At 47.2% G+C, this 262,181-nt stretch overlaps 32 protein-coding genes and 1 long non-coding RNA gene across 59 annotated transcripts; 15 read left to right on the forward strand and 18 right to left on the reverse strand.

The window, feature by feature from the left end:
* Positions 1–3,543: 3,543 nt before the first annotated feature.
* LOC120951109 (uncharacterized) lies at positions 3,544–5,214 on the reverse strand. The gene is made up of 2 exons (XM_040369640.2): positions 4,174–5,214; positions 3,544–4,112 (listed from the first exon to the last, which is right to left on the reverse strand). Exons 1-2 carry the CDS (start codon positions 4,880–4,882, stop codon positions 3,745–3,747), a joined length of 1,077 nt encoding a protein of 358 aa, XP_040225574.2. The 5' UTR covers positions 4,883–5,214; the 3' UTR covers positions 3,544–3,744.
* Positions 5,215–5,225: 11 nt separating this feature from the next.
* Positions 5,226–7,031, reverse strand: LOC120951108 (protein odr-4 homolog). Its single transcript, XM_040369639.2, has 3 exons — positions 6,971–7,031; positions 5,890–6,898; positions 5,226–5,822 (listed from the first exon to the last, which is right to left on the reverse strand). The coding sequence occupies exons 2-3, from the start codon at positions 6,637–6,639 to the stop codon at positions 5,253–5,255; spliced, it is 1,320 nt and encodes a 439-aa protein (XP_040225573.2). The 5' UTR covers positions 6,640–6,898; positions 6,971–7,031; the 3' UTR covers positions 5,226–5,252.
* A 183-nt stretch (positions 7,032–7,214) lies between these two features.
* On the reverse strand, positions 7,215–43,200 carry LOC120950285 (uncharacterized). Of its 2 annotated transcripts, none has more exons than XM_049605591.1 (6): positions 42,459–43,200; positions 31,216–31,614; positions 9,839–10,326; positions 8,769–9,761; positions 8,216–8,690; positions 7,215–8,131 (listed from the first exon to the last, which is right to left on the reverse strand). In XM_049605591.1, the coding sequence occupies exons 2-6, from the start codon at positions 31,294–31,296 to the stop codon at positions 7,475–7,477; spliced, it is 2,694 nt and encodes an 897-aa protein (XP_049461548.1). In that variant the 5' UTR covers positions 31,297–31,614; positions 42,459–43,200; the 3' UTR covers positions 7,215–7,474. The 2 variants fall into 2 exon arrangements, with proteins under 2 accessions (XP_049461548.1, XP_040224131.2); XM_040368197.2 differs by having other exon boundaries at positions 31,216–31,619.
* A 619-nt stretch (positions 43,201–43,819) lies between these two features.
* LOC120949778 (uncharacterized) lies at positions 43,820–52,927 on the reverse strand. 4 transcript variants are annotated; one of them, XM_040367279.2, is made up of 5 exons: positions 52,821–52,927; positions 47,548–47,887; positions 46,804–46,933; positions 46,395–46,727; positions 43,820–44,668 (listed from the first exon to the last, which is right to left on the reverse strand). In XM_040367279.2, exons 2-5 carry the CDS (start codon positions 47,844–47,846, stop codon positions 43,964–43,966), a joined length of 1,467 nt encoding a protein of 488 aa, XP_040223213.2. In that variant the 5' UTR covers positions 47,847–47,887; positions 52,821–52,927; the 3' UTR covers positions 43,820–43,963. The 4 variants fall into 4 exon arrangements, with proteins under 4 accessions (XP_040223213.2, XP_040223216.2, XP_040223214.2 ...); XM_040367282.2 differs by lacking the exon at positions 52,821–52,927 and adding an exon at positions 52,586–52,734; XM_040367280.2 differs by lacking the exon at positions 52,821–52,927 and adding an exon at positions 50,504–50,785.
* A 993-nt stretch (positions 52,928–53,920) lies between these two features.
* On the forward strand, positions 53,921–56,943 carry LOC120950151 (protocadherin-like wing polarity protein stan). Of its 2 annotated transcripts, none has more exons than XM_040367960.2 (4): positions 53,921–54,112; positions 54,172–56,083; positions 56,165–56,475; positions 56,558–56,943. In XM_040367960.2, the coding sequence occupies exons 1-4, from the start codon at positions 54,052–54,054 to the stop codon at positions 56,731–56,733; spliced, it is 2,460 nt and encodes an 819-aa protein (XP_040223894.2). In that variant the 5' UTR covers positions 53,921–54,051; the 3' UTR covers positions 56,734–56,943. The 2 variants fall into 2 exon arrangements, with proteins under 2 accessions (XP_040223894.2, XP_049461549.1); XM_049605592.1 differs by having other exon boundaries at positions 54,181–56,083.
* A 97-nt stretch (positions 56,944–57,040) lies between these two features.
* On the forward strand, positions 57,041–59,010 carry LOC120950152 (tRNA (guanine(37)-N1)-methyltransferase). 3 transcript variants are annotated; one of them, XM_040367963.2, is made up of 3 exons: positions 57,041–58,481; positions 58,630–58,751; positions 58,815–59,010. In XM_040367963.2, the coding sequence occupies exons 1-3, from the start codon at positions 57,104–57,106 to the stop codon at positions 58,983–58,985; spliced, it is 1,671 nt and encodes a 556-aa protein (XP_040223897.2). In that variant the 5' UTR covers positions 57,041–57,103; the 3' UTR covers positions 58,986–59,010. The 3 variants fall into 3 exon arrangements, with proteins under 3 accessions (XP_040223897.2, XP_040223895.2, XP_040223896.2); XM_040367961.2 differs by lacking the exon at positions 58,815–59,010 and having other exon boundaries at positions 57,041–58,518; positions 58,592–58,728; XM_040367962.2 differs by lacking the exon at positions 58,815–59,010 and having other exon boundaries at positions 58,592–58,728.
* An 87-nt stretch (positions 59,011–59,097) lies between these two features.
* Positions 59,098–60,172, forward strand: LOC120953548 (density-regulated protein homolog). The gene is made up of 2 exons (XM_040373603.2): positions 59,098–59,205; positions 59,273–60,172. The coding sequence occupies exon 2, from the start codon at positions 59,305–59,307 to the stop codon at positions 59,917–59,919; it is 615 nt and encodes a 204-aa protein (XP_040229537.2). The 5' UTR covers positions 59,098–59,205; positions 59,273–59,304; the 3' UTR covers positions 59,920–60,172.
* A 1,190-nt stretch (positions 60,173–61,362) lies between these two features.
* Positions 61,363–66,759, forward strand: LOC120953546 (opsin, ultraviolet-sensitive-like). 2 transcript variants are annotated; one of them, XM_040373599.2, is made up of 6 exons: positions 61,363–61,476; positions 61,620–61,958; positions 62,043–62,209; positions 62,285–62,327; positions 62,404–62,540; positions 65,990–66,759. In XM_040373599.2, exons 2-6 carry the CDS (start codon positions 61,714–61,716, stop codon positions 66,535–66,537), a joined length of 1,140 nt encoding a protein of 379 aa, XP_040229533.1. In that variant the 5' UTR covers positions 61,363–61,476; positions 61,620–61,713; the 3' UTR covers positions 66,538–66,759. The 2 variants fall into 2 exon arrangements, with proteins under 2 accessions (XP_040229533.1, XP_040229534.1); XM_040373600.2 differs by having other exon boundaries at positions 61,367–61,476; positions 61,581–61,958.
* LOC120953547 (E3 ubiquitin-protein ligase sina) lies at positions 63,134–65,934 on the reverse strand. The gene has a single exon (XM_040373602.2). The coding sequence runs from the start codon at positions 65,479–65,481 to the stop codon at positions 64,516–64,518; it is 966 nt and encodes a 321-aa protein (XP_040229536.2). The 5' UTR covers positions 65,482–65,934; the 3' UTR covers positions 63,134–64,515.
* Positions 66,760–67,355: 596 nt separating the features above from the next.
* On the forward strand, positions 67,356–73,633 carry LOC120953545 (uncharacterized). The gene is made up of 5 exons (XM_040373598.2): positions 67,356–67,516; positions 67,603–70,324; positions 70,401–70,597; positions 70,668–70,805; positions 71,121–73,633. The coding sequence occupies exons 1-5, from the start codon at positions 67,514–67,516 to the stop codon at positions 73,521–73,523; spliced, it is 5,463 nt and encodes a 1,820-aa protein (XP_040229532.2). The 5' UTR covers positions 67,356–67,513; the 3' UTR covers positions 73,524–73,633.
* A 1,499-nt stretch (positions 73,634–75,132) lies between these two features.
* LOC120951627 (zinc finger protein 3 homolog) lies at positions 75,133–77,351 on the reverse strand. Its single transcript, XM_040370427.2, has 6 exons — positions 77,104–77,351; positions 76,441–77,045; positions 75,870–76,377; positions 75,630–75,799; positions 75,422–75,563; positions 75,133–75,351 (listed from the first exon to the last, which is right to left on the reverse strand). Exons 1-6 carry the CDS (start codon positions 77,254–77,256, stop codon positions 75,199–75,201), a joined length of 1,731 nt encoding a protein of 576 aa, XP_040226361.2. The 5' UTR covers positions 77,257–77,351; the 3' UTR covers positions 75,133–75,198.
* A 132-nt stretch (positions 77,352–77,483) lies between these two features.
* Positions 77,484–79,655, reverse strand: LOC120949704 (eukaryotic translation initiation factor 3 subunit L). The gene is made up of 2 exons (XM_040367169.2): positions 79,501–79,655; positions 77,484–79,371 (listed from the first exon to the last, which is right to left on the reverse strand). Exons 1-2 carry the CDS (start codon positions 79,528–79,530, stop codon positions 77,782–77,784), a joined length of 1,620 nt encoding a protein of 539 aa, XP_040223103.1. The 5' UTR covers positions 79,531–79,655; the 3' UTR covers positions 77,484–77,781.
* Positions 79,656–79,805: 150 nt separating this feature from the next.
* On the forward strand, positions 79,806–87,114 carry LOC120949256 (acyl-coenzyme A diphosphatase FITM2). Of its 3 annotated transcripts, none has more exons than XM_040366441.2 (3): positions 79,809–80,083; positions 80,458–81,741; positions 86,011–87,114. In XM_040366441.2, the coding sequence occupies exons 2-3, from the start codon at positions 80,506–80,508 to the stop codon at positions 86,068–86,070; spliced, it is 1,296 nt and encodes a 431-aa protein (XP_040222375.1). In that variant the 5' UTR covers positions 79,809–80,083; positions 80,458–80,505; the 3' UTR covers positions 86,071–87,114. The 3 variants fall into 3 exon arrangements, with proteins under 3 accessions (XP_040222374.2, XP_040222375.1, XP_040222376.1); XM_040366442.2 differs by lacking the exon at positions 86,011–87,114 and adding an exon at positions 82,281–83,165 and having other exon boundaries at positions 79,812–80,083; XM_040366440.2 differs by lacking the exon at positions 86,011–87,114 and having other exon boundaries at positions 79,806–80,083; positions 80,458–83,165.
* LOC120949257 (ganglioside-induced differentiation-associated protein 1) lies at positions 83,171–85,967 on the reverse strand. The gene is made up of 3 exons (XM_040366443.2): positions 85,004–85,967; positions 84,129–84,321; positions 83,171–84,067 (listed from the first exon to the last, which is right to left on the reverse strand). Exons 1-3 carry the CDS (start codon positions 85,091–85,093, stop codon positions 83,403–83,405), a joined length of 948 nt encoding a protein of 315 aa, XP_040222377.2. The 5' UTR covers positions 85,094–85,967; the 3' UTR covers positions 83,171–83,402.
* On the reverse strand, positions 86,310–108,716 carry LOC120953744 (nucleosome-remodeling factor subunit NURF301). Of its 8 annotated transcripts, XM_049605590.1 has the most exons (17): positions 107,604–107,963; positions 106,344–106,955; positions 101,109–105,662; positions 100,630–101,019; positions 99,917–100,192; positions 99,584–99,825; positions 98,520–99,482; positions 98,015–98,441; positions 97,723–97,901; positions 90,755–91,205; positions 90,042–90,664; positions 89,166–89,578; positions 88,867–89,079; positions 88,621–88,788; positions 88,317–88,512; positions 88,140–88,224; positions 86,310–88,065 (listed from the first exon to the last, which is right to left on the reverse strand). In XM_049605590.1, exons 2-17 carry the CDS (start codon positions 106,675–106,677, stop codon positions 87,764–87,766), a joined length of 9,816 nt encoding a protein of 3,271 aa, XP_049461547.1. In that variant the 5' UTR covers positions 106,678–106,955; positions 107,604–107,963; the 3' UTR covers positions 86,310–87,763. The 8 variants fall into 8 exon arrangements, with proteins under 8 accessions (XP_049461547.1, XP_040229897.2, XP_049461542.1 ...); XM_040373963.2 differs by lacking the exon at positions 107,604–107,963 and adding an exon at positions 108,612–108,716 and having other exon boundaries at positions 98,015–99,482; XM_049605585.1 differs by lacking the exon at positions 107,604–107,963 and adding an exon at positions 108,526–108,642 and having other exon boundaries at positions 98,015–99,482.
* A 734-nt stretch (positions 108,717–109,450) lies between these two features.
* On the reverse strand, positions 109,451–110,837 carry LOC120951318 (uncharacterized). Its single transcript, XM_040369975.2, has 2 exons — positions 110,155–110,837; positions 109,451–110,077 (listed from the first exon to the last, which is right to left on the reverse strand). The coding sequence occupies exons 1-2, from the start codon at positions 110,653–110,655 to the stop codon at positions 109,625–109,627; spliced, it is 954 nt and encodes a 317-aa protein (XP_040225909.2). The 5' UTR covers positions 110,656–110,837; the 3' UTR covers positions 109,451–109,624.
* Positions 110,838–110,965: 128 nt separating this feature from the next.
* LOC120951319 (uncharacterized) lies at positions 110,966–112,835 on the forward strand. Its single transcript, XM_040369976.2, has 3 exons — positions 110,966–111,270; positions 111,367–111,489; positions 111,571–112,835. The coding sequence occupies exons 1-3, from the start codon at positions 111,137–111,139 to the stop codon at positions 111,704–111,706; spliced, it is 393 nt and encodes a 130-aa protein (XP_040225910.2). The 5' UTR covers positions 110,966–111,136; the 3' UTR covers positions 111,707–112,835.
* Positions 112,836–113,357: 522 nt separating this feature from the next.
* Positions 113,358–118,823, reverse strand: LOC120951317 (monocyte to macrophage differentiation factor). Of its 3 annotated transcripts, none has more exons than XM_040369973.2 (4): positions 118,721–118,823; positions 115,002–115,517; positions 114,323–114,682; positions 113,358–114,250 (listed from the first exon to the last, which is right to left on the reverse strand). In XM_040369973.2, exons 2-4 carry the CDS (start codon positions 115,440–115,442, stop codon positions 113,942–113,944), a joined length of 1,110 nt encoding a protein of 369 aa, XP_040225907.2. In that variant the 5' UTR covers positions 115,443–115,517; positions 118,721–118,823; the 3' UTR covers positions 113,358–113,941. The 3 variants fall into 3 exon arrangements, with proteins under 3 accessions (XP_040225907.2, XP_040225908.2, XP_049461550.1); XM_040369974.2 differs by having other exon boundaries at positions 118,705–118,818; XM_049605593.1 differs by lacking the exon at positions 118,721–118,823 and adding an exon at positions 118,638–118,718.
* Positions 118,824–119,950: 1,127 nt separating this feature from the next.
* LOC120951459 (ATP-dependent RNA helicase DHX33) lies at positions 119,951–122,501 on the forward strand. The gene is made up of 3 exons (XM_040370205.2): positions 119,951–120,229; positions 120,299–120,986; positions 121,056–122,501. Exons 1-3 carry the CDS (start codon positions 119,982–119,984, stop codon positions 122,265–122,267), a joined length of 2,148 nt encoding a protein of 715 aa, XP_040226139.2. The 5' UTR covers positions 119,951–119,981; the 3' UTR covers positions 122,268–122,501.
* Positions 122,502–122,670: 169 nt separating this feature from the next.
* LOC120961664 (uncharacterized) lies at positions 122,671–128,465 on the forward strand. 5 transcript variants are annotated; one of them, XM_040385595.2, is made up of 8 exons: positions 122,671–123,211; positions 123,537–123,841; positions 123,934–124,144; positions 124,837–125,002; positions 125,088–125,252; positions 125,335–125,441; positions 125,567–126,130; positions 126,216–128,465. In XM_040385595.2, exons 2-8 carry the CDS (start codon positions 123,839–123,841, stop codon positions 126,887–126,889), a joined length of 1,890 nt encoding a protein of 629 aa, XP_040241529.2. In that variant the 5' UTR covers positions 122,671–123,211; positions 123,537–123,838; the 3' UTR covers positions 126,890–128,465. The 5 variants fall into 5 exon arrangements, with proteins under 5 accessions (XP_040241529.2, XP_040241533.2, XP_040241531.2 ...); XM_040385599.2 differs by having other exon boundaries at positions 122,671–122,845; XM_040385597.2 differs by having other exon boundaries at positions 122,671–122,814; positions 123,513–123,841.
* Positions 128,466–128,615: 150 nt separating this feature from the next.
* LOC120961666 (uncharacterized) lies at positions 128,616–130,585 on the forward strand. Its single transcript, XM_040385603.2, has 2 exons — positions 128,616–128,869; positions 128,943–130,585. Exons 1-2 carry the CDS (start codon positions 128,719–128,721, stop codon positions 129,194–129,196), a joined length of 405 nt encoding a protein of 134 aa, XP_040241537.2. The 5' UTR covers positions 128,616–128,718; the 3' UTR covers positions 129,197–130,585.
* Positions 130,586–131,052: 467 nt separating this feature from the next.
* Positions 131,053–139,413, reverse strand: LOC120961665 (F-actin-capping protein subunit alpha). Of its 3 annotated transcripts, none has more exons than XM_040385600.2 (3): positions 139,275–139,413; positions 138,161–138,533; positions 131,053–132,704 (listed from the first exon to the last, which is right to left on the reverse strand). In XM_040385600.2, the coding sequence occupies exons 2-3, from the start codon at positions 138,405–138,407 to the stop codon at positions 132,082–132,084; spliced, it is 870 nt and encodes a 289-aa protein (XP_040241534.1). In that variant the 5' UTR covers positions 138,408–138,533; positions 139,275–139,413; the 3' UTR covers positions 131,053–132,081. The 3 variants fall into 3 exon arrangements, with proteins under 3 accessions (XP_040241534.1, XP_040241535.1, XP_040241536.1); XM_040385601.2 differs by lacking the exon at positions 139,275–139,413 and adding an exon at positions 139,151–139,268; XM_040385602.2 differs by lacking the exon at positions 139,275–139,413 and adding an exon at positions 138,649–139,114.
* A 6,925-nt stretch (positions 139,414–146,338) lies between these two features.
* On the forward strand, positions 146,339–181,031 carry LOC120947945 (beta-1,3-galactosyltransferase 9). 2 transcript variants are annotated; one of them, XM_049607755.1, is made up of 4 exons: positions 146,339–146,474; positions 146,543–146,621; positions 148,687–149,607; positions 177,057–181,031. In XM_049607755.1, exon 4 carries the CDS (start codon positions 177,105–177,107, stop codon positions 178,515–178,517), a length of 1,413 nt encoding a protein of 470 aa, XP_049463712.1. In that variant the 5' UTR covers positions 146,339–146,474; positions 146,543–146,621; positions 148,687–149,607; positions 177,057–177,104; the 3' UTR covers positions 178,518–181,031. The 2 variants fall into 2 exon arrangements, with proteins under 2 accessions (XP_049463712.1, XP_040219732.2); XM_040363798.2 differs by lacking the exon at positions 146,543–146,621.
* On the reverse strand, positions 180,948–182,553 carry LOC125906883 (uncharacterized). Its single transcript, XM_049607756.1, has 4 exons — positions 181,693–182,553; positions 181,502–181,573; positions 181,346–181,441; positions 180,948–181,272 (listed from the first exon to the last, which is right to left on the reverse strand). The coding sequence occupies exons 1-4, from the start codon at positions 182,551–182,553 to the stop codon at positions 181,204–181,206; spliced, it is 1,098 nt and encodes a 365-aa protein (XP_049463713.1). The 3' UTR covers positions 180,948–181,203.
* On the forward strand, positions 181,416–181,745 carry LOC125906884 (uncharacterized). The gene is made up of 3 exons (XR_007452232.1): positions 181,416–181,469; positions 181,553–181,583; positions 181,657–181,745. It is a non-coding gene; the product is annotated as an uncharacterized LOC125906884 (long non-coding RNA).
* Positions 182,554–187,860: 5,307 nt separating the features above from the next.
* Positions 187,861–191,600, forward strand: LOC120947946 (hatching enzyme 1.2-like). Its single transcript, XM_040363800.2, has 3 exons — positions 187,861–190,572; positions 190,715–191,151; positions 191,307–191,600. The coding sequence occupies exons 1-3, from the start codon at positions 190,236–190,238 to the stop codon at positions 191,391–191,393; spliced, it is 861 nt and encodes a 286-aa protein (XP_040219734.2). The 5' UTR covers positions 187,861–190,235; the 3' UTR covers positions 191,394–191,600.
* Positions 191,601–193,852: 2,252 nt separating this feature from the next.
* On the reverse strand, positions 193,853–194,720 carry LOC120950703 (cuticle protein-like). Its single transcript, XM_040368956.2, has one exon. It carries the CDS (start codon positions 194,586–194,588, stop codon positions 194,004–194,006), a length of 585 nt encoding a protein of 194 aa, XP_040224890.1. The 5' UTR covers positions 194,589–194,720; the 3' UTR covers positions 193,853–194,003.
* A 2,267-nt stretch (positions 194,721–196,987) lies between these two features.
* On the forward strand, positions 196,988–198,019 carry LOC120950702 (cuticle protein 38-like). The gene is made up of 2 exons (XM_040368955.2): positions 196,988–197,118; positions 197,272–198,019. Exons 1-2 carry the CDS (start codon positions 197,107–197,109, stop codon positions 197,848–197,850), a joined length of 591 nt encoding a protein of 196 aa, XP_040224889.2. The 5' UTR covers positions 196,988–197,106; the 3' UTR covers positions 197,851–198,019.
* A 497-nt stretch (positions 198,020–198,516) lies between these two features.
* Positions 198,517–200,723, reverse strand: LOC120950701 (SH3-containing GRB2-like protein 3-interacting protein 1). The gene is made up of 3 exons (XM_040368954.2): positions 200,329–200,723; positions 199,745–199,983; positions 198,517–199,642 (listed from the first exon to the last, which is right to left on the reverse strand). The coding sequence occupies exons 2-3, from the start codon at positions 199,763–199,765 to the stop codon at positions 198,587–198,589; spliced, it is 1,077 nt and encodes a 358-aa protein (XP_040224888.2). The 5' UTR covers positions 199,766–199,983; positions 200,329–200,723; the 3' UTR covers positions 198,517–198,586.
* A 924-nt stretch (positions 200,724–201,647) lies between these two features.
* Positions 201,648–202,533, reverse strand: LOC120950704 (cuticle protein-like). Its single transcript, XM_040368958.2, has 2 exons — positions 202,402–202,533; positions 201,648–202,315 (listed from the first exon to the last, which is right to left on the reverse strand). Exons 1-2 carry the CDS (start codon positions 202,411–202,413, stop codon positions 201,941–201,943), a joined length of 387 nt encoding a protein of 128 aa, XP_040224892.1. The 5' UTR covers positions 202,414–202,533; the 3' UTR covers positions 201,648–201,940.
* Positions 202,534–216,432: 13,899 nt separating this feature from the next.
* Positions 216,433–217,557, reverse strand: LOC120952589 (cuticle protein 10.6-like). Its single transcript, XM_040371989.2, has 3 exons — positions 217,424–217,557; positions 217,073–217,315; positions 216,433–216,944 (listed from the first exon to the last, which is right to left on the reverse strand). Exons 1-3 carry the CDS (start codon positions 217,433–217,435, stop codon positions 216,783–216,785), a joined length of 417 nt encoding a protein of 138 aa, XP_040227923.1. The 5' UTR covers positions 217,436–217,557; the 3' UTR covers positions 216,433–216,782.
* A 12,311-nt stretch (positions 217,558–229,868) lies between these two features.
* LOC120950649 (cuticle protein 16.5-like) lies at positions 229,869–230,934 on the reverse strand. Its single transcript, XM_040368866.2, has 2 exons — positions 230,451–230,934; positions 229,869–230,377 (listed from the first exon to the last, which is right to left on the reverse strand). The coding sequence occupies exons 1-2, from the start codon at positions 230,466–230,468 to the stop codon at positions 230,054–230,056; spliced, it is 342 nt and encodes a 113-aa protein (XP_040224800.2). The 5' UTR covers positions 230,469–230,934; the 3' UTR covers positions 229,869–230,053.
* Positions 230,935–253,099: 22,165 nt separating this feature from the next.
* On the forward strand, positions 253,100–256,875 carry LOC120952636 (uncharacterized). The gene is made up of 4 exons (XM_040372062.2): positions 253,100–253,373; positions 255,865–255,972; positions 256,079–256,153; positions 256,253–256,875. The coding sequence occupies exons 1-4, from the start codon at positions 253,356–253,358 to the stop codon at positions 256,454–256,456; spliced, it is 405 nt and encodes a 134-aa protein (XP_040227996.2). The 5' UTR covers positions 253,100–253,355; the 3' UTR covers positions 256,457–256,875.
* Positions 256,876–262,181: the final 5,306 nt, after the last annotated feature.

A 262,181-nucleotide genomic window follows, 5' to 3' on the forward strand; every position in this document is an offset into this window, starting at 1 on the left:
GCTGCCATTCTCGACCCAGAAGAGATCCTAATTCTTGATGAGATTCTTTTAATATGCTTCGTTTTTTTCTGGTTCACTCAACGATTGGATTTTAATGGGCTAATGACACGAGGGGGAGGGATTTACGATTCTTTGCGACCGACCTGCCTTTGAGCGCAGATCGTGTCTGCAGTGTGATGGTGCGATTTATGATCGCCTTTGAAATATGACGACTTTACCGCCATGACGACGGCTGGATCGTTGGCTCTGTTGCCCTTAGAAGCCATAAACTCCATCCCTCCCAGGCAAGCAAGCACACGTGGTCGTCGTGAGGTCATTGTTTCGAAGGTGTCATAATGTGTAGGCTCTCCTGCGGGGGGGTCCGCGGGATCGTAAAACAAACACGTTACAGGTACGTTCCTGCTCGTTTCGCTTATCGGCAGCCGTTGCCCCTTTTTTAGAGAGCATAAAAGCATTCTCCTTCCGTTTTATGGGTTTGTTGCTTGCCGCGCTAGAATCAACCCACGTGACTGTATCCCGAATTTAATAGGAAACAATCACCAAGAAAAGACACAGAAAAGAGGGAGGTTCAGTCTCATTTTTTGCACTTTATGGGGCGTTTTGGGCGTTAGTTTGCCTATCTTCCGGTCACGATCGCGAAAAACCTTTCACCATGGTTGGCCAAACCACATTTCATAAGGCCCCGTTCAGCAGTGTGGTGTACACAGGTTCGTTAATCATTGTGCCTCCCACTGGAGCAGCAGAACATTCCACCCGGGACCCAAGAGCTGAGCCGAGACCAACACGAAACTATAATCAAAGGATCAGGAGTGCAAATTTCACCCGACGTTTGACAAATGAAGGTCCAAGATCCGGGCCAGGAGGTTTCATTTTACGTAAAAAAACTGGAGTTCAATTTAATGGAGTACTGAATGGGGGTGGGAGACCTGAAAAAAACGCCACGATTATTCAACCTGAGCCTTATATTGCTTGTCCCTTGGGAAAGGATTGACACGCATACATTACCACACCGCTTTGTTAAACCAAAAACGTGTGTGTGTCGTCTAATGATGTGTTACGTCTGTTGCGAAAACGTCATTTAAAGCCTTCGAACACGGCAAACACAACGGTGCAAATATGCGGAATTAAGTAGAAAAGATAAATTTGATTACATATTTCCCACAACCTCAACCTTCGCCCGGCAGGGTCATCTCGTCAGTGTGCCATCGCGCTAACGAGAAGAAATGCGAACCGGACCGGAAATGAAGACACAAAACAACAATGCTGCCCTCCCATCATCCCCCCCAAAGCCACCCCCAAAGCAAAACGGCAACCCCAGAATTGGCGAAAAGTGTGGAAAATTAGAGCCAAAAAAAAGGTAGCCCCAAAGCCACCACCGTGTGCCATATAATCCAATCATCTCCGTTCCATCGTTCGTCTTCTGCTCCAGCAAAACCCTCTGTGTGGTTTTTTTGTATAATTATTGTGGCCACTTTTAATAACCGGCGATGTCCAGCGGAAGAAGCACGTAGAGATCGGTTAATAAACTAGCTCCCCATCACAAAGAATATTAAACGCTATGCTTCCCTCCTCACGCCGCAAGCGTCTACTAATCCAATGCCATCCAAAAGGCACAACACCGTTGCTCTAGCCACTATTACCCACTGACCCAGTGAGGGGTGTACTGAGGGGAGAACTCGTAGATTTTATCCACACGACACACGGGGGCCGCCAAAACATCCAACCGTTGTCCACCCACAAGACGACTGGCCGACGTGGAGTGACGTTCGGGACGGCGGGGGCCATTTAGTGATCGCACATTGTGGTCAGGGGGAGAGGAAGGAGGGAGAGAGGGGGAGGTTCATTTGCATCGGACCGGCGCGATTAAGTGCCGTGATTTCAATTAACAACTGGCCAATAGAACACGCTCGCCTCTGTGCCTCTGTGTACTTCCTCTCCAAAGACGATGGTTTGGCCCAAGTTGAAGGGTAGCAAAGGGTAGTAATTAATAAACGCACCGGAATCACCAACTACAGTCAAGAAGCCGTCAGTTGGATTCAGTCCAATTTGCATGGAAGGATGCAACAGGTGAAGAACAATGCAAACCTTCCGCAGTGCTTGGCGTCAAGCGAGGAACCCCTTCACGAGCAAATGTGCATTGTTGTTTGTTCTATTGTTTTTCGGTAAATAACGATGCAAAAATTAAATTATTCACAGCTACAATTTTCACTTTGTTGAAATCACTTTATGGTTCTCGTATGAGTTTGGAGGTGGCAGCTTTGTCAGGAGGTAACGCAAGCGGATTTCCGTTTCCCAGTTCGCCGGCTGAGCCCGCAGCAGAGTTCAGTTTGTTGGTCACTAATTAACTCATCAACTGATGGAAAAAGACCAGAAAATAACACGGTTTTTGCATGCTTAATGCAAGCCGTCTCTCTGTGTCTACTCCCATTTTTTTTGCCTCAAGTACAGTGATTAACTCCACTGTGAAGCTGTGAAACCTCGACAAAGCGGCAAATTAAGCCATCAAGCCAAACAAATTCACGCCTGAGTGTGAAACGCAATTTCGTTTATCTGCGTTTTGGGTGAGATGTTGATCTGGTTAAGAATAGGGTCGACATTTTTACCATACCTGATCGATGCTTGGTGCTTGCAGGTCCAACAAATGGTGCAATCGACAAGCAACATTACGCGACACAGCATGGTCTCTTGCACCATACCATTGGGATACATGTTAGTTGTGTGCTGTGTCGCTTAATTTTATGTAACGTGCCTTCTCCTCAGCAACCTTGAAATTTTGCGCTAATATGCTGATCACTTCTCTCCGTCGTGGGAGATGAGATTGCGCGGATGGTCCGAAAGTGCGCTATCTTCGCATGCTTCGCATGGTAAACAAAACGCTTGTACCGGGAAAGCGCTCCACTCGATCGTCGTCTTCCGTCGGTCCTGTCTGACGACACATATTCGAAAGTTTTTCGCACAACCTGTTGAAGGTCGCTTCTTCTTCTCCTACTTGAAGAGGAACACCGCTGACATTGACCACGTTGCGGCACGTTGTGTCTAATGCGCCCTCCCGGTTAATGTCCTCTCTGTCGCGCGGACCGTGTGGTATCGCGGGAAGGGAAAATGTAAACAAATGTTGGCCGAACATAGCCGTCTGCGCTTCCTTGGCGCTACGTGGCTTGAATCACATCGCGTATTAGCGTACCGATATAACGTGCCATGTCGGTGGTGATATGCCCGGCGCTAGAAGACCTCGCTCGATGCGTCTCGATCGTTCGAATACGCGCGCGGGCGCCCGCCGCACACTGTAATCTAAATCCAATTGAACTTCTTCGCCGGCAATCTTAGTAGGCCGGTAATGTCTTCTCTAACGATTTCATCCGCCATTTGCGAAACACTAAAATTGCACCCTGATGTGTGGAGGTTTTCCGCGTTCATCATAATCAGCCTTGTTAGCGTGACCATTACGGGGACACACAAGGGCACACACCAAGGAGGAACGACATATGATACTGCACGAGCGTGGGGAGCGCATGGAGCTACTATGCGACATCGTTATGATTACTAATCAGATATGCATCTAAGGTCAAGTTCAATGAATTGATTATATTTATAAGTTGAAAGGCGACCACAAGCAGTTGGTGGGGCAGTGACCTGTAAGCAGGTAATTAATTTACATTTACAGAAATATTTAGTATTCTAGTAACAAATTTAAATAATCGAACGAATCCTTATTCAACTGACGTTTCAGTTAAAATGAATTGCTCAATCGCTATCTATCGGCTGAAGCAGACACTTCATGCTGTCCGTAAGATACTGGGACATATTGTGCGACATTTGCATCGTCTCTTCACCCGTAGCAAGAGTGGCTAGATCTTTATCAGCTTTCTCCTCATGCTTAATATCCAACCCCAGTGTTTCGGAACCGTCCGGAATGTCCTGTATCTCATGGTACTCGATCACCGTGCCGTCATTATCCGCCCAGAAATCGATGCTCTCGTACAGTTCCCGCATATCGGCAAATTGGTTGGCGTGCTCCTGGCACTCAGCATCTGCTAACACGTAACATTTGCTATCCTCCGACGTTGGTTCATTTTCTTCTTTCTCTATAATCGCCTCATCAGTTGCATTTTCTTGTTTAGAAAAAAAAGAATTAAATTTATGCAACTCATTTAAAAGCAACAAATCACTTACCTTGTTTCGTGGTGGGATCGTAATAGATAGGCAGCCTGCTGCCAAAGAACTTCTGCAACTCTTCCCTAGTCACCGGGCCATAGTTACCAGCAATATCGTCACCGTAGTGCGGTGCCGGCATCGTTACCTGGTCCACATACTCTGGCGGTATATCGACGGTCACATTTTCCTGCTGGCAAATGCTATTGCGCAGGTGCATCTCGATCTTCATCTTCTCGAATATGATTTCTAGCCAACTGTTGTGGAACTCTTCCAGTTCTTCGCCCACTGGCCACTCAAAATCTTTCGGCAGCGTGCAGCAAACCTTCTGCTCAAAATCATTCTCGCGCTCCTCGTGCCAGCAAAGCCACTGGTTGAAGAAGTCACAGTTGCTGCCCAGGAACTGATGATGGCAAAAGACCCGGCAGTCTGTCCCTAGTTTGGCCCGCTCCGTCTCTTCCAGCGACTCGGTGGCGCACTGCTGGAAGCCATTAATTTTCAACATCAGCAAAAAGTCCTCAACACGATTGAGCAGGAAAATGGTGGTATCGCCCGTCCGCCATTGTTCCACCATTGCGGGCACGTTGACGATGAGCCGGGTTTGATCGTGATTCCAGCACAGATAATCCACCAGCTCGGTGTTTACCGCGATCCAGAGCTTTAGCACGAAGTGCAGCTTCAGTAAATCCGATTCCGGGATGGAATCGTTATCAATTGTGATATATTCCATTTGCGTTTTTGATACTTTTTGCACGCCAAATTACGATTCGATGAGGTGCTGCTGAGGACGAAAAACTCACTAACCCGATACATGGCATGATTTGACAAATTTGGCCTTTTCCCCTTCGTTGCCATGGTAACGCAAAGTCAAAGGCCGCCAATTTTAGTGTCCGTCGCGGGATACTGCGATGACGTTTCTCCGAGAAGGCTCTTTATTTCCCCCTCTCCCACCGATTAGATTAGACTATTTGACATCCTCCATTGACGTGTCAATTATACATGTAATTTTACCTAATTTTATATTAAATCCCGTGGATTTCTTCTTTCATTGAACAATTTAGAAACGAGGTGGCTCAATGAAAAAGATAAATGCTTTAATTTTACTTCATAAAATAGTACACCAGCAAAGCGATCAGCAAAACGATAACCGCTACCAGCCCTCCGACGACCGGCAGATTAAGCTTACCTTCAAAATCATCTTCCGTGCTGGTTTTACGCCACACCTCCTCCTCCCCGGCCGGGCGTTGTTCGTCCTCTTTCACGGCAGGCACTAGCTCGACAGTACACTTGAGATCCCTCGCGGTAACACCTACATCCAGTATTTCCTTTATCCGCACCAGCGGCGTTTCGACGCTTTCCTCCGGGAATAGATAGTCGCTGAACTCTACCGGAAAACCGCCCGGGCCCTGGCGCACCGGGAAGTACACGCGGCGGGGCAGCTCGTTCAGCGTAATCTTGTCCTGCGGCGTGTCCTCCGTCTGCACCAGCGAATCACAGTGGATTTGAATGCGCGACATCAGCGACCGTACGATGTCGGTGACGATGAAACGTTCCGCTTCGGCGAACGTGCATCGCGAGTGGATGTAAATCTGTGAGCTGACGATGCCGTCGAATTTCAGCGTGCCCTCGAACTGTTCTATTTTTGCCTCGCTCGCGGTAAGTTCGGCAGACTGCAATGAAAAAGGGGAAACACATTGTTCAACCTGAACGATTGCTGTACCACGCGCCACAACTTACCGTCGGCAGATAGACGTTTGCCAGAAATTTATCTTGATTTTTCATCGTCAGCACACCCTCGACGGTGTCGGCGCCCAGCTTCGGCGCTCCATCGAACAGAATTTTCGCATCCATCAGCTGCCCTTTCAGCTTTTTGGCACATTCCGTCAAGTTTGCCTCCGTGTCGTACTGTTCCTGGTCGGCCTGTTGCTTCAACGGGTACACCTCGTCCGTCTCGAAGTACACGTTCAGCTTGTGCCAGGTCGTTAGGCGCTCGACAAACTTCCAGTCGCACGGCAGGACGGTCGGATTTTCCGCCGCCAGGGAAACGGTTTTGCATACGTGCGCTTTGCTGCCGGACGAATAGTGCAGCACCAGCTTCTCACCCTTCTCTAGCTCCTCGCACGTGCCCATCAGCAGCGGGTTCGCATCGAACGTTGCCTTCATGCTCATCAGGATGAACTTGATCGAGGACAGAAGGGTCGGCTCCTGGAACACATTCTTCGGGTGGATCACAAAGATGCCCATCACGTACATGCCGCCCGGCAGCATTCGGGTTGCATCCAAAGCGTGCTGCGCAGCCACCGTTGCGTTTAGCTTTTGCGAATCGTCCGCTGTTTCTTCGTCCGTGATGCGGCTCGCGTGGACAATGTAATCCTTTCCGCCGGCCGACGGTTGCCCGACCAACAGTCCCATGCAGACTCCGGCCTTACGGCTGAGCTGGCGCAGATAATCCTCCACGAACGATTCGCACAACACCGAACGACCCATGCTAGAGCCTGTATATCACTTTGCGCACAGTAATTTTGTCCAAACGAGTAAGATGCGATGATCTATAGATGTTTCGAAGGCTGTTTTAAACCTAACATCTGCTGCAAGTTTTACTCTTTTTCACGAATTGCAGATTGTTTTCCCCGGCAAATGACGTGTCGTGTTTCGGTGACGTGTCGGGGATGGCAACTTTCTACTGCATAAATGCGGGCTGTAGTCACGTTGGCATATTCATGTGTATGCTTCGAGCTTAGGAAACCTTTAAAGAAAGCGAAACGTATTTTAAGAACAACGCTAAAAGCTTGGCATAAAGATTTTGCAAAATTCTTACCGACTTTCGCTTCATTTGTAAACAAACTTCTGCGAACAATTTGACATTTCTCTGACAGCGATTCTGTGCAGTTCCCAGTTTGGCCACTGCAATGCCGTGTGGCGCTAGCATCGGCAGCGAGGTGGAGAGATTTTTCAATCGTGCGATTCAAATTTGCAATGAAATGCCGTTATTTCAGTTCAACAGCTCAGTTATTTTCTTGTTCATTTCCCACTAACAAGATGGCAAGAAGACAAAACACCAATCACGTTGTAAACCTGTAATTATCACTTTATTTCTTTTTTCCATTTAAACAGTAAATAAACTATACACAGTAATCTGGCTTATTCGCAAATAAATAATTATCAAAGATCATTGTTCGTCGTGTGTATGCGGTCATTCGACAATCCGATGCCGTCGTCCCTTTCCTACTTCTTTTGATGCCACCTCGGTGCTAATAAATTAATTCGTCAGAGAATCATTTTGCTTCGATTTTCTTTCGTTTCGCATTCCGAGCCACAGATCTCACGTTCGACAGTTGCCATCGCAGTTAATTACGGACCAGATCCAATCGACGTAGTTCGGCACCTTGGTGTAGATACCGAACTTGTTCTGCTTCCCACACCCATCCCCGAAGCTCGTAATACCATAGATCGTCCACGGGCTGTTCAGCTTGGTCGCATCGCGGCACAGCAACGGCCCCCCGGAATCGCCCGCGCACGTATCGATCCGGCCCCGCTTGTGCCCGGCACAGAACATATTCTTCGTGATCGTATAGTCGTGATACACCGCCCGGCACCGCTCGTTCGGTACGATCGGTACCTCCGCCTCGTGCAGTATGTCCGTCCCGGCGTCATCGTTATGGCGCTTCTTGCCCCACCCAATGATGGTGCAGGTGTGCCCGGTCGGCAGGGCCTGATATCGCTCCGGCAGACAGGAGTAACCGATAAAGTTGGACCGTTCCACTTCCCGCGGCAGCTTCAGCAGTGCCACATCGTTGTCGACCGTTTTCTTATCGTACCGTGGATGCTTAATGCTCAGCTCGACGCGGAACTCAATCTCCGTGCCGTCCGATTGCTGCAGATTGTGCTCACCGAGCCGCACGAACAGCCGTTTGCGCACGCAATGCGCAGCCGTTAGAATCCAGCGCGAAGAGACCAACGTTCCGCCGCAGAAAGCCTCCTGAAAAAACGGGGGGAGTGAAAAGAAAAGATCCATCAGTGAAAAGGATACCAATCACCTATGCTCCCTGCCCTCCTTCCCTACCTTAAACCGATTAAGTATGGCCACCTGCCAGGGCCACTGTCCCCGGCGGCTCGTTTTTCCACCGATTATACGCAGCATGTTGTAGAGATAGTTCTTCTTTGGCTTGTCACGCACCATCGGCAAACCGCAGGTCAGCGGCTGGGGCAGGTACTCGGGCTGCAGCAGACCCCGCCGGTTGGAGAATATCTGGGCCGACAGGGTGGATGGCACCGAGACCGTATCGCTTCGGCTCAACCCATTCGGATGTGGCCTTCGCGGTCGGCTGGGCCGAGGCGTTGTCGTCGTGGTTGTGGTCGTCGTTGTGGTGGTGGTGGTCGTGGTCGAAGGTGGTGCCGCCGGTGGGGGCAGTATGATGTTGCGGCTGTTCTGGTACAGCTGATTGCCGATCCACTCCTCGCAGAAGCTGCCCTCGGTGTAGCAGTAGGCAATCTCTCGTATGACATCGTTCCCACAGAAGGACGGGATGCGGCAGCGTCTGCAAAAAAACAAGAGGAGAAAGATTGCATTCATATCTCTGTCACCACCAGCATCATCAATAGTCTCTCGGACTTACTTTAATCTTCGCGTTGTACACTTGGCCGTACACTTGGTCCACTTGCTCCACTTTGTGTAGGGGTTCTCCACCTTCCGTGGCATCTCGAAGACGGCTTTCTCGCGTGCTCGCCGCTGTGTCAATGCCGGGCCGGACTTTAGCATCCTTCCGGCCTGCTCCTCATCCTGCTCACTGGACGAACTGCTCGTATCGGTTGAATCGTCGTCCACTTCACGCTTAGCCGTACGAGCCTCCTCCACGCCCGTAGTCGCGGTGGAGAAGGACTCCAGCAGCTGTTGTTGATAGCGCTGCGTACTGTTGGAATCGTGCGCCAACTTCTCCGTCGTGTGTGGAAAGGTATCTCCTTCGTGCCTGTGCATCATCATCGGCTGCAATCCAGCGTGTTTGCTGCTGTTCGACAGTGGGACAATCGGACGCCAATCTTCCTGGTCGTCCGTTTCGGGGTACTCCTCCCCTTTGCGGTTCGAGAATCCCGTTCCATCCCGATAAAGATGGTCGTAGTAATCCTCAAAGTAATCGCTCAACTTGGACGGTTGCCTTCGCGGCAGATGATACTGCTGCTGCTGCTGCTGACGGTGGCGAGGATATTTCACAAACTTATGGGAAGCCGTCTCGTACCCATTGTCGTAGTGTGGGGCCAGCGCCAGGCTGGGCGATAGAATGCGCTTATCGTCGAAATCGTCCAGATTGATCAGCAACGGTTTGCCCTTAATCATCTGCGACAGTAGCTCCTCCTTGCGGTGGAACGACGGGTACTTGGACGGACTTTTCAGTATGACGTAGTCGGTATCGCTGTCGGAATCATCCAGCTCGTCGTCCTCCTGGATGATGATCTTCTTCTTCTTCTTCTTACCATGCTGCTGGAGCTGCTTCTGCACGTGCCCGTCAAAGTTGACGATCGTAAACTGGTTCAGCGGCAGAGCCGAATGATGCTCCTCTTTGGTGTCCTCGATGTGGACGGTCGGAATCGGTGGAATGTGCAGCGGGACGCAACTGATGAAGTAAACAAACGAATAAACAAACATGAGCATAAGGAACGTGTATCTGGAAACAAGGGCCACACTGCTTACATGTTCTTGGGACATATCCGCTCCTCCGTCTGGATGTGATTGCCACACTTGCGCTTGGCGATGCAGTACCGCTCCCGCTTCTGGTGGCAGTAGTAGTCGCACGGTCCCCATTTCGTGAACGGCGTGAAGAGGTGCGGATTCAGCCGACGCTTCCGGTGCGGCCAGCCGGCCGATCCGGGCTTGATTCGTCGCGGCGCCGCCGGATACCGCCGGCGGTGTTTAACGATCTTCTTCACCTTCCGGTAGCTGCGATCGATTCCGTCCAGCTCGATCGACGTTCCGGCCGCTCCGAATCCGGTCTCGCCGGTCGCCGGTACGGCCGACTGTTCGGGGATAAACAGTTGCGAGCGTGGTTGCGACTGCAGCTTCCGGGGTGTGAAATGTTTGCCATCGATCGTACCACGATCGGACGGCGTGGCTAAAGGTCGTATCAGCAAGCTGCCGCTACCGAACACCGGCGTAGTCTGTTGCTGAGGAATACTGTAAGACTGTGAGAGCGAAGCAGAAAGGGGAATGGAAATTTGTTAGAGTAATTTTTTATACAGCTTTAACAATGTAAAGGTTGATTGAAGTGCTGCAGTGCAAAAGGAAGGAACAAGAAAGAAGCCCCGAAACTCTTTGTTAATTGTGTAGAAAATCCTTCCAACAAAACGACAATTACCGACCACTCGACCCTTTTTTCCGTGCCGTAATTTCCAAGAAATGTTTCCCCCAAAACAACCCCCTCCTCACTCCAAAAAAAGTCCACCCGATTCCCAACGACGATTGGCTGTCGGCGATAGTCGACCCTCAGACAGACTCACGGATTATATTCACTGCGGCACGTCCTCCGTCGTCGTCGTCGTCGTCGTCGTTGACAAAACTCCAGGTCCAGAGCAGCAACAGCGCGCACGCGCGTGATCAGAAGAGTCCACCTTACTACTACACACCTTCAACTTGTCGCACCGCAAATGCAATGCGCGTTTGTCCGTCTTTTACCGTCCACTTCTTCTGTGAATGGGTGGAGGCTTTCGGCCCTTTCGTCTTCTTCCCATTCCCATTCAATAAGCCAAAGCACGAGACTAAGTAAGATTCATGAATGGAGATAGTACCCTGCACACACGCCTACTTCTTCCCCGCTTCAGAGAGCTGCCGGGCCCTCATTACCGAACATCATCCAGCCCAGGTTTGAATGGGTGCCGGCATGCGCGTATTCGGTCGCAAGCAAAAAGGAAACAAACGAACAGAGAGACACGAACTGTGCGTTTCGTTTGCCGGTGTTACAAAATCGTACTGTAATCTCTGGTGTGTCTGCAAAATCGTTCCCCACCACCACCACCCACCGAAAGAGAACCCACCGGCACACATGCAGAGGGGAAGCATAAATTTTCAATGTTTATCGAACATTAAACGTTTCGTTCGCGGCATTCGCCAGGGTTGCGGTTGCTTTATCATGCCGTCCATTTTACTGCACACCGTTTTTTACTGCTCGTGGGTGCATCGTCGTTCACCACGGCATCGTTCGTTGCTGGTTGGTGTCTCAGGTGAGTGTCATCTTGCATAAAAACGTGTTCCCTTTAAAGCTGCAGCTCTGTGAATTGTTGTTACCTGGGGCAGCAAAAGGTGGCTTATCTCACCCCGCAGAGTGTGTGCCTGCGTGTGTGTGTGTATTTACATGCTACCGTACTCCCAGAATAGAAGAAAAACCTCTCTCTCTCTTAAGACACTACAAACATGAAAACCACTCTTAAGCGGGAAGACACTCATTAGGATTAAGTTCAAGAATCGCTGAAGCAATCTGGTCTACTTCCAGTTCCAGCTGCGAGCTCCACATTAAACGGCGGTGTAAACGAGGTGATGAAGACAGTTCCCGTACCTATAAAACTACAATTAAGTCACATTCGGAGCAACGATAAGAGTCGGAGACACCGGTTCAATACGATCAAATTGCTCAATACCCGCTGATCATCGGTATTCCGAGTTCCAAGAGTTGCTTGCGCGGAGTTGAAGTCACCAAGCCGCGGCTAAGCGTCCACCAAGTCCACGTTGGCGGACTGAGTGTGGGTCGATCGTTGTGACGATTGTAGTAATGGTTGTGGTATGTGCGTGTGTGTATCCGTATGTATATACCGTACATAAGCAGGTGTGTTTGGGAAGCTGCACAGCGTCTGGGTTCGTGGGTGGGTGTGGTCCTTCTATTTGGACCACGGAAAAGATGGAAAGTAACGCAAACAACACACCGACCAAACCACCGTACGTCATCGACAGCAAACACAGGGGGCTCTGGTCCATAAAGTCGTCTTAGCTTTGGTTCGTGAAGCTCGGCAATTGATTTACTTTCCGGGTGGAAATACGCGATCGTTAAAACGCAATAAGCTTCTAGGATTAGAGGTTTGTTAACTGATGCTTATTGCGGTGGACAGTTAACGGCTTAATCGTGGATCAATTGAATCATGTGCCATAAGCAACCAATTTCACAAGAAAGCAGATCACGTGCTATATTTCTAAACCTGATAAATCGACACGTTAACAACCCCTCTTCATCTCCATACAGTGAGTAACACAATTTATGCTCCCCCAATACAGCTGTCCATCCGAAAACAATCATCCATTCATCATCTGCTCCATTCAAAAACCTTCAAACCCACATGCTCGTGGTGTAGAAGAACTTCATTGATAGTGGAGAATCGACCCCAAAACGGCGTGATACTGTACAAGGGGGGAAAAAAGGAGAACACTGTTCAAGCAACGCTCTGAACACAGCGCAAGTGGGTTGCAGGATTTGCATAAACGCCCTGGCGTTGTGTGCCAACGCGACCGGACTCGTCGAACCGTCAGGACGCCAAACGTGCCAAAATAGGGAACGGAACTATAATTTATGAGCGGCTCAATTTCTAGGTTACGTTAAATGGGGTGGTTTTGCATTTCGTGTGCTGCATGCTATCGTGCCCGCATCGAAGAGAAACTTGCTGTAAGATGCAGAAGGAAGCAGTTTTGGAGGGGGGTCCCGGAGATGAGCATCAGAGAAGATTGGGTTTGAAAATGAACGCATCTAGTTCTCCACATTTATACTCCTAGTGGTACTTGCATCTATCTTGTAGTAGTCGTTCACCAATGGAAACTACTCAATAAGTGTCCCAATCATCTCTGCGCAATAAATTTAATCCTCTAAGTATCGATAAATTACCAGCAACCTTCCTGAGTGGAAACGTTAATGAAGCTCTCTCACAAACCATTCCCTTTTTGTTGAATCGTTTCGCTTGCGATAAGACATTAGTTAGGCGAGCCATCCAAAATCAATCACCAACCCACCAAAGCCTAAACCATTGGCACAGTCTCTGCCAGAGCCAGACCCTCACCCATCGATCGACCCGCTAATCCGACGAAGCACTCCGCTAACGTACGATGCGTAAAGCTCGCGCATTGGACCACAGGTATTAGATCGTAAATTAGTCCTTTTCATCGTTACCCGCCGGTCCGACCAGTTCCAGGCGTTTGCGTTTAAACGAGCGTAATGGTGCGGCAGCTCTCAGCAGGTGTCACACGCCTCGCCGGCAACAAGCTTCACGAGATCGCGATCACTCTACGTTGCAGTTTGTTGCAAATAAAAACTACTCACAACATTGCATCGGCGGGCACCCATTTACAATCGTTGCGAGTGTACGGCGCGGGTGTGTTACAAACGTGAAGGATCATATTTTTTCCAATTAAAATGTAACCAAATGCAACTGTTCTACGCCCCAAAGGTCATCCGCTAGCGGGGCTGCTACGATTGGGCTAGGGAGGCGATCTTTCTCGAGAAGTAACGATTTGCCCGAGCTTGTTATGACTCGGTGGCCCGGTAATGTCATTGCCAGGCGATAATTATCATAATTATCACAATAAATGATTCCGCGAATTCCAACGCGGCGTGATCTTTCGCTTTTACCCAGCAGGTGGGGAAGCAGGAACACTGTGGCGTGAACTATGTCATTTTGTGTCATTTCCCACTATCATTATCGGATGTGTTGTGTAGTGTGCGACACGGCATCATTTATCTTACACAGTAACTATTGAAATGTCATCCTGATTAAGGCCCGGCGAGTTGCATAACGGCGACTTGGAAGTCGGCGATTTGCACCTAGATTCCTGCTAGCTGTGCCAAGGGATACTATTATAAGCAATTTTGAATGTAAATTAGTGCTTGTTTGTCGGATGACATGTGGAAACTTCTGAAGAAGTCATTTATGTAGTCTTCCATTCCGGCTTTACTAAACTAAAGTGCTGATAATTGTTACGACCATGGGTAAAGAGGTAACGAAATGGTCATTTTATCATTCACATTCAAAGATTAAGCACGATCTCGACACCGCAGCATACCAAAGCCCCGTGTCTGATCTCCGTTTATGTAAATGAATCCATATCTTAAACTCTGAAGTCTGTTGTGAAGATTAATTTCTGCGATTCTGCGTTAAGTCTTCGTCCACAAAGAACAACGCGGCAATATGAATATCGTCCCAAACTTCTTCACAAAAAACATTAGTCCACTTTAAGCTGAAACCCTCCCCCCCCCCCCCCTTTCCAAATTTATGACCCATGTCTGGAGTCCGGTATTAGCTGATAAGAAAACTAGTCATCTCGCTGTATCAAACTCACCGACCATTTTCGCACACTCCATAAATTAGTACGGCTTCCAGCCACACTACCGACCGGCCGGCCTAATTCGTGGGGTTCACCCGGGTTTCGGATTTCACACCCTTCCATTAATGGCCAATTCTGAGTGTACGAGTGTGTGTTTGATGATTCAAGATCGTTGAAACGTTTCGGAGTGGCTTCTTGTGCAAAGAAATCAGACCAAAAGGTAACAACTACTTCTCGAAACGAATTCACCAGATCTCGACCGGTAAGCGACGAACGCGGAGCATCCCACGCAAGGCCCCACCAGCACTGGGAGGGATGGCAACCTTTTAGGTAAGCATCGACCTGGACATCCATCGGTTTACATCACCCATTGTCCCCCCAGTCCAGGGTGGTTGGATTGGCAAACCTCTCCCCAGGGTGGACTCCCTGCGGTGCTGTTTGATTAATTTCGACGGTTCCAATTTCTTCGTATCCCCCTCCCCAGCGGGGATATAGTAAACATTTTTCCACCGGAACCCGGAGTCTACACGCTGATACGTGTGTGTGTGTGTGGCCAACCGGTATTCAATTAACTGCAAGCTTCTGCACTCGGCCAATGCAAATTATTTCCCTGCCAGCGGCAAGCGCAACCACCACCACCGTGATCATGTCTCATTTGCGATCACCGCTGCAGTACAAATAATAATGCAGCGGCAGTTTGTAAAATGTGCCGAAATTAACACCGTAAATTATACCTATCCCGCGGCGTGCGCACTTTGTGTTTGTGTATGCTCGGGATGCTGCTGCGTAAACGAAATGCGACGGCTGCCCAACACAGCCAAAACCCACTCAGATATCGCAGCTGACAACTTAACAAACACATTGACACTCGATATTCATCTTCGAGCGAGAGAGAGAGAGACGAAGAAAAAGAGCAGGAAGAAGACACGATCTCTCGAAGAAGCACAATTCATTCATAAAAACTTCCCACCCTCCCGGACCAACTCGGGATGCCCTTCCGCCCTTGCAGCCATAGGGGGTTTGCCAATCCTTTCCAACCCCCCTGTCGGATGTAGTGTGGCTTTATTTATTCATCTCTGTCGTTCCGCTGAGCGCGCAGTTTGTGTTTGTTTTTTTACTTTTGTTGGGTGGGGGGGGGGGGGGGGGTTGGAAGGCGATTTTTTGGGGGTGTGCGTATGTTTGCTTGGGGGTGAGTTTCGTGAAGGAGAAAAAAAATAAAACCACAAAACCATACGGTTACGCATGAGACACCGAAAGAGACTCTGTTCGCCCACAATCGGGCTGGCGGGAGTGTCGGGAACTTCGTCAACATGACCCCCCCTCCCCTACCAAGAGCGGTGATTATAAATCTTCGTTTGACAATCATTAGACTGTTTACGTTTCCGAACGCGATTTGGCGCTAGGCGTGTGTGTGTGTTCAGGGCGATCCTCTCCCTATGTGCAAGCCAACGCGCATGGTCTCGCAAGCCATATGGCCCGAGCACCATTGGGAATTTGAACGAGGTGCTGGCGGTGTTGGAGTTCCCCCGAAACGCGTTCGCTCCAAGGATCGGTTCGATCCGGGGGCGAATGTTGACGCGTGAATCCATTACGCCTGTTGGCGGAATAGTTTAACCGGTCGTACACGTATTGTTGAACAAATGCTTGATGTGACGCGATCTACATAGGGTGCGGGTTTGGGTACCGCAAGCTCTCCAGTAGAGTGTGCTCTCCGCAAAGCCTAGCCAGCTCGGGCGTTGGAGGATAGAAGGCATTTGCCCGAGCACTTCCGAAATGGAATGGGCGGTAGAAAGGGGGGGTCGTGTACGCATTATTCATCACCAGCATGGAGGGAAACAAGTTGCTAGCAACACGCCGCCAACATGAAGCCTGAAGTGTGTTCATTTTGCACTCACTTTGGGACGGTTGACGTGTCAAAGTACATCCTCAAGAAATTACAAAAACAGATACTCAAAACCACACCAAGTTCGCATTAAACTGTTGCAAATTGTGGTCCGTGTCCCAAGCAACTATTGCTTGTAAAAAGCCCTCTTATAAACCACCAATAGTGTACAAAGAGCGCACGAGACATCACGGTGCCCTTTTGCGCGAGACTTCCATACCCGAGCGGGAACGTGAGCGTGACAGCGCCTTGAATGATTTATACGACCCGCACGAATAAATCAGGGGCTCCAGCTGGTCTCCGGGGGGTTTGGGGGGCATAGTGCACAATCGTTGGAACAACCAGCAACCGGATTTGTGCGCCGGTATACCGGTTCGGTCGTGTATTACAGTGATACAGTGAGATTTGCGCCTGGGAGAGCTGGATGCAACCAAACTTCTCTGTTTCACCGACACAAGCGGGAGTCATCAGTAGTTACTGGCCCTTACAAGTTTAGGCCCTGGAAAAGCAGGTTTCTTTACGTTCATTCATCGTGGTGCGAAAGAGCTACTGCCGGTGAAGTTGCGCCCTTCGGAAGCGCCGCTTTGTCTAAGACAGTGTCTAATGGCTGAGTGTGTTGTGTGGCTGTATGCACAAAAAAAAGGGGAAAATGAATTGCTCTTCCAATTTATAAGATAAAGGGATTAATTTGAACATGAAAAGTGAGGTCCGATTAAACACCGTCTTTTGGAAAGTATTGTTCTATGGACAGCATCATCCAGTTTGAAGTTGCTCCCGTTGCTCTATCACTTTCATCGCTACACCAGTCAGGTACAGGTACGGTGTTTTCTGGTCCGGTATTGGAGTTTTGTGTTTTGTTTTTGCCATCTTCTGCCACTTTCTCCCGGTCATTTCATTTTTGTCTATTACCAACCAATGTCTCCTAGACGTCTGTCTGCCTTCCCCTCCCTAAAGGGGAGTTTGCATTGTCCCCGTTTCGCGATTCGCGATCACTTACTGAATTTCTCAAACAAAAGCGACAACGACTCGTTGGCTTCGTTCGACCGCCATTCGGGCGGGCCTAGCAAAGGGCAAGAGGAGGATCATTACTTTCCATTTCGTTACCGCGTCACCATTAACACACACAAACGGTGCTACACGGGATGAAAAATGGCTTGTGTTTTTTTGGGGAAGGAAGCGAAAAGAGAAACACTCCCTGAGTTACAAAACGATTTTAAAAGTTGTTAGAGATCGCGCGCATAACTCCCGCCTGAAAGTGAGTGGAGGACATTTTTCAAACCCAAACTCGCGCCAGAGCGCTCGGTCAAGTTGGTCCCAATAATTCCCCCCAAAAAACGCAATCGATGATACGTTAAAGGGCAGCAAATTTGTTATGACACGCTTCGAAATGTCACCGAAGGTCAGTTCACGCCGACAAATAAACAACGCGTGTGCGCCCTTTTGCATCCTATCGCCCTGCTAATGTGTGTAGTAGATCAAGATCACGAATTAGCGCGCATTAGGGAGGCGCGCTACAAACGGCTTGAACGATCACGCAAAACCCTAGGTCACGGACCACGCACACGGTCCGCCAAAAGTAAGGTGCAAAATTGGACCCCCTTGGCGTGAAAGTGAAAAACGTTTTCGATGAAAGACGTGTGTGGCGGGAGAAAAAGGGATGAGGAGAATAAAATTTATGTGTTCTTTTAGAATGAAAACCTGCGGCGCCAGTGCGTGTGTGGTGAAGGGGAACCAATTTTCTAACCGGTCCAAACAAGCTGAATTATTAGAAAGAGGGAACCGGTGGAAAACGGTTGGGACACACTCAACGCTAAGATTGGTGTTTTCGTCCCAATCTGCTCGGACGTTGTTAAAAACCGTCGCCGCGCCGGCAGGAAGGTGCACACCATCTCTAGACGCTGGTCGTGTGCTCGCTTATAATTAGCCTTGAACATGACTGCAACATGACAGGGGCGGCGATAAGAAAGCCGGCGGGAGATTCATTAGCCGGACCAGGGCCAAATTCTTCCACTGGGGTGGGGGGGGCGCGGGTGGAATTTACATTTTGAACGCTTGCAATGTTGTTGCTGTCACGTTTCGGAAGAGCGGACAGAGGGGGGAGGGGGCCAGAAAGGAAAAGAACAGAAAAGTATTGTAATTCTTTTGTCCACCCCATATTCATACACAAAGTATGATAGTCAATTAATCAATCTATAAGTAAACGTTTTTAGTGTATACTATATCGGATGACACTCAAGGAGCGAAAAGCTATAAATACACGGTTTGTTCAGGACGGGAGTAAATAGGCTGCAAACAAATCGCTTGTAATGTATGTAAATTTATGCTTCACGGCATGAGAATTCAAACGCAGACAACTTCATAATGCGCGCTAATCCTCACCAGCGCGCCGGGCGCATTCTAAAGACCCGTTGAATTATGTGCTAAAACATCATGTTCTCTAGCGCGTTATCTTTATAACCCGAACCCGCGTCTTTTTTGTTCAAATGCTTCTCACCTCATCTTTGTCCCCGACCTCTTCTTTTCCGTTGAACGGCGCCTGTACCGAGTACCCAACTTGCTCTGAACATCCAGCCTCGCGTTCGTTGGCGAAGTTTAACGTTTAGCCATTGGCAAAAATATGACTGAGCAAAATTGCAGAAAATCACAACGACAGGACGCTAGACGTTCCCTTGCTCTAGCACTCGAAAAGGGGCCCGGTGAAATCCACCCCAAGCCGTCAGACCGCATTAGAGTCGCGTTTAGATCAAAGCCGCACAAAGCGGATATTGGGCGCATGTAAAGACAGTTTTTGCCTGCCAGGTCCGTGCGCGCGCGCACACACTAGACACATCAGTTTTAATGGGAAAATGGTGTTAATTTTGATGTGCTCCGGTTTTACGATCCTGGTGCCACTGGCGACTGAGTGTGCTATTTTTTGTGCGTGTGTGTGTCTATTTGTTTCAGCCAGCTAAACACACAGTTAGACGCCGGGGCCACTTTATGATCCGCCTTACTGGGCCGCACACACGAGCTTGAAGGGGGAATAAATTCTGCACGCTCCAGAAGTCACTCCATAAAATGAAAGATAAATTATCTCTTCCCCTCTAAACAACGGGGGCTTTCGTTCGCCTTTAGGTTTCAAATATTGCATTGTTAATAACTAAAGTCTAAACGCCTAAAGCCTTTGCTAACCTTAACTGTTGATTATTATACAGAGATTTGGGTTCCTGATTTTATAGACAGTTTTGGGTTAATAATAAGCAGCTCCTCAGCTGCAACAGCTCATCCCAACATTCTTATCAACCACAACGATCAATTACTTGCTAACGGCAATACATGCACACCTGTTCGGGGGCCTCGAACTTCGGATCATCATCATCGCCAATCTAATCAATGCGCAGCGTGTCGTCTACCATTCTTCACGCAAGGGCACTAGTTTTTTTGGGAAACATTTATGCATTTGCTCGTTGGTCTTTTCCCAGTCTTGCGCTCTCACGATCGTCAACGATTCATCGATCATGCCTCGCTGCTAGATTACACTTGCCTTCCGCGTAGCACCATTCCTCGTGCTCGATCACGTGCTCCATGTGTCCAGTGTATGTGTATGTGTGTGTGTGCGTGTTGGGTATGCTCACCGCATAGAACATAAATCAGCACGAATCCAATCAGTGCCGCGCGACGAACCAAACCAAACAGTAACAAAAATGAGACATGGAATTCAATCAATCCTCCCGCGAGCTCATCGACCGGGAAAGCCGAATGATTTATGTAAATTGTCTGCGCGCGCATGTGTGTCTGTATGTGTGTGTGTGCATGTATTGATTGTCTCCGGGTGCTGACAGGCTGCCGGTATGTGCCTTTAGATTGTATCAGCTGACCTTACCGGGTACGACCGTGGCAGAGAGGTTTGCTTAATCTAACTGCCCCGAAACGAACATTCAAGCGCCACACTGGTACCACGATCGCGCTTCCAACACAACAGCGCCTCATTGTTGGCAAATTTTGAAAGCGACACGCGAATTTATGTTGTCACTGATAAATTAATTTGACAGCTGCATTTATTTCAAACAAAACGCCGCGTATCTTACGCGCTCTTCTTCTGCAGCAGCGCACCGCTCGTTACACGTCCACGCAACGGGCGGATGAGCGGATGTGAACGCACGGAACACCGGGAACGGGCGAGCCGCACGTGTAGGTGTTACATAAATTTATGAACTTAAATATTTAAACTTCCCTCCTCCCTGGTCTTTGCTTTTCGCCATTCTTTGTTCACTTGTCATTTGCGCACAGTGCAGCTTCTTGCGATCCCATCTTGCCATCCGTTTTCGCCCCGTAGAATGTTTTAGTTTTGCAACATTTCCTGCTCCCCCTCGTGCGCTTGTTGATCTTCTGCCTAGCTGCTTCTTAATCGCACTTTTTATCTCTACACACAAACACAAAATCGATGATCATCTTAAAGCGCGGACCTTTCGAGAGGCTGTGCGCTGCCATTAGTTTGTTTGCTCAGCTCGATCGTCGCCGTCGTCGTCGTCCTCGTTGGCTTCATCCCGCGTGTGTTGAAGTTTACCATTTCACGTTTGCACAAACGGGCCTGATCCAGATCTGCTGTCCGAGATCAAGATCATGCAGCTCTCGCACAAGATATCTATACATCGAAGATATCACCCGGTGTGGATGTTTCAACACATGCCCCCCCCCTCCGTCCGCAGACACAGACACATCTGTGCGTGAACTCTAATATTTGATCGCCTATCGCCACGGCAAGATCTCGCAGACGGAGTGCAAATGTTCCGCGTAGAACATCGAAATTTGTTTTGCATTGGAAAGAAATTTGATACCTTTCCCGCTGGTTGTGTTGACTGTTTTTTGTTGCTTTGGGGGTTGGAGATTGGAGTGCAAGGTAACACAAAAAAATTAAAATCACAAGAAGCAGCAAGACAACATTTCCGGTTATAGTCCGGACCGCGTCGTGACTGACCGCGCCTGAAGCACAGGCAAATGTTAGTGCATATTAAGCGAACGGGTTTTGTGTGCTGCTGCGGCCAACGACTGTGGCTCGGGAACGGTGAGAGTTTTATGGTACCCCGTACCGGGATCCAATTTGTGCAACGTTCGGAAGATCGAGAGCAGCACCCGATTAGCATGCGAGTTTTTATAGCAAATTTATGCTTATGACCGTAATCAAATGATAATTTTTCGGAACCTAATTTTCGATCCTATTGGTCAATGTGTCAGACAAAGTTATCGGTGAGTAGTTTATTGTTTCATCAGCGGGCGAACTACAGTTCTGGAGAAGAAGTTTAAGAACTCCAGAGACCCGTAAGATCTATCCATACTATTGAAACATCGAAGAACCCATCCCGTAATTACATCTGTATCCACTTCGCATCAGAAAACGTTCAACCTCAAACCAAAAACCGTTTGGCTGCAATGTGTGGAAATGTTTGCCACATGTTTGCCCTCAAACGTTTTGTAACGATAATCCAACAAATCTAACAACTTCTTATGCCACTTCACCGCCACTAATCGGACCCGAACAACCTTACCAGAATAGAATAAATAATTGGTATCCAGCCCCTCCGAAACTGCTACCAAACTGCAGCGACGCAAGCCACCCGAACCCATTATCCACCATCTGTCCGCGAGGGGGAGGACTCCAAGAATTTTCTCCCTCACCCGCCCCCTGGGTAGGCGGCAAACCGGGATTCAGCCCTACCGAAGGGAACAGATTTATTGATATCTTAATGCTGCCGGTCCAAACAATTCCCAACCCAACGTCGTGTATCCACGTTCTCCTCCCACTGACAGCATAATTCATAGGAGGGCAGAGTCGTAACAGGCCGGCCCCTCGCCTTCAGGGGGTAGATTAATTGATGCGTTCGATGCGTACGAAAGGGTGGCCGGGGAGAATACAGGAGATGAGCCCCCTTTGCTTCGAGGCAGAAAACCTGAAAACTGAAATCAAATGATACTCTAATAGGTTTTTATTCGTTCCTATCGACAACTTTTCGTTCGGGGGATGCCCTTGTAGGAGATGTAGGGACAGGAATCCACACCGCATTCTATGCCTATGATTTAGAGGTCATCGATGATGATAGAATGTTTATCCGTCCGACGATCGGTACTCAAACGAAAGCTGGGGGACTTGAGTAGAGGACACGGAAGAGAGCTTTGCTGCAGATGCACATGTCTTCCAGACAAGATCTTGCCACGATCATGTGTTGACGACCGACAGACGGTGGATGGTTCTGTACGAACGCAATGGAAATGGACACCAATGGAAAAGACAAACCCATTCAGCGACAAGAACCCATCGGCCCCACGTTCTTACGTTTTAGTAGCATCGTCTTGCTATCAACAACTGTGCGTCTGCTGCGTTTAATGCTGCCGCGTGTCTTTGGAGAACTTCCACCAGCGACCTCGTCACTCTCTGCTAGCAAATATGATATATGATCGTGTTTTGAAGAACTCGAGCTCAGCTCGCATTTGATCGATCGATACCGTACGCCCGTTTTATGCCGGTGTTCACTCTGTCAGCCGCTCGCTGTGTGGTCCAACAGTACGCCTTCTTCCACGTACTACTTCAAGATATTCTCCATCGTCAGCGGCTAGCGGCTGGCCTCACCGTACGTTCGTGGAGCGAAGGGCCAGTCCCAACCAGTACAGTGAGGTGATATTTATAGACAAGCATTGTAGTCCGAACACCACCGTCTATCAAGGCCAGCGTTCGCGTGTGTGTGTGTGTTTAGGGCCAGGGAAATGTAAACCATTCCCCCTAGCACCACCATCAAGATCGCGTGCTCGTGCTGGAAGAGTACGGAATCCATCAGCAGCGACAATCTGATGGTTCGGGGGTGGTCCGTAATCGATTTCACAGCCACTTTCTTCGAAAGTTCCGCACGCCGCCGCCGCCACCACCGCAGGTTTTCCTTCACTTGTTTTGCCTTCACCCCCGATCAGACCACAATGATGCCTGGCCAGAGGGCGCCAAGGTTCGTAAGCAATTCAACAAGCGTGTCGCAGAAAGTGTCAAAGAAAACCCGCATTAGCTGCGCTCGGTTTCAGGCGCACGCGGGGAATTGTGCACCAAAGTGGAGTGGATCGAAAGTGCAACCACCGTACCAAATGCTGTTTCTTTTTTTTTGCCTTTTTTGCCAACCCAATGCTCGCCCCAATAGAGATCAATCATGCGTGGTAGGCTTTCGTTACGCACGTAGCATTTCCTTCCCCATGGGCCCAGTAGTCCCAGGAAGTGATCATCGGACTGATCGGAGTGAACACAATGTTTCTCGGCTGGCGGTGAATTTGAGCCGCCCGCTGTTTGCTAAACCGATGACACGATGCCGCCGAGCCGTGCCTTAATGCGTAAAACATACGCCGCAGAGCAGAAAGCAAACCATAAATTGTGTCTTTCCAGCGGGCACTGGACAAGAATGGCCATAATCCGCATTCATTAAACGACATTCGCGGACCATGCGCTTCCGGCCATTAAAATGTGAAATGTCGCTTACGAGTACGAGCTTGAGGTTATTGGCGTCTGCAAACTTAATGAGAATGTTGGTGGTTTTATAAATTGAATTTACATGGAGTACCAGGAGTACTTGAGTACATTTCTTCAGACTTTTTTGTTGCGTATTCATCCAATGGGTGGTCCAATGGTGCTTTATCGGGTAACTTCAATCGTCCCTCACTGTTTACGCATTCTTCGCATTGTTTACCTCCACGGCAGCTTTTGTACCCTTTTCCCTTATCGATTGCGTTGGATCACACACAACAAATTCCGGCACGTCGTCAGACCCACCGTGTGCGCGGGCGCGTGAAAATCGAATTAGTATGCGACCACTTTTCCTCGCGCGAGAGACCTACACACCGTCACGTGAAAAATCACCCCCATCGCCACCGAGCACAACGAGCAGTATGCAAAATTACGTGAGGAATAGTGCTGCAGGAGAGTCAAAATCTGATCCACACAGCCGCCAGCCGCCGGTCCTGAGCGGATCGTGACTGGCAGCAGACACCGCGCAACAAGCCAAACCGACCAACCAACCGACCGATCGGCTGGAATGTGGGTTTTTCGCCTCCGTACTGCACGATGTGCCAGACTTTTGCATTTGTGCTCGGGGAGGGGGGGGGGGGGGGGGGTAGCAGATAGTGGTAGACTATAATGAACTTTCCGGAATAGAGGCGTTTGCCAAACGGAGCGACGTTCGTGCGGATCCCACCGATTTGCGATTATTGTACATAGAAACCGATCGCACGGCAATGGAGGCAAGGGTTGGCAAAGTGTTCCGGTAAGGGTTGGGTGCGGAAGGGGTGTCCCCATGGGTGTGCAATACCTGTAACCGCTGCTAATATATTGCACCTTTTTTTAGGGTGTAGCGCTGGTGTGCGCGTGTGTTTCTCTCGCGCATGTTTTCCGCTTAGAGACTTGGGGGCAGGGAAGAAACAAGGGCTTATTGTTATTGTGACTGACAGGCAGGAGAGAGAGAGTGGTGTTGGGAAGGAGGGGGAAGGAACATGATGTGACGCACGTCTCGCAAAATTCAAATCACTCTCGTTTAAGGGTAGGAAGCGGTGTGCGAATGCAAAAGTTGGAGCTTGCATAGATGCTAGACAAGCGCCCGGACTAGATGCGCCATCTCGCGTTATGCGCGTCAAGCTATAGGGTTGGACGGGGGGGGGGGGGGGCAACGTGTGTTGTGACTTGTGGATGGTTTGTTAATCAAATCGACCTGAAAATCGTTCCCAACACGGTATCTCTCCCGACAGGCGGCGGGCAGTTTCTTGAAGGGAGGGCTTCTCACGTCAATCTAGATGACATGATCGCGATCTTTTACTATTGCTGCGCCGTGTTTATGAGATGGCTCTTTGGGCCATTGGTGTGCTTTGACGCATAACATGCACACCTTTCATCGCTTAAACGGTAATAAAAAGAACACTTCAGCGTCTCCTGCCTGCTTGGACAACGGTGCTGCAGTTGCTGCAGCAGTTTTGTGGCAGCGAGCGTAACGAAAGAACACAGCATTTAATTTAATTTCCCTGCCGTTATTTCCGGCCCAAAACAATATCATCCTATTTCGTGAATGCGCATAGGAAGTAGGTTACGAAACGGGTTTCGTCCATCTTTTTTTTACGACCCCACCCCCCAGCAGGGGGTAGTAGTTCACAAACGGCATCGATCGCGCAAAAGCAATCGGAGCGCACAGCGCAACCCAACCAAAGTGTTGTTTGTTCACCTCTTTAAACCATAATTTAACGTGCAATTGGCCATTTTTCCCCCTGTATTTTTGTTCGTGCTGTAAAAGTATTCTGCCCAGTGCGCATTTGGATTGATATTTTCCCGCAGGAGGGGCAAAAAAAAACGAGCGCACAATGGAAAGACAAATTGGCAGCAGTACCACACTGGCGCACGAAAAAGGGCATGGAGGTGGTGGAACGAATTCGGAATGAAAACGTCATAAAATAACAGTTTCCACTTTGGCGAGGTGTATTTATTTTTATTTATTATCCCATATCATTACCCGGCTTGTTGCCGACCTGCAGAGCATCGGGTGGAGGAGAACACCACGAGGCTGGAAATTCATTGACGATAAATTAGGGTTTATCATCTCTCGCCGGTGCGTTTGGTGAATGGGGCAAACGGGAATACGAACGGGGGGGGGGGGACAACATGGACCAACATTACGATAAATCATTTTCAAGCATTCCTTCCGAGTTTTCGGAATCCGAGAAAAGTGGAAAGAACCACCTATCGCAAAAACCGATATGTCAGCAAGTATTTACCATCGTTCAGAGAATAAAAAATACACACCGAACGATACAGATAAAGCAATTGAAACGAGACAAACCACTCAACGGCCACCGGAGCCTTGGTAAAGAACGGAACGAAGCAAATGGTTATGCTTCTCCTCACGAGCATGTCGTCCGAACCTACCGCAACACTGCCACGAGAGAAACGATGTACCTTTATGGACCTTCGATTTGCGGGTCCGTTAAGATTTATTGATAAACCTGACGGTCGGTGAATGCGAGGACAGTTTCCCATCTGCGGGTGGTTTTAAAGCGGGGGCTTTCGTTTTAATATTCCACGCTGTAAATAAGGGGGTTTGTGTCAATAATTCGCACGATCGTATAATTAAATGCAGCACACATACCATGCGGCCATTTCAATTTCTGGACAAATTTATTCGTTGAGCATTCGTTTTAAAAATTCATAAACTTTTTCTTCCCCCCTTTTTTGCCCAAATCCATGAGGTCGGAATGGGTGAAGCAATCGTTAAATAAACAATCTACGCGAAAGGTTAAGTACCGCCCAAATGGGGAAATAAATCACTTTAAACGAATACATTACATAATGTAGGTATTACCATTTTTTGTATAATTACTTGTTCTCCCCTTGCTTTCCCAACACAATCGCATAGAGCGTCAGAGTAATTAAAATACATTGTTGCTTTGTTTATCACACAAAAAACACTCTGTTGCAGGAACACCGGCAGTAGTAGTAGTACACCAGCAGCAGCAGCAGCACGTGCATCGTCGTGTCGTGGTAAGAAAATAATTAAAGATAGTTTACGGAAGGCCATCCCCGCCGTTCCATCGTAAAAAAAGAGACTGTAAACAGTCAGCTGGGGTCGGGCCCCAAAACCAGTACCGACCGAGCTGAAGTCTTCTGTCAATCAGGGGCCTTCCTTCACGGGGGTTTTCCTCCTACAAGTCTGATAAACATCCGAAATGCATCACACCGCATGTTGTTGTTGTTGGTTAAGCACCCGAATAAACTTCATTATGCAGTGCCGTATTTGTTGGCGCAACTAAATAAATCTCCTCGAGCGATCACCGCCAACGAGGGCAACTTTGTGGGGCTTTAATTTAAACCCCCCGTTACTGTTGGTGCTCCTGTGTGTGGCGTTGGACCGTTCTAACCTCTAGTAACGGAATCGTTCTGATTGGTGTCTGATTTTCTGGTTCCATAATTCACCACGGGTACGTGTCGTGTGCAGACTTGGCTCTGGCGAGGTGGCAGATAAATCACGCCACAAGGGGGAAGCTGTGCTGGAGCTGGAAAGAAAAACACGTCTCTCTAATTGGTGTCCCACGATGTGTCGAATTTCACTCGACGTTTTGGGGCGGGCTTCTCCGCTCCCGCCCTGTGATTGGTAATGACGGTAAGGTAAGAGACCGGAATGATGGAAAACACCTGTACCTCGTGTTCGTATGCGGATTGGTAATTTGGTATGTTAAATCGAACATTAATTTAAACGATCGTTACCACCGCGTATGCTTCGTACGAAAATGCTTCAGCAAACGCTCACCATTTCCCTCATTAGCTTAGCCTTCTGAGGGGGTATAATAAAGGAAAGCGCATTTTAAGCGCAGCAATACTACAAAAAGTTTCTGCTTCTCTCTATCTCTCTCTCCTCTAATTGATTACTGGAATACGCAACTTGTAGGCGCAGTGACTAGCAGCGTGCGGAATTCATCTTCCGTCCTGTCCTGTTTTGTGTGGCTTTTATTTATGATGATTGGCTAAAATTGTTTTGACGTGTTTCGTCTAGCCACAATTATTTCCGTCCGCGGTTAACGCGGCGTTAATCACGCTCAATTTAGATTGTGCAGAGGCGCTCCTCTATTTCCCGTGAGATCCTCACAGTCACCGTGAGGCTTTTAGATGTGATAATCTACAGAATGCTTCATCTAGTGTACAAAATTGTTGAATTATCATTCTGTTGGTGACTCCTTCCAGAGTGGGAAAATTGTGTTGAATATGAATTTTCTACAACTACAACTCTTTTGGTCTAATGAAAATGGCAAACGATTTTGCTCCGTGAGAAGAATAAACGTTCCCAACAATCTTCTGTTCTTTATTAATGTACCGGAACTGAGACGATTCGCAAACAGACCACAAACGATTCCGAAAGAACCGCATCCACCATCGAACATTGCTGCATAAACAGGTTTCAAAGTGTTATTGTCTGTCCTTAAATGTAATTGGAACTTATGCAAAGATCGTATAAAATTACTACCATGAAGAAAAGGTTACCTTTTCCCATTGCAGATCGACTTGTGCAGAAGGTGAGTGAAAAATATGTTCACACCAAATTGGTCCTCTCACCCAGAATGGCTCAGCCTCGGTAGACGAACTCAATCATTCTTGTCCCCCGGGTGGGGTCACTCTTTCCACCCATTCCCTTTTTGCCGATGGATAGCCGGCGGATTGTTTCGCCAAACATGGCAGTAAAGCCCCACAGCCCATCAATCCGTCATATCCGTTCATGGACGATCAGACACTTTATCTGCGCCCAATGTAAGCGCAGGATTTTAGCCACCAACACCAAGCACAACACCCGCAAGAGAGTGTGTGGAGCAGCAGTTGATTGTTCGTGCTGTTGCAACATCTTCATAAAAACCAAACCTCAGCTGCACCTCACTATAAGCAAACCAGCCAGGGAACAACGTGATCATCGTCGTGCCATAAGACGATGATAATCGGATTGGATCGTAAAAGCAAAACCTCGAAGGATGACCCGCCGGGGTAGGAGTAGACGCGTTACGGTTAAGGTCAATCAGTTGCCATAAAGTATGGAAATATCAAGTATCTCTTCTTTCGCTCCGAAAGTTCGCAGGTTAACAAATACTTCTCGAGTGACAAGGGATGAGTTATTCTTAAAAACTGAGAAACAGCCATAAACTACCTTGCTTCAGAACCTATGTTGAACTGCCACGTGTCTCCAAATCCCAAACTCCTAATGATCTCCAATCTCAACTCCCGTTTATTACCAATCTTGTAAAGCGGTAGATTATCACCAGAGCACAACAGGCTTACATGGGGGATTAGTTCGGGGGATTTTCATAAACACACACACTCGCACCAGTTTACCGCTTAACACGAATGTTTAACGCACCGCCGCGTAGAACATGCATAACCTCACACAAATTCCAGCTGGATCTTGTTGTGACGGCTGGCTGACAGATGGACACATTTGCCTCCCTTCGGAAGACGAATGACGTACACCAAACGCCACCGGTTCCACCAAACGCATGTGTGTGTGTCTGTGTAGTGCAGTGTGTGGGAAATTGGGCAAGAATAACAACAATAAAATAAAACCAACCGGAAGACACAACACTAGACACTCCGTAAACAAATGGCAAATGGTTCGTGGGGAGTGGGAAAAAACAGTGACACACTGTCTCGCCAGTCCAGTGCCTCCGTCTCGGACGGTGAAAATGTTCGTTTTACACACGACGTAACACTCGCATGTGGACAACATCCGTGGAGAGTTGGGGACACTTTTGGAAATCGTCGGTTGCCAATGTGGGCCCCGATGATGGGACAGGTTAAATGTGGCGTATCATGTTTTCCCGGAGAGAAGTAGACACGCAGCTCGGGCTAGGAAGCTTTACTGCTGCTTCCTTCCACGCCCGGGAGCGTGACTTATGGCCGCACTTCCTCCTGCCGGGGAGTGTGCAAGGTTCATTACATTTCCCTCTTGTTGAAAACGGTAATTAAGGCGCTCGAGCGAAAGTTTGGTTGAGTAATGTGTGGTTGATTTCGGTTGATTTTTTTTTTTGGGGTGTGGAAATGATCATCCTCATCCAGCAACGTTCGCCCTTTAATGACTCATGCGGAAGGTTTGTTCCATGAATGTGAGATACCGAGCGCAGTTCTCATAACCTTTACACAAAGCAGTATTGCGATCGTCAGAATTGCATTCAAGTTCAATGAACTTTCACCCTCGCGATCTATCGAGCACTGGCGTATCGAACGAAATGCAGCTTTCCCACTCCCCGTTCAATGGATGACTTTATTCAAATCAAACGATCCATTACGATCGGCTGCCAGGCCATACTACCCATCTGCATCCATCGGAGGTCCGCTATGCTTCAGTAATGCTGCGAAAAGAACCTTCCTTTCCACAGCACCACACCAGCAAAGTGTAATTAAAAGGTTCATCTGTGAAGCATCTGCTCGCATTTGCTCGTGCCTGGTCTCCGTTCCCGATGACCCACAGCTGCAGTGCAAGAATTCGCAATTTGCAACTGCATCACGAACTGTGCAAATCAGTTCCCGGCCTGCCTCAGCCGGGGCAGGACAGCGGACACGGGGAGAAGCGAACGTGTGACAATTAATTTCTTCTTGTCACGAAACATTTAAAAAGAAATGAAACGCCAACGAGTGCGAGATAATCTTGCGAAAACAATCGTGTTCAACACGAAACGATCCCGGAATGGGAAGTTGCGGACGACGGCCGGTTGCGCTCGTTGAAGCGTGAGAATGTGCAGACACAGAGAGGATGGTAGTGGTGGTGGATCTGGAATTGGATGCTGCCTCGCGAGCTCGTGGGCACAAATGGACATGATTAGGGGTGCATAAATTAATCGACTCATTTGATGCCATATTGCTGATGAGTGCGCTCACGCTCTCAAGCGTAAAAGTGGTACTCTGCTGGTGTGTCCCACAGTATTCAAAGGCTTCTTTCATTCATTGCAACCGTGAGCCGGGGGGGGGCACGATAAATGTAAAATGTGTGTTTAAAGATCACAGCACCAGGCAGTTTGGAGCTTAACACCGGAGTAAACGCAGCGTACTACGTATTTGCATTAGAACAACATTTGCGTACGCTTAAGATGTATGCACTCGGCCGTACCGAGTGGAAAAGATTGGATAGAGAAAGGATTAAAGTACATTTATCTCTTAGCCATAGCTCCCGTGGTGTTGAAAGCCCACAGACCGAGAGCGCAATCGTAAACTCCACCACCGGGGTACCGTTGCGTGATGGGCATTCTTATCTTGGCACCTTGGTTGCATTTCCTCACCAGCGCGGCACCAGCACTACAGCAGTGTAAACAAGCGATCCGAAATGAGTACACAGCTAAGTAACAACAACAACCCCGAAAACATGTGTACACAACAACTTACCTCTAATGCTGGAACCCATAGGATGATCACAAGAACTGGCAGACAGACGGCAGCTACGGTGGTGTGGCGCACATAACTCATCTTACCGCCAGCTGCTTCTTCTTACGTACCAAACACACGTGTACCCGCACACACACGCACACACACCTTCAATCGGGACAGCTTCCGATGTTACGGTTGCATAAATCTTCACCACCAACACCGCTCTCGCCGTTCCTCACTGTGGCGCACTGTTGACGGGCAGGACACCACACAACTGCCGGGCGCAGTTACACATTGGAGACACGCCTGTCAACTGGGTCAACTGTGATCCAAACTGGTAGGCATCTACACGGAACGGCCAGTGGACACTGAGTGCAAATGGAACGTACACACGTGGGCCCAGGAAGATGTTCCCGTCTGCTCTGTGGAAGGAGTAGGAGAGTGAAGATAATTTCATTAATCGATATTGTCCATATGGGAAGTGAGGAATGATAAAACAGTCAGAATCAGAATTCCCAAAACAACAGTTAAGTTAATTCGATGAATTCAATCCCCTTTTAATCCAAGGGCGCCAGTCATCCTTATCAGTCGCGTGCTGCTTAGTCGATACATTGTAATGCTAGCAAACCTTTAACTGTAAATCGTTACCGGGTATGAATTACTCATGCGTAGTGCATCATGTTATGGACATGTGTGTGTACAGTTACTCTTCCCGATAAGCTCGATAATGTTAAGCATACCAGATAGCATATCAAAGCATGCGGAAATGTAACATTTTACGCTGGCTCTCGGAGCATATCTGTAGCGATATCCGCATTGCAAGAGCGTATAGGTAACGTACTGTGCTTCCTCGCCATTGAGCTTGTTGATAATTTCTCACTCTCCTTATACAGAGCCAGGGTGAGCTGGAATGGAAATGGACAGTCCGAAGGTCAACGCACCGTCCGCGACCATTTCACCAGCACTAACCACCAGGAAAGGATGCAGTCCCTCTCTGTGTGAGTGGCTCAGAAATAAAGAGCCACTAAACGTACATGATGCAACATAATTAACCGCCCGCTGTGCGACATGCTGTGCAAAATGATTCTTTTTTTATGTTTGCACCCACAGAACATTGCGCCGACTTTTCTCTTTATTTATTTACACCCGTTACCCGTTGGTTAGTGCTGTTTTCCGCGGCACCTAAAAATATGCAAACACGATCACGTACTTTGAAGATCGTGGCTCATTCGCGAGCGCGCATGAATGAAATGTGGTACGAAAGCGTGGTGCGGAAATCGCATCGAGAAAACCCACCCGCACAAAGAAAGGGGCTGGAGTTTCATTGAGTTTCGCCTGTGAGGGTGCTATTTTTAGCCAAACGACTCTTGCGGTCGTAGGGAAAAAACCGCGACACCAGGCACCCGAACACACTCACACGCGCTTTGCACCAATTATAAATCCTTTGTCACTGGAAGAACCTTTCCGCGGAGGGTAAATGAAATTAAAATGATAAATCGTTAAGTGAAACGAAAGACGACACAAACCTACCGCCCTAAACTGTATTTAGCACATTATGGGAATGGATCTCTCGCTTTGTTCGCGGGTTGTATGCTGACTGGGTGCGACGGAGCGTCTTCTGTCCAGATGGCGCCCCGAATTCGTTGTCACTGTGTGCAGCTTAAAACATGGTTATGCCCTTCATAAAGATCGTTCGACGCAATTCTCATCGTCTCGCGGCTTGGAGCGCATGATTCCGATGGGTTGCTTTTATTTATTTAAAACCATTTCCGTTTTATAATGTGTCAGAAAGAATGTACCGAACCAACTAAGATGCAATTCACATCAATTGCACTATGGCAACATTTTAACTTACTTTACTTTCATTCAATGCTCCAGAATGCCAAAATGCAAGAACCACAAGGCCCACACAAGACACGCGGCTTCCATTAAACCAGTGCGTCCCACCATCCTCTAACGGTAGTTTCGATACGCTATCGAAATGATCTGACCGCTTCCACTAATTATCGTTCCACTTCCAGCAGCCACCGGCTTTACTAATTCATTTTAATGCGATACTTTTGCTCCCCATCTTCGCCCGTAAGGGCAGATCATTACAATAAATTGTATTTATTTTACTCTCTCTCTCTCTCTCCCCTGCCCGGGTCCCGTGTGTTGGCTTGGGAATGGACCATACCAGTCGGCTATATGTGTGTCTGACAATCTACACACTCCAATGACGCACTCATTGTGACGCTGGCGAGGTAAAGTGCACCCCCGTGTGTGTTGGAGTGTGTGGAAGCAAATTGCTAAATTATGCATCTTTGCCAGTGCCAGCACAGCTGACAGATGCGATGCTCCCCTTTTAATGCACTCTCTAGCTTGGCTCTAGCTGACCGTTATATCTTAATCTGCACCACACAGACCCGTGCTCTTCGCTCGCACGGTTTGGTGTAGCTGGACAGAGATCACGTCATAACACGCATTAGGTCGGCGATCTGTTTGCAGGGGAAAATTTGTTCGATGTGCTTCGGAAGAATACTAATTTGTAGGCGTATTGGAAATTAATTAATGCCACTGTGCAGCCAGGCTGCGTTTAGGCTAAGGCCAGTGGGAAGTAGGTAGGACGCAAGGGTAGCAATTTATGTACTCGATGTGACAATCATTCACCGTTTTATTTGTTTTAACAATTTCATATTTCTTCGTTCCACTGATCGAAAATATGAGATATGCCCTAACAAGGCGCGCTGAAGGTAAAATTCGGCACCGGTATACCACCCACCACAGCAAAAGCCTAGCCTTCACCGTTGCTATCGAAGCATCTCAATCAGTAACCCTTCCGTGTGTGTGTGTGCTTTTTTGGGGCGGGAGAATCGCCCAATAGTAGTCGAAACACGCACGGATCGTTTGCTCGGCGCGTGTAGGTAGCAAGGGTGAACAGAAGGGTAGATGAACCGTGGCTGATAGTGTCCAACGTCTTCAACCCGTTCAACTACACACACACACACACACACACACACACACACACACACACACACACACACACCAGTACGCACTCGTCATTCGCAAGAAGACCACCCCACTGTCGGGCGATCACTTATGCTACCAACACCCGAACCCCCCCTTCAATTTAATGCTCATTGGTGATGATCGTGTGTGCTTCTCGATTTCCGCCATCCGTTGGACTTCAAACGGACCCCCAGGGGCGAGCACGACGCTCCCTTTCACCGTGCTGCAGCACGGGTTGCTGCAAAAAGATTCAATCTTCTCGCAAAACATGCCCGCCGGGCGGTGGGAGAACTGGCTCATATTTCACTGCCACTGCCTCAGCCATGCCGAATGATAATTTAAATTAATAAGCAAATCTTCTTCACTTCACTTCGCACGGGAGTCCCGATCCAGCAGGAGCGCGACACATTTTTGCTTACGTTTACGAGTGACGTTAAGACGGTACAAACATGTTCCTTTCCTTTTGGCTTTATACTACCCATGCGGGCACATACGGCGAGCGCGAATCAAGCGTGCGATTAATTGAAATGACAAATAAAGCGCGATAAAGTGAAATTACATACCAGCGCATAAGCTGCAGCCATGGATGGAGGCATGGATTTCTCTGGCAAACACCGTTCCCACCGCAGCTGCAAGCAGTTGCAACAAAATGCTGGCTGTAATGAGACGGCTGTACGGCGGAATACGAACCTTTAATCTTTTTTTTTTTGCCGGACGGTGGCACCGCACGCATGCCGCAAGTGAGCATTGGCCCGGGGCAGTGATGATGACAGTGTAGTTTGACAGGTTTGGAGTTTAATCAGGAGCAAACCTGTCAAATGATCATATTACAGGCCTCGCCCGCCAGCATCGCCCAAGCCGGCAAACGGTGCATCGATTACGATTTACATTGATACGATATCACCTTCCTGGCTTAAGTGATGGAGCTTATTAAACGGACAGGTAGGCAGTAGGAATGCAGTAGTGCAATTAACCAACCCAACGGCCAAAACAAAACCAAACAAAAAAAATGGTACAACAAGAACGATCGTTTCTCATTTAACCTGTGTCGCTGGTTGATTATGCGAAATACCAGCAAGAGAAAGTGTGAACGCCGATGGCTGCCTGCCAAGGTAAGGTGCCAAATATTGTTTTCACATTCACCAGCCTGCTGAAGAGCGTCAAATGATGTCATAAAGAGTTTTGTGGAGGAAAAGTGTTAGGTGGAACGGTTTTTACGATCTTGTTTATGTCACCAAATCGTGTCTGGTGATTGATCAATCGCTATGCATAGTTTTTGTACTAATCAAAGCAAAATGACACCGTCGGTATGTGTTTATAGCACGTCATGATCATGGCAGTGCCTAATTGTCAGCATCGCACGCATTACTTCAAAGCCACACTAACCGCACGCGCATAAGTAAAGCAATGTGTTCGCTGCAAATATGTTGCCTTGGCTCGATATTCTCGGCCCTTCCTGCAGAAACACACACCAAACAGGACACAAAGAAACGTCAGCGGACATTCCGAAAGCAATCAATTTTCCTCGCCGAACTTCTGATTGGAATTCTTTTCCGTGCACGACGACGTTACACCATCCGCAGGGCGCGCTCAGTTCCCGCACCTTCCCTGTCGCTGTTTCCGTCCCCACCGTGATCGATAATATTAATAATTCATATAATTACGCCAAAGAAACGCTAATGACGCAACGACGCAACGACATAAAGGCGATCGCAAGATGAAGAGTAAAAAAACACTGCCATGCGGCGCAATACTGTCATCGCATACGGTCCATGCTGCGCAAAGGAAGGACAAGCGGTCGGTTCAACCTCTTGCGGCAAAACTGGAGAGGAATGAGGTTGTATAGAACGCAAAAGTAAAACCACACACACACTCCGCCTTGGAATTTGATCTTTATAAAATGTACTGATCCCTGCAAGCAAGATACTCCCTTCCCGCTGGTATTACTTATCGGCTCTTGTGACGACGACGACGACGCAAGCGTGGAGTTCGTTTCTGCACAAGCCGGGCTAAAATCAATTATGTGTTCCATTTTTGGTAGGTACCAATTGGCCTTTTTTGCAACGACATAGCGCCAACAAACGCAGGTCGGTTCCACTCCCTAAGGCGCGTGCCGGGCAGGATTAGTGACCCTCGGACGGGTGCTGGTAAGTGATTTCTCGATACGGGGGCTTCGGGGCCAAAAACTATAAAAGATCCCGTTCACGCGGGGGGGCCATTAAATCATTAGAGCGATTAATTTACTGCCCTCGATCTCCGATCTCGACCCAGCAATCGAGGGCTTTTTTCAATCTACTTTTTTTTTGCTTTTCAAACTTATGATCCTATCGATTGTGCCCGAGAGAGCTAATCGGTCTAGGCTTGGCAGAAAGCTGGAATGAGCTGGAATGTGCATTAGCTCGCCTATCGCCTTCCCATCCATCGATGTAAATGTGCATCGGCTGCAATCGATAAGTGATTCTGTTTTATATCACTGCCCCACCCGATAGCGGACGCGGGGAGACACCGCCGATAGACAATGTATGTGTGTCGGTCCCGATCACGATCACAACGTTGATCGACGTTTCGACGATCGAATGTGTCGGTGCACGTGGCCTTAGGGATGCATTTCTTGCCGCAAACCGGAAGGCAAAATCAATAAATCTTCCCGCCTCGAAGCCTCTGATAGACGCACCCCGCCAGACGTGGCATAGGCGTGTGCATGCCTTGCTCTGCCCCTTTACTAACCTGCCTTTCAGTTTCAATTTATTGATTTATTTGCTCGCAAAGGCTGAAACTTGCCGTGGCCAGGGCAGTTGCTCAAAGTGCACGACACGAACGGGGTTGCGCTTTTACGTCATAAATTATTGCTCGTTTTCGATTTCGGTCAGGTAAGCGATGGAATTTCTGATAACTGATCTAAGAAATCTATCATCGCATCGATCAGTTTGCGGTTAAGTTTCTAATTAATTTTCCAATCACCTCTTCGGCTAGCGTGTTATCTGATTCCAATAAAAGTCCCAACACGAGATAGGAGTCTCTGAACTGTAAAGGATTTACGGAACATCTTGCACTGTGCGCACTTCCGTAGGTTTCCTTCTACTGCTGCCCAGCCTTGTAGCTGGATGCCAGCACGAGCTGGCTCCGGTCGAAAAAAGCGTGAGAAAAACACGCTGTTAAACGAACTACCTCGCCTTCTACGACGGACAACATACCAAATGTGACAAGCGTGCGATTGATTTTCAATTTGTTCATGAACGAATTGCCTTTCTTGTGTTGTTACTGCTTCTGCTGCTGCTGTAGCGGCACCCCATGAAGGATGGAATAAATCATCACCCCATGAGCGGTGTTTGAATGATTCATGTCAAAACAGAGTCCGTCTGAAACGGTTTCGAGACAGTGGGCACACTCCAAAAAAACAAACCTTTTTAAAGCTACTAACAACGTTCTGCAAAACCTTATCACCAATGTCATGATCTCAAAACGCAAAATCAATTCACTCGCTTGTTATCAAAATTACTCACGGTACGCTTTAGGCGCCAACATTTGACTTGCTGAACATAGCATCCCAATGATTTACATTGTACTAAGACTATAAAGGGACATTCATACTGAATCATGTTTCCATTCTATAAACACACAAATGCTTCAACGTTGGTATTGTTTTCCTGTAATGCATGTCAAGATCAACGAGTGTAACGATCGTGTTTGTAACAACCACAACTGTAGTTGCAGCAAACTGCACAAATATTTGAGTTTAATTATCATCGTTCCAATGCAAAAACAGACCGTCCTCATCTCAACTAAAAGCCAAGGGTTATCACCGACGACTGCGGTCACTTTTTGTTCGCTCTTGAACTAGCTGTCCAAGATGTTCTAGTATTTTTAGAACTAACGCAACCCATGGGCCGGCCCAGCAGTGGGTCATTTGCGTCGTAATTAAGTTGATTTTAATTCGCACACAGCCGCCCGGTGTTGTCCGGAGTTGCATTGCAAACCCCCTCCATTATGCAACTGCGTGTGATGAAATCTATCCAACAGTGCAGCGCGATCCTATCTTCGTCACCATCCGTGTTTGGGGGATTAGGATATTTGTTTCTCCCAGGTCTGCCAGTCGAATGCCATTAATTTGTGCGCAACAACAACGGCAACAAACGTGTCGGGCACAGCAAACGCGCACAGTCCATACTGCGACGCTACGCCGCGGCTAATTTATGCAATTGTGCACCGTTTTGCACGACCTGTCAAACGGGCCCCCGTCAAACAAGTGATCTGTCAAAGTTTAATAAGCCTACCACGAAGTCCGTTCCGCAGACTTCGACACCCACCGCGGCGTGCCAGACTCGTGTGGAACACAGCTGGTATAATTGCAATGGCAGCCTCGCAGGACCGTGGTATGGTAAGGCTAACGCGCAGGTTGCACCTTCTACCGTACCAGCAGTCGAACGATCACTTTCGTTCGGAACGCTACGACAAAGCAATTTACGATCGAAACGTCCCCAGTCGATGAAGACCACGATGTACCACGATTTTGCACGCCCCGAAACACTCGAACCACTCTGCTTCTTCACTAAAAGTACGGTACCCGTTGGGTCTTACGCTTGAGACGATGGTTCAGCACTTCCTCGGAGCGGATGTCGTCCCTTGCTTGACACAAGCGGAGTTTGGCTTATTGGAAGGTGTAGTCCACGGTTCCAGTATGGACAGGCACAACTATTGCAACATTGCATTGCGTTACAAGATGCTTCCTAATTGACTGATCAAACAGATGTAAATGGAATATGGAAACAAATTGGAAGAGATGCTTCAGTGTAGTTGCAGCGGTGCCGTTCTTAATTACTAATCCGCTTCGAGGTAGAAAGAGGTCAAGTAAAGGAAGTTGCATGCGGTGTTCTCCAATAAGCACTACCAACTTCGTGTGGTTTTGTTTGTGGATTAAATTAGGCCATCTGGTCGACATCAGCTATTGGAGGTGGAAGTTAACGATCGATCTAGGTAGTAGGCGATGCACAATAATGCCTGGACTAAGCTACTGTGCTCTAAGTCAACTTAGTTTAATGTTTGTGCACTCCATCTTTAAAATAAAACACAATGGAGAAATGGACCGATCTACGCTGTCTTCAACTACAATAACTCTTTGACAGGAAAGCATCAATGTACTACACATACAATCGATGCTCATCGTCATGTCACCGTCGTCTTCTTGTCGGCGTTGTCTGCGCATTGACCATAAAAAGCAAACGCAACCTCGTAACGCATACGAAGGTGTCACTTTTCCGGTTTTGCCACTTTTTCTCCCTCTCAGCACAGCCCTTTCTTCCCCCGAAGATCATCGGGAAACCTCAATCCAAACAAACTGGCGGAGGTTGATTCATTCATTCATCAACGATTCAGCTCCCCATTCACAGAATGCACCTAGACGTTCCTTTTTTTTGCGCTGCACATCCGTCGAGAGCTCTGGAGCAAAGTTGTTGGTCTTTCCTTTTTCGTGCCTGTGCGCATGATGTATTTCCTTCAATATTTTCCATCATCTGGCGTGTGTGTGCCTTCCCCTTGATTGGTATTTTCGTTAAACGTGTCGTTCTCCCTTTGCTGGACCGATTCCCGCTTCCCGCTCGGGGACTTATCGCATCCCAAGCAACAACTTGTTTACCCGTCCGATCAGGGAAGACCCATTCGGCAAACGGGCAGTCGATGCACTTTAAGCATTGCTTTACCTTTCAGGAAGAACCCTTGCCGGTGCCGGTCGATTATCGGCCGCACGGGAACGGTTGTGCTAAGATGGATTTACACCCGACGTACCATCATCATGCTCGTTTGTGTCCGTTAAGAGGCTGAGCAATCGAAAACCGAAGCCCTCTAGAGTGGAGCTGAGCGATGGTTAAAAGGTTTTACGTGCACTTTCCAATGCATTTCCCCCCTTGTTTTTGTTGTTTGGTGCTACGTGGATGAGAGCGGGCACGATCGAGCAATGCAAGCAAATGTTGTATATAGTGGCTGACTGCACAGTTTCACTGGAGGACACTGTTTGTATTGATATATATATATATATATTCACAACAACATTTCGTTTCAAGATGATAGGGAAATCCCTGCGCAAACACACTTTAAGAAGCCTCAAGTAGATTGTGATCGGATCGGTTTGGCGTCCGCGGCTATCAAAAATGGTTCTACTTGTGCGTTAGGCAACGAACCTTCACTGTTCGACGTAACAGTTCATTCTTTTATTCCTCTGTGTCTGTGTATCGCGGTTAGTTTGTTTGAAACTTTAGACATTGACCTCCATAGCTGCTCGGCATGTCATACGCGACTTGCGCCTCCGACGCTCCCGGGTCCGCACCTAACAACATAATTTACTGCACGAAAACCCCGGAATGGCAATCTTTATGGCTCGCATCCGATGACAGCAACAAATGCTTCGGGGTCCTACGGGGCCTTAGGCGGGGTACATGCAACAGCGAGCGAAACGGGCCGAAAATATTTATCGTCTAGCCGTCAGGGTCTAATTCTGATTGCGCTCCACAATGGCTGAGCTGAACCAACAACAACTACAACACATGCACAAACGCCCAATGATACACACCGCTAGACGAGCGCTGACGGTTCCATAGAATTTGATCGCGGTTCAATGATCGTACGCGGTTTTGCTCGCGGTAAAGTTGCTTTTTTCCCCCCTTCCCAGGGTGGATGAGTTTGTTACGCTGTCCAAAATGAAGATGAGGGACCTTCTTTTTTTAAACACATCATCACATGCCAGACACATGCCACGGTGCGACGATGCGATTTTCTTTTTAAATCTTTCCCCACCGTTGGACTGTGTCACACAAGACAAATTTGTTAAACAGATTCACTCTTTTTTCTCTCTCTCTCTGTTGTGATTCCTTGTTTGTTGTGCTATTTTGCGAATGCCGGCCTATCGAATCAACGTTTAGCATACTGGTTAGCATGTGCTTGATTTGTTTGCCCAATAAATAGGCTACGCAGGGCGCGCTCCGGCACACACACACGCCACTCGCGGTCGCGATTCCCCGGGGCGTGTGGAGAACCGCCGATCACATGGTAGTAGCGCGCGCATCAAGTGGAAAACCATCGAAAAGCACTCCAAGAAGATCTTCTTCCTTCCGTGCTTCCTCCCGACAGGGCCATAGAATATATGTGTACATGTGTTTCCAATATGTTGGCCGGTTTCTGGGCGCGAATGCTCCGAGAATAAATAGCTCTGGCACGCTTCAATGAATGCCACCGGAATGCCATTCGGTTGCATAAACCGGTGCGATACGGGGAATCGATGGGCGGATCCACGGCCCCCGGGTTGGTGCGCATCTTCTGCGTAACAGTCGCGAAATCACATCCCTCCCCATTCAAGTGTGTGCGCAGTTTCACCAATAAAATGTTGTTAATGGAGGGTTCTTTTTTATGGCAAAGGCAAAACTCTCAATTAGTACTCGGAAAATTAGCAATAGACTGGTGAATATGTTTCTTTTACTACAAGTACCAGTGTTCACAAGTGTAGCCTAATAAGTGCGCATAAAGAAAAATGTAAAACAGTGTACTACATCTTCACTCCAAAAGATTGCTGGAAGCTGCTAACATGATTCACAAAACACGATCTTCTCCAGCAAAATCCCAGAAGACGCTTCCACAGACCAGCACCGAACCACTCGCTACACAGCTCTAATTATTGCTGCCACTCTACAGCTACCAGCCTCCTCTGTCGCAAAACTGCGCAGGAATCAGGAAGCAAAAGCAACAACATAAATCGACTGAAACGGTGAAACACTGTGCAATCTGCTAAACTCCCGGTTTACACACCCCTATGCACCGTCGGGTACGAGCAGCCATAAAACCGGCTACGTTTTTCTCCCGCACCGACCGACAGACCAGACATGACGGACGCACTACGACACGCTGTACGACAGTTGACCGAAATTAATTTGGCCATCTAATTGGCGGTGCCAATTTTCGCTGTCAGCAGTGCAGTGCATCTCCTCCTGCCCGCCGGTAACCAGGGATACACCGTCATCTTTTCCCGAAGGGGACCGAACTAGCCCGAGGGCTGGTTGTTCATTACTGGGCTTGAGAAATTGCTGTCACAGGCCCGAGGAGCACACGCGGGAGTTCATCATGCGGACAATTTGTCACACACGGCCGTAGTTCTCCCCTACTCAGTATGCAGTGGGCGAGGAATTTTACACTTTGTACAACTCACGAGACGAGCACTGCCCACTTAGCTAAATCAATAGTATGTCTGCGTGTATGTTCAGTTTCCCGGCCAAGTTCTTGCCAATACTTACAATCGAATGGTGTTGCTTTCCTGGGAGAATGCTGCTATAAGGCCACGATGACCCAGAAGATGTGTGGTGATAGGCGCTACACTACTGTTTGCACACCTTGGCCACCTTCGGTACTGAGATTATCCAACCGCGTGCAGGTACACACTTATCGGGAGATAGAGCCTCACGTCTGCGCTCTATCAGTGAGCCACCGGCACACCGCCGGTATGCAATAAAACACAATTCTACAAAATTGTCACACTCGTGACGCTGCACCCCAATTTCTTTCCCAATTGCAAGCGCGACTACAAATTAGTTACCCGTGGACATTACCTAATGCACAAGTAAATTCCCCGAAACTTACACATTCACTCATATACACACAAAAACACACACACAAGCACGCCTTTTTCGTCAATTCGTTATCAAATCTACTGCCAATCTCGTTGGCCAGGTAATACTGGAGCACTTTTCACTGGAACCGTTTTCCTTCTGACGGAATATGAGGTTCGCTAGGACGTGTTTCGCAACACGGACCGATGCCCGAAACTGCACCCCAACTCACTGTGTACTACGATGAAAAGGGCACTATTACAGATGAGCTGTTCTTTTTTCGCGCGAATCGTTCACGTACGTCCGTCGCTACCGGGAACCAGAGCGCTTGTAACACAGGCACAGACTACGCACCTCAGCGTGAACGCGAACGAACGGCGGCCCTCGTGCTGCTCGTGCTGTTGATAGCGGCGGAATGAGATGAGCTCGAAAAACAAACTCGGGGGTGAGATACGCGTTCCCTCGCGCAAGCACCGAGCGAGCATAAATTGGGGAAGGGATGATGTTAGGTGAGCACCGAGATCGTGAGCACGATCTCTGTTTACAACCCTTGTGTGAGGAGGAGAGATCGGCGTTGGTAGTCGTTTTTTAATTGGAAATTTTGTTTCGCCTTGGACACTGTTGTTAACTATTTGCAGATGACTTTGAAGAACAATTTGCCCAAAGAAAAAGCTCAGGATCATTTTATTAGTTTTATTTTATATTTAAACATACTATTTTGTAAACACTGTGTTAAGCTACACCACGTGATACCGAGACACAAGGGTTAACTCGTGGAGTTTTTTACTCTCCTAGCTACTAAACCGGTAACACAGGAAAGAGGCGCACGAGAGAGAAAATTGAGAGTTTTTGTAAAGTGAGAATGCGGTGCCGATCCCATCTGATTCGATCTGCAGAGATTGCTACCCAAACATTACGCTTTAAGGGTTAAATGTATCTTTTATTTTACTTTAATTTGATTACATTATCAAATTATTATTTTTATTTTATTTCATTTTTATTTAACCCAAATTTTGGAAAATGAATCAAAGCTGAGAAGGCCCAAAATGTTCTCTTCTAAAAGACACGCAATAAATATTTATTCCAAATTCATAAGTCGTACACATAAAAGTATCATCATTCCGTGCAGTATATTTACAAACATATGGCCGCAAATCCCATTTCACCCCCCCACATTCCCCCGTTCAACCGTCCTACTCGAAGCTGTGCCAAACCGATATCGGCGATCCCTTGTACATGATCATCTTGCGCCACTGGTCCTCCATGGCCGGGTTGGATTGGCGCGCCTTCGGGCCCAAAAACACCGTCCCCAGGCGCGTCTTTTTGCCCACCTTGCTTTTCGCCGCCAGCGCAACTTTAATCGAAAGATTGTCCAGCCCCGCCTCGCCGCAGAGCGGCACCACCACCGTACAGTCGTCCACGTTCCAGCGGCTCGACAGGGCCGGCCGGAACGGGTCCGACTTCCAGCTCGCCGCCAGTATCTGATGCTCCAGCACGGTCGTCTTCAGGTAGACCTTTTCCGCGACCGACTCAAACTCCTCCTTCACCTTGATGCCGCAGCGCATCTTCGCGACCGAGATCTTCAGGCACAGCCCCTTATGGTTTTTGTCCTTGTTCTTGACGCTCCGCACGATCTTGCGCACGTCAAAGCTGAAGCGATTCTTGTGCGCGTTCGAGACGGGCACGGGCGACCCGTTCGAGTAGCCGCGCCGCATCTCGAACGGTGCCGCCGGGCTGCCGGACGAGCAGGACAGCGGCGAGGTCGGCGGGGACGAGTACGGTCCGTCGATGTTGAAGCTGCAATCCTCCCGGGACGAACTCTTCGCGTCGATGTGCACCTCAGTGTAATCGCACAGCTGCAGCGTCACCTCCACCTGGCCCCGGGGACTGCTTTGAACCTGCAGGAGTGTGGAAGGTAGAGAAAGAGGGTAGACAAAAACGAGAGGGCTTTAATGTGTACCGCTGATACGCTGGCTCCGAGCGCCGTGGTTTCGTTCGTTAAATAGGGCATGATTTTGCATTGTTTTTAAATATATTTAAATAGTTTTCGCCTTTGCCGGTGTGTACCGGCAGGGCATTAAGGTTAAGTCGCCGTGCACGGTTTAATTATCGGCTGAATGGGGCTTTCGGTTTTTGCTTATCATTAACTCTCCACACGGTTTGAAAACGTTACAGGTTGGGGGATTCATTATATTTTACACTTTTTTGTTTTTAATTTAATTAATCAGCTCCGGCAATCTGCACCCATGTGAGTCAGTGCTTGCCACCGACCGATTTGAAAGTGCGCCATTTTAAGATTTAATTACGATCAGTTTCGACCGGCGCTTCGTGGCTAACCTTTTTTTAAGTTTTTGAATAAAAACTCTCCTCGGCGGAGTCGGACTATTCAGCCTGCTTGTACTTTCTATTGGGTTGTTTCCCCCCTTTTTGGCTACCAAGCGCTACCGCGTCCAAAGTCGTTTGCGGAAGCACTTGCATATTGAGCAAACGAGGCACGTTTTTCTTCACGTTTAATCGGATTCGAACAATACACAATGAGTGAAGATGGAAGAAATTAACTCAAAGATTGAACCTAGTGGTTGGAGCGGGTGTGTAACTTAATTTAAAATTTGCTGTACAGTTGTGCTTAGAAATGCGCTTTTCGAAAAGACGCCAGTGTCTTCAACAGGTTTGTTGTTTGAGTGCAAATTACATGGAGCGTGACTGCTTCAATTAAATTAATCCTTTTAAAGAATCGAAACTAATTTGCATCGCCGAAAGCTTGTTTACGACACATTTAAGCTGTTAAATCACAACTTTCCCACATACGCTCTAAAAACACTAGAAAAAAAATCGTTACCCCACCGTAAGCGACAGATCAATTTCAGCTGTCGATCGCGCCTGCTCATTATCGTACTTCAAACCGCGTTGGCACCATTTGGGGCCATTTTCCCAGGTTTCAATTTTACCCGCCAAAACGGGAAATACTCTCACACACCCCAATTGTGCACGGAACTCACGCGGTAATTGTGATCCTTGCTTATGCAACTTTCTTTACACCTAATTATGGCGCGCGCGTACCATCAAATTAGACTGTTCCGTTTGCTAGATATCCATTTTTTGTACGCCTGCAGTAGCTTTGGAACGAGCCTGTTTGAATTCACACTTTAAATGTCAAAAAAATAACATGTGTTAAGGTGTGTACTTCGCTCAAACGCCACCACAAGAAACAGCTGTGTGAAGTAATCGTTTCTCTTCCTTCCAGGCTGCAAAAAAAACGGTACCGATTATGTTATCGATCCCGAGGCCCGCCCTCCTGCCGATCGTTTGCCAATCGAATCGAATTAACCAGATGAAGCTCGCGGGCGTTTGAGCACCTGGCGATCATGATTTGATCGTGATTTGCACTGCTCAAGCTCAACGACTTCGTGCAGAACCATCGCTTTGGACACACTTTCCATTTTCCGCTCGGGGCGAAATAGTGAAGGAGCACCGATCGCCGCCCGGCCATAAATGCATGCCTAACGCATGCATTGTACTGTTTCCGCGCAAAGAGAGCGAGAGTTGTTGCTCGGGCTTGCAGCCAAATCGTGCAATCGAGCACTACGCTGTAACACAACAGAAAAGTATTCCACGCTTACTTACGGTGATACGCGATTCTGCCGACGGTGTGACGGTGATGTCTTTGATCGGCAGCCACAGCTCCTCGGTGGCAAAGTCGAGCGGATGCTTCCGGCTGCCCGTCTTTTCACCGCCGACGAAGCACTTCGGATCGAGAAAGTACGTTACCGAGCCGATGTTGCGCTGGCTTTCGCTCGTGGTAAGCCGCTTCAGGTTTTGCTTCTGGTCAAAGTTAGCGTTCCGCTCCGTGGCCGGCTCGATATCCTTGACCAGCTTCCCGATCACCGGCTTATCCTTCAACCGCTGGCTGCCCTGCCGGATGAAGGTCATCGTTTTGCTTTTGAGCGACGACGTGTACTGTAGCGGAGGGTAGGAGAAAGGTGTATTATTAGCCAATTAGTAAATTATTACATGCTGCCGGCAGACGCGTTACCCCCGGTGGAAGCTCCAGCAGGGCGAACACGGTAAAGACGACAAAGTTCCCGTTGAAAATCTTCTCCGGAAGCGATAGCGTTGCGTTGTTGTCCTTCTGTTTATCGTTCTTTTTCACGCGAAACGAAGACCTGCCGGGTTTGGGTGACAAAAAGAGAAGGAGTTAATGGGTGAATTGTGTTGTTTCACATTTTAATAATAGCATATTAAGTGCCGCTTTTAAGAGGCAATGTAAGAGGCATGCTGATACTACCTTGAATCGTATAAAAAAACTTAAACTAATAACCTTTTCTTACGTACATTGCGCAAAACTTTCCTTTTAAATATTGATCTTTAAACTCATTTTAAGATCTATTACGTTACTGTTAAATCGAACGTTTCTTGCCATCAAAACCTTCTGATTGAATGATCAAATAATTAAAATTGCATTTGTTCACCCCTGAAAAGCTCCTGCGCGAAGCTTTCGTAAGTTTCTTTTCAACGGCAGCTTCCATCGATTGCTCACCCCTGGCACAAGACAGTGTTCGTACCGCTGTACAAACAAAACCGCTGTAAGAGCAAAATTTGTTACATAGCAAATCTACGCACTCTGAGGAGATATTCTAGGCGTTTACCATTATTTTTGTAATTATTTTCCTTTTTGTAAGCGAATTATCATTATTTTTGAATGTCTTAAATCCTATCTATTGAGCTTTGTAGGTAAAAGAAACAATACAGATACTTCTTCAAACACAATTCCACTTACTTGTGCGTGGTGACCAGCGGAAATCGAAACGTTTCATTGAACTCGGGCCACGAATTGCTCTGGATGGTGGAGTCGAACTTGATCGCGCCCGGGAACAGCTTCACCTTCACCATGAAACCTTCCACACTTTTCAGCCCGAAACTGGTCGGCAAGTGGCGGGCGCCGATCAGATGCACATGTAGCTCGGGCGCGGACGAGCCGGTCTCGTTCGTGTCGTTACCGTTTGAACAGTTTGGATGGAGCGCAAGCCTAAATCCCACCACCGGCTCCACCGGCCCATTATTGTTTAGCCGGCTCATTTTTTACCACTCATTTACATACGATGCGCGGTGTATGTGCTCTGGAAAGATACAGAACATTTTTGTTTTAAAAAGTTGTACCGAGCTCGATCGTACAAGGGGATTAACTTTAACGTGCACGTGCGAATGTCATTTACAAGCTGCCGAGAGGTTAACTGAGGCCTTATGAGCTCATATGCCCCGTCTCCTCGATCAACCATGCCCAGCACGGGGACAACAAACGCCACTGTTACGACGGGGAATGTACGTTAACGATGAGTCATATTAATGGAGATTGATTTAACACCTTGAACCCAAACAGGTAGTCGGGCGGAGGTTCGAACAATGATTATAAATTCAAATAATGATCCTCGGAGATGTGTCACTGGACGAGTGAGATCATTGCAGTGCATACTGGCTAAACCCATTAGCTAAACACTTTCGTCCAAACAAAGCATTTCGCAAATCGTTCGTGTCACATTTGGCGCGAATGCCAAAATTACTTTTTAGCATGCTGTCCTTTTACTTTCACCAGCCCACCCGGCAGCAACGTACGACGACACCATCGATCAGCAGCACCACTATCAGCACTATCAAATCTTGACCGAACAAAGTTTCTTGAACCTTCCTCGCACCCTGCGCTGTTCCAGCAGTACCACCAAAACCAAGCCACCGGCACAGGTAAAAAAAACAACGCGCTAATAAACGTCGACAAGCTGTGGCTCCATCGTCGGCCGTACGTCACGGTTTAGTTTCTAATTCGCACCGAGACACACTACACGATCACCAACCGGGGGGTATCACCTGAAGGCACGTTTCTCCGCAAGGTTACACAATTGCACGGCGTACGAATGCCGCTCTTGTTTAGCTCGTAGTTTTCGCTCTTGTTTACCTCGTATCTGGTGGGGTAACACGGCATTGCAAATCTCTCACCCTGGCTGATCGGTCTGGATATATTTGCTCTTGGTGCGATCTGAAGCACGCGCGCGCGCAACGATCAAAGAATGGAAAATAGTCGCACGGTGCTAATTTTTGCAACTGTCAAAGCTACTAATCACTACGCTACGTACGTCTTTTGGACACTCGGTGCTACGACGATCAGCTTCTCTAAATGTACTTGAGCTAAATTGGATCAAATTTCGCAAAGAGTGTTTTTGCGAGTTGCTGGGTCAATGTGGCTTCCCAGCCAGGGCTGTCCAAATGATCGTGTCGTTCAACAAAATGATTTTTTCACAAAAATAAGAGCTTGGACTATAGAAATCGTTAGTGTGTTTGATTATCAGATAGAGATACAACTAAACAAATAAACGTTTTTCTTAAACACTCCTCTCTGAACTCACTCTGACAACCCTGCGCATCAAAGCTCTGGCAAGATTCGAACCCAGAGATAAAGAGCATCGAGAACTCGAGCGGGTAAAGCAGAGCGTCAAGATGCGGTTCAATTGAGCCGAGTGCACTCAGCGAACACACAAAACAATTGAACATCACGGCACGGAAGTCGTGTGGATGCGTTTTTTTTTGCCAGTACGTGTCTCTCTCTCTCTCTCTCTCTCTCTCTCTCTCTCTGTTTCTCGCCTCATTTGTGTGTTTGCAATGGAGCGCAGCTTCTTGTTTTTTGTTTGTTTGCCGATCCTCGTGTATCGTGTGAGAACGATCGTACGATTTGTCAGCCAGCCGGAGAGCCTTGCCGAGCGTTAGATGCTTGGATGTATCTACACATTGTCTAGCACTAAGCTGGTCGATATCTTGAAATGCATCTAGCCACTAGTCACGATGCAAAGTGATCACGTTTCACCTGAACCGATCGTCAGGGCATTAGAATGGTTGTCATACCGTCTCTACCTTGCGGAAGCTACAGTGAAGGCTTTCCCATTGAAGGCATACCCATTCTTCTAACGCTTAGATGACGCAGTCTTACAGCGCTTCAACAGCACAAACACGTTTGGCGCTTCCCCGTTCGACTCAGTTGTCCAGTCCAGTCAGTCACCGTCCCAAGATGAGTTCATCCATTTTTCGAACCTCCACCCCGTGCCTGTATATGAATAATTAATTGACTCCATTTAAGAACGCAAAACAACCTTCCTCCAGCAATCGGCACACCAATGAGTCGGAACATACACCCATACACACAGACACAAACACACACTCGATGTAGATATATATTGTTCCCGTGTTTCTTGGCTGGCTCGAGACGCAAATGCATCAGACACCGACCGAATGGGTTGGGTGCCTCTCTGTGCCTTTTTTGCATGCGACTAAAGAGGTCAGCGCCGATTTTGACACTCCACACTTCTTGGCCACTTCAATTGCCGTTTATTGGTGTTTAGTACACTTTTCTATTATATCACGGTGCTACAGTGACTGTCGTCCTTGGCCATTCGTTTGCTTGCAGTACGCTCGACGCGACGAGCGTGTGGTTTTTCTTGCTCTTATCACTGCACAGTACAGTAAGTGCTCATTCACGTCATCTACACCTTGCATATGACACACACACGCCCAGGGCCGAGGTGCGATGAATTTAATATTGAAATTTGCATTCCATTTGCAGCAACGTCGACAGCTGATTTTCGCACACACAGACACAGACACACATCAAAGCCTGAGCTTCCAATTGGCGCTTATCTTTGTTCACTGCTTGCACGTTACAGTAGGAAATACCAACCAAGAAAGCAACGTACTAAGCGTATCACTGCGTATCGCATAAAGATGGCATCCAGCCGGCGGGCAAGGAATTGAAACGATTATCCAATTGAAGCACGGTGGCAGACGCAGGATTATAACAACAATTCGCTCATCCAAAGCCACTGCTCCGTGCAAGGGCAAAACACTCGCTCACACACACACAACGTGCGTGCGTTTGTTCGTTCGCGCAAAGGTGATACCGGAGTTGCGTGAACCGTGACGGTGCGCCGTCAGTGTTTACGTGCGTACTAAACGACCGACTGACACTGAGAGGCGTTTACACGGCCGTCACGTTTGCCGCGGAAATGTTTGCACTGTGTGTGTGTGAGAGAGAGAGGCAGATCCACGAGAGAAGCAATCAACCGCCGGTCTAGAGAGATTGTTGCGAGAGAGAGCATTGATTCTGTGTAAGGGATGCCTTACGAACTGTTGGAAGATTTGAAGAAGCATAGTGGATTATCGTTGTAATATTGTGCTAATTTTTTATGTTTTCAAAATGAAGAGCTTTTGCAATAGCTTTTAGGTTCAATTATCTCCAACTTTGATTCCAACGATCAAGCATTAGAAACATCACACCTACTCCAAAGCTTTACCGTTTCTGTGAACGATGATGTCATGAGGTGCAATCGTTTATTTCGCTCTCTTCACACTTATCGTCAATCTTGTTCCGTTCCGATATCGATGGGCGTTGCTAATACATCCCAAGAAACGCTCGTTATCGTTTCTTATCATCTGCTGCCCAGCGATTGCCCACAGTGATTGTCTAATGTGTTTGCTTTGTGGGAGCAGGGAGAAGAAGTCTGGAGGGGAAAAAAGTCCCACCAATCCCCACTTCGCAAAAGCACCATCATCACAGAGCATGGAGGCGAAAGACGGTTTGTATTTATAGCCGAGTAATCGAAAGGAATCGGCCGTAAAACATCCGCAAATACGCTCTTCCGTTTCTCCCCTTTTTTTCGTTATCCTGTCCATCCTGTCCATCCTGCACGGGAGAGAAAGAAGATAGCAAATGGGGATGCTAAAAATAAACCCATCACCGTCCAAAGGCAGTAGATGCAGGCTCGATGCGACCGTTATGACGTACAGTGTGGCTTGCTGACCACTTTCCTGTGACTGTGAGGGTTTGGGTTGACGGGCTTTGTTTCCATGATTAAATCCTAACCGATCCTGAAAGCCGACCCCCCTTTTAGCCGACCGGTTAAGGTCATCATAGGCGAAAGACTCTTCTCCTTCTACTGCTAATGCACAACAAAGCCAAACCACAATGACGCACTGGTGTCGAGTTCATGCTTTCGACATGACAGACTGGCTTGGTTCGCTCTTCAAAAGGCCTTCCCCTATTGAGTCACACTACTCTTAAGTACCTGGTTGGTTCCTTATCATTATGCAAACGTCACCTGGAGCCACAGTAAACACTCAGTACTGAAATTCTAATCTGTCACACTCGTCTGACGCACAAACAAACTGTAACGATGTACAGTTTCTGCCGTCACTTTCAAATTCTACCTTTGGCCCAACAGTAGTAACAGCCTCTAAAATACTTCTCCCCTCAAACGCATGCAGCATGCTGGCGTCGCCGCCGGTTGTTGATGAAATATAAATGCTCTCCATATGCGCCTTCATTTCAGTTCTCACGCCATTTTCGATGCTAGTTCCGCGTGTGTGTGGAGGAGAATTGGTGGGGAGTTTCGTGTGTTTACAGAGCACACGACAAGCCACATGATGTTCGGTCGACGTCAGCCGTGGATCCGACCCCACTGGAGCCAACGGACTGGCTATTTTTAAAACCACAACCATTCGCAGGAGCCACACCGAGCGGTGCGCTGTTGCTGATGATGTGTTCGTTGCACATTTTTCCCGTACATCTCGCAGGATGATGATGCACGTAACACATCCAGCCCAGGGTGGTGGGTATGTTGTTTTACCTCCCATGCTCGCCGAAGCAACCGTTGGGCTGTTGCTTTTTTATCACTGCTCAAGCAACACACCCGCAGCGCATCGGCGGTTTGTGGGTTTTGCGGCTGATAACACCCCAAAAAAACACTCCCCGATGGACCTACAGACACACACACACACACCTTTGGGGCGGTGGTCACTGAAATGAGCTGATGATGAAATGGTGCCCCGTGTGGTGGATGTTTACTCATCGGTTTATCGATCTTGCGATAACGGGGAACGGTATTGGCAAGATTTCACGATCTTTAGTGCACTTCTGCCAGCCACAAATGACACTCTTCGTTCTACACATTAACACTTTGAGTGAAACCAACCAACCAATACTTTAGAGACACTTAAACAATCTGCCGGATTTACCTTCTGCACACGATACAACAATACACTTTTCACACTTTCAAAACAAAACGGTTCCGCTCGCGTCGCTAGCCGGCACACGACAAAACGCGAAGCACTCAAACAGCCTGTAGCCGGCTTCACGATGGAAAACAGTGTGCCATGACAACGAGCTTTTGATGGTGGCAAAAAAAAGTTAAAAAATAAATAAATTTCAGAGTACAAACACTTTTACTCCATTATGCAGTGTGTTTTATGATTGTAATTTCTAAATTATTTAGAAATAATAAAATATTATTTAAAATTACTTAACAAATTTAATTCCGTGTTAATAGTACAGAATAGAAACCTTCTAAATCGTTAGTATCTCTTTTTTATTTTTTTATTGTAATTACATACAAAAACTCATATTTTCTCCCATTGTGCTCTGTTTGCTAGTGTGAACGATAATAATTATCACACACTCCACTGTACTATTTCGCTTGTATGTTTGTTGTACTCTATGGTTGTGTTTATGAATGATACAGGGTTACTGCTTTTTGTTATCTTATCTTTTCTGTATTTGTTTTGTATTTATAAAAAAAAAAGTTTCGTACGATCTATGTCGAACCAGTCAGAATCTTTGAGTCAGAAGTTTGGGTTGTACATCTTCAACTCTAATAAATCAATCTTCTAGCCCTGTATTCTGTTTTACAGTTTAATAATGTATTCATTTATTTTAAACAATTCTTGCCACTTCCTAATACAAATCTAATAGATTTTTTCTTACGAATGATATGTGGTACTCTTCATGAATCGTTTTATTTTTGCACAACTACAATGTATAGTTAAGAAAGGATCGCGTCATTTCCAGCTTTATTGCAGTTGTAATCAAAGATTTCAAAGCGCAAACTTCCCCGAGTATTAGGCATTCTTTTATCAAAACATGCCTTCGACAAGATAACTCAATTAGCAAATAGCACAAAGCGACACCAGGTTTATAGCCCCGGTCAAGCAAATGATGAGTCTTCTAGGAGGAGTAATACTTTCACCTTATTAGAAAAAAACATCAACCACCTCAACCACTTGATAAATCACGATAAGATAGTGCCACTCGAACGCCCTACGAATAGAGGATGCTTTTGTTCTTCGATCACAGCATTCAGAGCTGACGGGTTGTTTAGTTCAGCACCAGGAGATTTCCGGCCCAGTTTGATGTCAATGTAGGAAGGTATTGGTTTGGTTTTTAATACATATTACGCAAAGAGCACACGAGATGAAGATGCTACTCTTCTTGTCTGTGATAACCGTTTGTTTGCATCTCTACGCAACGCAAGGTAACAACAGGTGCAGGAGGAAAAATCATGACCAATAATACCAATATCTTCTGTCCCAGTGTCGGCAGAATGCTACTCCCCATCGTTCAACTTTGCGAGTTACACCCATCCCGAGCTGTTAGATCTCACAACTCCACCGGGTAGCGTGATTGCAAGCTTCCCCGTAGAGAACGTACGATCGGCCACCGTAGTGCAACAGCCCAGCTACCTCGAAGCACGCATCGTCGGAACGGATCTGCAATTTCTCACTACGGCGGCCTTCGCGCAGTACGAAGAGCGCGAGATACAAACAGTGATAATACTTCAAGTTTCCTATCAGTGCACCACCTCCACAAAAAATGGACTCTATCGACACAATCTAAAGCTGGCCAACAATCATGCGCCGAGCTTTCTGCAGGATGCTTACGAAGCCGTAGTTCCGCTACCACTACCAAAACACTTTGACGTTACGCCGTTCATTACGAACGGAGCAGGAATAATGGCGCGGGACATTGATTTGATAAACAATGCTGTTACGTTCAGTGTGACTGAGAACGATTACATGCTTATAGAGAGCCACACCGTGCTGAATGATCCGAAGCAGTTTAAAGCAATCCTGCGGCTCAAGGAGCAGGTGTTAAAGATGCCCAACAAGCTGGAACTTACCGTCACGGCCACTGATGCTGGTGTGCCTCAAAAATCCACCCAAGTTAGTGTTGTTATCGATCCGGATCTTTCCATCGTGTACGATGATCCTCCCGTGTTTAAGGAAACGTTCATTAACACTACCATCGAAAAGGATCTACTTCTTCGGGTGGAGTTAATTCCCGGTACCGAAACGTACGATGTACAGTACAGCTTGCAAGGTACGGATGCTCAATACTTCACACAAACGGTGTGGGAGAATAATACTGGGATGGATTTGAAAATGATCGATCTAGGGGACATCCCAAAAGCGAAACCAATACTCAATGTTGTCGCCGTTGCTAAACGTAGTCAGTTACAAGCGACATCCTGTGTGGTATTGGTCCATATTCCACCGGATAGCGATCCGGAAGTTCCCGCCACAACGGTAGACAAAGTGTTGAGTGTGTTGCATTTGAACGAGATGTCCGAACATCAGGACATATTTCCTCTCGCGATAGAGAGTTGCACCTACAGCATACAATCTCAAACGCCTGGTGATTATTTCTTCATAGAAGATGCAACAATACCTTCGCTATCCTCGAAAGCATTCGATCGAGAAGATAAGGATCTGTTTAGTGGTTTGGATTTTCCTCAATTTTGGATTGTGCTTAAGCTAGCTTGTCCAGTCCCATCGACGACTAAAACGGAACTGGAATCGCATACCAACTGGAATCGTTCAGGACCGATGAGAGATATTGAGTTTTCAACCGATCTAACGCACCTCAACATCATCGTGGATGATGTAAATGACAACAGCCCTGTGTTCAGCTTTCCACCCAACGATGCACAGTTCGCTTTTCCAACAGCTTACCTTGCACGGAAAATGCTTCCCGACCGATTGCTTCAAGTCGAAGCGAGTGATCTGGACGAAGGACTCAACGCTGTTATTCGATACTCGCTGGCAGCAAACGATCACTTCGATATCGATCCACGAACTGGTGTGATTTTCCCACTCAAATCAGCGCTTGACAGCGAAGAAAGTGTCTCGCTGGAAATAATCGCGACTGATCGTGACGGAGCTCAGGATGGAAATGTATCCAAAGTGAAGATTCGCGTTTTTAAAGCTACCGATGAACAATTGGTGGTGCTGACAGTGAAAAATATTGATCCAAACACATTTGAAAGCTTGTTGAATGAGATCAGCCTTAAGGAGGGCATTCAGATGGAAACGGTTCGAAATGTGTTCTCGGTTGATGGAGAGGAGTTGAAAGTAAAACGACGCTCGACAAACGAACAATACAGCACAACAGCGATCGTGTATGCTTTCAAAAAGGATCGACTGCTGCCCCGTGATGATCTTATAGGGTACGAAATGCGGGCCAATTATGAGCAAAGAATTCAAAGTGTACTTAAATGATTTTTATATATTTCACTCCTATTTCACAGAGCTTTCAAGTCGATGGACGCCAATTTTACCATGATTTTCACAAAGTTAAATGACTTGTACGCTGTACAACCGAAGATCGTCGAATCCGATACAACCGCGATCTATCCCTACATTATAGTTGCTGCCTTTTTTGGCACACTTGTGGTTGCCATGGGAGCGGCTGCACTCTACTATCGAAACAAAATACGACGAGCGAACAATTCTTCCACTTCCTCACTTTCACGATCGTCGAACATTTCCGATTCAATAATAGTGCAGCATGATCATAAGGCTCCGTCAAGCACACCACCGGTGGAAAATGGCAGTACACGTAAGTGCAGATGGAATGATCCTTTAGTTTAGTTTGGTATTTACATTGTTTGCTTGTGTTTGCTTTAACCTTTCTTTCGCAGACCCTATAACCAATGCACGCTCACTCAGTGATCTGTTGGCTATTGTGGAAGATACCGAGCAGGAGAATGAAAAGACGGAACCTAAGCCACCCACCCAGCAGGATCGTAAGAAGAGTATCAAGTTTAGCGATCATGTGGAACGAATTGAAGTGTTCGACAAATACCCCACAAGCTAGGTATTAATCTTGATTTGGTAGATCCTGAACTATTTCACTGTTATCAGATAAGCTTGTTTAGTACAAAACATTGGTATTACCATGTACATTTAAATGTAAAACATCTTTGATTTGCCGCTCTCATGCGCCACCAGACGAAAAACGGTAGTTTCAAATAAAAATAGTTAATGCTGGCAGCGCCATCTAGCGGTGGGTTACCTAACTACCTAAGAGGCACGTCCAACGTCAAACGTCAAACAGTCGAAAAGGTAAACAACAGACAGCGTGGTTTGTTTTCCGCTCCAATCGAACCCAAAAAAAGGTAACTATTTCGCGCTTGTTGCAATTAAATTAGTTAAAAGTGATTTGAACTCCGTGCTGTTGAGTGCGAATGATTATTACAACGAAGGCGCTCGCTGTATTACCGCATTCCGGGCTCCAAACGACGCATCGCTCTTTGCTTGCACGTCTCAGGCATTACTTCAAGAACATGCTCTGTCCGGATCTGCATCCTCCGGCAACTGTGCGGGGAATGAAGCAACTGGACCGTTCGGCTTTCTCCAAAACCATCAAAGTGCCTCATCTGCTTGTGCCTAAGGACAAAAATCTGAACGATATCTGTCGGGCTAGCAAGAAGTACCTGCTGAAAATGGAACGCTACAAACCGGTAATAACGGAACAGTACAAAATAACCCTCCACCCGCTGGCCGTACAGAAGTGGGAAGATTTAGCTGAGCTGAACCTGGAAAAGTTAGACATCGGTAGTGAGGCGCTGGTTTGGGAGGAAATTCAACTGAAGTATGAGAATTGGAAGTATGATGAAATTTTCAAAGCCGTTCTGCCGGCCGACAAGGAAGCACTTTCATCGTTCAGCAAAATTGGCCATATTATTCATCTGAACCTGAAGGATCACCTGCTGCCGTACAAGGAGTTGATTGGGCAGGTGATTTGTGACAAAATAGCGGACTGTCGGACGGTGGTGAACAAATCGCTCTCGATCGATAACACCTACCGGAACTTCCAGATGGAACTGCTCTGCGGAGAGCCCGACTATCGTGTGTCGGTGAAGGAGAATGGATGTCTGTTTGAGTTTGACTTTTCCAAAGTGTACTGGAACCCTCGTCTTTCTACCGAGCACGAGAAGATAGTGAAAATGCTCGCCAAAACCGACACTCTGTTCGATCTTTACGCCGGCGTTGGCCCGTTCACCGTGCCTTCAGCACGTCGCGGATGCAAGGTGCTGGCAAACGATCTCAACCCCGACTCGTACGAAGCGTTGGTGAACAATTGTGCATTGAACAAAGTGTCCAAACACGTGACATGCCACAACAAAGATGCGGTCGATTTTATTAAGCACGAGGTCAAACAAGCTTTGCTGGAAAAGTGTACAGATGAGAGTATGGAAGGAGACATTCACATTACCATGAACCTACCGGCGATGGCGGTGGAGCATTTGGTACACTTTCCAGGGTTGCTTAAAGGCGAGGATGTTGTCCTGCGCAAACAACCGCTCGTGCATGTGTACTGCTTTGCGAAAGGGGTCGAAGATAAGAAGCAGATCGCGCGCGAGCTCGTAGAACATTGGATTGGGACGGATGTGACGGATAAGCTAAAAGAAATAGCCTTCGTGCGCAATGTGGCCCCTAACAAGGACATGATGCGAGTTAGTTTCTACCTTACGGAAGATTTACTGTTGGGTCGCATTGCGGTTAAAAAACGACAGCATGAAGAGGAGGACTCGCCGCAATCGGAAGAGGCTAAGCGACCATGTAATTCGAATGACAATAATAAACCGACCGAGTGAATGTAAGTTCTTTAGAACGTTTGAATCTTATTTATTTTTTTATCTTTTTTCGTTTCATATCACCCACATCCGAAGGCAACCGCTAGAACAAATCAACAGTATGGCCAAGAAAGCGAACAAGATGAAGGACCAGCGAAAGCAGTTGGCGAAGAAAGCGAAAACTGTGTTCTCGGTATCACAGGCCAAAAAGGGCAACCTTAAAAAAACGAAGGAAGTTTCGAGCAACCTTAAAAAGGTAATGTAGGCGTCCTGGACGTGAATAGATGGAAAACTTATCATGGCTTCGTTTAACTTTCAGATCCAGGTCAACGACAAGCGCGAAAAGGTGGATAAAAAATTTGAGGATCTGCACGCTCAAATCGTGTCGAAAAAGGCTGCCAAACCAGCACCGAAACCTCTTCCGGTAAAAAACAAAAGCAAACCGGACACAAAAAAGATCGAAGCCGATCTGAACGAAATGCAGATGTAGAAATAAATCCGTTATAGAAAGCGAATCACCTAATTGCCATGTGGTAATGCATCCGAAAGAAAAATCTTATTGGAATTAATTTGAAAGTTTCGATTCGTATTAGGCAGCGGAGACTCTACTGTAATTGAAACGACAGCTTGACAGAGCGGTGACAGTTCAACGTAAACAATAAATATATTCCACCTCGTTCGGCGAGTACGCGCTTGCAGCAAAGCAAAAGGTAAGACATGCAGCCCAATTTCCCGTTCGTTTCTTACGAAAATTGTCCCCCGGACCATCGCTTTCAGGTTCCTTTCACACGCGCAACTCTAGCACAGCCATGGCGTCCGAAATTCCCGAACGGCTAATCATCGGACCGAAGGAAGGTGTAACCTATCCGCTAACGGTAGCGTACTGTGGCAACTGCTCCATGCCGCTCGAGTACTGCGAGTACTACCCGGACTACGAAAAATGCAAACAGTGGCTGGAAAAGCATCTGCCGGATGAGTTCGAGCGCATGAAGATGGGTGCGACGGGCGGCGGCGGCGGTGGCGATAAGGGTGGCACCGGCGCAGGTGCCACCTCGAACGCTGCCGGTGAACCGGCCGGGGATGGCGCGGACGACGCGAAGAAACCCCAGAAGCGCGGCGGCAAGGGCATGATGAAAACGAAAAAGGCGAAGGACGACGTGCCGAAGAAGATAACGCTGTCCCGGTCGGCACGGGGCAAGCGGAAGTCCGTCACGGTGGTGACCGGTCTGGCGACGTTCGATATCGATCTCAAGCTGGCGGCCAAGTTTTTCGGCACCAAGTTTGCGTGCGGCTCGTCCGTCACCGGGGACGACGAGATCGTGATTCAGGGCGACGTTAAGGACGAGCTGTTTGACATCATCCCGGAAAAGTGGCCCGAAATTGATGAGGATTTCATCGACGATCTGGGCGATCAGAAGCGTTAGGGTGGTGGTGTGCGCGCGGGGAGAGCGGCAAGGCTTTTAGGGAACAACTCGCCGCAACAAACAACAACAACAAACACTACTTGGCTGTTGCAGATGGTGATACTGTGGTTCGAGTCTTTCGCGCAGGAAGCTTACTGTACTGAGGGCAAATTGCTGCTGTAATTCGCTGCGTAGCAACGGAAAGGAACGGAACGGCGCGTAAAGTCATTTAAATGTAAAATAAACACAGAGCCATGTGCTTTTACAATGGAAATAGATTTTTAAATTAGCAAACACATTTCCGAAATGGCGAGGGACCGATGGAAAACGAGCGACACTCCGAAGGGAATTGAAATCCGTTACGTGCCCTAGGCGCGACAAATTGTCTAAGGTTTGGAAGAAAAGAACTGCCCTTCTTATCGGTTTTCCAGGTACAGAGTTCATGAAGGCTTTCGAATAGTAACGACCACGTGCCACGTGCTCTTCTCAATAGCAGTTAAATAGAAGTGGCCGACACGGCTTCAAAACACCACGGGTACTATTTTAGTAGTAATCCCTTACAACCATACCATCTCCCCACCGTTAGCCCGCCGACTATCGTTGGATCCGAAATCCGATACTTGCCATTTAATTGGGACTACAATTGCAACACTATCGGATATAAAATCACGCAAATTTCACTTCTATGGCTGCGGCAACGGTGTGCTTCGGCTTTGCGAACAAATTGAGAACTAAAAGAGAGCCAAAACCAATCCCCATTTGTCCCGCCGCCCATTTAACTGCAACACCTTGTAACTAGGTTGTAACGGAACTGGCAATCCCTCCCGTCCCGGTCTGTATAGAGCGCGTTTAAAAATAAGCCACCCAACGCAGACTGCATTGACCGTATCGAATGCTAGAAGCAAAGTGTTATCAAAAAAAGAGGACCAATCCCCCCACCCCTTGCACCCACAAAAGTAGGACGTTCTTATTTTTTGGGGGCCCGGTAATTAAATTAAACCAACACGCGAACGCATGTGATTCTTTGGCAACCTGTACGCCACTTAATCAAATACTTACTTCCCTTCGATTTAATCGGCCCCCAATCGGTCTATTGGCCCCCTAGAATCCGGCCGGTAATCCTCCCGGGGGGGACAAACAGAGCATGTGTGTGTGTGTGTGTGTGTGTGTGTGTGTGTGTGTGTGTGTGTGTGTGTGTGTGTGTGTGTGTGTGTATGTTCGAAGCCCTAACTGCCAGCCGGCACCGGGAACCCCGCCCGAGAACTGGTCGGTTATGCAGGGCAGGGTTTGATCCATCGTTGATTAAATTATTTGCTACCTTTTTCCCCGGGACAGGATTTGCCAGCACCGTGCTCCGTGGGGAGGAAAGGGTAGGACAGTTGCAGGCAGGTCACAATTCACAAATATACCACCAGATTCGTGCTTGGGCCTGGTCCACCGCTTGATGGGCTATAAAATCTTTGACCACGATCGTCCACCTCGTCAGTAGGCACAGCGAGCGTGTCTAGGGCGGTGTGCCAGATTTTGGGTTCCGAAAATCGGTCAATACGGTTCCACCGATTGCGAAAAAACAGAAAGGTAACGTACGATTACAGTGGATTGGTTTGTGTGTGTGTGTGTGCATGTGTTTGGTTTTAATTTAAATAGTGACCACAGTGATTGTGAACCCGATCGTCCAACAGACAGACTAATCTCAAGTGCCCTTCCTTGGTCCACCAAAGGTGAATAACCAGTACCGGTGAATTTGAAAATCTACACCCAAGCACACCGGTACCACCATCGCCAAGCAATTCCACCACCACCACCACCACCGTCATGGGTCTTGTCCAGCTTGACAACCAGACCGCCTACCGACCGGAAGCACTGATTGGCGCGGACCAATCGGGCCTGCGCTATCTCGGCTGGAACGTGCCGCCGGAAGAGCTGGTGCACATCCCCGAGCACTGGCTGCAGTTTCCCGAGCCGGAAGCTTCCCTGCACTACCTGCTCGGGCTGCTGTACATCGCCTTCACCATCTTCTCACTCGTCGGCAATGGACTTGTCATTTGGATTTTCATCGCGTAAGCGTTTCTTCTGTCTACCCAATAGACCAATGTCCTTAATGTACTCTCTCTCTCTCTCTCTCTTTCTTGGATTGTTTGTAGTGCGAAATCCTTACGGACACCCTCGAACGTGTTTGTGATTAATCTTGCCATCTGTGATTTCTTCATGATGGCCAAGACGCCGATCTTCATCTACAACTCGTTCACGAAAGGCTTCACGCTAGGGAACCTGGGTTGCCAGATTTTTGGCTTCGTCGGATCTCTTACCGGTAAGCCCAACGGTGGCCGGTTCTCGGCTTTACGGGACATTTTGAATGCAACGTGCTTTTCGATCTCTTTTCCAGGAATTGGAGCAGGTGCCACTAACGCGCTCATCGCTTACGATCGGTATGTCTTAACAGGGGGTTTCTGTTTGAGATTATCTAATATGCAAGCAAGCAATATTCTAAACGCTCTTTTACAGTTACAACACCATCACCCGCCCATTCGAGGGAAGGCTTACGCAGACGAAGGCCATCATCTTCATCTGCCTCATCTGGGCATACACCATTCCGTGGGGAGTCCTGCCGCTGCTGGAAATCTGGGGACGCTACGTACCCGGTAAGTGCTACGCTGCCATCCTTGGTCAGATTCTTTCGAACTGCTTCCCGCCGACACCCTGTTTTGATTAATTAGAAATCAAAGTATATTTTATTTGCAGCACACGTGTGTTTCATGTCGAACTGGTTTTTAGAGTTTTGAGTATAATTATATCCATCTTCCCATCTTCGGACACTTCGACATAGTATTCCTCCCCCTTCTTCCTATGAAACAAACGGGCGTAATAATAATATTAACACGAATTAGTTCCTCACCACTCGAAAAATTCAACCAAAAAAAAAACCCCTCAATCACACTACTAATGGGTGCCACACAAACACTCAATATTTCAGTTGAAAATGATCTGCTCGCCTATACAAGTTCCCTCAAACTTACTTCACACACACGCGCGCGCGCGCGCACGTGCTACGCGATCATAATATTCGATGATCGAACGAGGTGGTTTTGCGCACACCACGTGGTTGCTGTTCTGGCAGTTTGTAGTTTCATTTCATTCTTTCGGCTCGGCCCTGAGCAATCGCGCTTTTGTCTTGCTTTAAAATGTATCTCGTTTTCTCGTCTTCGCTGTGACCGGTTAGGGTTAGAGTTACAGAGGGGCGGTTTTTTGTTAAATGTACAGCAAACGTGCTACAGCAAATTGATATACGGAACGGAATTTGAACCAGCGCGCGCGCGTGCGAACGCGTGGTTTGAAGTTCCGGGAGTTGTACGAAAGCGATTTGCATTTCCGGTGACCTGATCTTTACCCACTCGTTATGTCTTCTTGTTCTTTGTTTGTTTTCGTACCATCTATCTTTAAACCCACCTTAAAGGACCTTAATGGTTGGGTGCGCTGTATCAGTTCCGCACAACAAGTTCTTCTTTCTCTCTCTCTCTCGCTATTTCGCTATTAATTCATTAGGTGTAGAAACGTGTTTAACATACTTTAAATGGTAAAGGAGTGTGAAGTAGTAGCGATGATGCGATCCCACCTCTGAAAAAGGATGGCCCGCCCTTCTTCCACGGCATTCTCTCTTATGGTGTGTTATATGTGTTACTACGATTAAATGTTTAATTTACAGAATTGTGTCTCGATCGATTTCTCGCCACACTAATATTCTTCCTAATTCCCTTAACGACTCACTCACGCAATCACGCAATCACGCACGCAACCACACCACTAACTCTATCACGCGTTCACGAAACGCTTGCACACGGGTTCACCAAACGCTCCTTTGGTCATGATGCAAGCGGCGTAACATTGATTACACCATACAAATCATTACTTTGCTCGTTCGCTCATCCTTCCCTTACACACACATACACACACACAGTGTTTGTTTTTGCTCTTATCTATCACCTTACTAACATACATACGTATTACGTTTATCGCCATAATATCGCGGAGTATCGCACGAATCGATCGTTTTGATGCGCACTGCGCTACACTAGCATGTACGGCTGCGCTCTCGGCTTTCGACCGCTCTGCGCTTAAATTATATAGCTACAGGAGGTTGCATTCATGTTAAAAGCAGCAATACAAGCTACAAGGCTTTATTCCCCACTCGTGCCCTCCTCGTTTAGTGTGTACTGAACTGGAGGTAAAAGAATCCTTTTTGCAGTTTGCAGTTTGTGTGGTTTTAAAACGCGCTCTCTTACTCTTTCTCTTTCTTTGCTGGCACGGGATCAAACAATGTTGCCTCCCGCATCACATTAGCAAAGCAAACGCTCCCTGCTCTATTAAATGACATTTATAAACTCATTTATAAACTTACACACCTCAATGCAAACGGCAGCAAATTGCACCCGCACAGAGAGAAAGAGGAATTGAAAAGTAGAAGTTACAAAGAAAAATATACATGTTAACGTAACCTTAGGTAAGAATTGTCTAGACTTGGGGGCTGTCTATCGAAGTCTGGTGGTGGTCCCCTTCCCTCAGTCGATTCGGCTAAATGAGTACGCGTGAGTGTGGGTGTGTGTGTGTGTTTGTGTGCGTTTAAACGACGGAAATAGTAACATTGATGCCGAGATTACCATTGTCGGCAAAGAGCTGCGCAATCGACGTGTCGAACACCAAACAGTCGGAGTTAAGGATCGCGCTCGCCACGCCTTCGTGGATCGAGCGCGGCATCGCTTCCCACGTAAGCCGACGCCTGTTGCCGTTCAGCTCTAATCGGTAGGCAAAGTTTTCCGCCTCCTTCCGCGATCCGATCAGCTGCACGATCGCGTAAAACTGCTGATGTCCGTCGTACTTTTCCTGCTTCTCCAGCACCAGCATGAAGTGGTGCCCGAAGCAGGACTGCATCATCACCCAGTCGACCGCACCGGGCAGGTTGATGTCGGTGGCCAGAAACACGATATCCTCGCCCTGCAGCGTGGTGATGCTCTTGTGCGACATCATCAGGTGGGGCATCACGTAGTCGAGCGAACCCTGCCACTTGCAGGACGCGCCCGGACACGGGCACAGGTACGGCCGGAACTCGCACGCCTCCTCGTGCTCCGCCTTTTCCGTGTAGACGAGCGACACGGTGCAGCCGTGGTTGGAGTGTTTGCAGGGGAACTTCACGTTCGAGGCCACCTTCTCCATCGCCAGGTTGCGGATGTTGCCGAGCGAGCCGCGACAGGTCGGGCAGCAGGTCAGCTTCGAGCGGCAGCTGGTGCAGACGAGATGGCCGCTCTGGCACTGCAGTATCGGGGGCAGCACATAGTCAAAGCACACCGGACACTCGAACAGTGAGGCCAGGTCGGCCGAGATGCCACTGTCCCCGGCACCGACCGACGAGATGGAGCTGTTCGATGACGACGAGCCCGTCACCTCGCGGCGCTTCGGGTTGTTCAGCTTGTTCGACATGGTGGTTGTGGTGGTGGTGCTGGTGGTGGTGGCGGCGGTGGTCTCTGCCGTTTGCTCCGCTGTTTCCGTGTGGGACGGATGTGTAGCCGTACCAGCCGTCACCGTCAGCATGCACTGCGGGTCACTGTGTGTGTTGCCACTGCTTACGGAACCCGAGCAAAGCACCCCCTCCGTCACGGGCAGTGCGATGATGGTGTGGTGGTGTATTTGGGTGCACAATCTATGCTGCTTCCCGTTGCGCACAGCCCCCCCACGCGGCTGGTTGGTCGGTTGGTCGAGCTTTTGATGGATGCGTTTTCTCCGTACCGTTTGCCACACGGAAACCAAGCGGAACACTTCGCGATCGGTGGGCACTCTTATTTACCTACCACGTAATTATAAACAACACTCTTCCAGAGGCACAAAGATTTGTGCACAAATTGTCAATCGATTATCGTTTGCTGTTGCCCAGCGTTTCTACACGCACGACGTATGACACCGCACAAGGTTGCTACAGCCAACGTATGAATACGTCGAAGGGGAAAGGCAACAATAATTATCTACAAACGACACTCATTGCTATTTTTTCAATACATTTGTATCGGCTTATCATCGTTCTCTTCTTTTGCTTTCATTTCAGAGGGCTTCCTTACCTCCTGCACCTTCGACTATCTGTCTGGCACGTTCGATACCCGCCTGTTCGTGGCCTCGATCTTTACCTTCAGCTACGTACTACCGATGAGTCTGATCATTTACTACTACAGCCAGATTGTGAGCCATGTCGTCAACCATGAGAAGTCGCTCCGCGAACAGGCCAAGAAGATGAACGTGGAGTCGCTGCGGTCGAACCAAAACCAGAAGGACGCCTCGGTCGAGATCCGAATTGCGAAGGCCGCCATCACCGTTTGCTTCCTGTTCGTTGCCTCGTGGACACCGTACGCCGTGCTGGCGCTGATCGGAGCGTTCGGTGACAAGAGCCTGCTAACGCCGGGCGTCACCATGTTCCCCGCCTGTGCCTGCAAGTTTGTCGCCTGCCTAGACCCGTACGTGTACGCCATCAGCCACCCGAGATACCGTATCGAGCTGCAGAAGCGTCTACCCTGGCTGGCGATTACGGAAACGCTACCGGCAGAGAACGCCTCGACCTGCACGGAGCAGCAGGACGGCAACGCTACTACGCAATCTTAAGACGGGTGCTACAGACAGGCAGACAGGCAATACGCGCATATAGCTCGGGATAGATACACTAGCAGGCACTTTCAAATGATACATACGATACTAACAATAAGCCACGTCTAATGGACCCGAGCACGGAAACTTCTGTTTGAAGTGTGAATTTCTAATTGTTTTCAAATCATTATTTGTCGAAATCATACCAAAAAAACATTCAATAAAGAAACTTAACTGCAATCTTGGTTTTCTGTTTTCTTGCATACTATATTTGGTGTTTGAATTCAGCGTCCTGACCGTTATCTATTGATTCAGATATTCTATAAAATATAAAATACAGTGAGATGACTTTTATCCGGCTGTCCGTATATCCGTGCTATTAAGAAATGACAGTTCAATACAAAAGTGACATTGCGTGCTCAGGATGATATTTGAAGAAAAAAGCCGTTTTCACAGCACATTTTAATAACCAAAAACACTGAAATCCATATCGAATTTCAAATATTTCTTTTGAACCAATTTAAAATTCATAAAACTTACAGGTTTTACCAAAACTTAACACAGATTAAAAAACACTTCAAGAATTAATGATACAAATATACTTGCACCCATTATCGTTATTATTCGAGTATCCAGGTGCGGTCGAGTCCCGATGAGCCCGGATGAACGGCGTTTCACTTTAAAATAAATTTAAGTATAAAATGTAATCTGGACAAAATTTCGTTTCTTTCCCTATTTTGAGCCACGAGCATTGTTGCCGTGTACGTGTAGCTTCACAATTAACGGGCAGCTTGCTCTATATGAACCTTGGTCGTATTTATAGGCGCTGTCATGCTGACAATTCCTCGTTCTTTCATTCTCCGCGTGCAGTAGGAAAACACAAAATGTGGTGAACACGAAGTTTCACGACAGTTTAGGTTAATATTAGCTGTTACTTTCACAATTTATTCTACACTTTCAACTAAAATCATCGTGCGCACTGTTCTGCTATAAAATGGTAAGTAAACACGCCGGCCAACACGCTGCAGCGCTATCATATATGTTTCGCCTTATGACCCACTTCATACTGTTGCATCAACACAGGATTTGGAGGAGCGAGATCTGGCCGCGCTAGAAGAACGGCTATATTCCTCCATCCATCATGCTTATGAGAATCCGCAAAGCGTGTTCGATCCAGCACCGGTCACTCCTTCCACTACTGCACGCGTGGTTTCGAGAAACGCGGTAATTAACAATGGATCCGGTACGCTGCCCGCCAATATGAAGCGGTATTGGGCCGGCTCTGCCGTTCCCAGTTACGGTGATCGTGGCGCCCCGTATCCCGGGAACAAACCGCAAACGGGCGTCGCCCCGAAACCATCCTCGCCCGCAACGACTGCCCCAGGAAACGTCAGCGAAGGAGGAATCACAGAGGTTACTAAGATGTTCATCACGCCGTATCAGTCGTTGCTGGGCAATATGGGCGATCCACCGCCCGTGGAGAGTCAATCAGTGCCGGTTGAATCTGCCCATCAAAGCACACCTTCCATAGTAGCCCCCGCGGCTAAACACATCCCACAGAAGGATCCAGGACTGCAGCTGAAGAAGAAGAAGCAAACCAAACAGCCGCTGCTGGCGGTAGAAAAGAAACTGGCCAACTTAACGAAGCTCATCAACAAAGACAGGAAACAGAATGCCGCACAAACGATGGAAGTGAAGAAGGCAAAGGCAAAGAAAATGAGACACCGCAAGCAGCAGCAGCAGCAAATCGTGGCTGAAATCATACTGAACTCATCCGACGACGAGGTGTCCAAGCCCTGGCCAGCGAGACCGGAACGTACCTCCGCTCCTGTGCCATTGTCCGACGATGAGACGGATGAGGTCATAATCATACCAACACCACCGCCACCGCAAATCTGTATCGATTGCAGCGACGAGGAGGAAGAACAGCCCCCGCCCAGCGTCCAGTTTGCATTGCCCAAGTCTCAGAAAAAGAAGAAGAAAAAGCCTACCTCGGTTTCGCCGCGTTGCCTTAGCCCCTCGAACAGCTCGATCATGTCGGACGATTTCATTGGCCAGCACGATCGGTCCCGTTTGAACGACAGCTTCACCGAAAGCATACCGAACGACGATGAGCTGGAATGTGCCGTCGAAGGTGCTCCCCGGCCCGGTGCCTCCGGCAAGGGGAAGAAGAGCACACCCGAGGCGCGGCAGGAAAGAGTCCCGTCGATCTCATCGGAAGACACGGTATGCACGAGCAGCGAGACGACCGACCAGGAAAAACGGCCACCAGAAACGGATAAAGGAAGTGCGTCCAAATCACAATCTCAACAGTGCAATGAATCCGCTACGAAAGGTAAAAAGGATAGCGCGACAAACACTAAAAAGACTCCATCGAAAGTGAAAGCATCAAAAGCGGCTCCGGCATCTCCCAGCATCGTAGCAGCAGCGGCTTCTCCAAGCGTTGCTAAGAACAATGCAAACAGCAACAAAGCAGTGGCTGCTGGGTCCAACGACACTGCCAGCAACGCTAAACCTCAGGGAAAGACCAAAGCGAGAAGCAAATCGCCCCTCACATTAGTGCTGGAGGCTGCTAGGAAACATTTCGAAATGGAACCGAAGCAGCCGCGTGATGGTTCGGCCAAGAAAACGAAATCCAAAAAAGATAGTTCAGTGCAAAAGGAACCTACGGCAACCCCGGGCACCCTAACAGACAAGGTAGTAAGCGAATGTGCTGCAAATGAACCCGCACCAAGCAAAAGCACCGCCGGCCCGAAAGGGAAGAAGAAAAAGAACCTCACCACCATCGCGCCCGTCGACGATGTCGTGTCGTCTGAAAGCGATTACGACATTGCTCGGCCGGCCAGCAAAGCCAGCACCCCTAAGGGACCACCGGGGAAGAAATCGCGCCGCTCGGCCTCCAATTTCTTCGAACAGATGGGCGACGTATCGTCCGAAAGCGATTACGACGAGAGCTTCCTGCAGGAGGAGAAGGGCAACGAGAAGCACAAACAGGCGAAGGAGTCGAAGAAGCGGCTCGGCCGCAAGCGAAAGCAGTACAACTCGGAAACGTACTCCGACGAAGACTTTGCCTGTCTGCTGACCGACATTGTGCGGGCGGTTTCCGACACCGAGGATGAGGAGGACGAGGATGATGATGATGCTGACGCTGATGGCGATGTGGCCGCTTTGCTAGCGAATGAAGGTAAAACAGGCACCAAAGCGGCAGATACGGTTGCTACTAGCAAGAAACGAAAACAAAATAGTCTCACTGAACAGCAAACGCCCTCGAAAGCCGCTCGCAATCTGAAGAAAAAGAAAAAGCTTAATGAACAACCAACGCCAGCTACCAGTGAGGAGCTTCCTGCCGATCAGGAACAGCCAGAAGTTGTTGTTGCTAAGAAGAAGAAGAAACAGAAGGAACCGAAAGCCAGTGCTAAGAAGCGGCTCGCTGGCAGTGGTTGCAGCACTCCCGAGGTTCAGGCCGTTTGTTTGGAGCAGAGCAGCACGAACACGCCCGCACAACGGTCAAAGGATTTGATGGAAGAAGATTCGAGAGCTGTGCACAGCGCGACTTCAGAGCCGGACCAAATTCAAATCATTGCCGATTCCGACGTCGATGGAGACGATGATGATGATGATGATCTACGGATAATCGACAATAGCTTCAACGGTCGATCTTCCGTTGCTTCTGGCGGCTCGTGTTCCAGCAAAGCACCACCGGTCGGTCCCGACTGTGCGTGGAACGACGAAATGAAGCAGTTCTACAACACATCGTGGGCGGATGAGGACCTCAATTTGAAATCAATTCTGAGACAGATGCCCCGTAAGTAGCGACGCTGTGTATGAGAAAATTTATGGGCAGAAAATTCTTTTGCTAACTGTTCTGTATGTTTTTTTAGGTGATAGCAGGCATTGGTACTTACTGCTCAAGGATCGTTACCCGGACCCTCCCAGGAAGGAAATCATTTGCAGCAATTGCGGTGAGCGGGGACACGTGAGATTCAAGTGTCGAAACGCGCCGAAACTGGTCACCTGCTACATGTGCGGCGAGCAAGGACACAGGGAACCACGCTGTCCGAAAACGGTCTGCCTGAACGTAAGCATCCACGTTTCAACAATCAAACGGTTGATTTAGTGCCTACACGATAATTTTCTTCTGCTCTTAGTGTGGCGCCAAGACGCGCAACTTTGTCCGTGGTTGCAAAACGTGCGCACGGGATGCTGACACTATCTGTTTCTCCTGTGGGGTGCGTGGTCATACTCAGCGTAGCTGTCCGGATCTCTGGCGGCGATACCACAGTACGGTAAGTATTTGTTTTTTTTAGGTATAAGGAGCTTTGCAAAATGACACACGGTGTCGTTGTGGGCAATATGAAGCTCTGATAGATCGATCAAACAGTTAGAGATCGAGAGGAAAGAGAGCAAAACCATGTTTGGCATGCCAAACGAGTTGCTCCACCAATACTCACCCTCTATTGCTTGACAATAGCGACGTGTGATCGGAACGCAATCCGGGATCACTGGTACAATCTGGGGGAGAAATTGAAGATAATGTTTCACTAAGAAATTTGTTTTCTGCACCGGATGGCGTGTGCGTGTATGTATTTCATGTATGCTAGATTGAGGATAATGTACCGTTGAAAGAGGATTTCGTGAAAAACCCGAAAGCACGTTGGTGCTGCGTCTGTTGCCGGCACGGCCACCAGGCCCACAAGTGTAACGATGCGCGTCGGATCTTCGGCCACCCGATACCAAATACAAGCGTGAGCTCCTACCTGCCAGCCTACCGTGGCGAGTACAATCGCTCCAGTAAGCGTCAGACGGAGGAACAGCAGCGGCGACTGGCGCTCGATCCGACCGCTCGGTACAATCTGCTCAGCAGCGACGCCAACGGGTGCGAGCTAAACTTGTCCGAGATGACGCAGAACGAGAACGGGTTCTACTACAACTTTCTGCGAACTACTGGTCTGCTGGAAAAGTACGAAAAGCGGCCGAGTGTGGATGATGTTGTGGAAGTTGTCGAGCAGCAGCAGCAGCAGGAAGAACCGCCACCAGAAGTGAAGCAGGAAAAGGATGAGGTACTACTGATAGAATCTTCTCCGCCTGCGGAGCCGGTTGTTTCGCAGCAGGAACAGGACGAAATAGAACCTAAGGAGGAAGAGATTTCCCCGCAGGTCACACCAGCGCCATGCAACCAAACTGACAGCCAACGAGCTGCTCTAACGATAGTGGAAGAAAATTCCAACTACAGTTTTTCAGAGTTTCATACCGAAGAAGAAAAGCAGCCCGAAGTGGCTTGCGAAACCAGCGGCGGTGGCATCACATCTCGCCCATCGGAGGATCGAACGTCGGCTAATATTAACAGCAGTCAAAGTGAACAAGCAGCGCTCTCTCTTGATTTTATTCCACTTTCTACTGAGGCTGAGGTGCCGGATCTATTTACACTACCACCACTGCCACCCAGACCGCCGCGACCACAGCGACCGCCGCTGCCAATCCTACCCACTGCCGAACAGGCTACACTACCTTCGCCGCCACAGACGTCGGAACCGCCAGCAAATGCCATCGTAACAGTTGCTGAACCGGATCGTTCAATAATGCCAAAGGCGGGCGAACCGGTCGAAACGGATGCCAAAGTGGTGCTCAGCAAAGACCATGCCAAGGTGCTGCTGTCGCTGAAGGGTAGCGAGTTTCTTAACGAGGCCGGCCAAAGGCACAACGTGCGGTTAAGCATAACGTTCGAATCGGTCGGCAATATGTTGCAAATTCACGGCACAACCGAGGCGCAGGACCGGTTTCATGAGGAGTTGGTGCGCTACCTGTCGGGCGGTACGCAGCAAAAAGTAATTGCAGACAACAACAACATCGAAATTAGCAACTGTCCTAAGCTTTCAAACAAAATGGCGAAATACATCAGAGGTCATTTAAAGCAGCTGGTATCTTCACAACATTTGCCAATGAGTAAACTACTGGAGAATTGGTCCAATGCAAACCAGGCAAACATTGCGAGGCATCGCCGCAAATTGAACATTCTGCTGTTCGGTGTGTATGGAATGCGGGAAGGACGAAAGTACCTCAATGTACTGCGAACCCAATTGGCATTATGTTTGCAAACGAAGCCACGGGACAGTGAGGTCCCGCAAGCTCAGCGTGACACCGTAAATGAAGCGATTCGGTACATATTTACGGGATACGATCATAAAGATTATGCAACATTGGCCGACGAGTTTGAGGAACTTAAGCATTCAAACAAGTTGAGAAGGATAACATTCTTTGATTTGGAAGTTCAACAACGACCACTAAAGGCTGACGCCGTAAATAAAAATAAAACCTGCTGTAAACGCCCTACGCAACATGCAGCCGATTACCATTACCTAAAGTTTATTGAAACTCTGAAAAAACAGCCACAGAAAAAGCAAAACAAGTCGCCAATCGTGAAAAAAGACGCGAAAAAACCTCGCACCAGGTCTAACAGTATAGCAGAGAAACGGGCCCAACTAGACTGGAATCACCACCAGGAGCAGCACGAGGAGCAACGTTTCAATCAAGAAGAACAGCAAGCCGACGATTACATTGATACCGATGCGACGATGCATCATAATGGTGAGGGCAATAGGAGGTATGCCGATGATTTCATTATGAACACGTACGCCGATCAGCAGATTGATTCGGATCGTCTCGACCAGCTGGACAGCTCAACGCGCCACGTGCAGGAATCGGATTGGATTGGAGCAAACGGGTCCAACTACCAGCAACAGCAGCAGCAGCAGCAGCAGGACTTTCCGCAACATGGCAACGAGTGGTACGATGATCGCGATCAAAACCGGTGGGCAGTGTTCGATAGCACGCCACCACAGACGGAACATCGTTTCCAATGGTTCGGACAGTCGAACGACGTGGGCCCTAGCGGTCCGTCGGGTGCTTTTCCCGCTAGTGTAGCACGTCTGACCGAATGGGACAACACACTGCGCGAGCAGGAGTTGAGCCAGCTGGAACGACTGCAGAACATGTTGCGGCGATGAGAGAGGTGGTGTGCGTGTGGTGTGCTTTCGCGAAAGAACCCCACACACCGGTTCATGAGAGTTGGTAGCAGAAATACAGGCGCTCATGAAAGTGTACGATAAATACGCAACAGATTTTTTGTTTTGTTTTTCGATTGCAACTGATGACACCGCTGAAGATGCGTTCCCACGATTTAGTCGGAAGAATTACGGTTTAGCATGTTGTTGATTTCACTCTTGTGCATGTTTTTCGCATCGTAACGCCTCGTTTATGGGCAAACAAACTCCGTCGTAGCTCTTATCTCCCTCGTGCAATGTATATTTTACTAGAATTCTGCAAAATGTGTGTGATTTATTAGAGATTGGGAAGGCAGCTTTTTACGGACGTTATAACGGTCAATTTGAATGACAGGACAGCGGGAACGATAAGCAAGAAATCAAGCATATGACATAAACGGTACACGCCGGGCACCATGCCACAAATTTTCTTGCATTCGCATTCAGCTCGCAAGTACATATCCAGCACGGAAAAGATCATATTATTAATCATTTAAATCATATTCAAGAGCTACAGCTTTGGAAGATCTAAAACTCCGTCCGTGGGCTAGTAGGTAGCAAAGGCAGAGAAGCTGTTGGAACGCTTGGTTAATCGATATCGACAGAATAGGAACCGAACGAGACTGAACCGGTACTAGTGCTTGTTAATAGAAGAAACATAAGCGATGAGTTCAGCACGGCAGGTGAATGACTCTTATGCATCGGAGGATTTCATACCATTTGAACGACGACAACAGTCCCATTCGTCGCCGGATTTCATACCATTCCAACTAGAACAGCAGCCCCATTCATCACGGGACTGCAAACCAAACCAACGGCAGCAGCAGCCCCAAACATCACAGGAACTCGTACCAGCCAAACGACAGCAGCAGCCCCAAACATCGCGCCATCCTACTCCAGCGGATGATCCTGGCAACGAGAAATACTACAGCATAACCGGGCCCCGCTTTTCCAACCGAATGGTGCTGTACATGGCCAAATTTCTGCGCGGTCTGGTAGGGGAAAAGAAGAGCATACGCTGTGTGCTGGCCGAATATGAGACGACCGACAGCAGTCAGCGCAAGGCGCGGGAAGCTTTACGCCGTCAGCTCAACACACTGCTGCTCGGCGTGTACGGGTTGCGCGAGGGCCGTACGCACCTGAACTATCTGCGCCATGAGATGGACCTGTGCATGAACGCCGATCCCTGGAAGCAGGAATTGCCACCCGAACGGCGGAACAAGATCGACGAAGCGATACGGTACCTGTTTACCGCGTACGACCACGGCGACTATCAGACGCTTTGGAAGGAATATGAGCAACGGTGTAAGGCGAATGAGCTGCAACGGCTAACCTACTACGATCTGGGCATACCACGCATGATCTTCAAACCGAAGCCGGACAAGAATGGGAAGCAAAAGAAGAAACACAAGAAGTTGAACAACGTTGATTCAAATTATACCAAAGGCAAGAAGAAGGAGCGCCGGCGAAAGGGTCGCAAAGGAAAGGGCGACTATTCTGATGATGCTGGCAACATGTGATAATCGTACTAATGCTCCTAACTATAAATATATGTTAAATATAAGCGCATTACTGAAAAAAATACCCCAAATTGCATGTCTTTCTGTAAAGTATGATGATCACGGTCGATTTCATCATTCTATTCCCCACCGATGGTAACACTCCCATTGTCCTCGGGGACAAAAACCTCAACGACCTCGTACTCCAGCGCACCACAGCTTTGCATGTGTTTTTTCTTCTGCTGTCGGGTTGGGAACTCTTGCTCACATTTTGGACAGCGTTCTGCTTGTTTCTGAAAATGGCCAATGAAAACAATAAATTGCTAATGAAGCCTACTCTTCCTATTCCGCTTCGAACCTTACCCGCTTTGCACGATACTGTCCCAGCAGCATGCCATCCGCGGGTTTGACGCGCACGTTCGTCTGCTGTCCGTGCGCCAGGAACATGTGTTTGTTGTAGAAAAAGTGATACCTAAAATCGCGCTCGCAGCATACGTAGTTTTCACTGTAATGAAGAGAAGAAAGCTTATGGGTGCAATTCGAATTCACGCTGGTTTTGCGTCCTTCTTACCGATACGTGATACATAGATGGTCGTCGAATTCCTCCCTCGTCTTGTACGCCCCCAGACACACTCCACACTGTAAATCTTTCGGATTTTGATGGTGCGCTTTGTGCTCTTGCAGCTTTTCATCCGTATCGTACGAATGGAGGCAAATATTACAGACAAAGTACGTTTGAATCTGGAAAGATAAAGTCCCGTTTTAACAATGTGTGTCCCGAAATTTCGACCCCGTCCCCTCACACACTCACATTATGCATTTTTTCCACGTGCATTCGGAGCTTATCCTTGCGCCGGTACGACGCACTGCAATGATCACACTCATACACCACCCCCCGGTGCAGTTCCTTCGTGTGCCGGTTCAGGTGCGTATGTGATTTAAAGCTAAACCCACAAACTGTGCACGTGTGCGTCCGTTGGTTCGTGTGCGTTTTCATATGCTGCGCAAGCATTTGCTTCGTGCGGAACGTTAGCGCACACTCGGCGCAGCTTACCTCGAACGCTTTCAGATGCAGCCGGCGAACGTGCAGCAGCTGTTCCGCCTTGGTATAGTACTCCAGCGGGCAGTATTCGCACTTGTACGGGCGTACTGGTTCGTGCCGTTTGCGGTGTGTTTCCAGCGCAAACTTGGTGTCGAACGCTAACCCGCACGTATCGCACATGTGATCCCGGTGGGTGGACCGTTTGTGCTGCAGCAAGTCGCGCTTTGTGGTGAACGTTTCGTTGCAACGCTTGCAGGTGTGTTGGGTGGGTTCTTTGCTGAAAGAATGTTAAAAAGTCATTAGAAGCGAACGATTGGAAACGGTTTCACATTACCATTACCTTTCATGCTTCTTTGTGTGCTGCTTAAACGCTTTCAGCAGATGTGTTGTAAATGGACAATGTTGACACTGATGCATTTCTCCTTTCTGTCGCCTACTTCGTAGGGTTCTGGTAGACTTATTTTCAGCCGATTTTGCTACGCTTATTGCCTCCAACACGTCGACAGATTCTTCAGCAATATCATCTTCATTGCGATCGTTCATTCCTTCGGGGAGCATTTCTTCATCCAACTCAAACATTTCAAACTCTTCGGGTGTTGGACTTGCACTCTCATCGTCGCTCGTTGTTTGTTGGAATGGTGTGGAGCTCTGTTCAGTTCGTTCAGCATCATGCATTGAGTCCTGCGCCACCTTGAATGCATCTATCAAATCTTGAACGACTAGCTCAAGTTTATCGGTAATGTTTAGCTCGTGCAATACACTCAACAATTCCGTCTGATGATCTCGAAAGACATTTTCCAGCGGTACTGTGTGATCGTTTCTCAAATGAACCAGGGCATGTACAAACTTCCCTACGAGTTTTAGCCGATTTCGGTAGTTTAGAAAAGCGATCAGTTCTGTGGAGCATGATTCACAAATACCGGAAGGAGTATGGTGATGCAGCTCCTGTAAAGTGAAGATTATTAAACAATTGTCGGGTGGAGATTATCCTTCCATTACTCACCGGTAAAACGGGACCCATCAGCTCGTCTATCACATCGATCATTTTCACATGGTTGTAATGCAACGATTCCACTGAGATAAGTACATTCTCCGGCTGGTGCTGCAAGCATATGCGACACACATTTGGAAAGTGTTCCAGCCGGAATGTAGCCATCCCGGATGATTCCGTACGCAGTGCAGGAAGATCAGGTGAACACGGCGGTTTCCAAGCAACTGCAGGCGAAGGAAGCGACCCTTTTGTCGACCAAAACATAAACAAATCAGCATGACAAGCGGAAAAACGTCATTCAATGTCGACGTGAAACAATCGAGTTGGAATTTCAAATTCCTATTAGCTTTCTCACATTTCTCAAATCAATGAAACGCGCACACAGTAAACGCTTTGGCCGGGAGCCTTCCACAATGGCAATACATTATTTATTGCTGAACTGCGAATGTGCACTCCGATGACTCCCTATTTCTAAAAATTATAATACGATTTCCTGCTCTCTTCGCGTGCGAATAAGTTTGCTGCAGTCCGTCCTCCTCGTCACTTCTCTCCTGCCGCGCTCAAAAACCGACTAAACGTAGATATTGAATTGTTTGCAATGTGTATCTGGGTATGCTGCTAGATATAGTATAGAAATGAAAATCGTGCTGCTGCTGCTGCTGCTACTGCTTATCTTTTCCACCCCGTCACTTAACCCTTGATGGCGTGCAGACGGCGGTTCAGGTCTTCAAACTTCATGACCTTACGAATGAAAAAGTCACCGTAGCGGTGCGACACCTTCGTGTCGGCGATGTGAATCATGTCCTTGTCGATGTAAAAGTCCAGCTCCGAACCGGACTGGAACTTGCCCTCCAGTCCGCTCGAACCCTTCGTCCACACGACGTTCTTCATCTTGTGCTTGAAGCACAGCAGCCGGGTCAGCAGGTTCTCGAGCTTCTGCTCGTCCACCTCGTCCTGCGGCTTGCGGTCCATGAACGAGGCCAGCTTCATGATCGGCAGCGTGGTGTACAGCTTCAGGTACGACCGGATGGTCGGCAGCTCCTGCTGCTGCTTCACCTCGTCCATGAACACGTTGATCTGGTGCTCGAGCGCATCCTTCACGTAGTCCTCGATCGGTGCGTCCGGCGGCGGCGGCACCGGCGACACGAACTTCGGACAGGCGAACACGAAAAAGTTGCGGAACACGTCCAGGTCGCCGCACTGCATCTTGTACATGTTGTCGTGGTAGTTCTTCTCGCGCAGCACCTGCTGGATCGACTCGTCGATGCACTGCGGGTGCAGCACCAGACAGATGGCGAGCAGATGGTACATCTGGTCCGTCTGCTTGTTGATCTGGTCGTTCTGGTACGAGCGGGCGCTGTACAGCTGCTTGGTGCGCTGGATGTACAGCAGGATCGACGAGAACGTGCGGATCGCGTCCGAGTAGCGGCGCATCATCATGTACGCAAACCCGACATAGTACGACGTGCTGATCTGGCACGACGGAATGTGCGAGTACTGGCTCTTCTTGTGGATCTCGATCGGCTCCAGCACCTTGATGGCCTGGTGGTAGTCGCCGAGCAGCGAGTGGACGCGCAGCAGCCCGACCAGGCTGAAGTAGCCCAGCATCTTGTAGAACGAGTGGCGCCCGAACTCGCCCGCCACCGCCTCCGGGTCCTTGCCGGCCGCGGCCGCCTCCAGCTGGTCCTTGATCTTCGACATCGACACGAGCGAGTGCAGCACGTTCAGGATGCAGAGGATGTTCCACACCTTGCTGTTGTTGTTCAGCAGCATGTCCATCTCCTCGTCCGTCTTGTCCGTCAGCCGGGCGCGGTACTGCGCAAAGTTCTGGAACTGGTACACGAACTCGTCGATCAGCTCCCACAGCCAGATGTCGGGCAGCTCCAGCTGCACCGGCTCCTTCGACGGCAGGATGTAGTTGAAGAAGTTGCAGTAGTTGTAGAACGAGTTCAGCCGCTGCTCGAGCGACGGACCGCCCTGGATGCGGGCGTGCAGATGACGGTAGTACAGCTCCTTGTACAGGATCAGGAACAGGTTGTCGTTGTCGACCAGGTGCGCCACCTCCTCCTCGCTCGGCCAGGCCTTCTTCTCGAAGTGCTGCTCGCTCAGCTTCGGGAAGGTGTTTTCGTACAGATTCTGGATCTCGTACACCACCCCATCCTTGATGACGGTGCAGAAGTACATCAGGAACTTCTTCACGTCCTCGTGCATGGGGAAGTAGCCTCGATCGTACATGCCATCCTCCGGCATGCCCATCTCGTAGCCGTACTCATCGTAGCCCTACAAACGGGGGTTCCAGCAAAGTTAGGTTATGTTTTAACAGGGGGTGCATTTCTCTTCCACGATCTGCTCGGCAGATGGTGGAACAGTGAGCTGATTTTAGCGTGTCACTCGTGACGATTTACTTACACCCTCCCATGGTTCTTCGTTCGAGTACATCTTGGATGCTGGTAGCGGTCGCTTTCGGGGAGAAATTCACGATTTTCTTCACAAAACACCAGCTCACACACCGAACGATTCCGATTGCTTCGTAGCAAGAGGAAAAAGCAGAAAACGCCAATACGCTGGCAGCTGTCAAAGCTGCTGTCATGCCAATCGCACAAGGTACGTAGAGAAAAGGTAGGACAAATTAAAAAAAAATCAACAAATAACAACACAAGAAATGCGATTGCACAGAAAATAGCTGAAAATAAAGAGAAAAAATATTCCAACCGGTCCAACGCATCCATCCTTCGCTTCGCAAAACCACACGCTTGGACTTTGACTCCCGCGCGTCATCCCGCTTTGCATCCACGTTTGAAGCATTCGGCCGCGGGTGCAAATGTCATATGAAATTCAGATGTTGTTAATTACCCACACCGATCAGCCGTGTTTCTGCGTGAGGTGTCGTAAAAGTGCGTGCCAGAGCATAACCGCGGCACTATCTGCTGGCGAATTTGTTTCACCCTCTCCCCGTGCGAACGCTGTTAATGCCGTGGTGTAAAACAGTGATGTAAGTGTCTTGTGCGCTCCGATCCGGCGGTCGCTCCTCTGGGGCCCCCTTTTTGATCGGGTGGGCTTTTTTATTTTTGGAATGCGAGAAGGGGTCTGTGAAGTGAAAACTCTGGACGGGCGAGCCTTTGAACTCCGTGTTTCACTCTCCCCCAACTGCGATGCCTGCGCGTGTGCGTGTGAAGTGGCTGGTGTTTATTTTTAATTTCGGACCATCTTTCTCGCCTTTCGCTTCGCACACCGCTTACTACGATCGAGAGATGTTTGCCTTTTCATTTTCCGTGTTCTGTTCGTCATCAATATTCCCCGCTTCGGTCAAGCAACCGATCAACAAAGGGCTTTATTCTGTTAACGTCCTATTTCCCCTTGTTTTAGAGCGATACCAACAAACAGCAGCCGCCAGCACAACAGTACGCAACACCGATGGCAAGCAAACGAAAACCAATCCACACGCCATCTGCCGCCGGAGCAGCGGGCGGCAACGCCGCCCGTCCACAGATGAACTTCCGCCAGGGGTTAAACGATACGACCGCACGGGCGGAAGCAAAGGGCACGAGACCGACCGCCACACCGACCTCCATCCGGGAAGTGCTCACGATGATGGTGCTGCACGTGTGCAAAAAGATCATCTTCTTCGACACCAGCCTGAAGGTGCCGCTGTACCTTGGCTCTTTGTTCATCGTGTCCCTGATTGGGGACTTTCTGCCCTACCCGAAGACATACCTCGCCCGCACGGACAATCTGTTCAACGTGTACTTCGTCAAGCTGGGCTGGGCCTGGACGCTGCTGTTTGCCTTCCCCTATCTGGCCATGACATCGATCACGATCTGCTGCGGCGACAATCAGCGGCTAATCCGGAACCATCTGCCCCGGCTCGGCATAGCGACCGTGTTTTGGTTCGTGTGGACGAAGCTGTTCAACGTGATCGAATCGAGCTACGGTCGGTGCAGTGTGCGCGGGTTCGATGCCAAAACGCCCTGCCTGAAGGCGGGCCACCTGTGGAATGGGTTTGACATTTCCGGCCATGCCTTCATACTGATCTACTCCAGCCTGGTGCTGATGGAGGAGGCGCGCCCCATCATCGGGTGGGAAAGCATCAAAGATTTGCTGCGCAACGAGGAGCACAACCGGAGCAACAACGACAACTCCCAGACGTCCAATCCGCTCAAGAACCTAAAGGACGAGGATCTGAAGGCGCTCAAGTACTTCTACAATCGCTTCACCCCCACGATTCGGCTGTTCTTCATCGGCATGACGATGCTGCAGCTGCTGTGGGACCTGATGCTGGTCGGCACGATGCTGTACCACCATCGGATGGTGGAGAAGGTGCTGAGCGGCATCATTGCCGTCGTGACGTGGTTCGTGACGTACCGGGCCTGGTACCCGCTACCGACCGTGCTGCCCGATCCGGTTGGCAAGGGGCTGTTCAACTACCAGTCCATCAGCAAGCCGGAAATTGGGCTGCGCCGAAGGGCCAGCTTACTGCAGCCCGGTTCCACTGCAGCGGCCGGAGCCAATGCGGGTGGCAGCCCCAAAGAAATACCCAAGTTCATGGGCATGCCACTGTACGCCGCAAGGCAGCAAATGTCTGGCGGAAGCGTTGGTGCAGGTGCATCGCCGCTGGAAGGTGGTTCGGCCAGCGGACAGCAGGCCGCTTTCGTAAGTAGCCATCTGTACGGTTCACGCATTGGTAGCGGTGGCATTGGCAACAGCAGCAGTAGTGGTGGTGGTGGTGGTGCTGGTGGCGGTAGTAGTGGTAGTTACTATAGCAACTCCGACTTTAATCATCCTTCGTACGCTCGCTATCGTAGTCGCTTTGAGCGATTTGAACCGTAGTTGTCTTCTCTGTTTTGCATATGTGATTGCGTGCGTGCATGCGTGCAACAACGCCACGTGCATCCTTATTAATTTCTGTGTTGTATGTGGTTCGTGTGCATAACATTGGTTGTATAGCGTCGGAAAAACGGGGGTGGTGGTAATTCTGTACATTTGGCAGGTGTGTTCAATAGTGCTTTGCAGGTTAAAGGCAATTCGGCTCTTCTTAACCCCTTCTTATGTGTGGTGATGGTAATGTTTTCCGTTGGAAATTGTCCACGCTGTACAGACACGCACGCTGCTGTGTGGAATAGAATTAAGGCGCATGAACAAAATTACAACTTTTTCTACCAATGCACCACACTTTTTCCGATTTTTTACAGATCTAATTTGATGGAGATCCACCGACGGCTCTATGTGTTGACAATACGGTGCAATTAAATCGTTACATTACTTACGCACGATGCGAACAAACACGACCCGGAGCGTGTTGATGGAGAGATTGAAAGCGTTTTCCTCTCCAACCACCACTTCTTGCCACTACACCAGACAATCGGTGACGGGGAAGAATTGACACATGAGGCTGAGGCAATGAGGGTGGCGTTTATGTGTAGCAGAGCTGCAATGATTTATTACTTTTGGCAATTGTCTAACAGCACGGTCTTGAACTAAAATTTTCTTTTCTTATAAAGCTGACCATAACGTGTAATCCTCCCTAGGTAGGCGGGAGGATGAGTTAAACGACTCCTACCGCAAAGGAAGCTGCGTAACACGCGACGGGGTGGTTACAGATAGTTTAAAGGGGTTTCCAGGGGTTCTCATTGTTGTGGGACACTTCCTTGACTCTTTCCTATTGGAAGTGATCTTTATCTAATTGGACTCTATTTTGCTCAGGCTCCTTGAAAAATCCTACCAGATTTGTGAAACAAGGGTGCTATAGAGCCCAATTCCCATTACATTAAGTTCATTTCACTTAAGAAAGAGTCAATAAGGCGTCCCACAGCTAATGAGCATACCTGGAAAACCCAGTATAGGTTTATTGTGTTCTTTCATTGAACGTGTCTTTGGTGATTTGTTTAGTTTGATACTTTGATACTCTTACTTATTATGAGGCAAGACTTACGTTAATATTTATGTTCATCCCCCCTTTATTTCTTAGTTGTATGTTAATATTATGTTTCTTTTTTGTTGTTATTGTTGGTATTACTATATCCGTTCTATTCTGTTTTGTAAATCTTCGATCGACCAAATACAAGTAGGAAACTTAATCAACTGTGTTGAACGTATCTATTATTTATTATTCGTTGTGTTGCACCACCTCGCGCGCGTAACCATTTGTGTTTGTGTTTGACCTGCATGCGCTTGTACGCTTGTATGCTGTTTGTTTATCTCTCATCAGTTGATCCTTTCATAATTTTCATTCCTAATAATCATTTATTATAGTTCCATGTGTTTCAATCCGGCTTGATATTTATGTTTTTTTCTGTAAACACCCCCCCCATCCGTTATCGTTTCAAAAGAGTAGAACTAATTAAAACGGATGAGACAGCCGCCAGCCCAGCCTTGTACACGGGCGGCGTATTGATCCACACCGTGCGCAGGATCGACACCTTCGACGGTAGCACACACTGGAACGATTCGCGTTGGCAACTCTTCGCAAAGTACCGCGCCACTTGGGGCCGCTTACCCTCGCCCCAGAAACGATCCTCCAGCCCGAGCACGTACAGGCGATGCAGCAGCGTCCCAATACTGATATCCACCATCGTGAACGTGTCCGCCGTCCCTGCCAGCCAGCAGCGGTCGACGTCGATCGTTGCGAGATACTGCTCGACGCTGGTCAGAAATTCGTCCAGTGCCGTTAGCAGCTTGCAAAAGTACTCCTCACTAGCGATGATGGCGCGCTTGCGATCGTGAAAGTCCGCCTTCTTTAGCAAAACCTCCGCAAACGCAGGATATGCCGTCGCGTACGCTCGTAACCGGTGGGCAAGCGTTTCGTCCCGCGCTAGGATCGTTTGACGCACGGGCAGCACGAACGGGAACTTTGGACTGCTCGTGTGCTGCGAATGCAGGAAGGATCCGATCGTAATCACCCCGATCGGCAGGCGTTCGATCGTTTGCCGAAAGCCAACGACCAGCTTATCCGTTTCGATGGGCATGCGTAACGATTTGTCTGCAACAAAGAAACGGTTTTAAAAAAACGTATGTGTACGTTCCGTAGCCGAATGCTTTACTTTTTGGGTAGTTTTCCTCCAGATAGTCCAGTATGCGGTTTGAGCCGGGCACGATGAGCAAACCATTTTGCAGCACCGGCAGCTCGGCACGTGGATTCAGCTCCAGAAACCATTCGGAGAAATGTTCATCGTTCGTGACGTCGATCTCATACTTGGTGAACCGAATCCCTTTCTCGTGCAGTGCCTGTAGAACCTGCGGGAGTAGGAAACGGTTATTACGACATGCACTCTTGATTACGCGATCTGTTTTTGCGCGTGAATGTAACTCAAGCTCAAGCAAACATGATTCAAACTACCTTATCATGCTTGCGTTTAGCTCAGATAACACAAGCAACAGGAGGAAATGATCGGTCAGTAGAATGGAAAAGCGAGTAAAGAACCAGATAAATCCCTCCACACCTGTGTTTCGCGCATTGTCTTCCGGTGAAGCGTGACCGGCGTAACTTCCTCCCCCCCCCCTCCCAGTGTATACGCTACTACCACCCCTTGATGGTACGGTACACGCATCATATGGAGCACATGACCCTTTAACTATCATCATCGCGGATCTCTAGTCACAAGCTCTAGCCGCCGTCTCTTATTATTATTGGTTGAGTTAAACGCCGCGATGATCTTTTGATTTTCTGTTATTGATTATTGTTAGTTTAATTGCATTATTATGCTCGTGCAGCAAAGATTTTAAATACTGCGATCGTTTCTAAAAGAGCATATCGTTCCATTTCGCTCCACGTTCGTTGCGTAATGGATATGAAAAGCGGCACACGTTTAGCGTTTGGTGATGATAAAATGAAAGATAAATAATCACATCATGTGTGAGAGATGGCGGGTGCCTTCGTTGGACTACCTTCAATAGATCGCTACTAAAAGCTGCTTACCTTGTGGCAGTAGTAGCTATACTGATTGCAGTACAGTATCAATCCATCCCCATTCGCAACGCTCGGACGTTTGAATCGTTTTTCGGACATTTCTCTGCCTCTCTACAGTGACACAGTTTTTTGTTTAAATGTTCGCTTTTCTTTGGTTTCTAACAGCGCGCCTCGAACACCGCCCCAATGTCACTTAACAAACTTTTCGCACAAACAATGTTCCTCTTGATCACTCAATGGTCCCGTCCGCCGGCTTTACATCACATGCTTTTGCATCTCGAATTGCGTCGAACAAAACCCGATGATCGCGCTTTCCTGGATCGGCTGACGACGGTTGTGATACACCCCGCAAGCGTTCGCTTAGACTGTGATAAGTAACCAACGACCCCCGGCGCGTGTGTCAGTACAGTACAGTCTCTCTGCGCTAACTACCATCTGATTACCGTGCACTTTTACCACCTACTGACCAGCTGATGTGGTGTGTGGAGGTGGGCATGGATACCACACCCGTGGATACCGCCCCATCGCACACCTTGCTAGCCCCATCCGCGTGCGATCTCGTGTGCGCGTATGGTTACTCATTTTTTGTCTGTGCTGTCTACACTTAACACCGTTACAATATGCGTTACAGGACGGATTGTTTGAAGAATTGTTTTGCTATTGTGTTAGTATTTTCATGCTGTATGATCTCCCTCGCTTAATGTTTATCGGTACACTACACACACACACACACTCCATGGTTGCTTGCGTACGATCATTGGCACACCGCTAATCGTGTTGTTTTTTCCTTAAGTATATCACACGAGATTAGCCGTGTGTCCGCAGACAGCAATGCGAAGGAAATGAAATCAGTGATAAATGTGTCCACCAGCAGTATTCAAACCTGTGGGCGGCGATCGAGATACACTTACAGGATGTAACACTACCGGACTGTTCCGCCGCATACCCTCCCCATACCAAGCATGCCACATATCTGCCCCCCATTTTCGTGCCATTCATATCACGCTTTTCCACAGGGTACGGCCACTTCGAAGCGTCGAAAAATGCTGGACAACCGGTTTCATCCCTCTGGCTGATAAGAAGTCGGTCCTTCATATTCACTTTGGATGGGCTACGACGGAGTGGGAAGGGGGTACAGTAAGAGAGATAGGTTATATTTTTGAGAACCACTGTGAATACATATTTAAATAAACTACACTATAGAGCACAAATATATAGAAAACGTCTCTAGATAATGATTTAAAGATCCGAAAAAGATGCCACTTTCTTTCCAGTTCCAGTTGTACGGTGTTGGTTTAATAACCTAATCCCTTCCTTTACATTGTGTTTCGTAAAACGATGTCCCGATTTGGACTTTTATTGAATTTTCAATACAGCGGTAGAAGGGGGATACCTTCTACCCTCTGTACACAAAAAACCGACGGAGTGTAGCGCAATTTGTAAATCTTAGCTGTAATATATATTTATCCTTTCTAAAGCAATAAAATCATTACATTATCGCATATTAATCTGATTTAGTTAGTAAGATGTAATACTATACATATGTATGTACACACATATGCCTTGCTCTACCGCAACTCTACCGAGAAAACGCGTTTTGCATGTTTTGTGCGCGTATTATTGTTGGTTTTGGGCACGGCAAATTCTGCATTCGGGATTTAAAAAAAAAGGCGTTGCTGCTACTTCATCATCCTCGATCCTACCACGGAAAAAAGGGTTTCGCACCGTAAACTAACCGTTTTCCCTGTGCTGGAATATTCTCGCTCGTTGTAACATATCTCTAATTAGGTGAGCAGTAGTAGTAGTAATAATAATAATAATGTAAATATAGCTAAGTGGCTACTACCTGTGATTGTGTGTGTGTGTGTGTGTGTGTGTGTATGACTAAATAGTTAAATCATCTATTTCAAATAGAACAATCGTGTTATTGCTACCATTGTGCTGCAAGAGTTCAAAAGCTAGAGTAAAAAAAAACATTAAAATATACTCTCTTCATAAAACTCCTGTTCCTATCATACAATATATATCTGTGCTCTCTTTCTTATTAGCTTCTCTTCGTTGATTTTGCACACTCTATTTACAATACGCTTGGCACAAATTTGCCTCTCATGTAGTTACATTCGGTGGAAAAACACTAATGAATATCGGAAAACTAAACGATAGCTTCTCTTTCACTGACTATTGCAAGAGCGAATGTGTATGTGTGTCACATTCTTTCTTTACGTATCTTCTCCGCCTACTGTGGCGTCAATCAAAGCAAAGTTCCTTCTCCAATCGATCCACGATCAAACTCTCACAGTGTTGTACATGCGCATGGGACGGGGCGGCACGGTCCAGTCAGAGATCACACACGCTGAATCTATTTGAGGCGCACCGGCCTACTACTCTATACAGTATGGGACCGGCCCATGCCCTCCGTACCGCATACTTATGCGCCTAACGTTTGCAAATAAATACACTACTACTACACCGTTTGCCAAGCCACACGCTACCGTAATTAGATTGCACAAATTTACGTGCAAAAAAGCTGACTTTCTCTCTCTCTCTTTTCTTCCCGTTGGTCCGGGATTTGTGTGTTACCCCCAAAAAAGCCGGCGTTTGCACTACACTGCTGTGTAGCGCCACAATATTCCGGGGTTAAAAGGTAAAAAGTAACTAAAATCTACCTGTTAAAATTGGCAACCTCTTTCTTCATCTCTCTCTCGCTCACTTCGCATGAATAAGCTAACCATTCTGCAGATAGTTGTACAGAATGGAGTTGCTGCTAGACTACGCAATCGCGGTCACGGCAGATGCCTCCGGTGGGCTGGCAACGGGTGAAAGTGAACTACCGCCGGCCACCGCCGCCGCCACTACGTCCGCCGCATCATCGTTTCGATCGATGAGATGCTCGCGGAAGTGTTTGATCTTCTGCACGAAGAACGATTCCAGGCTTTCCGCGCACCGGAAGAACGGCGACTCCTTCGGGTTGTAGTACCGGCAGTTGTCGAATATCTTCGTCATGTCGCCGATAAACTCGGACAGCGTTTGATACACTTTGTTATCGATTTTACCTTCAATCTTTTGCAGGTCTGTTAGGGGGAAAACGGTTTAATAGAATAGAAAAAAAAAATGCTTCAAGATCACGTAAAACACAACAACTTACCCATAGGTTCCTTTATCACACGATAGTAATCCGGTGCCTCGTTCGGATCGACCGGTTCCATAAATGGCCAGGCGCTTTTGTGTTGCTGCAAAAAAAAGGAACAAAGGAAACACAAGGATTAACACATCATCAAACCCTTCAAAAAGGGTGTGAAGCCAACGGGAAATGTTTTCTTACCTGTATCTGTTTGATAAGTTTCTTCAGATTTTCAAACTCCTTTGCACTGAGCGTCTTCATGTTGGCGAAATTGATCGCATTGTTCATGTGGCAGTTCGGGCAGCTATACTCATCGATATTGTTCGCCTCGCACTGCAGAATGCCGACGCAACGGCCGTGGAACCAATCCTGGCACTTATCACAGCAAATGTAAAACCTTTAAAAAAAAAAGATCCAACGGCGGTTAAAATAATTCGGAAATTGCACAACTTAGCTGGACGATCACAAGCTTCTTCTGGCGGGTAGGAGAAGGTACTCTACTTACTGAGATTCGTCATAAGGCTGGCGGCAGAGACAGTACAGTTCCTGCGTTTCCCGGGCATGCTTACACTCACTGCAGATGTATTCAGTGATCTTCTTCGACTCTGCCTCGCTGATGCCGACACAGTCGCCGTGGAACCAGTTGTTGCACAGATCGCACCCAACGTAGAACCTGCCAAGCGGATCGAAAGAATTGCAAAACATGTTAATACAACAATTCCCACATTCCCCTAGAAGCTCCCCAACTTACTTCGAATCATCGTACGGCGTCTGGCAGATGCAATGCGTTTGGGCTTTGTTATTCTTTTTCGCACCCCGCTTTGACTGTCCCGCACCACGGCCACCCGACGATCGAGCGTTTCCGGACTTTGCCGCTGGGGTAGCATGTTTCTGGCCCCGTTTAGCGGAGGCCGCCGCTCCGGTCGGTTCTTTCGTTGCGGCATTAGCACCACTAACGATTGTTCTGTGCAAATTGGAAGGAAACGATTAAGCCCACATTTGTTTGCGGCAAATGCTTTCACAAGCAGCAACAGCAGCAGGTACTCTTACCTTCTTCTGGATGTGGTGGTTGCAGACGCTGTGGAGGAACTCTTATCCGTCGTTTGCTTCGAGCTTCCACGACCGGGCGGCACCAGCTTTTCGCTCTCCTCGTGTTCGTCCGCATTGGTCAGGCTCGACTCGGCCATTAAGGGCGACTGAAGCTGTTGATGCTGCTGCTCCTGCTGCTGGAAGGAAGCTGCCGCAGTAGTGCCTGCTGTGGTCACCATCACTCTACCACCACCACCACCACCACCACCACCGGTTGCTGCTGCTGATGCCGCCCGGATGTTCGTGGTGCCGGAAGCCGACTGCAGCTCGACGGAGAGTTCCTTTTGTATCTGTACCTGCAATTCCTTTTCGAGATGAGATCGTTTCTTGAGAATATCTTTCTTTAACTGTTCCTTGTGACGATTCAATTGTGCCTAGCGCAAAAGAACAATCACACACAGAAATAAGGATTTTATTTTCGGTATTTTTTTTTTGTGTTGCGTATGCTAAGACTGGGACACAGGCAAATTAGTAATCGTAATAATAATAAATAAATAGTGAAATAAAGATATAAAGCTTAAAAGACAAACTGCAACTGGTTCCACGGTGTATGGGAAATGGTGTGGAATCAGAAATGAGGAAAGAAATAAACATTTGCTGCAACACACCGCAGCAACTTACAGAGTAAATAATAGCTAAAAACAAGGCGAGGGAGAAAGAAAAAAAAACAGCAGGACAACGGCGACAAAAGAAGGGGAAGAACGTGGGAGCAAAAATAGCTTCTATGTGGGAAGAATGTTCACACGATGCAAAACGTGCCAAGTCCTCTTCCTTGCTTGGAAAAAGGACACTCGTTTGCATCATCAAACCAGACGCGCTAAAACGAGAACAACATACCTGTAATTTGCTCTGCCGCTGGTGAGGGTTCTGTTGGTGCTGCTGGGGTGAAACAGCCGTGCCCGAAGAATCACAATTCGCGCCAGCAGACGACTGCTGCTTCCGCTTTTCCGCATTTCTATTGCGTCCGGTCGAGGGAGAGTCCGATTTACCTTCAGCAGAAGATGTCACGATCATCGTTGCTGTTGGTGACTGGTGCTGCGTTTGATGGCTTGAAGCTCCTGCTCGCCGTTTGTTCGGCGAACTGGCGGCGGCGCTGCCGTGAGTCTCGTTGTTGGATAGCTTTCTCTCCCGGCTGCTGCCTCCCGGGCTGAGGTGCGTACTTACACCACCGCCGGCAGCGGACGAGGTGCTCTTCGAGGGACGGGAACGCTTCGGCGTATCCAGCTGCCACTCGTCATCATCGTCCTCGGCCCGCGGCGTCGGACGTTTGCGCGTGCGGCTGCTGTTGCTGTGCGATTCGCTCCGATTGCCGGTCATGTTGCTGTAGTTGTGCTGCAGCGCAATCGTACGATCGGACCGATCTTCCGTCTTGGTGTTCTTCTCGTGGTAGCGCTGCAGGTTCAGCAGTTTTTCCTCGATCTCCGGCGGATTATTGCCCTGCTTGCGGGCATTATTGATCACTACAAAAGGTGGACAACACACAAGATTTGTCTCATTATGCTGCAAATCGATACAGATGGCACAGTAGGAAGGACACAAGAACAACTTACACTGCTGAATGTAATCCGACGTCACTACGAACGATTCCTTTCCCTCGTTGCTCTCCTCTAGGTCTCCTTCCTTTTCCTTTGCCTCGTCCGCTGCATCCTGTTGCGGCGGAGCAACGACCGATGTTGCCACAACGGTTGCTTCCGGTTCTGCTGCCGGCACCACATTCTGTTGCTGCATCTTTTGCTGCTGCTGCTGCTGCTGCTGTTTGTTCAGATTATTGCTGACCTTTTGAATCAGCTCTTTCTTCACCAGCGGGTTTATCACGGATGCATTGTTGGCCCCATTTATGATGATGTTCGACAGGATCCGGGGCTTTCCATCATCGATGGCCGAGCTAGGGTTGTTTGTTCCTTGAATCATCGGAACAGCAGCAGGTATCGTCGTTGCAGTGTTGGGGAGAGTGCCAGCTTCTTGCATGCCCAGTTCAGCACCTTCCTCCGTCGCATTATCCTATTGGAAAAGGATAGCCAGAAAGAAACAAAACAAAACGCAATCGTACGACCACACGCGGTGATGGTAACGAATTGTGACCGCATTAGTAACACCGTTCCTCAGTTCGGCAAGGTTGAACCACCCATGTTTTCGCTTATTTCATCGCAAATGATCGAATCATCTACAAACCTAATTCTTTCAACGGCGGCGGCATCAGCCAGCCAGCAGCATCCAACAGAGCGATACTTTTGATAACGAGGAGCACAACTTTTCTTTCATTTGTTCACACACACAATCATCCTACCCCGGTGTCGTCACCACCACCACCACCACAGCACACTCCACCGATCTCCGACCAAAACTTTGTTGAAGGATATTTACTATTGAAGAGGGGAGGGGGAGGGGGACATCAGCAAAATGCCGAATGCAGCAATAATGATCAATTTACGTGAATGAACCAGACAGAGCAATAGGAAGATAGAGTAGTTGGTGCATTTTACTGTAATGATACTTCACGTTATTCTCATGCTCAGTTTGCGCAGTTTCTTGCACAAGAGGGAATTCGTTTGTGGTGAAGATATGCATCCAGCTAAAAGGACAAAGTGCGGAAATTGAAAGGTGTACAAAATATGGAAAGGTAGCCACAGCTTTGCCAATTGGAAATGATTAGTTAAGTCCTTCCTTCCTTACTAAAACGCATTGCTTCTGGCGATTCTTGCCCGCTAGCTGCTTCTTTCTATCCCCTGAATGGTCCCAAATGTATTAAATCACATACACTTCACAAATCTACGACGCTACACGTGAGTTTCAAGCTAATGCTTTAACTTCATTCCACTATTATTGCATTGTGATTGATCTAACGCCTCTTAGCTTCTCCCATCTTAACACCCGTTTTTGGCTAGAAAGGTGCGTAGAAATGCCATTGGACGGAAAATAAAAATAAATTAGGTGCAGAGCTACAAATTTATGCATAAGAGAGAAAAAAACAACCAAATTAAAAATCAGTGGTACAAATGAAAAGAACTAAAAAGGTCTCTACTAAAACATAAAAAATGGAACGTTTTGGAAAAGGAAAACCATTGAACCTTCCAGAGTCGATGATGAGTACATCACATCGACATACAACCTCTCCTTTCAACACACCTACTACTACTGTCCCTATGAATAATATGTGCTTGTGATCCTGATCATTTAGATTCGTTCAATGTTTGTTCGAAGCGAGAATGCCCTATATTATTTGCGGTTGCCGTTCTCTATAACTCAATAGTGGGTGAATTCTAAACCTACAACAGAGCAGCAGTTTGTAATCTCGAAACATTCCTTTATCCTTTTTTTTTTTTAATATTTTGATTTCGCGTGACAAATTAAACTGATAGCAATTGAGAGGGTGGGTGGGGTGGTGGTGGGTCGGAGATCGATGGAAATGCAGAGGTTGTTCTTCCTCGGATCGTTAGATTCGCTTTCTGTTGCCATTATTATTATTATTGATATTATTATTATTGCCGGTCTTTGTACTGATTCTCATTTGCGATCAAAAAGCGAGCACACGGACGCGCACACATAGGAAGAAGAAGGAGCAAAACGGGGAGAGGGGGAGTAGCGGTGGGAAGAATTGGGCTGGGAAGGGCGAAAGGTGTTAAAAAAAAGAGAAATGACTCTTTAATTAAAAATTTAATGCTTTAATAAAAATGTTTAAACTCTTTTGTGAGATGTTAAATAAAAACAATAAAAAAAACAAGTAAATCTTATAATAGGAAAGAAAACAAATAATAATAAAATCAGAAAGTAACAACAAAACAAACAAAAGCAATATTAAAATATTAGCCATATCAAATGCCACCAACATAAAAACAAAATGTAAAACACCATGGGGGTTTAGAAGAAAAGTCAATTTAAAAACACACACACTGCAAAAAAACAAATCGTAGGAAATGTGGTTTAAGTTAGTAGCAAACTGTGGTGTGGATATATAGGTGTATATTATGGCCACTTAATTTTTGTTCAAATTCGTTCTTATTTCTTCGCTTTTCTGCTTTGTTACCAGGTACCAAAGGAAGTGAATAATAACTTTAGCTGCATTTTACTTTTTAGCATTACACACTGCGGGCCTTTAATAATAGCCTTGCGGTAAAAAATAAGGGGGGGGGGGGGTGGTGGAGAAATAAGATACAATCAGGAACGGTGTGCCAGTAGTAGAAAGATCTGAGAGACGAGAGAGAGAAAGCAAACCCTGCCCGCCAACAACATTGTCTATTGCCATTGTGTTTTATCTCTATTTCACCCGCTGTTATTCATTCATTCGTTTTCCCTGGTTTTTTTTTTTTGGTCTTTGGTCAACACGTGTACCAGCCAGCCGGCGAACGGCGGCGCTTTGACTCTGCTGCCGCCATGACTTCTATCAATTAAGACACCTAACCACGCGACTACTCCTCTCTTTCGTGACACAACGCACACACATACACACACGCACAACGCACCTCACACATTCCCGTCGCCCTAACGTATGTATAATATGCTTATAACCGATTCTAACCAACGCACTAAAGACAAGGATAAAGGAGAATTGCGTACATTATTCCTGCTTCGGTTGCAGCTTGTGGCTTCCTTTCTTCGCATACTTCGCGACTTCCCCTCTTTTCCGCTTAATGATAGTAGAGAGATTAAAGGTAGGGGTGTAGTTTTCTTGGTAAAACATGTTGTACTTGTTAGCTACCTTGCGTTCTTTTACGATTGTACAACCAACAAAATCGCTGGGGTAGTGGGTTTTTTGTTATTAGTATTGGCTCGGAGACCGGTGTGCGGCGTGAAAATACGGTTTTCAAAAGATTGGTACAACTAAAGTAAAAATACATATAAGATTTAGATGTTGCCAAGGTTCTACTACGAAGCACAAACTAATTTAGCAATAGATAAAATTGGTGCAACATAGAGGTAAGGAAGAGGAATAAACAATAGAAACAAATATACTAAATCCATCATGTAGATCATGAACGACACACCCACATACATACGCGCACACATACACACACGCACACACCGGGAACATAGTTGAGAGTAGATTTCGAGATTTTTTTTGTTTGTTTTCTATTAATCTTGCTCATCAGATATACTTTTATTAGCGTTCTTTGTTCTTTATTGATTACCATTGTGTTTTTGTATTTTTTTTTTTAATATTTTCTCGACAATTGATTAGTTCTCCTCTAGAATATATGTAATCAATTCGGTTTAATTATGTTTTCTCTCGACTGCTTTCTTTTTCTTCTTACAATAGGCAAAATCATAAATCATTTATGTTTTGTTAAACTGTACCGGATTTTGTTGATGTTGTTCTTTTTGTTTTGTTTATATGTCTTACTAACTTTTTACACAGCACGGATTTTCAAAACACACGTGTGTAAAAATTCTACATTCACCCTTCATTACCACCTTGCGCCGAGAAGTCAACTGGCCGTTCTGCTATAATGGATTCGCGCGCGTTTCACTACCACACACTGCTACTGAGCGTATTTTGTGTATTACAGATAACTTACAAATAATTCCTCTCTCATCATTCTTGCTCATTCGTTACAAAACACGCGCTCCGGTTATGTAGTATGAGAAATATCGTAAAGAAACCCATTAGCGCCCGCTTTACTCTTATTGTTAAGGGAAATATTTACAGTACAGTTTGCTTAAATTGATTTAGCTTACTTTGTTTATCTTTGACTCAATGTACAACTTTTGTTTTTGTTTTGTTTTTAAATTGTGTTATATTAAATGGGCGCATATCTTTAGGAGGTTCTGTTTCAGAACAGTTTCAACAAAATATGTTGAGCTTCGGGGTTACATAGGTTAATACATATTCATATATAACTGAAGAGAGTGTGTGTGAGAGAGAGAAAGAGAGCAGAGCACGAGGGGCAAGCAAAATACAGTTGCATTTGCCTTTTACACTGAGAGACGTTTGCAAGATAATACCGAATCGGTACGTACAACTAAAGTATAAACCATTCAAAACTGATTATAATAGGTCTCGAAGCCCGACACGTAATTAGTATAACGTTAAAACAAAGGCAAGACATTCCTTATGGTAGTGTAGTTGTGTTCTGTGTTAGTATCTTTATAATGTTGATGGTATATAAATAATACCCATATATACTACTTCTGGCTCTGAAGTGATAATATTTTGCAAAACAGAACAAAAAACACGTTATATGTTATAAGGAATACAGTTGCAAAATACCAAAGACTTCTGTCTGAAGGAATGTGTTTAAACTGAAGGTTGTTAAATACTTTTAATTTCTCTTCGTTGATGTGCTTCATGGTTGGAAAAGGTACATATCTATCTTGTACATACAACGCTTTAATCTCATAAATTGTTCTCTTGGTTCGATGCGGTGCTTATACGTTTCTATAGGGAGGAAACTAAAACAGAGCATTGCTTTGGTCGTTGCAATAATGCATCACAGAAAAGCCACTGCACTGGAACATCCCCCCCGTTGCATCTTCAGTTCGAAGCCACAACATAATGCATTACAGATGGAATAGAACATACGCAGTGAGGAATGCACAGTGTGTTATTAAAGGAATTGTGCAAATGATCGTAACAACAATACAACCGATAAGTGCATTACCAACCGACAAGACACTATGCAATGCTTAGCTGTGTTCGATCCAGTGAAGAGCAGCAGTGGGTTGATTTAATTGATTACCACTTGGAACTGGAGACTCAGTCCCTGTTGCGGGCTGTATTGCGAATGGGAATCGAACTCCGTTCGACGTTGACTCGGCCGTCCATACGTCGAATTTAATTCCTGCTTACTATCGCAACACTGTTTAACGCACCGTCGTCTCGCGCGTTATTTGCTCTCTGTCTAATACTCTAAGCATTATGTAATTAGGAAATTGAGTGTTTTAGGTATCTATATACCACCACACAAATGGGTGTTGTCATGTTTACACTGTTCTTCCACACTGAAGAAGTATTTAATGAAGTATTTATGTGTGTATGGGGTACCACCTACTACTAACCACGCAAACATTCAGGAATTTGTTCGAAAATAATGTCTTGCAAATAAAACAGTCATTGCAACAACCGAAATTGTGCCGATACACAATCAAACTAACAATAAAAATTAGAAGTGTGGAAGGCTTGTACCTCCCCCTTCGACGTTCATAACAGTCGTACAGACTAAATCTAAAACAAGTACTACTAAAAAGTCACGGAAAGCCAGCCCATTATAAAAAGGCAAGGTAGATTATAGTCCAAAAGTAGGTTCGATCTCTTATCGTGCTATGCTAATGTGCTTATAGCCACACACACAACATGGAAACGTACCCTACAGTAACGTTCCAGAGTAAACCTAAGCTCCTGTATGGTAATCGTTCTGTTTTCTGCCCGATTGTGATGTCCAAAAACAGCTTGAAAAATCTCGTAAAGCCGCAGTGACAGTATTATCGTTTGACAATGTGCTAAAATAGTTAGTTAGTTTTTCTATGAGAAAAAACCTACTTACGAGGGTACGAGTTGTAGTCGTTTGGTTATTCTTATTTCACGAGTCTTGCATTTTTTGTCCATTAAAATACACAAATTCCTTGCCTACATTACCTAACCCCGCACTGGTCGTCTTTGTCGAAACTACTGGTAAATCAATCAATGCACAACATCATCATCAACCACCATGTAAGCATGCATTAAAGCCAATATCTTCACTGGAAATGTTATCATCGTTGCTCGCTCGATTGTTACGCAAACGCCACAACAATATTGAATAAAAGGGCCACCCATGCTTGTTAGTGGAAATGAAAGAAGGGCGAAGAGCTTATTGATATTATATTGCAACACCACGCGGTCGTGGAATGAATGTTCCCTATGCATTGAAGAAACACAGTAATGTCCATTTCCAGAACTAAATTATTCGCCAATCCTAAAAACGTCGTCCGGTCGTCGTGTCAAAGGTCCTATTTTATTAATACAAACAAAAACCAATCTAAAAAAACAAGTAGTTTACAATCATAAAAAATGCCCTAGCACTTGCTGCACGCATGTCACCATTGGACGTTCTGCTAATAATGTTAACTTGCACATACAAATCATAGAAAACAAACACACGCCCCCTCTGTTTTAATGCCGCGCGGCTCTCGTCCTATCGTCTCATTACTTAATCAGAGCAAAAAAGGGAGTTCATCATGGGTTGGCAGGCAGGGGGAACAGTTATTAATACCAGTAAGGTTTGTCAAAATAGTATAACGTAGAACTAACAAATACACATGGAAAACCTCTAGCCTATCTAGGCATGATTGGCGCCCATTAAGATGCCATCTGCAAACACCAAACATACTTGCTTCTCCAGCCGAGCAGCAGCATCTTGATGATGTCCGTGTGATTGAACTCATTGTGTGTACCGCGCCGTCGGTCTCTTCTTTTTTGGTTTAGCAAATGTTAACCCCGAATATTAGGTAAGAACAATTCAGTGTGACGTAAAGGGTAGTAGGGCGGGCGAGAGAGCATGAAATGGGTGGGAAGTGGGGCTTTTGAAGCCTAAAAGCGACTTACTTGATGGTGTATCTGTATCGGCGTCCCTGTTCCGTCATGCTTTATCTGCACGGGCGTCAGTGGCGGAGGCTGGCTGGTAACTGTACCGGCCGTCGCCATCGTGTTCTGTGCTGGCTGGATAGCGAGATAGATTTTCGTTGGACCAATCATACCACCTTGACGACCGTTTGATTCTTGAACTGAATAGCGGAAGTGGGAGAAATAGCGAGAGAGGGAAAAGAGAAAAATATTAATACATCACTTTTAACAATAATACGCTTTTTCCATATGCTTCAGCACTCCACACACTTACCTCGAAGCAGCTGCTGCTTGACCTGCTGTTGAACCAGTGCCGTTTGCTGGGGCGTAAAATCACTGCCTTGCAATCCCTGCAAGACAATCCGCGGCCCTTGGCCTGTATGCACAACCTGTGCCGTAACACATTTGATGACCGTTCCTGGCGGCTGTCCTTGCAATAGCGATTGTTCCACAGAGTTGCTAATTTGCTGTTGTTGCTGTTGTTGTTGCTGCTGCTGCTGCTGTTGTTGCTGCTGTTGTTGCTGCTGCTGTTGTTGCTGAAGAACGACGCTATTAATGTCCGAAGTTGTTTGCATTACTTGTTGTACAGCAGGCTGAAGAATTTGATGTTGCTGAATCAATTGTTGTTGCTGCTGTTGCTGCTGTTGTTGCTGCTGCTGTTGCTGTTGCTGTAATTGCTGCTGCAACTGCTGCTGCTGGGCCTGGGCAGGATCGGTTAGATTACCAACGGGAATAATTTGTGCAGTACCATTTGGAAGTGTCTTCAGATGTGCAACTACCTGTGCTTGATTATTGCTAATCGGCCGCAACAATACCTGCTGCCCGCCCACAGTAGCTAGCTGTAGTTTACCACTAGAAAGCTGCTGGGCAAGGCTTTGCGCCTGGTTGATAACCACCGTCTGCTGCGGTTGCTGAGACGCCGCGGCAATCGTTTGCATACTGGCAGGTTGCTGGATCTGAATCTGTATTTGCTGTTGCTGCTGCTGCTGCTGCTGCTGCTGCTGCTGCTGTTGCTGCTGTTGCTGCTGCTGTTGTTGCTGCTGCTGCTGCTGTTGCTGTTGCTGTAGTTGCTGCTGCTGTAGCGTTGCTGTCGCAATAGTCGGCTGCGCAGCGGTCACGATCTGCTGCACCTTTTGAATCTGTTGCACCGTTCCGGTTGTCGTCAGCTGGCCTCCACCGGCCATCGACACAACGGCCGGCTGTGTTTGGATCTGTAATGGGGTGTTACTCACGATTTTCTGCCCACTGTTCAGGATGATTCGCTGCCCGCCGATCATGATCTGCTGCCCAGGCGAGGCCACTATTTGCTGCACCATCTTCTGGCCGCCATGGTTGATGATGATCTGTTGCGGCGTTCCGCCAGCGCTGCCCGCGTTCTGTATCAGTATCTGTTTGGTGACCGTCGGCTGGCCGGGCGTTGTTGCAAGCAGCACCTTCTGGGTTTGTAGCGTTGGCTGCGCCGTGCTCGTGTTGGCTGCGGCTGCAGCTGCAGCCGCTGCTGCTGCCGTCGGTTCAACGATCACCTTCTGGCCGCCCTGATGCTGCGTACCCTGTAGCAGTTGCTGCAGGTTCGATGTTACCACTTTTTGTACCGGCGTAGAGGTGGCCAACAGCTGCTGATGGCCGCCGCTGGTAATAACCTTCTGCAGTGTGCTCTGGTTGTTGATCACTATTTTCTGCGTTGCCGGCGATACGATCTGCTGTGCGTTCTGCACGGTTGTTGTCGCGTTTGATGTTTGTACCTTGAAGTTACAGAACGGTAAGAAAATTAAATAAATCACTCGTACTTTCAAATATTGCGACTGTTCATCACGTAATCGTACTGTTTGCTCTTAACACATACCTTTTGCAAAAGCTGACGTTGGACCACCTGTTTGACTGGCTGCTGCGGAGTTGCAGCGGCCGTGGGAGTCGATGTAGCATTACGCACCAGCACTCCCTTGTTCAGTATGTGTTGCGTCGGCGTCGATGGATTGCTGGCATCCCCGCTGGTAACAGTTGATGTGGCCGCCGAAGTGCTGGGCGTCCCTGTTGGGCCAACCTTTACGATCTTCTGTGCTATCTTGGTTATCATTTGCTTGGGTGCTGCGCAAAGTGAAACGCCGAGAAGTAAATTAACATCATTTTCTCCCAGAACTGCCAGTATGTAGCGTGCGTAAAAACAAAATGTACTCACAATTTGGATTGCTGCTTAGCACGTGCAGCTTGCCGTCCGGAGTTTGTATCAGCTGTTGGCCCGGATTCAGCCCACGGACGCTTACCTTACCATCAGGGCCACGAATGATTTGAACCTTCTGTGGACCATCCGGTTTCGGTGTCGTAGCAGTTTGCTGCTGACCACTAGAGGACGGAGCCGCCACATTCTGCTGAATGATCTTTGTAGTACCGTCCGCATTCTTTACCAAAATCTTGCGTTGAATAACTCCGGCCGGTTTGGGAGTGGTGCTACCTTCTGTAAAGAACATAACAGCAAAATCTCGTTGGTAAAGTGGCCTTAAAGGCCGGGCTACATTGACCGTACTCGCAGGTGTAATTTCGATTTTCACTAGCGCATCTGGCGGCGGCTGGTGGAAGCTATTTTTGGTCATCGAGGGAATGGTCATGCCGGATCTCAAAATTAAGTAGTTTTTCCATCGTTTTTCATTGCAAAAATGGATGCAATACGTGCAAAACATGTGTATCTACGTTTTAAAAAACTTTTCTCCTCCGTTTTAAGTAAAAAAAATGGAAAAATAACGTATTTTCTGAAGCGGCTCCAAATTGTTTGGCAAAATGCTTCGGTCAGCCGCCGCCAGATGCGCTAGTGAAAATCGAAATTACGCTTGCGAGTACGATCAATGTACCCCGGCCTTAACAATCAAACGCCAAAAAAAAAAGGGCCAAACAAACCTTGCTTCAATTCCATCGCTCGCTTTTGATTATGCGCTGCCCGCTGAAGCCGCAACTGTTGTTCCATCTTTTCGTTAATTTCGTCGCGCGATGCTTTGTTGCCGCCGGAGGCGGACGATTTGTTCGACTGGGCACCACCGCCGGGAGACGCGCTGGAGGAGGAATCCGCCGCCATTCGGTTGTTCACTGGCAGCTTGCCGGTACTGTTCCGCGTCACCGGCTGTGCGGAGGCGGCAGCAAGCTTCTCCTGCTTTTCGCCGTACAGCTTTATCTCCCACAGCTCCAGCTTGTCTTCGTCGATCCATTCTTCCGACACCTGCGGTTCGGTTTGCTGGGGCGATTCGGCACGCTTACGCTTACGCAGCCCCGAGCGGATCGATTGTACCTCCGCTAAATTTTTGTACGCACAAAACACATTAACACATGATTAGTGAATGGTCGGTTTGAACGGAAAAGAACTACAAACGGAATAAACTTACCTCGCACCGTTTTGGGCAACTCCAGCGGAATGACGACCTTTCGGCGCAGATACTGCAATCGCTCGTTGAACATTCCCACATGCCGGTGGCGTAGCAGCTCCAGGGACATGATTTCCGACTCCGTAGTCACCTGATGCTTGCCATCCGCCGTCAGCGGCTTCATGGCCATATCGTCCCACCGCAGGCAGGTCCAAAGGATGCGCAACTGCAAGCCAACCGCGGACAGCGACGTAAGGTTGACGCTGCGGTACAGCCAGCACGTTTTAAACAGTGGCCGAGAGCACGGGTAGGGCCAAACGGAGGTGTTCGTTTTGGCCAGATGATGAAAACCGGACACCGGCAGACGGCCGCCGTGTTTGGCCAGCTTGAAAAGCTCACCGCGCGGCAACACCATTATCGACGATACGCCTGCCTTCTTCGTGCGGAAGTAATTGACCACCGGGTACCGTGGCTTACCGTTTCCCAGGACGGGAATGCGAGTGTCCGCTTTCGGTTTGCCACCACCGTCGCCGGCAGCGCCCGAACCGGTCGCCGGTTTCACCGCCGGTGGAAGAGATTTCTTCAGATAAATTCGACCCTTCGTGCTGCTGACGGAGTACACGCGCACGCTTCCGTCCGGTGCTTCTTCCTTCTCTTCCGCCTCTTCCTTTTTCACGCTCCGCGAAGGCAGTGCGAATCGACGGTTCGGTCTAACCGGAATCAGCACCGCAAGCTTCTTCTCCGGCAGCAGTTCCTCTTCCTTTGGCTTCACTGGCGAAACGTTGGCGCAGCCCGTGTCTTTCGACGCGCTCGTAGCCGCTGCCATGGCCGCCTCTTCGCTGGCCTTCATCGCTAACCGCGACGAGCGGCCCCGGCCCCGTGTAACGCGACTGCCGTCGCCGTTCGATACGTCCGACGCTAGCGAGTTTGAGTTTGAGTTCTCGTTCAGCGCAATGCCACTGGCCGAAATGTCACCCTCGTCCACGTCCATCGGTTTCGCGTCCTCAACGGTCGGCGTTGTAGTTACGTCCAGCATCGCGGCCGTACTATCCATCGCATTGTCCTCGGTGCTGCACACGACCTCCTCCTTTACCACATCGGCACAATCCAGCACGGCGGCTGAGGAGGAGGCGTTCGCCAGCATATCAGGCTCTTCCTTTACCGTGACACCTTCCTCAGCGGAAGCTTCCAGCTTTGGTGCAACTTCGGCGGTCAGTTTGTCCAGCAGCTCGGCGTCGTACTCCACCAGCGTGCGTTTCGATCGCTCCAAATCGTCGTTCAGCGACTTGAACAGATTGACCGAAAAGTTGGTAAGCAAATTTTCAAAGCTTTCCTTCTTCGCTTCCGTCAGCTTCTGCTCCAGGATGGATTTCGAAGGAGCCGCCGCCGCCGCTGCTGCTGCGGCCGCTCCGCCAGCAGCGGTCGCCGACTGTATTGTGCTGTTGTGCTGAATTTCCAACAGCTGCATCTGCTTCAGCAGCGCAAACAGCTTTGCCTTTAGTGCTGCTTTCTGCCGACACAGTGACGAATAGCAAGCCATGGTTGGAGGACTGTTAGCCATGCTGCATCCAATCGAGTAGCAGCGGTTCTGGGCCGTCTTTCGATTGGCGTAGTGGTACTGCACGCGCAGCTCCTGCGTCTGGTTGACCAACGATTGCAGCTTCTCTCGGTACTGTCGATTGCGGAGATGCTGCTGATATGCGGTCACGTGCGGCTTAAGGTTAGCGCCGGCCACTTGTCCACCCCGACTGCTGATGATACGCTGCAGCTGCTTTTCGATGCACTCACTGGGTGGTAGCACACGCACCGTTATGACAGTCGTGTTGCCGCCGGACGGTGCGTCCTTCGACACGACGGCCGGTTCATCGCCCAGCCCCTCGTCCTGCCGCTCCTTCGCCAGCTTGATGCGCTGCTCTTCCGCGTCACGCAGATTCATGCGCCGCTGCAGCAGTCCCTCCAGCAGGGGACATTTGCGCCCCACCTTGGGATACAGGATGCGTCCCTGCGGTGTGGACAGTGCGCGCGACACATCAATCTCGGTGCTGTACTGCTGCGGCACAGCGAACGTTTCAATCTGATGCAGCTTTTGCAGCAGCTTTTCGTTCAGCGAATCAATGTCGGTCAGATAATCGACCGCAGCAAGCGCTGGCTGGTGCTGCTGCTCCGTCTTTACCGCGCGACACTTCTGCAGCGCTTCGTACGACCGCCAGTCCAGCTTTTGCACCTTTCGCTGCTGCGTTTCCGGATGCAGCACTGGCAGCACCACGTGGGCCGCCTCGTTCGTCGTTCGCCCGGGAACGGTCTTCTTTCGGCGCCCGTTTCCCATCCAAATCCAGTCCCACTGCCCGTGGATGCGATACTCTTCGCCCTTCTGCTTCCACACCTGGTGCTTCAGCCCGAGCGAATATTTTACGAAATTAATGGCCGTCCGGTTGCGCTCCTCCTCGTCGTCACGTTCGCGCTTTTCACGCTTTTCCAGCTTCTTCTTTTCCTCCCGCTCCGCCAGCGTGATGCGATACATCTTCGTGTGGCCCAGCTGCTCGTGCCAGACGCTAGCGAACACCACCCCGCGCAGACACGCCTGGATCATGCACATCGCCCGGGCAAACTCGTTCGGCCGGGTGCACACGCCGATCGCATTGATCCACACCTTCCGCAGCCGGTTCCAGTTGTGATGCATGAACGGTGTGGCGACCGCCTGCTCCAGCGCGAGCAGCGTCTGCCGGATGGTCGTGATGATTTGCTGCTGGGTGGCGTACAGCCCACCGCCCAGCCATTTAAACTCCGACACCGGCGTGAGGGAAAATTTGTGCGAAAGGTGCCGCTTCTTGTCGCGCTCCTCGTTGCGCTGCGGCTTGTTCAGCGCGATCGGATGGACGGCGTACTGGTTGACGTAGTTTTTGTGCCCATTCTCCATGCCGAGCTTGAAGTAGAGCGTACCGTTGGACAGCTGCGTTACCTTCTGTCTCGTCAAACGGTCAATTCCATCCTGTGCCGTCGTGGTGGAGGAAACGCTGCCGGCAGTACCACCACCAGCAGCTTCATCCTTTGGATTTTTCTTTTTCAATTCATCCAAATTGAACGTTCGTGGTGTTAGCGATCCCGTCTTCGAGCGTGTCACATGTTTGCTGCCTCCGCCGCCGTTCACCTGCTGCGTGCCGTCCTCTTCCTTCACAGCTGCCGCGGCTTCATCCGATGCCGACGGCTCTTTGCCCGGTTCGGCACCGTTCTCTCCGGTCGCGCCCTTCTCGCCCGCACCCTCCTCAGCCTCTTTGTTTTCCGACCCTTCCTCCGTGTCCGCCGCATTGGCGCCTTCCCTGTTGCTGTCCTGCTGGTGGTCCAGCAACTTGCTGACGCGCTGATTGTCAACCTCGAAGTACGACTTCTTCGAACCCTTGTGCTGGCTGGTTAGCGTTTCGGTGAGCGTCATCTGGCGCACGATATCGTCGCGATACTTTTGATCCAGCTCCTGGTACAGCTCCGCCTCGAGCTCGTCCGGATCCAACTTGGACAGCAGCAGCTCATACTGCTTCACCGTGCTGTAGTACCACACCTGGGACGAGTCCTCGTTCTCCACGAAGATGCGGCGCACCACGAACCAATACTTTCGCCCGTGCCGATCGAAGCCGAGCATTTCCTGCCGCGACAGCAGGCCCTGCTTTTCCTGCATCGAGATGCAGTCAATGACGCCGGACACTTTGTGCGATTTGCACAGATTGCACTGCCAGTCCCCTTTCGGCACGTCCACCAGCGGCGGCTCGACGCACTCCAGATGGAACACGGCCGGACAGGTTTCACAGCACAGCAGCTCCCCCACCCGATGGCAGACGCGACAGTGGTCGTCGTACCGGATGGCCTCCTGCATCACGTCGTCCCGCACCTGGGTCGTTATCAGGAACTGGTCCGTCAGAAACTGCAGCACGTACAGCCGATCCTCGGCCGGCACGTACGGATACTCGGTGGTGGAGAGAATGCGCAGCACTGCCTGGTCCAAGCTCGGGTCGCTCTCGATGTAGCTTCGCAGCACCTCCGGCCACGTGATGAAGTCGATCAGGTACAGCGCAATGTTCACGCTGTCCTTCTGATCGAGCGGCCCGAAGTGGGTCTGCTGCGAGTCCTCCTCGCGCAGTATGCCCTTCAGCAGCATGATGTGCAGCTCGGTCAGCAAGCTGCTCTGCTCCTCGCTCCAGATCGCCGCACAAAAGTCCTCGAAGCGGAACGGCGACAGCCGGACCTGGTGCCGGAAGCGTCGGATGATTTCGTAGATGGACGTGCACTTGAGCACGATGTCCGTAGGCACTAGCAGATCCTGTGACGATTCCGGCAGCTCGAGCGGGGGCACTTCGCGCTCCTGCAGCCAGATCGGGTCGGGGCTCGGATCCTTCAGATAGAGCGCTCCATTAATGCCGGCCCCGCCGGTCGAGCTGATCATCGAGAAATCGCTATCCGACTCGTGCCCGAGGCTGTCGTCCGAGTCGCTCGGCGAGCGCAGATAGTCATCGTCGAGGTCGCTCTTGTCGCTGTCGTCGCCAAAGTCGGAACCGTAATGATATTCCGAATCATGGTACGAGTAAGCTGCAGCAAAAGAGTTTAATAAATTGCATCAGTTTTCTGCTTCTTCTTCTTTCTCTTGCTTTTTTACTCTCTGTTACATTACACAATTTGGCTAAAGACCGTTTTGGCAATCCAATATTTTGGGTGATAAAACAGCAAAACGACCATCAAAAATGTTTACTCTTAGACAAATCCCACATCAAATGTTTTTTTTTTCTTTCCATTCTTCTTATTTTTTTCAAAAACAATAACACAACAATAACAACAACAATAAAAAAGACAAAAGATGACAAGTGGCGTCCAGAAAGAAAAGTAACTTAAAAGGGAATTTCATCAAAACAAAGTTTCCCCGCCATCCATTCTCATCCATCCAAGACGGTGGACTGCGCGTCCTTCCCTTACATTCTCTCTTCCCCTCTCGTTCTGCGCCTTTGCGTCCCTCTACACAACCAACAACTGTCAAAAAGAAGGTTCAGCCGTGGGAGCGAAAAAATGGAGGGAAAACGAACACACGCACGCACACAGCCGCAACGGCGTCGCGCCGCGCACAAACAGAAGGAAACCCGTTTCGCGTACGCTGCTGCTGTTGTGTTTTGGAGCGATTATGATGATGCAAGAAAAGGAAGCATATTCTGCGTGTGTTTTTGGACATACGCAACAACAAAAAAAAAACTAGCCAGAACCATTTTCTCTCGCACTTACCTTTTCTTGCCGACGAATTGTTATGTCCACCGCGTCCCCGACCGCTCGGGCGGCCGCGCGGCGTTGATTTTCGGCCTCTCGTACCCTTCGCGGCCGGCGTTCTCCGGGAGGTCGAGGGGCGGCTCTCTTCGCTTCCGTGCGGCGAGGAGGCCCGGGACGCCGACGGCGTGCTGCTGCTGCCATCCTGCCCGTCCTTGCACAAATATTTCGGCTTCTTCATTAGATGGTACTGGAACTTCTTGGGCCGCTCCATGGTGGCCGTCTTTGGGGGCCGGCCTCTCCGCTTGCCGACGGACGCGCTGCCGCCCGGCCCATTGGACTGACGTCCCGTCATTGTGTGAGTGTGTGTGTGTGGTTCTCGTGCGTGCGTTTTCGATGCAAAATGTCGCGGGCGAACTTGCTGCTGTTCTCTTGGTTTCTTTTTCCCTTAACTTTGCATCGGTAAAGTGTTCATAGCCGGGCTATAGCTGACGCCGAGCGATTATATGCTTCGATTATTTCCTCCTGACGTCTCCGGAACGAAGCGTGTGTTTCTCGATTAGAAAACGATTTTAGCGCAAAGCACATCGATTTTAGGTTCTATTCTCGTTTTACACCACTCGCATCGAAGGCCTGCAAGAAAGAAAAAAAAAACAAAACATAACAAATAAGACATAAACATTGATGTCCGCAGCCAGGGAATGTATGCAGCATAGCTGCAAGTAGCACAGAAGTCGAACATAAAGATAATGCTATTTGGTAGAGATTTTGCTCTGTGACGCGCGCTGTTACCATTATCTAGCCTATTCTATTACCTAGCGACAACATGTGCTTTTTACAGTACACAATTTGAAACCTTTTAAAATAACCGAATCCTTTCTCACTTCGAACGGAATTACCCTGCGTGTTTGGTTCTTTTCTAATCTCATTCGCGGCCCATCGAAACTTGCCCAAGCGTCCTCCTCTCACTGCAACATTGCTGAGACATGCAGCGGGTAGGAGGGTTATTTCCGCCCCATGTTCCTCACCACTTCCGTTGCCGTATCGTAAATGCATTTTCACCAAACCTGCCCAGTGCAAACTGCAGTTTACAAAGGCACAACACACCTGGGAGACACATCGAATTTTCCAAACGACCAGCAGCAGCAGCGCTTCACTTTTCGCTCTCTCACTAGTAGTCCAACACTGCCAGGGTAACCAGCGGCAGCAGCAGCAAGCACACACAGCGCACTCTTTTCTGCCACACGGGCATTATTAACTATGGCGAGCGAAAAAACCTACCTTCCCCGCGCGATAACTAATCTTCCCCGGCTACGCGGTACGCTAATTTGCCTTCCAAGCCACTAAATTGTTGTCACCTTATTATTGCACTTTATTCCCATCCTGACACATGTCAAAATAGTGGCAATTTTCTTCCTTTTTCCCAGCCAAACGGAGGCTCGATTTGCTGCTGGCTCGCTCCGCTAAAACGCTAGCTTTTCGATCCGACTTTGCTCACAGAAGACGCACTTCTGCAGAGCATGACGCGAAGGCCCCGATTCTAAGGGAAAATTCCGACCGTGTACGGCACCGATAGAAGCTCGACGCTGATTGGTCGCTGCGCTCGGTCGCCATTTTGACAACCATCGAGCGCCGAAGCCGTGGGTTAATTTTTACTCGCAAACGATCCTCACCGCATTTTACCTGCCACAAACGATTGTAAATGGCTCGTGCGTGATTTTTCTTGGTCTCTGCTCACTCCAAACTGCACAATTGTTCACGAAATTTCACATTTTCACCAATTTTCACTCCAGCCTGCCAGTCGGCCAATCACAGCGCAGCTTCTATTCCGATGTCGCCACACTAGCGCCATCTTTAGGTAACGCGCACACAACGCATCCAATGTTTCTGTCTGCATCTCGACCTGCTGCCTTCCCTTTTCCGCTAGCGTCACACAATAATAAAGATGCGTCTTTTTCCCTTTCGATTGGAACGATTTTAATGTTTTTTTTTCGATTGAATTCCGCCCCGCACAGGGACAATTGCATGTTTACTATTTTTGTGCCAGAATTAACTCCATCAGTGTAATCCGGCGTAGATCAGCAAACTTTTCTCCGCTTGCTTCCAGACAGCACAACACAACTCCTATCGTCAACGCGCTAAAATTCACCTCTTTATTCGCGTCCGAGCAACCAACACGATTGTCGCACTGTTACTTACGTACTTTATAGTTCTCTGCTTTCCATAATTTACGTTCACGGTCTTAAACTAAACGCAGAAAACACAAAACTGTGAACCATTTTACCATACCTGCTTGTACATTTTGCTGAAAGTTTGGCTGTGTATGGGGTTTGACAGCAGCTGTCATCAGTTTGATGGGCGCGTAATTTTTGCTCCGCGCAGGATGAATGCTGATGGCAGTTTTTGTTAAATTTTGTGCAGTTTTGTAATCAGATTTATTTTCTTGATAAATGGTGTTTTATAATGTGCTTTTGTTTTTGTACAATAGCACAAAAATGCTGTTCGGAAATTCTGCAAGCCGCCGATTATTTGCAATCCCAATTGACAGTCATGGCTCGATTTTGACATTTGAGAAAAGCGGCAATCGTGCAATCGCGCTTCAAAGCGGCTAAATTCTGGCAAAAAATGCTATGCATTGGAAAGCAACGCCATGGAAAATGTACGAATTTTCAAATTTATTTTTTCTCAGGAGCTTTAAGGGACAGTTGTATAGCGCGTGATGCGGAAAGGATTCCACTTTAGAGCTGCCATTAAATCGGAGTAAAATATATATTTTAAAAACAAAGCTCCTCTTGTCTATCTCCCATCATAGTGGTCATGGTTGCTGTAGGGATCGCTTTTCAACGACAGAGAGAAAATTAGTCGGAATTAATTGGGTCCTACTTCTGGCAAGAGAAAATTTTACACTTTCTGAAATTAGTAGACCAAAAAATGACAAAAACAACGCAGATCTCTTTGCAGATTTTTCAACATGCAATTGTTGAAGATAGTGAGGAACTTTTGCTGCATGGGCAATGAAACCAACATCTCGAGCAACGTGATAGCGGCAAAGGCTGACATGCTTACAAAACCACGTGTTTGTTTGAAAAGAGCCGACAATTAAATGAATGAAGATAGGCAGTTCAGATACATGAAATTATTCCCTACCTTATCGATGTAACACTCTACAAATTTTGAAGAATTTTCAATCAATCTCCATCTGTAATCATACGAATAATTTTAACCCGATAACCATCATGTACAAAACTGTATAATTCTAGCGTTAAAAAAAACTTCTTCCATCCACCAATCAACGACCAAATTTAACCGTCCGTTCCAACAGCGCACTGGGCAGGGGCCAGTTCGTTTTCCAACATGTTCGAAATGTCCGCCGCATCCACCGGGGTCGGAGGCCGTACCGTTTCGATCGGTTCGTGAGGGATTGCGGCCGGCTTCTGCTGTGCCTTCAGCTGCACCATCCGGTTGGGGCGCACCGGTGGGAAAAGTCGCAGCTCAGCCGGTGTCTCATCGTTCGTGTACAGCTGATCGCAGAAATAGATCCGCTTGATGCGCACATTTGCATGTATCTGCAGCCGAACCGTCTCGACGTAATTGGTACCGTACGCACGCCTGATAAACTCGGCCAAATTCAACTGCACATGGTTCCAATTGCAGGTCAACGATAGGGGCATGCAGGAGCTGAAATTATCCACGCGCGTTCCACTCTGATAGTTGGAAAAGCGTAGCCGACGTAGCGATTGTCTATCATCCAGGATCTAGGCAAAAGAGGGACAATGATCATATTTTGTCTGAAAACATTAGAAACAAAAAAAAAACAATGCCACCAGCTCACCTGAACCTCGAAGCAAAAGAACTTTTTCATATTTTTAACCAACATCACCAGAAATGGGAGCTTTATCGAAAGCGAGGGACATGGTGCACACGGTGCTACCATGTACGTGGTCGCAACATTCACCCCGATCAGTTCGAAGGCCAGGGAGCGGATATCTTCATCGGTTACCCGCCGCGAGTGCCCGTTTTTCGTGTGCACATCCCAGATGGCCAATGGTTTGCTTCCGGCGCTCGAGAAAACTGTCACGAATCTATGCTGAAAAGCGTTGCGGAACATCGTCAGGATGAGTTGCACAGGAGTAAAACAAAAAAAAAATACTGCCCACAACAAACTACCACACCGCTCTCTACATAACGTTGTCGACAACCACTCGGTCGTGTGTCTTGGGCAGTGTTTGCTGTGATCCTTTGGTCCAAAAATAATCAACCAGTATCGACCATCAATAGAAGCAGCATACGTGCGCTCCAAGCATGGAAGCATCAAAACCAATTTCAATCCCATATTTTTGTGAAAAAATATTACAATACAACTGTAAAATATTTGTTTGAATTTCGCCTTGTAGCCGCCATCTCCTCGGTACGCTGCCCGCAATCTGTTGTTGGTGTATAAAATCGATCAGCAATTAAAATCGAAAGCATTGTATGCTGCAACTTGATCCTGTCGGTAATGGCAGAACTAATGCAGCCCTGCGAAAACGAAAGCAATTGCCCACGTCAATCAGAAACAGTTTGAACCCCAAACCGCCTCCCCCACTACCATCACACGTTGTTCAGTTTCTACCTGTTCGCTGACCTACATTAACTAAATAAATCGATTTTGTTTCATCGCCTCCTATCCGTCGCCAGGGGTAACGCACAGGGCGTAAAATAAGCAGCAGCGCGCTGGCATTCTGCAACAGCACTTCTTTCGTACCGATGATGGTAGTGTGGAACTAGAGAACCATTTGTTTTGTACTGCAAAACATTCAAATTCATCGTTCCGAATGGATCGGACCAGCTCCCAGCAGCGCAAAAAGCGCCGTGAATCGAAGCGCAAGTCGGGCGATAAAAAGAAACCCAAACCGAACCGTTCGGAGGAAAGTTTACATCCCAGCTACACTAATCTGCAGCCTCCATAGTAAGCATTGCCGTACCCTAAGCGTACCTTAAAATGAAGCGTTTGTTGTGAGTAGTGTGAATCGATTGAGATTGAACAACCCCGTTTCGCTTTCAGCTCGGCCATTTGTCGCCAACGGTATCACGCAAACAATGTGCTGTATGAGCAACAGTTCAACTACGAGCTGAAAATGCTGGAGCTGATGCAAAATTCGGCCTACGATTCGATGCGGTTCCATCGGTATGTAGCCCCCCAAAAAGGGGGACCAAAAAGGGAGAACCTTTCATTGATATCACCCTCTTTACAATCGTTTCTTTCCAGCCATTTTGCCATCACGACGCTCTGGCCACCGTTGCACACGCGCAAGGAGATTGAGTTTGTGTTGGATACATTTTTCCGCCATCCGGAGCGACAGACACGCCGTCTGCATGAAATTATGAAAGGTCCTGTCCACTAAAGGTTGCAAGAGCCGTTGTTAGCCACGTTGTTGTTAGGACAGTGTAATAGAGAGCGTTTAATTTGGAGCTTTCATGAGTAAACTATAATCCGTAAATGCTAAAAGAAAACTAGTTTTTGTGTTCGTACTATCATTCCAAACTATTTGTTTCAACATTTATTATCAGTTTATACTCAGCGGATGTTGGCCTATTGCATTGTCTATTGAACTGTACTGTACGGTACGGTGTACACCAAGCGTGTTTTCTAGTTGAAAGTGATCTTTACAGGGGTTTCCAGGAGTTCTCATAGCTGTGGGATACTTTCCTACGAGAAATAAACTTAATGTAATGGGAATTGAACTGTATAGCACCCTTGTTGAATAAATCTAGCAGGAATTTCCAAGGAGCCTGTCCAAAACGGGTACCATGGAGTCCAATTTCCAATATATAAAGATCACTTCCAATAGGAAAGAGTCATGGAAGTGTCCCACAACTATGAAAACCCCTGGAAAACCCTGTAAAGTGAGCTTATGTTGTCAACTGGACTGGAAGAAATATGCACAATCGAGAAACTATTTTAATTCGAGAATTATTTGGCTCTTTTCGGAACATTTTCCCTATTTCCTATTTAATTGTTTGTTTGTTTTTTTTTCTAATTTAATTATCGATGGGCTACATTGGTATTGGGGTGGAATTTATCATTTTGATATTTTTGTATCAAATTTGGGTTGTTTTACTAATGATTTAGTTGTTTCCCAATTCCCTCCTTATCATTTTTTGTTTCATCCAAGTGTTTTGTTTGTAATGTTTACCCGATATGCCACTAGTGCCTGTACGTGTGTTTGTTTTCTCTGTTTTCTAAGCTGAGCAAATATGGGGGATCGTTTGTTTAATTTGTTGCAGCATTTAGCGCAACAAAACCTTTTTCTATTCCATTCTACTCTATTAAGGTGGGTTTAATGTTACTATTATCGAGTATTTTTTATGTAGCATTCAAGAGAGACATTTGTTGGATTATTCGTTAGATGGATGAAGAAGTCAGTTGATGAAGCTAACCACTACGAAATGGTACTGTGTTTTGGCTTCGAGTTGTTTTTGTTTTAGTGTTTGGTATATGTTAATGTATCCATATAGCCTTTTGCCTAACGATAATTCAGACTTCTATCTTTTCCACTGGTTTTGATACACATCACCATCTATGTATGGGTGTGCTTACTCTAACGCAGCAATGCTCGCCACCAACCATGCGTCCAGCCGCTCTCAACGTTAATATCAAATCTACCCGTCGATGTTGTGTTACAACATTGCACCTTATACAAAGAACATCATTCAGCTCTTTCTGTTCGACCATTTAATTTTTAGGTGGTTTGAGTTGCACTAAACTTGCTTGCTATATTGTGGGGAGGGGTCGCCACAACTGACAACTGTTTTGTACCACTAATAACGTAATAATTAATTTTCTATGTTCAATTCCTCAACCGGGGAGGGTCCGGGAAGTGGGACAGGAATTAAGAAACTGTAAACTAATTAAATATTATAAACTTTTCTTAGTCATGCTAAGTATCACAATAAGACAGAACAAGAAGACAACAAACAGAAACCACTAATATGCCTACAATGAAATGACTTCCGTCACCGATTCTATCATTTTAAGATGCCTTTTTCGACCTTTTTGTTGCACTTAAAGAATTGTATAAGCGAAAACAAAAACCTCTTTCACCAGCTTCATGAGTATTGCCAGCCAAAAAGGCGTACAAAATAAGCGACAGAAACAAAAAACAGAAATGCTTATACAATATGCAATACAATATGAATTGTAAGGATAGAAAAAGTAAATTGAGCAGGTTTGATTTTTACCCAAAAAAGGTGGGAGGAAATGGTTCCAACAGCTACACACCCAGTAGCTTACACACTCTTGAACACCTCCAAAACTCCTTTCTCTATTACACACGCTAGCCACACGTTCCCAGGCTACACTGGGTACCAAAATGTTGCGTTAAAAATATATCATTTCGTTTCTAGGAAACGTGTGTCCTCTTCCTTTGCCTTGGTATACACTCTGTTTAACCTTCTTTTAGCTGTAGCGGATCGCACCAGCGCGCTCCCACACAAAAAGAAAGTCTACTTACAATTACGCTGTACAAAACTTAATAAAACCTAACTAATCAAAAGGCTTTGAACACAAACAGTGTGAGATAAACGAAGGAAAAGGGGAACAAGAATAAAGCCAGCCACCCACATCGCCTTTTGCCAGTTTAACCGGCCGCTGCACCTTCCACCGCGGATGAAACGATGCTGCTCGTGTCCGGAAACAGGTAGGTCATGATGGCAAAGTAGTGCACGGATGCGGCAAACACCACAAACAGATGCCAGATCGCGTGCGCGAAAGGGAATAGCCCATCCGACTTAAAGAACACGATACCGATAATGTACAGCACGCCGCCAAACTTTAGCTCGGCCATACCGGTAAACTCGTGGCCCCACAGCACAATCACGACCGATGGGCCGAGTCCGATCACCACGTAGAAGAACGTCTCCAGGCACTTGTACCGTTCGTGGTACATCTGTACAAGAGAAAAGGCGGCAATTAATTTACAGAAAATTAATAAAAAATGTTTAAATAAATGTGAATTTACCTGTTGATAAACAATGCCGAGCACGGCCATCACCCAAACGCTCCACTTTACCACGGACACTATCTGCGGGTGGGTCGTATGTCCCAGGCTGAGCCACGGATAGTACGAGCCGGCGATGAAGATGTAGATCATCGCACGATCGCATCGATGCAGCGCATCCTTCAGCGGCCGATTGTGGTTACAGTAGCAGACGCAGTGGAAGCAGGTCGAGACAAAGAACAGCATCGAAAGGGCCGCCCCATAGATGATGGCCGCAAGCGTTTGGGCGGGCGTGTGGCTGCGCCCGTAAAGGTAGAGGGCGGCATACATCGACGGCAGTACCCAGGTACCGTGCGTGACTATGTTGGCAATGTGTTCCACCTACAGAACGGGACAGATAAACGGAGCTGTTAGTTGCTGTTGCAAACAAAGCGCTGAAGAATCGCTACGTGATGTTGTGGCAGGGGTGTAAAGGTCGTTTCATACAAACAACATGATTCACAACGCATTCCTTAGCGGTAGCAATGATCAATCACTTGCGCTTTCTTGATGGTTTTATCAAAAGGCTATAAAAAGCGTCCTATCTTGCCGCGATTCCTTTATCGTAATCTCGGTCGTAAACTGTTATCTACCATCTCGATCTTCATCCTTTTGCGATAACGATGCTTCGTGCTTATCAAACAAACAAACAAACACATACCTTTGTCGGAATGTACGCACAGCCCGGTGCGGCACGGGGGTTCTTGAGCTGGATCGTTTGCAATTGTTCCCACGGTAGCGTCGATAGGTCGTAGCGTAGCTGTAGCCAAAACTCCAGCACACCAAACAGGTCCGCCTTTCCGGTACGGCCGGTCAGTGGACTTCCACCGGTGCTGCTTGGTAAACACTCATCACCTAGCGGACCACAGCTCATCGTAGTACCGTCGTACCCGCAGAGCTTAAAGTCTCCACACGGCGTGTGCTGCGGAGAGGGCGGCTGCTGCTGTCGGGTCGGGTGATGTTGATGGACACATGCTTTCGAGGGAGAGTATTGACCCGCTCCTCCGTCCACTGGTGGAACGTTGTAGTTGGCTGATCCCTTGGCAGGATAGGTGTCGTTACAGATAGCTGCCCCGGCGCGGGAAATGAGACCATCCTGCATCTTTGATGTTATACGTGGCGCGCGCTTGTTCTGCGGCAGTTAGGTCCGGTTCCTGGGTTCGCACAGAGCGGCGAGCTGAACATAAATTAAAAAAAAGTTATAAAAATATAGCTAGCTACACACATCATACACGAGCAGCATAAATAAACAATTTTCGATGTGGTGCTTTGTAACGTGATGCCCTTCGTTCGTACGTTTTGACCGTATTCGTCCGATTCGGGATGGGCGAGATAAGCGAGACACAACACCACGACACACACACACACACGCGATAATAACCTCTCGCACCGCGTGTTCGCCAAACGCACATGGCGTGCCTGAGGACTAGCCGCAGCATGATGCTGACCCCTCCGACCGTATCAGACCGGGCGGCGATAAACAATCATGCTTTGTTTACAAATAAAAATGCACGCTTTCAATCATCAACACTGTTACTTGGTTGCTGGTTGAGTTTCGAGCTAAATTTCGAATGCATTTTCAGCGCGTTATCTTTCACTCCTGTGTTCACCACACTGTGGCATGTATGTAATCCGGTTTGGCTCTTCGCTTTGCCGCAACACTTGTACGGAAGATATTTTGCAGACATAATAAATCCATTGAAGGAAGAAAAAAAGGCAGCTGAGATCATAAATCATCCACAGCGAGAGTTTCGTTTACCGAGGCAGGCTGTGAAATGCGAGAACGATGCAAAAAAAAACAGTTCCTCTTCAGTTGAACCGTGTTGAACCCGCGCAAGAGGCGCTTTTTTTTGCGGGCGCCCACTGATTAGCTGCTCGCCATATGACGCACGGAAATTCCTAAAGCGATGCCGCCGCGAGTGTTTAAGGTAATTAAATACGTGTTTTTGTCCCGCAGGGAGAGAGGAGAATCTCCCTGTTTAATGGTTTACACAGAAATGGTGTATAGTACAAAAAAACCCGGGAAACGAAGGAGTTGTTAAAAAGAAGATATTAATGAGTATGAGCAGGTACGTCGTGGGAAGTAATATTTCTTTACTCCCAGATATTGGATTAAAATTGTGTTTTTTTGTGAAAACATTCACCTTTTCAAATATTCCTCTATTGAAAGGTCATCTATTTTCGAGGAAAAAAGGTATATCTCTCGCGCACCCACCCAGCCCGTACCTTGACATTCAAATTCAATTACGCCAATTACCGGTGTACTAAGACGAGCGCTGTGTGCTGGCTGGTGCCTCGGTATGTGTTGCGAAATCTCAGCCATGCTTGGCGCTATACGCCAACCAGCACACACCTGTTCTTGTAAGCTGCGCCTTTGCGCCATCGACCATCGGTTGCAGTAGGAACCTGTACCGCGTTTTTCCCTGCACAATGTAACGGCACGCTTGGCCACATAGTGGTGTTTATTTTTAGGCAAGTTAAACAAATCTCACCTAGTTAAGCGCATGCACCTAGTCGCGTTTCACTTTTCAATGAACGATTCCACTACGGCTGTACAGTTAGTGTGTGGTGCTGAAATCACGGCCATCAGCTGGCCGCACACCATCGTCGCTCGGGTTAAATTCCTTCACGATTAAAGGGGGGAAAAGCGATTGGGGTTGAAGAATTTAATTGTTGCCAGGCAACATTAGAAGAACATGCAACTCGAACGATTATCCCATCCGCGAGCCATCAATCACAGGGTTCAATGGCACACGTAGCCATGGTAATCATTTAATTGGACAACCACAGCATTTGTTGGGTGTGCTTTTCGACACTCTTTGCTTCAAAACGGTGTGCGAAAAGCTCGGCTGCTACCATCGTGTGAAGAAATCTAATCCATCAACTTCACGTCGGCCCCCGCGAGACGGACAAGGAGGACAAACCCCGCATACAGCGCATAAATGGATTTGTGTCCTTAACGTTGCCAGCATGGAGGAAGCAACGCATTTGGTATGGAACCGACCCGCCTGTGTGTTGTGTCGCACGTTTGCCGATAAAAATAACCTAACGGCGAGTCGGAGTCGGAATTGGATTACAGCGCGAACACGCGCGTCGCTCGTAACAAGAACCGTTTGCCGCCGGTCCTCCTTGCACAGCGGCTGCTAACAGGTGGTGGTAACTGGTTATTTCGTTTTGTTCCTGCAGTCGCTTCCAAAAGATAAGAAGGCGATCAAGTCGCTGGCCTCATTAAATAGAATGTTTCGAAATCGTTTAGAACTATTGGATTGTTGATAAGGATAAGCTATGGAATTAGATGCCGCAGGAAGTGTTGTGCTTCTAATTAGGCCTTCAGGGGCGTAGATAGCTGAATGGTTTTATCGATCCTTCGTCCTGTCAGTGAGTTATTTGTGCAGGAGGTTAGCAATGCTACTTATCTCCCTCTCTCTCTCTTTCTCTCTTTCTGTGTGCATTTCCTCTTATCCAGCACGATGCGCATGTTGCCGGGTTGCAGCTGCAGAATGTCGTGTTTCGTTTTTCCTTTTGTGAATTAGTTAAACTCGTTAAAGGCTGGAGAAGAAGCCTGCTGCCGCGCCTGCCCTCCCTACAATGTGTGGTAATTTGCCATCTTGAGTCGATTATTCAATTACCCATGGCCACATGATTGGGAGAACCGTTCCCGTGGTTGTGTGTGGATTCAATTCATTGGTTCAGGGCGGCGCTACTACATGCTCTTTCCATCCCGGTGCGACGAGAAACACGAAACCGCTGTCTGTCTGGGTTTTAACATTTCGCATGGATAAGGCATTTTGGTGGGTAGGTACACGAGTACCGCCGAGGAGGAGATAATTATCTGCTGCCTAATGCAACTTCGCCTCGGGCGCCTGACCATGGCTTGCAACATTATCCACTTGCACTTACGGCACACGCGATACAAGAACAACAACAACAAAAAAACCAACACATGGCACGGCGCATAAAGCAGGCTCAGCTACTTTTACGAAATCCGCTCTAAACAACACTTTGTAGCAGCAGCAGCACCAGTTTGGCCAAAACGTGCAGAAGAACAGGTTCACACACGGCTGCATTGGCCCTGCACATGCACTTTTTAAGCAAGCTCATGGCCACTTTCGTGAATGGGAGAATAATTATGCTCGGCGTTGAGGAAAGTAGGGCACTAACAGATGGGTTTTTTTTGCAAAGAGATACACACAAGACACCACACCACACGAAACGAAAGGAAGGAAGTGCTTCATTTCCATTGGCTTTTCCAGCGATATGGAAATCACCAATGTAAGATACACATGCATTTTCCTACCATGCACTAAATCTATCTACGATTGCACATAAACTAGAAGCTTTTAATTGAACATTTCGTTTAATACTTCTTGAAACACGTACTGCTTGCAGAAACACAGAACAGGAGCGAAGCGTGCGCCACGAGAAGAAGTCAACAACCAACGAGCGAATGAATGGAACGTGCAGAGGTGTGTGTGTGTGTGCATGCTACCTGCCCCCCCGATCCGTGAATGACAGCTGGCCGATGAGGGAAAAAAAGAAACAAAAACTATTTGACACTTTGGGTACTAGCGGTTTGATGCTTTGGTTATTGGAATTGAGAAATTGTGATTGTATGAGGTGATAATGCTATTGAAATTAGTTAACATTTTTTTTACTGTCAGCAAACTAAACTAGTTGCAATTAATCGCCAAAAATCATCACATATCAACGGTAATTTTAAACCCAACATTTCAACGCTAGCGCATAAACTCTCACCATGCTTGTCAAAACCCAGTTTTCACGAGCTCCCCAATGCTCCGAATCCGTCCGATTTTTCCTCGCTGGCGATTGTTTTTGTAAGTCGTTTCAAGCGAGGGAGGGTTCAAGATGATCGACAAAAAGCTCGCGCTTGTGTGCGATTGTGTTGGTGGACAAAATTAAATGGCCAAATAAATAAATACACTCCACTACTCCACCACCTCTCTCTCAAAGACCCCACGGGCTACTCCATTTAATGTGTGTGCCATTAGCATCTGCGCTCCTCCGTCTCACTTTCTCGTACATGTTCCGCTTATGCATCAGCTGATCCTCTGGTGGATTTTTATGAAATGTCTTCATTCGATTGTGGCCTTGAGGCGCTGAGGGAATTGAGGAATGCCGGTATTGATCAGACCATATGTCTCTGCGAGGCGATAATGTGCTCGAAAAAGTGTGCCGCAGTCTTGCGATACAGATCCCAGTATCGTCAACTCTTTCATGTATCGTTCCGCAGTCTTGCGACTGACTCCCGCCGATTCATCAAAGTGTCCCGCGGTCTTGAGTTCCATCGGAAAACCCTGTATCAATAGACAATCTGCAACGTAAAAAGGACATGGAAAAGGGTAAAAAGTAAGACAAAATTGTTCACTCCACATTCACATCAACCACCGAGCTTGTTTACATTTTCCATACGTCCATAAGGTGCGAAAGAGATGGCATGACACAAGGAGCGAGAACAAACACACCTCGGCATATGAGGTGAACGAAAGGCATATGAACAAAAATGGACGAAGCGTTCTTGGTGAAGTGGGAGACTCTTTGAAAAGAGCACTGTAGGAAAGTAAAGGAAGGGTAGAGAAAATGAGCGAGATACAGCAATATTCGAACGTTAAAAATCCTCGCCATGTTGTACGGGCCCCGAACGCTGTCAATTGTGAGGCGGCGTGTTTTGGAATCGGTGCGGGTTGTTTATTTTCCGGCGTGCCGAACTTCAACCAGTAAAATTAATAAGAAAAGCCCGGCCGTAACGATGGATTCCGGACTTTCGAGTCGCAACAGCAGTCTGGGCAATCAATACTCACGCTCCTACATGAAGCAGGAGCAGGCGAAACAGCAACGCCTGTCGTTGCCCATCTACTCGGTGCGCAAATCGTAAGTTTACCAACACCACACTCCCACGCGGTTTTGTTGCTTCATGCTACCCCATCCTCCCATCCGCAGGCTGATGGAAATGGTGCGAAAGTCGTCCACGATCATCGTGCTGGGTGAGACGGGCAGCGGAAAAACCACCCAGATGCCACAGTTCATCTACGAGGCGGGACTGAACGGGGACAAAATGATTGCCATCACGCAACCGCGCCGAGTGGCCGCTATTACCGTAGCGAAATGGGTCGCGCAGGAGATGGGCACCAATCTGGGCGATTTGGTTGGCTATACGGTGCGCTTCGAGGACATGACGTCGGAAAACACGCAGGTTAAGTACATGACCGATGGTATACTGTGCCGGGAGGCGCTGTCCGATCGGCAGCTGCGCAACTACAACGTGATCATACTGGACGAGGTGCACGAACGGACCATCGCGACGGATGTGCTGCTGGGAGTGGTAAAGAAAGCGCAACAGATACGAGCCCTCAAGCGCATGACGCCGCTGAAGGTGATCATCATGTCGGCCACGATGGACTGTGACCATTTTGCGAGCTACTTTTCCGACTGTCCGATCGTATACCTGCAAGGCCGCACGTACCAGGTGAAGGTGTACCAGATGGTGGAGAAAATGCATTACATCGAGGCGTGTCTGAAGACAGTGGTAGAGATCCACCAAACGCAACCGGCCGGCGATGTGCTGGTGTTCCTAACCGGTCAGGAAGAAATAGAAGCCACAGTTGGCAAGATGCGACGCTTGGCTAAGGTATAGGACACGCCTGTGAGCGCGTGCATGCTCTCATACATTCGCTAATGATGTTTTCTGCACTTTTAGAGCTTCTCGCCCGACCTGCCAAAGCTTGCCGTTCATCCAATGTACGCCGCGCTGCCACAGAACCAACAGTTGGACGTGTTCAACGCTGCGCCGGGTAACGTGCGGAAGGTAATATTTGCGACCAACATTGCCGAAACGTCCATTACGATCAACGGCATCCGGTATGTGGTGGATTGTGGCCGCGCGAAGGTACGCTCGTACGATCCCATCACGGGGATGGACATGCTGAAGGTGTCCTGGATATCGCAGGCGCAAGCCCACCAGCGGACAGGCCGTGCGGGGCGTTTGAGCGATGGCGTTTGCTACCGCACGTACTCCAAGGAAGTGTACGGGCATTTGGAAAAGATGACGATGCCGGAGATTCTGCGCTGCAACATGGCCGCCACCATCCTGAACCTGCTCGTGATGGGCGTCAACTACAAAGACTTTGACTTTATCGACAAACCGCCGGAGGAGGCGATCGTGGGCGGGCTGCTCGAGCTGAAGGCGCTGAATGCGATCTCCTCGGTGGAAAACCCCATCCTGACCGCGCTCGGCACCAAGATGGCCCGCTTTCCGCTCGATCCCAAGTACTCCAAGATGTTGCTTTCCGCGCCCAAGTTCGGCTGCCTGGAGGAGATGCTCACCATCATCGCGATGCTGTCGGGCGAGAACGTCTTTACCAACAGTGTGCACAAGCGCGAACAGATGCTGATCGCACACTCCAAGTTTTTCGACCGCTCGGGCGACCACATCACGCTGCTGAACGTGTTCAACGAGTTTAAGACGCGGGCCAAACCGAAGGTCTGGTGCTTCGACAACTTCCTCAACGAGCGCAACCTAACGCACGTGGCCTCGATCCGGGAGCAGCTGAGCGAAATTTGCAAAGCGCTTGACCTGCCGAGCAGCACGTGCGGGAAGGATACGACCCCCGTCGCCAAGTGTTTGCTGACCGGGCTGTTTGCGAACATTGCCACGAAGCAGCCGGACCACCTGTACCTTACCTCGACCAGCGCACTGAAGGCGCGCATACATCCGTCCAGCGCGGTGTGCGGGAAATTCCGGCCCCCGGTCGTCGTCTACACCGAGCTGGTGGCGACGCGACTCAACTATCTGCGCAACGTGACCGAAATCGATCCGGCGTGGATCGATGAGGTGGTGCCGAACGTGAGCCAGTACCAGACGAAGGGCTTCAAGGAGAACCACTTCCGGGCGTTCCAATCGCACAAATGAATACTTTCTGGAAGTATTCCGTTGCGTTAGCTAACTAATTTTCCTAGCGATTAAGTGGGGAAGCGGCGAGTTGTGCGTGTGCCCCATCATCGCACGCGCGCAATCTTTCAACGAATGTTTTGGAAACGTCCGTTGCTTAGTTGAACTAAGTGTAAAATTTGAAGAAAAAAAAAACAATCATCACGTGGCATTTCTCATTTGTAAAATACATTCTTCATGAACTATTTACCAACATTTTCAGAGCAATCGATTTTTTCTTTTTCTTTTGCTAGCGATTTAGAAAAACATCCGAAAATTGATCGTTCGAAACGCGGTAAAGTAAATCTGTAGGTAAACTGTCCTACCCCTCACATTTGGGAATTTGACAGCAGCCATCAAAGCAGAAACTGACAGCAGTCGTCAATTTGTGCTAATTGGACAAAAAAAAACTGATTCACGAACGAAACGAAGAAAGACACCACGAACGACGACCTAGCGGCGCGGAAAAGTGTCGAAAAAAGGGAATATTCTCACTCGCCAGAGCACGGGAAAAGTGCTTTCCCCGACGGTACGAAAGGAAATCGAGGATTGAGTGCATTGTGCGTGCTGTGTGCGGCGCGTTCTTATATAATACAATCGGCTCCAGCGAACCCTCTCGGGCAAGTCCAGTCGTCGTCCTCGTCGTTGTCGTCGTCGTTGTCGTCGTTTGTCTCAACAGAGTTGCACAGCCTGTTCTTGGTGTGGGGCGAGGCGGTGGTGCATTCCACCGAAATTTATCCACTCACTACCCTTTTCCCACTGCAAAAGTGTTCTTCACCACGAAAAGTGGCAACAAAACGCATCTCACACCGTGTAAAAGTGCAGACGAGACGAGAGAGAGAGACAAAAAAACCGCAGACTCACTCTTGCCCCAGCAGAGGAGGGAACGGAAGCCGCATCAAATCATTCTCCCCCCAGCAGTAGAGGTGGGGTCCGGAAGTGGTGTTCTGGTTTTAGGCCCAGACTGTCACATACACACACACACACACATACACACGTCACGTACCGCGTTAATTGAGGCGAAAAGTGTGTAAAGCCCACCGCCGTGTGTGTTCCGCACGAACAGCTTTCACAGAGGCCTCCGTGTGTGTTTGTGTATGTGTGCGTCTGTATGCATTGAGTGCGCGCCTGTGTGCGTGTGTGTGTGTTTGTGTGTGTGTGTGTAGGGGGTGCTAGATTTGGCCCGTATGTTTGTTGTGCTTACACTCTGCCCCCACCACCAACCAGCAGCCAAATCTTAATCGATTGCAGTGCGACCGTGCGGTTCCGGCTGTTCACTAACGTGCGCTTACACTGCCCATATCCGTGAGCCCCTGGTGATAAGAAGCGGAAGTGAAAGAGAGTGAAGAAGAGTGAGAGAAAGAGAGGGAGAGTGCGTGTGTGAGAGAGATAGGGAGAACAAAAGCACCGCACAAAGTCAATTGGTGATTAGGGAGGATAGACTGCGCTGGCTGAATTGATCCCGAAACTCCGAACAGCGGTCGTCCCCCTACTGTGAGTGGTGCACAAACCGGGAAATCCATCCCAAACCAAACCGAACCGAACCAATCATCATGGTAAGCCTTGCACTACCAAACTGCTCGAATCGGCCCTACTGCTGGATCAATGATGCTAAATGGTTTTCCGGGTCTTTTCCTCCGCCTTCTAGAATTTCCTCCGGTTTGGCCAGTCGGCCGACATCGACGTCGTGTTCGATGGGGCCGAAAACCGGCAGCAGGCGGAAATCAAAACAGAGGACGGCAAGAAGGACAAGTACCTGCTGTACTACGACGGCGAAACGGTGGGCGGAAAGGTGAACATTACGCTCAAAAAACCGGGCAGCAAGCTGGAACACCAGGGTATCAAAATCGAGCTTATCGGTGAGTATAGCTGCCGCCGCCGCTGCTGCTGTGCGTTATTTGTATGGATGCGCAGCGATCCACCACCAATCGCTGTATGTGTGTGTGTGTGTGTGTGTGTGTGTGTACGTGTGCCGACCCCGTCGCTGGTCATATCGCTGCACCGCGGAGGGAGGGTTCCGGTGCTGGCGTGTGTATGTGTTTGCGCCAAACGCTGGTTTGTGCCAATTTCGCGTAAAGGGCAGAACAGATTTGACTTGATTTTGTTGAATTCGATACCCTTTTTAAAGCGAATTAGACCTACATATCAATTCCGGTCAATTGGTTTCTGTCGGTGCATTTCGTCACCCACAGACATTGTTGGAATTCGGATAAAAAACAATTTGCTTATAGGGCGAGAAGCTCGCACGGCCGCAGAATTCTTATCAGAGCAGCTAGGCCAAACGGCAGACGTCATCATCATCGCTCCCTCTGTAACAGCTAGTGGCAGGCAGTTTTATCAATTTGTTGACTTTTCAGCCCACCACCAAGATATTAATACACACAAATTAAACCAGTCCACAAGGGTTTGCGCCATTCGATAAATGAATCTGCGTTGTGTGTGTGTGTGTGTGTGTGTGTTTGCGAACACAGCAGCGCGCAGCAACAACAAGCGTCTACTTCTTCTCCCGGCTAAATCGTTTCGTTATGGTGCTGTGCCGCGTTCGTTACAGGTCAAATTGAATTGTATTACGATAGGGGCAATCATCACGACTTTCTGAGCCTGGTGCGCGAGCTGGCCCGGCCGGGCGACCTCATCCAGAACACGTCATATCCGTTCGAGTTTGCGAACGTGGAGAAACCGTACGAGGTGTACGTCGGCTCGAACGTTCGATTACGGTAGGAACTGCAGTGCATTGAGCTTGCCGCTGTTGTTTGCTGTACGATTTATGCGATATTTTCTGTTACTACTGCCTACTGCCAGATACTTCCTGCGGGTGACGATTGTGCGCCGGCTGAGTGATATCGTGCGGGAGGTGGACATTGCTGTGCATACGCTGTCGAGCTATCCGGACACAAACAGTCCAATCAAGATGGAGGTGGGCATCGAGGACTGTTTGCACATCGAGTTCGAGTACAACAAGAGCAAGTGAGTCCCGAGAGGGGAAAAAGGGAATTCATACGAGAATGCTTCTTTTTAACGCCTGTCTCCTGCTCTCCCTTTGCTCCAGGTACCACTTAAAGGATGTGATTGTGGGCAAAATCTATTTTCTGCTGGTGCGCATTAAGATTAAACACATGGAAATAGCCATCATCAAGCGGGAACAGACTGGTTCGGGTGAGTTTTGTTTTCGTTTTTGTTTTTCCACGCTTTACACACATTCCAAATTCCGCTGTTTTGCTAATACACTAAACACGTTTTTCATTCCGCCCAACACCCCTTCTCCCCCCCATTTCATGCAGGACCTAACATGTACACGGAGAACGAAATTATCGCCAAGTACGAAATCATGGACGGGTCGCCGGTGAAGGGTGAAAGCATACCGATCCGGGTGTTTCTCGCCGGGTACGACCTCACCGTGACGATGCGCGAGATTAACAAGAAGTTCTCGGTCCGCTACTTCCTCAATCTGGTGCTAATTGACACCGAAGACCGGCGGTACTTCAAACAGCAGGAAATCACGCTCTGGCGCAAGGCGGAAAAGACGCGCAAATCGCTCACGCCGTCGCAGGCGGCCGCCATTGCCGCGGCCCAGGGCGGTGCGGCCGGGCTGATGCCGGGCCAGCTGGTGGCAGCGACGGGCTCGAGCAATAACCCGCACATACCTCACCATCTCGTCGGGCAGGGTACGATGAGCTCGCTCGCCTCGAAGGAGCTGCCGTCCGGCGTGGGGGGCACCGGTGCGGCCGGTGCTGGCGGACTGCTCGGGGACGGTAGTGCCGATGAGGACAGTGTCGGCGGGCTGAAGCGTTCGGACGATTCCAATCCAATTATGGGACTGTTTACGGAGGACAATTCACAGGCGGGTATGTACGGTTTTTGGCGCATGCTGACTGCTTGTATGAGGGTGTGATTGCTTATTTTGGCTTGTCTTTTTTTTGTTGTTGGTAGATTTACGACCTAAACCGGCGGTGCGACAGCGTAGCGACGATGCGCAGCAAGACAACAGCTCTCGCTCGGTAAACAGCAACTTGAAGCTGGGTGAAATGCCCCTACACGTCGAACCGGATGAAGATTCGCTGCCCGAGCAGCAGCAGCAGCAGACCCAGCCGACCCAGCAGCCCCAGTCGGCACAGCAGCATCTGCACCGGGAGGCCGGCGATGGTGCCGCCTCGATATCGCAAACGACGGACGAGGAAACGTCCTCCCTGTTCGATGCGAACGATTTGAGTTTCAATGCGGCCAGCAGCAGCAACCCGTCGGCGAACGTAGCCGCCGCCCCAGCGACGATCGTGGCTGATCCGACCTCCTCGCCGACGGTGAGCAGCTCGATAACGAAACCAATGGCGGGCGAGGAAGCGGCCGACGATGAAACCGGAGTCTCGGCAAGCAGCAGGGACACCGAACAGCAGCAGCAGCAGCAGCAGCAGGACGAAGAGACTGCGCCCATGCCAGAGGTGACGAGTACGGAGGTCAATGCAAGCAACAGCAGCAGCACCACCACCACTACGACAAGTCCGATGCCGCCTACGGCGACAGCAGCCACGGCAGTGTCGAGCTCTGCTTCATCACCGCCCCCATTGGCGGCGAAACCGGCCAAACCTCGAAAGCCAGTGCTCGAATAAGCGGCAGGAAATGCGCCATTTATAATACGCCAATTTGCTCTTGAATCCTCTGGTCTGCGCTGGTCCATACGTCCATGTTGCCCGCCGTTTTGGTGGTTATGAGGGGAAAGTAAGAAGCAATGGAGTTACATGTTAAAGGAAGGAAGAGAGCGAAAGCTAGCTGATACTACACACGAGCACCAATTGCAGGCACCAGGAGCACACGGGAGCGTTTGTGGAGGTGTGCAGGATAAAAGTGATGAATCGGACGTAAAGCGAACGCGCGATAGCATATATATATATATATATAACGAAATGTTTCTTATTTTCTGTTATATAGGAAACAAATTATCCCTTACTAAGAGTTGGGCAAGTTGAAAGCACGCACCCTTGGGTGAAAAAGAAATGTGCAACAATGCAGTTGCATACTCAGCGGTTCGATAGGAAAGAGAGAAGAAGGATTTTAAAATCAATGGCACACGATCGTTGTAGGGAACGGTGGGAAGCGCAAATCGCATGGCTGGCTGGGATGAATGAGCATACACTTTTGGTTTTGGTTGCTGTATGACAAAATCCACCCGTCCGAGGTGGTTTGAGCGAAATTTCATCGACAATTTCGATGAGGCAAGCAGCAGCAGGCTGGGAAAGACACTTCAGTGCGAAATGATCGTTGCCCACTCGGTTCGGTTCACTCACAGTTCACACACACACAACCCTATCAAATTTATCGATGGTTTACGGTTTTGAAAACATTGCAGATCAGCTGGACAGGGGTTGCTGCTTTTTATTTAGTCAATTTTTGGCTGTACACGGGCACGAAATCGAATTTGTGAAAAAACGTCGCGAAATGTAGGTGTAAAGAGCTCTAGTAGCCGTACGCAGTGTTATATCAGTTGCGTGCGGTGGAAACGGAACGTTAATAATTACTTTGTAAGCTTTGCTAAACTAGGTTTTAAGGTATCACCCATCCTATCCCATCCCTTTGTGTCTGGCAGGTTATTATATCCAAATTTGCCCCAGGCCCCTTTTGATTTAGTAAGGTATATTACATAGTGGCAAATTATTCCTGTTGTATTTTCGACACTGTTTTCTTCTCTCCCTTTTTTGCGTACTACACTACTCTAAGAAGGAACGGGGGCGAATGGGTCGTTGCGCACGCTGGCTCCGTAGCTCCTGTAACGGACTGTTGAAAAAAAAAAAACAAAACAAAAACGTTGTTACTACATTTAAGCTAGATGTGAGGATGATTGATTGCAAAACAGATCGTGTGTGCTAATGTGCGGGATGGCAAAAGGCACATGCAAAAAAATAACACATGCTCCTAACACGTATATGAATGAGACAGCAGTAGATACAGGTCTTCTGCTGCAAAGGCGGAATGAAGAAAATCGATTAAAAATTAACAAGCGGGATAATGTAAGCACTTGCACACGTGGTTATGTATGCCGTATTATGAACACAACTGAAACTGATTTAACAACAATTTAGGCAAACCTAGACAGAGGAGGGAGTGATAACAAACAGCAACAACAAAAACTATAAGAAGTATATATATATTGAAAATAAACATGCTAAGTATATGAAATCAGAAAGCAAAGTAATTTGAGTGCTACTTTCCTTTCAATTTTACCGTTTATGCAATTTTAGAACACACGATGAAGCGAACCCTGCAGAAGCTGGTTTGAAGTACTGCACCCGGTGTGCTAAACGCAACCTGAAAGGCCGTAAAAATGACATGATCGGATGTAAACAATAACATCGCCGGATCGCGTTGCACTCCGTTGCCGGTTTTTCTGCTTTGCTGCACGTAAAGAAGAAAAACGAGTGAATTGTGGGAAGCTGCCGACAATATGGTATCCTTAAAAACGCTCACCAAAACCGCTACGTACATAGCGATCGGTGGGATTACTTGTGCGATGATAATGAAGGTGAAGCTGGAGGACAAAATACGCAGCCAGCCGTACTACAAAGAATCGCTCAAACTGCTCCGAGCTCATCCGGGTATGATGGCAGTGGTTGGGAACGGTTCCCGGGTGGTTTATCATTCAAATTCCTCCCCTTCCCCATTCCGTAGGTGCGGTACAACTGCTCGGCGAGCCGATCAAGGATCTAAGCTTCGATTACGGAGAGGAAAGCAGAAAGTTCGGCGGCGGCAGAATCGATAGCTTTGCTGTACCGGTGAGGGGACCAAAAACCCGCGGCAAGTACTACTTCTGGGCGGAAATGCAGGACGAACGGTGGGTGATAAGGCGGGCAGAGCTGGAGCTGAAAAACGAACCGGACCGGCGGTTGTTGATAAGGGCGGAAGAGAGTCAAGCCAAGGAGTAGGGTTCGTTCGTTAAGGTAGTTTCGTAAGTAGAGAAAGCATTCAATCGTTGTTGTTAGTAGAGCTAATAAATAGTAGAAACCGATATCACTAAATAACGAACCATAACGAGCAACATCGTATGAAGTGGACGTGGGTTTGTGTGTCTGTGTGCGGAGGATGTTGTGGTTGTGTTGTATGCGGTTTTTGTATGAATTTTATTTAATTTATATAATATTTTTGTAATAGTAATATACAATTATTTTTATTACTTTTCCCCCCGCTCCCCTTATTCATTGCAACAATCCACATACGTACGGCGTCCGCTCTTCCTCTACCACACTGTCCCGGGGGGAGGCTGTCCTTTCCATGTCCTGTTGACCATTGTTTTTTGTTGTAACTGTGAGTGTTAGTGCGGCAGCGTTATTATAGTGCTTTTTGCATTCGTTTTTATTGGCTTTTAGTAGTATTTACCCCTCCTCTTCTTCTACTCTCCTTTGATTCTGTATCACCTCTATAATTGCACCTACTTTACTACTGCATTACTTCCTCTAGCATTTTTCGATTCGATGAAACTGTTTTCTGTTCTGTTTTCTGCTCTTCTACTTTCATTTGAATTTGTTTAGTATAAATAACACATAATTGCTGCCCTTAATCTCGTACTCTCAATGTTAACCACTTTCGTTCACGTTCACTCTCTTTTGTCTACTAAAACACGACAAGTTCATACACAAACACACATTTCCAGCAGTTTTCAGATTTTTCCTCACTTTTTGGCCACCTTTTCCACCATCACTACCACGTGCTCTGCGGGCAAACGATAGCAGCGCCAACGAAAATGGTAAATCAAATCAAAAACACTCTAAACGGTGGTATCTTTAGCTCATTTACATGTATGTATTCTTCCGTTTTAAATGCATTTAGTAAAAAAAAACAACCCCAAAGCACATCTCTCCTCTTACTCAGGCGTTCCATCAGGTTGAGAAGTGCTGCTGGTCTGTGTGGCACTATTTGTTTTGCATCGAAAACAAAACTCACTCACGAAAGCATGTATTTGTATTGTAACTCTTGAGATTAAATTATAAGCAAGGTGTATGTTTGTTTTTTATCAGCTTAGTCAAAATTGCAAGGGAAATGTGCGTGTTTTTTTTTTTCTCTGTGGCGTCCGTGCTTCTATACTTTACAGAATTTTTCCAAAGTACTCATGGTTGTGGGACACTTTCTTTACTGTTTCTAGTTAGAAATGAACTTTTTGAGAAAATGAAATGGATTTTGTAGCACCTCTCGCCTATTTCCAATCGGAAATTCCCCAAAAGGGTTCTACAGAATCCAATTCCCATCGTTAACGTTAAATTCCGGTTGGAAAGAGTCAAGAAAGTGTCTCACAGCTATAAGAACCCAAGAAAAACCCTCTTTAGCAGGAAAAGCGGTGCACACATCTTAGTCAGAGCACTTCATTCTAATGCACTTTGTTTTTTGTTTTTTTTTTTCAAATAAACTATTGACCACATTAACGGGGTTTGATTTGCAAATTGAACGGATTGAACCGATTGATCCGTCGTGCCCTACATTCCTCAACGTTTATTTGCTCTATTAAATCGCATTTGTTCCTTATCATAGCTCGCGTGCTAACACTGTCCCTCTATTCGAAGCGCTCGATCGTACCTCCCCCCCATTAACCTGCCCCATTAACAAATGGCCACCGAACATTGGGGGGGGGTGGTAGGTAGGTGTACAATATAATGACAAAACTGCGTACAAAAAGTAATCAACGATCGCGCCCACTACTACCGGAAGGACCAGTTCCTCCCCCCCTCCCAACGACTGTGCTTTCTTTGCATAAAAGAAGATGGGAAAAAGGGCCAAAGAACATTAGTAATTAATGTTTTAATGTGGGTTTTTTTTTATTCTTTTTCATTAAAGATATTTATTTCCCATGCTTCGGTTTAGCTTTGCCGTGTTTCGTTTAACCAACTCGCTTTTCCTGTAGTAACGCTACGATGTATGTGTGTCTGTCTGTCGGTTTGTGTGCTTTCGTTCTTAGTAAATTGCCTACCAGCGGGTGTTGTATCGCGCGCGAGTGCTCCACGTGTTTGTGTTATGCATCGTTTTAAATTCTCTCCCCCCCCCCCCCCCCGCTCAACGCCCCCTTTTTTCACTAAACACAGTTCTACTACTTCTCATGGATTCACAAATGTTACTTACACAGTAGTTCATAAAATCAAAAGGTAAAAAAAGAGAAAGAAAACGAACGTCTCAAGATGTTCGGCCGATCGCAAAAAAAAAAGCAGGCTCCAGGAAAAGGGACCATTAAACGCGAATCTAAAGCAGCAAACAGACAGCGAGCAGAGATCGGTATCGTCTGTGAATGGACAGGTTCGCTATATCATTAACCACCTTAACCACCACGAGAGGCGATCGTGGACGATTACGGTTACGCATCGTGTAGGGGGTCTACTATCGCTCCGCTACTTCCCCTTATCATACTTCAAACGGCGCTTTTGAATACTAGTTTTTGAAAGAACTCTGGTCCTTCGTGCGTGTTTGCGGATCTCTCTCTCTCTTTCTCCCTCTCACTCGCTGCGGAACCTTCCAATGCTGATACCTCCATTAGCATTGCGCGCACGGGGGGAGGGATCTTGCTATCATCTTGTACGTACGAAATTAACAAACAAAAAGAAGAAGAAAAAAAGCTTCACCTTGTCGCCTCATTTTTCTAGTTCGCATTCCCTTTTAACTTTCCTCGTGTTTCGCGCGCCCTTGCCCTTTAACATGCGCCTTAGTTCCTTATTTATATGTCGCGTGTTCTGCCGTATCCGACCGGCCCCGGCCAGACTGCCCCCGCCGACTGCAGCGTGTATACGTGTCCGGGAAAGGAGGGGAAGGCAGCGCGCCCGCTTTGCGCTTTTTACTGCGTCTTCAGCTCCTTACCGATACTGTACGATACGATCTTGCTCCAGTCGATTTTCGTTCGCGTTACGGGCAGCTGCCGCCGGAGCGCCTTGAACGTCGTATCGGACATCGTCTGATAGTTTTCCGATATTGCCGTCTGGTAGTCGTGCTCGCTCTCCTCGATCAGTCGTATGATCTCCTTCGCCGTGTTGGCCTCGTTCGTGATCGGCACCGTCTCGCGGCAGTCCTTCGCCGACACCAGCTGCACGTTGCCGTCCTCGTAGTAGTGCACCTGCAGCTTGAGCGAACCCTTCAGCTCGGCCGTGCCGCCCCCGGTCGCGGGGAACGTGATCGCCCACACGGAGCGCCACCGGCCGTTCCAGAAGTTTTTCGGCTGAAACTGGTGGTCCTCGATGCAGACGTTGAGCGTGATCTGCCCGTTCACCGTTCGGCCGAACACCGAGCAGGACCCGTTGCGGTAGTGGTTGGCGGAGTATGTGAGCGTCTCGATGTCCAGCATCGCGCGCCACTGCTCGGACGTGTGGTCGCCGTCGTGGTTCTGCAGATCGGACGCTTCTTTGCGCAGGTGGTCGAACTTGAAGCTTTGCTTGGTGCGCGGATCGAAGAAACGGCCACCACCTGCCAGCAGGGAACAGGGAAGGGGTGAGAGAAAGGAAAGAAGAATAGATTTAGTAGGTCCAGTGTATGCTCAATAATAGTGGTGGGAGCTCGGAATTGGACCTACCCGATCCTGATTCCGAGTTCGGAATCAGTTCCGGAGCCGATTCCGATTCCGGAGTCAATTCCGGAGCCGAATCCGGAACCGAATCCAGACCCGGTTCTGGAGTCGACTCCGGAGCAGATTTCGAATTCGGCTCCGGAATCCGTTCCGGGTTCGGAATCGGCTCTGGAATCGGTTCCGGGTTCGGAATCGGCTCCGGAGTCAGAATCGGAATCGGCCTGGGAATCGCAATTTGCTCCGGTAACGGAAACAAGATTGATTCCAGAAATGGAATTAGCTCCGGAAGGAGAATTAGTTCTTGCATTGAAATAAGAAGTTTCAGAAGCGAAATCAGTCCAGGAATCTCCATGAGAATGGATCGTTTACAAGTCATTCATTTTTTGAGGCTATCACTACTTAACATCATTGGCCCTAAACGCCTATTTCTATGGAGATGCCAAAACCGACTCCGTTTCGAAGCCTTTTCTGATTTTGGAACCAATTCTGGAATCGATTCTGGAAACTGATTCCGGACCTACTATCCGGAATCGATTTTTCGGAATCGAAATTTCGAAGCTAGCCGAAATCGATTCCGACGAAATCTTCATTTATCCCATCACTACTCAACAGTCCACTGTAATTGAAGGAAGAAGAGTGTTGTTTCCATGTCTCCTCCATAACAGAGCTACAATAAACCAATTATACAATTGTGGTAACAGTGCAATGTCCTTCAGTAATACGCAGACGGGCCAGTACATAGAAAACAAAGCATAGCGCGTGAACTAGTTCCAGCGTATCCAGCAGTCCAGCCATTGTAATAGGCTGTAAGTAGTTGCAAATTTCGCTGCCCATAACACAACCATAAGATAATCCGGTGTTGGATGATGGATGAGCCCGACGGCACTGGTACCAGACAAAACTACAATTACCATCATAAAAAGGTGTCAAAGAGCAGTGGCGTTAATGGGACACAATTCGTGGCGACCATCATTAAGAGCTTGGGGTTTGGGGTTGAAACTGTGACCTGCCCTGATGTCACGGAATGTGTCAGCGGGCACGCTAACATCGACGCGAACTGGACATACTAAATGAGACACAGTACAAGGGTGTTTTGATGAGTGTTGGAGCTGAAGACACAAGCTGACCAGGAATGAATGAGGAAAGAGGAGAACATACGCATTTCAAACTGGTCATAAATATATACAATAATAATTTAATAGTAAATTGTTACCACATGTCTCATTAAACAACACGTTTGCCGATCTAACAAGATTAAGAATTTATAGCATTTGGTTCGCAATTTGTGTTGAACGATTCTTTCCCAATTTGAATCCTATTTTCATCGTTCTGTGTTTTGTGTGCATTATTGATCGGAATGGAATAATCAAATAAAACGCTTCACCAAACGCTTCAGGTAAAGGACCATGCAAAGGGTATTTGTTTAGTTTCCCGTTTTTTTTTTCTCTCCACCCCATCATATCCACCAATCCAATCAAAGGCGTAGAAGGTAATTTGATATACTTTCGATCGACGGCACAAATAAAAGCGAGAACCCCGAGTTAACTCCACCATCGCCACTACAAACTGCCAGCTGCCGGACGTACGTACGTACTCAACACATCAAATTTTACCCACACACCACCGCCACATAACAAACGTTCAATAAAAGTGAGTTTTCCTTCCCTCCTCCCTCAGATGGGCTGCCAACAAACCAACGAGCCCGCGGGCCCACCAGTTTCTTCGTTAGATTGAATTATCTGCTACATTTTCCATCCGCTTAAGGGTTCCCTTCCACATACTCATTCTTCCACTCTTCTGCCCGTCCCGTTCCCCCCTCAGTGTGTTTGTGGTGTTTTAATTGGTAGAAAAATCACGCACGTTCGTGTGTTCCATCCAACACACAAGAGCAAAACGTGTGTGCAGCGCAATCTTACGCACCACAAACAATAATCCGTTGCGCGGTTCCGTTGCGTAACCACCACCACCATCATCGGGAGAGGAGGCTCGAACGTAGTGCGGAAATTGAAACGCGCTTGCTGAGATGCCCGCGGATCTTTTTACACATCATTCGGCGCCCCATGGTGACTGATACTGGATACTAGATTCCTCCACTTCCTTCACCCAACTTCTTCCAATCAGCTCCAACTAAAAAACCGATCATCCGCGGAGGTTGGATAAGATGAAATAAAGCAATTTTCTGAAGTGGATCACGTTTTAAGCTGCAATACACGATCGTGATTGATCATCAAAAACGGTGTTTGTTGTTGTTGTTGTTTATGTGTACCAATTAAGAGAGATCCTCCTCAAGCTATACTCATTTCCAAATATATCACACGACACGTTACCGTCGCCCAACCGCACAATCATTACCAAACAAACCCCCCACACCTCCGTGTCTTGGGTGAGTGATTCCGTGGTGGCCTTGCGTGGTACGGCGTCTCATCGTACGCAGCCTCACCGGCGCTGCGCAGAGACAAATCCGTCTTCACATTGCCTTTTTTGGTGTTGAGATTGATGTGGCTGCACACAGCAGGCACAGAGACACGTGTTTTTTTGTTTTAGTGAGCCTTTCGATGCAAGTGGCTAAAACACCAACTTCCATTGCCAATGGCCGCTTTTATGCTACACCGACAATTGTATGAATTCATTTTCCAGCGACACCGTTGAGATATGAATCGAATTGAATATGTTTTACCATTGCTACCCGCCCCGTTCATTGCTAGATAAGCGACGAAACGGTTGAACGCCCCCCCTAAGCGATGCTTTTAAAGTTAATTTTTGCACATGATAGCCCCATTGGACTTCCTCCTTCTGGTCCAGCTGTGTCCAGCACATATTTTCATATCTTTCCTCCGTCTCTCGTCACTTGCCAGTTCAAAACAAAGCGGGTAGGGATGTGGTGCATTTGCTACACCACGAGATGCACACAAACGCCCACCCCCCGGTCTATTATGTTACACCACACCCTCGCTATGATTTGTGGAGGAAAGTGAAAGCGTACTTCCTCGCTCCACGTCATCGACGCCGCACGGGTAGAGGATGACTCTCGGTGTAGAAGGTGAAAATTGGTGGCAATGCGCCAAATAAACCGTAGATAAGTTCGGACCGTGGCTGGCCACACCACCGCCCATTCAATGCAGAGGAAAGCAGTCACTTCGTCATCTGCCACACACTATCGCTCCCGGTCGTTGCATTTAGTGTTCGAAAGGAATGCAGACACGCATTCTCCGTGGCCCCTCACTTCTTCTTCTTCTTATCTCACACGCTTGCTCCAGCGGCAGCAGAGACATTCAACAACCACCTCTGATAGTGACGACGACTCCATTGCAAGCACGTTTCACAAGTTCTTTTCTACTTCAGTTTGCTGGTGTGGTACACGGTGCGTTATCAAACGGGACACACACACACACGCCGGAAAAGCAAATGGAGGAAAAAGCTTCGAATAGGCTGATAATGTGAAAAGAGAAACAAATAGAGTTGGAAATATCGAGCACTTTACTGTTTCGTGCCTGTTGTGCTGTGCAGGGAAACAAATGAAGAATGAGAGCAGTGTGTGTTTTGCGTAACGGTTTTGTTCTATCTTATTGGAAGTTAACTTTATATGATGGGAATTTGACTATATGGCATCCTTATTGGACAGGCTATTTGGAAATACCTATTAGATTTGTCAAACAACGGTGCTATAGAGTCCAATTCGCATGGCATAAAGTTCTTTTCCCCCACAACTATGAGAACTCCTGCAAACCCCTATAATCTGTGAAACCTCCTTTTCATCTCCACACCTTGCCAACTACCGGATAAGGGAATCGAAACCAAAATCTTACCACTTCCCCACAAGATCCGGACACGCTTTAATAATTGAAGATGAGCGGCATTGCTTTGGGGAAGAGAGTGTGTAGGCCACCGGAGCACAAAATGCCAAAAGGGAAGGCAGCAGCGTAGACAAAGCAGCAGCAGCAGCAGCATGAGCTCATTGCAATCCACTATCCATACTTGGGTGGATTATACCGGTGGTAGTGGGGGAGAAGTAGCGTACATATGAATCATGCTCGACGCATGGCCACACCAGCACTAGCGGCCACACAGTGAACAATGTAGTCATCGTACGATCGATCCGATCGATCAACCGCGGTGTGTGTGTGTGAGCGTGTGTGTGTGGATATTTGTTTACATTGCAATGCTTTTGCTCTGAGAAATAGTTTAAAACAAAATTGATAAGCTTGTACGTTGTTTAACGCATCGCGTATCGCATTTCGCTGGCGGATTTACCACCAAACCCAATGCACGGGAATAGCATGGGTTTCTCCAAACCAAGGAGAAGAGTAGCAGCGCGCCAGCCAACCGTTACCAAACTCAATTTTTACGCCTTTGCAAACACGTTTCGATTGCTATCGTTGAAATGTCTCCGTTTTTTTTTGTTTTCCTGACAGATTTAATATTAATGAAGGTTTCGAGGCAGAAGTGATAATCACACATCGACCCGTGGTCGGTGTCCTCTTCCCTTTTGTGATCGTTGAATGACCATTGAGCTACGTTTAGCACACAAAAGCAAGCAACCATTTTGTATCTTCTGCTTCTATTATTTAGGAGAGCAAAAGAGCAATTTTAGTGTTTTGAGTCAGTCTGTGTGGTGGTGTGGTTGTCCATAAAATTGCGATTGATACGAAATAAATCTGTACGCCGGAGAGTGCGTTTATTTTGGCATTATCTAATCGGAAAAGCTTCCTTCCCTCGGCTTCCACAATCCTTATCGGAGTGTTTGATTTGCAAAGCAAATGTGACGGGGGGCGGGGTTGTGCCGATCTGATACTATGCACTGTGATAACAAACACGGGCACTGAATTTTAACATTGGAATCTATGTTGAATGGAACCGACAAACAGAGGAGCTATTATTTTAAAAAGGGCGGCGAGGTTTGCTATCTGCTGCAATGTATTGCACCACCACCACCACCATCCATCGGCTAGCATTGACTTTGGTGCCTTTTTGTTTCTTCTCTTCCCCTTTAACGTTTGAAAAAATGCATCCACTTCTACATTGTGCAGGACACGGACGAACGGGGCCGGCGAACGGGTGATCCCAATTTCGAGATTGATTTCGCTTTTTCCCTTTTGCTATCGGGACGGAGAAAAGGACAGTGCTGTGCATCTCTGCTGTTCGATAGCGCGCTGCGCGGCGGACCGGCAGCGAGAGAGACAAAGATTTCTAAAAATATACAGCCTACTCTACGGTACGGTAGTAGAGGATGTGTTGTGAATCGCATTTTCATTCAAAAACTATTAATGGCGCCCCTGACTGGCAGATTCTGGGATACTGCAACGTGCCAATGGCTTTGTGTCCGCCGCGTGAATCGAAAGCCCCCCCCGCCACTTACCGAGATCGTTAAACTCTGTGATGAGCACGGCCAGCTCGGAGTTTTCGAGGATCACTGGAGTGAGCTGGTCCTTGTTGTACTGGGCGCAGGCGGCACTCGCGCCCTCCTTCAGCAGCCGATCGTCGTTCAGCAGCTCGCGCACATCGTTGAAGACTTCGTTAAACTCGCCGGGCGGTGCGTGCATCAGGAAGTCGGACGCGATTCGGATCTTGTCCTGGTCGCTTATCACATCGTCAACATCCGCCATTGTTTCTGTAGCCTGCTGTGTGCTGGTGGTGGCGGTAGATCCGGAGGGTGGAAGAGGTTTTTGGCCGTCTCGGGAGGGTCCGCTTTAGCTGATTTGTTTCACCGGAAAACCCACCGTTGTTGTGTGCTGCAGGTGATGCAGAAGACGGAATAATGGGTCAGATATAATTCGGTAGGTGCGTTGTAAAGGCGGACGGACGAAACGGATGCCCGATGATGCTTGTTTGAACAAACTGTCGTACTTTCGTACTGCAGTATACGAACGGCTAATGAATCTATTCACGACCAAATAATCGAAAGACAAAACTAAACGAGTGCCTAAATTCTGCGCGATGTGTAAAAAGCGACGACTGGGACACGGCCCCGGGGGTTTGACACTTGTTCACTGTCTGCACACACAACTGTCACGGGCCCGATCTAGTACTCCTGCTCTTCGATTGGTAGGGCGCGGCGGCAGAGCGGTGGCGTTGACGAAAGAGAGAGAGAGAGAGACAGGGAGAGAGACACAGATAGCGCTGGCGGTGGTGGTAGTGGTGGGAGCGATGAGTAATTTCTTCTATAAACTTTTCACACCCAGAGCTCGCCTCTTTTCGCTTCGGAGCTTATCTGGCTAGCTTCAACACACGGTCAATGAAATTGAGCCAAAATTGCACAATCTGGTTCACTGTTGGAAGCAAAATTCCCTGTGCCCAGCAAGCAACAGCACGCGCAGAGGAAGGAACACAAGGAACGTACGAAACACACCTATAGTGGCGGAGCCGCGATGCGACGAATGCACCACTTTCGACCGAAAGGAAGCAGCAGCAGCAGCAAGCGGGCAAAAGCGACTTTTAGGCACAATTTCGACCACGTTTTTCGCTTTACACACCTATTGATCTGTTGCGGGCAGACACAGCGAGGCCACTGCTCGTCGAGGTTTTCACTGCCTACGTCGGATTTTTCCGTGCCCGAATTCCTTCTTCTCCTGCGTGTAATTTTTTCTGCAGCGCTTTTGACTCCAGTTCGCTTTCTTCTAGTTTTTATTACTGCGATGACGACGAGATGAAATGAGCTGTCAAAAATGGACAAGGGGTAGGACAATTCAGCACTGTAGGCTTGACATGAAGGTCGAGTTTGCCGAATTTGTCTTATTATTTTATACTCTTATAAAGATGCTTACATATTATATGGACAAAAGTTTAGGCTAGATTTGTATGGGAGATCGTAAACTTCCCGTCAAAAGATTATAGGGTTGTATGACTGAAATTCAATTTACGCCAAAGTTTACGCCTCGTGTGACGTCCGTACCCAAGTGACATTTGCTCGAAATTTTTTTCCCATATTTGCTCGATTAGTACTCGATACTCCTGAAATTGTGGATTTGTGAGTGATCAAGTGAGTTGAAAACGCTAAGATTTGGTGTGTTCGTAAATTAAACGTTCCTCTATCGATGGACAATGCCTGCGAGGTAATTTTTCATTCATAGCTATGGTTTGTTGATGAAAAACTAAAGCTTTCCAATTGACATTTTCGAGCACGAATAATCGGGAATTCGAGCAAATTCCCTTAAACTGGAGCCTTAAACTTCCCTTAAACTGCACCAGTTTAAGGGAATTAAGAAAAAGGCCTTTAAAATCAACTGAGATGCGGCTTTTTCGTTGTTTTCTTCTAGATTCGCTCGAAAATGATGTTTCCTATCGTTATAATTGGTCAAGTAGCCATTTTATACTTAAATAATATTGATTTTTTATAATATAACGTCACACAAAATTAGCTTTTGTTTTTCATCAAAAATCTAAGCTATGTGTGTAAAATGAACTCGACGGCATCGTCAATCGATAGAAGCAAGTCTAATTTACGAACTCACCAAATTTTAGCGCTTTCAACACACTTGATCAGACACAAATCCACAATTTCAGGCGTATCGAGTACTAATCGAGCAGATATGGGAAAACAATTTCGAGCAAATGTCACTTGGGTTATTTTTGTTGGGATATACAATGTCCGTCAGTAATACCAATGACGCAACCTGACGTTGCTGTCAACTCACGCGAGGTGAGCGCACCTCGAATTGAACTCATGTATAAATGTACAGCGCTAGTCGCTTCCTGAACTCCGAAAGAGATACATCAAATATATTGAACTCCTCAACCGAAACAAAACTGGTGTTCCACAGCGTTTAAAACTAATATCACATTAGGTTATGGGCCCAGAGCACCTGACTAGTTAAGTTGAGTGATTAATATAGACAATGGATCGTGAAAGTGAAACGGCACGTGTTCCTTTGTTGAACGCGTCGAATTATCCGCAGTGGAAGTTTCGGATGCTAACGCTTTTGGAAGAGCAAGAGCTACGATGCTGCATCGAACTAGAAGCGGATGTAGATTTCGACGAAACAACGGAAGATGCCGCAAATGAAGCAGTGTCAAAGAAAGGGAAAGGCAAATCGCGCGTGAAGAAAGATCGTCGTTGCAAATCCCTGCTGATTTCGAGAATCAGTGATGACATGTTGGAGTATATCCAGGACAAGGCGACTCCAAAAGATATTTGGAATGCGTTACAACGTGTGTTTGAACGTAAAAGCATTGCAAGCCGGCTTCACTTGCAGAAAAGGCTTTTGACGTTGCGACACACTAGTGGTGGTCTACAAGATCATTTCCTTGTGTTTGATCGCTTGATTAGGGAATACAAATCCACCGGTGCAAAGTTGGAAGAAATAGATACGGTATGCTATTTGCTTCTAACGCTCGGATCAAAGTTTTCGACGGTAGTTACTGCAATAGAAACTATGCCAGAGGAAAACTTGACGATGGATTTTGTAAAGTGCAGACTTCTTGACGAAGAAATCAAGCACAGTTCAAAGGAAAGTGGTACAACGCGTGAAACAAGAATAGACGACGCTGCATTTGCAGGGACCAGTACAAAGAAACAGCAAAAGAACAATAAGAAGAAAACCATAAAGTTCAAGTGTTTCGGTTGTCATCGCGAGGGGCACAAGGTTGCCGATTGTCCAGAAAAAGACAAACAAAAAGTGCTGAAAGGAAACAATGCGCACTTGGTGAAGAGTGATGTGTGTTTCTTTGGTGGCGACGCTGTGGAATTCGTGGAAGCAAGTTGGATTGTCGACTCCGGATCATCTGAACACATGTCGAATGATCGGTCGCTTTTCAAAAGGCTTGTTCTCATGAAGCAACCTATGCACATATCAGTAGCAAAAGAAGGCGAAACTATTGTTGCAAAGGAGTGTGGCGATGTGAGGTTGTTTGCTTTTTCGGAAAACGGAGAATCAACGGGAATAACATTGAAAGACGTTCTTTATATTCCCGAAGCGCGAGTGAACTTATTGTCTGTGAGAAAAGTGGAAACTGCTGGATTGAAAGTGTTGTTTGCAAATGGAATTGTTACAATAGAAAACAATTCTGGCATCGTTGCCAAAGGTGAACGCCGCGGTAAATTGTACGAGCTAGTGCTTTATCGAGATATTGATAACAATAGTGCGGGTTTCTATTCATGTGGTCGTGTGCCTAAAGAATTAGAGTTGTGGCATCGACGCTATGGCCATTTGAGTGCTAAGAATTTGAGAAATATCATCTCCAAAGGAATGGTAGATGGTATGGAAACAAATGTGAAGAATCCGGGTAACGAGTTTGTGTGTGAAGCGTGTCACGAAGGAAAACAGACGCGGAAACCGTTTTCTAATAGTGAAATCAGGAGATCAAAACGTATTCTCGAGCTGATACACTCAGATGTGTGTGGACCAGTTCCACAGGTGGGAATTCATGGTGAACGATATTTCGTTAGTTTTGTTGACGATTTTAGTCGTTTTACGGTTGTTTATCCCATGATCACAAAGGTTGAAGTGTTGGATCGATTCATGGAATACGAAGCCTTTGTTACAGCTAAGTTCGGTCAATGTATATCGCGATTACGTTGTGATAACGGCGGGGAATACGTTGGACGTGAATTCAAGAACTTTTGCAAGGTGAAGGGAATTCAAATCGAATGGACTGTTCCATATTCTCCGGAGCAGAATGGTGTGAGTGAAAGAATGAACCGTACATTAGTAGAGAAGGTTCGTTCTATGATTAGTGACAGTGGCATTGGTAAAGAGTTTTGGGCTCCTGCGGTTCAAACAGCAGCATATTTGGTAAATCGCAGTCCGGCTAGTGCACTGGGCAATCTAACGACACCATTCGAAGTTTGGGAAAATCGTAAACCAAATGTAAGTAATTTGCGTACCTTCGGCAGTGTTGTGTTTGTGCATGTACCAAAAGAGCAAAGAAGGAAGCTCGATACAAAATCGTGGAAAGGTGTTTTTATCGGGTATGCCCCTTGTGGATATCGTGTATGGCATTTGGAGGAGAAGAAAATCGTTGTTGCGCGGGACGTCGATTTTGTAGAAAATTCGAATTTGAGTGAATTGTTAACATCCTCGCGGTCAAACGGCAACAGTGACGAATTTCTTATCCGTACGGTTTGGGACGGACCTATCAGTGATAGTGATGTTGAAGATGATGTTGTCTCCCAACAACCGATCGAAAATGCCGACGATCCTGATAAAACCCTGGCTGAAAACGTTTACGAAGAAAGTTTCAGTAGTTGTATTGGTGATGGTGAAGATAATTTCGAAGTAAAATCGCCTAAAGTTCTTAGTGAACGAAAACGGAAGACACCTGCATGGCATAAAGACTACAACATGAACTACACAGGCTTTGCATTCAATGCATCAAGCTATGTGGATCATGTACCGACTTCGCTTACGGAAGCGAAATCGTCCGCAGATTGGAAAAAGTGGAAAGCTGCAATCCTCGAGGAAATGGATTCTCTTACAAGAAATCACACGTGGACCCTTGAGAAGCTACCACATGGTCGAATACCAATCACTTGCAAGTGGGTGTTCAAAGTAAAGCGCGGGGAATCTAAAAATGAAGATCGATTCAAAGCTCGATTAGTAGCGCGTGGTTTCAGCCAGAAACATGGTTTCGATTACGCTGAAACTTATTCTCCAGTAGCGCGTTTGGATACCGTGAGAGTAGTTTTAGCCATCGCAAATGATTTAAGAATGGTGGTTCATCAAATGGACGTTAAAACTGCTTTCCTCAATGGACATTTGGAGGAAGAGATTTACATGACACCACCAGAAGGAGTTGACATTGAAAGTAATCTTGTGTGTCGGTTGAACCGATCATTGTATGGGTTGAAACAAGCTTCGAGAGCTTGGAATGCAAGGTTTCACAGATATGTCGAGAAACTAGGATTTCGTAGAAGTGTGAGTGACATGTGCCTATACATAAAGGGATCTGGGAACAGTAAAGTGATCTTAGTGCTTTATGTGGATGATCTGCTCGTTGTTGGTCATCAGCTTAATGCGGTCAAGGCAGTGAAGCAATCTCTCTCGAAAGAGTTTGAAATGTCAGACATTGGAGAGGTTAAAACATTCCTTGGCATGAAGATTGAACGCGATGTGGAAGGAAAATGTCTCCGGATAAGTCAGCGAAATTTTCTAGAGAATTTACTTCTGCGTTTCAATATGCATGAGTGCAAGGCAGTCTCAACACCGATGGAGTGTCATCTTCGGCTGAAGAAAGGTGAAGATGCTGAGCGTACAGACAAGCCATACAGACAGCTGATTGGTTGCCTTATGTACGTAATGTTGACATCAAGGCCAGATTTGTGTGCGTCCGTTAGCTATCTTAGCCAGTTCCAGAGTTGTCCTACGGAGGTACACTGGAAGCATGCAAAGAGAGTACTCCGATACATCAAGGGTACGCTTGAGTATGGGCTCGTTTTTCGTGCGAAAGATTCTGCGCCAGTCATCGAGGCGTTTGCTGATGCGGATTGGGCGAATGATCCGACGGATCGACGCTCGTTGACGGGATATCTGTTCCGAGTATGCAGTGCAGCTGTAAGCTGGTTGACAAGGAAACAGTCGACGATTGCGTTATCGTCAACCGAGGCGGAACTAGTGGCGTTGAGTGTGGCTGTTTGTCATGGAAAATGGCTTGTGCGGCTGTTGCGGGATCTGGAGAAAGAACCGGAGCTACCGGTTGTTTACCACGAAGACAATCAATCAACCATTCGAGTGGTCGAGGATGAGCGAGACAGTGGTCGTCTAAAGCATGTCGACGTAAGGCATCGATTCGTGCATGAAGAAATTCAGCGAGGGCAAGTATTGGTAAAGTATATTCCTACTGGTGATCAGATCGCTGATATAATGACGAAAGGTTTGCCTCTATCTGTTTTTCAAAAACACCGAACGAATTTGGGGTTAGTAAGTTCCGAACATTGAGCGGGGGTGTTGGGATATACAATGTCCGTCAGTAATACCAATGACGCAACCTGACGTTGCTGTCAACTCACGCGAGGTGAGCGCACCTCGAATTGAACTCATGTATAAATGTACAGCGCTAGTCGCTTCCTGAACTCCGAAAGAGATACATCAAATATATTGAACTCCTCAACCGAAACAAAACTGGTGTTCCACAGCGTTTAAAACTAATATCACATTAATTTTGTGTGACGTTATTTTATGAAAAATGGATATTTTTAAATATAAAATTGGAACATGGCCAACTAAAACGATAGGAAACATCATTTCCGAGCGGATGTATAAGAAAGTAACGAAAAAGCCGTATCACAGTTGATTTTAAAGGACTTTTTCTGAATTCCCTTAAACTGGTGCAGTTTAAGGGAAGTTTAAGGCTCCAGTTTAAGGGAATTTGCTCGAATTCCCGATTATTCGTGCTCGAAAATGTCAATTGGGTATTCATACTGGAGAGCATGAATGGATTGTACAGGCAGTCCCCGAGATACACGGTACCTCTTATACGCGGATTCGGAGAGACGCGGTTTTCTAAATTTGACAATTCTTTGAGCAAATTGTACTGATTTGACACATCCATTGTAAATTGCCGAATAATTTTCGTTTTGATAGAATGTTAAAAACTATTTCAAAAGGTTTAAAACTGTTATATTCAGTCAGAATCATATCAAATAATTCATAAAGTGACTAAAACCGCCCCCTACTTGCAAAATTACACGAAAATTTGTGATATTTTAGCTGGAAATCACGGGATTCGACTTACGCGGAAATTCGAGATACGCGGTATTTTGCGGCCGTTTTCGGTCCCCATTAACCGTGTATCTCGGGGACCGCCTGTACTTCTTTCCAGTGGAGACAAATGAAGCCGGGATGTTAAAATCTCTTATACAAAACAAGCGATAAATTATTTTTTACTGTTTTGCTTGATGTTGATTTAGGACTGTTTAGTTCGCTTGATAGGTCTGCCTATCTTTTTTCCCCGTAGCTCAATGGATTGTGCTGCATTTTTTATGCAATATTTAAATCAGTATAATGGCAGCTGATACCAAAAATAACCAGCAAACAAGGAAAATATGCTAACCCTGCATTTTGAACCGTTTTCTTTGGACGTGCCGTTCCTATCTGTCAATCTCTTATGTCGTGCAAAAAAGGGAAAGGGATAAAGGCACAGAGATGCTCGTTTCAGTAATGTGAAAACAAGAGATGGCAAGATATTTGGCTAAATAGGGATGAAAGAAATGGCACGCGAAATTGATTTGCGAAATGTTTACAGCGGTACAGTTTGACGTTTGGAGCTCTCTTTGGAAATTCAAAAATCTCTCATTTTCATTCCTGCTCTCTCGCAGCGGAGCAACGGTTTGGAGAGCAGTGGTCGCGTATTGGGGAGAAATGGTCAAAATAAAATAAATGTCTACAATAGTAAGGAATCGAAAATGATGCAACGTGATGCTTAGAGCTGATTATCGGGATTTAAAGGTATTAAAAGACAGATACAATAGTAGCTCTTCTAACAACATGTCGGCTAGGTATCATTTGAATCTTGCAAAAGCAAAGAAGCGACTAATATGCAATTATGGACAGGACGTGCCGTTTGCATAACCACTGTGCAGTGCACCCCGAGCTTGAGGGGTAGCGTTCAAATGCGGCGTCAGTCTCTCGAGAAGCTTGAGGATGCGTGTCGTTCGCTGCGGCAGCCAACGGGAGCAATAACTTTAAAAGCAAAGCGCAACCTACTGGCAACGGTTTATATGAGGCGTTTTTGTGCAAGTGTGTGCTTTTTCTCTCTAAATTCTAAAATTGTGTTAAATAAATACTCACCATCCGTTCTTCCGTAGTGCGTGCAGTGCGCTTCTAGAGTACTATCGCGGTGAAACATAATTACAAGTGGCATTTAATTGAGCAAAATTCGTTCGTGTGTGTAAAAAAAAAGCTAGGAATAAAGTTTTTACGAACAACAAAAAAGACGCTCTTGGCCAAGCAAGTCCAGGCACCGAAAGCCGCGTCCCGGAGAGGCAGCATCTTTTTGACAGATGAATGCAAAGCAAGACGTTGATCCCGGGCTCCGGGCAGCAGCAGCCACAGCCACCGGACGACACCGGCTGCAAAGAAATAGGGGAACGCACACACACACACACACATGCATGCACACATCACACTGCCCCTGCATCCTTGCCATTACGCTCAAGGGCCATCCTTTTTGCGTGAGGTTGACGAATGTGGGGTTAATTCGATGGCAATAGTGAAGGCTTCTTCGAGAACGAGACTGCAGCCTCCCTGGAGCCTGCTTCGATCCTTTGGCGAGGCTTGCTACTTGTGGTGCCTCGCTCTAGCAACCCGCGCAGCCTGGGCATTGATAGTGCGGCAAGTGTGTGAGATAGAAAGAGATGGAGAAGCACGAGAAATCAGATTCGGAACTGGGGAAAGTGCGAGGCGCGGTGCGGCTTTTACGCTGGAATGAGCCCGAACCAGTGTTTTGAAGTGTGTAGTTTTTCCTCCTAGGTCTGTGTGCGTGTATGCGTGCTCTACCCTGCCCAAGATGTTCAAGTGTAGCCACGATGTATCTATTATCAGAAGCAATACAGCAAAAAAGTGCCCAAAACCCAACAGACACGCCGCGTTAGAGCCGTGAGCCACCGACCGAGCAACGCAACCGTGAAGCGGCGATGATGCTGCTGGAAGAAAGCTGTAGCAAAGAGAGAAGGAGAGAGTCGAACCCCGAATTCGACCACGCTGATGATGACTTTCGCACCCTTCCACGAACGGGCGGGAAGGGGGTTGATTTTTCCTTGCGCGAAAGAGACGCCACCCGATAGCCGCCCGGGCTGCTGCTGCTGCTGCGATGAAGCAAAGCCGACCGATCTTGCTGCGGAATGTGATAAATTTTATCAGTCGCCGGCTTTGGGTGGATGCTGTGCGGTCCATCGGTGACATTCCGTCCCTTTTTCGAGAAGCATTTCAGCTTGCTGTCACGGGAATCCAGCTACCACAGATCCTAGTAATGAGGAGTGGCCCATCGTTCCCTAGGGAACGAGAGGAAAAATCGATTAGACTCTTCGATCTTCCGGCGCGCTGCGTGAAGTTGCGAAATTGATGTCGCTGGAGACCTTGACCAATATGTCTGCCCCGGTCCCATCCATCCGCATCCGGTGCAGGACCACTTTTTTCTCTTTCTCTGTCTCTCCCTCTCTCTCTCTTTTTAGTCCCTATTTCCCGGCAACGCATGGCAATTAGACGACAGGTGGCTGAAGGTATTAGACACTCTTTGGGGCTAATACTAGCGCCCATCCGCCGCCCGCTATTCCGTTTTCAATAGGCTAATTGTCCATTGTGTCCAATCTAGCAAATGCTTTTAGGGCTCATCAATCAACGTTGATGATGTTCCCTCGATTCCCTGTGCACGCCCCCCCCCCCCCCCCCACCCTGTCCCTGAGTGAAAGTGATACTTAAGAAATATCCTTTTTGGCGTTTCAGGCACCGAGGGTATCGATGCGATGCGTAGTGAGGTGTAGCAATTAGCATAAAAACCGGGCGGGAACAGCACCGGAGCACTGAAAGGATTTTATGAGGCAAACCGAAAACGGGTCAAGGGGACAGACACACACACACACACACACACTGTTACCCTAAGAAGAGGACGACTCCCTTTTTCCTGGACGTGCTTAGAATTTGCTCCCCGGTTGAAATAGGCTACCGAGAGTGAGCGAACGAGAAGGAGAGAGAGAGAGAGAGAGAGAGAGGGGCCAAAATTTATGCGAAGAGATTATCTAACAACAGGACAGGACCTTAAGGAGGAAACATCAGCATAATCTCCTCCCTCCTCCGTTCCATTGCTCCCCTTTCGAAGGGTTGCTAAATGGAAAACCTGGCAATGTTGGCACAGCTGTTGGCCACCGTGTGCAACTCTCTCGCGTCTAATGGCTTCCATTCCGGCGGAAACATCATCACACCCATCACCCCTACCCGTTTCTATCTTCCACAGGTTTCGCCGTCCAGGGTTGCGGAAGAGTTTAAGTGAAAGTGTTGAATTTTTAATGCAGTGTGTCTCTACAGTGTCTCTCCGCACACAATAATTGCTACGCTTCGTTCTCTTGGGCGCGCTCTACAAAAAAAAGAAGTGTTTTTTTAGTTTTTCGCAATTTTTTTTATATAAGTGTATTGTTGTTTTGTTTTGTTTTCTTGTGTTTGTGCAAATAAGAAACCACGCCAAACAACCTTTCGGTGGCCATCACTGGCTAGTATAAAAAGTGTCGCTTTTTCCGTGTCCCGTGTTCCTCGGCTCGTGTGTTTACTGTGTGAATTTACGGAAAGTGAGTGGAAAATACGCTCAGAATCCTGTCGCAATTTGCCCCTCCCCTTCGGCGCAGTTCTTTCGACTAATATCACCCACCCAGTCGCCATTCGCCATTAACAGTAAAGCCTCCGGGCGGCACAAAAACCACGTTCACCATAATCATCTCATCACCAGCATCATCATCATAGCCGCCACAGAATATTTGCCTTTCGTTTCTCGCCGACTGCTGACCGAGTGACCGATAAACGGAGCGGCGAAGAGGAGAGGCCGCACAAACCGCCGTGAAAATCAAATCCAAAAATCGACAGCAGCAGGGGGGCCAGTTTTCTATTGCGCGGTGTGGCGCGCTCTATTGGCACCGTAATCATCATTGCCCGGCGTCGTCATCATCAGCAGCAGCAGCGGCAAAGGCAGAATCGTATCGTATCGACACCTCGCACACGATAGTGGCTTGGGGCAATTACGGCGGTGGAAAACAGGTCCATTGAAGGGAAGGGTAAAAGCATCACACGCATCACGTCCACCACCACCAACACCACCACTGCCACTGCCCAGAGTGAGTTGAACGAGCGAATGGACGAGCAAACGGTGCTTTTGCTCACGTGTTAGGTAAGTTTTAAGGTTAAAAAGGGGAGAAAGGGAAGGTTTGATAGTTTAAGAGGGGTTTTTTTAAACAGAAATGATTGACGCATGTTAGCGTTGAGGTTTGAAAGGTCCCATCCACTCAGAAATGCAACACTAAGATGGAAAACAAAACTCTTGATGCTCAACTATCCACAAAAAGGTTTCTTTTTATTTTTAGGGGAAAGAAAAAAGAAACAAACGCTCTCGGTCATACGAAATGGATATGCTCTTCAGAACACATTGACCAGAAGAACCATATGCTAAGCGGTGCTTCATGTGCTGGAAGAAATTCCCAGACAGGGCTCGTTGGTGTCATCTGTCACGCGGTACGATGTAACAGCGCAAACCCCGATGCAACAGGTTACCGCGCTGTAGTTGGAAAAGTTAGTTTTCCCCTTTTATGGTCACCCGCGGGGGAGAAGGTCCACCCGCGCGCCCCTTGGGTCGGATCGGGTGTGATGGGGTTTTGTTTCTACTTTGCTCTTCTCTCTTTCCTTTTCGCTGCTTGCGCCACCGGGGGGAGGGGGAGGGGGGTTCGTTCTTTACGCTACCGTTCGTCTCCGAGTGGCAAAGAAAGCAGCTCCGGTGGCAAACAGACGTGGCGCGGGGTTTGGCACCAGCAGTAACCGGTTACACCGTTCCACGTGTCGATTAGAGAGGGGAAAAAGGAGAGCATAAAAAATGTCTCCATTCCGTTACAACCAACAGAAAGTGTGTGTGTGTGTGTGTGTGTGTGTGTCGCTCGAAACAACGGCCGTATACGCTACCTACCCTCGTGGAAGGTTCAATCGGCAGTTGTTCAATCAACCGTAAAGGGAAGGTCTTCGCACTTGTCGCAACCTCCCCGGTCGGGTGGAAGTTTTAAGCCGCTCTCCCGCCACTCGGACGGATGATGATGTATTGGTGATCTTCTTCTGTCACCGTTTCTCGTTGGTTTTTATTTCACAGCCAGTGAATGGGCGATCACCTTAACTTTCGCTTCTGCCCATCCGCTGCCACGGCTGCGGGTGAAAGTGAAAACCGAACCGAACCGAAAGCGTAATATGAGGGTCTGCCAAGCACTGCTAGCGGCAGTTGGGACACGTTGGGTCACTGAACGTTGGGAACGAATGCGTCTCGATTCTCAAGGCAACATATTTGGAAGGCTAATTTGAGGGGCAACCTAAAATAACCTATTGACCGATGTCGATTTATATCAGCAATTAGGCAATTTCTCGTTGCAATGTTATAAAAATAAGCTGTCAAGTACATAATTAAGGGCTTACTTTGAGGCTCTTTTCGGCCCACAGCCTTCCATTTCCTTTGGCAAACTTGTGTAAACATTTACAACCGTGTAGTTGTAAGCCTGAACAAGGGGAGTGTAAGAACTGCATCGCAGGTGCTATTAAAATGTGATGACGCATGCGAGGCACTTAAATTGGACCTACACAATTTAGCTATTTTTATACCACTCGCTGTCTGTCCGTCCCATCGAAGCCTTTCACTCCCCGCCCGCCTTCAGGCATTTGTGTTTCCAACCAACAAAGTTACTGGTCCCTATCTCCAGCGTTGTCGTATACAGAAAGCAAAGAGCAATTCGATTCTGGACCATAACGGGGCCGCTCGCTAAGAGGTAATGTCTCCAGAATTGTTAGCCAATGGACCCATTTTCCGATCGATAGTTTATTAAGACAGTGCGGGAAAAGGCCGGGGCAAAAACGATTTTGTTAATGGTATCACGATGAGTAATCGGGCTGTGGTTGAAAGGAATTTCTATCGAAGCGATTGAATGAAAAGTGGATGATGAGAAGAGCCGTTTGCTTTGTGTGTGGCCTCCGATTTGAACTTTGTGCGCGCCTGGAATGTCTCGCCGGTCAGGGATATAGTTTATCAATGGTATGAATTGTTCGGATAATGAGTTCAGCGCATTGTCCGATGCGAAATGTCATTGCTATGTTCACTTTACACTGAGATAAGCTGTGATGTAGGTGTCTTAGCATTCTTAGGCATTTTTGAAACATTGTCCCCATGCGTACCAAGTCTGATTAGTTAGAAGCCTTTGTAAATTAAACAAACTAACACAAAAGCAGTCAGGCACTGCCCCAACACGCACACACTGCGTACTGCATACGCCGACTGCCCTGTAGTGCTAATTAGAGCCGTTGATGATTAAAAAGCAGTTTATTGTCGGACGGAAACGTGCACAGTACGCCCTTGTTTGCGCAATGTCTCCCACTATGTTTCCCGCTCTTTCGTTTCGTTCTTCCCTGTACTGTGGCCCCGTCATGGGCGACATCATTAGCTAGAGATAGAGCTGAATGGTGCCCGGAGGTGTGTGTGTGTAAAGGCATAAAAAGTTATTTAAATACAATTTCCAAGCCTTCGGCTGACTGCCGGCACGTCGGCAGACGCGCTAAGACAACAGTCAGCTAGATGGGAAGGGAGGTGCTGTGCAAATACACCCGCCCGCCCGCGTTTGTGGGAGGAAAATCCGCACATCCGTAATCGCATCCGTTATCACACCCGTCCCGTGTGGCACATGGGATGGATGGTGCTGCTGCTGCTGCTGCTGCTGTCTGTGCTCGTAAGTACAGACCGGAGCGCGTCTACGGATGCGTTTTTATTCGCTTGCTTTCTTCGCATCCGGATCCGGATGTTATCAACCAAACGCGTTTACAGCTAATACAATCGAAACTGTCCGGCTGCTCCGATAATGGTGTCATTTTGACTTATCAATGGTTTGGACAGCACGCGAACGACGAAGATCAAACGATAAGGCAGCGTGTATCGTTAGGCGAAAGAAAACGAAGAATGATTGATTATCTATAAAGCGGCGAACCTCCCGGTGGCATCAAACGAACCCTACACACACACCGCGAGACTCGCTGTGATTGTTAAATCATTAGTATTCGGTATTGACCAAATGGTCCCATGCTTTGAGGGGGTTGCTTATCACGATTGTGGACGGAAGCTTGCAATGGTTTCATGGGGATTGCTTTGGGGTTCGATTGCTGATAAGCTTTGATAGACTAATCAGGGGAGATACGGTTCCCGATGATCCTCTCTCAATTAAGTGCCGCTTGAGCAGGACCCTGGAAGCGTGAAATGGGAGTTGGGAGTAATGTCCAGACATCTTGTTCAAGATTACAGAGAATCGAGGGTTTTGAATTATCTGGGAATTTCCTTTTTTTCTGTCAGCGGAGATGAAACGAAGCGACCAAAGATTGTCCATGTGCTACGTGAAAGCATTTCTAGCTTACCCAATATGAAATCATCATGTTGCGGTCTTACTTAAAAAAGGTCGTTACTGCTGATAACCATAATTTAATTATCGCAAACCATGTTAACTTCAACATCCTGTGCTCTTTTTATATGGCTTTTTGGGCGATTCATCATTCCTAACTGGCTAACAATCTTACTTTTTGTGGGGTTACAGCTCTCCAAAATTGTGAAATCATCCCACCAGTCTTCGTACGGTGCGTCACCACGTTCCCTCAGGAATTCTGGCTGGAATGGCTAGCCCGTGTTTTTCGTGCAAATTCCCAACAATCGTTACGTTTGCCACACTGGCGAATATGCTCGTTTGGCACCATCCATTGGCAAGGATTCATCCATAAATCCAATCCTTCTGCTATAATAGCATATCCATTGCTTGCTGGCGCCCGTGGTTTGGAATCGTTAGAATTTCGCGTGTCCATCCGCCTGTAGTGTCGTACTATGCACCTGGGCCAGGTCGTACTGTGGATGCAATTGTGGGAGTTTGGGACAGCAAAAAGGAATGAAAAAAAAACACCCACATAAACTATCTCGTTCACCTGGTCGCGTTACCCGGAATTGACCTTTTCACTATCGACCTTTGCAATCCGGTAACATTCAAACGTTGAGCTGTGGCATGGTGTCGTGGTTAGGTCTTTTTATTCTCTTGTTGTATTGCTCCCTATCGGCGAGTGGTGTGTTGTGGTGCTGCTGCTGCTGCTGCATAACAACGTTTGAATCGACAGCCACAAGCCAGTGCCGATGCGTGCCGGACGAGCATTGGATTTCCCTCCCCCCCCAGTGATTGGCGAGTGCCCGTGTGCATCATCGAGCGCATCTGGCAGTGTAACAACGGGTGGCTAGTGTATATTTATAGCCTGGCCTTTCGCCTGGACACACTGAGGGCTGCCACTTCCGTGGTTTGCTGTTTTTCTTTTTTTTTTTACCTTTCTTCTCCGATTCGTTCTGACCCGTTCGCCACACAGCGCCATCCGGGTGGTACTCCTTTGATTGGGTTCTGTTCTGCCACTTGTGGGTGATGTATATTGATAGTATCCTTCCTTTTTTCGCGTGTGTCTGTATGTGTGGCCACTGGAGGGATATGCAGGGTGAGCATAAAAACCATCCACTGTAATGACTAGATTGCATGTTTGGGATACGCTGGCGCTATCTGTGTGGATACATTGGAAAACCTACCACACCCGGGAATGACATCCGGCTGGAGGACGAAGTCGTCAGTCGGTCGTCCCTTATAGCCCCGTGACGTTATCAATCGTCAAACGATAGTGACCGATGGGGTGTGTGATGTACGGGTGTGACTTGGCGCAGTTCGTTGGAGCACATTGTTTTGCCATTGCAAGTGGAAAGTGTGGAATCAATATTGTACGTCACTTGGGGTGGTGCAGCTGATGGATGGATGGAAGCGCCTCGGGGATACACTCAAGTTTCTCAGCTGTCGCTGTACGTCAGTTATCGAGTGCCATTGGGGGGGAATTGGGTGTAGGCAACTCTCGTTACGATAAGGGTGGCATCTGAAGCGCACAAGCCATCGAGCCACCACAGGGCGGCGCACTGTTCTGACAGGTTGAGGTAGTAACATAAGCACACAACAACATGATAAGCCCTTAACGTCGTCCCGATAGTTCTGAACCATAATATGTCTGCTCGAAAGCATACCGATGTCCTGGTGCCAATAGAAGAGCCTGGTGTGCTTGGTGCATTACCAGCAGCCTATTAACCTGGTGCGCGTTTTAATACGCCGCCGCTGCTGCATGGTTCTACACGTCGAAAGTGACTTTTGCGCTTTGCGGCGGGGTGGTTGCCTTCGCGCTGTGGTCACAGTTGTCTGAACACATTGAGCAATCTAGTAGGCGGCAGGTATTGCCCTAGCTTTGTTGGTGTTCGTGTCATTGCTGTTGACCGCGGATGGCACAAAGCGTGACGATAGGCATCGCTTTCGGTGACGTTATAATTTATTCCGTCAACTGCACACCACCTCCATGGCACGGAGCGCCTTCACCACCGCCGCCATAACACATCTCCAACCCCGTGTCCGATAATGGGACGAACACGAAGCAAAAAGCACCGTCTCTTACCTTGGCTGAGTGTGTCAATGTTTCTCAGCCACACAGCACAGCCACTGGTTATAGGTGTGAGATACATGGAAAATGCTGCCAAAAAACAAAAACAAAGAACAAATCCTACAGCAGCAGATTTTTGTGGCGCTGGAACAGGTAAGCTCTCCTACCAGCAAACTTGTTCCTGTTCGGTGCTGGAACAACTTTCCGTTGGACCACAATTTGTGGATTTTATGGATATAAAAAGACTCGGACTTAAAAGCGTAACCCGTCGTGCAACCCCGCACGGATGACTTCCACATGTTCGGGGCGAACATCTTGGCCGTGAGTGTGTGTGTGTGTGTGTGTGTGTGTGTGTGTGTGTGTGTGTGTGTGTGTGTGTGTGTGTGTGTGTGTGTGTGTGTGTGTGTGTGTGTGTGTGTGTGTGTGTGTGTGTGTGTGTGTGTGTGTGTGTGTGTGTGTGTTGTGTGAGTGCGTTTTCTCAGTGGTAGCGCGAATTTCGGGACGCTCTCAACGGCCGTCATGGTTGCTGTGGTCGTCTTCTCGTTTAATGTTTCGCATTCCAATGCGTCTTCGGTTGGTGTTCTTTTTGCTGTCTTGATTAGCGTCGGTGGTGTAGCTCGCGAGTTCCTTACCGTGTGGGTTCCCTGTTTGAGCCCGCCCTCCTCCCACCCCGCACTCCCCCCTTCTTGTGCGGAATTGTGTGATTGGGTGAATGTCCGGTGGTGCCGGAGTCAAAAGTGTGTTGTTACTCGCACCCAAGTGGCCCCGGTGAATCTCGCGAAATATCTTCTGGTGATCCCCGTTTTTACATTGAGCTCCGACCATCTTGAGATGCTTTTGACCGTGAATGAAATATTGTTCCCGCGGCGTTCCCGTGTTCCGTGTGCCGTGTTGGGCCTGGACGAGGGAGTGCTTTCAAGTGTAGTACACACACGGACACGATGATGGGACAAATATAGCTTGGTTTGGTTTTAGTAGTTTGTATTCCCCTGATGGCTGCCGATGTGTTAATCGCAAAGACCCCCTCCACGGCCATGGGACCGTCAATTGCTTGCGTCCACACAAGTTCTGGCATATCTGGTGTTGGTGAGATTGCGAATCACTTCGATATTTGCAAACACGATCGTCTGGTGATAACGTGGCGGGAGGGGCATGTTATGAAAAGCAATATCATTTTGCCACTTCAAGTGTCACTATTAGTTGAGCGACCTACATTAAACGTGCTCCAAAGTTGAAGAAGATGCACCGCCGGATGGGCTCATTGGAACATATTTCTCATTTTGAGTGCTTCCTAGAACAGTGATCATTGAAGAAAAATGTGCTATGACTCATTTGTTTTTGCAGTCAACATTCGGTGGCGTTCGGTGCGAATTTTTCATTTCTGCAAAGCCCTTATCGGCTATACACCAGCCTGCCAGATGTGTGTGTGGTGCGGGCCGTGGCGAGCTGTGATGGGGAGCGTTAACCCAGTTTTTTTCATTATGCATACCAGTTTCACTTAATCAGATTGTTATCGACGGGGCGACAACTAACTTGTGTCGCGTCGCTCTCAAAACCATACTGCTGCACACGCACCAGTCGCATTAACAATAAAGCCTCGGGGTACCAACAATAGCAAGCAATTAAAAAGAATGTGCTGGTAGTAGTTTGTTTTGCTTGTTGGTTGTTGTTGCTCCAGTAGCACTGGAGAAATAAGAAACATCCCAGTAAACTAACTATAACACAACTTGGCACACCGTTCAACTGAGGCGAATTGAAGCAAATCCAAAATGTCGCAAGCGCGCCGCACATCAAGTACAACAAACATGGCAGCAGCACTACGTTTGGCGGCTAAAATGTGGTTCTTGCTAAAAACAGAACATTCACGGTGACTATTTTTACATAAGCTAAGCTTGCGGGTTCCATGGACGCTTCGTCGCGAAGACTTCATACCCAAGGTTATCTTGGGAGGTCTTCTTGGAACCGAATTTCGACCGACTAGCGATGCATCAAATGAACCGCAAGTAAAAAAAACTGAATCTTGATAAGTCTTTAGCAAAAAATGTTGATTTATGTTATGTGCATAGCTATTTGAGAAGCAAAGTAATTTATTTACTTACTTATTTGATTGAACCCAAACGTTCTTCTGAGTATAGATTCGGGACTGATAAACTACTCTAAATGACCGTGCAATCAAAGTGATGAATGTTTGTCGCTCTTTACGAAGTAATGTTGAATTTTGTTTGAATTTTAATAAGATTAGAACCTTGTTGCTTATGGAACTCAGTCAGACAATTGTAGAAGCAATGTTATTTATTTAAAGATTGATTTATTTGGTATAGATATTTTGGTGGTTGTTAGTATATTGAGTCAACCTTCTTGCTCAGTCAGAACTAGTATTTGAACTAGATATTTGAACGAACTTTTTTGCAGATTTCAAATGTGACAGGATGACTAAATTAAATACTATACAAATTTTGCTTGCACAACGTTCATCCCTATCCACTTCATCTTGTAGGAAATGTCTAGGAACGGAATTGAAAAGCAGGAATTAAGCAGCACGAATTGACATGGAAGATAAAGAAGATGCACAAATAAAGGCTGTGAATCATGAAGTCTGTATAGTTGAAGGGTTTACGTTACTCACTAAGCTCACGCCACGTTAATTCATGTGATGATGAGGTATTTCTGTTCCTCTTTGTAGGGATTATCTTGCCATTATCAAAGCTGTGGCTGACGTCATGCACTCACTGAAGGAGTAAGCTTGTGCTAATTGGGTTGGCATGATTTTATTGTAAGCGTTACCACTTTTAAGCACCTCGAAGAATAGTGTTAGAACACACAAACAAAGAATGGTAAACTTTATTGTTTTGTTTAATAGTCGAGATATACAGCTAGCTTTAGAAAGAGAGCGAGAGTAATTGGAAGTTAAAAAAGAAATAATGGCTTCTCTGCTTCATACGCGGCTAAAATATTTAGCTCAAAATGCAGTGAACAAATGCCACGAAATACCACTGTGTATGTTCATTTTAAAATAGGCTTCCTCCCTGCTCCAACCATCCACCAGACCCCGACCAGCATTTCTGATACGAATCGTTCCAATAACCACCCTAATCATCACCTAATGAAGTGCAAAATGCGGTCCGGGTACGTACACGTCCGCGGGTCGTTTTGTTTGACACTTTTTACCTTTCTCACACAAAACTGCAGCCTGCAGTTGCCGCTCCCTCCCATCGCAGGATCCAAAATGGTGCAGCGGCTTAACACGGTCTCTGGTGCATATTGCCGGCACAATTGCATGTTGAGGATTCCTCTTCCTTTTTTTAGCGCCGTTTGGTGGTGTGTTGTTGGGGCATAATCAACTCGACAGCCGTTTGCCGGTGATGCCTGCTGCATGCCACAGCCCACACTAATTATAGATTTTGTCGCATGTGCACCTTTGCCTCCCTTTGTCTCTACATCATCCGTTTTGTTATTGTTGTTGCTGCTGTTATCTGTCTAGCAGTGAGTAGGGCGGGTTTTTTGTTTTGTTTTGTAATTCGATTTACCCTCTGCTGCATAGCGGAGCAGCCACAGCAACCACCAATCGAATGCAATTGACTCTGGTGCATCACGGTGCAGCCCTTTGTTTGTGCGACGAATCCTTGAACTGAACCGATCGTCTGTTCTTTTTTTGGCGTTGTGTATGTGTGTGTGTGTGCGCCTCTAACAAACCCAAATTAAGTGCGATATTTGTTCTGTGCGATTAATTTCCTGCTTTTCGCTTGCGAAAAAAAACGAACCGAAAGTACATTGCGACAATGCACATCGACTCTGACTCTTCTTTCCCCCGCCGTACGTTGTGATTGCGTGATTGCAATAAATTCTGGGTTAAAAATCATAAATCTTCTCTCCCTCTCCTCCTCTCCCGGCGGACAATAAAAAGCCATCACACGCAACCCTGTCCCTGTCATTGGGAAAGTTGTGGAGGGAAATTTAATATAAAAAACCCTCCCTTGTGTGTGCTGTATGCCCTAGAAAACAGAGAGTGTTGTGGTGTGTGGTGCGGTGGGATGGGAATGGAGAAAAAGAACCTTGGAGCCCCCCGGGAGGACGGTGCAATGTACCGTTTTGGCACCTACTTTGGCCGCGCAATCACGCTAACCAGTGTGTGTTTGTGTGTGTTTTACCGCCTGTGTCTAGCTTTTCGCGGTCGGATGGTTCGATTTGAATTCAAGGTTAAAAATAAAACATTTCCCCTCCCTGTGCTGCTTTTTGGCCTCCATGGTCTCAGTCTCTCTCTCTCTCTCCTGCTATCTTTCTTTCTCTTGGGTGCACTAATCCTTCACCCAGTAGTCCCTTCGTTGGGTCCGGCAAGAAGAAGTGGTACGATAAAATTCACGATCACCACCGGGTGGGGGCCGAGCAACAGCAGGCGGAAACGATCGTGTTAGGGCAGAGGCGCTCGCTCCATGGGGTGTGAGAGTGAGCGAAAAAAAAGTAAAAAAGCAACAGCAGCCGCAGGAACGGTAACGAGCAGCATATTGATCGCACATGCTGATGCGCTCGTGTGGAAAACTGCGTTAATACATCCATCCCTTAGCGGCGAGCTGGGTTTTGGATGCCGACGCTAATTAATGATCGTTCGGTAGCATCTCGCCGGTGATGCGTGGCGTACTGATTCAGCTAATTCAGTTTGACCGAGCAAAAGGAGCGATAACTTCGGGTAAAGTTGTACAAAATATAACTAATTTTTTACCCCTGCAACACTGGTTGGAGCAGGAAAAATCGACCTCCAAACAGCAGTAGCTTATTTTTAAACAGTTTTGCACTCACACAAACCAAACGGATGAAAGTAGCCGTAAACAGGGCGGTGTTTTTTTCAATCTTCCTTTTGTTGTTACACCTTTGCCTTTGCGCCCCCTTCAGAGCAGCGGAATGATATTGTGCGTTTGGCGCACTCTCATTATTTCGGCTTGCGCTTCATTCTACCATCCACCGCACAAAACGTATCTGCCTCTCGCAACGCCGGTCCAAGCTGGAAACGACGGTAAACTATTTTGAGATTTTCCCGGAACATCATCATCATCATTTCGGGAAGCTCCTGCCGGCGGGCGTTGTTTAGCGCAAAAAGAAAAATCTCCACAATTAGAAAATCTGCGCGAGGAAAGGAAGGATGAAAGGAAGGGAATGGTAGCTATCCTCTATCGTGTATCGATAATGGTCCACAACAAGCGGCGATTGGAACCACCAGCCCCTTGTGCCTTGGAGCAGTTATTTGTAGCCGAATTTCTCCACCCGATTGGTGTTATGGTGGAAGGAAGAAATTACTTCGCGAATTGAGCGAAAGAGAGAGAGGGAATGAACCAAACAATTTTCCAACCGTTGAGGAAGATCTGCGGAACGTGTGTGCGCGTGTGTGTTTTATTGGCGGTTTTTTGGCTAGTCTGTGCCAACATAATCAAACACAGCATTGTTGTGTGGTGAAAGTAAACCATTCCATCAACCGGCCACCACCAGCGACCGTATGCCACTGCTTCTTGGTTGTTAGCTTTGCTTGTTGGGCGATCCTCACAGCCACAGCATCGTTTGGCACGCTTTGCCGATAACGTGGAGTAGAGAGAGAGAGAGAGCTAGAGAAAAAACCGGCGTCTGTTTGTTAGTTCGGGTTGCCTTGCGAACCGTTAATTACCCGGGCGTCGTGGAGCTGCTAAACAGTCAACAGTGTGGCCAATCGAAGGGGGGGTTGTTGTAAGCATAAGCAGCTGGGAGGATTCAATTTCCAACGCCTGTGTACCGTACCGTGCCGAGAGCACTTGTTGGAGCTGCATATTGCGCGAGGGCGGTCGATGTAAACAATCTTGAAGTTGATGAAGTTTAGGAAGGATAGCTTAAAACATCGAACGAGAGTTTGGTTGGGATTTTACCTCTTTTTAAATCGAAACATAACATTGTATTTGATTGTGTTTGTTTTCGTTTTATGTTGACCACTTGACGTACAATCGAGCTCAATTTTTTGGTACGATCCATGATTGCAACTTTGTATCCTGTTTTATGAACCCACAATACCACCCAACCTCGTCGATTCTCTCCGTTTCAATTGCCCCCTTTCATTTGATTCTATGCTCAACAATTACAATCGCTCAGGGAGGAGGGGAGTCTGCTGCAGACGCGGAGTGGATGCCGACTGAACAGCAACTTTGTGACGCATTTATGTTCGGGGTGTGAATTGAACCGACATGCTGCGTTCTCGAGTAGCATCATCATCATCAGCAGCAGCAGCACCAGACGAATGATTGATCGAATAAAAGCGATACACGAACGTATGAACTAGTGATGGGTGAAGTTGGCGAAAATCCGTTGTCGACTCCGATGCGACTCCGATAATTTTGGAACCGTCTAGGTAGGTCCTCCCAGCATTATTCGGAGTTGTTCGGAGTCGTTCGGAGTCGTCTGGAATCGCCCGGTGTCGCCCGGAGTTGGAGTCGTCCGGAGAAGCCCGGAGTCGCCTGGAGTCGTTCGGGGTTGGGGTCGTCCGGAGTGGTCCGCAGTCGTCTCGAGTCGTCCGGAGTCGTCCGAAGTCGTCTGAAGTCATTTCAAATCGTTCGGAGTCCTCTGGAATGCTCCGGAGTCGTTCAGAGTCGGCCGGAGCCGTCTGAAGTCGTCTGGAGTCATTCAAAGTCGTCCGGAGTCCTCTGGAATACTCCAGGGTTGTCTGGTGTCGTCCCGAGTTGTCCGACTCGTCCGAGTCGCCCGGAGTCGGAGTCGTCCTGAGAAGCCCGGGATCGCCCGGAGACGTTCGGAGTTGGGGTCGTCTAGATTGATCCGCAGTCGTCCCGAGTCGTCCGGAGTCGTCCGAAGTCGTCTGGAGTCATTTCAAGTCATCCGGAGTCCTCTGAAATGCTCCGGAGTCGTTCGGAGTCGTCCGGAGTCGTCCAAAGTCGTTCGGAGTCCTCTGGAATACTCCAGGGTTGTTTGGTGTCGTCCAGAGTTGTCAGACTCGTCCGAGTCGCCCGGAGTCGGAGTCGTCCTGAGAAGCCCGGGGTCGCCTGGAGACGTTCGGAGTTGGGGTCGTCTAGATTGATCCGCAGTCGTCCCGAGTCGTCCGGAGTCGTCCGGAGTCGTCCGAAGTCGTCTGGAGTCATTTCAAGTCATCCGGAGTCCTCTGAAATGCTCCGGAGTCGTTCGGAGTCGTCTGGAGTCGTTCGGAGTCGTCCGAGTCGTCCGGAGTCGTTCGAAGTTCTCGGAAATCGTCTGGAGTCGGAGTCGTCCTCAGTCGGCCATCAAAACAAAGGCCCGTATACTAAGTGACTTCGGCCGACTTCGATCGACTCTGGATCGATTCTGGATGACTTCGCCTCTGGTCTACTACGGCTTACTCCGGACGACGCTGACTCTGGAACAACTCCGGACGACTCCGACCGAGACTACTGCGACTCCGGACGGCTTCAGTTGACTCCGTCTCTGGGCGGATTTAATGGTTCCCATATTGCCGGAGTCGGAATCGGACTAACAGTAGTTGGAGTCGGATCGAAGTCGTCTGTGCGCTCCATAGAGCACATCACTAGTACGAACGCTTTCGATACATACTCACGCATCGCGTTCCATCGAGCTAAGTGCCAAACATAGCAACAAGCTGTAGAGAGAGTGTAATTAAATTGTATCGCACGAAACCGAAATCAAACGTAACGAATGTGGGGATGCTTTACCCGATTATGGGATGCTTTTTATCGTCGCTGTTGTGATATTAGATTTTGATGAGCTGCTGTAGCATTTAAGCTGGGGCGTGCCAGAATGGCCAGGACACATTGTGAGAACATTTTTCCTTCACTCGCTTTCAAAATGGGGACAGGAGAGGATACCATCGTTTCTATCTGCCACTAGCATGCATAGCTCACAAATCATATCCTTCCAAATAGGACGCAACACTCTGGCTGCCAACTGGGTGGTGCTTCACTTACGTCATTTTCTAAAATTTAGGATGTAGTTCTGCTCCCGTCCATCCGATTTCGCTCTGCACATCTTGCCGAATGTTTTGACCATACACACACACACACGACCCGACCATACGAAAGCAGCCAAATTTGGCAACATAATGTCTACGCTGCTGCTCTCTCCAACTTTTGGGGGCCGCTTGCCCATAATTGGAGCAGATTTTGTGGCGGGGTGCATTTTATCACCGGCACGAGATGAGTGCCCGGGCATCGTTTGGTACTACGTTTGATTCATGTTCACTGCCCACATACAACACAACACTTGTTGTCGTTGTCGTCGTCGTCGTCGAGGATAATCGGATTGTCGTTTGGGAGGTGGGTATGATTTTAGCACGCCCCAAACTGAGTGTGTTCTCTGTGATGGAGCAGCAAAGAACGTGCTGGCTGACGTTTCATATCGGCAAAATCCGGGCTAGGTTGAACATGGAACAGTATTCAATCGCAGAAATTCGTAAATAGTTTGAAACAAAGACGACGTACACGCTTGTGCTGTTTTGCAAGCTTGGCAGGACAAACAGCATTCCAATGCGACTGTGGAAACACACACTTATCGTCTCTTCGACAACGGGTTCAACTCGGTGTCACAACAACAGCAGCCAAGAAGGAAAGAAAAAGGGTGCTGCAATTCCAATTGCTGAATGGAAATTGCATCCAATTTCATTAGCATGCGTCCTTGGGGTTTTTAATGCCCACGTCAACGTTGATGAAGCGCGAAATGTACTCTGTCCCCAATTCCCCGGTCCGACGCTGATGATGATGATGATGAAATGGCACTCTGTAAACATACGGCCACCACCGGGTATACCCTCTCGTTCTGACTGATTAATGACGAATTCGATTCGGAGACAGACCTGGCAGGCATACATACCCCGCTACCGTGCGCGTTGTGCATAATTGTTTCGTCTTGGCGCGTAATAGACGCCGTCGCCGTCGGCCGTGTCCGGCTGCATTCGGTTCTAATTTCCGCCCCATCCATAATGTATTGGGATGGTGGCTCTCCCAATGATTGCATGATTGAGTGATTGGGTCAGGTTAAGGCTGGGAAGCAGCTGGGTGGTGGCGCGCGATTTGGGTGTCGTGATAGACAATGGACGGATGGATGGACCGTGACTAATTTAGAAGGTGGTTTGTGGATCATGCTGTACATTACCGTAAACAATTGAAATAATTACCTTGCTGTTCTCCGTTGCATTATGTACGAGAATGATAATAACTGTCGTTGGCAGGAAATAATGACTGCCGTTTTAGATAGCAAGTAGAAAAAAGGTTCTTTAATTATGCCCTTTAAAAATGCAACAAACGCGAACCCTTGTAATTAAGATTGCTAGTAGCCAATCGCAAAGAGTAAAAAATACCCCTAAAACTATGCAAATTGCATGCATTATTACGTTTGTAAGCTCTTCGGTGTTGTTTAATACGCTTGCTTGCCCCTAGGATAGTTTATTTCGTTCTGTTTCTTTACTTTTTATCAATTTTAATAACGTTTGCTTTTAAAAAAATGGTGGCTGGCTGCAGAATTTCTTTCCATAAACATCCCTTAAAAGGTTATTATTTAAGCTTTCTTGTAAATCTACGATCTTGCGAGCTGCCTTCCAATAGTTATCGTGTAGGCTTGTTTAAAGTTTATGTTTTATCAAACACACCTCAGTTTTTGCTACAAAATTATTGGAGTGAGAGCTTTTGCATCATGTTGGTCCATGGCAGCTGGGGGTTGTAGGATTGGCGTTCGCTGGATATAGCGTGTCATATCGAGATTCCGCCGAAATTCACCTAAAATGATCGTCTGTGAAGCCAGTGAACTCGACTTCTACTTCTTGATATGTTTTTCCAGGTACTATTTTACTGTTTGACCAGTTGCATCGACCTCCTCCCGGTCAAGCGAACGCAGCTTTGTAGCCACTTTTCCCACGGTCTTCATCTTCAATTTCCTTTGGGAGCCTCAAGTCGCTCAGGGACGCCGGCTATTCGACATCCAAGCTTTCTTTTAATGGTTTGATTGTTGTCTAACAGTGCTAAGATCTTGTAGATGCCGAAACAGGCTTATAAGACGTTCACAAACTGGTGCACGGTGTTCGTTTTAGAGGTTACGGGGTGTCGTTCTTTGATCGCTCATGCTTCTGGACGAAGTTGCTTCACTGTTTGGCTGCTGTCTTTAGGGATACTATTGTTGAAAGTGCATTTACCCTTTTGCTTATAGTGGGTCAAGATAAACTCATAAAAATCCACGATATTGTCCATTTCTTTAAATGCAAACGTTGTAATACGTTGCTGTAGGTGAGACATTTCTTTAATAATGATGTTTACAAATTTCTAGCCAAGCTCAAACAATTTTGTTCCTACACAGTACCAGTGTCACGTCCGATATTGAAAAAAGCAGACGAAGTGCGTGAAGCATAAAGCAAAACCCACCGTACCACACGCACTACTTTGCCTGTTTGTCCGATGGAATGCAATTTCTCTTTATTGCTTATCAACATTCACCTCAGCCCTAGGGTCGCCGCACAATCGTGCTGTGTCGTTTTGGTAATGCTGCCCATAATCCAACGCCTTGCGGTTGCGGTTGCCCCTCGTCCGACAGTGTACAATGCTAATAAGCCATAAAAATATGTTTAAACATTTCCCTCATGGGCCCGGGCCCCGGTTATACTACGGCATGGCGAGAATCGAAATTCCCTCCCCAAACTAAGCGTTATGCGACATCGGCGGTGCAGTCCATGTGAGGCCTAGAGCCGACAGCAGAATCGTTTGTCTGTTTGGTGGTGTAATCCTCTGATTAGTTAGTGAGGCAGCCGAGTGAGCCGCTCGGGCCAAATGGAATGGAGGAGAATGGGACAGACGGAACACAAAACGGAAGGTGTCTGATTTCGGTAATGGGTGATTGTTTGGTGACCGGCATACTGATGATCCGGCTGGCACAAGGAGCCGGTGACTGACGGTTCCGCTCGTGAGTCCAGCCCTACATCCGACAGTTCTTTTCTTGCTTTGCTTTCGGTTAAGGATACGGTAGATGGGAACGTTCTGATTTGCTGCTGCTGGCATATGCCATATGCCATTGTGGATGGAAGGTTTGTTTGGGGAGGTCACACACACCCCAACGAGCCGCGTGTATTTATAGACACGAGTAAAGACCCATTCGGCATATCTTTGCCCCTGGGCGCATAAAATTAGCATAAAATTTGAACCTGCCTGCGTTTTGGGGGCGGAGGAGATATGTTTTTAACTTTCCTGCATCATCGTATTGAAGAGGATCTCTGCACATATACATCTGGGCTCCTAGACCTGATGATGGCCGCATTTTATGGGGGCGCGGGGTGAATTATAATCTCGGCTAAGCGTAAAGGCACTCTCCAGCCTGTCAGCTATTTAACCCCTTAACCTCCCCCCGGGTAACCTGTTGTGTTGTTGTTGTTGTTGCGGATGATGTTGGTGGTGTTAGCGCTTGCGGAAGCCGAAACGAGAGTTGTTGTTGATAAATTCTGCACATATAATTTCCTGCCTGCACCACCGGATGGATTGTTTTTTGGGAGGTGGTGGGAGTGTCTGGGGACAAGGGGCAGATTGGTTTTGCATAAATTAAAATCCCTTACCCGCAGTCGGGGTGGGGAGGAGGGACAGCAGCAGCAGCAGCATGTTGGAATTTAATTGGAAAATGTCACCAAATGCTCTGGATGCTCTGGAGCAGCAGCAGACGGGGAGCAGCTGATGGGGTTTTGTGTTGCGTTGCGTGTTTGTTTGGCGTTTGTGGAGATGGATGGCAGTGTACGAGTGTGTTCCAATTTTCCGCAAGCACACACTCACACACACACGGGTTTTGATTATCACGGACGCAAAAAAAACCCTCACTACTCCTTCCTATGTTTACCGATTGATTTAAATGAAGTCTCCTGTCCATTAGATTTGGGGTCCTGCGAGAGTTGGGGGAGAATTTGCATAATTTTGGGGGAACTGACGGAAGCAATTAAATCACTCTCTCACTCAATATGGATGCAGCGATGAGTGCGGTGGGCAGCTTAAATTGCTGTATTGATGCATTTAATTCATCATTGTGGGCATGAAATTCCGCAATTAATTTGTGCCTGTCAAGTACACACGTTCCACCATGCAATGAAACTTTAATGCGTTCTTGTAGTTGCTCTATTTTCTTTCCTTTTTTTGCCAAGATTTCATCACTGGACCCCAAATCTCTGGCATTAAACACGATTGGCACTGGCGATTTATTTTATCGCTCTCGTGCTCCTCGAAGCACACAACCGTTTTTATTCGCTTTTTTTTTTTGGCGGGCAAAACGCGCGCAACCCAATGCATTGGGTGCTGTGTTGTGTGCGGGTTAACTGGGCCCCAGGCACAGGCGAACAAGAAAGAAACCAAAAAAAAGTCAGTCTTTTACCGGTTTGATTTCGGGGACAGAATGTCTGGGACTGGCGAAACGTTTGCCAAAATATCGCCCATTCTGGCAGCCTTACGGCGTGGAGAAGGCTCCATCGAAGCCAAGAACACCAACGTTGCGCTGCTTTCCGCCGCATGCTCGGTAAAGCAGCGCAATAAAGCACACACATACACACACACACGTACGTTAAAGGGAAAACATTCTTTTCCCCTTTTGCTCTTTGACCTTAGCATAAGGTTTGACCTCTCGCACTTCCTCTCTTTGGTGGCGCTCCATATCCATACCAAAAAAAAAAAAAGTGGTTTTAGTGGTGGTGCGCGATTAGGCGTGTTCGATTGACCTTCCTCAGGCGAACCTTCAAGCTGTTTTTTGTGTGTGTGTGTGGCATAGCACCCGTTGCTTCTCCAAACAAATTTCCACCTGTGCAACTAGCAAGTGGTGGCAGGACGAAAAATCGTTAAAATATACTCTTAGCCGTCCCTTTGGGTCAAAAATGGTTCGAAGGTCGATGAGGAGAGCGCTAGATTTAACGATTGATAAATGGAAATTTCTTGCACGCGGCAGCCACGTTTTTGCGTATTAATTTTTTTTGCTTCAGCATACTCTCTCCACATACGCGCGCGCGCGTGTGTGTGTGTCTCGGTGGTTGGCATATGTTGCGCACGTGGGCTGTATATTTTTGCGCTACCGCGATTGTACTATCGATTGGCAAACGCCTCCTGGTGCCTGGCGGCAGCAGCTAATGACCACGTGGTAAACATGGAATGGGGTTAAATACTCATCCACAACAACGACCACAATTGCCACAATCATAAAAAAGCCCCGCCCGAACAGCAAACCATGGTAATAGAAATGCCAAACTCCTCTGTGCCACGAAGTTCAATAGGACAGCGCATATTTTACATCGCATGTGGGGGAAAGCTGGGTTGAGTAAATGATAACGAGGACGCGCGTATGTGTCGATCGTAGTTGGCGGCTTGTTTGCAGAGTGCCGGTGGGGCTCACATGTGATGGCGATACGGTTGCAAAGTTTTTCCGCGGCGTGGCATGCTTCATAATTCAACCGGAAGGTGGAAAGTTCATCGTTTGGCGTCGTAAAAGTACGCTGCAAAACGTAGGTAGAGAAGGTTGGCGCAAGGCGCACGTTTGGGTACGTAATGTAGATAAACATGGGAAACTACAAATCAATTGCTGCGATCGTTGATAAAGAGAATTGTTTTTTTTCTGTTGTATTTCTGTATAAAATGGATTTTTAAAATTGGAAGGCAAAAGCATTTATTTAAGTTATTAAATATAAAAGGGAAATTATACCGTTCAATACCACGAGTTGACTTCTGATTGGTTGAACAAGGGTTTTAAAAATTAAATATGCCAGCTGGCAAGTTGTTTTACCTTTCCACGGCAAAAAAAAAAAAACAAGGCGTAAATAAGTGACAAAGTGTTCCACTTGAGCAACTGTTCAAACCCGATGCATGAACTGTGTGTATTTGTTGTACCACTTGGACAGAGAAAGAGAACACCTCTCCTTGTCGTTGGGCGGTTCTATTTGATTCTAAGAACTGCAGTTTAATTATACACACGGTGGATAGGGTGAGTGCTGCAGCTTGTCTGCAAGTGCTAAACAGGTCCCCTAGCAACTGCCAAGACTAGTGATGGGTAATGTTGGCAAAAATTCGGAGACGATTCCCATCCGACTCCGGAAGGTAAGTTCGCACAGTATTATCTGGAGTCGTTTCGGAACTTCTGGAGTCGCCCGGAGTCGTTCGGAGTTGTTAGAAGTCGTCCGCAATCGCCTAGAGTTGTTCGGAGTCGGAGTCGTGTGGAGTCGTTTAGAGTTGTTTGGAGACTTCTGGAGTCGTTCAGAGTCGTCTGGAGCCGTTTTAAATCGTCTCGAGTCGTCTGGAGTCTGCCGGAGTCGTTTGGAGATGAAGTCGTCCAAAGCCGCCTGGAGTCGTCTGGAATCGTCTGGAGTCTGCCAGAGTCGTTCAAAGCCGCCTGGAGTCGTCTAGAATTGTCTGGAGTTTGCCAGAGTCGTTCAGAGTCGTCCCGAGTCGTCCGGAGTTGGAGTCGTCCGGAGTTGTTTGTAATGGTCCGGAGTCGTCCAGAGTCGTCTGGAATCGTCCAACGCCGTCTGGAGTCGTCTGGAGTCTGCCGGAGTCGTTCAGAGATGAAGTCGTCCGGAGCCGTCCGGAGTTGTCTGGAAACGTCTGGAGTTTGCCAGAGTCGTTCAAAGTCGTCCCGAGTCGTCCGGAGTTGGAGTCGTCCGGAGTTGGAGTCGTCCGGAGTTGTCTGTAATGGTCCGGAGTCGTCCAGAGTCGTCTGGAGTCGTTCAAAGCCGCCTGGAGTCGTCTGGAGTCTGCCGGAGTCGTTCAGAGATGAAGTCGTCTGGAGCCGTCCGGAGTTGTCTGGAAACGTCTGGAGTTTGCGAGAGTCGTTCAGAGTCGTCCCGAGTCGTCCGGAGTTGGAGTCGTCCGGAGTTGTCTGTAATGGTCCGGAATCGTCCAGAGTCGTCCAAAGCCGCCTGGAGTCGTCTGGAGTCTGCCGGAGTCGTTCAGATAAGAAGTCGTTGGGAGTCTTCCGAAGTCGCCCGGAGTCGTCTGCAGTCGTCTGGAATCGTTTGGAGTCGTCCAGAGTCGTTCGGAGTCGTCGTGAGTTGGAGTCGTCCGGGGTTGTCTGGAATGGTCCAGAGTTGTCCAGAGTCGTCTGGAATCGTCTAAAGCCGTCTGGAGTCGTCTGGAGTCTGCCGGAGTCGTTCGGAGATGAAGTCGTCCAAAGTCTTCCGTAGTCGTCCGGAGTCGTCTGGAATCGTCTGGAGGCTGCCGGAATCGGCCTTTGAAACAAATGCCTGTGTACGAAGTGTAAAGCAAAAGACAAAAAAACACAACGAAATGAAATCCTGTTTACAAGATTGCACCGGCCTCCGGACGACTCCAGGTTATTCCGGTGTGCTCCAGAGAGCACATCACTACCAAAGACACCCTAATTGCAACGACACATGTGGTGCGGTTTTGCTGTGTTCCCACTCAACCTCCGAAGACAAAGAACTCTCCCAAGCCGGCGTGGACTTACATTTGAATTACACACTCTGGCGGAGGTCCCATGTGGGAGTCCATCCCGGACAGTAGGAACATGTTTGTATGTGTGGATTAGTGTTGCAGTTTGATGCAGCTGCAGCTGTTCTTTGTTTTAGCTATTCGCGTTCATTTTTTTTGCATTAGGGGAAACTCTACCTCAACGCAGAACTACCAATCCCCCTATCGATGAGTTGCTGTGGGACCAACAATGTTGCACCTAACTCTCGGTGTTTGTGCCCCCAGCCCCCTTCACACACACTAATCAATGCAAATTTTATGCCACCCGAAGATCACGATCATCGCAGCAAAGGTTTTTCCTGCCTCGCTTCCTATGTAAAGTTAGTTTGTTTGTTTTCCATCCCAATCCCATCCATCATCGTTGCGTGCGAGCGGTTGGAAAACCTCAAGGAGATTGACGGTCGTGTGCTGTGAGAGTGTGTGTGTTTGTCTTTTCCATTGCATTTGCATACTTTTACTCTCGGAAGAGTAGCTTCACGGGGTTTGTTGCCTGTTCTGCCAAGTGCAACATTTCCGAGCGAGCGGCGACGTGGGGGCCAATGTGTCGGCAATTAATGCATTAGTGCAGTGTGCGCTGTGTGTACGCGGTTTTCCGGTAAAACTGCATTAGCGTGAGGTGCAGTGATTGTGAAGAGGGGAGCATCAGCATCGCGGTTCCCACGCGTGAGGAGCAAAAAAACAGTCTATTTCTGCGCATTTTATGCACAACTAATAAATGTATAAAAACAAACGCCTTTAACACACGCTTCTACGAATGATTGCGCATGGATGTGGCTTATCCATCGGCTTTGGCTTTCCGTTCGAGCGCAGTTTGTTTCGCTTTATTGATTCTACTACAACCCCACCGCACTGGGGTGTCGTTGTATTGCTTTCAAGCGCAGTTCTATTATTTCCGCTTTTTATTACTGCTTCATTTTAATTTAATACGGCACACATTATTTATTGCCGTTTTATTGTTTTTGTTTTTTTTCTGTTTTGCATATTTCAACGCTTCATCCACACACAGTGACACAGTGTGCCTGCCCGGCCGATAACTGTAATTTCAATCCAATTATCGAAATCACATCCAAGCCGAGCGCCCTCCGAGCATCACCCCCCGGAAGAGCACTTTGCGCGAGTTAATGGAATTGGTAGAGCAGAGCAGGACGAGTGAAAAAAAAATCTCTGGCCACACAAACGATAAAAACAGCTTGAAAGTAATCGATTGCCACTCTAATTGACTGCAGTAAAACCCGCCGTCCATTTGAACGAGCGAACAGCTTTTGTTGTTTGCTGTTGAGCCGCGGAGGCCCTGTCAATGATGGGAAAGGAAATGCAATTTTACGTGCCATTTGGCGGCACAGGGGCTTTTGTTTTTGTCGGTTTGTGAAGTACGGGCGTGGTTCGATTCCCGTCCGGTTTGTGTGTGGTTAAAAATAGATCTGGCGAAGTTCAATGCGGTTGCGTAGGATCTTTGCGCCTACTAGATTCACCAATGCTCTCGCTCAACGCGTGCTGTGCGCTATACAGAGAGAGTGAGAGAGAGAGAGATCCACCACGTGCTTTGCCTACTAGAGGCTAATCAGACGATGATATTGTTACCCCTACAATCAGTGCGCCGCGTACATTGTAAGCTGTACTTTCTCCGGACTACGGCAAACGGGACACTTTAGAGGTTACGACCACAATTACCCTCCTATGCCCCAGGAGCACCGAGTGCTTACCGTGCTTTGTTTGTGTTTTGCGCCAATCGGGTGGCGGGGGATTATGAAGGGAAAGCAGACATCTTGCCTTAGTATATACTACAGACAAACCTTTTTTTTTTTTAAAAATGAGTAAAACATGTGCTTTGCTATTTTCAACGTTCATGCATCCTTCTGCTTCTGCAAAATGTGTCATTACAGTGAGGTTTTTTTTTTCTTTTGCATTTTATTTCAAAGACCCTCACAGTAGGAGGGCAAAGAAAAGGGACGACGACGCTCAAGACCCTCCTGAAGCGAAAAGGGACAAGGTTGTTGCATTCTTTTCTGTGCTTCGGCACATTGTTTGCGGTCCATTAGCGTGCATTCTCTGTGCTGTGCTCGTGGCAAAGGATGTAACGTTGTGGACGCCCCACAGGAAGCCACCCGTACCGGGGGGGTGGTTGGATGCAAATGAGAGAAAAGGGGGGGCCCACATACTGGTTCCATCGTACCGTGCGTACGAAGGGACTGTACGTTAAAGAAATTACAAACACAGTTTTTCCCCCTGTTTTTCAATATTGCACACAGGCTTGCCTGAAGGAAATAGGTAACCGTCGTTGGTCGTTGCAGGGGGGGGGGGTTTGTTTGCATCAGCGTTCGCAAAAAGGATCGCGAAGGGCGGGAAAACGGACGGAGTTGAAATATGATGAGTCAATGGTGCCACACTCGGTGGGTGGTAAGCGCAAATGTAAGGCAGCATAAAACGATGGGGTTAATGGGTTTGATCGTTTGATTTATTTACACAAGGCTGCAGACATTGAATTCAAGAGAAAAAATGCTCCTTCAATATGGTGATATCAACTAATAAACTAATAACGTTCCCTAGTAAACATTAGTGCATATACACATGTATTCATGGTGAGCATGAAAAATGCATCCTTGCCAAACCCCCCCCCCCAGTTTCACTTTGTTTGCGAGCAGAGGGAAAATGCTCCTGCGTGTGTTTGGCGTGCGGAGAAAATGTTGTGACCAGTGCTGCAAAATGTCATGAGTATCACGAGATTTTCACCAACGAAAACAATGACCATATCGGTGGTAGCTTGATGCTCATTGCTGATACTCAATAAAAGTGCGTCATGACATGCTGAACACGACATGTGAATTCTTGTGTCCAACGCGATACTCTGACTGACCAGCTGAGCTTAATGCCGGCGCAAGCATAATCATGACTTTTTTTCTGACTGTGAACAGTGCTGCCAAATGCCACTGTCACTCTCAGTCACCAACACTCATGACTGAAACGAAGCTCAAATCAGCTCACGTACACAACTGAGCTGATCAGTGACGATACTCAAACAGTTGGAGAATCAATCACATGCTTGATGACATTTTGATTAGCATCCAACTCTTGGTCACTCACTTGGTCAAGACATTTTTGTCGGCGATAATCACGACATTCTTGGAATAACCTTGGCGCGTGGGCTTTAGCAACAAAATTGAGCATGCTTTCTCCCTCTATCTGTCTTGATTATCTGTCGGGTCAAATTCGCCAGCACCGTACATGTTCCATGACCATCGCGATGATCACCGACTGAAAATGTCGCGACTAAGTGACTGACGAAGAGTTGGTTGCAAAAATGTCACCAAGCATGTGATAGTCGCACACATTTTTTGAGCCTCACCTTCGATCATGACAGTAGAGCTCGTGACGCTGACATGATTTTGTTTCAGCCGGAATTTGTCATGACTATGTCAGTGACATTTTGTAAAACTGAGCACAGCAACAAAAAAAAATGTCGTTACGTGACTGACCAAGCGATGGTCGCAAAAATGTCATGAATCATGTATTGGTCACACCAACCGTTTTGAGTATCATCTCTGATTATAACAATTGACTACGTGACGCTGATATGGATTTTGTTTCAGTCAGATTTTTTATGACATTGACAGTGACATTTTGCAGCACTGGTTGTGACTTCTCTAACCCTTTTCCCACATTGCTTTGTATCACACTGTGTGTGTGTGCAGGTTATTGTTTTTCCTTGCTAGCCGTTAGCCTTGTTGGCCTTTTTTCTCCTCCCCCTCCTCCCCCCAGTTTCCTGTGTTCCCTCCTCCGCTCTCAATTCGGGCACTGTGCGAGGGGTCGGGACGTTTCGTGAGCAATTCTTCCTTTTTTTGGTTCCTACATTTTTGCTTTCACAAACAGACCAAACCAAAGGCGACGTTGTTGGTGCAGAAGAGGCAGAAAGAACAAGAAACAGCACCGGAAGTGCCACCGCCATCGTTTGCGAGAGCCGACCAGCGTTGGTGATTAGACCGACCGGGACGCAACTGGGACGCACTTGCCAACTGCAGCAAGCAATATACTTATATTGTTTGAATGAACTTCCTGTTCGTATGTTGTTATCGCCTGCCTGTACTCTACGCTTTAATTGATTCTTGAACCCAAAAGGCTTATCACTTGGCAAGTGCTGGATGAAACATCTCAATGCCTTAACGTATGGAGAAATAATGGCAACTGGAGGCAATGGAGAGAGAGTCGCCAACATTACTTGCGCTGGCGCGCTACTGTATGACCTTTTCGGGGAGGCTTTTTTGTGTGTGTGTGTGTGTGTGTGTGTAGTGCCTTTCTCCTTACGCTCTATCGCTTCACCCGTACACGTCCCATGGCATAACCCTATGGTACCCTAATGACAGTGGCATCATATTTCCCTCCCATAAGACAGGTCACTTACTGCCGCCGTATTGTTATTGTCTTCTGTTCCGATGGCCGCTATCGTCCTTGCGCGTCACCCTCGCCCCTGGCTAAGAGCTAACGAACAGCAGCCCCGGGTCCACAAATTATAGTTATCGTGCGGTGTATCCGTACCGTGCCGAGCGATAAAAAAAGAACCTGCCCTCCCCGCCCGAAGAAGAATCAATTGAATGGGACGGGCTTTGGCGCCGGAAACACCAGCCCCCCCCCTCAGTATGTACACCACCGTCATCGTCATTCGCGTCGTTGCGACATCATCGCCATCATGGCCATTGCAGACGGCGGCGAGACATGTCGAGTGAAAATTCCCCCCATGCTTGTGGTCGTCGTATGGGAGTTTCCTATACTGTCCTTGGAGGTGGGGAGTAGGGGGTAGGATAGGTACATTGCAGTCGAGAGAGGGAGACGCGAATTTACCGCAAACAAAAACGGACTGCTCCGAGTCCTTTGCAAAAATACGAAAGCCCTATAATTGTGGGCTCATAATTGACCGGTTTGTGTTGGTGTGTGACCGTCTGGACGGGGAGAAAAGCGAGGGGGAAATCCTTTATGCATCGGTGCATTATGCGTGTGTGTGATGAACGTTCTTTGGGGCACGTATGCACGCAACTTTAGTTGCGCGAGGGCAAGTCTGTGTCTGTCGCAAGCAAAAATCGGAGCAACGCCGTTTTTAAGACGCTTTCCGTACAGAGGGCGCCACAAGGAACGGTTAAATTATAGGTGCGCTTACAATTGAGTTACGGATCGGGGCGGGGAGTTTGGGTGTTATTAAACACTAAACACAGTGCTTGGAGGTGGAAAATTGCATGCCATGTTTTGGTTCGGTTAGTTAGGTAGAAGTAATTATTCTCTATTAAAACACAATAATTGCCCCGGCGGGGCCGCTCGTGTTGCACCGCTCTTTTCGCTGTTCAGTTTAATGTCAGCGCTAAATAGAACAAAACTCCCTTTTGATAGGTTGGTTGGTTCTGCTGTAAAGGGAAACTCATGCTGCATTATGCAAAGGGAGCAGCAAACTGTTCCTTTGTGTGTGTGTGAAGCACTGTAGTGCACTGTAGTGCGCTTTTCGTCCGCGTGGTGGTGAAGGAGTCGAATGCCGCGCACTCGGCATACTTCCCGGAGTTCAAAAAACTTCGCCCGCGCTGCTGGGCCGTTCATTACCATATACGCGCGCTTGTCTCAATGGGCCCACGGGCTGAGCCGCATGCATCCGGGACTGGTGTATCCTGCCCAGGCACTTCTTTTCAAGCACAACCCCTCGGCCGCGGCTCTCTCTCTCTCTTATGCACAGAGCATAATTGCTGCGGGTTCAATTAAGTAATTGCGGAGGGGCTCGTTCTGTGGCCTGGATACTTCTTCCCTCGTCACACACACACACGCATGTACGCCTGGCTTTAGCGTGCCCCCTTGATGAAAGTGAATATTGGAACATTATTCTACCGGGGGGGGGGGGGGGGGGGGGGGGGACAAAATGCAAGAAGGGACGAGTTCCAGAAAGTAAAAAAACACGGGAACGGTTTGGGGGAAGAACTGACGCTCGCGCAACCAAGTAAATGGCAGTCGTATCTTGCACCACCACGGGTTTGGTGCGCGCTATTGTTTCCGTCGCCCTTCGGTGTGTTTGAATAGAGCTGCAGCACGGCACGGTTACGTGAGGGTAGCACACGCACACACAAAGCTGCAGGAAAATCCTTGTCCTGTCAGTGGCAGTGTAGTTGTCTCGACGTGCCTGTCCACGAGGGCTGAAAGTTTTGCCTTTGTTTTACACTTCCGGGCAGGACACACAGCACTCGGGAGCATGGGGATGTGGTGTTTCCCTTGCCGAGGAAACGAGCGAGACACTTGATCCATTTCAGGGCAATCGATAGTGCTGCATATGATTGATTTTTCTTCAAACTGTGTCACCAACACACGCGGGGGGGGGGGGGGGGGGGGGTGTCGGGCATTGCACATGATGATGGTGCAGCCCCAGGAAGATGGATTGCTTGCCACACAAGCGTCGATGAGTTCTATTTTTGTAGGGTTTCTCATTAAAAAGTAAACACTAATTGGTACTTGATGAGCCCTGCGGTAGGCTTATCTGTGTTGTATAGCCTTGTGCGATGGTGCGATGAATTAATAGGGCCATCCCTTCACAAAAGAGTAGAACTACACTATCGTTAATTAGAAATAACGCCATGCTTGTTCAAAAATGATAGTAATTCAAGTATATATCGCTCACATGCACCTCGATAAGTTTCTAAATCCTTTCGTATTCTCTCCTTTTTTTTAGGAAATCAAAAAATGCGTCCACCCGCAAGGCGTCGCTGATAACACGATCATGTTGGAGCGCCGGCCAGGACCAGTGCTGGGCGCGCTGGCTTGTCTGATGCTCATGCTGACGATATGGCAGATCTCACCGCGCGAGCTCGAGCAAAAGCTCCCGTACGATAGCGATGACGAGAGCAGCTACAACGCCATCGATGCACTGCCACCAGGCGTCATCGGTTACGCAGCCAGAGAGCTCAACAGCCACGGTGGCACCAGTGGCACATATCTGACCAATCAAACATCGCCCGGCTGGCTGGTGGCGGCTGCCGTGGCCGCCGTTGCTGAGTCGCCGGTCGGCACGCGCGGCACCGTCACACCGAGCAGAGTGCGATGGAGCGGCCGGGGCAGGGTGCGTGGCCGAGAGGAGGAGTCGGAGCTAGTATCGCTGGAAGCACCAACGGCTGGCAGCAGCGGTAGTAGCAGCAGCAGTAGTAGCAGCAGCAGCAGTAGTACACAGTCAACAGCATCGTTAACATTAGCTAGTTCGTGGGGTGGAGACACGTTGCCAAATGATGACTACACTAGTCTGATCGATCTGAAGAACTTTAAGTTCACCATCAACCACGATTACTGCGGGACGGGGACGACGGGCAGCAGGAGAAGACGTAGCCTTAAGCGTGCTACAGATGCCTTATGGGGTACGCGTTCGCCGGGGAGCGGCGGTGCGTCGCCACCGCTAGTGCTGGTGCTGATCCACTCGGCCCCGGACAATCTGGCCAAGCGCAACACGATCCGGGCGACGTGGGGCCAGCCGGAGGCGCGGGCTCGTCTGATCTTTCTGATGGGCGCAGTGGGCAGTGCCGCCGCTCAGCGCGCTATCGAGCGGGAGTCCCGGCTGCACGATGACATTGTGCAGGGCAACTTCGTCGATGCGTACCGCAACATGACGTACAAGCACGTGATGGCGCTGAAGTGGTTCGCGTACCACTGCCCGGGCGCACAGTACGTGCTCAAGACGGACGACGATGTGTTCATCAACACGCCGATCCTGTACAATGCGCTGCAGCGGGTGGTGCCGCAGCGCAACCTGCTGCTCTGCCAGCTGGTGACGAAGCTGAGCGTCAAGCGGACGCACCGGTCGAAGTGGTTCGTCAGCTGGCGCGAGTACCCGAACCGGTACTATCCGCCACACTGTCCCGGGTACTCGATCCTCTACTCGCCCGATGTGGCTTGGCAGCTGTACCGGGAGGCGCAGCGGCAGCCATTCTTCTGGATCGACGATGTGCACATTACCGGCACGGTGGCACAGCAGGTGAACGTCACCATCACGCCGATGGATGGGCTGTATCTGGACAGCGAGGCCAAGAGCGATCTGCTCGGTCACCGGGTGGACGCGAGCCGGGCGGTGTTCTTCTTTACCAACCCGAACCTGTCGCTGGATGAGATTGATAGGCTGTGGGAAGCGGTCCGTCCTCGGCGATAGCAAGCACAGGGGCGACGGGGAAGGGACAACAGTCCCGCGTACTGCTTGTGATAAGACCCACGAGGGTTGTGTCATGAGCAAATGGATGTTACTTCTGCTCTTAATCGTCTCCGGTTTGTTAGTCGCTTTTTATTTGAATCTTTGTTTTACTCCGTTATTTACTTTTTTATGTAGTGAGTTATCGTGTAATTTCTCTTTTTTACTGTCGCAATTTTGTTGTATATGATTTTCTTATAAGCTATAAAGTTTTTTGTAGCTATCTCGAGCGTTTCTTAGTGAATTCTTGTCTCTGTTTTAAAACGATCGTCGACTATCGGCACATAATCACGGCCCTTCTTTCACTGTCGTAAAACATACATTTGCTCATGTACGCATTCAACACGAGATGAAAATACCCGAAAGAACCGCAAACGTGTTGTGCATGCTAGGACGTAGTGAGACAGCATCTAAACCAAAACAAGTAATGGATAGTGTGGGCAGAAGATCGAAGATAAACCCCCGCATAGAGATATGTCTTTGAATTAGTTAACGCAACCGAACGCTCAAAGATCTTAATACGAGAGATAGTTAAAACTCACTATGTATGTATAATATTTAGAGAATAATTGAAAGCCATATATATATATTTGTAAACCGTAAGACTCGCACACCTATAGCTAGGGAAAGGATACGTGCGCGTTCCGGACGCAAGACAGACTGTGTGATTAACTATAAGCAGAAACGGTGTGCACAAAAAACAAATAGGAACAATTACTACTTATCAACAAAGAGTGTCGACTGTTTAGTAAAGCTAGGCCTGTAGCATGGCAACCCTTACCTACTGTACGGTGTTCGATTCGAATTGATTATGCTCGCTCTTCGAACAGTCGTCCATTGGAAGGTTCTTAGTAGCACAATACATTGCTAGGGAAAACAACGTTAACATGAAAAATGCGACCATCAGCTCACTAGCATAACAGTGGAACCAAATTATGGAGAACTATTTTCAAGAAGCAAGCGTCCTGTGTTGTACATAAACAAAGTCAATCCGAGAGCTTCGTTCTGTTGTTGTTGTTTTGTGATTTTTGTGATAAGTGGCAGGATTAGGTTTTATTGTGCAAGGCTGTATTATTTTAAAGCGCACTTACCTGCAAACGGAATTGAGAATGTCGTAGCGTTTCGGGAGCCTACTGTATTGGCCTAACTATTCCACTATTTGCTTAGTTTTTGTTTTTTTTTTGGTAAGAGGAGCAGAATGTCAATTTAAATGAAAATGGATGTTTTATGTTTAAGGAATCGGTTTTTTAAGCTTTTGAAGTGTTTTTTTGTTTCAAAACCCAAGAACTTGAAGGAGTAAACGATTAAGTGTAGAGCAGGAAGCACCGACCGATTATTAGGATGCACTACACGGGTAGCAAAAATGAAAATCAAACACATAATTCAATCTGATTCTCCTGTTCCAGTTTTCTTCTCAAGTAATACAACTCATGCTCTAGGCTCCAAGGCTCACCGTTTCCGTAGCTTAATGTTAATAGGCGCCTGGAAAGGTGCGATTGCGCTAAAACACGACAAAAAAAAAACTTATATATGTAGATAAGCAGGATAGGTTTCCGGCAGTTTTTCTATTCCATTTCCTTCTTTCCAGCGAGAACTGAGTACAATCTAAATTCTACAAAATAATAAAATAAAAACCAAGCGCGTTTACTCGCCCTTCTGAAAAGAGTAACTGCTCTAGAACCGAGCGTTTCGCCAGCGCACCAGTAGGACGAAGTAAAAATCTTCCAAACGTTGTTTCGTAGCATTTCGATTCTCTAGCGCTAAAGTAAACCGTATCGCCATACGCCCTATCCGGACACTGGACATAGCAGTAACGTAGGGAGTCTGTCAGGAATGGAGAAATCTTTATTCTGTACGTTTTTCCATTAAAGCTAATGAGAAGGTTTATATGGGGCCCGCCCCTGTGTACCGTTTCTAGCAGTCTTGTAGAAAAAATCCTAGCAAGTATCCTGTTCCCCTAATTCGTGTTGCAATATTATTCGTTTTCGAAATGCGAACTAAAAGAGAGAGAGAGAGAGAGAAAGTCGGAAGCAAGGGAATATGTCGTCATTCTAAAATAAACAAAACAAGAGCAAATTTATCTAAAACAAAATAAGAAATTAACTAATCGTTAACGTAGCTAGACAAAAACCTCTATTTCTTGTTAGTGTAGCAAAAAAGAGGAGCGCGGTCGAAGAGAAGCGGAAGGAGTGTAGTAAAACGAAAACGATATTGAAATTGAGTGGAAAACATTTTTTGGCCCCGGCGGGCAACAACTGTGAAGATGTTGATATATTTTAAAGTGTTTATCGCGCGAATAGGTGGGCAAAATACATAAATGGCTGACGGATCTATAGAATATTGAACAGGGACTGAGCAGCAGCAGCAGATAGAAGAAGATCACACCCGGAACTGTAATCTCCTATTTTGCGATGTGTGACCGACGAGTGGTTGTAGTAAAGAGCAAATCAGAAGAAAAGTAAATGCGAGCAAAGGTAATGCTGTTGGTTCATGTTTGTATTTTCTTCCTGTTTGTGTTCGCGGTTGTACGCTAGAAGTGGGTGATGTATCACAAAACAGACTCTTTATTTCTTATCATGCAGACGAAGTATAGTAAACAGTACTCGAAACGAAAATGTGCACTCTGAAGGGGACTGGCCGTCGTTTCTCTTTATGGTGATTTTTCAAACCCTCGAAACTGGAACAATATTACGATGTACGTTATGATGGCGGCAAATACCTGTAAAGAGATAAGAGCGTCTGTTAATCGAAAATGCAAGGGAGGTTGTTTTGTTTGCACACTGTGGCCATACGTTATAGAATATCTGCAAATTTATTTCGAAAAGTCCACAAGCGGTTATCTTCGGGGATTCCATCATGAGCTTTAGATTGACGAGGTCGTAGAAGTCCTGTGCGCAGAAAAAAAGCTTTAAACAGGTATGTACTGGCCATTTCATACAACGATTTACCTTCTGATCTCGAGATTGTCGTTTAAGATTTGTGTATTGCATCGATTTCAGTGCATCCTTAAGCTCTGCTTCCTGCAATGAGGTACAATGAAACACATCTCTATGTAACTTTAAGCTTTTAAATTATATTACTTAATTTTTATCTTTTGTTACAGTAAAACTTCATCTGTTTCCCGAACTACAACACCCACCTTGATCTCAACGCAATCATAGTAATAGGTTAAAATGAAGAACAAGGTAAGGTTTATCACGAGCTGAGCCACATTCGCTATTTGTTGGAAAATGTGTCTCTGCTCTACGACGATGAGATACGCATGAATCGAGCACGCCACGAACGTCTGCAGTATGAGTGCGAGCAGATGCAGTCCAAACGTTTTCGATAGATGCTTTTTAAAGGTGATAAGATCTTCGAAAACTTTAAACACAACAGCCATCGTAGTTGGATCGCTTCGGTCAAGTAAGTTTGCTAAAATTCGATAACGCTGTATCATGTACAGTGCGAAATAGAGTAGAAACAGCTTCTGCAGGTCCATGGACAGCTCGACCAGCAGGTTAGCGTGCAGCACTAGGTAAAGCTCGTAGGAAATATTATACCGGAACTGCAGATACAAGTACATCAGGAAAAATGATCCTCGCAAGAGCATAATGGCACCGGTGAGCATTTTCAGCAGCGTGTGTCGTATCGCAAAACGATTCTTCATCAATGTGCAAACCCGTTGCATCGTGTAGTCGATTGCAATCGCTTCGTTGACGATCACGATCACCTTTAAGCTGTGCTGATACATCCCACTCAGGATCGTGTACATAATGTCAGCGTTGATGAAATACTTCAACAGATGCACGATATCTGTCACCGAGCTAATCATTTGGCGAAAGTCGGTCAACGTGCGCTTCAAGCCAAAGAAGGAAACAATCGAAACCGTAGCAAGCAGAATAATGATGTTTCTGAGCGCATTTTTGCGCCGGACGGTTGGCCCTTTGGGCGTTTGGTCTACGTAAACAAGGGAAATGAAGAGGTGGTTGAATAGGTTGAGTACTTTTAAGTGATTCATGGGAATGGTCGGACAACGTTTTGCGCGGTACAAGGTTCAGCTTGCTACTGCGGGTAAAAGCAATCACGTTGCTGTTGTGCGAGTACTATCAACGTACTGTCAATGCATATTTAACAATGTTGATCTTACATAGCTTTTAGCTATCGAATGAATATTTTGTGATGCGCTATGCATACTTTGTGGCGTATACTCACACGCTACCCAAACCGACGTAAACGTACAGGTGTTCGTAAGCATTAGCTTACCTTCGCTTCGGCAGCATAATACTTGAATGTAAAGGATATAAATGATCCTCCGTTTATGACAAGGGTGAGTCAGTTCATGAAACTATCCTTATAACTATACCCAGCGTGTATTAGATAGTAACTCATGTATGCCTTGATGGCACAGGTGGCTTGAGCGACATGCAAAAGCCACGATATTTGCCTGCCATGTACTGTCAGGGGCGTACATGTAGCTTCTTACAAAGACTGTATTTCATCAACAAAGTCCAGACTTCTAGTAGCAACACGACGATAATGCGCATCGAATGAAAAATCATCGAAACGGGTGGAGGGTAATATTGGATCAAAAGGGAATTTATGTTGCATTTGCCAATTGATGAGTCAAATCAGTACAATTTGCTCAAAGAACTGTCAAATTGAGTAAACTGCGTATCTCCGAAACCGCGTATAAGAGGTACCGTGTATCTCGGGGACTACCTGTACTTCTCGAAATGTGACACAAAGCCTCTGGCAGAAACAGAAATTGATGATTGTTTAGTGTGTTTGAATTGTTAATGGTAGTGAAATGATTCTTCGTTTTCTTCTCTAAATCAGTAATATTCATCGATAGATAAACTGGCAATCCTGAAGCATTGCATCAACAAATATAAATTGATTTAGTGGACAATTGTGTTTGTTGGTGGGTGTGTACTTACCTTCACCTTCACGAGATCGTGCGCGTACGCGAACATGAAAAAGGTGGCAGCGTACACAGTTAGGGTAATTACGTTCAGTAGTGCATCCACCAAGCTTAGCCCCATTTCGAAAACATAAAATATAGTGTACGTTTCAACGACACATGTAATCAAAATATCTAACACATGAAGAACATTCATCACCCGAAATGTGGATGTAGCACGCTGCTTAAAGAATTCCAACTCTTCCCAAAAAACGATCGCCGCTCGAAGCAGATGCAATTCTACACGATTGTTTTTTACAAACCCCACCAGCTCATCTAAATGATGGGCGATAACCAGGGCCCAACATTGAATGTACATGCGATGCATTAGGGTAAGGATTTCTAGTGCAACCAGTGCACATACGTTGAGAAGGAAGTATTCCTTTCGTGTTACTACAATTTCCCACCAGGTGATACACTGTCCCGCTAAAGCAGCAGTAAGTAAGATGACGATGCTGCCAACTTGAATCCAATATATTTGCAACGTTCTTCGCCTGGCTGGCATTGGATAGAACTTGGCGTGTTTGTGCTGGATAACGTTCAAAGCAACGTTGTTATCGCTTATAAGTTGATGCCTGCACAACCATACCCACAGTGTTAGGGGTATCATCACTAAAAACCTCGTAGTATAGAGAATAATAGAGCTTGCTCCTATGACACTTAACAGTGAAGTTTGCATAAATTCTGCGATAACCGCAATGGCACTAACGACACTGCACGTCACCAACACGATTAGTAGCGTTACATTCCGGAAGACATTTTTGTGCTGGAATTCGTAACGATTGCACAGGCTATCGAAGTGAAGATAAGTGGGCGACACGAAACAGTAGTTGAAGATGTTAAGAAACTGCAGCTCGTGCATCGTGTGTGCTGCGGGTGCTACTAGTGCGCCAACGGAAGAGGGCATGTTTAATCACTCAAACAAGGAACATAAACTCATTCAGTTGATATCGACCAAAACGAAAAAGTAATGAACTTATGCATGCTAGATCAGTACTAATTGCTTGTGAAATATCACTAAGCACAACGCAATTTACTATAATGTACTAATAAATAATTGGTACATTAACAGAAATCGATGTGTCAATTTGCCATCATAGTAGATTGAATCAAAAATGTAATCGTTTAGTAATTAAGTAAACAGTTGCCATCACTTACCTTCACCTCAACGAGATCGTGCGCGTATGCGAACAAGAAACAGTCACCAGTACACAGGACGAGTATGACTACACTCAACAGGGCACCCAGCAGGTTAAATCCAAATTCATAGAAATAGATTATAGCGTAACTTTCAGTGGCACACGTTATCAATATATCTAACAGATGAAGTACATTCATGATCCCGAACGTAGATGCAACCCGTTGTTTGAAGTATGTCAAGTCATCCCAGAGTGCGATCACTGTTCGAAGTGATCCTAACTCTAAATGCTCGCTTTTAGTAATCCACACCAACTCCTCTAAGTAAAAGCTGATGAGTAAGGCCCAGCATTGAGCATACATGAGATGCATTAGAGAGATGAAGATCATAACCACAAGCGCTAATAAGTTAAACAAGTAGTAACCGAATAAGTGTTCTCTGCTAGCTGATGCGATACTCCACAAGGTGTAAGATTGAACAACCGAACCAAGCAACAGTGAGACGACAATGCAGCCGATCTGAACCCAGTATAGTTGCAATGTCTTTCGCTTTCGCCTTTGATCGGCGAGTTTCGGCATTTGAAACAGTCGTTTATCCTTTTCCTGTACAATGCTCAACGCAAAAGCGCAATCATGCTTCAACCTGCCCCTGTACAGTAATATCCACATTATGTGTGGCACCATCACTAGATACCGCATCATGTAGAGCAGGATGGTGGTAGTTGTCATTACACTTGCTAGATGGTTTCGCAAAATTTCCAACATGAGAAAAGTGGCACAACTGAAACTACACGTAACGAGCACGGCTAACAGCGTTACCATCCAGTAGACATTTCTGCACTGGAATTCGTAACGATTGGTCAGGCTATCCAAATGAAGATAAGTGGGTGAAACAAAGCAATAGTTGAAGATGTTAAGGAACTGCAGCTCTGCATGCATTGTGCTTGTTGGAGCTAACTGATCGTGACTGAACAGAGTGCGCTGGAATATTCCAATACGATACCCCTGAACTCATGAAAAGGATCAAGTTGGAGCAGACGATGACGGGTTAATTATTAATGTTCTCTTAATACTACATGATTGACGACATTTATGGTACAAACACCCTCCAGCTACCCTGGCACGTTCTCGAAGGATGTTTGAAACAACAGTTTGATGCACTTACCTTCACTTCAACGCGATCGTGCGCGAACGCGAATATGAAAAAGGTGACCGCGTACACGGTTAGGGTAATTATGTCGAGAAATGCTCCCAGTAAACCGAACCCCATTTCCCAGGTACTGAATATGACGTACGTTTCAACGGCACACTTTACCAGCGCATCCAGCGCATGAAGAACATTCATGACGCCGAACGTAGCTATGATACGTTGCTTGTAGTGTTCCAAAACGTCCCAGATGGTGTTCACCGTTTGAAGTATATCGGGTTCGTCTGGTTCGTTTTTAACGCGGCACGCTAACTCATGGAAATGATCGGCGATCACTAAGGCTAAGCATTGTGTGTACATAAGATGCATTAGCGATACAAAATCCAGGATAATGTATGCACTTAAGTTGAGGATGTAGTAGAGCTTTTGTTTTGCTATAAATTTCCACCATATGTAGACATCACCGACCACGGCAGCAATCAGCAGGATGACGATCGTGCCGACCTGCATCCAATAAAGAAGGCATCTACTATTTCGCTTGGTTGGATTTTGGAATTGCAGCTTAGACTTGTCTTGTAAAAGATTCAAAGCAATCGTACAAACTTCTAATACTTTATGCCTGTACAGCCAAATCCACAGTATCAGTGGTATTACAACTGATAGCCGCATAATGCAGATAATAATGTTGCAAGCGCCCATCACACTGTCGAGCTGGTCTTGCATGAATTCTAACACCATCACAGTGGCACCGATGCAATTAACCGTTACGAGCACGATCAACAGCGTTACGTTCCAGCAGACACGCAGATTTCCGAGGCGGAAATCGTAACGATTGTTCTCGATATCGAACGACAGATAGGTGGGCGAAACGAAACAGTAATTGAAAACGTTCAGAAACTGTAGCTCATCCATTCTGCTTGCCGAGCAGGGTCGTTACTAAAGAGAGCGTTGGCGTAGTGCGAAATGCGTGAGATGATCCAGCACACTTACTGCTGGATAGTTAATGAGATCTGAATAATTGAGCAGCATTTGAGGAGTGGTGTTGAGTGGACCTCTTCACCCAACCGTTGACTTACCTTTACGTTGACGAGGTTGTGCGCGTACGTGTAAATTAAAAACGATGCACCGTACGTAAGCGCGGCGACGAGATTCATAGGTACGTAGTGTATCCCCAGACCCATATCGACGACGTGGAAAACAATGTACGCCTCAACGGAGCACGTTACAAAAATGTTCAGCAAGTGTAGCAGCTGCATTAGCCCAAAGATGGAGCTACACTTGCGCTTAAAGCTTTCCAGATCACTCCCAAGGGCCATGACGGTTTGGAGCGAATGGTTGTGCTTGTAGGCAGCGCGACTGATTAGTTTCGCGTACCGGTGGCTTAAAAATGCAGGCCAAAACTGCACATAGCCCCGGTGGAGGGAGATGAACGTTTCGAGCACGAAAAATCCAAACACAACCACAATATTAACTGCTTTTTGATAACCTTCAAAGGATAGTATGTAGTACAACTGCACGACAATGTTGAAGAGCAGCATCACTAGAGCGATACAGATTTGCGTTTGCGTGAGGAGCCACACGTTGATGAGTACGATCCGATCAGAACCGAACTGCCGTTCGATGGCTAGCGCACGGTTAGAGATGTCTACCAGTGTGCGGCCGTTTAGCAGTGTCCAACATATAAGGGGAACTACCACTACCAGCCGTATGCCGTACAGAATCATCGTAATGACACCCATCACGGTGGTTAGCAGTTGAGCAAAGTCATGTAACACAAGCAGTAGCGCAGAAGTGGCGCTGACTAGCGTTAAAGACGACAGGACGGCCGTATTCCAGAGGAGGTTTCTGTTGCGAAAGATGTAACTGTTGGATTTCTGCTGCTCGGTGCGGTGAAGCTGAACCGGCGACACGAGAAAGTGATTGAACAAGTTTAGGATCTCCAGCTCCTCCATGCTGCGAGCACGGGTAGGCGCGACTAGATGGCAACTGGCGCAGCTCTGGCGCTAATGGATCGCTCTAACGTCATGGCTCGACACGGGATGGAAGGGAAAAGTACGTTGAATAATTGAGCCAGGGACGTTAAATATTAAATCAAGCAACAACAACAACGCATGAAGTAATTAAATCCATTCGGTGGGATACTAAAGCCTACCTTTTGATCCAGCATGGTGAACTGGAAGCACAGCCCAAACAGCATTACCGTTTCCTGTACCGCAATGATCGACAATCGTGTGATGTCTCGGAGATGTTTTTCGCTTAGCACATGCTCCAGTATGTCGTACGTGCAGAACGATACGTTGAACATGAGATGCAGTATCACAAGGATTAGCTTAAGGCCAATCACCTCCGAGAGATGGTTCTTGCAGCCGTCCAGCACCGTCAACTCACTGATAATGGCGTGAAATGGACGCACACGCAGGCTGTGCTGCAGAGTCGCGTACGCATTGGAAAGCGTTTCCGCAAGCAGCTGACAAAGCAACAGGTTCAGCAGGATGTAATGTTCGACCAGGACGCCGCTAAAGACTCCCAGGGAGTACGAATACTGACGACTTTGGTAGATTTTGTACAGCGCTTCGGATATGGAGAGAACATTGCAGATTAGTAGTATCACTAGCTGTAGTTTTTTGACGGAAAATTGGCTGCCCGTCCGCCCAGTGAAGGCACTGCCCGGTATGGTGTGAAGTAGCGAGAGTAGGTGAAACCGTTGCCGAAAGTTGTCGCAAATCAGCAGCACCACAATGAGCACTGTTACCAGCAGCCGGGCATAGATCGTGAAGAGGTTAAGGCTGATGGTGTGCTGGTCCTTTCTTCGGTGCGTTGTCCAGGGGTTAAGGAACGCCAGCACCAAAATCACGACCAGCGGCAGTAGCAACTGCACACGTGCTCGGGATATTTTGTAGCCAACCGCGTGCTGGTGGCCTTTCGTGGGTCGTACCGTACGCACATTGCAGATGAGCAGGGTGTGAAAAATGTTCAACACTTTTAGCATTGCTTTCCACACACACACACACACGCGCGGATGGGAGATGGGTGTAACTAAACGCATCGGGCCAACACGCAACCTTGCAATGTGGCCTCATCGCGTTTGCGACGTTGATAAGCGAGCACTTTAATCAATTACCAAATTAATTATGAACGGGTGGGGCCCCCCTAAACCTCCAATAACCGAGCGACCCTCACGTAATCGTTCGGCAGTGTGTGTGTGTGTGTGTGTGTCTTGGACGGAGATGTGCTCCAGTTTTCTTGTTTTGCAGCGCTTGAGGGTAAAGCCACCAGCACAACAGAGTCGAATATGCCGCGCTACCTGTTGCAGCATGGCCTACTAGCACACTACAAGCAAGAAACCTATCCCAAACGCGCACAACGCTGCGCTAATGGGAGCGGCGTTTGGGGGCGCTGGTGTGCTAAGTGCCGGGGGTCCCACAATATCGGGCTAATGAGTGTTTTGATGTGATTGTTTAATGGTGTGGTGTGGAGCGTGCCTGCGCCAAAACGGGAATACTGGCCTCTCAGGTTGGGGAAGGGGGTCGGTAACAGATTTGTAAAAGGTTTGATAGCGAGGCGCACAACACGCCGCCAAGTGCGCTAATGTGAAGAAAGCCCTTCGCAGTCCGAGAGGGTCGAAGTGCTCCAAAATAATGACCCACCGGTTACATGATCTTGGTGAGCCAAAGGGGGGAATAAGCCAACGTTTGCCAAAAAGCTGCCTTCAAACGGGAGCGAAAGAGCATCCAGTTTGGCATGCTCGACGCCGAGCATGCTGCTGCGGCTTATTACATCGGCATGCGCGAGAGCGAGCCACGAGCTGCACTGGTACGGTCCATGTTTGGGCAGCTGGCCACAGAGGGTCGGGTCGGTTTTCCCACCCATTCCGTTTGGGTTGGATGAGATGCACACACACACACACCCTGGTAGGCTGGCAGGCAAACGCATTTCGTTTCGAGCGCTTTGTGTTCGGGCATATGAGTGCTTCTATTACTTTTCTCCCGCCAAGAAGAGGACGACGACGAAGATGTTACGGTAATCAAAAATACCTTTCGCCGCAGTGTACTTTCCCCTCCTTTCCCGCAAAGGGAGGGGTGTTTGACTAACTGCATGCGAGGATTTCCAAACCTCACATAGACAACAGCAAAACAGAGCCCGCGTTAGAGTTGGTAGGGTTTTTTTTTGTTTGGCGCGAACGGATTGATTATCTCGCCTGATGCTATCAATCCCCATTATCGTCGTATCTTGCCTCGGAAAACATGCGTACGAAAAAATGGGGAGGTGGCAGGTATGAGGACGTCTGTTGGCCTACTGCTTGCAGCTTCGGCGAGGTAGGAGGAGGACTTTGGCGTAGACGGCTAAGGCCAATACTTAAAAGCCGGCGTTTTCGTAACGGCACGGTTCAGTCGCGATCGGTCCGGCCGGGTGGGTAGAGACTGTGCCCCTACGCTTCAGCAGACGATTCCGAAGCATGACGATGGGTTGGCAGATGGCGCTGCTGGTGCTGTTGCTCGGTGCAGTGGCTGGGCAGGCGCGTGTTCTCGGCAGCAGTCGGCGGATTCGGGACTACGATTTTGATTTTTCGCATCTCGGCGAAGCGCTGTACGGCAATCACGATAAGGCGGCGATCGGCGAGCTGGTGCGTGCGTGGTCCCGATCGCACAACGGCAGCAGCGTCAACCCGGAAGAGCTCGGCACGTACGCCGAGGGTGACATCCATCAGCCACTGATCGAGCGCAATGCGCTCAAGTTCACCAGCAGCAAGTGGAAGAAGGGCATAGTGCCGTACGAGTTTAGTGAGGAGTTTTGTGAGTAGTAGTCCCGGGGAAAGAATAGGCCCAGTGGAGCCTCCCAGGGAATATGTTTGCTGATATTGTGCTCTTTTTCTTACGGTGCTTGTGTGTGTGTGTGTGGTTTGTGGCTGTTCGTGTGTGTGTGTGTGTTTTTCAGCGATCGGTGACCTTACCAAGCTGTTTTCGGCGTTCGAGCAGTTCCACCAGAAAACGTGCATCCGCTTTGTGCCGCACACGAAGGAGCGGGACTACGTGGTGATCGAGGGCCGCAGCTCGGGATGCTGGTCGGCGGTCGGGCGGATGGGTGGCCGGCAGGTGCTGAATCTGCAGCGCAACGGCTGCTTGCAGATGGAGGGCACCATCGTGCACGAGCTGATGCATGCGCTTGGGTTTCTGCACGAGCACACGCGGTACGATCGGGACCGGTACGTGAACATCTTCTTCCGCAACGTGCGCCCGAACCTGGTCAGCAACTTTGGGCGCGAAAGTGAGTCGCAAACGACGACGCTCGGCATGCCGTACGATTATGGCAGCGTTATGCACTACTCCAGAACGGCGTTCAGCAAAAACGGCAAACCGACGGTCGAGCCGAAGGTAGGCAAATTGGCGGGTGGGCGGGCCCCGGGCCCCGTCAGCTCCGTTGATTGATTTACCATTTTGTTTTCCCTTCACCGTGGCGCTGATGAGCGTCTCTCGGGCTTCTTGTTGCGTAATGGTCGCTAACGCGCTTTTCCTTCTCTCCGCCGCAGATCAAGTACAGTGGGCAGCTGGGCCAGCGCGTCGGCTTTTCGGCGAAGGATGTACAGAAAATCAATAAGCTCTACTGTCATCGGTAAGGCAGCGCGGGGCCAGTTGCACAACAGTGGCGGCTGCAAGCCGGGGCCCCAGCTCTTACCTAAGAATGAATGAACCAAAAACGACGTGTCTTCTGAGATACGGTCAAGAAGAGGCAGGTGTGAGTGTGTGTATACATTAATGTTAGCTGGTAGTAATAGGTTAACGAGCGAAACGAAAACGAAACAAATCATCTGAAAATCGGAAAACTGGAGCATAGCACTAATGTGTGAAGTGTAACGGAAAGAAAGCGACGGTAGCCGAAAGACGCAAAGCACGTATCAGGGGCGCTGTGGTGCTACGGTTGTTGCATACTTTTAGGCGTTTTGTGAGCTGTGAGCTGGTGCTGGTAGGATGCTGCAGGGTTAGCCTGGTTGTGTTGTGACGAACGCTTCGTATCGAGTAGAAAAGGGTTGAAAAGGAACGATCTTTCGTGCATTTCATGAGAGATGAAATTCAATTGAAGCAAAAGAAAAAGAACACGAAATTGAGGGACTGTGTATGTCTCAACCGTAAGTATGTGCATGAGCATAGACATTAACACAACAAGAGCTACCGCGCAGTTGTTGGTTTATTTCGCCAGTCAGCGTTTTGAGTGACGATGATGAAATGACGATCATTTGTAGTCGGGCGTAATGGCGGTTAATTTTCGTCCATAAAGGTGGATTTTATTGTGAGCCCCATGCTCGTTGTCATTGCCGGCTCGGGCTGCTTCAGGGTGTCGTCATGGTTTAAATATGTCAATCAAAATCTAATCGTTAAGACATGCTCCTGTACATTACCTGGTTCAACTAATGGGTTCTTCGTTACATCCTGGTTGCAGTCACTTCCTTCTAGCTCCGTGTTCTGATATTTTCGGCGTAACCAAATCGCCATTAGCAACTCCAGCTACATACAAAAAAAAAACACAGCCGGGCAGCACTCGATTCACTTTTACTTTTGGGACAGGCGTAAACTTGCACTTGAACTTTAGCGCAAGACAGAGGCCAATGTAGGTTTTCTGCAAGGTTTCCGCCAGCTGTCCAGCGTACCGGTTGCTGCATCGAGGCTCCCTTTTACGGTACGCGTCGTTCCGATCGCTGACGTTTGATCTGCATCTGCAGCAGCATTGACTTATATGTGATCGGGGTTGTTGGGCCGTGTTGTTATTGAGTCGATTGCGTTTTGTCGAAATGTTTTGTACCACGATCAACACCGTGTACGCTACGGCACCACAGCGCGTACGAGGCAAAGGAGGAATTACGGCTCACGCGGTTTGCGCTGGTAAATGACGCGAGGTGTGTTTTCGCAGTGATCTGCGATTTCTGCCATCAATTTGTTTTTGTACGAATGCGGGTTGACCACAAAGTTACGCAAAGTGTCGTAAGCGGCTCTACCTTTAATGAGCGATCATTAGACGAGCGTGTATAGGACGGGCAAGAAGTTTTATCTAATCTATTCCTAACCACTTACTCGGTAGTGTAGGGATAGAATTTTACCGCCCCTCCCCAATAGAGGACCCTTTTCATCACTTCCTCTTCGGTAAACGATTCGGCTGAATGGTGATCGATCGCTGACAAGCCCCCGCAGTGGTGCCTATCGTTCGATCAAGCTAATCGATTGCGGTGGTAAAAAGCACTCCTCCGGGGTTTAGCTCAAGCCATTTAGCCGTCAAAATTCAATTGGACAACTGATCGATGCCATTTGTTATTATTGCTTGCAACGAAACCGGGAGGGGCGGGTGTAGAACACCTCCACAGCGTAAACACCACTACCGCACGCTGCTTTTGGACCGGGGGTGCCAATGAGTCGATCGATAGACGTCGGATGCAGGTAGCGCGCGAGCCATGCCCTGAAGCGATCGACTGCTGTGTTAGGAAGTCGTCTCGCCCCATATGCTCCGGCCGTGGGACACTGCCCAAAAGTTTGTTTGTCTTCTTTTATCCCGCTTTGGTTTGGTGCGTTGCGTCGTCTAAGATCGTAAAGATCACAAGGCAGAGCGATGGCATGAAGAAAACAACTACAAAAAAAACGGCACATTAGTGGTGTTTTTTGTGACCGCGGTTCGTACGATCGGGCCCACAAAGGGAATGAGGAAGTAGTTCAAAATGGGGTGTATAATGTTAACATAGGAATTAATTGCTATAGCTCTTGTTACATTGTGGTGTGGTGAGCGTGCCGTGGGTTCGTTGCTTTTTTGGTCGTTGCTGTCGTTTGTGTCGTTCACCACAGGGCTTCGGGGGCTTGTGAGGGCGAAAGCGACGCCATTGATTCACATTAAGCTGGGGCGTGCTTCGATCGCCTTTTTTATTTCCTTTGCTGCCGGAAGTGGTCTGGTAAGATGGAGGTTAGTTTTTGGCTTAATTTAATTTACGCTTCACGGGTGTGAATGTCGTTATTTCAAGGTCGGTAAAATTATGCCGATGCTCAAGCAGAAGGTGATATATGCTTACAACAACCCGTCGATGAAGCCGTAAAAACGTTCAGTTTTTTAAAGGTTTAATTTATTTTCCTCATCTTTCAATTACAAAAAACAGTCCGAAAAAACGTTTGAACAAGAGAAAAATAAAGTTCTCGCTTGCACGAACGCACGCATGGGGAAGGGATCGATTAGAACACACAGTCAGTGTTGCTTAGTAATCGTGAGCATAGACGGCCGGGGCAGCGTACACCGACGGGTAGCTGCTGACGTAGGACGTCTTCAGGGGAGCGGCGTACGCAACTGGAGCAGCCTCGTACGAGATGGCAGCCGGGGCAGCAGCATAAGTGTAGGTCTTCTCCACCGGAGCAGCATAAGCGTAGGTCTTGGCAACTGGGGCAGCAGCGTAGACGGTCTGGACCGGGGCAGCATACACAGCCGGAGCGGCGTGAACAACCGGGGCGGCAGCCTGGACGTAGGTCGTCTTCTCGACCGGCGTCGACACGACGGTCTTCTTCACGGCCGGGGCGAACACGGGCTCAGCGACCTGCTTGTTGTGGTACTGGGTGAAGCTCTGGTGCGAGTAGCCAGTCGGGACGGACTTCTCGATCGTGCCAACGTGCGCCACGGTCGGCTCCTCCACGATGCTCTTCTGGTACGAGATCTCCTTCTGGGCGACGAGGGCGGGCGCAGCAGCCACCACGGTCGAGTAGGCTAGCGGGGCCGAGTGCACCAGGTGGGCACCGGGAGCGGCAGCGGCAACGGCGAGAACAACGGACAACACCACCAATCGGAACATTTTGAATAGAATTGTGGGACTGTTTTTCTGTTCTGTCACAACGAGATGGGACACACGAAAGGTCTGTGTTGTTTGCCGAGCTGAGGTTGCTTGAACGATTGAACGCTGACTGTGCTTTTCGGACTGCCGGGTCCAATCTTATATAGTTGACCACGAAAAATACGACATCATCCGGTTCGGGCGTGCGCGCGAGCACACACTCGCTCGTCGTCACCGTCTCAGGAGTCTCAAGATCGCACCGGCACCGCTCACTTTCTGCCCCTCTCTTCGGCGCATTGCCACTCGCGGATCTTGCTCCACCCCCAGCTCGCTCCACATACTGCGGCACATGGTGCGGCACGAGGGGGTTTTGCGGTATCGGCGAGATGTTTGCTACGGTTTCACACACACACTCTTTTTTATTTTCCTTTCGCACTCGCGCGACTATCTACGTGCCGGTCCTCCACAGAGTGCTGCGACCTTCCTTTTTGGCGTCCTTAAAGCACTGGGAGTTCAACATACACAGTTGCACTTTTTGGGTTTGGTGCAGTTTGGTTTCGCGAGACAAGTCATGAAGGAAAAATGGTAAACTCGGCATGGGATGTCCTTGATTTTCGTGAAGGGAGTCACCGCAGCGCGAGATGCAGGAAATTGAAATCTCTTTGTTTGTCGGAGCATCAGGGAGCGAACCTGCCTGTCTGCGCAAAGGGCTTTCGTTTGGGTGAGCAAGGGTGGGTGTACTATTCCCCGTTCCCGAATGATTGGGTTTCGTGGTTTTGTGCTTATTTGCTTATTGCCAGAGTGGAGAGAAGGTGATTAACTTTTTGAATCTTATAATAGCATTCCCGCACGTTTATTCATATTTCCATTAGCGAAGGGACAAGGGTAATAATGCTGGAATTGGAACTCAGACTCCATCTAGAATAGTAGCTCAAACTGGTCATAACTGGGTACAACAAATCATTCATAACTGTGCACCTTTGGTTAAGGGACGTTTCGTGCTTAAAATGTCATGAGTTTTTTTTAGCAAAATTGCTGGCATGTCCCTTTTCTCCTGAGTGTGCCATTCGGCATTTTGTAACTCCCTACGATTGAGAACTTCAATTTCTCATTCTTACGAAGTTTATTTTGTTTTCTGGAAGGGTTTCTTCAAGGTTTCAACAAATTGATTTAGTAGACATCTTCATCATTCGCGATCTTCAACCAACCGATCACCGGTGTTTGTGCAGGAAATGTCAAAAAATCAAACTTTATTTATTACAACACTGACCCTAGAACAGAATTTACAGCATGTTTTCAGCTCCAGATGTTTACAGGCTACAAAACATGGCAGAGGGGTTTTAAAATTAATTTATAACCATACACGTCCAACCATCAATTAAGCACAGGGGGTGTAGTTGTTGTTCTACGATGGATAAAAAGATTGGAGTTCCCAACCCGTCCCAAACGGGACAGCAGATAATCCGTACGGCAGGGAACAGACAACCGCTGGTACAAAATTTGTGCCGTGTCCGCCATATTCCTACGGGGCAACAGGCGAGTGACATTTACGATGAGATAATTCCCCGGGCAGGCAGGCACCAAACGCCGGACACCAGAAGACGTTGACATTTGTTGTTGTGTATTCTTATGGGTTTCGGGAACGATGCCGGCCCACGGCCCAGGTTGTACGTATTCTTGGCCTTTCGGGTGTATGTGTGTGTGTGTGCGCGCGTGCGCTCGGAACACACTACTTACACGCTTATCGTGTCGAACCCCTGGAAAAGGAAGCTTGCTGACGGGCGGAACCGACACACACACACAGGAGAATACATTTACAAAGCAGCATCCACCAGCATCCGGGAGTAACGCTGAGGGAGTCGTGTTTCGCCACGGATTCCCTCCAGGGCATTGGCGATCGACTCTCGGCTCTGCGGCAGATATAATGTACGCGCATGTCCTTCTTGGGCGTGTGCGTTCTGTGCGTTTGATGATTTGAAGCTCTCTTCCTCCACTTCTAAAGCCCGAAAGAACCGATCTTGGCGTTGTTGTTTCTGCCTACTACACGCAAACGAAACAAACGCAATCTTTAATGACGATTACTTTACTCTGAAGCGTGTTTTTTTTCTGTCGTTCACCAACCTGAAAGGTGGAGTCCGGTAGAGTAATAAACACCCCGCTTGATACGGAAACGAGTCGGCACCGAAAAGCTCCGCCGAAGGTGATTGTGTGTGCGTAGCGTTTCGTAGGGTGGATAGAACCAGCATACAAGGTAGCTGACGGAATGGCGATGCCCCACGGTCCACCGAAGGAGATCCTCGGAGTAACGAAAAAAAAAGCGGCAAATCGAAACCGCGAAACAAGAGCGCCGCCTGCCGAAGCGCGAGATCCGAATCCGAGCGAGGCACCGATTCGCGTCGTAATTGTCGATCGCGTCTTATAAAAGCCGTTGCCGGCGGTTGGAAACGGTACAGTCAACCGCGAAGCTCATTCCAGTGATCAACACAGACCTCTCACCCTTTTTGCAAAAACAATCCATTTTTAAAAACAATCAATCAAAATGTTCCGATTGGTAAATATCGATCTCGTGTGTGGGATGATCTTGGTGGGGATGGATGGCGTTGCTCTCAACCAGGGGTTCTGGAGCGCATTACGCCACCCAATTTGTGAGGTGTGAAATATGGTGTGTAATTGTTTGTTGTTTGCTTTGTTTTCCCTGGTTAAGGTGGTGTTGTCCGCTCTTCTTGCCGTTGCCGCTGCCGCTCCCGGTGCCCACCATCTGGTGCACTCGGCCCCGCTCGCCTACTCGACCGTGGTAGCTGCCGCGCCCGCCCTCGTCGCCCAGAAGGAGATCTCGTACCAGAAGAGCATCGTGGAGGAGCCGGCCGTGGCGCACGTTGGCACCGTGGTCAAGACCGTCCCGACCGGAGTGACGCACACTAGCTCGGCCGTCGTGCACGACACCAAGGTGCGCGAGGATGTGTACGCTCCGGCCGTGAAGAAGACCGTCGTGTCGACGCCGGTCGAGAAGACGACCTACGTCCAGGCTGCCGCCCCGGTTGTTCACGCCGCTCCGGCTGTGTACGCTGCCCCGGTCCAGACCGTCTACGCTGCTGCCCCAGTTGCCAAGACCTACGCTTATGCTGCTCCGGTGGAGAAGACCTACACGTATGCTGCTGCCCCGGCTGCCATCTCGTACGAGGCTGCTCCCGTTGCGTACGCCGCTCCCCTGAAGACGGCCTACGTCAGCAGCTACCCGTCGGTGTACGCCGCCCCGGCCGTCTATGCTAACCAGTGGCACTAAATGGTTCCCCCCCCACCCCGCCTGACTGTCCATACCTTTTTCCCGGAACCCTGGAGCCGTTGCGGTGACGGGTTGCTTCTCTTTTGTTTGCCTTTGATTGTTACGGTGAAAGATGAGAGAAGTGGCCACGAGTGAGAAGAATAAACGATTGAGATTCGAATGTTTTAAATCTTTGCGTATATTTGAGTGATATTTCTCTTTGTTTCTGGGAGATTCGTTCCAATGGGGAAGGATGACTTGCGGAGAAGAATTGAAAGGAGGAAGTATGCGAATGGTTCTTGCAAAAATTAGCTTTTGATGAAACATCGGTAGTTTGGTTGGTTTTGAGTCATTAAAATTCTTCCAAAATTTTTAAAAGATTTATGAAGCGTGAGACTTGTCTTTGAGAGTTTCCTGCCATATAAATAACACATTGTGTTAAACTTCGTTCCACTTGGCTACTCATTTACCAAGCGTTTTGGAAACAAATATACATCTTTTATGCTCTGCTTGACATCACACGCTCAATTGAGTTATAATTCTTTCATAACTTATGAGCAAAGGTCCGAGAAGAAAACATAGAAATAAGTATTATTGTTTAATTTTGTTAGATCTATTTAAAACCAGAGCAACATTAGATCAATTTATGTAAAATACAAACGTGTAAAACAGAACACCAACAACCAGTAAATTAGTAAGCTTTTTAGTCATATTGTTGAGCATTGTTCAGAAGCCTCCAGTACTGCATCGACCCTTTTTACTGGTATTTGATGACCAGTGGCGTCTTGTAGTGGCCCACGAACGAACCGTACTGAGGCACTGGAGCCGGCTGGGAATAGATGAAGCTTCCCGCGGGATAGAACACACGACGGATCGGTGTGGCGGTTGTGTGAACAGCCACCACAGGCTCATGACGCACATGCCCACTGTGAGACACACCCTGAAGTCCATGGATAAGGGCCGAAGACTGGTAGGATACAGCGTTCGGCGTGTAGTGATGACCATCTGACCTAACGATCGCACCACCGGGTGTCCACTGAGCAAGCAGATTATTCGTCAGTCGCTGAGAAGTTTGCAGCTGATCGCGAAGCCACTGGTGCAGGTCGAGTGGGGCCGGGATCGTGACTGCAGGAGCATGGGTCACTTGCTCTACCGGAAGATAGGCGGGAGCAGAGGTTTGATGTGCAGATGGAGACGGTGGTGGTGGTGGTGGTGGTGGGGTTGTGGTTACTGGGACGTAGTCCGTCACCGGCTGGAAGGTGGTAGCGGGAATCCGGTTTCGGTTGGTTGTCAAACGGGTGACGAGCCCCGCTCCCGGCAGCTGATCCCCCGTCAAGGTCGTCTGTGGAACGAACGTCACCTCCTGCACACGGTTCATCTGACGCTCGAGCCACTGGGCAAAGTCTTCGCCGGCCGGTTTGAACTGTTCGCCGAGCACGTCCGGGCGGGGTGTCGCCGTGTCGCCCTCCTCCTCCTCAAACCAGGACTTTCCATCGGACGGAGGGAAACTATCGAAGGGGCTGGTGGTGGTGGTGGAGGTCGTGGTGGTCAGGAAGCTTGGTGGAGCGGGTGTCGTCGAGGTGGATGTCGTTCGGAAAACGGATGCGGGCGTTGTCGTTCTCGGAGTGCTTGCTGGGGTTGTTGTAGTGCCACTTGAAGAAGCTTCTCCTTCCCAGGCCTTTGGTTGCCGTCCGGAGATCCAGAGTTTGAAGTCATCCTCGGAGAGATCGAAGATAGCTTGGGGAGACACGGTGCTGGCTTCGCTGGACGCGTCCTGTCCCAAAGCGCTCGCCGCGAAGGCCACCAGGGCAAGCTAGAACGTGGGCAGGAAAGAATAGAACGAATCTACCACTTAGCAAACTAGAACAAGCCTTGGAACCCGTTCTTGGTGCTCTTGGTGAAACCAGAAACATACCACTTGCACGAATCGCGCCATTACACCCAAAACAGGCTGAAGCTGATGTTCCGATTACACGACACAGCGGCTATTCCCTGCAGAACTGCAGCGCGTTACCTGCGATCGCGAGTGTTTTATAGCGTTTCCGAAATAACGCAACAGGTCTTGCCCGTTCCGGCGGTCGATCTTCACTGATGAGATTCTGTGTTGCAACTGGAGTCGATCCCGCTCCTGTCAGCCGAGAAGATCTGCAGTTTCTGTGGTAGGAAGAAAAGAACAAAAAATGGTTCACTGATTCGAACAGCGCTCATGGTCTACCGGCCCCGGAGTCTGAAAGTGGACGCCATACGCGTGATCTTCCTCATTCGTGTGCAAGGGGAACGGTTTCCGTTGTCCTTGGTGCGGGCATCTCCAGGCATCACCCGGGGCGCGTGAAAGTAGTTCTACCTCACGGAGGATGGCATTTACGCCGAGGAAGCGCTCTGTTGGATCGTTTCCTCTCATGCAGTTTGCTACCTTTTTTTTGACAGCAACGCTACAGTTTAAGGAACAAGAGCAAACCCGACCTACATTACCCTGCGTTTAGCGGAGGGGTTACTTACCGGTTTGCTTTGCTACGAATAGTTGTACCGCTTAAAGTTCATGGTTTTATGGCGCGGTATCGCAGTACGACATTTCGCGCGTACCCTTGTCAACTGGAACCTGGGATTCCCTACCCTCCGTGCGTGGGGGGAGCGAGTGAGAGGTCACGGGGCTGGACACAGCACCAAAACTAATTAGCGAACCGAAGGGGAATGAGTGCCAAAACGCTATAACTTCGCTGCTCCGTTACACAGCCTTCAGATTCGGTGGGTACTTCTGGGAAGATCACTTCAAAACAATAAAAAGGCTACACTCACAAAACTAGCTAGTCCGTCCGGCAGGGCAGCTGTCGCAGAAGTGAGACCAATTCGTTCCAAAAGCATCCTGCAATAGCTGTGCAAACGGGGCAAACTGGAAACCGGGAACCAGTGGAGGATTAACAGAGCACAACCAGTGGAGCTGGACATAAATCTGGTTTTGATGGCCGCAGCTGGTTGACATTTCGTGAAGTGTTGTTGAAAAAAATGGTCGGTGCAACGGAGGTGCTACGATCAGTGGATGAAGAATGAGCTAAAATTATAATATTGATTAGATGCGTAAGGCCCGGGGGCGCGCGTTCTTTGGACGGGAAAAGCGATAAATAGGTACGGTGGGGTTGCAAGTTCTGAATGAAAAAACCTGCTTCTGATGGAGTGTGTAGAATGCTAGCTCTACTGCACCAGTTCTTACTCCAGTTCTGTCAAACGAGGGTGTAGCTACTACCCAGTAGTTGTAGCAAGTGGAAGAAATGTATGAAGCTGTTCTAGTTGGAATGAGGAAACAAAGAAACATGCAAATTGATCGTACATTATTGAGCATTAGAGTGTGCTTTCTTGCTGGAAACACCTGCTATTATTTGAGGCTTAAACAGCTTGGCATTTTGGTCTTTAAAAGGCTACAATCTGTTGGATTAAGATAGACGCTGTGATAGAGAGGGAGTAAAGATTGATTTTGGTGAATTTATTATTTGAAGTCCTCAGAAACGAATGACGAATGACAAACTTACCTCAACATCAATTGAGCAACCGTTTCCAACGAGACAAACTGGTTTTATGACGTCAAACGCTTTCATTACACAGTTTTGATGTGCTGGTTGCATACTTTTAGGAGCATTCTAACATTAAGCATCGAAACATTGAGGTTTGATAAGTCCAAGTACGTCATCTTAATAATTGTATAGTGAAGATTGCATACTTTTAGGAGCATAGATTCTGTACATTTATTCTTTAGTAAGAGCTTAATATTTTTGAAATTTCTTTCCTTTTCTCCTCATCTCTGAATGACAGTCACACAGTAAAGATTACATTTTGTAGGACATTTGTTTTATTTCAATGCAGGCATCCGGTGGGAATAGTTGGCCGTTTTCCAATCTTTCACCAACAATCACAATGAACAAGGGAAAACGTACCATTCCTTGCCGTGAAACACTGTAAGAAATGTCCTTTGCCGCTTCCTCTCCTTTATGGCCCCTTTTCGATTCTTCGAATCTCACTGGTATGCACACTTGCCACCCTCTCCTTAGCCTTGCTCGAAATGCTTTAGCAAAATCCTTCTGCCCTCTCGTGACTTCAGTTCCGTCAGGTTCCGTAAGCCTTACAGATGATGGTACGCGTACGCATCGTGATAGGCCAACGCGGGGGCCGCATAGGCGTAAGCCGCCGGGGCAGCAAAGTAGGTCGTCTTGGCGATCGGCGTCGACACCAGCGTCTGCTTCACGGCCGGCGCATAGATCGGCTCGGTGATCTTGGCCGAGTTGTGCACGACGGTCGAGCTCTGGTGCGACACGGCCGTCGGGATCGTCTTGACCAGGCTGCCGACGTGCGCCACGGTCGGTTCCTCGATGATGCTCTTCTGGTAGTAGATCTCCGGCTTGGCAATGAGGGTGGCCGGAGCGTACGCCAGCGGTGCCGAGTACGTGAGGGCACCGGGACGGGCGGCAACGACGGCCAGGACAGCGGACAGCACCACCTTAGGGGAGAGAGAGAGAGAGCGAAAAAAGCGGTTTAATAATCTTTGACTAAAGCTTGCTTACTAACGTTGCTTAGCAAACTTACCAACTTCAGCATTTTGTATGTGGAGTTAAGTAGATTGTTGTGGGTTTTTAAAAATGAGAAGAAGGTCTGCGCTGTTGGTTGGCTAGATTCTGACTATGCTTTTCCCGGTGTCGAGTGGTAGCTTTTATAGCACGCCCGACCGGCCTGGCATTCTGAGACTGTGGACCAGGAAAAGCATGAACACCATCACCACCACCACCACCAGCGAGAGATATGGAGGGAAAAATGCGCATAACTTCTATACGACAACAAGTGACGAGCCCTCGGTAGAGAACCGGCTTACCGGTTAGTCACCGTGGACAAGTTTCCCGGTAGGATGCAATTGCAAGCCGTCACATATGTGTGTGTGTTACTTTTTTCATTGTATACCACCGTCCAGCTCGATCCGATGACCATCTTTCGTGGTGGGAAGCAAGCGAGAAAACACTCCACCGGTGGCGTATTAGTCGCTCCAGCAGCAGCCGCAGGCGGGCGTAGGCTGCAGCGGGAAGGCTTGCCAATCTCGAACCGATCTACATGTTGGCGCGTACATTATCCGCAATCGTGCACATTATACGTTAACGGTCGGTATGTTAACGATACATAGAACTCATTTACATCGGGACAGCTCGCGCCACGGCAGTAGACGCGCGTCGTATTCGGTCACCACCGTTGGCCGTTCTCGCTTGTCAGGCTCAGGCCAGGAAGCGTCAAACAGTTGGGGATCGAGTTTTTGGAGGCACTGAGCTGAAAAACACTGCAAAACCCTCCCCCAATACAGTCATAGAGCAAAACACCCACTCGCCATCGTTTTGGTGGAGCATATTGCAAATAAAGCTCTCAAAGCTCCCCCTCCCTCACATCACGCTCGCGCACAATGCGCCCGAGGTGGGCTGGCGGCTTTCGTCACCCGGGGTCGTTTTGAACCGGTCGGTCACGACAATCCCGACAATCGGGCAAGCACAGCGCCGAGCAGACGGGGAAGGCTTTTTATTTTTAGTGTCAATTTTTCCTTTTTATAATTATGCTACCGGGTGGTAAAGCCTGGCCAGTTGCGAATTGCACATGCACAGCTGCAATGCACAGGTTTCGGTGGTCTAAAGTTGCAAGAATAGCATTGAATCTGTTTATCTAGTTTCACAATGCGCTCGGTTTCGCTCGAATTGCGACAAGGAGTTGTTGTATCGTTGAGGAGTTAGAGGAGGGAGCCTTTTGTATGCTCGATTCGTTTAAACCGTGCCGCTCGACTGGTGAGGCTTTGTGTGTGTGTGTGTGAGAGAGAGAGAGAGAGAGAGAGAGCGAAGAAGGAAGAAGACCAACAAGCACAGCAAGATCCTTTTGCTTTCATTTTGCTCTGCCCGCGGAAGCCACAGTACATGCGTTTGCGATAAAAAGTGAAGTTTGCGGTTGATCGGACAATCAACTAGAGTTGATGTTCTGCTATGCTCTTGTTCTGGAGTCGATTGCTTCGTTTTTTTGTATATTGTGGTATGTGGTAAAAAAACGAACTATAATGATTCTCATGTTCCAGAACATAAATCCAGTTTAACCGGATCCTGCCGGAGGCTCGCACTGACCAAACCTGTCGCCCAGAACAAAGAACAAAGAAATAGCTTTAGATGCTCTTGGATGCCTCACTTTGAGTTGAGTAGAATGTATGTATCATTTTCATAGGAGTGTTTTTCAATTTAATGAACCTTTCTAGAATGCTTGCTTACTGTGGAACGATAATGAAATCGTACAGAAAGGTCAATTTACATAATCGTATTGATACTGAAAATACCACTGTGTGCCATCAAACGATCATTATGAACTTGATCTTTGCGTGCTGCATTCTTTCCTACCAGGAAATCACATTAACGCTAGATCAAATCGTCACCTCAAACAACCATCCAGCCCCCCCGGCTGCTCAGGAACTCGCAGCATCCGGCACAGGATAAAGCTGACGGTAAAGCTGCTAAATGTATTCGTCGCGTGCTCGCGCCTATCTTATCTGTATGAAATGTTGCAGCCTTCACTCTCGGGCCGGGCGCAAGCCACAACAAACAACATTAAACTACACCTTCCGTTCTTTTTTCTTATCTTACACTACGCTCTCTAACACACTTCCTAACGCCAACTACCAGCCCAAAGAATGAAGTTGTGAATGAAGCGGATTAAATCCACGGTGGCGCACGCGATTGCACAAATGAATGAAACAGAACGAGCGCCGGCCCGCTGAAGGTCACTCGATCGGGGTGTGTGGTGTGTTTCGAATTTGATTTTGAGCTTTTTGTTACGAGCGATTTTGGACACTTGTTGTGGTTGTGTGTAAACACATTAGTCACGCTACTGCATCTCGATTTAGGGCCGGAGCTAAGGTACTCTGAGTGTGCCCCTGAGCAGAAGGGCAGCCCGTTGACGTGACGCGCCGGTGTCACTGATTTACAGGTCATTTTCTCTGCCTGAAAGGGTCAGACATCAAGAAAAGTAAAAAAAAACCACACTCCTACAAGCCACATGTTGTCCGATATGGTGTCCATTGTCCATTTGGCCAGACAGTCAGACACGGCCAGAGTTGCGGCGTAACGGCACCGTGACAGATGTCACGTTCGGGCCCCATTTCATCGCAAGCGACAGAGAGAATCCAAAATTACCTAATGCAAGGAGCACTTGCGACAACTTGTGCCAAGTGAAGCTGGCTTACATTGCCCAACCGGGTGAAGATAGATGATCATGATCGATGGTGGAGGAGGAGGTACTCCTAAATCACTCTCGCCGGATCACCCTGTGTGTTCTGCGCAAAGTCTGCAGCGGTCTGCACTTGCGTCTTGGGTGAGCGGGCGTTATGTGTGACAAAAGGCTGCTGGATGATGCCAGTTTTCGGTGCACAAGTGATACAAAAAGGGGGGGGTAGAGCGATGCACTTAATAATTTTGCACTTGTTTCGTGGTAAGACGGCTTTCAAGTTCCCTTCGAGATGTGATGCTGGGGACATCGAGTACAGGACAGGTGACAAGGTGTGCAAACAATTGCAGACCATCAATTAAAGCCAGCGGTGTGCCATATATGTGATATGCGCTGCGCTATGTGCGGTGGAGGTTTAAGCTTTCATGGGTGATTTATTTCTGTTAGCGTTTATGAAAGCAGTTCTTCTGGGGAGCTCGCATTTCAAATTGAATTGCTGCTTATTGCAGTAAATACATTATTTATTACGAAGTAGCGAGAAATTTCTAAAAAGCCTTCAAAAAAACAAAGCAAACCTATTCTTGGGGACAAATCATGCGTTAAACTTCCTTGGGCACCTAAGCTTTGTTGTGTGCTGCGATCATCGAACCGACCAAATCTACCCGGATGTGAAATTGTTCGATCTACCGCCATGATCGCTCAGAATGTTAAATCTACACAAAAAACACAAAATCAAAGTCTAAGTTGTTGTCTTATTTTTGTTTAGCACATCAAAGCCTTCAAACCGTACGCAGCAAAATATAACGATCGACAACCCCCGATCCGATCGTCCGGGGGGACTTCCGGTTGACATTTTCGAAATCGCTACAACAGAAACCGTTGCTTTTAGACGTTACGGAACGGCAACGAAACGGACAACCGAATGAACCGAAAGAGCGGATCTATTGGAGCGGCAAAATCCAACAAGAAGTAGTAAGAACTGGTAAAGTTTGAAGCAGTAAATATAAACACCTCAATCTCGGGGCACCGTATTTGCAGTCGTTCAACTGCATAAAGTTGCGAGTTAGAATTGCCATTTGACGACAGCCATAATTAATGTGTCCATCGATCGCGCGGCTTGCAAGAAGGTTTGAACGATTAAGAGTTAATTTATATTGCCCGATCGGGAGGCCCCACGATCGGACTAGATCGGACGGTTGCGGACCTCAATACCTCACGCACCGAAGCGTGGCTGCTGTTTGCCGGCCTGTCGCTTCCTACGTGCGCGCACCGCACTCATTATGGCAGCGACCGGCAGCGAAACTGGTACCTGGTGTGTGCTTTTTTGCATTATTTGCTTCTCGCGGAAGGATTGCAAAAGAATCGCACACACGGCGTAAGGTATGTGTCCGCTTTTGTGTGATCCATCGATCGGATAGGGGTGTTTTTTGTCTTCATTTTGTCCCTGGCTGGTTCACTTTGACTGAGAACCCACTTGAGGTGGGAGTTACAAGAGATTTAGCATTACCAGAGCAATTACAAGATCACCACCCGCCGGCCTGCACGGTTGGCAGGATGCGATACGGATTATGAAGTCATACGCTGGCACCGGTTCGCAACTGCCACTGTAGCTGCAGGAGCGAAAATAAACGGTTTCACTCGGCTTTAAAATGAAAAACCACGGCCAGTGTTTTGCGCCGAGGCCGAGCACGTCGTCAAAGACGTCCTCGTTGGATGACAGCGAAATTACATTCCACTGGCACCGTCCATCGTCGCGTATAAATCATAATCAATTTCGGACCCTGTGCAGGGCTTCAAGGTGTTATTATTAGCTGCGACCCCACTTCCCTCCGTTCGTCCTTCGTGTGTACATCTTAGATATGGTGCACGGTTAGCCTGACCTATTGCCACTTTCCGGAGTTAATGTTTCTTCTTGGATTTAATGCCGCAGCGTGTGCAGAAACCCGATGGTAGCGAGCGTGGTAGCCGGAGGTTTTGCGAGCACCATTTTCGCACCATAAACAAAGCGAATCCACCCACCAACTGGTACATGCCCGTGGATGCATGTAGTAAGGTCGCGCAAAAACATGCAGAAGGCTCACCAGATGCAAGATCCGCGTTGCATAACGTGAGCCCGTTTGCTGGACCCGCATACATGACCGAGAAGCGGGCTGTGCCAGGGCTCAAGCCTCGTTCTGATCGCGCCAATCGTTCGAATTAGGCAACTGTTTTAGAAAGGATCAGTTTTATTGTTTACACCTACACCTTTTGGGGTGGGTTTCGGTAAACCCTTGCGCAGTAGAAAGCGCTCGATTATGAGATAAATGGAAAAATATTTACTTTTCATTTGTGCGCCCTCGAGGCTTCACGAGGTCTTATTGTGAGACGAGTGGGGTTCAGTGTTTTATTGCTTACTTTTCATCTGTTTGGTGTAATGTTTTTCCAATTAATAGTGTTCCACCTTTGCGCGGGAGGAGTGTGTGATGTAATGGTCAATTATCAAAATACACTAGCCAGTGCAATCAAGCGTGCACCCATGTATCGTGTACAAGTGAAGATTTGGGTTTAGTAACCAGAGGGACAAAGAAAGAGAGTGTCACCGATGAAGGGTATAAATCGCCCAACATGACACGGCTAGGGCGAATAGTGATCGTAGAATTGTAAGTACAAGTGTGGTCTTTAAGAATCGGTGTCTTTTGTTGGCGCCGGTATCATACGGGCGGGCATGAAATATATCACGCCAAGCGTCGTATTATGCTGCCATGTGAGCTATCCTTTCGAATGTTGGTTCAATTACACGACGGTGTGTTTTAATTTTAAGACGCAATGGTCGCGCGAGTACGATCGATCGTGTTACACCATCAATTTGATGGAATGTCTGTTGTGAATGGTATGATCAGGGAAGGGTTTTTAAAGCTTGGTATAAATTTCATCAACAAATACGTAATGTTTCAATTTAAAGATCTTAATGAAAATCTTAATGTACTTTTCATCGTTTGCATTAAAAAATGAACAAAAATTATCGATTTTTTATGGGTTTATCTTTACCCACACTAATGAAACGTTAATCGAACTTTCAGTAATAGCATCCTATGAGACGGTAGACAAAATTTGACACCTCTATCAGTCGAACTTTAAGCGTAATGGACAAAAAAGTGAAGCAACTTCGTTAACACGCGTGCACGATCAAAGAACGGCATTTCGTACCCTTTAAAATGAACTCCTTGCGGCATTTTGTAAACGTCATATAAGCCTGTTCGGGCATCTACTACATCTTGGTACTATTAGACAACGATCAGAGCATCGAAAGAAAGCCCAGTTTCGAATGGCCGATGTCTGAGAGCGACTTGAGGCTCCCGAAGGAAGCTGAAATGAAGAGGAACAAGTGGCTACATTGCTGCGTTCGCTTGGCCCAGAGGGCGATGCAACTGTCCAAATTGTGAAATAATACCTGAGAAACATGAACAAACATGTCAAGAAGTATAAATCGTGTCCACTGGCTTCAGAGCGGCAAGCAATGACGATAAAAATTTAAGTGATCATATCAGGCGAATTTCGGTCCTACGTTCTCCAGCTGTGTCCCATCGATTTTATATGGACCAACATGATCCAAAAGCTTTACTCCAACAATTTTGTAGAAAAAAACTGAGGAGGCGAAAATCCGGATAACAATCGACGGCTCGCAAGGTCGTAGATTTATTTTTGTAATTAAGCTAAATAATTCCCTTCCAAAGGATGTTCATGGCTACTTATCGTCTTCTACTTGGCGTAACGTCCTATGCAGACTTAGCGGCCTATACAGCCTTTGGAGACTTTCATCAAGAATATCACAAAGCCACATAATCAGTTGTTTAGTTTTGTGAGTTTACGACTGTACCACGGGACCGCCACTTTACATGTACTATCTCTTTATATCGAATCGTAACATTCCTTTCCTCCTATTAATCACACGCCTGTATATGCCCATACTTAGTTACTACGGCAACGTATAAATGGATCATAAAATTAAGATGTTTATACTCAATCAAAAGGGTGGGATTAAATTGCAACCACCGACCGGCGTCGGTTCCAGTCGATTTCCTTATCGTAACATGTCATTTTCATCTAGACGGCGTCGCCCTCTAGAATGACGCCAACGAACCCGTCAAACGAGACCCGAAGCCCAAGACTACGAACTTCGCCAGCAATCAGTGGTCCGCTCGGAGATAGAGAAACCGCCCTATCATGGTCACATCGAAGCGAGGAGAAGGTGGGATCTATTTTTCTTATCCTACAATGTCAGACCGTGTCCTCTCGCTATACTTTCTTGTTTGTTTCCTTAAGACCTACCCACCAGACGATTTGGGTTTGGTCGTGGAAATCAACGCACTAATCATCGCCATTAGGTAAAAAAACGGAAAATCTTACGCCCCTCAAACTGACGCCTATTGAACGGCGTGCGGGGTTGGGCCAGGGGGTAATTAACGTCATGGCGCACACGCCATATACTCGCACACTCCGAACGTCATCACCACAGCGGAGCTCATAAAATACGCCTCAACGAAACGGAAAGTCACGAGAAGTGGACGCGCGATCGAAAGCAATTCCGCGCCGCGAAGCAATGAACTGGGGAGGGCAGGGCAGACCGCAAGCAAGAGCGCAAGAGGGGCTGTGGACGACAGTTCGTACACCAGGGTCAAGTTCAATACTGGTGCTGCGTGTTTGTGTGTGTGTGTGTGCGCGAGCGAGCGCGCAAGGGCTTTTTTGCGGTGACTTTAAGGGGAAGCGATCCGCGCTGATTGAATTATGCACGTGTGTCGGACCGGATTGTATCACACACAGAGCTAGCCAAAGTGAACCAGTTTTTCATATGGCATCGCTCCCTTCCATCGTGTAATGTGAGTGTAATGCACCGCGGCGATGCAGCTCCATCTGGTGTGGAATGCGATTTAAGTGGTATTGCAACGGAAAACGCACTAAAGAGCAGATAAGGCAAAGCGGAGCAAAATGGTATTGTTAAGGATTTTGCTCTGTATCTCATGGGGTAGACCACTTTACTGTGATATTTTGACGGCAATCGATGCTTCAACGTACTATTCAAGAGACACAAATAGTAGCAGAAGTATTTGCAACGAATATAAATGTATTAAATGAAATTTTAACATAAAAAGTCTTGAAAATTGTATTGTATTATTTATGTAAAACAGATATATTGCAGCGATCTATGCTTACATCATAGCCTCCTGTCAAAAACATACCGACCATTTTGTTACAAGCAAAACATTTAACAAACTTGAACTTAAAATTTTTCAAATTAAATTAGACTGGCAACATTTTTACGTAAATCATACATGATGGACATGTGTCTGGAAACTCATTCTTTATTTATCTGGTTACTAGCAAAATTCTTACGAAAGCTTATTTTCGAGACGGTAAAAATAACATCTTTTTGACCAATTATTTCATTTATTAACTTATTTATTTATAAGTCTTAGGCAATGAAATGTTAATGATGTGCATCTAACACTATAATTAGATGTTTTTCACTCATCATTTTAAACGTCTTAATTTGCCAATAATGCATGCTACCATTTCACTCCGCCTAACCATTTTGCCCCGCTTTCCCTTACTTTGAAAAACGCCTAAATGTATGCAATGAGGGAAGCATTAGTGATTTTACACTAGTTGTACTGAAGCGGCTACTTTGTAGTAGACAGTGCATGGGATCTGCAAACCTTATGGAAAACTGTGCTGGTAGTTTTAATGGTTTCGAGAATTGAAACGAGATTTGGAATAATTGAGTAATTCATAACTTAATTGTACATTGACGGCAAGCTGAGAAAGTTTTTTTGTTTATTTTTGATTTGATTACATATGTACAACAAAACTCACAACAGCAAAGGGTAGCAATAAATTGGTTCATGTCAGTTATTACTAATTTATTCAAACACGTGCTTATTTGACATCACCTGGGGCGCATTTACAGCGACCAGTTTTCGTTTTTTGGGCCACCGCTTACAAACTCACACCTTTTTTTATGTTGAGCAGGAGATTTGAAAAGGGTTCAATCACTGCACAATAGCTTGACAGATAGCTTTGTTTGACCATTCCTACAACCAATGTAACCACGTGTCCATCGTCCACGTGGTAATCAGTTAAAGAGTGGACAAGCGAGTTAAACTTATGACAGTTGAATTTAGATCGAGCTGGGAAAATGGAACACTGGATGGAGCAAACGAAACAGTAACTCGTTCCATTTTCAAACCGCTTGTGAAACCATTTTATCATTCCCACATCATGACGAGCAGCGTAAGCATTTGGGTCTAAAACGAGTCGAATCAAAATTTATGAGTTCAAAAAACGATGGCAACGATAGCATTGGTTCTTTCAGTGTCATTTGTAGGCGGTGAATAGAGGCCATTAAAATCCATCCATTCAAACGCCGAGTGTTCTCGAGCTGTGATATTTAAATTGCGAACCAATGGGAAACGACGCTCAGTTTTGCTACCGGAAAGTCGCAACGGAAATCCATTAGCCCACCGGTTGCTCATGATATTTTCCCGCCGTAACGCCGTTAGATCGTGGTGACGGTACCAACTGCTACAGGTTGATTATGTTATTTTATTATAACGCTTTTTTTGCAACGTCATTCGCTCATTCAGCCGAGCAAGTTTGATTGCATTCCGTTGAAGCGAAGGACAACAAAATCAGCACATTGCAAAGTTGTTGATGCTGATGTCCGGTCCCAGAATGAATGGTGACGTTCTAGGTGGTGAGGGGAATAATTATGGGCCGACCCGTAGGGATTGATTTCATAATTGCTTGTATAATAGACGAATTAGGTACACCTGTAGATAGAATAATTGTAAATTGAATCATTTAAACTGTGATTGAAAAATTAGCACACCGCACAATCAGTTTAGCACAACACACATTGTACTGCTGTACAAGACTGCAGCAGAGCCAACAATTCACGCACAATAGATATAGCCGAAGCTGTCATTAAGGCTATCGCTGGCTCATTATTCATGTACCAAAACACACACACTCCTTCTTAATCAACACCGGCAGCAAAGAGCCAGCTGTAGATAGATGCTGATAGCAAGGGCGGATTCCCGTCTTAAGCTATGCAAATGACGGTGTCAAGAAGCGATTAATCAACAAATAGTTTTGGGGGTTTTTGTACCGCCTCTTCCTTCCTTCGTGTTGCGGTGTGGTATTGTTGTTGGACAGCACGGATTTTCGCTCTCATGCGAAGACTTTCACACGCCTAACAAACAAGCCGTGCCGCGGGTGATACTGATCGCTTATGATCACCTTTCGCAATGCGGTAGCATAAGTGCATAGCCGGCCCTTAGCCGTGCGGTTGTGCGGCGTTTCTTTTATTGGTTTTCGTACAAGCACAACACAATGTCAGCCGTGGCTGAAGTCTCCCAAAGTCTCCCACCTTCAAAATCGGACACCTTTTCAAGGCCGCAGCGTCACGTCGCTCGCTGTAAGACATTGTTTTTTTTTGCTGGAAAACGGTTTTTTGTTGTGTTTTGTTGCAAGAGAGGAAGAGAAGTAGAAAGAGAGCGAAAGAGGAAGGGAAGGCCGTTATGAAGTTGCCACTGTAGATAGAGTCATTCCAGTGGCACACATATGCTCTACAATCGGTGCATAGCAGATGCAAGCGCCGCGCTTTCCTGCATCTGTTTCGCGCTGGTCGATCGGGAAAGGGAACAACGGTACGGAATACTCTGCATTGATTCTGTCTGTGTGTCTATGAATGGTGTATCGACTGAATATTTATGCCTCGTCTCGTCTCGGTCTCTGGCACTTTGTCCCCAAGCAAAGACGAGAGACAGGCAACGGGTGGCGCAAGCTGCCGCGTGCCACTATTCACGGCACGTCGACAAGTAGTGCATTTTTAATCGACACGAGGCGGGCGAATTAGTTTGCACCGAGGATCCTCCTCGCATGGCACGAGGCCAAGCTGCACCGTGGATTTGGCACGATGAATCAATCGAACCGGTCGAAGGAAAACGAATAAAGCTTGCAGCAAACTTTCGTTTTCGTTTGTCGCGTAACGATTTGCCGGGGCATCGTGATCGTGATTCCTTCCTGAGACTGAGACGCCCCTGCAAAGGAGAGCGATGATAGGGGGAGGTTTATTTATGTCATTTTTTTGCTGGCGAAACACTTCGGAAAAGTTACGAGTTCGATATTTCGTTTCTTCTCCCGGTTTTTTTTTTGTTTCTTTCTTTTGGCGGAGACCGGGAGAAGTGCATTTCCGACCGTGCGGCGGCAACCAGCGTGACACTTGCGCACTTGAATGTGGGACGCGTAATGCGTAAGGTGATTGCGTATTGAGATTCAAATCAGCGTGCTTCGATGGGCCACATTTTTGCTCGAAATGGAGCATTGAACGGTTACTCATTCAATGAAAACGAAACGGATTCCAGTTGCCGGGGCTGTTCTTTCTCACACATAAATCTTGCCATACCTGGACGTGGATTTATACGAATCAAAATTAGATCTCCAGCTTGGCGAGTACTAAGCACAGCAAAAGAAAACCATTCCCAGATGCAGGAAAACATATAAAACCCGATCAATTCCACACACTCAGCTCGATAATGGGTCGAGGAAAGGGGAGGGAGTGGTACATTTATGGTCAAGCCCGGCCATGACTGGGTGGTTTATGAAAATTGAATCAACACGTGAGCGGTCGCACGAAATGTTTTTTGCGATTGAATCGAAGTGATTTGCTCAAATTAATGGTACGTGTACAATGTTGCACCGGAGCGTTGGTCCCAAATGTGCGCCCCTTGTTTGCGGAATTGAAAAATGGGCTACCTTTTTGAGTAAACTGGACTGGATCAGGCGGTAGGCGATTCAACTAATGAGCGAATTAAAGATAGTGAGCTTTATAGGCGAGCCGGTCATTTATTAGATTCAATTCAATAACGAAAAACGATGTTAATGAACGAGCGTTTTGTAAGCGCTATAAACGACGGGAGGACAAGTTTCTGTGGGGAGCATACCTACCTAGACCTAAAATTGGAATCTAAAAATGGTGTTGAGAGGTGGTTCATCCAATAAACGGTTTGTTCATCATTCGCGTGTTGGATTGAGATGAGCAATTTGGTCACACCAGGAAGCTCTTTTTATAGTCGTGTTGTATATTATTGTGTAAGCATGTTGATGTCTTATTAGTTGGAACGTTGGAAGTCTCTCTTCAACAGCTTTCGGGGTCTCTATGTTGACGTTATACAGATTTTTTATGCTTATCTTCACTCTTAATGATGCTACCACTGTTCAAGATCATCTAAATAAGTTTTCATCCTGGTGTTCGTTGGACGGGATGCAACTCTGTACTGATAAATGCAGCGTTATCACTTTTAGTCACCCTTTTGATCTGTCCTGAGTGATCTGTCTTGTTCAGCGAGTGCATCTAGTGAAAGATCTTGGTATATCGAACATTCAAAGAACGTGTCAACATTACTGTCAGCAAGTCTATGCAAACTCTCGGTAAAGTATCTCGTTTATCGAGTGATTTTGATGATCCGAGGTGATTGAGGGCTCAGTACTGCTGTTGGGTTAGACCGATTTTAGAGCACGCTTGCATATGGGTCCCTGCTGGTAGCACATACATGGAGAGAATTGAGAAAGTGCAAAACGATTCCCTCGTAATGCACTCAACAAGGCATTTACAAGACATTTAGAGACAAGGCAGGTCATCATATACACCAGTTCCAAATAGTACTACACGTTGTCAGCTGTTGCAATTGATGAAGCTGCGGAATTGCGCTCTATTCTAGCGAAGACAATGTTCATTGTTAATATTCTGTAAAATACGACGTTCCGCTTTGTCTGCCCTCCCTTGTATATCCCGATTCACCCGTCCTTGCTATGGGCAGAATGATCCAACGATGAAGGATGATCAGCAATTCCAATGAAGCTTCTCACCTGTTCGATTTTAACCTTTCCTCTGTTTAGTCTCGTAGATGTCTTCGTGCTCTTATTCAAGAGAAATCCTTGTGTTCATTATCCTTATTGGAATATTATCCTTTCAATGTAATTTCCGGTAATCTTATTAGATGATTAGATGAGGATTTTGCATTAAATTAGAATAGGATTGAACAGTTGAATACCAACAAACAAAAAACAATAATCAGTTGCATGGCTCTGTTTTTACAATCTAATAAAAACGTGTTAGTAAAACATAATCCTATTTTCTACTGCATTGCTTAAAACATCGCAACATTCTTCGACGCACATCTTTGGCTTCGGCTTGCTTCAGTTTTGCTGAACCCACACACTCACTCATCCTCGCAGTTTGCTTACATTCCATCGCAGCATGACGGTGCAAAATCGGTGAATCACTCGCAGTGCGTTTGGCACATAATCACTCCATCAGGCGCGGAGCGCCGGAGGAGTAGATGATGATCGGTCGATCAGGGTATCGCATGTCAGATCGATCGAGTACCAATACCATGAGTTGAGCACCTAACAGCACCGCTTTCCTTGGCCTCTCCCTCGCATCAAAACCGTGCTACCGTAACCCCACAAATGGTGCGCTGTGACCCACTGGGCAGAATCCGAAGAAGTTGTCAAACGTGTGCGGCACGATGGATGGATTAGGAAATATTGTCCAACCAACCGATCCAACCGATCGAACAGCCGGTGGGGCTGGTGGACAGGAGGATCAATTAAATTAGTGCCACAGGTAGCACACAAACAGAGGTTTGCAACTGCCTCGAGGAGATCCGTCCGATGCACCACATGTATAGGACCCTGCCCCTTGTCCCCCACGATAATTAGAGAGCCGTGTGCCACCCGTGATTGCAAACGTAAAAGGGCTGGGTCCGGTTTCGAAGAAGGCAAAGCCCATCGGCCTCCAACGCCTTTCGAAGGGGTTTCAATGCTAGTTCTTAGAACGGTATAATTTTTTTTGCCTCTCTTGTCATGATGATGGTGGGAAAAGAGATCGGTCATAGCACTCCCCCCCCCACGCAAGCTCACCCCCGCTTGCTGTGGTGCACCGGTGTCACGCTGTCGCCTCTGTCGATTGCATAATGTGTTGTGTTCTTAAAATGTGTTGCATTGCCCTTGCTTGGTAGACCTCCTTCCACCGACCCGTGCTCGTGCCGGAAAAGGGCGGTTTAGATTTGCCGCTTGGCAGTTTGCAAGCAGGATGACATTTGCGAGCTGCCGCCCGCCAAAAAGGTTACGAGAACACGAGCAGAACTCGTGGCGGGGTGAGAATTGGTGCGCAATGTGGCGCAATGGGGGTGTTTAGCACAAAAGGTGCTCTTTGCTTTGCTGTGGGAGTTGATTGGAGAGCAAAAAGGAGCTGTTGTAAAGAAACATAAACAAGTGTTTGTTTGTATTTTTTTATAGGTAGAGTTTTATTCCGTAATAAATACAGTGAATTTACATCGTATGTACACAGTGGTTCGACTCAGTTTGTTTCTGGTTTGATGGGGGAGTTCTGGTGTGTTTTTGTTTGTTTGTACATTGCCGGGAGATGAGGATGAAATGTGGCAACATAGTGTGCTCAAATTTTTCCAGCTATTGATAGGTGTTTTGCTTGCGTCGTCTTTCGCCGGAACGGAATGGATTATGCATTAAACCCTAATGGCAAGAGGAGAGAAGGCACAGCACCGATCGGGCAACACCGACCACCCGGCTCCATCCTCAATCGCTGCTGGATCAGGACCATCGGGATGGTTGGTGCGCTAAATGGTGGGACTCCATCTCATCCGTTCCCGGAGTCACACACTGCCCGTCCCGCTTTAGTGGTAGTATCCGTGAGCGTAGGCCGGGGCGGCGTAGGCATGGGCGGCGTAGGCCGGAGCGGCGTAGGCGTGGGCGGCGTAGGCCGGGGCGGCGTAGGCAACCGGGGCGTGCGACACGACGGCCGGGGCAGCGTAGGCAACCGGGGCCTTCACGGAGACCTGTGGGTGTGAAACGCGATGCGAAAAGGATGCGATTAGAACCGATTTTAAAACAAAAGACTCGCACCGAACCGAGCAAGCGACGAACCCGATGGTATTTATCCTGTTTTTGCGGGATCGATCCTTACCTTGTAGGTGTTGGCGTAGCTGGTGGCAACCGGGGCAACAGCCTTAACGATCGGGGCAGCATGGTAGGCCGGGGCGGCGTAGGCAACCGGGGCAGCGACAGTCTTGACGACCGGGGCACCATAAGCGTACGGGGCGTGGTAGGCGGCGGCCAGCGGAGCGTGGGCGTAAGCCGGGGCAGAGTAGGCCAGCGGCGATCCGAGGTATCCGGCGGAGACGGCGGCGAAGAACAGGGGCAGAACCACCTAATGGATTCGGAATTGGAAAACATCACCAAAGGATTAGCACGAGGATGCACACACTGGAGTCACTTTGGGCAGGACACTTTTGGGGGGGGGGCGAAGGACACTTACGAGCTTGAACATTTTGAGTTTGGGTTGGGTTGGTTTTGTGAACGAAAGAGTTCGAAGAAGGCTAAGAAGCTTTGTTACACTTTGAGGTGCTGGAACTGGAATGCTTTTCTGGCTGGCCGGTCTGACTATTTATAGTGCCGCTCGGGTCTGTTCAGCCTTTCGGGCCTCAGAATCCGAAGGCACCACAGTCTTGCTAGCCGCTCGAGTCGCTCAAGAATTGATATCTCGCACCGTCGTCGTCGTGTCCCGCTCGTGCGCGTTTGGTTCTCATCGATCCGCCTATTGCCGATCTGTTTACGCACGCGCGAGTAGTAAGTGCATTAGTACACCACAACGCCACAAGCGATCGCGTGTGCCAACAAATACACACACACACACACACACACACACACACACACACACACACACACACGTATGGTTACAGTTGCTTTTCGATTGTTGTGTTTACACACGGGTACCTCTTCCAACCGACACTCCCTCCCCGCCAATTGCAGCCGATCCGCGACTCGCGTGGCTTGAAGGGATTGTCTCTTAGATGGAGCTGTGGCATGGGCATGTCTGCGACACAGTGGCGGAGGGGGTATTTTGATAGTGACCCGACCCGAAGCCTCAGCTTCTGCTGCCTAGACCGAGTCGAAGAGGAAAGCAAAAAGCAACAAAAAAAAAAGCGGTTACTCCTTCTTCGCGAGAAGCTAACGATATCATCGGGGTGGTGTACGCCGGGGCACGATGCAAAAAGCCGACCGTAAAGGTAGCGCGCCGGTCGACAGTGAGCGATCCCCTCCTCCTGCCGACTGTGGATTGCTCACACGATCACACCGACCGGCACGCTGCAGATTGCCATTGATTTAACCTCTCAGTGTCGCACGGCTAGTGGCATGGAATGGGTTTGGGCTTTGGGAGTTTGCAGATCGATCGATCGAGTCGTCCGGCCTCGTCTTGTTCTCGACCGTCGAGTCGATTCACGCGTGCGACTGATCACTTGCAACCATCATCAGGTGTTTTAAGGTGTATTTTTTATTTAGGGAAAATGTGTCATAAAAAGAACATTTGTAAGCGTTACAAGTAATTGATTAATAAAACGTGCATAAAAGGAAGCACTTTCAGTGAGCACGCAGACATCGCAGAAACGGTTGAGAAAAGTGCAACAGGACCTGCTGCTCGAGCTTCATACATGAATCTTTACCTCATAGCTCGAGCTCGTAATGGCTTTGAGGAAGTCGTGATGCAGTTGACATTTTTCTCACCCGATTCCCACGGTAATACGACGAATCGGGCGGGTGCACTCAAGGCTGGGCAGGGCAAATGACTCACTCGAGCGGTGGTGTCGATGGTGCTGGCTGTCGGGCTTCCGCGGGACATTAGCGCTACCATTAGATTGCAATAAAGTCTTCCCCATTGCTCTCATTATATCACTTGCACACGATGCACGATGCATGAGCAGGTGCATGATGGAGGAATTGCGCTTGATTGCGATTATTTGATTGGAGCGAAGGAGAGAAAGGGGTTGAATAGGGGCTAGTAGACGTATTAGATACATTTCATTGAAGGGAAACGAATAATTTGTAGCTAGAGGCTAATTGTGGGGAAACTTTTAATATATTGCAGAATTGACAGGATTGATGAATAAAAAGTTTTGTATTTGAATCTTACTCCCTCTTCAGTTAGCCATACGAGTCATCAATTTGTGAAACAGAAAGGAGCGCTAGGAATTCTTAGCTAGAAACCGTTTAAAATAAATCCGTAACACTTGAGCACATGAGACACTCTCTCTTGGACGCTTGCAGCCCAAACGCGCGCTGATTGATCGCCACGAGATGCATCCGAAGAATGCCGACGGACTCGTGCGTGTGTGTGCAATCGACCAGAGGCGCCAGTGCTAAACGGTTATCTATTGCGACATCACGCATCAGTCCCCAGACTAGTAACGGATGTCTTTAAACGGATGCTTCGCTCACCCTGAGAAGAGAAACATTCCATAGAAAAAAACTGTTCACCTGGGGCCGGATTCGGGTTAGCTTTTTTGCAGCAGCTTTCTGCAATGAAGGGATTGGAAGAAAAACTGGCTTACAGCGTCATCTGATGCATGTGTGAACCACGCCAGATCGAAACCGGCGGAGGCTAGTCCGCCTGCCCTTAGGTACGGCTAAAAGGTTGTCAGAAAATTCGTGGAATGATTCTTTCGGTTCGATTGGCGCGCTCTGACGGGGGGCCCTTGTGGGGTTGTGTAATTTTGCTGTCGTCCTGCAGCAGCAGCAAATGGTAGCAGCAGCAGCAGCAATGCAGTGTGTACCACCACGCTTTGCGGTGGCCGCGCACACTCGATCGGGTGCCGCCGGGTGCCTTTTCGCAGTGTGTGTCAATAGTGCATTTTTCACACGAAGATCGGGCACGATTGAACGAACCGATCCGATCTATCCGGCTCGGGCACGCAGGGAAAGGGGGTGGCAGTTGATTGTTGCAGCTGTAATTAATTCCCCATCGAAACCGAAAGTGTCCTCCCCGCGGTCTCCCCGTGTCGGGTGAATTGATTTCGACGCGAAGGGAAGCAACACAGTCAGCCAGGCCGCTTACTCAAACTCTTCCCTCGAGCGGGGCGAACTAACAACCTCGAAGTACGACTCGCTGTACACTGCTGGCTCGGAAGGGATCTCGGTGTTGTCCGATAGACAGTGCAGGCAGGCAATTTGCATCGACAATTATGCACCACCACCGCCACCACCAGCAGCCGCCATCGCCAGGTGTGCAACAGCTAGCAGGCCAGATCATCCAGATTGGACGTGAAAATGGAATCAGATCGGGTGGCCTTTGCGTCCCGTCGGGGGAGGTCTTTTGTGCGACAACGGTGCCCATAAAGCGCAGGCTCGCCATTCGGTGTGCGCTCTGATTTATGATTTCAATGTCAGCGAAGGTCGTCCGATTGGAATGGTACGAAACTGGTGCGGAGGTCAGGGAAAATCTTAAAGCTTACTATTTGTTCGTTCTTTCTTGTGGAGGCAATAGAAGGCCTGCGGCTGTGCCCGTGCTGCAGCACAAGTCCGGGAGCAAGACCCGGATGGCAGGCTGGTTCTGGTCGGAGTAAGATGTTAGTTCCTGATTGCCTCGTGCCGGCTTCACATCGGGTGCTTGTTATTGGGTCGTAAAAGCTTGTAGTTGGAGCGCGGAAAGCTTAGGTCTAGTGGAATAATCCTGTCAGGTAGTTGTGTCTGAAGTTGGGAGTTTTATTACCACATCACACAGCAAGAACAAGAGGAAAAAGGGTACAATGTTTCAAGTTTGCTACAGAAGTCATCCAGCTAATTCTTGACGGATTCTAAAACCACCAACTAAACCTTGTGGCCTTAGGTTTAGGGGCGTTAGAGGTCTTTTTAGGTCCACTTGAAGGAGCTTGAGCCTTCCTCGAGCTAGAACCTTCGACCTTATACTGCAACGACCGGCATGGCAGCAGCTGCGTGCGAACCATGCATTACACAACGTAGAACGTATTGTTTCTCCGCGCGCCACCTCGTGTGAGCTTTCAGCACAGCGAGTGAGCAACCGGACCATTTACGCGAATGCATTAATTGCACTCTCCATTCACCAATCGTGCTGCTCGATCTGTCCGATCGAATGACAAAGTGACGAATCAAAGTCAGACCACTTTGGAGGTGATTATGATTGCTAGGGCGGACCGCGATCAGCTAACTTGTCGATATTAGATCGATTAGAGTGGAAGTCGACACGTGGCTTGAAAAAAGCAAATAACGACACGGGGTTTGATAATTGCTTGGGCGATTACATGGCCACTGGTTGGAGGGTTTCGATCGATCGATTTTCTAAAAGATGGAAACCTCAAGATCATCCGAGATCACACGAGCGATGAAATTCTTTATCTTGCACAGCCCACCGAGGTTTTTGAAATGTCTTCCCATGGCGGGATTAAGAGATCGCCCGGGCCGCTTCCCAACACCGACGGGCACGATCATTAAGACTCGCGTTGCATTATCGAAATAACTCATGCAGGTAATCACGATCAAACGGCTGCAGTGATTGGATAATGAAGGGTTGTCGAGTAAGGTGCCGGCACACTCTCCTCGCGGGCGGTTTGTTTGCCGTCCTCTCCCCAAAAAAGGGCAACCACTGGGAGTTTCATGCTGACTGCTAAAACACCCCGAACGAAATGAAGGATAATTAATGTGATAAAGTGAAAACAGTTTCATTGCTGAAGGGACTCGTAAGATACACAGACAGAAGGAGAAAGAGAGAGGTCTGACTAATCAATTCGTTGTCATGCCACAATTTAAACTGCGCGGGCAAAACGGGGGCAAACGTCTTTTGTGAGCGCATAGGATAGGGAGCTACGCCACGAGCCTCCGATTGCAGTAGCCCTCTGCTCAGGTCGGCTCGGGCCACCGGATTGTAATGCAACTTGAAACCGGGTTGCAAACGGGTCGTGCAATGAAAGCAAAAGGGCTCACGCCATTCGATTCGCCAGGCGACAGGTTGCGAGTGTGTGTGCGATTGGTTAGGTTAGGTCGGTCGGTCGGTCGGTCAGTGGAACGGTCGACCCGTTCCATACCCCGTCCCTTGCGGGGCTGAAAGGAAAGTTGACTCACACACATTTCGAGCAGTGTGGTCCGAACTGCTCGAACACCTGCCCAGATGAATCAGCCCACAGCAGCAGCAGCAGCAGTGCTGATGTCGTCAGGGCACATAGGTCTCGTAGGTCGGAGGTGTTTCGCACTTTTCTTCAACGCTTTGCTTGACTTGTTTATCGCACTCCAGCTGTTATGCGTGTACGAACATGATGTGTTATCGGAGACGCCTTGGCAGTTGCACTCCGGCTGGCACTCTCACGAACTCTCACGCAGAATCGCAATGTGGAGCAGCTGACGCTGGACGGACGCTGACACCGTTGGGTATCCAACACGCCCAACCCTACTCGAGCCGGTCATGCACGATAGAATTGACTTCAAAGGATGGAAACGAAGGGAATGCAGACACCCCGTTACGTAATGGAACTGGGCAGCAATGGACATTAGACGTGGTAGTAGGTTGGAAGCAATTACACAGGGACAATGTTGGGCCGGTGACAATGCGATAAATAAGTCGGCTTCAATTGATACAGATGAGAAGTGGCCGAGCGAAGGTAAAAAAACAAGGTTCATATACATATGCACGAGGGATCGCGGGTGAATATGGGTCAAGTTGATTTACGCCGACTCAGGTTGTCAATACGCTGGCTACCTGAAGCGGCCGCATCGTCGTCTAGCTGCGCTTAGCCCGCAATGCACGAAAGACTTCAACACGCGGTAAAGCGACGAACCGCCTGCATTGCAGGCGAGCGTACGTAAAATGTCAAAGCAGTCGAAACTGGAGCATTTCGACACCAATAAATCAGCACACAAATGGAAGCGGTAGATAAGGAGGAATTGGAGAGGAGAAGGGGAGGGAAAGGGTAATATTATACTGAACTTTATTCTGCTTTTGTCTAGAGAATGGTAAAACGGTCTGAAGTAAAGGCAAAACAAAACGGAACGGGGTATTAGCCGGCGGAGCTCCGTATAGAACGAATTCGGGATTCAGGATTATGGCCGAACGGAAAACCTTGTACTTTGCTGCTGAAACGAAATGTCAGCAGGAACATGGTGCTAGCGTGTGTTTTTGCAACTGTGATCTGAGTTGGTGAAATGATCGCCTTTCTGGTAACCTTGCCGCAGCGGCAGTCGTCAGCAAATGTTAATCTGATAAAATGTAGGTGTAATGTGGTGTAATTCATAATGAGTGTCTTTTATTAGCGAGATGCACTGGAGCAGTCAGGTAATTGATGGTCATGAAAGAGAAATGAAAAATGGCCATAATCAAATGTCAAGCAATGGTCCTTTTCACTGGGGACGCCATAAAGCGAGCGTCGATTGCACAATTCACAATGTAATCGGTGAAGGAGGAGAAGCATTCAGTGTCCTTCGTTTAGAGACCGACTCCTCGTGGTAATGTCAACATTATGCTTTACATCTTGCGCACACAATATTTTGACAATGAGCCAAGTCCACCGGCTAGTAGCATGGCCAGATCAGACTGCTGCTAGCGCCGAACGACCCCGCACTTTGCACGTAATAAACACGTCTATAAGTTCACTTAAAATAATGACACATTGTGAGGGCCCATTTGCCTAAGCAACAGCGGCACTACGGCACGAGCCCGACAGACAGAAAACAATCGTGACCTGATGCAACGGATGGTCCCCGTTTGAGTCAAACGCTGTTTTCACGCCACACAACACTGTCGTAGCGCACGGTTTTATGAATAACTGGCTGGCGAGGATATGTAACCTGCGCAACGGAGTTTCCAAATGCAAAGCCTCCGACAAGCCAAAGCCGACACAACGTGTGGTACAAGCACGGCCAATTGTCCGTAGGCGACAATGAGACAGCCGCAGTGAGTTACGAAAAAGTGCATCACAGGCAGTACAGACGGTTTGTGTTAGTTTGAAAATGGAAATTCCCTAAAGGTTTAAAAATAACTACTCAGCTCGAAAATCACGACCGGAACCACGTCCACCTTTGTGCGAAGAGTGGAAGGAAAGAATAGGAATAGGATAGTTGATATGTGTGTGCGTCTTCAGCTGTAATAAAACGGCCCCCCAGAACGCCTTGTGGTGAACGTGGTCGCGCCTCAGTAATCATCGCGCTGTTACTGCTGCACGACGACCTTGAGACAGTTTTATTTTCATACCGTTTCGGCAGAAGGAGTGTAAAGGCGCTGTTTTTTTCGCAAAGAGGCACACACGCGCGTGTATTTTTTGCTACAGCAGAGGGATGTTATGAAGACCAAAGCGCGTGTATAAGGAGCGTGTGCACAAAATTCCATTACTTCCTACCGTGTTCTTTGCTCGTGTTTCGACTTTTTCGGGGGTAAGAAGATGCCGGCCACAAGCTGCCTTAGAAGCACAAGCACACCTTCACCATCATCATGGCCATCGTTTTGCCGGGAGCGTGGCCCACACACTAGCAATTATCGACAATTTTCCTATTTTGATGCTGATTAAATAATTACACGTTCATCGAGGCGGCGATTTTATGTGTGTTGCAGGCTCTCCCAGGATGTTTGATTTTGAATGTGAAGGAACCGAAATGGAGAGACCACCACGACAGGAGGAGGTTGTCTCATGTTTCCTGCCGTCTTTACAGCGTCTTTACGCCTTGTCACCTGCACACAGCGAGCGGCTTCTGGCGCAAAAGGGCACCGCGACAAGGCGGGCAAACGGTTTCGCGTGACCGATCGATCTTCGCCACGCTGTCGATTCGTGCATGGGTCGCGGCTGCTGGCCGGTTAATTGCATCTCGTGCCCGCTGCTCGACCCGCTGACACCGCGATCGATCTTGTGCAGAAGTCAACTGGTGCAGACAAGGTGGGTGTTGCTACAGCTAGGCCCGAGAGCAACCAGTTTGAATCTTCTCAGAAGTATATTTATCATTCAAAAAAAGCTGCACATACACACATACAGCGTCGTTACAAAGTATTGGAAAGGAGAGTTGATCACACAGTTTGAAAAAAAAAAAACTAAACAAGCAACATGCGTAAGCATGTGAAATTATATCCACTTCCTGTGAGTGCGTAAGTGAACGCGGTCAACCCTTCCTGCAGCCAATAAATCTGTTCGTGTGCGTTATTTTTTGTGTTGCGCTTGACGCGCTTACGCACCTAATAAATTCGTGAAAGCTTGCGTTCACTCGCGCAACTCGAGAGCGTACGCGCAAATCGTTAAGCGCGCCCGATAGGCGATTGTATGCGCAGTGTGTGTGTGTGCATAAAGATCAGGTTGTGTTTGAAGGGTGTCGAATGGTTTGGTTAATCTTGTCAGCACGATTGTTTTTCCCTTTTTTTAAGATGGGAGTAGTTGCTAGTAGCTTTATCTGAGTGCAAAGTCCTTAACCTTTGTCGCTTAACCGGTGTTCTATTTTAGTTGACAATTTAAAGTTTTAAAGGCATTTTGGCAAAATATCCTTAATCCTCCATAGTCCCGAAACCTTCAGAGCGTGTCACGATCGATACAAAATAATTACAGCGAAGGTTAAATTTGTGCAGATTGACCATACAAACGAAACGGACTGGGGCAAATGCAAATACGGCAAAGTGTCACCTTTTTACCGATCGCCCACCAATCATGTACGTGCACAGATTTGTACCACAACCGCACGCACACACACACACACACGATCGACGAGTCCGATTGGGGTTGACAAAATTAAATCCTAATGGTAACGTTTTGTTTGCGGTTGTCCAACGACCAACGGTGGACGCTGCAGCGTTCCAAGACTTTATTATAAATTTAATCACTGTAAATTGCAACATTGCATTCAATTGGCCGGATCGGGTGATCGGCAGCGCGCTGCTATGCGTAAGCCGCGTGAGTTGTGCACCGTCCAGGCTCAACTTTTACATCTTAGGGCCCAAACCCGGGCGCTCGAGCGTAACCGTGGTGGACGGCAACGGTTGAGCTTCCCTTTTCGCCTGCCGAACGAGCCTCCCTGCTTGTGCTTGTTATGCTGAACGCAAAACGCAAGGGGACTTTGGTGGAGTGCTCTTGCGACCCGAGCGGAGTACTGTCATGTCAACGATAAAGCGACCTGCTCGGTGTTGTTAGCGGGGTGACATTATCGCTTGCTTCGCACAAACGCAACACCGTCGACACACAGACATAACGTGCTTTTACGTCTGGTTTGATTGAAATGATCTTGTGCTGAAAGGGATCTAATTGGGTCTGGAATGTTTGCCATTTGTGGAGGGAGCTATTGGAGCAAGAATTTTTGAATAGAACACGAAAGAAAGTCTTTACAGTGTTTGTTGCTGAATCATTCTACAAAGCAAGCCAACTTCCTACAAACAAGCAACCAAAGCCACCAGCAATCGTCCGAATGGGTCGCGATCAATTAAATCACATCTAAGATTGCCACAAATAGACGCACGCGTATATGGCGATCGGACGGACCGCCCCGATCGCCCAACTCCGATTCGGAGGTGACAATGACTTGTGAGTGGCCACACCACCATGCTGGTTAAGGATTTACCTTTAAAGGGATGATAAATTGTTCCTAATTCTTTGCGACGCTCAATAATTGCACGGTGTGGAATGTCCAACAGAAGAAAAAAAAAAACACAACGGCACTCGATATCGCTCACCCTGCGATACTGATCACGGTTGTTTGTGTTCTAGCTTCACACACACACACACCCTTTGAGGTCGTTGCCGAGTACTTGGAGCGTGTCACGTGGCAGCATGACAGATGGAATGGGCCGAATTGAAACAAAGAACGTGCAATCGCTCCGGTCCGGCTCAATTACGCAACCCGGTAAGCATTGATGGCAGTGGAAAAAGCTCGCTGAGGCAGGGGAATGATTCTGGCAGTGGGACGTAAAGTCGATAAATCATATTCTCAGCTCTCAGCGGTTCTTTGACTGTGAAGTGTTTTACTGCTAGGGTGCTCCAATCAGCTAACGAAGCTCAAAGTGTGCGGTGGTGTGTTTTCTGCAAACATACCAGCGTTGTCCGGGTACCACCTCAAACATGTAGTGAATATACTCGTAGCGTTACAATATTCTCGGCAGAAACTGGTCCAACGGTCTCGCCTCGGACTGAGGGGAGATCACAATCGGCCAGCCGCCACGACGCCGCCGCTTGCCGCGACGCATTTCATAACATTTATGAGAATGCTATAAAATTGATTAATAGTCCCTGGGGCGATTCGTCCCACAGCAGCGGCAGCAGCAGCAGCGGCTCACACTCTTTGGGTGAAGCTTTTGCATGGAATTTCTAGCGCGTGGCGCACCGCGATTTGCATTATCATCGGGCGAGTTAAACGCGTATGCGATCGCGATCACTTTTCCCGGTGCCGGTGTACAAAACGAGCGGTGCAATAGAACCCTCGTAGGTTATTGACAGTTCTTGGCCGGACCTTCGAAGGGTCGTTGCGTTGCGATCGGTGCACTTGGGCGAGTTTGCGGTTGGCCGGTGCGACCTATGAACTGCTCGCGGGGAAGAACACAAGAGTCGTTTTGGCGAGCAAATTTATTGATTGGCCTGCAGCCGACACAGTGCCGGCTTTACGTTGCCGACTCATGTTCTGGGAGATTATTGCTCAGTTTGCCGTAAGCGACTCGCAGCTAAGTATCTTGTTACCTGGATGAAGGACAGCGCTTAAGAATTGAACTGAATCACGTGTGGAAAGAATTAATTTATGGTTGTGTAGGAACAAGTTACTGTCTTGGGCCATGAATGGATAGCGACTACTAAATGGTCTCAACATTGGATTAACAGTAAGTGGACTGATTGGCTGAAGTGAGAATGGAGATTGTTGGGTGTATTAATCCTTTGGTTCATTTACACGAGATATTACACAGATGAAGGACAATTGAAGTACACCAGGATGATGATCGACGGTAAAGTTGGTATTAATTCAAGGTCTTGAATGGATCAAAATACTTCAGGATGATCTTCGTATTTATGAAGATTTCAGGCTTACTGTGTCACTGTTTCATCATCGTATAACTCTATATAGAGAGCCTCCGAACATTACCTAAAGATAACCAATGAAATCTAAAAATTATTAGAACACTAAAGTAAAAATAACTCCTCTCTTATGACTCCTCGTAACTTATCCCTCTACACATCTAAAAGGTCTGTCTATAAAACAGAACAATTTAATCAACATATACTTCTCAAAGATGGTAAAAAGCATGGCAATTCCTAATATGATCGGACAAGACTTTTAATAATGAAAACAAAACGTAAAGGACACAATTGTTTACGTGTATGGAATTGTTGGGCGAGACGTAGATTACTTCCTTAAGCTCAAGAGCCTTTAGCTACAGCCTTCCTTCAAGCTGCGCTGTGATCGATCATAAAAGTTCGTGTGAAAACTGCACTCGAGCGCTAAAAATAGTTCAACGGCCATGACTCAAGTAGGATATTGTTCCGTGTGAATCACGAACAGGCAGGTCTGAAGCAGTCAAGTCCGGTAGTGTGTGTCTCCGGACTAAGAACATTCAACAAATTATCGATAATTAGTCTCTCTCTCTCTCTCCCTCCATCATCGATCGTCATCACGCACGATCACGTTCTGTTACATTTATGCCTTTTCCACTTTTTTTCCACCGCTCCATCGTGGGCGACGGTCAGCACGGGAAGGAAATTAAACTTCTGAATCGGAAGGTCATTCGCGTGGCCCCCGCCGCTGGAGCTCGTTACGCGTTGAATGGTCGTCGCAGGAGTGCAGGGCGACCCATAATCGTTCATTTGCCGGCCTAAAAGGGCCGCTAACTGTTGGAGAAAATTGAAAATAAACTCAATTTTATCGACTGACACGGGTTGCACAACACAAATGGCGGGTGCATTTCGGTGACCTACAAATAGGGTTTTGGTACGGTTTTTCGCCCGTCCACACATATCACTCGGAGTGTGTGTGCTACATTGTGTGCTTTTTTTTTAAAGGGCACGCTCCGTCTGCTCCTGCAGGGCAGAAAGGCGGCAAAGATCGAACGGGACCTGAAATGTGTAGCAAAATTTCGAACGCTCTGTAAGATGTTGCAGCTGCTTGGCAAGCGCTCGCTCAATTGCTCTTCAGCATAACTCACGGTCAGCTCGAAAGGGCTTGACCCGCCGCCAACAGCTGTTGGGATAAGTCGGGGGGCTTGGTGCTGTGGTGTGGCGTAGGGTTGATTTATCCCAAGCTAAACCTTTAAACTGTGAACGCGATCGAGCATCAGAACATGATCTGCAATCACGATCTTCGTCCATCATCGGTGTGTTGTTATTCATCGCCAGTGTGATTGGACATCTTTGTGGTATAAAATCACACCATTGCTTGCAAACCATGGGCATGAAGGTATAGGAAAGCCCTTAAAGTTTATAAGCCCCCGTTTGTACAAGACATGCATGAGTTCGGTCACGTAATCTTTGGCATCTTGTTTATAATTGTTACACGATGAGTTGACACTATCGGTGCAGACCTTCGAGCAGTGGTTTTGAGATTGGAGCTGGAATTAGTATTTCGATCCATCACAAGGTCACCAGACCGTCAGCCAGCGTTGGCCAATGCTCGAGTAGAAAAACCCCTAGCCCTAGCGTGACTGTTGGGCCGGTTTCGGGGGCTTGAGCCCTTATCGATCAATGGCTGGTTGGTTAGTTTGTGTGTGTGAGCGAATTCACTGAGCTTAATTATTATAATAGGCATAATTAGTTCGTTCGATAAAAATGGTTCGATTGGTCGGTGTACGACATCGATTAGATTAGTGGAAATTGAGTAGGCAATTATCGTTGACTTTGGACACTCGACTCGGGTTGGCTTTATAAGGGATCTCTGTGAACGAGTACTAGAAGGAGCAAATTCGATAATAATACGCCAAGAATTCTTTTAAGAGGTGGTTTTCGGATCCACTTAGCAGATATGTAAAGCATTTGTCCATGTTTAGGAACATTCCTTCTAAAAAGGCCTTATATTTTGATCGTGACAAGAATTGAGTTAAGAAGGAAGAACGGTATTTACAAAAGATCATAGATGCAGGAAGAGAGCGTCAGTACGAACGATCAGCAGTCTCTCGACAGAACCCCAATGTTCAGTCCTCGCCAATGTGTATGCTTCAACGCGTGCCTTAGAACACGTACGGAGCGGGCAGTCCAGTGTAGGCCGAGTAGGCACCGAAGCCTGGCAGACCGGCGGCAGTGTAGGCACTGTAAGCTGGCAGTCCCGCAGCAGTGTATGCCAGAGCAGGAGCAGCCGGAGCTACGAAGCGTGCCGCCGGGGCAGCAACGACGGCCGGAGCAGCCGCAACGACCGGGGCCGCTACCGCATGGTTGACGGTGTGCGCGTTGTAGGAGGTGGCGTATGGTGCGACGACTCCTGCCGCAGCAAGAGGAGCTGCCACTGGAACAACACCAGCCGAAGCAGCACCGAACACGCACACAACCAGGCAGATCTTAAGGAGTGGGATGGATTTAAAGAGTTAAATGCTAGACTAGAACAACTTCGAAGGAGTATAGGACACTTACCACAATCTTGGCAGACATGATGCTTGTTGGGGTTTGTGGGGAACTCTGACGTTTGAAAGGCTTGTGAAATTTGTTTGTTAGATTGCTGTGAAGCGACTGATGCTACTGTTGGAGTTGAGGATGGGTTTTATACGAATAGGACACACATGAACAACCCAACCTTCATGCCGGTTTGCATACGGAATTATTGTTCAATTTCATTTTGTCCAAGTGAAGTCCACCCTCACCCTAGTATTCGGTGGGGCAGACAGTGTGTGTCATACGATGGGACTATTACAGGATTGCACAATGTATGTCTAGACCGTGGTACACTTTCCCAAATTGAATGCCAAGGCTACGAAGTGGTGCTTCAAAACGATGATGATACCTGAATTCATCGAATGCAATAAATCTGCGGCACATTTCTCGACCTGTCCTACCTGAAGGAAAATCATGCACCTGTACGTGTACATATACATACAGGAGTTAAATGTGTAACTTTATTCGCCGTAAAACTGATTATTTTATAAGGAATTCTCTTCGAATATAATCAAATGTCATTGATTTTGGTTTCACGGCGTAACGCCATTTGGCGGAATGTCTGGTTGCACGGTAATTAGGCCCTAAAAGTTCAATCTCCAGTTCCATCCCTACCCGCAAAAGCTCACTTTTGCCGCGATTTACGAACGCATGTGTTCGCCCCATACAAATCCTAAACTTTTTATTTTCGCTTGGTCGTAAATCGCGACGAAAGTGAGCTTTTGCGGGTTGGGTTTGATGCTTGAAAACGATTTAGATACCTGGGCAAAAAAAACTTCTAACCCACGTTGGACGCAAGTCTTAAAATTGCATGCAAAAGTACTGAAAATCTCACCCTGATTGGGAAAAAGAGCACGATAAAATGAAATTGTTTTTAAAATTTTAATGATTTAACACTATAAAATACGTTTTACGTCATCCGTGCTCCAATCCTGACGATTTTTTTGCTCATTTTGCATACATTTTGAAGACTTGGGTTATACAATACAGGGTTTCCAGGTCAATTTCCAATGTGCACATAGTTATTTACCGCATCTTACATCTTTTTCAATAGCTGTCAAATGGTGTATTTGCTTCAAAATGAAATTTCAGTTTCAAAACACAACAAAGAACTGTCAAACTCAATCCAGCTTAAGTAGTGTTAAAAATCTTCATGAAGAAATTAAAAATTATTATGATGGAGATGAAATAGCACTTTGATTGATGTGGATTATCATCTTGCATGTGGTGAATAACAATGATGACATTTGAAAGTGACTTGGAAAATCCTGAAAGTTCTTTTTATCGAACTTTCTATCATACTCCCCTAGCCGCAAAATTGAAGATTTCGGACGTCGTGTGGACGTCGTGTGGACGTCCACCCGACGTCCACACGACGTCCGGTTTAAGAGGTTACTCGACCAAGCGAATTTTTTAGACGATTTTTATGGCAAAAATTGTGGCGGATTTCCCAGGGTTGTTGTATCGAATAGCAGCCACAAAAAATAAATTTTATGGACGGCTAGAAAAAAATGAATCTTGCCCTCCCCCTTACTCCTTCGTGGTCGGTAGTTGCGATCACACCAGCTGTTCATATGATGGTGGTGGGAGTGATATCGCTTATCTGCTGTCTTCTTTATCCGTTCTACCAGATCATACGCGTGTTCAGTGACGTCCTTCCCCACCTCCTTCGTTTTCCCAGCAGTTATTGGCGAATGCTTGACCTTGTGTGAGCGCGCGCTTGACTTGTGGTTATTGTTTTTTTCCTTCCCGTTTTTTCGGCTGCTGATGCATTGCGCGTTGGCTAGAGCGCCGTCGTTCGAATCTGGATTTGATCAACGCGCAAGTTGTCGTGTGGATGGAATCGATTTACCGTTCGAGCTATTTGCCGGATCGATTGAATGCATGCTTCGTACTGGTTTTATGTTATTTGTTAGTGCAGTTAGTTGCAGTTAGTTGCAAAAAAAATAATTCAAACAAAAGATCATTCAATGCACTAGTCCGCTCATGTTGAGCCAACCAATGCTTAGTTAAAGTCAACGGAAGGTCAAATATTAAAATGAGGGATATCATTGAACACATATTGTCTTTCCATTATTTTTTTCTTTAATAATTTACAAACCCTCCAATCTTCTCCCACCCCTCCCTCCCTCCCTCTCTCCATCCGAACGGAAATAAGGTTAGGATTTACCCACCATAGTGTACCCTTTTAATTCTAATTACCGGGGTCTACTGTTCGGAAGAGAAAAAGGAACGTCTCCCCCGCCTCTCGCTCGATACTGTTATTGAGGAGCCACCCGCCCCGGCTTGGCTGACGCACGCATCGCTCGCTTTGCCTGGCTTGCTCCTTCTCTCGCCTTTTTTGGAGACGCATTATCGTTGCGGATGGTGTTGCGCGGCCATGTCGCTGCCTGGAGGATGGCATAGAAAGTTGTGTTCTAGCCCGTCGCTGTCCTGGCGATTGACGCAGTATGCGCAAGTGGCGTTTATGCTGCATGCATAGTCGATAGCGCTGCGGCTGCGTTCGAGCATTGGCTGTGGCGACCGGCCCCCGGGAGCCTCAAATGCCAGTGATGCAGCCGGACCTTTCACGCGCCAAACTGCTCTACGCTTCCCCGCATTTTATGGATGGCTTGGCTAGATTTGGCTGCCCCTCGTTGTCGTGCTATCCGAACACAACACAACAACATGACCGTCCTGCGTTCAAGCCCCGTTTGATCCTAGTGGCCCAGGACTGCCTATCTCGCTAGGGGTAAACCAAATAGTAACAGGTCACGTCAACTCACACGACTTAGCAACATGCTCGCCATGAGTTCAAGGCTCGTATGGACCGTCTCTCGTAGCAACGGCTAACTATCCGGCATGACCGCGTAGGTCGTTGCGCCAAGAAGAAGAAAGGAGTGGCTGACGCAGACAGAAAAGCAATGGTTACTGTGTCAAATAAGAAAAAGATGAAGAAGCTTTGTACGATCCGCAGCTCATAAGATTGATGTGTACAATGTGGACAATACAGAAGGAAGAAAATCGACTTAAAAAATGCATGTTGATCCCTTCCGGTACGTCCTCCCCGTTCCTGTATGCTCCCTCCAGTTCGCTTCGTTCTCGTCCCCCTTTGTTTAGAACCCATCGTCGCTTCGGAACAGTAAACGCTACTCCCCGTTTTCATCTTCTCATCTCACCTCTTCGACTATCACCCTTCCTGCTCCTCCGATTCCTTCCGCTCTTGTTAGCTTCCCATTTATTTACTCCCTTTCTCCTTCTTTCCTTCCCATTCCTTTTCTTTCGTAATGCTGTTCAATAATGCTAGCATAGTTTAGAATAACAAATGTAAACTGTATTTGCCGTAAGCCTTAAGGCAAACAATAGTGAAGTGCGGGCGGATTAACCAGTACACATACTAAGCGGCCGCGTGAGGTCCCGAGGAAAGGATCCTTCGTAATCCTTTTTTTGTCGAAACCATCCGTAAACGATCCAGTTCATTTGTTTCGACTCGAACTCGTTGCACCCACGGGTCGAATTGGCGAATGCCGAACTACCTAGCGCACTCGCTGACCACATACCAACGCTTCATGGAACCACTTGGGCGATTGCAGCCCGTGGCCGATAAGACCCCACAGCTCCCTGCCATCTCCCTGCTCTCTTTGTTGTACAGGTTATTTCGCCATCACCCACGTATCGAGGCCGCGTTCAGCATTGCAAGCTCATAGCCTCCCGTACACATTTTCTTCTTCTTCTTTGACGTAACGAACAATGCTGTAGACAGGGCTGAAACGACTTCTTAACCTTACTAAAATCACGCTATTGGATAGTCGGTTCTTGCTATCTGGGGAATGGTCCGGATAAGAATCGATCTCGTCCGGTCTCGTAGGAACCGGTCTCATCACAGCATGCGTTCAATGAGTCGGGGCGCTGGTTGAAGAGAGCACCAGAGTGACGATGAAAAGATTGCAGCAGATTGCCGTTTGGTTTAAAGGGTATACAATATGCGGAATTTAATTGTTGCTCGACCGCATAAAAAGTTTACCAAAATATGTCCCAAATCTACAAACATCATAATACTGTGTTTGTAGTTATGCTAGTCACAAAACGCTTTAGGTCCAGTGTGGCACATAAACGTGCACGAATTGGTTCATCATTTGGTGTGCCAGAGCCATTGCATCTAACAATTTACCCTTTAATTAACTTAACTTCCTTTAACGCATCAAGAAGATTCGCAGCCAATGTCACACACGGGAAAAATAAGGACAAAGAAAACTCCCTCACGTGCGAGAAAGAGCAGCAACAACCACAGATTTGCGCCAATAACTTGGTGAGAATGCGACGGAACATCATCGCCTGTGAGCGAGAGTGAAACAGAAGTCATTACCATAATCTTCCCACCCATAATCAACAACCATAATTCGTGTGTGTGTGTTCGCCCCATACAAATGGCATAATTTTTATTTTCGCTTGGTCGAAAATCGCGGCGAAAACCCGATTTTGCGGCTGGGGTCTATGGCCCAGCAGAGGCGAGTTTTTCAGTTATTTTGTATGCAATTTTAAGACTTGCATTCAATCTGGATTCTCAACTTTTGCATGCAAGTTTTCCAATTGCGTCCAGCCTGGGTTGTAATAAACGGTAACAGACTACCCCCTGTGCAACTTTGGTCGTCAAACAAAAGACTCGCTTCCCCTGCTCAACTTTTGTCGACATACATAAGACTCCCCCCCCATCCCACAGTGCATCTTTGGTCGTCGTACATTAGATACTCCTCTAATGTCCCCATGACCCGTATGTCTATTCGACATCTCGGTAATAAATAAGTCTTCCACTGCAAATGTTCGTCATAATTCCACAGCTCATTTCAACTAGAAGAGAATATGCAGTAACTGCGTATGAAGTACGAGCTGAATTTCTGCCTCGTCCACGTACGGCGTACATGACCGCCACAATACATCAGATAGTATAAATTCCCTCAACTCGTGTGACGCCTTTGAATGCGCTGGATTCGCCACGGTCAACAGAACAGTAACCGCGTAACCGAATTGAATCACTCTTCCCCATTCTATCACATCATTCTGGTGAGTAGAAAGAAATCCTTTCTCGTTCGGAGCCTCTGATGGAATAATGAAGAAGCGTTTTAGATTTTACAGAAACAAGTAAACCTCAACAGCTCACACATCGCACGCATTCAAATTGCCATCCTCACGGAATCGTCCTACACACCAACACGTGCCGTGACTGTGGTACAGGGATATCAACAATATTGTCTAATGGTGATGCCTGCGAAAGACGACGTGGCTGTCTGTCGCCGGCAGGAAAGCTGATAAAACACCCCCTCCAACCGTTGGTTGACGGAGGTAGCAAAAAGTGCTTCGCCCATGCTGATGCGCGAGTGCGTTTCGATACGGTGGTGGTACATTGGTGGTTGAGTCAACCGTGGAAATGGAGTAAGGATTTAAGGTTTGTGCTTTGCCGCCCAATGTAGAATGGTAACAGACGAGCTCGCCTACAATTGTGAACTAGATGCACCGTCCAAGACTGCATCTTGTAGCAATTTACACAGCACAAAGCGCTTTGGATGAAAAAATGCAGAGTTTACCATTCGCCGAGTGATGGGCAAAATTGAATGAAAATGTCATGAAAGCTAGAATCGGGTTTGAAAACATAACATAGGAAACTATAATAAAGGAATTAAATTTCGTTAAAAATGGGAAAAATTAGAAAAAAAGACTTATTTTAGGTAAAAAGCACACAAAACTTCAAAGACTATCTATAAAAAGAAGAAAAATAAGTGAACAAATAAGTAGGTAATAGATAATCAAAAAAAGTGGAAAAAAGGAAAAATTTAAAAAGCCTTGAGAAATACCAACCAAACATTCTTCCAAACAATATGAAATACAAACACGAAAACTCCCCAAAAAAACAACTAACCACCAATAGAGCAAAAGAACAACTGAAACAAATCGTTCACTCCGCGTGCTCACTCCCTTGTCCCTTGACTTACCTACTTGCCCCGCATTCTCCTAAGGCTGCAAATGAACGTTTGCCTCCCTGTTTGACCACACAGAGCGTGAGCAGCATTGTAAAATGGATCGCACCCCCAAAACCAACCAGTCAGTGCGTGTTGCATCGCTTAAAATATGCGACCAGTGCTGCAGAGGAAGCTAAACCATGCCGTGCATTAGATATGTAGGAGCTGCATGGTCTCGTCCCGGGACTCGGGATGTAATCGGTACGGTACAGATGCTCAAGAGCACAAGGTTTATGGGATGTGCTCGCTGCTGTTACTGCTGCCACCAAAAACTCCTATCGCTTGGTGTCTTCGAGTAATAGACTTTCTTTGCCGGAAGTGTGTTAGACCTGGCCGGCATGGATGTAGCGCATGATGCCAGAAAACTGTGAATGTGGGTTTGCCACGAATGGGTTATTGGTTTCATGAAGTAAAAAACGCATACACTGCGTCGTCGTTGCTCGGGTGGTCTTGTGTCCATGGAGAAAGTGTAACCATTACCAGAATGCAGACCGGCAGTTAGGTTGATCGTTAATAGATTTCTCGGGCTTTTGCTCGCTTCTGGACTTGGTTTGTGATGCTCCGTGATGCTGGCATAAGGCTCGGCTACCGTATACCACGTTTAATACGTCCAACATATAAGCTCTGGTGGCATGAAGTAGGCATGATACAGAGAAAAACAACTATAGAGCTTATTTCCTAAATTTGAAAACGAACAAATGGTTTAATTCAGAACCTATCTTCATTTTTATTTCATTCTCCAACCGTTAATAATAATCCAACAAAGAATAATGATCATCTTTTGAACCGAATGGTGTAAATGGATAGGCTTGGGCTTAGTGAAACACTTAAGTGAGAATGGTTATTGGCGTCATGTTAAAATCGTGTGAGTTATTGGTTATGTTAAAAGGATTTTTCCTTCTAAAATTCTATTTCAAAGCAATCACGGGTATTTCTGCCTTTTTTTCAGTTGGACGGCTTAATCTGAATCGTCTACTAATCCTTTGCAACATGTTTGTAAGCTGTTGGCCATCCTACGAACGGTAGCTTTGGACAAATATGTATTACCTCAAGCGTGAATTTTCGCTATTTGTCAACATTGTTCTTAATCTATTTTATTGCAGTTGCTAAATTATTAAGATGATCTTAACATTCTTTCTGTTTCAACAGTTTTTCAATAAATGTTTTCCAATCAATTTGTAAGACAATTTACTGACAACATTTCTTAAATTTATCCTTATTAAAAAACAACTACGCACTCCCAGTCGATGTATGTGTGTAACAGCACCAAGTAGTTCAATATTAATCTACGCTAGTTATTCCAACGGAAGGTTCAGCTCGCATACTCTACTGTAGCATTTGACCTAGCTAAAAAAACCCATTAATTAATTGGTGCTTCTCCGCTAATGCAATCTTCCATTATTAAAGCAGAGGGTAAGGAGAAAACGATACGGTGCAAAAGGAAAAGGCAACCACTGTCTTCTCGCTGGGGATCTAGGGCTGGATGGAACGCGTTTTCATTACACTTACATCGGGTGGGCTACCGCAGCTCAGCGAAATGGTTATTTCGATCATCAATTTCAATCAGGCGCTACTTTTACGCGATGCTTTTGCGCGCCCGAAAGAACACGTGTTTTCCAGCGTGATCACCAGAAGGTTCTAGTGGGAATGTAGAACCCATTCAATTGAAAGTTCTACATTCTAATTAATTTTTATTGAAACAGGAGTGCGTTCCGGAGCGATTCCGATTTGTGTGTGTGTGCGTGAGCAGTGTGTACTGCTGGTTTACGTGCAGCAAGAGGATGGATTCTCCCACGCCGACACTAAACGACGGTGTTGAGTTGCTTAACATGGGTTCATGTTTGAACGCGAGCATTTAAAACAAAATACGATTTAATGACAAAACTTTTTGCAAAAGGCTTTATGAATTCATCATCTTGCTCACACGGGTTTTAAGCGACATTTCAAAACTGTGTCACTTGGTGGAGCAAGCCGCTAGCGACCGCTCAGCCTGCACAGTTCATTCACCACAGAAGCCTCATTTGCGTCCGTTTTCGGCACCACATCACATCACAGTTTACGGCTCAAAATCGATTGAAATGTAAAACAATAAGTAACATGCTCGTCAGTCGTAACCCTTGTTTAATGATTCCACCAAAGTGCGAGTGCAAAAACCCTCTCCAGCTACTCGTGAATTGGAAAAGTTTATATTAAAAAAGTTGTGCTAATCTTGACTGGCGCAGCGCGATACTTGTAGCAAAATTCAGTCGCTTTTGCTTAACTACTCCGTAGGCTTGCTTCAAAACTCAGCCAACGGTACAGGAAGAAGAAAGAGGGAGGGAGAAAGGGGGAGAGGGAGGCCGCGTATTAATAGGTTATTGACATTCTTTTGCAAACTGTTTTCAAACAAACACATCGTAGCTGCCTGCCGGGGGTGTAGAGCCGGTACGTCAATGCAAAAGAATTACGTTGTCCCGAAACAAAGTTTGGCAAACACTTCACAGCTTTCGATCTTAAAGCGAAAGATTGTTTTCTTTTGGGAACGGGGATGATGCGTTCCTTTTCATTATTAAACGCGGTAGATACCGAATTGATGCGAGATGAAACCCTTCAACCTGCTTGCGTAATGTCCTTCAGCAAGCAAGGCCCATACACGGTGTTCCGGTTAACATGGGTAACAAATGGCTTAGGTGAAACGAAGCGTAACAAAATGCACCGCTTCCCTCCACCGAACGGGAGGTGGGAGGAACGAATCTTTCGACGGAACGGGTGGAATCGAAAATGAGCGTTAAATTGATTCAGGGCAGTGTTTTGGGAAAGTTTGCTATTGAGTAGAAGAAATAAAGGGAAGTAAAGGGGTGAGCTTAGAATGAAGATTAATGACTAAAGTGAAGGTTAATTAAACGTACTCGTCATACGAAAAATAGTTGACAGAGAGTTGGTTTGGGTTTGAGATCTTGAATGCGTTTGAATCATGATCTTATCTTTGTTATTTCCTTTTAAAGTAATTTTTTTATTAATTTGTTTACTCCCTGAATTATTTTTACTATCACTTCACGTATTTTCTGTTTTATTTGAAAATATTATATTACATATTTATATTTTTTCATATGTTTTGTGTTTGTCTTTGTGTTTCAATTATTTTACAATTGGTTATCTTAGCTTTGGGTTACTTATAAAATCTCTTAATTACTTATATGTGTACTCGTTTCGATGTTTCCTTAAAGCAATATGAAAAGAGGTATATTGAATTGGTTTTTTACTTGATTTATTTCTCTTTATTTATTTTGAGTTATTTCGATAAATATTATGATGGTTTTGGTCGTTCATTCTCTTTAATTTTATTAGCTATTTAATGACTTAAAAATGTGCTTGATGCAATGTGGATTTTTCTTACTCATTTACTTATTCATTTATTATTTACGATAGTCACCTTCTCCAATATCGTTTTACTTTCTTCCTTGATTAAATTAATGACCTACTAACTCACTTAATAACTACTTTTTCATCAATTTAACAATACACCTTGTTTCATGAACTCGTCATCAATTTCAACAGCCACTTGGCAGCTTTCGGTCGATTCACTTTTTGCCACAACCTGCTCGTAAACCTGTGTAATCTGTCCCGTTATCCTCACTCGGTTTCCTCTCGACCTCTCGACCGCTCATCACAATAGAACAATTCATTTTTAGTCTACCAAACACAAAACCTTACCGGCCGCTCCCCACAATGCAGCATTCTTTGCCCACCGGCATTGATAGTGGGGTTGTTTTGGTGTGCTTTGTTTTCGGTGCTTACGTATTTCAGATGCCAACGGATGTGAACGACCATCGTTGTGGCCCATCGCATTACACTGAACTGAAGCGGGACTGAACCAAAAAAAAAAGAAGATGGGAAAGAGCTGGACAATTCAGCAGCGGACACAGTCCGTGCGGTGGCCCGTCCGGTCCAGGATTCATCAGGAACCGAGAGCGGGGTTGGCAGTGCGATAGTACATCGTTTCCAAATTGCAGCCATAAATAAATCATAAAAGAGGGATTACCCTGCTATCGTTCATTAAAATTCACCTACCGCAGAGATAACAAAGCCCGGAGTGCTGCCACGCTGTCCTCGGGGATGGGTTAGACGGTTAGGGGGAGTGTCAGAATTCATCCTTAGCTTTGTGACCCGCGCCGAGATAAATGAAAGACGAATGAGGCAAAAACAAAAGGGTACAAAAAGGGACGGCCGTATGTGGTGGTATAGAGCTAGAACAAACGTGTATTACTCACGTGGTTTGGTTTGGTTCGGTGGCTGGTGCGGATGGATGTGCGTGCATGTGTCCATCGAACCTCGTTTTCCAATAAAATATGTCATAAACCTCCTGTCCATTGTGAGCCATGTGTGTACTGTACGTCTTTTTTTCGCTTTCCCTCTCTCTGCTCTCTTTCTCTCCTTTTGTTAGAGCTTTCGTTGAAGCAGAAACACCAGCAGTAGTTGACAGTTTGAGAATTTCTAGCTTTTTGTGGGCTGGTTTGGTTTTATCGCTGCTCCAATCGTCCCTACAAATGAACAGATGAGATGGGAGTTGGTTAGAGACTAAAGGGAGGAGGGGGGGGGGGTGAGGACACTAGTAATCAAAATCCTTTATTCTTGACCTCTGAGTGCATTCCAACACTACCTTACCCCGCTGCACTGCATAAGGGGGGAGAAAGGTACAAACCGCACCCAGAGAACCTTCCCGCACATCGCACGAGCATACAGGATGAGCAGGAATTAATTTCATTCCAGCCAAGCCAGGTTCCAGACAAGGTCGGGCGGGGTGGGATAAATATGGGAAGAAATATTCCATGCAGTAATAATGCCCGCCTGGCGACACACAATGGCAAAACCCCCACTAAGCCGGAACGTTTTGCTGCCTAGTCGGGGCCCGGTTTTGTGCAGATAAATAATTCCTAACCTTCCTCAGGTGAGTGAGGCTGTGGGAGAGAGAGAGGGGGAGAGAGAGTGAGAGAGAGAGAGAGAGAGAGAGAGAGAGAGGGGGGGGGGGGGAGAGAGAGGGGGGGGGAGAGAGAGGGGGGAGAGAGATGGAGGATGGGCTCTCCGCCGAGCTTTGTATGAAGCATTAGCGTGCAGTTTTTTTCCCCATCCCAACGCTAGCAAAGGTGGATTGCGTTTTACAGCACAAAATACGGTACGGTTTTAAGCTGAATAATGAACGACGGGTGCAGTTGGCTGGTGTTTTCGATCAATTTTTAAACGCAATTAAATCGTGTCAATGGGTTTTTGCCGCTGCAAAGAATGTGTGTGTGTGTGTGTGTGTGGATCGCTCCCAAGCGTTGTGTGGGGTTTATGTTTCTAAACTAATAGACTATTACGCATGAGTAAGGTTGTTTGCCGGCAGAGTCTGTTTGATCATTTGGATTCAAAGTTTTGTTGATCTTTAGCAGTTCTTTAATCCTTTAATTCTCCAAAGTTTGATTTCTTCACAATGTATACAAGATGCTGAACAATGGTAAACTTTAAAGACCCAGAACAAAGGAGTTTGGTAATCCGTTGCTTGTGTTTGGGGCGATAAAAGTTTTCAAGGACATTGGTCGTAATTAAATACCGCAAAGAATTTTGCATGGAAAAATGGTCATAAGTTTGTTTTATGATGAACACATACATCACACATCGGGAAAACGTAGCAGAAAGGGTGAGATTGAATAATAGAAGATGTTATATTTGGGTTCGGGTTATGAGTATTAATGACTTTTATGTTTCACCCACAGCAAGGTGATGCGTCAGAAAAAAGGACTTTTGATATACAGGGTTTTCCAAGTCAGTTTCGAATGTAAACATTGTTGTTCACCGCATCCTAGATGTTTTCCAACAGCTGTCAAATGGTTTATGAAATATCAGTTTCAACACATGATTTTCAATACATTATAAAGAACTGTCAAACTCAATCCAGCTTGAGTCGTGTTGAAAATCATGCTGTAGAAATTAAAAATTATTGTGATGGAAATGAATTGTCAGCTCGATGTGGAACAACATTTTGCATGCTTCGAAAAACAATGTTTACATTCGAAACTGACTTGGAAAACACTGTAAGTTCAACCACGAAAAACTATTAAAAAAACTCTCGAAAAAAACTGATTAAAGTGGGGTGTCTCTTGAAGTAGGCTTTAACGCTTCATTGAGTTCCTCATTTCTTCGCTGAAATCCAAACCATTTAAGATTATCTATTTCAAAGCTCTAATTCACATATGTACGTCCTCAACCAACAAATCTGCTATCTAACACTACATGATGCAAAGCTATACAATCATCCAAAACGAAGATTAACCTAAATGAAAATAAGAAAAATAAATTTTATGTACTCAATTTTCATTCAACAAATACTTACTACTTACTTACTCATAGAAATACTTACTATTGCTGTAAAACACAATTGAAAAAACACACACACTGCAATCTATATCTACCACCAACGCACAAACGATATAATAATAACCCTTGTGTTTGCTTCCACAGCTTCCCGTAAGCTCTAAGTGTAAGACTGTGAAATTCGAATTTCATCCGGGCTAGCTTATCGGCTAACCGTGTCCTACCGTACTCTGCCCTGTACCATGCTTTCAATCCTCTTCCTAGGCTTAGAAAACTTAAAATCCCACATCATATTCCCTGGAGCCTTCCCCTCCGTACTCTTCCAGAGAGCTCTCAGGCTAGCTAATTTCTCGCTCAAGTGATAAACTGGTGTAAATTTAGGCACAGATTGTGCTGGACGCATTTACGTACCCATTAGCAGACACGTTCCGAGTACGTTCCTGCTGTACGTAAGATGATGAACAAGCTGTGTGTCCTGAGCTGTGGAGGAGAGTGTATGGTGGGGAGGTGGAAAAAAATGCAGAAAATCTACACAGAAATACAGAAAAGCTAGATTTGTATGCTCTAGAAGGGATCGGGTACTTATCAGGTGTGTGTGTGTGTGCGGGCGCCGGTGTATCGGTGTAGTTCGGAGATAACATCGAGCAAGTGAAATACGGCCCCTAAAACTGGCACACACACACACAGTAGTTGTCAGTTGTTAACCATTTTATTGTGGCTACACCATTTTTGACTATCTCTGCCCGGTAGAAGAATAACAAAGTACCCTTTTTCTCCCGCCCCCTGAGATGGGACGGAGGTGCAGGCTCCAGCAACAAATGGATTTGGATTAGGAGGAGAAGAAGGTAGCGTGGAGAGTGTGGCTTCCCAGTACGCATCCGGACGACCGGAGGTCATTGTTTCGTTATGGTGAAATTATTCAAAAACCAATTCCCTTCCCATCCATCCTACAGTGCCCTTCTCCGTGTTACGCTTACGCAGAGCTGGGATATGTGTGTCCGTCCGTACGGGTGTAGTTTTGATTGTAAATATTGAAAATTTATTGCCATCCTGGCCACCGCTCACCGTGCTCCATTTTTCCAACCAACCGTCAGCATTCGGCTCAGTTGAAAGGAACACTGTAGCCCCTCCCCATGTGGTAGAGGTGTAGCCGATGTAAGAGTATTATAAATTAAATTATACTCTACTAGGTTCTGCCGTGACGCAAGCGGCAGGTTTGTGTGTACCTCCCGAGATAGGAGGGTTTTTTGGTTCCGATTTAGAGGTATGATTGCAAGTGAGAAGCTTGTGGTGAATTGGAGATGAGTTGCTTGTCCATCTGTAGTACAGCCAGGGCAAATCCACATTATGATTCCGCGTGCCGATGCAGATGGGGCCATATGGATGATGGAGAAAAGAGCCTGCAAACAAAAGCAAGGCAGAAGGGACTCCGGGCGGGTAGCATTCCATATCACCCGAACTCCCGAAATAGCTCGCACTGCTATAATTTACCTCACTCACTTTTGTTGTAACCATTGTAACCATTTCGTTTCGGAATTCGGGCGTTGGAAAAGTTGAAGTTATTAATGCTTCATCATCGGTTTAAGCAGTGGTATCGGTGTCTTGATTTTATGGCGCAGCACGTCATTTCGGTTCAAGCTAAATGGGTTGCCGATGGGTGAATGGTTTGGGTGTGTTTGTGTCTAAAAGCTACCCAAATGAGTCGTAAAAAACTTATGCTTCTGTGTGGGGCAGTAATAGCCACACGATTAGCGTGCTATGAGTTTTACTGTTCTGCTCTGTTTAAGGGACCGTGTTTTAACAGCAGTTTGTAATTGCTTGTGGATAAGATTCTAGACAGAGCAAAGGTGAACGTTTTGGAGGCTGTTATCATCAAAAAGTTATTATTAAAACGTTCAACCTATTATTGCTTGTTAAGGAAACATTCAAACTATGGAGATTATTTTAAGGTTGTAGATTGATTGTGATACATAATTTGTGGGACATTTTCTCGACTCTTTCTAATGGGAAGTTAATTTTATATGTTGGGAATTGGACGCTGTGGTGCCGTTTTTGGACGGGCTTATTGGAATCGTTTTTGGAAGGGTTATTGAATTTGTCCAAAAAGGGTGCTCTAGAGTCCAATTCCCTACACATAAAGTTCATTTATCGTTAGAATGTTTCCTACATCTATGATAACTCCTGTAAAAAAACCCCAGTAAACAAACCAGTTGGGAGTTTGTTCAGCCTCTTTAATTGCTAAAAACAGAGCTAGTAGTTGGTTACATTGTTGTAAATATCTAACAATTTTTATTGACATTTTAAATGAAATAAGCCTTTTGTTTGTAGCGTTAAGAGTTCAAAATAAATATAAAAATACTCATTTAGCTTCGGCTACATTAATTAACATGATATGAGTTACTAAATAATCCCAAGCAAGCAACGAACTGGTAAACAACTTCCCATTTCAACAATTATAGCTGCCTACTTAGAATTAATGACATTTTTTGGCCACTCCGCAACTACTTAAAGCACTCATTGATAATTTAACTAAAAAATAACAAATAATAACGTAAATTCAACAAAATCTCATGTAGTAAGGCAATATTTATAATCAAAATGTGCCTTTTGTTGTTAAATGTCTGTTCCAAATCGTTGCTTGAACGAACTTTTATTATCCTTATGTTTTATAAACTGCGTGCAATTTATTACCGAAATTATGCCCAAAAAAAGCCGGTCTAAAGAGGAAAAATGCACTTGCTCCACACACTCTGTTTATTTACCCGAAACGATATTCACACAACTCATTCATCAATCGATGTACAACATAGAAAAACCAAACAAATCCGTTCACACAAAAATTCCACGAAAACCCACCAAGCCATAATTTCATCATACGCGTTCGTCCACCCACCTCCACCCACTGTCCACAGGGGAGGGGTGGCGGTTTATGCAAACAATACCAATAAAACCGCATAACCCGCAGCGAAGCTAACGGCCAATACATCAACCGCTCGATCGTCCAACGGGAACCCTTCCGGACGGCTTCCGCTTTGCGCGCGCTAGCTGTTTCGCAAATAAAATCACTCCATTGCCATTGCCACCGCCTACACTACCACGCCCTTCGGAAAAGCGGACGTGACGGTATGCGAGTAAGCTTCCCTACCGAATGGCTGGCCCCTAAAGTCTAAAGTTAAACCGCAAAAGAGGGGGAAGCCGACAAAAAGTGCGGAGGAAAAATCACTTGACAAAACATTTGCACACTTTTCCGGGCTTCCTTTTGCCCGCACACACACGCACTGTCACAATTGGTAATAATCGAATCGTTTGGTGCGGGCTGGATCTCCCAAGCTTGGCGATTGAAAATTGAGCTTCCGGGTGTGAGCATAATTCGATAACCAGCCGCAGCTTGGCCTTTTTTTGCTAGCCCTTCCCCGGCTAAATGGCCATATGCCTGGAAGGGAAATCCTACGACACGCTTAACACCAACTGGCACCACCACCGGGAGGCACTGGATCGACCGCACCGATGGCTTTTCAGTGCAATAAAAATGATTTGTCTTCGGCAATTCGATAATGCTTCCCGGATAGGGGATGCTGGCAGGCGGCTGGCTCTCGGTCGGACTCGTGATCGCCTTCATCGCCCTTTTTACGCTCCTTGTTTACCCGGAGGTATGTGGGGAGGTCACTAGTACAACACCATTATGCAAAAGAGACACGCACACTTTGCACACACGAAGCGCAAAACGAACCCGCGTCACAAAACCCCTGCAAATCCTTTTCCAATGCTTCATCATCTTGCGTGTGGCCCATTTTCAACCCGCGAATAGGCGATGCGGTGGCGTTGCAAAATGGCAAGCGCCACGACCGGTGCCATGAATTACGCGGTCTTTACGCAAAGTGGTGACAATAAAATAATAAAAACATTCATAAAAAATAACAACAATCCACGCGGCGGAACGCGCGCGCTGATCGTAATGGGATTGTGTGTTTTTGTGTGTGTTTTCCCCGCACGAGCCGAACATTGGAAACGATACATTGAGTGTTGTGCGTTTGGAGGTTAAGCTTTTTTCGCTTTAAATTTCATGTTTTATTTGCCCTTTTATTTCTTCCCTTTTATTGCGGCGGAGGCGCGTGAATTGCGTGCCGTATTTGTGTATGTGAGTGTGTGGAATTGAAAAATGGTAATATTTCTCACCCAATACGGGGTGTAAGCATTTTGGTTTTGGTGTCCTTTTCTCTCCCGCTCTTATTTGATTGTGCGTTCTATAATTGACAGTTTAATGAGTATTGATAGTTTCAAATGGGCTTACGGTGGCATATAATTTACTACGCGCTTTGGGTTGAGATGCACGTTATTCGTTTTTAGAACAAATAATTAATGCTTATGAGAGTACTTTTCATAACCTGTTGTACATTTCAATGTCTTTTCCACTGTTTGGAATCATTTTGGTATAGTTTTAAAGGGTTTTGAGCCATTTTAGAAACTATAGAATAGATTGGGAGCGGTCCCATGGTACAGTCGTCAACTCGAACGACTCAATAACATGCCCGCCATGGGTTCAAACCTAGAATGGACCATCCCCCCGTAGCAAGGATTGACTATCCGGCTGCGTGGTGATGAATTAAGTCTCGAAAGCCTGTGCATAGGTAAGCATGTCCGCATAGAACGTTACACCAAATATAGATTGTAGAAGAATATATTGTAATAGCTAAAAAATGAAGCAATTTGTGTCGAAGCTCTTCTAGGTCAAGGTGTCGGTTTACCGTCACAATGCATCAATTGATCGTGAGAATTTAAGCAGGAAGAATTAATGGAGGAGTGGAAGCAGCAGCTTGGGTTTACGTTGAGTTTGTAGGAGGGCAAATTTTCTCCCAAAGTGCAAGATGAGAGTATCCAGTGTAATGTCAGATTCGTTCGAATCGTTCATAAGAGTCTGAGGCATGCAGACCGATTCTCCTCTTCACTCTTTAACATCACACTGGAAGATGTCATACGAAACGTGGGGATAGACAACGACCTCCAGAGCCCAATCTTTTAACAGTAGCTTCAATTGCTTACCATCTTAGACTACATTAACATCATCGGCCCAAGATAGGGCCAACTTGGAAGCACCAAGGGTTAAGGCCAATATTACACTAAAATATAAATAAATAATTGGATCAGTTTCTTGAAGCCTTTTGTTTACGGAACCGGGGAACTATAATTAGACAAAGGCACCTTTAGGATGTTGAAGGATGCGAAGGATCGAACCAACTCACTTACGGAATAGATCAGCTGGAAGGGACACCAACTCGTGCGTGTAATTATGAAGTTCTAAGCCAGGACACCTACCGTTCTTCAAATGCGAAATCGAAAACAATCTTGTCTGATTTCGTGCAGGTATGTTGAGTGCTTGTCCTTTCCTAATTGATCCGTCCCTGTTTTATCGCTTAGAACGCCCAACAACTTCATGAACAAAGCACATTTTTCCTACATTTTGGTTTGAAGAACCATTGATGGACCATTTTAAATCAATTTTCTTTATGTGTTGACCTTCCTTTTTTGGCTTTTTCGCTCTTCCGTGAGCTCATTAATTTATGTGCCCGTGGAAAGTATTTCTTCAACAAAAACGTCATTTGGCGCAAGCAACAATGATTTCATAGTTCGTTTGCAGTACTCATCGTTTCGTGACGTGTAAACCCACGTCTGGTATTGTACAAATTAGCTGCTAATTAGATTCATTGCGCTAGCGTGAGGTGTTGCTGGTGTTGTCAGTGAGTCACGCAATCTACAGACAGTGGGAAGAATGTTTAAAAATTAGTTATCATCCAAAGTGTAAAACAAAACGAATCACTTTTAACAACAAAAGTTGTGCCTTGATCTGCTGATGCCTTGAACAAAATATCAAAACCATACTTTAACGGGGCACGACCGACCCTGCTACCTCGGCTAACTCAATGTCCAAAAGTAAGCCAATCATCTCCAGCCTAGTTCCGCTCCAAGAACGGTTTAGTACGCAAACTGGCTTCGCGTCAAGTCGCCAACATGTCTGCTCGGCCGCGTTGCCCTTGTGTATCGGTGGTCGGTGGTTTTGGTCCCCAACCTACCCGGGGCCCGTGGCTTTGGCTGTGTTCGCTTTGACGCACGGTAATTGTGTGCGACAGGGTGATCCAACCAGTGTGATCGTGACATGGACGGCGAAAACGTCCCAACACAACCTGGGGTGGAGAATTTAATCGAGATAATCTGATAACAACATTACCATCCAAACCGAACGACCACGAGAGAAATAACGATGAAATAGGATTAGCGTGTCTGAGTAGGGTGGGCCGGGTGGAATCCGGGGGCTCGAAAAGGAAGGCCGTTGTTTTGGAAAATTAGTAGTCGAAAGGTGAGCCCGCTCGCTAATTAGGTTCGGAGCCGGACCACGAAGCACGTCGGTAATGGGAAGTGCTGCACTGCTCGCGAAGGAAGCGTAACATCGTCCCGAGGGTGAAAGCGGTTAGTGTGGTGATGGTGAGATGAGTCTAACTTTGAGGCCGACCGACCGATGGTTAAACCACTGTTTGGCCATACAAAACGAAGCTCAAGCGTAGTGAAGCAATTTTCGCAATGCCCGCGCGGACGTTCGTGTGAGCGGACAGGTGCATTAACCAGCTTGAGCAGCAGCTGCGGTCGACAGCTGCAGCAGATCGTGGACAGTCGATAAAGCATTGCAACGTATCCCGTACTTCGCACATTAGGCTCTCTGACAGGAGAGGATTGATTCAACCAAGTTTTGGGTGGCGCCAAAACAGATCGACCATACCAACCGACCCGACCACCGACCGACCGGAAGAATTAAATTATGGTTGTGTTTGTGACAGGGATTCGCTGTCAATTGTTTTAACCACTTTGTGGAATGAAGAGACAGAGAGAGAGAACCATAGGAAAATGACATCACAATCAATTCAACGTCACTCATCGCCGTATGGCGTGACGTATGTGCATTGAGTTTGATAGATACATTCTGAAACATAAATTAACCTGAGGGCATTGCTTTCCACAGGGCAATGGCATCGTTCTTCCTTCTTTCTGCTATAATGCTTTGGTTACGTTATGTCAATATAGTTTAATAAAATTTTCGTAGAAGCTTCACAATCAAGCAGTTTACCATTTTAATACGTTTTAGGTCATTCTGGCTTTCTTTCGTGATTGAGCTAGAGATCAAACTCTTGATTGATTTGATTAATTAAATTATTGTTTGATGAATTTCATAAGGTCAAGCCTAATTTTATTCATTTTGTTACCACTTAAGGGCAGTTTTATCTATTAGCTACACCATTTTAGATTGATTTTTAGTATTTTTTTTCTCTGAAATTACGTTTGTTTTATTAGTTTTTGTATCTATTTGTCGTTGTTTCTTTGTCATCGTTTCTTACTTCCTTTCTTATTTGGTTGTTTAATATTTCTTCCAATAAATATGTGTTGATTTTTTAGAGATTTGACCTATTTCCTCGTAAGTTTCTGTTTGTATCTTGCTTTTTAATGTAGAGTTTTTTTCATTTATATTTCATTGATATAAAAAGACTATTAACACATCTCAGGAACGTACAGTAGTGCTCTAATGCTGACGTGTAGAAGAAATTCTTTAATTTATAGCACAACTACAATTAATGCTTTCTGTAATTTCTTATTTTGCTTCAGATTGCCACAAGTGTATTATTTTTGCTACTAAAATTTAAACCTACCATTAATCATCATCCATTCCCCTAAACATCTCACACACGGAGGCAAATTAGTGCACCCAGTAGTTACGGCCACTAATAGCAGTAGCAACAGTACAGCAACAGCAACAACAACAAAAACCCCTGGAGTAAAACACTTCCTGAACGGTTCCCTTTTATTGAATGTTTGCACGACACACGTTAGAATGTGGCGCAAGTGACACGCGACAGCTCAGGCCAGTGGGTGCGCACCAAGCGCATAAAGCAAAACGGAATACCGAACCACACGAAGGAGCGTTCGCTAATTAACACCCAGCCGGTGAAGTAATACCATTTTAATAAGCATTTTTCGTCCAGCTGCGTGACCCGGGCTTGATTAGAAACTGCTCATTCAGGTGAGCACTTTTTGTGTTTAATGTGTAATGTTTTTGGGATAGTTTTTTGCTCACCTGGCACCGGGTGTTGCTTAAGACCGGCTGACCCAATTCCCGCTGCGCTAGTATATCGTGAGTTTTTGTTTTTGTTTTGGGTGTGCATTTTGTTTTGCTGTTGCCACTAAAACACCTTTCGAGCGAGCAAAAGGGCAAGGGTAAAGTGTAATGCAACTGTGTAAACATGTGTAATGCTTTAATCACTCGCCACCCCGAGTTCGGGTTGATTGGGCCTTTTCACATGGCTGAACCTGACCTTTCTGGGGGGCGTTGATAGTGGCAATGCGACCAGTGGCGACCGTTTGGATGAACGCACAATCTAATCAAAGCTGCTCATCATGTGTGTCATGAGAATCGTGCCACGGTGTGTGGTGCGATTCATGCGAGCTTTTATACTGCGGGAGGGCGCTCTTATTGATGATGGTTTTTGTTTTAATGCCATCGCGGTTGGTATGATGTTTATTGCACGCGATGTACCTCTAGATTAGACATTTAATTTGCTATTTCAATCTATGCTTGTGTGTTATTATACTACCGACAAATAGCTACTCTACCCCATAAGGCACGTTATGGGTGATTGTACAGAAACAATCAAGTGACAACCCGTAGCTTTAACCACTTCCCACCAGCAGCAAGACTTTTCAATTTATACACCTAAAAGTACAAGTTTTTATTCTGTTCCTCAACTCGATTCTGATCATAGGATTTCCTCTATCTGGCTGCATCTAGCAGCGCGACCTTACCAACCGGTCGCCGGCTCGAACATTATCGAAGCCGGTTAATTAACTCCGGCTTGAAGCCCTTTCATAGCAGCAGCCGCTTGTTGCGGGGAATTGTTTTTTATTTTTGTTTTATCGCCATCACCAGTCTATAACCCGTTTTGGACGAGTTTCAGGCTTGCAATAACCAACTGGTCCTCACTTGGTCTTGAATGGGCTCGAGGGATCGAGGCTGAACATTTGCAGTGCACTGCGTGCGTACAGAACGCCTGTACTGGGTTGTGCATTTTTTATTGCCTCGATTCTTTTTGTTCCGTCGACCTTCCCGAAGCTCTCACTCTCACTTTCTATGCTCGATGGGGAAGGCAGTAGCCGGCAGCTGTAGGGTTGAGGGTTGTACGATGCTGCTCAACTGACGAGTTGAATCAGCGAACCGTTAAATGCAAGTGCAAAGCATCCAGCGCTTTCCGACAGTGGTGCAGCACGGCGCTGGTACATACAACTTTTTGCAAAGACAATCAAACATTGTCTGGATTTGAGTCCTCATCTTGAGTCTTAATTATGATGGTTTGAGTATGAAAGTATTGTTGAAGATAATATATAAGGTTTGTTTGATAAAAATAATACTTTTGTATGTTAACAGTACGTGCTTTGCGATGTGTTTCTTTTTATTATTTTTTTCTTATTATCGTCCTTCACCTTTCCATGCTTCTTTTGTACTTCTTCTTTTATTCTTCTTGTGATTATTTTTCTCCTCTTTTTTGCCAAATATTAGTTTTATGTTTTTTTCAAACACTTTTTTTGGCTTAACAACTGTTGTCGGTCAAACCCTGCCAGCCTGTATCACTACTTGTGGGCTTGGCTTTCAGTGACTTATTGATTCCTTCTATAGCAGAATAGCCAGTCCTACGTATGGTAGTACGGTCCATTCGGGGATTGAACCCATGGCGGGCATGTTGTTAAGTCGTTCGAGTTGACGACTGTATCACGAGACTGGCTTAATTCATTTACTTTCTATCTTTTTATTTCTGTTTCATTCATGAACTCCATATTTCCTTTCTATATTTTTTAATTATTGGACTGCTTCTTCATTTTGTGAGAAAATATCATAACATTCATAAATTAATAAATAAAAAATAATAAAAAAAGCATATTTACGTAATGTTTTGATAGAAATGTTTAAATCCATAAATATAAAAAACACATACACAAGCATAAAGTTTAAATCTACAGTCGTTAAAACACCACCGAAAATCGAACGCTTGTACCAACTCACTTTTCCCTCACTGTATCATACCGGTCTGGCGGCATCATACACCGCCCAGCCAGCACCCAATGGCTCATGCAGCATACGCGCATTGCGCGAGCATTTTCGCTTCTCCTTCCGCCCTTGCAAGCTATACCGAAGACCATCCCACCACAACGCACCAGAGACCGGACCGGACAGCGCAGCGCAGAGATTGCAAACGAATGGTCGAAATTTAACGTTTGCTGCGCCACACAAAGTGGCTCAGTTCGCTGCCCGTCGCTGAACCAGTCGCACCCAGTGTATCATACGGTCTCGCAAGCGCAGAAGCTAAGATACGCTAAAGTGCTACAGTGCGGTGTGTGTGTGTTGTGATTAAGACAAAGAGATTGAATTTACCGGCCCTCTGTTCGCCGCTTGACGTAGCGTTGAAGTCACTAACGTGCGGTTTCGCCCATTGTGCTTTATTTGTACTGCAAATTGTACCATCCCGTCAGCAAAATGGCCAACAAAGGAAAAGTGAGTGTCGAATGGTGCGAGAGAAAGCGTAATGTTCTAAACGGTTGCCCAAATGTTTACTTATTTTGTTAAGTGCATTGAACTGACGATCATCACGATCGGACAGCCTGCGTGTGTAGACATTATTGGATCCAATCTGCAACTGGGTCATGATCCAGTTTGCAGCCGTTTTCGTTTGCGCGTTAGATCTTAAAATGTGACCAAATCGTTGGCCCCGGAGGCCGTACATGGAACGGATGAAGTCGGTGGACGCAAAGGTGTTACGTAAAGTCGTAACGACCCAAACGGTATCGTGCCATGGTCTTGTGCCATGCGCGGGCTTTACCGGTGAGCCACTGGTACGGGTGAATGGCATACATTGGACTGCCCATATGCGAGAGAAACCGTCGTTGCCAATGCCGGCTATCTAATGGCTTACGGTGGCGTTTGTTGTGTTTTGCAAATATCTTTGAATGATCATGGTTAAGATATGAATAAAAAGCAATTCAAAATAGCGATTTAACACTAGAAAGCTTGTAGAGCTGTACAATACAACATGTGTTTATACAGCATTGAAGTAAAACAGTATTCAAAATTCCATTCCAAAGGAAAAAACGTTGTCTCCTGAAAAATACCTCATCGCATTACAATTTCATTGTATATCCTCAACAGTGATGCATACCATTCAGCGATAAGCAATTCCATTCCCACCCGAGAACAAAAAGGCACGCACTCCTTCCAAAGATGAAAAGCATTCATTCGATCGCAAATTTTCGTTGCAAAATGTTTGCTCCAACAATTTCTCACAGTAATTTGATTGCTGCGTTGCAGTGCAGGCATATTCGACGACAATATTACTCCTCTACTCGGTCCACCGCTCCTCGCTCGGTTGGTCGGCATTTTATACCGCCTGCAACCACAATACATGCAACTTATTCTGGCGCGTTTTTCCGTTGGAACCAATTCTACCAAACCCCAAAAGTTGTGCTCGCAGCGTGGGCACAATTGGAGATACATCTCATGCCATCCGGTCCGTTTGAAGTTTCGAAGAGCAGCACTCGCTCTGGCGCAGCATTTTACGCAGCAATTAATTAAGGGACATTTTCACCCAACCGGCTAACGGTTAAGTGGTGCAAATATTCCGAACAGTGCCCACCGTGCCGAGTTTTATAGTTTGACGGTTTGTTCCCAGTACTTCCATGGATTTACTTGTCTTTTTGGTTTATTTTATATTTTATATCGTGCATGATGGATTGACACGGTAAGTAAAATTCAAACAGACTCGCTACAATACAGCTAAACTTTTGCATGCGCAGTGCCAAACCACTGGAACGTTCCCGGGGTTTGTTCAACGCTCCAACCTGCATGGGTTTCGTTGTTCGTGAGTGTGTGTGTGTGTGGTTGTCGAGTGGTGAACGGGCAGAGTATCCTTGGTAGAGCACCGTAAAATTGTCACTCAATGTTAAATAAAATCTCACCACTCCAATGGTTGACCAGTGGTGTAGGTGTAGTTGTTTCTGTTCTGTTGATGCATTCATTCACTTATTTATCCAACGTGACGAGTGTATCTCGTACGGAAGAGAAAAAATGGGGAGAGAGGGTGAAATTAATTTTCCAAACTGACGCAAACATAGCCCATGGAGAGCTGGGGAGTCAATTGGCCGGAAAAAATGGCCACCATGCACCGGACCGGGACAGGAAGTGTGTTCAGCATCATTTAATTTTGAAGCCCGACTCGAGAGGTCCCAGAGCCATTTCGGACTCAATGTATACACCCCTCGCCCGCTGGTAAACGGTCACGTAGTCTTGTGGTCTGCTTGTGTCGAAGAATGCGTCCCCTAATCACGCCTGCACTCTCTTTCCCCCCTCGCTCTCTCTTTATGCGTGGTGTGAAATGTGCCAATCTAAGCAAATGCGTTCTAAAGCTGTGCTTAATCTGGGTGAAATACGCAAAACATATAAAATTGGAACAGGAAGGGGCGAAAGAAAATGTGCACCCACACACAGGATAGCACAGTTCTACGGGCCAGTTGGCATTTATTTCAGTTTGATGGCTCCTGGAACTACTTGATTAACTATAATTTTCCCAGGGTGGGCGGAAGCACAATCAGTTTAATGAGTGGGAAAAAAACATTAAAAAAGAACTGTTCTTGATTCGCCTACGGAAGAGTAACATAATATATTCTTTCTACACTGCTTGTAGTTCCCAGTGAGCAGGGCTTTATATTTTTTTAATGTATTTCGAAGTAATTAATTAAAATAGTTTTAAAATAACTTGAAAATAAATAAGAAATTCAATTCAAATAATCTTATTAAGCGAAAACACATCAATTGTTAAAACATTACAGAAAATGTATTTAAATTAATTCATGTAAGCTGTCATCTGTTCAAGCCACATTGCAACCGTTTAGCAACACCCTAACCAAGCACTTACCAAGCAGCAAAGCACATGCTTCTTCAAATAAATTGATTAAACCTACCACCATCTTGTACCTCACACTTTCGCCCTCAGCTCACGAGCAGCTGCATCCGCTTCGCCGCCGTTGCGTTGGTGCTGTTTGCACTGGCCGTCACTGTCCCACCGTGCAGCGCCCGTCCCGCCATCGAAGGGGACGAGTCGGTAAGTACACCAGAACAACACACACACACACACACACACATGCCATATCGTTCCAAGTGCACCCTCAAACATGAACTCCCTTTCGGTTGTCGTTTTTCTGTTACAGGCTGACGGTAAAATTGTCAATCAGAGCGCAAACATTAACCTGCCCCGGTCGAGCATACTGGACAACATATTCAATGTAACGGTTTTTTTTGCTTTCTTGCACTGTGCTCAAAAGTTGAACTCCATACTGACGATATGGCTTCTCTCTCTCTCTCTTCCTCCCGCCCTTTGCCAGATCCCAATCCAAACGCTGAAGGCCGTCAACGATCTGGTGCAGAGTATTGCCGGAAATTTGCAGCAGGCCGGTTCCGGCAGCTACTTCCGGGCACGGTCAAGCAACGTGCGCAACATCAACGTGAACGTGGACGAGGAGGAGGAGGCCGAGGGCGCGAACGAGACGGACGGCAAGAAGAAGAAGAAACTGGAGGAGAAGAACTAGACGAACTTGCTGGTCCGCCGGTCAGCGTTGCGGTCTGCACTTTGCATTCCAGTGCCGCCCGTCCACCCGAAACACCACACAGGAAAGCAGGAGCAGGAAGTGGCAAAGTTACATGCGGCTAAAAAGCCGCACCAAACATACCCACGGCGGGCTGATTGCAACGTAATGGTTATAATTTGAACAAGCACGCTGTCCCCGGTGCAAATTTGTGTAAATACTGATGTTTCTGTTTCTGTGATCGATCTAGCAGGGGGTTCTTTTAGGAGGGGCGCGTTTCGACGAGTTTCGGGCATTTTAAAACCGATTTTACCCGCTCGAAAACACACATTCATACACACATTCAACATGCGTGTTGCGGTAAGAACGAAATTAAGTGCGCTTATTTCCGACGAATAAAACCGCCATATCATCTCACCTTTTCCATGCGTAGCGCACGTGTGTGTTTTATTGAACCTTGCGGGTAACGGTGTCAAAGGGTGTCGAGTTAAGCTATTCGTGGTCTGATGTACAAGAGGACAGAGAGGGCGCGTTGGATTGTTGCTCTCAAGATGGAAGATTGTTCTGCTTGTTAGTACTGAACAGTGCCCGTGCGTCAGTGCGGAATTGTGTTCGGTGCCTTCACTTCCAGGTGCCGGCGGTTGGTTCTGGTAGCTTCGCTGTCTTCAATTATCAGCAGTGAGGTTGGAAAATTATACACCTCTGATGGAATAGAATCATCTCTGCTTGCTGATGCAAATTGATGTTGTGGTGATGTTGATGAGCTCAATTAAATGCGATGACCTTCAATCCGAAAAATGAGTCGAACGGGGGAGAGATAAACAAACAACAATAATGCTCGTACTGAAGGCGGTGGTACATTAATGATTTTAATCGACAACGTGAAGGTCTCAGTAGAGGTTAATTTTTGTTAACGTTAAACATTCAGAGTTAGCAAATCAAAATAATAACTATAAATAACTATATGTTTAATAACTTAAACAAACATATTATAAGATTATTTATAGTAGTTTTGATTATTAAAAAAGCTCTTGAAAAGCTTGCTTTTCTGAAGAGGATCTAGACGATTTCAACATTTTTTTGTAATGAACGTTTAACTTGCACTCATATTTCATTCAAATTTTGAATGTATATTTTACAGTTTATCATTATCATCAATTCATTTACAAACCCACACAATATTAATGAAATTTTCAGTAACGTACTAATAATTTAAAAATAATTGAAATTTTATTTTATTTAAATTTCTGAACGCTACTGAATAGTTTCGAGAAAATCAATTTTCCACTGTACGCCTCCTTCCCTCAAAGCTTCCTTCATTTTTTTTACTCTTACAGTGTGTGTGGCAACATAAACCCTGCCTGCCTGCATGACCTATTGCACCGAAGTGCATCGTGGCAACCATTAACCTCGTTTGGCTAATGCACTTGCCCACCCGTTTCACCCTTAATGATTGCTGAAGGCCGTGCCATGGGTGGAATGTGAGGGAAAAACCCTTCTCCCTTCTACAGTAGCGAAAGAAATCTAACCAAAAAAGCATAAAGGGAAAACCAAACCACAACAACAGCCCCACGCCACTACTTTGCGGTCAACCTCAAGAGGCTTAGCGGTTTACCGCCCTGACAAACAAAAAAAAAACGGGCGATGCACCGACGCGTGCATCAATTTCGAGCACGTAAACCAATTTTGCACAATGGAAAGAATGCGAACGAAAAAATAAACGCCAAATTAAGCCATACGCAATGATGTGCGCTTTCATGTGCGTTTGTTTGGTTGTGTGTGTGGAGATGAAAAAGTTCAACGACATGCCACTACCCCTCTCGGGACATGGGCAGGGGCATGGAAGCGCGGCAAAGTTAAATGCTTGTGTGGAGCTTTATTTTTCATGTGCATTTCCTGCTCCATCAAGGATTGCTCCGTTTGTGTGTGTGTGTGTTGGAATGCCAGGGAAAGTAAACAAAGCGTAGATATTCATACACAGGAAATGCACTGTTGTAAACATAAAGAGACGAAAGAGCATGCAGCACACGGATGTCATCCGCTCTATGATGCCCTCCTGCTGGTTTGCCGGATGTGTGTTGTCGGCAAAACGAACGGGATGGAATGGGAAAGCAAAACAAAAATTGCATCAAAAATGCACCAACCACCAGCAAACCAGTGCTGGAGTGCAGTTTTCGGGGGAAGATGAGGAGTTTTAATAGCGTACCATTATTCCGTTTTCGTATCCGGTGCAATTGTGGACAAAGCGAACTGTTTGTGCTGCATTGTTTTGTGATGGTTTGTGTTTGCTTCGGAATGGGCTAAAGTGTTGGGGTGGAGAGGGGATGATGCAGCATCAAACAAGCGACCGGAACAATTATGAATTCATCATGAGAAGCAACCGAAAACAATCCTGAGCTCAACCCGGATGTGGTATATTTGTTCTAAGCGCAGAATTACTGGGCATTACGTACGAGGTCTAGCCCCTATCAGACGGAGTTGTTTGATGCTGTTCAGTATTTGAACAGCCTGCTTGGTTTGGCTAGTCTGTAAAGTCAATTGAAGATACCTTTGGGTGAGTGGCAAGTCTTGATAGAAAAAAGCAAATTATATAAAAATGTAGATAGCAGAAGTATGCAAAATAAAAGCTCAGAATAAAAGCTCGCAAGTTCCACTACCTCCAACAAAGTTGTTATAATGCTACAAAGAGATCAGCTACAAAGGACAGTTTTGAATGTTGTTACGTTCAGTATGAAAAGTTATGATTAATTAACGCAAACTCAAGAACAAACTCAGCTTATGGTGTGTTTTTTGTGAGACAAGAATATGACATGACCGCAGCAAACATCTTTAGAGCTCCATTTTGAAATATTGCTCTACACGCTATGGGTTCGATTCAGTCGGTGGAGTACGAATAGGTCGTCAGATCCATTCCGTACGTGTGTGTGTTTTTTTGTGGCGGATGCAGTTGTAGCAACGGTTTCCCTACGGTTTCGCCCTATACCTCAATTGCCAGTGGTCTCGTTGCAATTCCAAAGCACTGTGCCCTTAGCCTCAAGGGGATTTAGAGTGTATGCTGATGTTTCTTCCGAATTTCCGACTGCAATTTAACTTCCTTTGAAAGGTTTTTATTTCACTTTTATCTTTTATGGGTATAGCTGCATAACATTGCTGCAAACGAGGAACTTTCCAATTAAAAATTTGAAGGTTATTCAACATCAAAAGAAATGGTAGTTAACATTTTTGATACGCTATAAAATATTTTGATTAAACTCAACATTAAAATTTGATGTAACGAATTAAGTAACACCGAATTAGTCCACGAAGTTCTGTGGTAATAATGCTTTCAAAGAGTTGTTCCTAAATTTACAGGCCTTGTTATGCTGTTGTTATACCGTAAAAAACATCATTGAACCTGTTTGAATTGTAGGCAACATTGCAATTGCATTGAAATATCATTCAAAAGCAATTGCAAAACACCAAACCCCTTTCAGTACGGCGATTGGCGGTTGGCAAACCGGTCACAAACAATAACGCCAGAAGTGCTGCACATGAACGGGTATAACTCACGAAGTAATTAAGCCATATTGCATTCGAAATGAATAAAATGGAATTTCGGACCAACGGAACCAGCTTCCAAAAAAAAAAAAAAAACATCGCCCATCTGCCATGCATGACAGCGACGTTGGGCTACCGCACTTCCCGGCACGGTTTGGTCTGCAAGCGTTAAGCACTCAACCCACACACACACAAACACACAGTGTGCCAACAGCCAACAAGTTGCTACTCAATAATGGTAAAATATTTGATCACCACAATCAGTTCCATTTAACGAAGCGACTGCCATCCCTGAAGCGGGTTTTTGTTGTGTTTCCGTTCCAACACACCCGTTATGCAGGGCAGCACCCGAAGCGTCAGGATTGGGTTGTGCTTTCCCGGAAAAATAACCGAACACACCAAACTGGTAAAGCCAAACCAACCGAGCTGGTTGTTGAAGCACTGACACTTGAACTGAAGGGGAACAAAAGCTCACACGACTACCAAACACAACACAACAAAGGGAAAATAGCAAAAAAAAAAAACAAACAGTCGAAGGATTCAATGCTACGGCAACGCTCGACACAAAGCACACGCCGTTTGTTCCGGTGAAATTCAAAACTATTTGCCTTTTTTTGTGTTGGCGTTGTTGTTGCACCTCACACTTTGCCGCTTTCGATCTGCCACTCGCGGTGGGAAAAGCGGGTCATTGAAATTGAACAAAAAGTAAACACACACACACACACACACACACACACACACACACACACACACACACACACACACACACACAGACTAGTGCACATTCCTCAGTGGCACTCAACGGTAATTCAACGGTGAGCGCTGCAAGTGCACCTGAATTTGGAAACTTTCCACAAGTGGCCACTGTTTGGCGCTTAGAGCTCACCAGTAAATCGGTGAGTGGACCGGAGGAGAGAGTGAGAACAGGACGAAGTCGGTGGCTTCCTGTCCTGACCCTCACTTCCTCCCTTCCCCAGAAGTGAGCAAAATAAAACCGACCTGGAATTAAAACTATATAGGTGCAGGGTAAGTTTTTCAATGCTGCCGAGCCCGGGATAAAATATGGTGTGGTTTAATTAAATTTCCAAAGTTGTTGGACACCGCTTGCCCAGTGCTTGTCGATGCTGTTCCCGAAATCACAAAGCAACTCGATGGGAGCCGGAAACAAGCAAATCACTTCAAGTCCGTGTGGGTCCTGGCTACTGGTAGGGGGGGGGGGGGGGTTGGCTTGGGAGCGGCATACATTACTTACTGCCGAAATGGATGCAAACTTGCACGGGGGTTGAGCTGGTTGAGTGGTTTAGTTGTGCAAATGTGATTAATGTTTGTTGTTTAATTGTCGATAAGTAATTGCATTGATCGTTCAGCTGGTAGCACGAATTACTGTTAGGGCAGTCGTGCTTATTGCTGGGAATTGAAAAAGCAATTTCGATTTGCAATAAAATGGTTTTTATTTTAATATTCACTAGTGTTACTGTTTGTGTTACGAAATTAATTGAATTTGATCATTTGTTTCATCGAATTCTGTTGATATATTAGAGACAATTCGTTGAACCGCAGCATAATTGTAAAATGTACACTTTTTTGCATACCTTTAGGCGGAATTTTCTAGCTGCAGCAGACATATATTTTGTTCGAATAAATTCAAATGTTCACACTTACCAATTCAATGAACAGTGTTTGTTTGTGTTAATTATTGACAGAAAATAATTATTTTAAATGGAAAAGCAAAACTAGCTTTAATTGTGCTCATGAATTACGTGTTCATAAAATGTCTGCATGCAACAGTGCGATGAAACTCCTACTCGAAAGGTTATACCAATGCACTGGGTGATGTGTATTAATTATCATCATGTACACTATACTGCTGTTGCCAAATGCACCGTAATAACGTCCCATTTGTCCGGATCGATTCGGTTAAAGGGCGACTCAATGGTTCGGCAAATCAATTACTGCACATGGTTTCATGCGAAAGAGCTCATTAAGTGGTCCGGGTTGACTGTTCGCCGTACGTAAATCGAGCGTGCAGGTGTTGAATTACGCATCGCACCGAAACGACGGGCGTGCGATCGGAGTTGTCCGTTTTCCAGTCGACTTTCGCTTTGTGTCTATTGTTCATCCAGATCAGTTTTACCCTAGGGTGGGGCCTTTGTTAAGATTGAAACTAATTTTGTTGATAATTGCGTCTGCA

This window comes from Anopheles coluzzii, chromosome 2 (genome assembly GCF_943734685.1).
Source record: "Anopheles coluzzii chromosome 2, AcolN3, whole genome shotgun sequence".
Classification (NCBI taxonomy): domain Eukaryota; kingdom Metazoa; phylum Arthropoda; class Insecta; order Diptera; family Culicidae; genus Anopheles; species Anopheles coluzzii.

What these genes read in the sequence shown, in the direction of transcription:
- LOC120950703 (XM_040368956.2), bottom strand. Translation starts at nt 194,588, where the DNA reads ATGTTCCGATTGGTGGTGTTGTCCGTTGTTCTCGCCGTTGCCGCTGCC.
- LOC120951109 (XM_040369640.2), bottom strand. Translation starts at nt 4,882, where the DNA reads ATGGAATATATCACAATTGATAACGATTCCATCCCGGAATCGGATTTA. An exon ending in CGATCCCACCACGAAACAAG is followed by an intron (nt 4,113 to 4,173) that starts GTAAGTGATTTG and finishes TTTCTAAACAAG; the next exon opens with AAAATGCAACTGATGAGGCG.
- LOC120951317 (XM_040369973.2), bottom strand. Translation starts at nt 115,442, where the DNA reads ATGCAGGATGGTCTCATTTCCCGCGCCGGGGCAGCTATCTGTAACGAC. An exon ending in GTGCGTACATTCCGACAAAG is followed by an intron (nt 114,683 to 115,001) that starts GTATGTGTTTGT and finishes CCCGTTCTGTAG; the next exon opens with GTGGAACACATTGCCAACAT. An exon ending in TCGGCATTGTTTATCAACAG is followed by an intron (nt 114,251 to 114,322) that starts GTAAATTCACAT and finishes TCTCTTGTACAG; the next exon opens with ATGTACCACGAACGGTACAA.
- LOC120951319 (XM_040369976.2), top strand. Translation starts at nt 111,137, where the DNA reads ATGGATCGGACCAGCTCCCAGCAGCGCAAAAAGCGCCGTGAATCGAAG. An exon ending in ACTAATCTGCAGCCTCCATA is followed by an intron (nt 111,271 to 111,366) that starts GTAAGCATTGCC and finishes TTTCGCTTTCAG; the next exon opens with CTCGGCCATTTGTCGCCAAC. An exon ending in GATTCGATGCGGTTCCATCG is followed by an intron (nt 111,490 to 111,570) that starts GTATGTAGCCCC and finishes GTTTCTTTCCAG; the next exon opens with CCATTTTGCCATCACGACGC.
- LOC120952636 (XM_040372062.2), top strand. An exon ending in CCATCGAAGGGGACGAGTCG is followed by an intron (nt 255,973 to 256,078) that starts GTAAGTACACCA and finishes TTTCTGTTACAG; the next exon opens with GCTGACGGTAAAATTGTCAA. An exon ending in TACTGGACAACATATTCAAT is followed by an intron (nt 256,154 to 256,252) that starts GTAACGGTTTTT and finishes GCCCTTTGCCAG; the next exon opens with ATCCCAATCCAAACGCTGAA.
- LOC120949704 (XM_040367169.2), bottom strand. Translation starts at nt 79,530, where the DNA reads ATGTACTCGAACGAAGAACCATGGGAGGGT. An exon ending in ACGAAGAACCATGGGAGGGT is followed by an intron (nt 79,372 to 79,500) that starts GTAAGTAAATCG and finishes CCCCGTTTGTAG; the next exon opens with GGCTACGATGAGTACGGCTA.
- LOC120951108 (XM_040369639.2), bottom strand. Translation starts at nt 6,639, where the DNA reads ATGGGTCGTTCGGTGTTGTGCGAATCGTTCGTGGAGGATTATCTGCGC. An exon ending in CAAACGTCTATCTGCCGACG is followed by an intron (nt 5,823 to 5,889) that starts GTAAGTTGTGGC and finishes TTTTCATTGCAG; the next exon opens with TCTGCCGAACTTACCGCGAG.
- LOC125906883 (XM_049607756.1), bottom strand. Translation starts at nt 182,553, where the DNA reads ATGAATCACTTAAAAGTACTCAACCTATTCAACCACCTCTTCATTTCC. An exon ending in ATGATTGCGTTGAGATCAAG is followed by an intron (nt 181,574 to 181,692) that starts GTGGGTGTTGTA and finishes ACCTCATTGCAG; the next exon opens with GAAGCAGAGCTTAAGGATGC. An exon ending in ATTTGCAGATATTCTATAAC is followed by an intron (nt 181,273 to 181,345) that starts GTATGGCCACAG and finishes ATCTCTTTACAG; the next exon opens with GTATTTGCCGCCATCATAAC.
- LOC120953744 (XM_040373963.2), bottom strand. Translation starts at nt 106,677, where the DNA reads ATGACGGGACGTCAGTCCAATGGGCCGGGCGGCAGCGCGTCCGTCGGC. An exon ending in GCTAAGCAGCAATCCAAATT is followed by an intron (nt 99,826 to 99,916) that starts GTGAGTACATTT and finishes CACTTTGCGCAG; the next exon opens with CACCCAAGCAAATGATAACC. An exon ending in CGATACAGATACACCATCAA is followed by an intron (nt 91,206 to 97,722) that starts GTAAGTCGCTTT and finishes CTTTTCCAATAG; the next exon opens with GATAATGCGACGGAGGAAGG.
- LOC120947946 (XM_040363800.2), top strand. Translation starts at nt 190,236, where the DNA reads ATGACGATGGGTTGGCAGATGGCGCTGCTGGTGCTGTTGCTCGGTGCA. An exon ending in CGAGTTTAGTGAGGAGTTTT is followed by an intron (nt 190,573 to 190,714) that starts GTGAGTAGTAGT and finishes TGTGTTTTTCAG; the next exon opens with CGATCGGTGACCTTACCAAG. An exon ending in AACCGACGGTCGAGCCGAAG is followed by an intron (nt 191,152 to 191,306) that starts GTAGGCAAATTG and finishes TCTCCGCCGCAG; the next exon opens with ATCAAGTACAGTGGGCAGCT.
- LOC120949257 (XM_040366443.2), bottom strand. Translation starts at nt 85,093, where the DNA reads ATGTCCGAAAAACGATTCAAACGTCCGAGCGTTGCGAATGGGGATGGA. An exon ending in ATAGCTACTACTGCCACAAG is followed by an intron (nt 84,322 to 85,003) that starts GTAAGCAGCTTT and finishes CTACTCCCGCAG; the next exon opens with GTTCTACAGGCACTGCACGA. An exon ending in GGAGGAAAACTACCCAAAAA is followed by an intron (nt 84,068 to 84,128) that starts GTAAAGCATTCG and finishes TCTTTGTTGCAG; the next exon opens with ACAAATCGTTACGCATGCCC.
- LOC120952589 (XM_040371989.2), bottom strand. An exon ending in GCTACGCCAACACCTACAAG is followed by an intron (nt 216,945 to 217,072) that starts GTAAGGATCGAT and finishes TCACACCCACAG; the next exon opens with GTCTCCGTGAAGGCCCCGGT.
- LOC120950701 (XM_040368954.2), bottom strand. Translation starts at nt 199,765, where the DNA reads ATGGCGCGATTCGTGCAAGTG. An exon ending in TGGCGCGATTCGTGCAAGTG is followed by an intron (nt 199,643 to 199,744) that starts GTATGTTTCTGG and finishes CCCACGTTCTAG; the next exon opens with CTTGCCCTGGTGGCCTTCGC.
- LOC120951459 (XM_040370205.2), top strand. Translation starts at nt 119,982, where the DNA reads ATGTTGTACGGGCCCCGAACGCTGTCAATTGTGAGGCGGCGTGTTTTG. An exon ending in ATCTACTCGGTGCGCAAATC is followed by an intron (nt 120,230 to 120,298) that starts GTAAGTTTACCA and finishes TCCCATCCGCAG; the next exon opens with GCTGATGGAAATGGTGCGAA. An exon ending in AGATGCGACGCTTGGCTAAG is followed by an intron (nt 120,987 to 121,055) that starts GTATAGGACACG and finishes CTGCACTTTTAG; the next exon opens with AGCTTCTCGCCCGACCTGCC.
- LOC120950285 (XM_049605591.1), bottom strand. Translation starts at nt 31,296, where the DNA reads ATGAGTTATGTGCGCCACACCACCGTAGCTGCCGTCTGTCTGCCAGTT. An exon ending in CGGATATGTCCCAAGAACAT is followed by an intron (nt 9,762 to 9,838) that starts GTAAGCAGTGTG and finishes TTACTTCATCAG; the next exon opens with TTGCGTCCCGCTGCACATTC. An exon ending in TGTACAACGCGAAGATTAAA is followed by an intron (nt 8,691 to 8,768) that starts GTAAGTCCGAGA and finishes GTTTTTTTGCAG; the next exon opens with ACGCTGCCGCATCCCGTCCT.
- LOC120953548 (XM_040373603.2), top strand. Translation starts at nt 59,305, where the DNA reads ATGGCGTCCGAAATTCCCGAACGGCTAATCATCGGACCGAAGGAAGGT.
- LOC120950151 (XM_040367960.2), top strand. Translation starts at nt 54,052, where the DNA reads ATGAAGATGCTACTCTTCTTGTCTGTGATAACCGTTTGTTTGCATCTC. An exon ending in CCCCGTGATGATCTTATAGG is followed by an intron (nt 56,084 to 56,164) that starts GTACGAAATGCG and finishes CCTATTTCACAG; the next exon opens with AGCTTTCAAGTCGATGGACG. An exon ending in GGTGGAAAATGGCAGTACAC is followed by an intron (nt 56,476 to 56,557) that starts GTAAGTGCAGAT and finishes TTTCTTTCGCAG; the next exon opens with ACCCTATAACCAATGCACGC.
- LOC120949778 (XM_040367279.2), bottom strand. Translation starts at nt 47,846, where the DNA reads ATGAGCCGGCTAAACAATAATGGGCCGGTGGAGCCGGTGGTGGGATTT. An exon ending in CCGCTGGTCACCACGCACAA is followed by an intron (nt 46,934 to 47,547) that starts GTAAGTGGAATT and finishes CAAACCCGGCAG; the next exon opens with GTCTTCGTTTCGCGTGAAAA. An exon ending in CGGCAGAATCGCGTATCACC is followed by an intron (nt 44,669 to 46,394) that starts GTAAGTAAGCGT and finishes ACACTCCTGCAG; the next exon opens with GTTCAAAGCAGTCCCCGGGG.
- LOC120953547 (XM_040373602.2), bottom strand. Translation starts at nt 65,481, where the DNA reads ATGCTGACGGTGACGGCTGGTACGGCTACACATCCGTCCCACACGGAA.
- LOC120947945 (XM_049607755.1), top strand. Translation starts at nt 177,105, where the DNA reads ATGTTGGAGCGCCGGCCAGGACCAGTGCTGGGCGCGCTGGCTTGTCTG.
- LOC120961665 (XM_040385600.2), bottom strand. Translation starts at nt 138,407, where the DNA reads ATGGCGGATGTTGACGATGTGATAAGCGACCAGGACAAGATCCGAATC. An exon ending in CACAGAGTTTAACGATCTCG is followed by an intron (nt 132,705 to 138,160) that starts GTAAGTGGCGGG and finishes CCCTGCTGGCAG; the next exon opens with GTGGTGGCCGTTTCTTCGAT.
- LOC120949256 (XM_040366440.2), top strand. Translation starts at nt 80,506, where the DNA reads ATGGCAAGCAAACGAAAACCAATCCACACGCCATCTGCCGCCGGAGCA.
- LOC120961666 (XM_040385603.2), top strand. Translation starts at nt 128,719, where the DNA reads ATGGTATCCTTAAAAACGCTCACCAAAACCGCTACGTACATAGCGATC. An exon ending in ACTGCTCCGAGCTCATCCGG is followed by an intron (nt 128,870 to 128,942) that starts GTATGATGGCAG and finishes CCCATTCCGTAG; the next exon opens with GTGCGGTACAACTGCTCGGC.
- LOC120951627 (XM_040370427.2), bottom strand. Translation starts at nt 77,256, where the DNA reads ATGGCTACATTCCGGCTGGAACACTTTCCAAATGTGTGTCGCATATGC. An exon ending in CACACAAAGAAGCATGAAAG is followed by an intron (nt 76,378 to 76,440) that starts GTAATGGTAATG and finishes ACATTCTTTCAG; the next exon opens with CAAAGAACCCACCCAACACA. An exon ending in ACGTGGAAAAAATGCATAAT is followed by an intron (nt 75,800 to 75,869) that starts GTGAGTGTGTGA and finishes TTATCTTTCCAG; the next exon opens with ATTCAAACGTACTTTGTCTG.
- LOC120953545 (XM_040373598.2), top strand. An exon ending in AATTCTGAGACAGATGCCCC is followed by an intron (nt 70,325 to 70,400) that starts GTAAGTAGCGAC and finishes ATGTTTTTTTAG; the next exon opens with GTGATAGCAGGCATTGGTAC. An exon ending in CGAAAACGGTCTGCCTGAAC is followed by an intron (nt 70,598 to 70,667) that starts GTAAGCATCCAC and finishes TTCTGCTCTTAG; the next exon opens with TGTGGCGCCAAGACGCGCAA.
- LOC120950152 (XM_040367963.2), top strand. Translation starts at nt 57,104, where the DNA reads ATGATTATTACAACGAAGGCGCTCGCTGTATTACCGCATTCCGGGCTC. An exon ending in GGAAGAGGCTAAGCGACCAT is followed by an intron (nt 58,482 to 58,629) that starts GTAATTCGAATG and finishes TGGCCAAGAAAG; the next exon opens with CGAACAAGATGAAGGACCAG. An exon ending in TTTCGAGCAACCTTAAAAAG is followed by an intron (nt 58,752 to 58,814) that starts GTAATGTAGGCG and finishes TTTAACTTTCAG; the next exon opens with ATCCAGGTCAACGACAAGCG.
- LOC120951318 (XM_040369975.2), bottom strand. Translation starts at nt 110,655, where the DNA reads ATGGGATTGAAATTGGTTTTGATGCTTCCATGCTTGGAGCGCACGTAT. An exon ending in TCTTTTGCTTCGAGGTTCAG is followed by an intron (nt 110,078 to 110,154) that starts GTGAGCTGGTGG and finishes TCTTTTGCCTAG; the next exon opens with ATCCTGGATGATAGACAATC.
- LOC120953546 (XM_040373599.2), top strand. Translation starts at nt 61,714, where the DNA reads ATGGGTCTTGTCCAGCTTGACAACCAGACCGCCTACCGACCGGAAGCA. An exon ending in GTCATTTGGATTTTCATCGC is followed by an intron (nt 61,959 to 62,042) that starts GTAAGCGTTTCT and finishes GATTGTTTGTAG; the next exon opens with TGCGAAATCCTTACGGACAC. An exon ending in CTTCGTCGGATCTCTTACCG is followed by an intron (nt 62,210 to 62,284) that starts GTAAGCCCAACG and finishes TCTCTTTTCCAG; the next exon opens with GAATTGGAGCAGGTGCCACT.
- LOC120961664 (XM_040385595.2), top strand. An exon ending in TATCAAAATCGAGCTTATCG is followed by an intron (nt 124,145 to 124,836) that starts GTGAGTATAGCT and finishes CGTTCGTTACAG; the next exon opens with GTCAAATTGAATTGTATTAC. An exon ending in GCGGGAACAGACTGGTTCGG is followed by an intron (nt 125,442 to 125,566) that starts GTGAGTTTTGTT and finishes CATTTCATGCAG; the next exon opens with GACCTAACATGTACACGGAG.